At 39.3% G+C, this 251,963-nt stretch overlaps 6 protein-coding genes across 20 annotated transcripts; 3 read left to right on the top strand and 3 right to left on the bottom strand.

The window, feature by feature from the left end:
- The first annotated feature begins 16,239 nt into the window (after positions 1-16,239).
- Positions 16,240-31,081, top strand: UBXN6 (UBX domain protein 6). Of its 3 annotated transcripts, XM_074308275.1 has the most exons (13): positions 16,273-16,304; positions 16,580-16,660; positions 16,949-17,013; positions 20,800-20,963; positions 24,112-24,173; positions 26,033-26,161; positions 27,280-27,377; positions 28,346-28,421; positions 28,944-29,028; positions 29,150-29,369; positions 29,460-29,590; positions 29,806-29,951; positions 30,929-31,081. In XM_074308275.1, the coding sequence occupies exons 2-13, from the start codon at positions 16,655-16,657 to the stop codon at positions 31,055-31,057; spliced, it is 1,311 nt and encodes a 436-aa protein (XP_074164376.1). In that variant the 5' UTR covers positions 16,273-16,304; positions 16,580-16,654; the 3' UTR covers positions 31,058-31,081. The 3 variants fall into 3 exon arrangements, with proteins under 3 accessions (XP_074164377.1, XP_074164376.1, XP_074164375.1); XM_074308276.1 differs by lacking the exon at positions 16,949-17,013 and having other exon boundaries at positions 16,240-16,304; XM_074308274.1 differs by lacking the exons at positions 16,273-16,304; positions 16,580-16,660 and having other exon boundaries at positions 16,826-17,013.
- A 12,677-nt stretch (positions 31,082-43,758) lies between these two features.
- Positions 43,759-90,453, bottom strand: CHAF1A (chromatin assembly factor 1 subunit A). 3 transcript variants are annotated; one of them, XM_074308202.1, is made up of 15 exons: positions 90,067-90,453; positions 87,324-87,374; positions 83,392-84,239; positions 62,577-62,633; positions 59,102-59,331; positions 58,677-58,737; positions 57,559-57,627; positions 56,656-56,882; positions 55,196-55,379; positions 54,747-54,827; positions 54,452-54,544; positions 53,121-53,379; positions 51,150-51,640; positions 48,296-48,392; positions 43,759-44,127 (listed from the first exon to the last, which is right to left on the bottom strand). In XM_074308202.1, exons 1-15 carry the CDS (start codon positions 90,299-90,301, stop codon positions 44,024-44,026), a joined length of 3,087 nt encoding a protein of 1,028 aa, XP_074164303.1. In that variant the 5' UTR covers positions 90,302-90,453; the 3' UTR covers positions 43,759-44,023. The 3 variants fall into 3 exon arrangements, with proteins under 3 accessions (XP_074164303.1, XP_074164313.1, XP_074164322.1); XM_074308212.1 differs by having other exon boundaries at positions 55,196-55,367; XM_074308221.1 differs by having other exon boundaries at positions 55,196-55,364; positions 90,067-90,450.
- Positions 90,454-90,715: 262 nt separating this feature from the next.
- On the top strand, positions 90,716-192,539 carry SH3GL1 (SH3 domain containing GRB2 like 1, endophilin A2). Of its 7 annotated transcripts, XR_012488843.1 has the most exons (11): positions 109,536-109,745; positions 175,124-175,192; positions 175,294-175,366; positions 176,367-176,510; positions 180,211-180,344; positions 181,242-181,400; positions 182,147-182,250; positions 185,976-186,100; positions 186,463-186,519; positions 189,479-190,488; positions 192,424-192,539. XR_012488843.1 is itself a non-coding variant. In XM_074308258.1 (10 exons), exons 1-10 carry the CDS (start codon positions 90,931-90,933, stop codon positions 189,673-189,675), a joined length of 1,077 nt encoding a protein of 358 aa, XP_074164359.1. In that variant the 5' UTR covers positions 90,716-90,930; the 3' UTR covers positions 189,676-192,539. The 7 variants fall into 7 exon arrangements, 5 of the variants coding, with proteins under 5 accessions (XP_074164359.1, XP_074164374.1, XP_074164346.1 ...); XM_074308258.1 differs by lacking the exon at positions 109,536-109,745 and adding an exon at positions 90,716-90,942 and having other exon boundaries at positions 186,460-186,519; positions 189,479-192,539; XR_012488848.1 differs by lacking the exon at positions 186,463-186,519 and having other exon boundaries at positions 192,432-192,539.
- A 13,761-nt stretch (positions 192,540-206,300) lies between these two features.
- Positions 206,301-215,707, bottom strand: MPND (MPN domain containing). 2 transcript variants are annotated; one of them, XM_074308133.1, is made up of 13 exons: positions 215,366-215,707; positions 214,707-214,975; positions 214,165-214,398; positions 212,586-212,757; positions 212,017-212,101; positions 211,725-211,821; positions 211,046-211,118; positions 210,879-210,955; positions 210,258-210,426; positions 210,066-210,136; positions 208,531-208,620; positions 208,203-208,295; positions 206,301-206,824 (listed from the first exon to the last, which is right to left on the bottom strand). In XM_074308133.1, the coding sequence occupies exons 1-13, from the start codon at positions 215,370-215,372 to the stop codon at positions 206,738-206,740; spliced, it is 1,524 nt and encodes a 507-aa protein (XP_074164234.1). In that variant the 5' UTR covers positions 215,373-215,707; the 3' UTR covers positions 206,301-206,737. The 2 variants fall into 2 exon arrangements, with proteins under 2 accessions (XP_074164234.1, XP_074164225.1); XM_074308124.1 differs by lacking the exon at positions 215,366-215,707 and having other exon boundaries at positions 214,707-215,204.
- Positions 215,708-218,792: 3,085 nt separating this feature from the next.
- On the top strand, positions 218,793-226,309 carry STAP2 (signal transducing adaptor family member 2). 3 transcript variants are annotated; one of them, XM_074308169.1, is made up of 14 exons: positions 218,797-218,999; positions 220,405-220,476; positions 220,864-220,989; positions 221,067-221,123; positions 221,329-221,429; positions 222,297-222,431; positions 222,578-222,647; positions 222,894-222,996; positions 223,287-223,361; positions 224,876-225,052; positions 225,176-225,208; positions 225,697-225,789; positions 225,872-225,955; positions 226,049-226,309. In XM_074308169.1, exons 1-14 carry the CDS (start codon positions 218,898-218,900, stop codon positions 226,105-226,107), a joined length of 1,287 nt encoding a protein of 428 aa, XP_074164270.1. In that variant the 5' UTR covers positions 218,797-218,897; the 3' UTR covers positions 226,108-226,309. The 3 variants fall into 3 exon arrangements, with proteins under 3 accessions (XP_074164290.1, XP_074164270.1, XP_074164281.1); XM_074308189.1 differs by lacking the exon at positions 223,287-223,361 and having other exon boundaries at positions 218,793-218,999; XM_074308180.1 differs by lacking the exon at positions 221,067-221,123.
- A 534-nt stretch (positions 226,310-226,843) lies between these two features.
- FSD1 (fibronectin type III and SPRY domain containing 1) lies at positions 226,844-248,938 on the bottom strand. Of its 2 annotated transcripts, XM_074308146.1 has the most exons (13): positions 248,761-248,938; positions 247,967-248,062; positions 247,598-247,729; positions 245,368-245,469; positions 242,864-242,886; positions 242,337-242,458; positions 241,961-242,170; positions 234,073-234,171; positions 233,467-233,626; positions 228,448-228,527; positions 227,904-228,155; positions 227,645-227,733; positions 226,844-227,345 (listed from the first exon to the last, which is right to left on the bottom strand). In XM_074308146.1, the coding sequence occupies exons 1-13, from the start codon at positions 248,773-248,775 to the stop codon at positions 227,235-227,237; spliced, it is 1,491 nt and encodes a 496-aa protein (XP_074164247.1). In that variant the 5' UTR covers positions 248,776-248,938; the 3' UTR covers positions 226,844-227,234. The 2 variants fall into 2 exon arrangements, with proteins under 2 accessions (XP_074164247.1, XP_074164257.1); XM_074308156.1 differs by lacking the exon at positions 227,645-227,733 and having other exon boundaries at positions 227,023-227,345; positions 248,761-248,927.
- Positions 248,939-251,963: the final 3,025 nt, after the last annotated feature.

Here is a 251,963-nt window from a genome sequence, read left to right as displayed (position 1 = left end):
ATGGTGGAGGAAGAAAGAAGAAACATCTCATGGCACTGGGGAGAGATAAAGATAAACACACCAAGAAGTAGAGTGTCCTGGCAGATTGACCCAAGAGAGTTCAGCAAAGGAGGCATGGGCCATAAACAGATTTTTAGGGGAAATTTAACTTCAGGGATATGACTAAGATTTCTTGGCTAGACACAGCAAGGTGGGAACATCCATGTGGTGGGGAGGAGATGGAGGAAGGAGGAAACTTCACAGAAGGTGAACCTCAGGAATTTGACATGACATGGATTTCTTTATTGGACACAGCAATGTGGAAGTAAGATTAAATTGATCAGTTCCCTGTTTGCCTTAGGACAATAATTCAGTCTCTCTCTGCCAACTGCATCTCACCATCCAGAACCTCATCATAAACACTTATGGTTCCTATCTTAGTCTTATTTCCCTTTTGAAATCACTTTATAATTATTTATCTGAGTATATGTTTATTTTCTCTATTATAAAACATAAGGATTTTGAGGAGAGAGACTATTTTGGCAGCTAAGTGGCACAATAGAGAGACCTAAATTCAAATTTGGCCTCAGTCATTTATGATATGTGACTTTGGGCAAGTCCCTTAATCTCTGTTTGCCTCAATTTCCTCATCTGTGAAATGGAGATAATAATAGCATCTGACTCATAGAATTGATGGGAAGACCAAATAAAATAATTGCAAAGTGCTTAGCATAATGATTGACACATAGTAAATAATATATAAATGCATTCCCAGTGTTTATTAGAGTAATCCTATTCTAATTATTCATTAAAAAAGAAATTAGGTTAGTCTGGTATGCATATTTTTTATTAAAAGTTTTTATTTTCAAAACATATGCATGGATAATCTTTCAACACTGACTTTTGTAAAAGTTTTTGTTTCAAATTTTCCCCCTTTTCCCTTTATCCCTTCCTCTAGATAGCAAGTATTCAAATATATGTTAAACATGTGCAATTCTTCTATAAATATTTCTACAATTATTGTGATGCATAAGAAAAATCAGATCAAAAAGAAAAAAATGAGAAAGAAAACAAAATGCAAACAACAACAAAAAGACGGAAAATGTTATGTTGTGATCCACACTCAGTTCTCACAATGCTTTCTCTGGGTATAGATGGCTCTCTTCATCACAAGATCATTGGAACTGGTCTGAATCATCTTACTGTTCAGAAGAGCCACCAAGTAAATATAATAAAAACAACAATACTACTTAAATTAATCTACTTATTTAGTGCCATACCAATCAAACTTCAAGAAATTATTTTACAGATCTAGAAAAAATAATAACAAAGTTCATCTGGAAGAACAGAAGATCAAAAATTTCTTTCTTTTTTTTTATTTTATAATTTTTTGACAGTACATATGCATGAGTAATTTTTTTTATAATATTATCCCTTGTATTCATTTTTCCAAATTATCTCCCCCCTCCCTCCACTCCCTCCCCCCATGACAGGTAATCCCATACATTTTACATATGTTACAATATAACCCAGATACAATATATGTGTGTAAATACCATTTTCTTGTTGCACATTTAAGTATTAGATTCCGAAGGTATAAGTAACCTGGGTAGATAGACAGTAGTGCTAACAGTTTACATTCACTTCCCAGTGTTCCTTCTCTGGGTGTAGTCATTTCTGTCCATCATTGATCAGCTGGAAGTGAGTTGGATAGAAGATCAAAAATTTCAAGGGAATTAATGAAAAAAAATGCAAATGAAGGTGGCCTAGCTGTACTAGACTTAAAACTATATTATGAAGCAGCGGTCATCAAAACCATTTGGTACTGGCTAAGAAATAGAGTACCCGATCAGTAGAATAGATTAGGTTCATAGGATAAAATAGTCAATAACTATAGCAATCTAGTGTTTGACACACCTAAAGAACCCAGATTTTGGGATAAGAATTCACTATTTGACAAAAATTGAAGGGGAAGTTGGAAACTAATAGGGCAGAAACCAGGCATTGACCCACACCTAATACCGTATACCAAGTTAAGGTCGAAATGGGTTCATGATTTTGATATAGTGATATTATAAGCAAATTAGAAGAGCAAAAAATAGTTTACTTCTCAGATCTGTAAAGAAGGAAGGAATTTGTGATCAAAGAAGAACTGGGGTACATTATTGAATACAAAATAGATAATTTTGATTATATTAGGTTTCTAAGATTTTGTACAAACTTAAAAGGGAAGCAATAAACTGGGGAAAAAAAATTTACATTCAAGGGCTCTGATAAAGGCCTAATTTCTAAAATATGTAGAGAACTGACTCAAATTTACAAGAATTCAAGACATTCTCCAATTGATTAGTGGTCAAAGGATATGAACAAGAAAATTTTCAGATGAAGAAATTGAAATCATTTTAGTGATATGAAAAGATGCTCTAAATCATTAGTGATAAGAGAAATGCAAATTAAGACAACTCTGAGATACCACTACACACCTCTAAGATTGGCTAGAATGACAGGGAAAGATAATGTGCAATGTTGGAGGGGATGTGGGAAAATTGGGGCACTAATACATTGTTGGTGGAATTGTGAATCAATTCATTCTGGAAAGCAATTTGGAAGTTTGACCAAAGGGCTATCAAACTGTGCATACCCTTTGATCCAGCAGTGTGTCTTCTGCGTCTGTATCCCAAAAAGGGGGGAAAGGGACCCACATGCACAAAAATGTTTGTGGTAGCCCTTTTCGTAGTGGCTAGAAACTGGAAATTGAGTGGATGCCCATCTATGTTATAGAATATTATTGTTCTGTAAGAAACAATCTGCAGAATGATTTCAGAGAGGCCTGGAGAGACTGACATGAACTGATGCTAAGTGAAATGAATAGAACCAAGAGATCATTCATTATACATGGCAATATCAATATTACACAAAAATCAATTCTGATGGACATGGGTCTTTTCAACAATGAAATGATTATAATGAATATAATGAAATGATTCAAGCCAGTTCCAATGATCTTCTGATGAAGAAAGCTATCTATACACAGAGAGAGGACTGTGGGAACTGAGTGTGGAGCACAATATAGTATTTTCACTCTTTTTTGTTGTTTGCTTGTATTTTGTTTTCTTATTTTTTTCCTTTTTCATCTGATTTTTCTTTGGCAGCATGCTAATTGTGGAAATATGTATAGAAGAACTGCACATGTTTAACACATATTGGATTGCTTGCCATCTGGGGAAGGGGTGAGAGAAGAGGGAGAAAATTTGGAACAAAAGATTTTGTTCCCTTGGGTCAATGTTGAAAAATTGTCCACGCATGTGTTTGGGGGGAAAAAAACTTTAATAAAAAAAATTCCCCCATTACACTCATCTTCAGTGTCTGAATATTATCCCTGAAGCTGAGTCACAGAAAGGGTAAGAACAATATCTTGAGTCCTATTTTAAGTAAAATATTTCTTACTCTGAAGCTGAATAATCTACTCCTACCGATCTCACTATTCTGCCACACATTCATAAAATAAGTAAAATTATTCTGGCAATAATTAGGAGGGAGCCCAAAAAAATAGAGAGAATAATTTGGAGAGCAATATATTAGCAAGCCCTCATAGACACAGGGACCAGGCTGACTAGTAGTGGTAACAGGAAGAAGTTTCCCATGTATAAGATTTCAATTATAAGATCAAAAGGACTACACCGTTGATTGGATCTGAGAGGGAAAGGAAGGAATAAAAGATGATTTTTAGGACTCCAACCCTAATAATTGGGAAAGCAGTAGCATCATCACATTAAGAAAAGCACAAAAGTTGGGAAGAATTGGTTTTAGGGGAAAGATGGTGAGTTTATTTTAGGATATGTTGAGATAAAAATGTTAAGAAGATGTCCATGTGAAAGTGCCCATCAGGCAGATAGAAATATGGGAGCATAAAAAAAAGATCATAGCTTTCAGGTATAGATTATGATGTCCCATACAAAAATACCCCACACTGGCCATTCTGTTATTTATGTCATCTTCCAATACCAGAATGCCCATTTCTTGAAGGTTTTACTTTTGTAAATATCCCCAGAACTTTGTAACCTAGCAGAGTACTAGACTCAGAGTAAGTGCTAAATAAATTTCCATTCATTCAATGTAAAAAAAAAAAAAAAATTAAAAGAAAAAAACATCCATCAGAATTGATCTTTGTATAATCTATTTTTTAATTAATTTTATAATTATAATTTTTGACAGTACATATGCAAGAGTACTTTTTTTTTTACAGCATTATCCTTTGTATTCATTTTTCCAAATTTTCCCCTCCCTCCTTCTACTCCCTCCCCTTGATGACAGGCAATCCCATACCTATTAAATGTGTTACAGTATAACCTAGATACAATATATGTGTGTAAATCCCATTTTCTTGTTGCACGTTAAGTATTAGATTCTGAAGGTATAAGTAACCTGGGTAGATAGACAGTAGTGCAAACATTTTACACTCAATTCCCAGTGTTCCTTCTCTGGGTGTAGCTGTTTCTGTCCATCATTGATCAACTGGAAGTATATTGGATCTTCTTTATGTTGAAGATTTCCACTTCCATCAGAATACATCTTCATACAGCATTGTTGTTGAAGTGTACAGCGATCTTCTGGTTCTATTCATTTCACTCAGCATCAGTTCATGGAAGTCTCTCTAAGCCTCTCTGTATTCCTCCTGCTGGTCATTTCTTACAGAACAATAATATTCCATAACCTTTATATACCATAATTTATCCAACCATTCTCCAATTGATGGGCATCCATTCATCTTCCAGTTTCTAGCTACAACAAAAAGAGCTGCCACAAACATTTTGGCACATACAGGTCCCTTTCCCTTCTTTAAGATCTCTTTGGGATATAAGCCCAATAGTAGCACTGCTGGGTCAAAGGGTATGCACATTTTGATAACTTTTTGGGCATAATTCCAGATTGCTCTCCAGAATGGTTGGATTCTTTCACAACTCCACCAACAATGTATCAGTGTCCCAGTTTTCCCACATCCCTCCAACATTCATCATTATCTTTTCCTGTCATCTTAGCCAATCTGACAGGTGTGTAGTGGTATCTCAGAGTTGTCTTAATTTGCATTTCTCTGATCAGTAGTGATTTGGAACACTCTTTCATATGAGTGGATAATCTTTGTATAATCTAGTTGTTGCCATGTACAGACAGTGATCTCCTGATTCTCCTCATTCCACTTAGCATCAGTTCATGTAAGTCTTTCCAGGCCTTTCCAAAATCATTCTTGATGTGCTTATTCTTAAGGAAGACATGTTGGATATCTTTGCTTCCTTTTCTAGATGTTCATTAGCCATCCCTTTATAATATATCTGATCCTGAGCACTGCGCCCACAAAGGTCTATTTTCTTTTGTTCAGTCATTTTAATCATGTCCAACTCTTCATGACCCCATGGACTTTGTCCATGAGGTTTTCCTAGCAAACATACTGGAGTAGTTTTTGATTTTTATCTCCAATATCTCTATTTAACAGATGAGGAACTGAGGCAAATAGGAGTTAAGTGATTTGCCCCAAGTTATACAGCGAGTAAGTATCTGAGGCCTGATGCTAAGTGAAATGAGTAGAACCAAGAGAACATTGAACACAGCAACAAAATTGTGTGATGATCAACTCTGATGGACATGGTTCTTTTCAACAACAAAGTGGGTGATTCAGGCTAGTTCCAATAGATTTGTGTTGGCGAGCGCTACCTGCATCCAGAGAGAAGACTGTGGGGACTGAATGTGGATCACAACATAGTTTTTTCACCCTTTTTGTTGTTTGATTACTTATTTTTTTCTTTTTGATCTGATTTTTCTTGTGCAGCATGGTAATTGTGGAAATAAGTATAGAAGAATTGATTGTTTTTAACATATATTGGATTATTTGCTTAGACAGCAGGGGGGAAATGAAGAAGAAAAATTTGGAACACAAGGTGTTACGAGGGAAAATCTTTGCATATATTTTGAAAATAAAGAGCTATAATTTTAAAAATATTTATATATGACTTGCTCTTATTCTGTTGCTGGTCATGCTTTGCCAAATCTCATCCTGGTTTATTCCCCTTATCTTTTCCTTCACTAGTATTCTCATGCTGGGAGCTCAAGGAAATCACTAAACCATGGTGCCTGAACCATCCTCTATTTCTATCATTCCACTTCTTTCATGACCAACTCAACTCCTTTACATGCATCCTTGATATCAAGCTCTCCAGTGTTCATTACATTTCCCTGTCATCCCTACTTCCTCTTTTCAGTCTCACCCTATCTACCCTACTAGTTCACCTCAAGCTTGATCTATTGCAATATACTTTTAACTGGCTTCTCTGCCTCATCTCTCAGACTCCAATCCATCCTTCAGCTATCAAAATGATCTTTCTGAAGCATAGATCTGAAGCCCTCTCCCTTTTCAATAAATTCCAGTGGCTTCCTTTAAACACCAGAATAAAATACAGTCCTTAGTTTGTCATATAAAATTCTTTTATAATCTGTCCCCTTCCTCCCTTTCTTACTGTCCTACTTGCAAATTCCTCAAACACACCATTCCATCTCTGGTTCCCTTGCCTTTCCACAAGTCTTTTGCCTGGAACACTTTGCAGCTTCACTTCTACTTCTTGGATTCTCCAGCTTCCTTCAAGATTCAATTCAAGTTGTCCTTATGTAGAAGGTCTTTCCTGGTTTCTCCTAACTGTGACAGATTCAATCCAAAATAAACTGGGAATAAAAAGGTTTGTTTCCATGCATATCTATTAAGCAATGCATACCAGTTACCTAACAAATTAAGACTAGGACTCTTCAATTTAGCCCTGGATCCAGAATATAGAGGAAAACTGATTTTTATACAATAAAAGAAAACAATTAACAAGATATAGATCAGGATATAAGATTAGGTATTCTGAATTCTAATTAAAGGTATAATTTCCTGAAATTAGAAAAAGAGGTGTCCCACTCTCCACAAATGTCTGAATTCAATCAAAGGAACATGAAAACAATAACTGATTGTACAGTATGGTGCTAATTTTCAAATAATACATATAGGTTGCTTAAGATGGATAACTGTGGGAAAACTCCTTGCATCTGTCTTTGGATCTGATTGGGTTTCTGATCAGCATCACCTAGGTCTTTTAGTTAAGGCACTCCAAGCAACAAGTGGTCCAATTTCCCAGCTATGAGAAGCTATATCTCATGATTGCTATAATTGAAAAAAGATTTCTTATCTGAAATTGGACTAGACCAGTAATTAAACAGAAAAGGAACTGAGCTAAATCTAGAACTGTACTGCCGGAGAAACTAAGCAAGATAAAGATTAGAGAACAATTTAATAATTTATTAAGTGGGAGAGATTTACTGGGACCAAATGGATCCATGGTTGGTCCCAGGGCTGAACAAGACTATCTTCTCAAAGAATCCAGCCCAAATGTCAGATATACAGATTCTTTTACAGGGTAATAAGAACAACTACATAATGGGGGGGAGGTACCTAAATGAGGATGACCTAATGGAGGGAGGCACCTAGGATGACATAATGGGAGGTACTGGAGAGGCTCCTGATATTCTAATGATGTCTAAAATGGATATCAAATATTATCCCATCAAATATTAAGAGGGCATGGTTATAACCTGAGGCAGAGTAACTGAATAGGACAATTAGGGAAACTGGGTCAGGACATTAAAAGAGAATTGTGGCACATCTTTCCACACTCTCTCTTCTAACTATTCAAATCTTTGAATGACCTTCCTTCTAGAAGGTCTTAGCACCACAATTAATCAACCCTATGTGAAGTAAATAGACCAAATAACAACCAAAATAAAGCTAGAACAATGTAAGGATTTGTGGCAAAGACAAGTCTCTCCCTGATAACCCCAGAGTTAATCAGCAATACACAAAGCTCCTTATTGCAATCATGTCAGGTCTCTGCAGTTGGGGAGCATATGGACAATTCACTTTGAGTTAGGTCTCTGGTCATTTGTGCATTTGACTCAGCCTCTGCTTACAGAGCAGCAGGGCTCAAGACCGTCGTGCTACCCATTCAGAGGGGCAACCCTACTCCAAGGATGAGGCTTGGAGTAATTCCCGACCAGAGGAACAGACAGGGCTGTAGAAAGGATCAGATTTCTGAGCAGATTATGCAGTTAGACCAAGGCAGGCAAACCCCAAACTTTTAGAGGCCCGATACCAAACTGCAAGGTCCTTTTAAGTATGTTGAAATACTAATTAAGGATCTGGGGTAACAGGAGTGGAGAAACAGATCAGAGAGACTGCCAGTCCCAGAACAGGTATCTGATTTCTGGTTGTTTCTAAAAAATAATCCCCAAAACTGAGTCTGTCAGGGCAATTTCAACAGAATAAGGGATTTCAAAGTTAAAGCATAACCAGCAAATGACTCCAGTAAATTTAAGCAAGGAGTAAAGGACTGTTTAAAGGACTTCCAATTAAATCTGAACTAGTAAGATAGGGGGTGGGGCAGAAGTGCCTAAGAAAATACACCAGTTTCCCCAATTTCCTATTTCTTCCTCCTTTTTTTCTTATGGAAATGAATTATCAAATAACCATTCTACATATAAATCCCAAGAGTGAATCAAAATTCCTATACATATACATGTACATAACAGATTAAAAATCCCTCAAACATAACGGCAATAGTTTAACAATTTCCATCCCAAGTCTTAAACACAGTAATAGTTTTAACAATCCAACCATATCAGTCCAAATTACATCAAATCCAAATTACGATGGTTTTCTCAAAAACTGCTTCCTACTGAAGATGGGCAGAGATGCTCAGTCCAGGCAGGGGGATGGGTGTAATGTGGCGTGCCGACAATCCAAGCTCAATCTAGGTCCCAGAATTAAGTCAATATATCTGTAATTTGACCAAATCTAGAAACAAAAATAAATCTAACAAAGAAAAGTTAGAACAGTCTGAGATAGGAAGACTGGTCCACAAGGACTGCTACAAGATGTGGTCTCTCGTTAGTTATAAACATTAAAAAAAAACTTGAATATCCAGACACAATATCTAGTATCTGATAGATGAACAGACTAAATACTTATTTGCTCAAGGTTTTAGGGTATAATGATTACAGATAACCAGGTATAACATATGACCAGATTGGAAATAGCAAGGTATGACACAATTTAATTGCATTAACAGTTTCTTATTGATCATTGCTCTGATTGTAGAAATCAGTTAAAGGAGGAAAAAAATGTAGTGACATATTAACTACAAACCCAAGAAACTTAACCTCCAATAACAAATCCCATTAACCAAAGTTTCGGATAAATCCTAAACTGATATTTACCATAACTTTATATTTATATGAATCAGTTTGCTCCTTTTAGCCAAGAACCAGGTGGCTACAACTTTGATAGAAAACTGCTGGAAAACAATTTAGAGGGAGGTGGGGGGAGAGGGGGAAAGAGAGGATTCCATATGGCTGTCCTTCCCCCATTCCACCTCCAAAGAGGCAGGTAGGAGGGAAGCTAAACTAAACTTCACTCCAGGTAACTAGATTCTCCATAGCTAAAGTGGGGGTGGGGAGGGGGAGGACTGAGTTTAAATCTTCACCTTTGAAGAGAAAAGATCCCTACCCTCCCAACCTTTAAAGTAGCAGAAATCAGTGGGGGGGGAGGGGGACAAGATTCCATAAAACCCACATGTCCAGTAGAGTTAGATTTAAAGTATAACTTACAATGTTATTATAATATAGGTAATAGACTGAGCCAAAAAACAGCTTTAAATTCCCAATAATATAAAACTGCTTTTCCTATCATATTTCAAATAATGAATTTCACTAAACAGCATAGTTTTTCTTTCTTTCCCTCTGACCCCGCATGGTCATTATTCCCAATGGACTTCTCCTAAGCTCCAACTTGGCCAGAGTTGAAGCCTTCAGAAAGGTCATATCCTTTTTGCTACAATCTTTACCTAATCAGAGGCACGTGACCCCTTTCAGGCAAGTTAACTGAACTTCTTAACAGGCTATTAAGATCTTAATACTTAAAAGATAACTAAATCTAGCCTGCATAGGCAACAGTAACACTATTTCCCACAATTTTAAAACTGACCAAAAGGATACTCAGAACAAATCTGGCATGCAAAGGCAATAGTAAAATTATTTCCCAAATTTAGAATCATCCTAAAATTCCTAATCAAATGTTTTCTCCAGCTGGAGTTCAGAATTATACTAAGTACAGTTGCAACATTGATCATTGTTCTTAACAGAACTCTTAAATGAACAAAACAGATAAACAAATCACACAGAACACAGAACACACATAGACTGTGCAATCACAACATTTAACAGACCAGGGGCTATCTGGAAAGGATAGCCCTGGAGGAAGTTGTGCTCCAATCTTCCCTCCCATAATCCAAACAGAGCCTTTTTATTTTTAATACTCTGGAACGACCAGAGTTGTGCCAACTGGCACACAGACCCAGATGTGTCTTAGATACCCAGGTAGCGGCCCCTGCGTCCAGAAGACCCTACTCAAGCTCCTCAGCATTTCATAATTCTGGGGATACAGATGCTAGCATAGAGAACAGAACAGGTACCAGATGGTACCCCAAAAGTTACCAGGCAGACTTACTCTCCTGTGGCCAAAATGGGGGTGTCTACCATCAGACTGTTGTGGCTGGAAACTGCTCTTTCCTGGAGACTCTGGAAAAAACAATCTCTCAAGGCCAAGAATTCAGATCCGCAGCCACTCTTGACACCCAAGGCAGAGACCCCAAAGTCTCTTATCTCTGATCCTGCTCATTTTCTATCATCTCCCTGGGGAGCTCCAAAATGTAGAGATTAGAGAGTATTCAATATAGAATTTATTAAATGGAGAGATTTACTGGGACCAAATGGATCCATGGTTGGTCCCAGGGCTGAAGGAGACTAAAGTCTCAAAGAATCCAGCCCTAAATGTCCGATAACAAGATTCTTTTATAGGGTTACAAGAACAATGGCATAATGGGGGAGGTACCTGGATGGGGATGGCCTAATGGGAGGAGGAACCCAGTATGACTTAATGGGAGCTACTGGAGAGGCTCCTGATATTCTAATGATGTCTAAAATGGATAAAGGTCTTTATCCCGTCAAACTTTAAGAGGGAATAAGTATAGCCCAAGGTCTAAGATATAAGACCTTTATCCTACCAAACATAAAGAGGGAATGGTTATAACCTGAGGCAGAGTAACTGAATAGGACAAGTAGGGAAACTGGGTCAGGACATTAAAAGAGAACTGAGGCACATCTTTCCACACTCTCTCTTCTAACTATTCAAATCTTTGAATGACCTTCCTTCTAGAAGGTCTTAGCACCACAATTAAAGAGAACTGTGGCACAACAGAACAACTGAATCACAAAATAGAATCAGAGTGGTTCACTCAATTCCCACAATTTCCTCACCTCAGAAATTGGCTTTCTCCAAGCTTTATCTATCTTGTATATATCGTTTATTTACGAGGTTTTTTCCCCACTAGAAAGGGAGCTCCTTGAGAACAAGGATTCTTTTTGCCCCAAGGCTTAGCACAGTGCTTGTCACATAGTAAATGCTGAATAAATGCTTCCCACTTGACTACTAAGTCCTGATTTGTCAGTCACCTTGGAAGCAGCCTCAGTCAACTAAAAACTAATCAGCTGTCTGTGTCCCCTAAAATGTTAAATATGCTTAGATTGAGTAAGAGAACTGCCATAAAGTCTCTCCCACTCCCCCCACCCCCCCACATGAACTTACTTATATGTTCTAAAATTTTGACTGGACCAGAAGTCAACCTCACTGACCTATAGTTTGCAGATGATAATCTCTTTTCTTTAGAAAATTGGGACCTTTACCTTCATTTCTGTGATGTTTCCCATTCATTGCTATCTTTCATTTCCTTAACAGTAATTTCTAGTTTTGCCTTTTCAGTGGCTCTTGAATATTCTTTTGCCACAAAGAAAAATCATTAAGCCAACTGGTAAGATTTCAATTTATTTAATTGATTCCACTCCCATTCTCCCCTACTTCTCCACTGGGAGATTTCACAGTCTGTTCTAGGACTCTGAGGTTGACCTTTGTTCAGTATTTCCTTTTAAAGTTATTTAAACTTGCAATATCATACTCATGTATTTTGTTCTAATGGTACTTCTTACTTCACTCAGCATCAGTTCATGCAAGTCTTCCAAGTTTCTCTGAATTCTTCATAATTGTCATTCCTTGGGATTTTCCATGTCATTCATATGCCACAATTTGTTCAGCCATTCCCCAATTATAGTAGCTTTCCATAAAGCACATTACAGATAATATCTCATTTGATCCTTACAATATCCCTGTAAGGTAGCTATTATTGTTCCTATTTTAAAGATATGGGAACTGAGACATATAGCAATTAAGTGAAAACTGCCCCAATTGATATATTCACTCTATTTCCTATTTTTTGTTATCATGAAAAAGTACTATGAACAGTTTGGTATTTTAGTATTCTAAGTCCTTGGAACATAAGATCTAAATAAAGCATGACTTTTGCTTCAAAGGTTCATTGTTAAAATATTTGAGCTAAAACGAAGATGTGATTATGTCATCCCCTCTACTCAACAAACCCCAGTGGTTTTCCACTGTCTCCAGGAGCAAATCAAAAATGCTTTGGCATTCAAAGTTCTTTAGATCCTAAGCTAAGCCCCTCTTACTTTTCCAGTCTATTTACATGTTACTCTTCCAACCAGTGACACTGTCCTCCATCGCTCTGCTCTGAGATTTTTCCTAATTGTCCCCTATGCTTGAAACACACTTCTTCCCTCACTCCAAATACTGGTCTCCCTGGCTTCTTTTCATTCCCAATTAAAATCACACCTTCTACAGAAAGCTTTCCCAAACATGTTTTAATTCCAGTACTTTCCCTCTGTTAATTATTTTATATTTATCCTGCATATAGCTTGATTTCTACATATTTATGATAGGGTCCAAAATATATTAGGATTTCAGGACTTTTCCCATATGGTCCATCAAAGGTTGGGAAGCCGAGGTTTGGTCCTCAAAAGTATATTGGGATTTTGGACCAGTGTCATGAGTTGTCTCAAAAGAATTTGTAAGCTTAAACATTCTTCAAATTAAGAGGCAAAGATTTTATTATTATGCCGTTCCAAAGGGGACTTTGATTAACAAGGGAAAAGACTCAGGCTCTTAAATTCTCTAGTGGAACTCACAATTAACCAGGGGGAAGATGTCATTAAGGAAGAAGATGCCATGGTCATTGTGATGTTTGCTAAGTGGGCTAAAAGGAGTTAGCTATAATAAGGAGAAAGACACTAAATCCCATTAACTGGCAGGCTAACCCAAAAAGGAGTTAGTAAGAAAGTGAGGTACAGGTAGGTTCTTTTATAGGAGAAAACATTGAGAGGTTGATATCATAATTTGGCTTTCTGATTGGATGCAATGACTGTGAGGGTCAACCAGAGCCTACTATAATAAAGGCCTACTTAGGATAACAAAATATCCATTTTAGGAGGAGATATTCCTATCATTTCTCTCAACTTGCCTTAGGGAATAGCAGTTGGAATTCTACTAGGTAGGACCCACTTAAATTCAACAAAAGCCTTTTCCTGTCAACTCCTTATGGTCCATCTAGAGGATAGGTTGCTACCTTGGACTTTTGTTGGGGTCTTATTTATCCCATCTTTGTATATTGTCTCCCTAATTAGATTGTGAGCTCCTTGAAGATAATTATCTTTTGCATCTTTTTGTATCACCAGAATTTAGTACAATTCTTGGCACATATTAGGCACTTAATAAATGTTTAGTGAATGAACAAATTTTTCTTGAATAATTCCAATTTTTTTCCAGAATGGTTGGACAGCGTGCATCATTAATGTATCTGTCTTCCCAAAACACTGACAATTTCTACAAATTTTTCTTGAATAATTTCAATTTTTTTTTCCCAGAATGGTTGGAACTAATTCATAGCTCCAACAGTGTGCATGACTAGTATGTGTCTGTCTTCCCAAAACCTCTTTAACACTGACAATTTCTGTCTTTTATGATCAATCTTTCCTATGAGTAAGTTTGAGGTTGTAAATAGAGAGCCCTTTTTGGATCAGAAAATTCAGCACTCAGGGTTCAAATGCTGCACCTGATGCATAGGCAAGTCACTTAAACTCCCACTGGCCCCCACAAATTTTTTTTTTTTTTTTTTTTTAGTATTTTCACATTTTTTTCTTTTTTTAAAATAGTATTTTATTTTTCCAAAGACATGCAAAGATACTGTTCAACATTCACCTTTGTAAAACTTTGTATTCCAAATTTTTCTTTCTCTTTATCACTCCTGCCTCCCCAAGGTAGCAAGCTATCTGATATGGGTTAAACATGTACAATTTTTTAAACATATTTCCATATTCATCATGCTGTGCAAAAAAAAAAAAAAAAAAAAAATCAAAAGGAATTAAAAAAAACAAACAAGCAAACAACAACAGCAAACAGGTGAAAACAGCATATTTTGATCTCCAGTCTCATAGTTCTTTTTCCGGATGTGGATGGACTTTTCATCCCAAGTCTTTGGGAATTGGCTTGAATCAACTCATTGTTGAAAAGAGCCAAGTCCATCACAGTTAATCATTACATAATCTTGTAAGTGTTGTACAATGTTCACTGAGCATCAGTTCATGTTAGTCTTTCGAGGCTTTTCTGAAATCATTCTGCTGATTGTTTCTAACAGAACAGTAATATTCCATCACATTCATTTACCATAAGTTATTCAGCCCATCCCCAACTGATGGGCATCCACTCTGTTTCCAGTTCCTTGCCACTACCAAAAGGGTGCTATAAACGTATTTTCCCCTCTTTTATAAGATACAGACCCAATAGAAACACTGCTGGGTCAAAGGGCATGTACAGTTTGATAGCCCTCTGGACATAGTTCCAAATTGCTCTGCAGAATGGTTGGATCAGTTCACAACTCCACCAACAATGACTGTATCAGTGCCTCACTTTTCCCCCATCCCCTCCAACATTCACCATCTTTTCTGTCACCTTGGCCAATCTGAGAGTTGTGAAGTGGTCCTTCATCATTGTTTTAATTTGCAGTTCTCTAATCAATAGCGATTTAGAGCATTTTTTCACATGATTAGAAATGACTTGAATTTCTTCATCTGAACATTGTCTTTGACCATTTATCCATCGGGGAATGGCTTGCATCTTTATAAATTTTAGTCCGTTCTCTACATATTTCAGAAATGAGGCCTTTATCAGAAATAGTGGATGTAAAATTTTTCTCCTACCTTTCTGCTTCCCTTCTAATCTTGGTTGTGTTGGTTTTGTTTGCGGAAACCTTTTTTAATTTAAACAGAATTATTCATTTTGGATTTCATAATGTCCTCTAGTTCTTCTTTGACCATAAATTCCTTCTTTTCCCACAGATCTGACAGATTATCCCTTGTCCTCTTGATTTGCTTCATAGTATCACCCTTTAAAATCAAGGTCTTCTCTTGTTATAGGATGTTAGACGTTGCTCAGGGCCTGGTTTCTGCCATACCATTTTTCCAGTTTTCCCCGCAATTTTTGTCAAATAGTGGCTTCTTAAAAGCTGGAGTCAAAAACTACAATACTACAATCACTGACTATTGTGTCTTGTGAATCTGATACCTCTGATCCCCATCTTTCTTAGCAGCAGCAAATAGTTCTGATGACCGCTGAATTACAATATAATTTTAGATCTGCTTTCCTAGAAATGTTTAAGACTTTGGGTTTACAGAGAAGTTGTTCAGCTACTACCAGGAATTCTCCATAGCCAGAAACCAGGAAATTATTTTTGCTGCTAATCGGATGGGTATGAAGTGAAACACAAATTGCTTTAACTTGCATTTCTATTATTATAATCTTTTTTTAAATATAGAAACATAGGTTTAGAAATAGAAAGGAACTTGGAGGTCCTCTAGTCCAATTCCCTCATTGTAATGATAATTTTATAGACATCTATTTATGTGTAAATCCATAATATAAAAATAACATTCCACTTTATGGATGTATGTAGCACTTTCAAGTTTGCAAAGGCCTAAGTGATCTCATTTGGTCCTCACAACTACCCTGTGAGGTAGATGCTATTTTCTCTCCATTTTATAGATGAGGAAACTGAGGCACAGACATGGGGTGTGCAGGTCCCCTGACTCAAGGCATCCTTTCCATTGCACTGTGATGCATATAATTGGTAATAATGTGCATTTTCTCTTTTGAAAATTGTCCACCTCCCCTGACCACTTATTTTTTTCACAATAACCCTGTGAGGTAGGTACAACTGCTATCTTCATTTTACAAATGAGGAAACTGAGGCTCAGGGAGCCTAAATGACTCTTTCTACATCACACAGCTAGTAAGTGTCAGAAGGGGGATTGGAACCGGGTCTCCCTGACTCCCATTTAAGTCCAGCATCCCTCTAGAGTCATAGTCTTGTCACCGCTCTTAAAGTGATAAGTCACTTTAAGCACCGGTGATACGTCTGAGATAAAACCTGAGGACACCCGGGAGGGAGGGAAGAAGTGTAGTCAGTTGCCATCGAGCCCCACCCAAGAGCCGGGGCGCAGGCGCCGGCTATAGGAAGCCTGCGCGTTTGCCCCGCCCCTTGGCTTCTATCACCTATGGCAACAGGACCGGAAGATCAACGAGAGGAGGAAAGCGATTCCAGAGCGGCTCCTGCACCATAGAGAGGCACGACGAGCGGAGATGAAGGTGGGACTTATGGAGCCAGAGCGCCGACAGGCGCTTCCGGTTCCCCCGGGGTAGCCCGCCTCAACCATAGAGCCGCGAAAGGGAAGGAGAGGCCGGGACGGCCGATTGTCACGTGGTCGGGTGGGGTAGGAGAGGGGGATAGGTGGGTGAGAGGGAAGGCGGGACTTCCTGGGTGGTATATTTTCCTTCCGGTTGTTGACCGGAGCTGCTCCGGCCCGGGCCTGTCCCAGCCCCCGCCGCCGCTGCCCCTTCCCCTTCCCCGCGGCCGCCATGAAAAAGTTCTTTCAGGAGATCAAGGCGGACATCAAGTTCAAGAGCGCGGGGCCTGGGCAGAAACTCACGGACACGGCGGGGTGAGCGAGCCTGGAGGAGGTGGGGCGGGCGAGGGGAGGGGGCGGCCTCAATTATTCCCTAAGCACGGGCTTGACTGTGACACTCCTTTTGCTCAAGGACCTGCCTCCCCGCTTAAAACACGGACTTGTCGGACCTTCCACGCGTGCCAAGTGTGTGCGTGTTACACGCTCCAGCCCCCTCCCCTGCTCCTCACGCGCCCCCCGCGTCCCGCCCCCGACACTCCCGGCGGGTGCTCGCCCCCCTACCCACAGTCGCCGCTGCCCCGTGGCTCCGTGTCCATGCCATCTCGTGTGGAGTCTTCCTTCCCCGCTCGCCTCGGGGGCGGGAGGCCGTGGGCTCCGCCAGGCCCCCACGGCGGGCGCCCGCTACTGCTCCCTGATAGACTCCGCGCACTTCTCAGGGAGCCCTTTCCACATCCGCCAGCTTCTACGTGGAAATCCAGGCCCCTTGTCCCTGGCGCTCGGTGCACGCTGCAGAACTCGGCCCCCTTCTCCCCCTCTGCTGCGCTCTCTGACAGAGACGGCGCTTTTCCAGGCGCGCTTGTATTCTAGAACCTGTCCTATCTCCAGGAAGGAGCTTGCTCCCTGCATCTTTTTTTTTTTTTTTTTTTTAATATTTTTCCTTAATTATATTTAATTTTTTTTTGTTTTAAAAACTTTGAGTAATAGAATCCCTCCCTTATCTCCCCATCCCCCATTAAGAAAGCACATGTGAGGCTATGAGAAACATTTCCGTAAGTGTCACATTCATCTTTTTTTATACCTCTCATAGAGTCTCCTTTTTGTCAGACTATAAGCAGATGTGACTTTCCATTCTTAAAAATACTCACTTTCACCTAGTTACTTTACAATCTAATGCTTCCAATAGTCTTCTCCCTTCCTTGCCGGTGTTTCTTCCACCTTCCCACTCACCCACATCCAGGCTAGTTTTTAATATTCCACCTAAATCTCCCTCTCCTTGATTATGATCTCTGAACTTTGATGAATTTTTCTGTTTTAATCCTCTTCTAAGTGACGCTTACTCTCTTCAGTATCTTCGGATTATCCTTCCTCCTGCCCCCCTCAGCATTTTTCATTGTTCGGCCCTCACTTAATATCCTCTGCTTCTTGTGGTCTGATGATCCTCTTAGTGTAGGTGACTCCTCCATCTGTATAATCCGATGGAGGATCTTTCTTGACGTCCCTCAGAATCACCAGCCAACTCCTGGATTTTTCATTCTCCTTTTCTTTCCCTCCATACTTGTCCCACCTCCAAATCTCCCTGTTTCTCTCCTTAGTTACTTATTCTTCAGTTGTATTTGACTGTTCTTGGCAAAGGTCATTTTCTCCTCTGGCTCATTTAACAGATGAGGAAACTGAGAAACAGGGATTAAGTGACTTGCCCAGGGTCACCCAGTGTCTGAGATCAGTCTTCAAGTATGGCACTGTATTCACTGTGCCCCTTGCAGAGCTTTCTTTGCAATTTCAAAGTTGTGTCTTCTCTTCTCCAGCTTAGCCACATCTATGCGGTTGCCAAGTCTCATCAGTTTGACCTGATTCCTCACCACCTTCCCACTATTTGGGGTCTCCTCAGTCAGTCACTGTCAAAATAATGTCTTCTGAGAGAATTGACTATATTACTCTCCTCAGAAACCTTCAGTGGTTCCCCATTCTTATTTTTTTTTTTTTTGCTGAGGCAATGGGGATTAAGTGACTTGCCCAGGGTCACACAGCTAGGAAGTGTTGTGTCTGAGACCAGATTTGAACTCGGGTCCTCCTGACTTCAGGACTAGTGGGTTCCCTATTATTATGTCTAGAATAAAATACAAAATTCTCAGGCTGGCATTTGAAGCCTTGCCCAATTTAATTCCAGCTTAGATTTCTAGACTCATATCACGTTGTTCCCCTTCACATACTCTACCGCACCCATCCAAATTAGCCTCCTAGCTATTCCTTAAACTTGGCTTTCAAATATCTGTCTCAACACTTTCCTGAAAATGTATTTTTTTCTTACCTCTAATTTTATCCAGGTACCCCCTTTTATGGAGAATTTTTCTTAGTGTTTTCTCCTTGTTATATCTACTTATGTGTTGACATATTGTTTCAGCCAGTCAAATACAAGCTTCTTGAGATCAGGGAGATTTTTTTGTCTTGTTTCCAATACCTAGTGTTGTGCCTTACATAGAAGGTACTTAATAAAATTGTGATGGTGATAGTTGTAGTTGTGGTTTTGGAGGTCAGGAAGACAAGTCTTTGAGAGGATGCCTGGTAGAAAGGCATTTTTGAGAAAAAGGGGGTTGGATCTGTGAAGGGGACTGATAGAGTAGTGGGTCTCCCCTGGCAGAGAGACAACACAGCTGAGAAATGAAGGTGGTCTGTGGGAGAAAAGGGGGAGGTCTCTTTAGGATGGGGAAACTATAGCGGTGAGGAAGGACATGCTGGGAGATAAACTGGGTTCTGTTGAGAACATTTAAGGTTGGCAGGTTTGTGAGGGAAATTTGCAAAGAAAAATTCCTGATAAGCCCTTTAAAGACAGAGATCCTAATTTTTCCAAACACTCAGCATATCATGCTTGCTGTATGGTACCCATTTTTGGAATCACAGCATCAGTGTATGCAAAGAATGCTTGAGAGTCAGAAGGACCTGACTCTTGATATTGTATGTAACTATGGGGCAAATCACTTCTCCCAGACCTTTGGTTTCCTCATTTTTTGTCAAGTTGGGGAGATAACATCTGTACTGCTTTCCTCACAGGGTGGTTGTAAACCCAGACTATAACGTACTCTAGAATATGACTTGTGATTATTGAATCAGTGAGATGGGAGTCACAGCAACTAGGCCTATACCTACAGGGAAGTGTGGAGGAGTTGGTTCTTGTCCAGAATAGAAACAAGGCTCTGAAAGATTTGTGGTGTCTTCTAGCTACTCTGGTGTGAAATAAGTCAGCCTCACTGCTTAGGAGCATTTGCTAATTTGGCTTTTCTCAAACCATGAAGCTGCACTGGGAAGGGCCAGGAAGATTTCAAAAGAGGTAGAGCTTGAGCTAATTCTTGCAGGATAGGAAGAATTGAGAGAGCAGGAAACCAAGGTGAGACTACACTGATGAGGAAGTTCCACTCTGGCTGCCTCAGGCATTCATTTGTAATCATTTAGCCACTATTTTACTATGTGTTGAATATTGGGCACTGAAGTAAACACTAAGATAAACAGTTCCTAACCTGCTGGATTTATAGTATCTATAAAGTTGGATACAGTAAGCTGAAAATAAAAGATGTCTTGGAATTCCTCCCATCTAGTTTTGAGTTTAGCCATGGGAAAAGGAGGGTTAACAGGTAACCCTTAGCATCTTTCATTTCCTCTACTTTGTGTTAATCCTTGATGATTAGAATGGCCATCAGGGGGCTGGCTAGGTGACACTGGATAGAGCTTAAGTCAGGAATACCCAAGTTCAGTTTGGCCCCAAAGCTGGGTGACCCTGGGCAAGTCACTTAACCCTGTTTGTGTCAGTTTCTTCATCTATAAAATAAGCTGGAGAAGGAAATAGTAAACCACTCCAAAAGAGTTGGACACAACTGAAGTGACTAGACAACAAAGAGCATAGTCCTAAGAGCACCATATTTAAAATGCAAAGACTCATATTGCAGTCACAGCCCTGCTATTTCTTTATAGCCATAGTGATCTTGGGCAAGTCACTTTCCCCCTGGACAGAACTCTGAGGTGAAGAGCTTGAAGTCCCCATCTAGGCACAAACCTGCAGTTCTCCTGGAACTGGCCTCAGGCTCACTTGCCTCCTTACCTCTTGTTCAGGGAAAAAGTCCCCAGGGAACGGCAGAGCCAGCAAGTAACCAAGCAGTCCCGCCAAGGACCAACCAATGAGGCCCAAATGGCAGCCGCCGCGGCCCTGGCCAGGCTGGAGCAGAAGCAACCACGATCCCGGGGACCCACATCCCAAGATTCTATCCGGAACCAAGGTGAGGGCTGGGCATTGCCACCTAACTTACAGCTCCATCCTCCCTGAGGAGGCAGGGAGGGGCATGGGATTCTTTGATCATATCACCCCAAAAAGAAGGTTGGGGACCATCTGCCATGTGATAAGGGGCTCCTTAGTGTCGTGCCAGTGACTGGTGGCCTCCCTCCATGGAGAAGAACTGTCTCCTCCATACAGTGGGGATGACGTCCTCTCCTTATCCCCTCCCTACAGGGAGGGTCCTTAGAGAACATTTGTGAAGCACTCTGTGGGGAAAGTGAGAGATGAGGGTGTACAGGCCTGGCGGGCAGGCCCAGCCCTGTTATCATGGGTGAAGCACCTGGCAGGTCTGGCTGGCTGCCTCTTCTCTATTATTGCAGTATATATGAGGGATCAGGGAAAGCTTCCCAGGGAGAGTGCTGGTCCTGAGAGAGGATGTCCCAGGCTGGGGCACAGTGTAAAGGGAAAGCCCCTCAGAGAGAAAGGATGTTTGTCTGGTTTGACTGCAGTGCAGGCTGTTCCTAGGATGAGACCGATGGATGAGACCAGATAAGACATGGGGCAGGGTACCAGTTGTGACAGAATGTCAGCTGGGACACCCTGCAGGGAGAGGGGTGGGTCATGGGACCAGAACACTGGGCCTGTGATTCACATAGCAGGGGTGGGGGGGGGGAGGACTTGCCATGTCACTCATTTTACTCCTTTATAAAACAGGTATATTGCCCAGGAGTAGTAGTGTGTCAAAGGAAATATTAAAATACTATTTAAGTGGTAGCTAGGTTTATTAAAGGAATCTAACTTGGCAAGCAATAAAGTGACCAAGTTTTTGAATAGAGGAATAAGATGTCTAACAAGTACAATATGGATATGAGATTAGAGGGAAAAATGCATATGACGCAGAAAACCTGCCGGGAAATTAATCACCCTCTATGACTGTGGGGCTAAAAACAAATAAAAGGACAGATGCAAGATATGACATGAAGACAGAGACCATAGTTGGATATTAGTTTTTTAGAAAAAAATCATAAATGACCAAGAATGGGTGGGAGTATCTCTGATAGTAAATAATGAAGTGTTACAGGAAGGAAACAAGTTTGTTTTTGGACAAGTTGAATTTGAGGCTCCTTTGGGACACCTGGATGGAGATGTTCATACACTGGTCTGATGCCTCTTATATACTTGATCAGAACTGGTTATGTAGGTTTGGGAGTCATTTGTGTCAGCACAAGGAGATAAAACCTGAATTCACTGACTTAGAGTGAGGAAAGAGATGGCTAAGGACAGAACCTTGTAGAAGCCCTCAGATAAGAGAATGGGAAGGAGTCAGGGGACTGGAATGATGATCATCATCAAAGCTAAGTGCAGAGTGAGTGTCTGTAGAGGGGAGTGGTCAGTGGGTTAGAATGGAGGGGAAGGAGATTGGGAAAAAGCCATTGGTTTGGCAGGTAGGTAGTCATTGTTGACCTTTGAAAGATCAATTTCAGTGGAATACTGGGAGCAGAAGATAATCTTACTGGCAACACAACACACGGTTTTAAATTTTTTCCCCCAGAAGTTTAGTAATAAAGGGGAAGAGAAAGAATGATCAGGGCTTTAGAACTGGGGAGATCAGTGCATGGGAAGGGACCAATGGCAAGGGAGAGCTTGAAAAGGTACATGAGACAAGGACTGTGCTCTGAAGCAAGGTCTGAGAGGAGAGAAAGAAGGGGGTTAAGGAGGCAGATCTCAGATTGCCAGAGAGAAAGGGAACTTTTACAGAATGGAGGAAGAATGCTTATGTCAGAAACTCTGGTCTCCTTGGCAGTATGCCTACAGGGTATATACCTATATAAGAAGAGGCCTATACCTTCAGGAAAGTGGAGGAGAAGAGCAGAAAATGTAGAAAATAGAGTAGGGGATTGAAAAGAGTAGGTTTATGGTGCAGGAGCAAAGGCCCAGTGGCCAGAAAGAACTCTTTGCCAGGCAGAGAAAAGGGGGCAGAAGGGATAGACTGGAGTGGTAGAAGACAAACATCCCCAGACCTGAATAGTGGAATTTTTTCTGCCTTCATCTTAGCGCTTTCTGATCCCTACTGTGATCAAATTTGTGATCTGCTCAGGATCTCTTCTTGGTGGTGGCGGGTGGTAGACATTTATAAAGCATGTAATACCTTGTCAGGACCTAGGGATAGAGAGAGAAATGAAGCAGTCCTTACCCTTAAACAACTTACATTCTCCCAGGGAAACAATGTGCAGACTTGTACACCTGTGCGCACACAATTTAAAATAAAGTGTGTTATCAAAGGTAGCAAGAATAGAGGGCGAGGGAACCAGGACAGGCTTCACAGAGAAGGGGTCAGGGGTCGAGTCAAAGGAAATAAAATTTGAAGTGGAAAGGATTCTTGGCATAGGAAACAGCCTCTGTGGCAGCCCAGAGATGGGATATAAAATGTCTGGACCTTGGAGTTCAGAAGGATAGAGGTGGAGGCAGGTAGGATGAGGGCAGGTGCTATTGGAGTGGAGGGTGCCCTGGCCTTAGATCATGGGGACGCTGGAGGGCAGTGGGTAAGGAGAGGGTGCTTAGTGCAGGAAACCTCAACCAGGCTCAGACCTGTATGGAGGGGAAGAGACAGGGAGGCAGTGTCGGGGGAGTAAAAATAGTCGCTGATCAGATCTGCGGAGAGAGAGTTAGTTGAGAATCAAGAAGACTGACCAGGTTAGAAACCCAGAGTGCTCAACTAGGGGTGCCCTGGACCAAAAGGGAGGCGCTTTGGAGAGGAGGCGCTTGGGGGGGGAGGGGGAGTGAGCATGGGCTCTATAGGACAAGAGAGAAGCTGGGATAAAGATGCACATCTTTATTACTGTTGGGTCAGATCCTTCAGCTTTGGGCACCTGGGGTATGAGAGTCCTGAAGTTCCATGTTGGTGGCCACAAGCCCTACAGTCCCTCTGTGACATTGCCCCCTGCTGGTCTGATAGGGCTCTAACCGGTGCCAAGAGGCAGGACTTTGCATTCAACAGCTAGGACTGTGTGCTCTTCCTATGATAGCACAGCCTAGTCAGGTGCCAGGGAGGCGTGGCAGGGGTCTAGATGCTTATGAGGGACAAGGACAGACACACACAGGTGCATTTCTGGTCACACCTCTCCTTCCCTTTTTTGGTTTCTGTTTTTCAGTGAAGAAGGAATTACAAGCAGAAGCCACTGTTAGTGGGAATGCTGAGACTTCTGGAGCAAATGTAAGTTGGAGAAGGGGGTGGCGAGTTTGGGCAAGGGTCACATCAGCAGGGAGTCTACCTCCCTGGCTTCCTTTAGATCTTTTCATAGGTATTTATTTACTGTACTAGGCACTATAGAGGGAGGATTATGCATGGATTAAGAGATGTGGTTCCTACCCTCAGCTTTAGGCTAGTTGGGGAGATAAGATACACTATCTGTGAACTTAGTTAACCTTTGCTGGTCTCAGTTTCCCCCATCATAAATTGATTTCAGAGATCCCTCTCAGTTCTGAGATGAGCGCTATACACTCATGAAACAACAGGCTGTGTATGGGATGGGAATACAGAAGACCTAGGTTGGCATGGGGTGGGGAAAGTGCTTCTAGGAGGCAGATTATCTTTCCCTTCCCCCCACATATCTCATTAGACTGAACCCAGGCCTCTGACCCACTTCTCCAGACTCCCTCAAATGATAAACAAATCCATTGCCATGCCTGTCCTTTCACATCATAAGCAGCTATAGAAGAAGGGCTTTATACAATGACAATAATAGCATGACTTAGTGCTGACCTTGGCATTAAGAAACCACAATTTGGGGCTTGTTTTCCTCATCTGTAAAAGGAAGAGGATAAAAATATTTAGACTTGGATTGTACATATTTAACCTCTATCAAAATGATTGCTGTCTTGGAGAAGAGAGAAGGGAGGGAAAAAAATTTAGAATACAAAGTCTTAAAAAAAAAAATGAATGTTGGAAACTATTTGTGTATTTGAAAAAATAAAATACTGTTGAGAAAGGAAAAAAAAAATTTAGACTCCAGACTTCATAGGGTTTTTGTAAGAAAAGTACTTAGTAATCTTTGGTGGACTCTGTTCACACAATCAAAAGAGCAAGGATAAGTGCCCTTGAAGCCATCTGGATTGATTTGTACCTGAACCAAAATTCTTGGTTCACCTGTACTAACGGTTAACCATCTAGCTTCTTCCTGAAGATCCCCCTACCTTCTGGGGACAGGGGGTACCCTGTTTGCTGAGGCCGCCTGTTCCACTGTTAGATCTTTTTGCGACCAGATGAACCTTGGTCTACTCCCACATACCTGCCTTGCTGCAGCTTCTAGTCATTGCTCCTCAACTTGTGTTTTGGAGCTAAACAGTAATGAGCCTCTTACCACTTACACGTGATAGCTTTTGACATGAAGTCTCTTCTCCAAGCCAGAGATCAGCAGGCTAGATATGCCTTCATATAGTTCTCACGGGTTTCCCACGTGTGTTCTCTTTTGTGGATGTGCTTCTGACTTTCCCAGAATGGAATACCCAGTGCTGCACATGAACATGTCACGCCACTGACCAGGGCAAGCTTCAGGCCATGCCTTCATGCAACCCCAGATCCTTTTAGCTTATTTTTTAGCTGCCACATCCCACCTGCTTAAGTGAACTTTCTGGTCCACTGCCACCTTAAGGTCTTTCTCACATTGTTGTCTAGCTACTCTTCACTTGTCCTCACTTGGTAAAGTAAGCACAGAATGTTACATTTGCCCCTATTAAATTTTGTCCAGCCCATCGTTCTGGTTTGTGGAGAGCTTTCTGGATCCAGACAGCATAAAACATGTGAGTGGTTATCATAAAGGTACAAAACACTTTGTGAATGGATCATGCAGAGGACTAGCAGCTTGAGTGCCTTTCCTGGGCTATGCAGCCAGTTAACAGCTGGTGGGAGGAGAGGTCTTTCTGTCCGCCCAAGGGAGTCCTCCCAGAGGAAGGACAGACTTGGCAGTGTCTAGGAAGAGTGAGCAGACTGACCCCAGTGAATCCCAAGGAGTCTGATCTCAGCAGGAGGGGCAGGAGCGCTTGGCCCACAAACTCATTCTTATTTTCCCCCAGGCACTCGCAGCTAAGGAGGAGGGGTCTTCAAATCTATCTGTGACTGGGGTTTATTTTACTTGCCCATTCACTGGAGCCACCTTGAGAAAAGACCAACGGGATGCCCATATCAAAGAGGCCATTAATAAGGTGAGGAGAAGCTCAGTCTCAGCTGTACCTTGGGGCCCAATTTGCCTGTCCTTCCTGTTGTTGGGAGGAAAGTGCTCACTACTTTCCACTCTACTGTCTACAGTGATGATAAGTCGTCCTCTGTATGTGTTCGGAGTCATCAGAGTTCTGGGTTGTGGGTCCTCAGACCTGGATTCAGATCCTGTCTCTCCTGCTTTCTCCCTATGTGACGACCTCCCCATCTAGTGTGTCTGTCACTTTGTCCTAAGTTGATTTTTCTTTAACCCAAGCATAAAACTTTATCTTTGTGCCTATTAAATTTCATCGTATTAGATAGATTTGGGCCCATGTTCTAACTTGTCAAGATCTTTTTTCAGTTCTTGACTATAATTTTAGTTCTACCGCTTGGCTTTGTATCATTGTTGATGAACATGCCATCTTTCCCTGTATCCGAGTTACTGGTAAAAAAATTATTAAGTAACATAAAGCCAAAAGCAAGGCCTGGTAGGCATCCCACAAAAACTCACTGATCCCTGTGATCATTCCCATTTAGCTCTTAACTCTTTATCTTCTGCCCAAGACGACTGGTGAGGGCTTTAGGAAACACTGCTAAAATACACTGGTCAGAGCACTCCTGCTGCCTGGTCCACAAAGGAAATGAGCGTAGGGTGGCATGTGGGCTGCGGGACTTCATCAGGTGGTGTCTGTCCCTTCTCTGGGTCTCAGCCTTCATATGTAAAATGCTGGAGTTTCTGACCTAACTGTGGGATTCGGGGACCTTCTCAATAAAGCTGCATCAGCTCTTTGTGCCTGCTTATTTGTCATTTGTCCTTTTCCAAATCTATTGTGTCCCAAGTTCTTTCAAAGCTTGTAGCATAAATATTTCACCAGCCTAAGCAACAGTGTAGCCTAATGGATAGAGCTGACCTTAGTGCCGAGAGGACCTGGGCCCAAGTCTGGTCTCTCACATGCTGGGCAGGTCACGTCCTCATGAAGCCCTCGATTCTTCATTTGGAAAAAGGAGCATATCAGACTTATATCAGACTTATACCTCTTGTCCTCTTGGGCTGCTACAAGTAAAGCCATTGCTAAATCTTGGACCTGCCACAGATAGGAGTTGTTGTTTCTCTCTTATTTAGCACTCGAAAAAAGACCCAGTGGCTGCTTCCATCATGAAGATCCATACGTTCAACAGGGACCGAGAGAAAGTGAAATTGGGGGTGGACACCATTGCCAAGTAAGACATTCTTGTGAAAGGAAGCCTTGGGCCATTTTCAGAGATGTCATGTCCAGTGTCTCTCATAGCAACAACAACAATAATAAAAGTAATTTATAGCTTTTATATAGCACCTCCTATGTGCTAGGCACTGTGCAAGTGATTCACAGGTATTTTCTTATTTGATCCTTGCAGCAACCCTGGGAAGGAGATCCTATTATTATCCCCATTTTACAGTTCAGGAAACGAAGGCAGACAGAGACCAGGTGCCTTGCCCAGGGTCACACAGCTAGTAAGTGTCTGAGGCCACATTTGAGTCCTTCCTGACTCCAGATCCAGTGTGTGGTGTCCCGTGTCTGAGGTGGAGAGCAGAGCAGATCGGGAAGAGAAAATGATTTGCTGAAAGTCACCCCGAGTTAGAACTGGGATTTGGCTCTTAGGACTATATGCCCATTTCCCCTGTGCCATTTGTTGGGGGGTACCTGCAGCCCCAGGGAATCTGGGTTCTCTGGGTATGTTGGCAAAGAGACCCCACGGATTCAGATAGGCAGAGGCATTGTGTGCTGATGCTTGTGATGAGTACAGGAGACAGTTCTCTTGTGGCCTCAGCCCTGTCTCAGAGGAGGAGAAATGATGGATGGGGCTCCCAGCACAGGACCAGCCTCCTTGACTACCTAGGCTCACTCGAGAAGGGACTAAAACCTCAGAATCCACCCAGCTTCTCTCGCATGTTTTCATACTTGCTTCCATGTCGAGTTGGTGCACTTCCTACCTGGCTGTCAATAGACAGAGTTTGACTCTCTGGGTTAATTCTCTGCCCTCTGAAAGGAGGAGTGAGGACCCTACCTGCCCCGGCATCATAGAGTGCAGGTGGCTTGGGATTGGAACCTGGGCTATCATGTCTTGCCACACTCAGCCCACCAGTCCCTAGGGAAGTGAAAGCCCAGTTGTCATTTATCTGAGGAACCTCATCTTCTCTCTTGGCACAGGTATCTAGATAACATCCATCTTCACCCAGAAGAGGAGAAATATAGGAAAATCAAATTGCAAAACAAAGTGTTTCAGGTAATATCCATGTCATTCCCTCCCATCTTCCTTCTCCATCCTGTCCCACCCCCAATGTAGACACTCAGGGCTGAGCACTTAATGCTCAGAGAAGCCTCCCCACAGGTCATAGGGCCTTTCTCTTCACCCTCCTCCCATCTGCCCTTTCCATACTTGGAACCTTCCATTGATTGATTCCCTTCTGCCATTTTGGTGTGATGCGCAGGCTGCTGTGGCAGGCGTCAGAAGCCCACCCTGCTTGGGGCTGCCCCACTCCTCAGATCCCCATCATGTGCTCTGTCCCCCAGCCGAACTGAGCTGTTTCTCTCTCTGAGAAACTCTGAGCTCCTGCCAAGTGCTGTTCTTCAGAGCAGCCTCTCCTTTCGGTCTCATGTAGCAGTTTGTTGTATTGTATACCCTGGGGTGCTGCAGGGGGTGTCTAAGCTCAGTGCCGAACCCAGGACAGGGCTCTGAATATGTGCCTACCCTTAGTTCTTTGGGAGGGGGCCAGGCCACAGCCCCATGGTTCCACTTCTTTTGTAGGAACGGATCAACTGCTTAGAAGGGGCCAATGAGTTTTTCGAGGCCATTGGGTTTGAGAAGATGACTCTCCCTATTCCAGAACAAGGCAAGGGGCTGGGATGGGCTGTGGGCATTGAGGGAGAACATCCCAAGGATTGGTGTGGTGGGCCAGGCTCTGCTCCTTGTGGGGGTAGGAGGCCCCATAAGGACCAGATGTTCCTCTGCAGATACCTCAGAGGATTACTATGTGCTGAGTAAGGAGGCCCTGGCCCAAGTGGAGAAACTGGAGCAGCACAAAGTCACCCTGCAGACCTCAGAACCGGTGCGGGCTCAACTGAACCGGCAGCGACGAGTCTTCAAGCCCTCCCCTCTGGCTGCCCAGTTCGACCTACCTGGAGACTTCTTCAACCTCACAGCTGAGGAGCTCAAGCGGGAGCAGAAGCAAAGGTTGGGCCAGGCAGTAAAGAGGGGGTCCAGGGGTGAGACCCTGCTGGGTGGGGTTGGACTGGGTCAGGTCAAGCCTTCTTTGTCCTCCAGGGCCGATGCGGTGGAGCGGCTAAGTGTGCTTCGGACCAAAGCCATGCGCGAGAAGGAAGAGCAGCGGGAAATGCGAAAGTACACTTATACCCTCTTACGGGTTCGCTTTCCGGATGGGCACATCCTCCAGGGTAAACTGGCCTCGTCGAACCCAGTGTCCCTGGGACTGATGGGGGGAGGGGGAGGACAAGGACAAGCTGCTCCTACTGAGCCTGAGCATGGGAGAGACACCAGATCTAGGAGTGGAATAGGAGGGTGAACAGAGGGCAGCCAGCCTATTCATGTTGCTATGGAGATGCAGAATGTAACATTTGTGCTTTGTTGTCCCATCCCCCACCCTTCCCAGGTACCTTCTATGCTCGGGAGCGGCTGTCCACACTCTACACCTTTGTGAGGGAGGCACTGCAGGATGACTGGCTGCCCTTTGAACTGCTTCCCGCAGGCGGGCATAAACTGTTGGATGAAAACTTAGCCTTCAATGAATGTGGGCTGGTAAGTGTTGAGAGAACCCTGGCCATCTTCCTCAGTGGGGGACTATTCCCCCAAGACCTGGTAATGATCCATGGATGGCCTTGGACATGTTGCCTGTTTGCTCTGGATCATGTTAAAAAAAAAAAAAAAAATCCTCCCTTAACATATAGTTCTGCATATACTATAGCGTTCATTTTAACTGGCTAGCAACTTAGTGCATTCCAAATATAATTTTTTTCAAATTAATAAAACCATAGAAGTACAAATTTGGGGAATCTTAGTCTTGAGGCTGAACTCTCCACCTGCCCTATTCTCTGCTAACATGGAGTTGAGAACTTTAGGATGGGAAAAGGCTTTCCTTCCAGCAAGTTTATAAGGGAAATTGGGGGGAAGTATTGTCATTTCCATTTTATAAATAAAGAAATTGAAGTTTAGAGATTGTAATTTATCCATGTGAAGCAAAGACAGATCTGTGGCCAGGGATCTTTCCCATGGCACCATGCTGCTGCTTTTAATGTCCAACTTCCTTTCTGAGTCCCGGACTGCTCTAAAACATTCCTGCCAAATGGAGAGGATACTTATATTTTGAGACCAATAACCAAGACTCCTTAGGTAACCTAGAGGCTGAAGTGGGTAGAAATTGGGAGTGTTCCTGAAATAGTGATATTTGTTCCCAGCTGCCCAAAAACACCTGATTCTCCACTACCCAGTTTCTAAATTATAAGTATGCATTGTGAAAGAACTAGATTAGAAATCTAAAGAATGTGAATCTTAGCTCTTACGTACACGTCCCGTCCCGATCATAAACCTTTAGCTCAAGTAAAATGGGGCCAAAAATTGGGCAGAAAAGTGTTTTGTAAAATGCTACAGAAGCATGTAGGGTTAGTGCCATCAGATACTCTAGTGGAGAGGGAGAGCAGGACAAAGACTTCCCAACAATTCTTACAATTAATTCTTACTGGGGTACACTAAGTGTGAATGGATGAATTTGATTTCAGGTGCCTTCAGCTCTTCTGACTTTCACTTGGGACACAGGCGTCTTAGAAGACATCAAGGCATCAGGGGCCAAGCAGTCCCCGGGAATTTTGAAACCTGAACTTCTTGCAACTGTAGAAAATCTCGCATGAAATAAAACCAGGCTTGGCCTCGGCCCCATTGGTTCTGTCTCATGCTCCCTCCCCTCCTCTAACTCCTTCTTCCCTTGAGCCCTCTGTCTCCCAGATTCTAAGCAGAAATTACCTGATTCTCATGGCCTTTTGCTTGGAGAGACAGGCTACAATATGGAGGTGGAATTGGTTCAAGAATGAAGAGAGTTATCTTCTCAATATAGGCAGGCCAGGATATATGGGTAGCCCTTTCCTTGCACCCTGCCACTTTGATTTTGGGACGAGGGTCATAAGAGCTTCCCCTGATCTCAGAGAACATGGCTGGATATAACTTTATGGAGGCCCCCCGACTATCTTGGAAAAGCTAAATTTGTGCTGCTTTTTGTATACATGATTTTAAAAGTTTGCTCTTACGTAGCTATTAATGTACAGTTTATTTAAGTTAAGAGATAGTATGAATATAAAGAGATGCTGGTCATTTCATTGATGGGGGGAGCAAGTCTAGAGCGTGAGGGAAGGATTTCCTTAGCTGATGGGATCTACTTCAGAATTGGATTTGACTACTCTCTTATGTTCTTATTGTATAAAAAAATGGACAAAGAAGCAACTGGTATGTCACTACATGATACCTATAAACACTAAATTATGAACTTGATTAAATACAATATTTGAATACAACTTCCTGGAACTCATTTATTCAAAGGCAACAGAGCCTAAAAGAGACTTTTTTGACAAATTGTGTGGTGGGGATAGTGAGATAAAAGTTTTCACAGGAAAAACATTTCTCAAAAGAATATTTGTAAGTTTTTTGTCTCATAACTTTCCCTATTTAGTGAAATAGAGTAACATGGAATATTTATAAAGCTTTTGAGTTTGCACATCACTTTTTCTCAACAACCTGGTGAAGTAGAAGAACTTAGGCTGTAACCTCAATTTCATTGTAATGCTGTTTGTGATTTGACTCTGCTCATGTGGCAAGAGGGAGTGTCAAAATGATATCCTGTCTCAAGCATCCTTCTTTTGGGTAATGAGGGACTAGATTTCACATAAATGAAAAATGCAAACTTCATCCCTTTAAAGTGCTAGAACTTAAAAAAAAAAAAAAGTAATCATTTGGGATTAAAATTCATTCTATAATTGGGATTACACCCTTGTGCATATAGAATGCTGAACAGAATTGAAGCTTTTCCGGATGACTTCTGGGATATGCTTTTGATGAGCTGTTCTGAGTCAGAGAGGCTACATTTTTTTGTTCAATTAAGAACAATTGATGCCTATTAGGTAGATTTAAGGAAAAATTTCCTAAAAATTAGAATTGTTTCAGAGTACAATGGATTTCTTCAATAGCTACTGAGTGTTCATCAGCAGGAATTTAAGATTTTAGGATTGAGTACAAGTTCTGGAAGATAACTACCAAATTGAAAAAGTGTTGGTCTAGCAATAAAAGCAGCTACCAAAATGATTTTAAGAACTGATTTGGAAGGGACTTCAAAGGCTGTTTAGTCCAACTTGCCTTGAACAATCATTATCTCTACAGCATTATTCATTACCTGAACATAGTAGTCTTACAGGACTAGCACAGCACAGTGGAGCAATCATCACCTTCATTTTGCATACTGTGCTGCTTTTAATGCAGACTGGGATAACAGTGGGTTTGTTGGGTTTTTGGAGGGGTTTTTTGAGTTTTTTTGGACTCATAACTGTTATCATACATTGAACTTGCAACCCCCTGAAACACCAGTTTTTGCTTTTGTTTTTCACAACTATTGCCTCCCCTATTCTGTATTCCTGAAGTTTTAACTTCAGAGTAGAGTTTTATGAGATTTAGTCCGTTATTCTAGCCTGTCAGCAGCTTTGGATTTTGTCATTCATTGTGTTCAATAATTTTGCATCATCTGCAAATGTTAGCATATTATTCAGGTCAAATTAAAAATTCAAGACGTAACTCTCTTAAGATTTTCTTGTTGACGTTAACCCAATGACTAGTTTAGTCATTGTTGAAATCTTAAGCATACTATTTCTGTAGAATTCACCTGATCTACCAGTTTTTTGAAAAAATGGAAAATGAGGTTTGTCTGGCACAACTTTTTGATGAAGCCATTCTGGTTTTTCAAGATTATTCTCTAAATCTGCAAACCAACTCTTTCATCCTGTCCTCAGGTGTTTTAGAATGTCACCAATGACAAAGCTCACCTTTCCCAATTCTGCAACGCTTTGCCCTCTCTGACATTTCAAAGATGGTTCAGCCATCTGCCAGTCACTTCAACTCTTTCTTTTTGGGACAAGTTCAAGTCAAGACCTCATTTCACTTATACTTTAGGTTTTTATTAACTATTTTTACAGGATTGTACTGTTTGCGTGTATGTATCCTTAGATATCTACTGCTTGGAAAAAAAAAATTAATCTAAGTTAAAATTTCCTATGCAGCCACATTGGTCTCTTTTTTTAGACAGGTCTCGTTCCTCCTCATCCAAATTATGTCTTCACAATTTCCATATTTGAAAGCTTTCCACCCCTATAGTGCTGACTCTCCCTATAGAGCCTGTATAGGTATAGGCCACAAGAACCTATAAGCCATTTCTCTGAACCCTATCAAATGTTCCACTCCTATTTACATGCTTCTGTGTGGTTGGAATTTGAGGAAGTCATATAATTGAAGAAATTAGGTCCAGTATAGATATGCTACCTCCTCTCAAATGAGCTCTCAGTAAAGCAAAGATCTAATTGATAGTCTATCCTACCCCACATAGTTCTTCCAAATTATTTTTCTACTCAAGCTTTTTCCTGTCTCCTATTCCAAAACCTAGTCAACTAGCATTGATTAAGCATCTTACTATGCAACTAAGCATCATGCTAAGTGCTAGGAATATACATTTTAAATAAGATTACCTGTCCTCAAGTCATTTAATCCAGTTTACTTAAGTTTCTCATCTATAAAATGAAGGGAAGAGGGGAACTCATAATGAAGTGGTTTTCTCTCATTTTTGAGACTTAGCCCATTATTCTAGCCTATCAGTAGCTTTGGATTTTGTCATTCATTGTGTTCAATAATTTTGCATCATCTGCAAATGTTATCAGCATATTATCATTCAGGTCAAATTAAAAAGTATATACATATGAGGCAAGATCGAGCTATGTGAAGGTGGCCATTTCTCTGTTCCTTGGATCTTTTCACTAAATTAGATGCCTCTGACCTTGTCCTGGATTCCCCTCTTTCCTTTATCTCAAAACCTGAATCATCTCTCATTCTTTTGTATATCAATCTGATGGAGAGAGATGACCCTTCTCACCAAGACCAGTTCCTTTATGTACATCCTTGATTCCATCTCATTTTATAGATGAGGAACTGAAGTAAACTTGTTAGATGACTTGCCCAGGGTCACCCAGCTTCCAAGTATCAGAGGCAAGTGTTTCCTCATCTGTATTATGACCTGAAGACAATGACAAAGACAAACTACTTCAGTATCTTTGCCAAGAAAACCCCAAATGGAGTAACAAAGAGTAGGTCACCATTGACTACACGAGCAGCACTTAATAAACTGCTGTTTGATTGGCAGCTTAAAAAAAAATAAAACTGACCACTCCCACCTCCTTTCCTCTTGGCTTCTAACTTTATACCACAGTTGAAATTCTTTTCTCCAAAGTCACCAGCGAACTCAGCTGCCAGATATCATGATGGCTTTTTCTCAATCCTCATCCTTGATGAGCTCTTAGAAACATTTTTTTTTTTTGGGGGGGGGGGAAGGAGGAGGGAAGACGGCAAGACAATCGTCCAAATAACTTGCCTAGGATTTCTCAGTTAATGTCAAGTGTCTGAGGGCAAATTTAAACTCAGGTCCTCCTTTTCCTTAAAATAGTCAGGAGCGAGCATATATTTAAAACCGTCAGTAATATGTAATGGGGATAAACTGGAACCTTTCCCAGTAAGATCAGGAGTGAAACAAGGTTTGCCCACTATCACCATTATTATTTAATATTGTATTAGAAATTAGAAATGCTAGCCTCGGCAATAAGAGTTGAGAAAGAGATAAAAGGAATTTGAGTAGGTAATGAGGAAACCAAATTATCACTCTTTGCAGATGATATGATGATGGTATAGAGAACCCCAGAGATTCTACTAAAAAGCTTTTAGAAGTAATTCACAACTTTAGCAAAGTTGCATCATACAAAATAAATCACATAAATCCTGGGCCTTTCTATACATCACCAACAAAATCCAGCAAGAGATACAAAGAGAAATTCCATTCAAAATAACTGTTGATAGCATAAATATTTGGGAATCTATCAAAAGAAAGGAATAATATGAGCAAAACTACAAAACACTTTCCATACAAATAAAGTCAGATTTAAATAATTGGAAAAATATTAAGTACTCTTAGATAGGCCGAGCGAATATAATAAACTTAGGCCCTCCTGACTACAGGATTGGTGCCGCCACCTAACTTCCCCCCTTTCTGCAACACTTGACACTATTAACCACCCTCTCATGGATTTTCTCTCTTCTTTGCATCTTCATGATGCTGTAGGGTCTTGGTATCATTGCTCCCTTCTAAATCTGTACCACAAGGCTCTATTCTCAGTCATCTTCTCATCTTCTTTCATTATTTACTGGCCTAATCAACTTCCACAGATTTAATTATGATCTTTATGTTAATAACTCCTCAGTTTTTGTATCCGGCTCTAGTCTCTTGCCCTGTGTGCGTGCCACCCAATTCCAAATGCCTGAAATTTCAAACTAACTCAAACTCAACATGTGCAAAACAGGACTCTTACCTTCCACACAAAGTCCATCTGTCTCCAATACTTCTCTAATCAGTCACACATTATTTAGCACCTATGTGCCAGTCACTGTGCAAAATCATGGAAATGCAAAAAACAGTCCTTACCCTCAAGGGAGAGAAATATGCACAAATAAGTTATGTGCAGGATAAATAGGAAATAAGTAACAGAGGGAAGTAAGGATTAGGAAAGGCTTCCGGTAGTCTTTAACATCCAACATTACTCCTCTACCCGCTCACCTTTATGTTTCTCACATGACACTCCCAACTCTAGTCCTTTGGACTGCTTATCCCCAACTATGGAAGGCATGCCTTCCTTACCGCCCCCTTTCAAAAGCCTTCATTTCTTTCAAAACTCCAGGGGCATCTGCTACATGAAGCCTTTCTGGATCCTCTCTGACCAATATTAGTGCCCTCCTGTGAAATTACTATGCATTTATTTTGTACATGTCTCTGGTGGTATATGTAATTTGCTTGTGTGGGTAGTGGTAGAAGTGGAAGTAATTTTAACTTTTTATCTCCAGCACTAGTACAAAGCAGTTGGTAAATAAAGAGTGATTGATTGAAAGATATAGGCTCTCTATCACAGACCCTGTGATGGAGTGATCACTTGCCTCCAAGATGTCTTCTATTTCCACTTCAGCAACCATGTGCCTCCTTGTTGCTCGGAACCAGATCCAAGATAGTTTCCTCTGGCTTTTGAAAGCTAAAATTACCAAGACAGAGTAGAGTACACATTTATAAGTTGTGCTTTTGGCATAGCACATAACTGGAAAGTCAAGACTACCTATATACTATAACTGTGCTTCCCTGTTATATTATGATCAGTGGTTTCTCCTATGCCTCATCTGCTTATTCCTTAGGTCTAGATAACAGTCTGCTGAATACTATTGACAATACTACTCTCCTTACACTGATCCTCACCCAAAAGCTGCTAACACACTAAACTCTAGCTCTTGGACTTCTTCACAAGAGATACTCAACATTCAATACTACTTTAGACAGCTGAGTAGCACTAGGAGTCAGGAAGTAACCTGTTCGGATTTGGCCTTGGGCACTTGGGACGAGTCATTTAATACCTCTGTGCCTCAGTTTCCCCATCTACAAAATGAAACTAAAGTGCTTTTCAAACCTTAAAACAACATAAATACTAGCTATTACTATTTTATCTAATCTCATCCATTAATAAGGCCAACACATCAGAGCCATATTTCAAACAAGAGACTCATTCCATATCTTTTATTACTGACAAGTCAGGAATATGAGTCTTCCTGGCTCCAGGCCAGGCACTCTATTCACAGCACCACCTAGCTACCCTATAAAATCAATGATATAATTGGAAAAACTAATCACTAGAGGGCTACCAGGTAATGAACTAATCAGGTTACCAGCTAATGACTTTTTTTTTGGGAGGGTGCTCCTCTGCAACTCACAAAAAAACTCACATTAATAAAAATCATAAATCCAATATTTTACTATAGGAAAAGCCCTGAAATTTGTACAGCCAGTTTGGTGCTATCCTAAAAGAATTCCAAGATTGTTTTTTTTTTAAAAGTTCTTGATTGTGTTTGCCTCAATTTTTTTCTGTCACTTTTTAAATTGTTAATGTGATCTTTTGTATTACCTTATTTTCTACATAATTGTCTAGGGTGAGGGAGCATCTCTAGTTGCTTAGAGTTAGAGGTCCTTTCCACTTCTTTTTAAGATTTCAGCTATAGTAGAGACCAGTTATCTCCAAATTTTCATCATGTATCCTTATCAGTAATATTTTGTGCATGCACCATTTATATATAGCAATATTTGTTATACTTTGTTAATTTGCAAGATAAAAAAACAAAATTAAGAGGATGAGATGAAGATGAAATTTTATTTTGAAAATAAATTGTACCAAAAAATCCTTTTCTCTATTAATGATATTCTGGAGAGAGTAATATGATTGATTGAATATGCTTTATTTCTGAATTTTAAAAGTTTAACACTTTGATATAGCAATTCATAAGTGTGATTCCAAACTCAAAATAAAGCTTTGATAGCTTGCCATTGCTGAAAATGACATTTTTTCAAAGATAAATTAAATCCATTAAATCCAAATGGATTAAGTGCATTGTTGGCTGTATTTATGTTCATTTTAAAATCTATTCATCAACTATCAGATTTTTGTTGAAATCTAGCTAGCAAATTCTGTATTTCCTAGTGTCAGTAAGTCATTCCAGTATACTAATTAGATGTTCCACTTTTATTTTCCTAACAAATGGCTTAAAAACTCACTGAAACCATAATTTAAGAAACTTCAAAATAGCTTGACATTCTGTTTCCAAGATTTTTTAAGTGTACAGGTGTTGTGAAAGCTTTCGTACGTGACATGCACTAACATAATTTTCAGCAATTCAAAGAGAGGATGGTCAATAGTATCAGATGCTGCAGAGGTCAAGAAGGCAAAAGACTGAGAACAGGCTGTCAGACTTGACAATGAAGAGACTGGTAATTTAATTGAGATTTTAAGGATGGTGTTTCCCTCAGAGAGAGAATTTCAGAAAAGGGAGTAGGTTTGGGAGGAAGAAAAAGATAATGTAACAAGCTTTCTAAGAGAGAACCCATGGCTGCTCATCCTGGGCTACTTTTTACAATTAAAAAATGGTGTTTGGTGTAGAAACCTTGGCTTTCCAGCCACTTTCTGATTCCTAACAGCAGTCAAGGTGATCTGGTGAAAGACTAGGGGACAAGGGACACTTTGCCAATTCAGCTGTTCTGGGTATCTGAATCACAGTGCAAACCATTTAAGCTGTAGAGTTTTGAGAAAGGTACATTTTCAAAATAAAAAGGTATTCCCATTGTCCTACTAGTTAGGAGGACTCTTTACAACAACCTAAGGTAATACTGATTACCTTAAAAACATCTCCTTTGAATTTCAAAACTAATTGAAAACAATTTCAATTTGGACCCATGTGATACATGGATGATCAGATATATGCTTTCTTGATGATGCCATGGGTGAACGTGCCAAGTTCCAATGACTCTCTAGATGCTGGTCCTCCTTTTTTTAATGAAAGGCCAAAGATTCTGCCAGAACTTTAGGAAGAATAACCAGGTTAACAGTGATACTCTTAAAAAGAATGAAATTTTACCCAACATTCAGCTCCTAAAGGTGTTGCCAGTTCTGACATTCTATAGTAAGGTCACTTATATATAGTTATAACTTTGAATAAATCTATAATTTTATAAAGTTATGGGAATAGGTCAGTGCCACCTGGAAGCACAAAAGGAGAGATTTTTTTTAAAGCACCAATTTAGCATTCTATCAAAAATTTTTAAAAGGATTATTAGCTCTCCTTGTAAACAGTCTATGTCAACAGGCAACAAGTTTGACAGAATCCTGGACCAGTTGTCAGAAGGTTTGGACTTTAATATCTGGACTGTAAGAGCTCTAAAGTTCCTTCTAGCTCTGACATTAAAAAAAGGGGAAGATGCTGCAACTCAGTTTTCAGACTCTCTAAAACATTAAATATTGTATTTTATTGTAAATGTAAGATTCTTTCCCTTTAATCAAGTGTACATACTACTAGAGAAACAATTATTTATCTTGGCAATCTCATTGTAAACTAAAAGACAAAAGGAGAATTTCAGCTAAATGGAAAGATGACTTAAGAGGTTCTCTCTAAAAAGGCAAAAAAAAAAAGTTGGTTTTATCATGTATCATATCATGTATATATGAGAATATGGAACACTTGGTGTCTTCAATGCAAAAAAAAAAAAAAAAAAAAAGAGCATGGAGAATTCATAAAAAACGCAATTCAGGAATTAGAAACAAGAGACCAAAAGCATTATAGCTTTCTATAATGAATACTTTCTTTGAAGAGAGTCAGGCAAATAACAAATAACATCACAAAAAATGAAACCAATTATTTTAACATACAGGAAACAGCTGATTACTGATACAGAAAATCATTCTCAGATCAACTGTCTGGATATACTCAGATTACTGATTAGAGGAAAAAATAGACATCAAAACAAACTAGAATAAATAAAAGGATGCTGCACACAATTTCAATAAGCTATGGACTTTTGAAAAGACATGGATTTAAAAAATAGACATCAAAACATGTTTTCATCATTTCCTAAAGAAATTCAACCAACATAAATCAGTCTCCATAATAATGAAATTAAAAGAGCCAAAAAATAAGCTTTGCCAACAAACATTTGATCTTTTTGTCACACACGTATAAGATAGTCAAACACATATGGATTTAGAATATGATGTTATTTATAAAATGCTAATTAGGCATGATCTCATTTAATAATAAAAAAAAAAAAAAAAAAAAAAAAAAAAAAAGCAAGGAGCCATGAAGGGAAAAAATTTTAAGTTTGCAGAAGGCCTGGCAACAGAACCAAAGAAATGTTGTCTTAAGGGTATTCATGACTATAATGGAAAAGAGATTAATACACACACACACACACACACACACACACCCAAAAAAAACCCTAACTGGAAAGGTCTGTAATTTCTATAACATATTTTACATCATTGATAGTGGGGGTACCACATTTTGAAACGAATGTTACAGTCCCAGATACATGGCACAAGGAAGTGTAGAATCGGATATTGAAGAAAGCTAAAACAAGAACTGGACTAGAACATAGTACAAAGAAGATCCATGCTGGAGAGGAAAGGGTTTTGAGGTTATTAAATGTTTCTCAAGGTATCTAAAATAAATGGAGAATAAATTGACTTGTAAAAAATACACTGTCAAAAAAGGCAACCAGAAGAATATCAATAAACTATGTTTCATATTTATCAATGAATAATATCCATATGAAGGCTTGAGAAGCAAACATTAGTAAACTTTTGCAAATAGTTGACTACATTGACTTAAAATGTAGACAATGTAAGATCTGTGAAGGCTATCCAATTAACATTAAGCAAGGTAACCAAAGGTGTTTGCAACTGTTTTGGAGATATCTGGGAGAAAAAAACTATTAGAAAAGAGTTCCCTTTATACGGAGATGCTCCAAATGCTCTTGTTTGTGAACTACACTGAGAAGATTGCACCGACCCAAAACATTAAAGGGCTTCTCATCTGAAAGCTGTGATTACTAAGTGAAAACACCATGTGGATGAAGAATGCTATTGCCCAGACCAGGATATGCAGGTGCTTGAATAACCCCATAGAGCTGTACCAAGATTATCTTGCACAATGACCACTGTAATGGATTCCCAGTTGAACTGAAGGTCAAGTTGGAACACTTATGGGAAATCGGTGTTTTCAATAATTTCAAGATCCCAAGCTTTTCCCTGAAGAAAAAAAAAAAAAAAAAAAAAAAAAAAAAAAGTCTATCCTTAAGAATATCCCTCTGGTAATATTGGACAATTGCTGGTTGTGGAGTACCAGAGTCTCTAAAGAAGTAAACTTGAGGGTGAGTCAAAGGTACATAGCAAATTATATTACATCACCAAACAGAAGTAGCATAAAGGATGTCAGATATATGTGTGGAAAAAGAGATAAATCAATCACGAAGTGAAAATGAAGAGGGATGACAGATGGACAGCTTGCATACTCCATTAATATTCACATACTTCTATGCAGATATTCAGTGGAAAAAAATCCTCTCGTACATTAGTGACCTCTATAGTAGATCTATAGATAAACAGTGATAAAAAGTGGATGGAAAAGCACAAATAGATACAGGATTTAGATTTAGAGCTGGAAGGGCCCTTAGAAGGCAACTATCCAATCCCCTCATTTACAGATGAGTCAACTAAGAACTAGGGAGGGTCAGTGACTTCTCAAGCTCACCCAGACAGTAAGAGAACTGGGATAGTTTATGATATGTTGGAGGGAGGAACTACACTACTGGGATCATAAATCAAAGTATGGAAGTACATGTTTCTCAATGTCTCTTGTCTCATCTACAAAAAGCAGATACTCTTTATTGTTTGCCCTATTTACTTCATGGAGTAATTTATGAATGCTTGAAGTTTAACATTCCAGAAATACAGCAAAAACCTCATAAAAAGAATAGTTAACAAACACCAAGCTGATTTATTGTTGGTAAAATGCTTTGCATATTATTTTTTCATTCCCTCCCCCCTCACATATGACTACCTACATTTCACAGATGATGAAAGTAAGAGAATAAAGTGATTTACATAAGATTACACTCCCCCCCACTGACAACCCATGATCCCATCTACCACTGTAAGTCCCAGTGTAAGCTCCAGTCAAGTCACTCCCTCCTAATGTGACTACTGCAGGTAATTCATGATGAATTTTTCTACTCGCTACTCATTGTATCAATGCCACTGAAATATAGAGCCCCACTGAGAATCCTAACAGGAATGATTAAATTCTTGGGTGAACTGTCATGTTCTTTACAAGCTTCTCACTACTAAAAATAAGTCCCATAGCCAAACTGAGAATTTATCTGAATGTTAGATGAAGGAACCTTCCCAAAGATAATGAATGCTTCATTGAACAGTCTCCATATGTATTTTCTTTTGCTAGCATCAATAGGGGAAGTAGGAACATTCTTTCCCCTCAAAAAAGTCTAGTAACCAGCTTTTTTGGCTCAGTAGAAAGGAATCACAGTAATTCCCATTTTCATAGGACTTGGATGTTTCCTAAGCATTTTCCTTATAACCATTCTCAAGATAAGCAATAAAATTACTATTAGCCCCATTTTATAGATGAGAAAATTGAATTTCAGAGAGATGAAATGATTGTCTTTGATCACACAACTGATAAGGGTGAGTTCTATTTAGGAAACTGGAGGGTTGGGAAGAGGAAGGGTCCTCTTGGTAATCTTCACTCATCTTTTTTAAAAAAGGGCAGATTGCTTTCCCTACCACTATGACTGACATATTACAAATAAGAAACAGTGTGGTCTAATGCAGGAACTTTTTCCTTAAACTTTTTCCACTCAACTCCTTTTTGCCCAAGAAATTTTACATAACCCTGGGTATATAGATATATAAAATAGGAATACAAATCAACTATAATTCCACAACCCTCATATTCAGGAGATTACATATAGGATTCACAATCCAGTTTAAGAAGCTGAGTCTAGCAGATCCTGGAGCCAGAAAAGCCTGAGCTCAAGTATATGCCATATCACCAGCTGCGTCAACCTGGGCACACTGCTTAATCTTCCATCAAGGTACAGAAAGAGGTGCAATTACAGGGCCAGTCCATAATGTTCAGAGGGTCACAGAGGTGGTTACTTAGCCAAGGCCTACTCCCCAGGATCCTGGCTAAATCCAGTTATTTTTATTGCTTACCCCACAGCTGTTGCTTCAAGTTCTGTCTCACACATTTCACAAAGCTTAATCATGCCTTTATAACAATATTGCACATTTCTTGATTATATGTTAGCATCTTGTCTTCACCAGTGTTGGGTAGAACAAAGAACTAGGTGTTGAGTCCCAGTTTCCTACTAACCAGCTACTAACTCACCTGAGATCCCTTCCTGGCCAGACTCCCAGTCTGTTCCAAAGTATAATAAGGGATTCATGAGTGAATACCTGACACCTGTGCAACACATAAATTTTCCCCAAAGTTGTCAAATTATTCTTCAGAGGTCCCAGAACATCTTGAATAAAGCTGGGACGACAATAAATATTCAAGAAGTTTTAATTAATTGATTGGAAAGAATTAAGTTGACATGCTAAATCAAAGGCAAAATAAGGAGTAATGTATATTTTTTGTTAATGCCTATTTAGCTTCTAATTTTTTAAAAAATTAAATAAAAAAGAGGAAAAAGAGACCATAGAATAGAATAAACATTTATACATTTCCACCATTATATCCAGAAGCCCACATTATACACAATTATAAAAAAATCCTTGACAAAGGGCTTTAAGCTACTAGGGTTTTCAGAACATTTACAATCCAGTAACACAGGCTGCCTTCAGTGGCTGGAGAAGAAAACAAGTTATTTCTCATACAAATATCAAATTTCAATAATGCTTTATTAAAGACAGATTAATATGCAGTTTGGTTTGCGTGTGTTTTTTTGTTTTTGTTTTTACAATTATCAAAGAACTAATCAGTCATTCTATATAACCTTTCAAACCTCCAAAGGGTTGTGAAGCAGGACAAAGTGCTGTCTTCTCTTTACAAAAGATATGGGAAGATTTTCAAGTATCTGATACACATTTAAAAAGAGTCTAAAGAATTCTACATACATACATTATGGGATTAGTAAGTTTATGGTCTTAAGTTCTGTTAGATGGGCTGCCTGGTTGTGGGTCCTCATTGGGTTCTGTTTCCATTGCACCATCATCAAACTTAGAATCAAGTCCACATGGAGATTTATCCTCTGGAAAACAAAAATAAAATCTCTTTAAGCTGTGTTTCTATCACTTTGAGATGGCAAAAGCAGTTGCCAACATTCTCTTCCCTTCTGTTATCTATTCTTATAATACAGTGAATAATTCCTTTGAAAAATATTAGTATACTCTAGCTTTAATTATCTCCCTATTAAAATCTACATTTCTTGTAATATTGGTTCCTGCTTTAAGAATGGTAACTGTATCATTCTGTCTCCTATTTCTGCCTCATATTAGTTTCTACTTTGTCCTCCTAGTCATGAAGAAAATTAAAAAAGGATCAGCTGAGTTGCTGGGGTTTTTGGGTCATGTCTACACTCAAAATCATACCATAACATGCCAATGTTGAAATGTTTGAGCTCCTCACAACAATATCACAGATTTATTTAATAAGCTTAGTATGGTATCGTGAATTTATTCTTCACAAATTGTAGGGGAAAAAAAAGAGCATCTTGACACACTACAAAGATATAACTTTCTGGCTATTAAATGGTAAAATTAGATAAATGTGTCTCACACCAGATCAGAGCACTGACTATTGGCTTAATATTGATGAAGCTTTAATCTATATAGCACAATACCACAAACAATTCAGGACAGCCAGGTAAGCCTTTTGCACAGTGTCAAGGGGAGCTGCACATATGGGTCTCATGCAATTCAAATGAGATCAAACTTGTAAAGTACTTAACACAATGCTTGGCACCTAGCAGGTGCTATGTAAATATTGCTTTCCCTTTCCCCTCCTTTATGCAGGCATTATGTGAAGCCAATTATTTTTCAGAGACTACTGATTATGTTAGAGTTCAACATGAAAGAAAAAAAAAAAAAAAAAGAAATAATCAAGTCTAAATAAGTGAATATGGAAAGAAAGCCTTTAAATGTTCTTTTAAACATCTAATGCTACCAGCATTATTAATAAGTATGATTATTGTTAGATTCTACAACTAAATAATTACTCCTCTTGTCACTCCTTAGAAGGACAACATCTCAAATGACATGAAGATTTTCAAAGGCTCTGATATAGATCATGAACTCAAGTTGTTTCTATAAAACTAGAGAGGCTTTGAATAGGAGCCATTAGTGGAGCAGGTCTGCTGCTCTAGGTCCAACCTGGAGGTAGGCATTAGGTGATGAATTCCCTTGTCAAGCTCACCCATAAAACAAACAAATAAAAAAAAACCAGAGCAGTCTTCATTTCTATTCTGCCCCTTTCCATTTCTGTAGTGACAATGATAGATAGAAAAGGAGACACAGAATCAGTTTGTAGACACTTAAGACACTAAATTTTAACTCCTGGTCGTTTTTTGGTCAGTTACCCATAAGAAAATTCAATCAATGCAAATCAGCAACTGTTCTGCAACATGTAAGGTTAAAGTTGACTGGATGTTGATTCCACCTTGCCACATAGCCAAGATATCTCACAGGCAGGATTTAAACCCAGGTCTTCCTAACTACAAATACAGCTCTCTCCTTTGACTAGTCTCACAATACATCTTTGCAGTGTAAGATTTTTGTCTGATGACCAACGAATTTATATTACAACTACTGGAAGAAGTGAACCAGAGCCATTTTATAAGATTTTGAATCCTAAAATTTTTCTCACTCTCCCCCCTTTCCAAAACTGCAAGCAATTTGATATGGGTTACATGTGTACAATCATTTTAAACATATTTTCATGTTTCATATATTAGTTTTCATAAAACTATTATTTTCATATTAGGCATGTTGTGGGGAGGAAAATTCAGAACAAAATGGAAAAACTATGAGAAAAAACACAACAGCCAGACAAAAGTATAAATTGTTTACTTTTATCTGTATTCAGTCTCCATAGTTCTCTCTCTGGCATTTTATATCCCAAGTCTATCAGAATTTTCTTGGATTAATGTTTTGCTGAGAAGAGCCAGTAATCTATCATCACTAAGGGGACTTTTAAGCTTTCCTGATGAAAAGACCAGAGCTGAAAAGAAAATCTGATCTACAAATACAAGACTCAAGAAAAACATGAAAAGGTAAACAGGAAAGAAAAAACATGGTATTCAATAAAGTTAAATTATCTGTAGATAATCCCCCACATGGAAAGATGATACTCTTTAAGAAACTGTTTTTTTTTAGGGCAGTTAGAAGGGGAAGTATCCTTAGAGGGGTATGGGGGTATAAAATTGACCTTTGATGTGATGATGGGGAAAAAAAAAAAGGATTGTTTCTGGGAAAAGAGGAAAGGGAGAGGTCTTATCATATGAGAGGGCATGAAAGGCTTATTAAGGAGGAGGGAAAGAAGGGAGAGGATAAAGCATTGTTTTAAAACTTATTCCTTGGATTTTGGAGTAAAGTATTCTTCTCAAAAAGAGAAATAATATATACACTTGGATAAAGAAAATCATAAAGGAAGTTGGAAGGAAAAAGGTAAAAGAATAAAGGGGGAGGAAACACAGATGAAAGGGAGAGCAGATTGAAAAAGCAGTGTCAGAAGCAAAACAATGGTGAAAAGAAACAGGTTGAAAAGAGGAAAATAAGTTAATAATTATAATTGTAAAATGTAAAATGGAGTGAAACTCTCCCATAAAAACAAAAAGTGGATAGCAAAAGTAGATTTAAAAAAACCAGAATCCTACAATATATTGTTTACAAAAAACAAATTTGAAATAGACAGAGTAAAATATGAAATGCAAAATGGATAATTTTCATTACATTAAATCAAAAAGTTTTTGCCCAAATACAACCAAGATTAGAAGGAAAAAACAGAAAAGATACATCAAAATGTTTTCTGATAAAGGCATCATTTTCTAAAAATATATACAGAACTGAGTCAAATTGACATGAAAACAAGTCATTTCCCAATTGATAAATAATCAAAGAAGATGAACAGTTTTCAGTTGAAGAAATTTAAATCTATCTAGTCATATGAAAGTGGTTGAATAACCAGATCTAAAGGAGTAGCAATTAATGACTGATTAATGTACCTGTGTCATTCCTGATTAAGTCCCAAGAAGGAATGTCCCTTTTAATCACTTAATTAAAGAAATGCAAATTAAAGCAACTCTGACATATTTACTCACACCTATCAGATTGGCTAATATGATGGAAAAAAGGAAAAATGGTAAATGTTGGAGATGTGGGAAAATACTAGCATTGCTGGTGGAGTTGTGAACTGATATAACCATTCTGGAAAGCAATTAGGAACAGAGGGAAAGGGACCCACATGTGCAAAAATGTTTGTGGCAGCCCTTTTCATAGTGGCAAGAAACTGGAAACTGAGTGGATGCCCATCAATTGGAGAATGGCTGAATAAATTATGGTATATGAAAAGCAATTAGGAATTATGCCCCCAAGGATAATCAAAAACATGCATGGCCTTTGATCTAATAGCACTACCAGGTCTGTATTCCAAATAGATCATAAAAAAGATAAAGGACCTAGGTGTACAAAAATATAGTAGGTTTTTTTCTGTTGATAAAAGAACTGGAAATTGAGGGAATATCCATCAATTGGGGAATGGCTGAAACAATTTTGTGATATATGAAAATAATTGAATGCTATAAAAAAATGAGAAGGATAATTTTCAGAAAAAACCTGGAAAGACTTATGTGAACTGGTGCTGGATGAAATGAGCAGAATCAGAATGTTATAAAACAATAATAGCACAATGATCAACTATGACTGACAACTTTTCTCAGCAATATGATCTAAGACAATTACAAAAGACACATGACAGAAAATGCTATTCACATGCAGATCAAAATATACAATTTTCACTTTTTTGGGTGTGTGTGAGTGTGTCTTTGACTAATGTGGAAAAAATGTTTTAATGATTACACATGAATAACCTATATCAAAATGCTTGCCATCTTGAGGAGGAGAAATGGAAGGGAGAAAAAATTTGGAAATCAAAATTTTATTAAAAAAAGGAAAACTAGAGTAACTAGATGGTACAATGGTTACAGCACCAGCCCTGAAGTCAGGAGGACTTGAGTTCAAATGTGATCTGAGACATTTAACACTTCCTAGCTGTGTGTGACATAACATTGTGGGCAAGTCACTTAACCCCAACTGCGTCAGGGGAAAAAAAAAAAAGAAAAACTATCTTTACACATAATTGAAAAAAATAAAATACTATTTATAAAAAAAAAAAAAATTGTTTAAAATTTTAATTCTTCTCACCTCTGCTGACGGGGATATCTATAATCATGCAATCAGTGTCATCTTCCTCCTCTTCTTCAGTGTCTGCCTGGAATCCATCCATTTCCACAGTTTCAACCTAAAGCATTCAATGAGATTTACCTTATAACAAATAGCAAAATGATATGGTGATCATTTTATTTAAATGCTAAGTGGGCACATTTCCTTGTCAATGGAGACAGTAGCTAGAGAAAAGGAATTGCTAAAGATGACAGGAAAATGTTATTTATAAAAATTACAATTTTAGTAAAGTGTGGCAGAATAAGCACTAGGTTTCTCATCAAAAAACTAGGTTTTGAATCTTGTGACTATGGACAGATTTCTTTCCTCCAATATGTTTGTTTCTTCATCTATAAAGTAAGAAGGATGCACTAGATGATTTTTAAAGACCCAGCTCTCTCTACACTCCTCTGACCTCATTTACCCATTATTATATGGAGACATAAGGGTTCTCTCCATTCTACAATATCATTGAATTAGAATTATAACTGCCTTCTTCAAGGAAATAGTATTATAAATAGTGGTTACAAGATACTAATTTTAATTCCAAAGCACAATAATTCTGTTCTACTTTTTTATTTTTTTTCCTTAACCAAGTTTTGACAGTGGTTATGGCTTTTTCATCAGCTCTAGCCTTTATAACTACTAAGAATTTGGTGCTTAACTGGATAGACAGTCACAGGATCTTAGGTTTATTACAAAGTCATGTTGTTGATAATTCAGTTTTTAGACAAATTGATTATGTTCTTCTACTTCCCACCTTTACTACATGTTTTTTATTTACAGGATTACTGTCCTTTCCTGATTACCGTACTTTGATCAGTTTCTACAAAGGAATATTAAAACTGATAAAAATCAGAGAAAAAAGACAAAGAATAAAAACTAAAACTATCTATTTATGAATCTTTTCTCTGCTCCCTCCCTCCCACAGAAAAACATGTTTATGTTGTACACATGTACGACACACACATACATACAATCATTTTTAGACTGATTTAACAAAAATAAATTTTAAGTGCAAACTGAATTCACACTTTTTATGCTATCTAGTCTAACAATATTCCCATTGTCCAAAACATTTTAGAACTCCTCTTCTAGAATTGCCTTTGGAGCTGCAAGACATGATGTTAATTCTCCAGCTTTGAAGGCAGAGTTAATTTTTAAAAACAGCCTAAAATTACTTAGATCTAAGTTTTATGTTGAGAAAAATGTTTGATTTAGCTCTGAGAAGATTTGGGTAGGGAAGATGAAGGACTATATTTGTTTGCTTGGACAATTACAAGTAAGGAAGATCATATGAAAGAGTGTTCCAAATCACTACTGATCAGAGAAATGCAAATTAAGACAACTCTGAGATACCACTACACACCTGTCAGATTGGCTAAAATGACAGGAACAAATAATGAATGTTGGAGGGGATGTGGGAAAACTGGGACACTGATACATTGTTGGTGGAACTGTGAAAGAATCCAGCCATTCTGGAGAGCAATTTGGAAGTATGCCCAAAAAGTTGTCAAACTGTGCATACCCTTTGACCCAGCATTGCTGTTATTAGGATTATATCCCAAAGAAATACTAAAGAGTGGAAAGGGACCTGTATGTGCCAAAATGTTTGTGGCAGCTCTTTTTGTTGTAGCTAGAAACTGGAAGTTGAATGGATGTCCATCAATTGGAGAATGGTTGGGTAAATTGTGGTATATGAAGGTTATGGAATATTATTGCTCTGTAAGAAATGACCAGCAGGAGGAATACAGAGAGGCTTGGAGAGACTTAAATCAACTGTTGCTGAGTGAAATGAGCAGAACCAGAAGATCACTATACACTTCAACAACAATACTGTATGAGGATGTATTCTGATGGAAGTGGAAATCTTCAACATAAAGAAGATCCAACTCACTTCCAGTTGATCAATGATGGACAGAAATAACTACACCCAGAGAAGGAACACTGGGAAGCGAATGTAAATTGTTAGCACTACTGTCCATCTACCCAGGTTACTTATACCTTCGGAAGCTAATAATTAATGTGCAACAAGAAAATGGTATTTACACACATATATTGTATCTAGGTTATATTGTAACACATGTAAAATGTATGGGATTACCTGCCATCGGGGGGAGGGAGTAGAGGAAGGGAGGGGATAATTTGGAAAAATGAATAAAAAAATAAAATAAAATAAAATAAAATGTAATTCCTCCAGGAAAAAAAAAAAAAAAACAAGTAAGGAAGAATTCAAGTTAACTATGTGAAAAAACTCCTATAAACTAGATCTGCTCTTAAGTACAATGAACTATTCGATAAAGGAATAATGAGTTCTCCATCACTAATGTATTACCATTTGTGGGGAATGTTGAAGAATGGATACCCATTCAGATATGGGTTGAATTAGATGACCTCTTAAGGTCAATTCAGTATTGAAGCACTTCAATTCTGAACTTGATTCATGTTTATTAATTTATTAATATTCAGTTCAATTAATTTTTAGTGAAATGAGAACAATCTAAGAATGGACAGTCAGAAATTGAGTCCAAAAACACACACAAAAAAATGGAGCTTTCACAGATATCTAGAATCTTTAACCTTCCAATTAATAATGTGACAATTATTTCTGAAATTATTTTCTAATTTCTGAAAATTCAAGCTACGGATCTTTTCCCCTTTATATTTTCCCTTCATAAGACATCAAGAGGCTAGCCTTACTTGCCTTTTCAAATCCTGCCTCCAATGTCAATACCCAAAATTTATTAAGAACCCACATATGACGTATATATTTCTAGTTGTTGCTCTCTCCTTCTTTTGGGGGAAAAGATATCAGGATGTTCCCAAGGAAACTTACCTGTTCGTCAAGCCTAGGCTTCTTCATGAAATGAGTGATGGACATACTGCCTGTGTTTTTTCTCTTTTGTGAGACTGGGGTAGTCTGTGTGGACCCCAGACTTAGCCCACTGCCATTGTCCTCTTTAGTAGTAGATGGAACGTGAGTGATGTAGTTCCATTGGCAAGGCACAGGTAAATGCTCTTGGTCAAAGCTCTTGAGCACTTCCAAATGAACATACCAACACATCCTGAAATCTGGTCTCTTTTCATACACTGAGTTCTCAGAAATAATCCGCTTTAGTCTAGCTTTGGAAGGTATAGCAGCAACCTCATTAGCAATTGGAGTCTGTGGTCGTGAAGTACTTGGGCTTGTAGGGCTAGCTGTGTCACTATCAGGACTGCCAGTGCCCTTACTAAACAATCCTTGCCGGCAGTACTCCTGGAATTCTTGAATGATCACTTTACTTCCATTCACATTCCCATGCAATAATGGGAGTAACTGTTCCAAGACTGTAAGAGAAAAAAAAACCCATAATTTATAATGACTGTCAGTAAAACATATAATGTGCATTAACTGGGGCCCTGTTTATAAGACTGTAATGGGTAATTACATTTTAGCTTGAGATCTTGTGCATAGTAGAAAGAATACCATGCTTAAATCTGAAGACTTGGATCAGAGTCATGGATTAGTTGTGCATTCAAGAACAACTTAATCTCTCTAGGTCTCACTTTCTTCAAAAAATGAGGATATCATTTGCCTTATTTACCTTTACAGTGTTACTATGAGGCAAATACTTTGTAAATAGTTCAAGATTTTATAAATGTAAATTATAATTATTGTTATTATGTAGGTCAAAGAACTCTGTAGAAAAAAGCAAAGAAACTTCATTGCTAAAAAATTTAAGACTGAAATCACAAATTTATGAAATTCAAATTTATCTCCTACACAAATGTCCAAGATAAACCAGAGACCCTATATATATGAAAATGAGTGTGATTTGGTATAGTAGAAAGGGACATTGGGTCCTAGGTGTCTGGGGTTTAAATCCTTTTTCTGACACTTAGTAACATATATGATAACACACAAGTTTGACTTTTTGCAAAAAGACCCTTCTTGGTCCCCTCCACTGCCAGGGTATTCCCTTTGGAATTCTCTCTCATTTACAATGTATTATCTTCTCATTAAGACAGTGAGTTCCTTAAAGGTAGAGATTGTGGTTTTGCTTTTCTTGCTATTCCTAGGTCTCAGCACGGTAATGGCCATAGCAAGCCCTAAATAAATGCTTGTTGAATTGACATGTTTTTCCTATAGAATTTTAAGCCTCTTGAGAGCCCTGACAATTTCATTTTCATCCCCAGTGTCCATCACTTGACAAAGTTTGGTTCAATATATGATTGTTTGCTGAGTGACTATTACCTTTCACCAGCCCTTGGTTGCTTCTGCAGCTCTTTCCAATGAGTTCCAGATCAATGTAAAAAGAAAACTAAATCTGGTGTCAGAGCACTTAGGTTGAAGTCTACTCTCACTACCAATATGATTTTGGATAAGTCACTTTCTGTCTCTGAGCCTCAGTTTCCTTGTCAATACAATATAGCTCCATACATTTGTACAAAGTGTCTTCTGTGCCTGAACATATTCTCTTAACTCCACCTCAAGTTTTCCTTTCCTTAAGGCTCAAGTGCTATCTTCTCTGTGAAGCTTTCTATAATTTCATGATTTTAGTTAATATTCATTCTCCCCTTAAATTACTTTTTTTGACATAATATTTGTGTCAACACTGTATTTTCCCAATAGAATATAAGCTCCCTGAAGGCAGAGATTTGTATGCCAGCACGTGGCAGGATGGCTAACAAAAAGTAGGCACTGAATAAATGTTTTGGTCTGAATTGCACTTAACAATCCTAATATCCCTATCATAGGATTCTGGGCAAGGAGAAGATCTTGCCCTTTGGTTTTTCACACCATTCCCATCCTAAACTCAGAGCTTACTCTGTCGGTCCCTCTTCTCTCTTTTGTTGACTTTCGGTGTATGCTCCTCCTCTGGAACAACTGTGTCCAGAATACAAGCTGTAAATTGCTGTAACACCTTTAGCTCTGAACTGGCATTATTGTTCTTGTCGCTCTCCCAGATGCAACCAATCTTCACTGGCTGGAGCACACGGAACCTCTTCCCTTTGGCTAAGAATTCATCCCATTCCTTGGCTTTTAACTTTTGACGAACCTTGTGATTCTCTGGATCTGCGCCTTCCTGAAAAACAAAAGAAAGAGATATAATCAAAATATCCAGCCTTAACTACAGCTCTTTTATTTAAAAGGATTGCTTGTTATATTATTTGTGGCAACAACTATTTATTTTATATTTATTCTTAATTTCAGGCCCTTGTTGGCTCTTCTGGGAAATTTACTTCTTTCAAAACTAAAAAGAGGCAGAGTCAAGATACTAGAGTAGCAGGAAGAAATACATCCTAGTTCTCTTGCCACACCACAAAAATTTTTAAAATATACCAGACTGAATTTTGAATGTGAAATTCTTCCCCTCCCAACCAAAATCATGGTGAAAAGTTTTTCCAGCCCAGACTAGCTTAGAGAAAGAGACAGAGATCTATTGACTTGAAATGTGATGTGCATAGAGTACTTCTGTGCCCAAGAAGTGAAAGAAAGCTGAGCATGGGCACTACGTAAGAACCTCCTAAGCAGGAAGAGATGCCAAAGGATCACTAAACTAGCACAAAGTGCAGAAATGAATGACACCTGACAACTCTCATTAGCCAATTCCAATTCACAGATCTAGGACAGAGTGAGAAGTGGACCAATACCTACCCCTGAGTAGGAATGGGATAGAAGTGAGAAATAATCATGGTAGGGGGTCCTACCTGTGGACAGAGTAAGGAACAAGTTTGGCATCAGCCACTGTGAACCTGCAAAGCCTCCTTTCAAGTTAATAATGGCTGGGTCCAGCAGTAGTCTATTGAAACTTCTAATCAAGGACAAGCTGACAGATCCAAACCTGGGTCAGGAACTTGCAGAGCTCAGACCTGAAGGACTGCTCTAGATCACATTACTCTGGGAGCACTAAAGCTTACAGCTCCCCAACCTGAATTGTGAAAAGCAGCAGGTCACAAAGGACAGAAGCTCAGCCCACATAATCCCCCAGAAGTGCAGAGAGCCCAACCTTAAATATTAATATTTGCTAGAGATTTTATTTTTATTTGTCTTTCAATGGGGGAAGTGGAAGAGAGAAAATATTTTTTAACTAAAGAAAAAACAATTTTTAAAATTTCAAATCCCATAATTATCACTAATTATTATTACAAACTTACTTCAGTTACTCCTTCATCCTCAGATAGGTACCCATGAGGTACAAAAAAGCCATCATCATCATCTTCATCCTCACCCCCCTCATCTTCATCATCCTACAGAGGAAAAAATAATTAAGTTCTTTTTTTTTTTTCCCCATTTATTAGACCTTTGCCAAAACTACAGGAAGAAACACTATTTGCCATTCTATGCTCACAGGACAGACAGGCAGGAATCTATCTCATCACATCAATTTAGATTGATTTTGAATCTGTTTCTTGAAAGCCAATTCTTTTAACTTTTCAGAGCTGTTCTTACCCCTTCACTATGAGATAGGGACTCTCCTGGCTCCTCTTCTTCCCATTCCTCATCACTATCTATTTCATAGTCCAACAGCTTCTAAAAAAAAAAAAAAAAAAAAAAAAAAAAGAATCAATGTTAATTAAGATTCTCCCTAACAGTTATCTTAGATAACTAGCACTTTGTTTAGTAATTAATACACTTTTTATGTAATATTATGTATTATACTTATTTATATTGGTATCTTATCCTCATATTAGACTTTAAACAATCTAAAAATAGGAATCATAGGTAATAAATTTAAAGCTATAAGGAATCATATCTAAATTTTATAAATTATTCATCATGAGAATAGCACTCTGTGAATACTATGTGATAAACATTTGTTTTGTTGGAGAGACAGGGATAAAAAAACAAAACAAAACAAAACAAAACAAAGAAAAAAAAACCCACAACATCTTGCTTACACTATCTTTGGACCAGGGGTTACGTGGACGGATGGCTGAGGTTTTCTTGTTCCAGGTACCCCAGTATGCAGGCCGATGGTTCTCAGAGAACTGCAGGAGCTTCATCCTACCAAATTTCTTCCTTTCAGGAACATCGATGACTTTGCCACTTTCCACTATTACTACATCACTGCTGAGTGAAAGACTGAATTGAGAAATTCATCATATATAAAACTGGTGCTGTAGAAAGGCCTTGACCATCACTTAAGAGTCAAGAACCTGTTTTCAAATGAATAAACTATAATAATTCTAAAAAGATTTGCCCCAATTATGAAGTCAAACACCTACAATTACAGACAAACCTTCCATATGACACAACCCCCTAAATGATACAGAGATACATGTATGTAGTATAAGGAAAACAAAAAGGGGAAAGAGGGAATTACTGCAGAGGAATGACCTGGATTTTTCAATAAGTTGAGTTACATGCAAGCAAACTGATAAAAAAACACATGTCTTTTCTCTAGAGATTTGTGAAATAAGCTGTTTTGCTAGGACAGATTGAGAAACTTTAAAAAAAATTTTCAATAGCATTTTATTTTTCAAAATCCATATAAAGATAGTTTTCATCATTTACTTTTCTAAGACTTTAAATCTTCCAAACCCAAATCTAAATGTTCCAAATTTTTTCCCTACCTCTCTTATTTTCCCCCTCCCCAAAATAGCATACACTTTGATATAGGCTAAATATGTACAATTCTTTTAAACATATTTCCATATTTGTCATGTTGTGCAAGAAAAATCAAATCAAAAGGAAAAAACAATATATGAGAAACAAAAAAGTGAAAAATACTATTCTTCAATCTATATTCTGTCTCCATAGTTCTCTCTCTGGACATAGATGGCATTTTTCATTCCAAGTCTATGAGAATTGCCTTGAATCATCACTTTGTTGAGAAACATACAGAGTATTTTTATAAAATCACAAAAAATCAGAACTAGAAGGGCTGAATCATCAAGTTCAAACCCTGAGGTTCCAGATGAGGAAACTAAGGTTCAAAAAGATTAAATTTCTTGTCACAACACTGTGAAGCAGGTGCTATTATTGTCCTCATTTTATAGTTGAGGAATTGTGTCTGAGGTGGGATTTGAAGCCGAGGTTTCCTGATTTGAAATACAGAACTTACCCACTATGATGCCCTGCTTCTCTAGACCTCCTATATCAACACCCCCTTAATGAGGATCAAAGCAGTAAAACTAAGCCCACTGCAAAGTCTATTACATTATACTTTCTCTGGGTTGACTCACATATTTACAGAGACAGACACTGAACCCAGGAAAACAAGGCTCAGTCCAACACAGTACTTACCTATCAGCAGCAAAGCTATGATCAGAACCCTAAGTTCTTGACTTCCAGCTCAGCCTCATATTACACTGAATTCATAAATAATAAATAAATAAATAACTCTCCAGATACTAACCTGTTAATGGTGTTAGGACTTCGGACAAAAGGCAAAGTGGGTCCAGATCTGTGAGGTTTACGGCACTTGAGATCTTTCAGAAAGTTTAATTCAGAATTTTGGTCCTTAAGAAGTTGGTCAAACTGATCAGAGAGCTCTTGGTCAAAAACCACTCGAAAGAGAGGGGCAAGGACCATGTTCTCTTTAATTTCAAAGGGAGCAAACTTCCCACAAGAACCAGCAAGAGTCTGAAATAAAGAATGAATCTAAAATTGAAATAACTGACACAAGACATCACACCATATCAAATATCTTTTTTTTTTTTTTCAAACACCCTTTAAAAAAAAAGATTTTAGCTTAAGATATTTGGAATGCTAAAGCCTAACAAAGTGGCTCCTGAACAAACTCTTCACATAAATTATTAATGTGTACATTTCTTCAGAACTATTCTTTCAGCATCAATCTGATTGCAATTTTTAGTAGTCATTTAAAGAAAGGCATATATGATGCTCTTCTGATGGGAATTTCAGTAACATTTAAACATCTGAAAGTTTAAAGATATTGTCTCATATTGTTTATTTTTCTGTCACATTAGTTTTGTCTCCGCAGTGATAAGCTCCGAAATGCAGAAATTATCTTTTTTGTCTTTAAAGGCATCTATTATAGTTCTGTGAATTTAATAATCAACTAAGATTCTAAATATTTGTTAAGTGACAAGCATGTCATTTTTTGCCTGTTTGAGCAGACAAATGAATAAGATCTTCTAAATTTGGAGAAATAAAATTTCTAGTCAGAGATCACATAATGATGAAATAAAATCTGGCTGTTCAGAAAATATCATTCATATAAAAAAAAAAAAAAACCAAACACAATAAAAGCTAATGAAACAAGATAAAGTTGAAGCTGAAGGAACAAGTTTCTCACCTTAGGGGCTTGTGGGGTCTTTGGTTTCTGAAAGAACCTGGTGATTTCTGCCTTCTCTGCTTTAATGCGCTGTAGTTTTAATAACGGATGAAATAAGATAAGTTGGTATATCTCTCCACATCCATTCTATCATTCACACAGGGGCTAAAATAATTTTCCTAATGAAAAGATCTGACCATATTATATTACCCTGCTCAAAAAACTTCAGTGATTCTCTGTTGCTTACAGAAGTAGTTCTCAATCTTTGAATATAGGGACCACAGACCTAACAAGAAACAAGATAGTTATGCTGTTCGCATCTATTGACTATAAAAAAATGTCATTTAGTAAATATTTGTTAAGAACCTACCATGTGCCAAGCATTGAGTTAAGCACTGAACAAAAAGCAAAAACAATCCCTGCTTTCAAGGAGCTTGGTCTAATGGGAGACTGGGAAAGACTTGTTGGAGAAGTGGGATTTCAGCTGGAATTTAAAGGAAACCTGGGAATCCAAGAGTTTGAGCTGAGGAGAGACATAATGTCAGATATGGCAACAAGCAGGGAAAATGCCTGGAGTTAAGAGACAGAGTGCTTGTGTGTAAGAAAAAGCAAGGAGGCCATTGTCACTGGGAGTAAGGAAGACGTACTTACAGAGCCAAGAGGAGATGGTAGACAGAGATTATGAAGAGCTTTGAATGCCAGAGAATTTTATGTTTGGTAATGGAGGTGACCGAGAACCAATAAAGTTTGGGAGGGAGGAGGAAAGAAGGGTACATGATGTGCAAACAAGAAGTGGGACACAGTAAGATCTGTGCTTTAAAAAAATCCTGCTGGTAGCTTGGGAGGATGGACTGCAGAGGGGAAAAACTTGTGTCAGAGAGACTCCTTAGCAGTTGAGGTGTGAAGTATAAGATGATGAAAGGAACCAAAGATGATACCTAGATTATGAAAAGGAAAACTGTAATAGAGAAGTTTAAGAGGATTATTTCAGGGAAAAGATGAGTTGTTTTAGACATTTTGGGTGTATGATGCCTATATCCTGTTCAAGATGTCCAATAAGTAGCTGGAGTTATAAGACTAGAAATCAATAGAGAAGTTAGGTCTGTATAAGTAGATAAGTAATAACAATACTTACTTACCTTTTCCTCCTCTTTTAACCGTTTCTCCTCTTCCTTCTTTCTTTTTTCTTCAAGTTTAGCCCTGTGAGAAAAAGGTGATTTTTTTTTTTTTAAAGACACACAATTTGGTTAGGCAACACTGTAATCCTGGTACAGAGTACTTTACAAACAAGGTAGTCAAAGACATTTCCCAGGAAGCCAAAGACATGAACCTCAGCTTGATGGAGGGGAGCAGAGTCCAATGCCACTTTCTTTTCAGCCCTTTCACAAATGGAAACAATTTATAACTCAAAGGAAAAAACCGGTAAACAAAACTAATCTAGTTCTGTCTTCCTAATTCTAGAGTAATGGATATGCTCAAATAGTGGACATCACAGAATTTAAATACAAAGAATATGAAAATTAGCTCCTGTCAGTCTAGTATCAGAGGGAAGACCACCACATACTCCAGGGCTTCCTGTCTCTCCTTCCGTTTTTCTTCTTTGAGTCTCAGCTTTTCTGCCTTCTCTTTTTCATCTTTTTCCTTCTTCTCTCGCCTTTCCTTCTCCTTCAGTTCTTTCTCTTCCTCTTTCTTCTTCTTGGCTTCCTCCTTGGCGCGCTTAGCCTCCTCTTTCAGCTTCTCCTTTTCTTCCTTTTCTGCCTGTAACTTTAGCTGTTTGTCTAAACGTTCCTTATCCTGTAGACAAATGACAATTTGACAGATGAGCTTCAGACATCAGACAAAAAAGATCTGAAGTGAAAAGCCAAAGGAATAACAGGTTTTAAAAGAAATAAGTTAAAGTTAATTAGTGTGTGGAGAAAAAGATTCCTCTTCCATTGATATCCTGACAACAGGGAGCCTCACAGATTTCCATACTACCACCCCCAATTTTCTATTCTGAAAACAGATCTAAAATAATATTGATTATGGTTCTGCTTCTCACTCCAATTTTCAATAAGCACACAGCAGTAAAATGGAAGGTTCTTTAGAAAATTAGGTCATCAACCCTTTTTCTGGTCTCAGGGCATCCTACTAAGGAAGTACTGGGAAGTACTCCATGTCCTTAGGTTTGGGGTTAAAGAACAAAAGGTATCTTCATAGACAAATAACTTCCCTTTTATGTGCCTCAACTTCTTCATCTGTAAAATGAACATAACGTTCTGAATTATTGTGTCAACAGTATTAAAGGGCAGAGAGTTAAGAGTTATTAATACATTAGTAAGGTTTATGAAAATCTTGTTTCTGTTGCTGGGTACTTTTCCACAGTCTGGAGAGCAGTATTTACTGTACTTTCTTAAGAGAACAGTGAAGATAAGACCCTGCTGGGATTTTTTTTTAATGCTTTAAAATATCAGAACTAAGTTTTAAAATATATAAAAAGTAACTGATGACCAATACCATAATGTGAAAAACCTTTTCTTAGATTGTGAAAAATGTTAACTTAAGGAAAAAAGTTGAGAGAAAACTACCAAGTTTTTGAGAGTACACTACGTTCTATAATAAATAGGTAACATGTTTACTTTATTTCTATATTAATGGAAAGTGTACTACAGTAGAACTCAGAAAAGAAAGATTTGCTCTACCGCTTACAAGTCATGCCACTGTGAATAATTAGTTTTGCAATTTAGTTTTCTCATCTAAAAAGCTGGAGAAACAATTTTTTCTCCTAACTATTTAACTTTGGTTATCAGAAACACATTTAATTGGAAACTAAAGTTGAGTGGTCCATAAGCTAACAGGATCAAATTAAAAGAGATAGATATTGTCTTAGAAGAGATCATTTCATCCATTTTATAAACAGGAAAACTAAGATCCAGAGACGTTAAAGACAGATTTGCCCAAGATTATATAGTTACATGGTTAGAATTTAAGCCCTAGTCTTCTATCTCTAAATCTAATGTTTTCCCCTAAACCACATTGTTTTTAATTATGTTAACAATCAACAGCTAAAAACATCCCAGGGGAGTTCTTAATACTGTGTCATAAACTCCCCCCAATTTGGCATTCTATAAACTGGTGAAGCCTATAAGATGACCTTCTTATGTTTTAAATGCATAAAAGACTTATGATTACAAAGGAAAATAATTACAATGAATAGTTATCAAAAACAAAGTCATGGACCCTGATTAAGAAACCTTAAAGATGAAGAAATCACTTAGCTAGAACCAAGATGCCCTTTGTAAGAATACTCTGAATAGGGGCATCTAGGTGGCACAGTGGATAGAGCACTAGCCCTGAAGTCAGGATCTGGCCTGAATTCAAATCTGGCCTTAACACTTCCTAGCTGTGTGACCCTGGATAAGTCACTTAACCTCAATTAACCCCAAAGAATATTCTACCTCTGAAAAAAGTACCTACACTATCTTCTACACAGCACAGCTTCTATCCAAAGCCTCCTTTCCCTGCAGAAATTCCAAACAATGGAACTCAAGACTATTTTTCTTGATTACGATGTGTGTGGATATTCTAAAAAGTCATGCTGTATCTACCTTTTGCATCAAGCATCCAGCATGTAACAGTTACTACCTAGGTGTCTAAGAGTATTGAAATGTTTTTCTGTCTTATCATATAACTAAAATTAGAAACCCTTTTTAGCACATGAGGTCTCTTTTACATAACTAGCATAAGACATGATCTAGTGGGCTATCAGGCATTCTGATCGAGATAGCAAATTATTTTGGGGCACAACACTGTGCCTAATTCTCATTGAACTAGCCCATACCAAATAAAAGATTTCAAAACAGTTAAAATACTGCACTTTAGAGGCTTGACACATTAAAATTTAGTTGGGTATTTGGCTATATTATACTTTTAGTAATAAATATTTTATTTCTAACTGTATCTAATTACACCTCTTTCTACTCTGACATAGGTTCCACTACCATTTTTAAAATAGCCATCTCCCAGATGTTACAGATACATGTGCCAAATATCCAGGCTTTTTGTCTCCGACACAGACATAGGTACTTGGCAAATATTAAGAAAAAGCCTTTGTAGTTATATAAGGAAACAAAAAAGTGTGCTGGAGTTTAAAGAAAAAAAAAAAAAAAAAAAAAAAAGGACTAGAGTCAGAAAGTTCAATTGGCTCTGCTGTAACCTGTGACCATAAGGCAAGTCATAACTTCTGTAGGCCTCAGTTTTATTAGCAGCAAAACAAAGGATTGGACTAGATTATTTCTAAGATCTCTCCTAGCTTTAAAATATCTTCTATTCAGGAGACTGTAGATTATAGTATACAGAACAGCAGTCTTATGTTTAATTTTTTCATGTGTGCTAAATTTCAAAATCCAAAAGGATCTAACTGAAGCCTGATACATAAAAATCAAAACCAGTTCAGATAGGCATAGAAAACACATGAAACTGACAACACAAGGCCACTTTTCACCCACAGAAAATGCAACAGAATCCCAACATAACAATGGTATTAGGAATCATGGATAACATCTGCTTTAGCTACAATCCTCCATGCAAATGAGAATGTAGGACAATCTACCACCACGTAATCAGGCAAAAGAACCTGTAGGATAATTGAATTAGGGCTCTTTAAAATGAAGTTTTACTATAATAATCAGTAAAAAATATTTTTTTTATAAGTTATTTACCAAATTTATTTCTATTAATTAGTAGGCACAACAGTAAAATGACATGCTCTATGGGGGGTAAAAAGGACCTCTCACTATTAGGAGAAACATAAAGCTATGTGTATATGTTTGAGAAGAAAAACTTGGCAAAAATGCAGGATTTAGCAAAGCAAAAATGACAACTCACAAGTCACAAAAGCCCAGTTATTTATACAGATACAGGATTTGAGAAGCACAAACAGAAAACCAGAAAATAAGCAAGTAAAAACTGGGCCAATGGGAATGCAAGGAAGAGCTTTGCTTACTATTTAATGCAAAAGCACAGCAGGCTAATTTTCTATTTCAGTGAAAATGTCTTACTCTTTGTAATCTCATCTTTCCCTTCTCTGTTGAACTTTTGATCAGCTTCCGAGGTACCTAAAATAAAAGAGATGATATCTTTAAAATGAAAGAATTATACTCTAATATGCACAAAAATATTAATTTGAAGATTTTTTTAAAATTGGATTTATCTTTTGTTTTTATGTTTATCTTAATTTACAAATAATCCTCCCCGTAATAATCCTCCTATTTATTTATTTATTTATTTATTTTTGTTGTAGCATTTTATTTACAAGACATATGCATGGGTAATTTTTCAGCATTGACCTTTGCAAAATCTTCTGTTCCAACTTTTCCCCTCCTTCTCCCCACTCCCTCCCCTAGATGGCAGGAAGACCAATACATGTCAAATATGTTAAAGTATATGTTAAATACAACATGCACAAGAAAAATCAGATTTAGAAATAAGATAAAAATAACCTGAGAAGGAAAACAAAAATGCAAGTGGACAAAAACAGGAGTGGAAATGCTATGTTGTGGTCCACACTCATTTCCCATAATTCTTTTGCTGGGTGTAGCTGGTTTTCTTCATTATTAAACAATTAGAATTGATTTGGTTCATCTCATTGTTGAAGAGAGCCACGTCCATCAGAATTGATCATCTTATAGTATTGTTGTTGAAGTGTATAATGATCTCCTTGGTTCTGCTCATTTCACTCAGCATCAGTTCATGTAAGTCTCTCCAGGACTTTCTGAAATCATCGTGCTGATCACTTTTTACAGAACAATAATATTCCATAACATTCATATACCACAACTTATCCAGCCATTCTCCAATTGATGGGAATCCATTCAATTTCCAGTTTCTAGCCACTACAAAAAGGGCTGCCACAAACATTTTTGCACATATGGGTCCCTTTCCCTTCTTTTAAGATCTCTTTGGGATATAAGCCCAGTATAAAGACTGCAGGATCAAAAGGTATGCGCAGTTTGATAACTTTTTGAGCATAGTTCCAAATTTTTCTCCAGAATGGTTGGATGAATTCACAGTTCCAACAATGATACAGAGCATATATCCAAAGAAATCAAAATCAGATGAAAAAAAAATCCACATCTACAAAAATATTTACAGCAGCACTTTTTTATTGTAGCAAAAAACTGTATACAAAATTGGTGTCCAACTGGGAAAAGATTGAACAAATCGTGGTACATGAATTTAATGCAATACTGTTACCACATGATATAAAAATGACAAACAGGACAAATTCAGAAAAACTGGCAGAATTTTTTATCAACTGATGAAAATAAAGTGATTGTAAACAAGAGAAGAGTCTACAAAATGTTTATAACATTGTAAAGGAAAAGAGTGGTGAGAGATTTAGGTATAAGTTCCATTTATAGCAGGATGATAACACATCAGAATTAGATTTTTAGGGGGTTGGTCATGTATATTGAATAAAATATAGAAATCGAAGTACTTTACTATCCAAGAGCATATGAGATATAATATGAAGCTATAGGAGAATCTTCCCTTATAAAATATAGATATCAATACTTGTACCATCCTCCTCACAGGGTTACTATAAAGAAAGTATTTTGTTAAAGTTAGATCTAAACAAATGAAAGAGTATCAATTGCTCATTCATGGATAGGCTTTGCTAATACAATAAAAATGACAATTCTACCTAAAGTAATATACTTATTCAGTGCCATGCCAATCAAACTACCAAGAAATAACTTTATAAAGCTAGAAAAAATAACAACAAAATTCATCTGAAATATTCAAAAGGTCAAGATTTCAAGGGAATTAACTCCAGCTTTTGGGATAAGAACTCACTATTTGACAAAAATTGCTGGGGAAACTGGAAAATAATATGACAAAAATTAGGCACTGATCAACATCTAATACTTTATACCAAGATAAGGTCAAAATGAGTTCGTTTTGTTTTGCTTTTTAAATTTTATTTATTTTAATGCACATTGCTTTATTGATCATGTTAGGAGAAAAAAATCAGAACAAAAGGGAAAAACTATGGGAGAAAAAAAAAAAACATAAAAAAAAGAAATGAACATATCATGTCTTGAGTTAAGTTCAATCTCTATAGTTCTTTTTCTAGATGCACATGGCATTTTCTGTCCAAAGCCTACTGAGACTGCTTTGGATCTCTGAACCACTGAAAAGAACCAAATCTTTCATAGTTGATAATTGCACATTTTTACTATTATTGTATACTATTGGATTTATGATTTAGACACAAAGAGTAATACTATAAGCAAATTAGAAGAACAAAGAAATTAATCTACCTCTCAGATCTATGAAAAAGAGAGGGATTTATGGTCAAATACAAAATGCATAATTTTGATCATATTCAACTAAAAAAGTTTTGCACAAACAAATGCAGCCAAGATTAGAAGAGAAGCAGAAAGCTGAGGAAAAATTGTTATAGCTAATGTTTCTGATAAAGGCCTCATATTTCTAAAATATATAGAGAATTTACTCAAATTTATAAGAATATAAACCATTCCCCAATAGATAACTGGCCAAAGGATATGAACAATTTTCAGACTAAGAAACTAAAGCCATTTCTAGTCATATGAAGAAATGTTCTAAATCACTACTGATTAGAGAAATGAAAATTAAGACAACTCTAAGATAGCATGTTGTATCTCCAAGATTGACTAAGATGACAAGAAAAGTTAATGATATATATTGGAGGGGATTATTGGTGAGTTTGTGAATGATCCAACCATTCTGAAAAGCAATTTGGAATTATGTCCTAAGAGCTAACAAACTATGTGTGCTCTTTGATCCTGAAGTATCTCTACTGGGTCTGTATACCAAAGAGATCAAAAGAAGGAAAAAGGAGCCCACATGTTCAAAAATATTTGTAGCAACTATTTTTGTGGTAACAAAGAATTGGAAAATGAGTAGATGCCCATCAATTAGGGAATGGCTGAATAAGTTGTGGTATGTGAAGGTAATGGATTATTACTGTTCTATAAAAAATGATGAAGCTGATTTTAGAAAGGCCTGTAAAGATTTAAACAAACTGATGCTGAGTGAAACAAGCAGAACCAGAAATACATTGTACAAAATAACAGCAAGAATGTGCAACTGTCAATGAGGAAAGGCTTAGTTCTCAGGAGTTCAGTGATCCAAAACAATTCCAGTAGCCTTTGGACATAAAATGCATCTGCATACAGAAAAATAACTATGGAGACTGAGTATAAATCAACATATGCTATGTTTACTTTTTTTTTTTTTTTAAATCTCCCATGGTTTTTCCCTTTTATTCTGATTTTTCTCTCCCAGTATGATTCATAAATAAATAAATAAATTTAAAAGAAAATTAAAGAAAAAGAAATGATGAGCAGGCTGATTTCAGAAAAGCCCGGAAAGACTTACACAAACCGATATGAGCAAATCAAGAGAACACTGTACATAGAAACAACAAGATTATGTGTTGATCAACTATGATGGACTTGACTTTTTTCAACAATAAGGTGATCCAAGATAATTCCAATAATCTTGTAATGGAATCCAGAGAGACAATGATGGAGAGTGAATGTAGATAAAAGCATAGTATTTTCACCTTTTGGGGGAGTTAAGTGTTTGCTTTTTTTTTTTTTTTTCATTCTTTCTTCTGTTTTTTCCTTTTGATTCGCTTTTTTTTGTGTGTGCAGCATGACAAATACGGAAAATATGATTTAAAAAACTGTACGTAATTAATCTATTTTGGATTGCTTGCTGTCTTGTGGGGAGGGAAGAAGAAAAATTTGGAACAAAGTTATGCAAAGGTAAATGTTGAAAACTGCATGTATTTGGAAAAATAAAATGCTATTAAAAAAAAAAAGAAAGCATTTTGTAAATTTAAATGTTTTATAAATATAAGCTTTTGTCCATTTGGCCATACTAGAATGGGAAACTTAAAGGATTCAGTTCTTAAAGTTAGCTCAGATGATCTTAGGAGAAACTATATATATATGAGAAAATATAGTAAATTTTATTAAAATCTTGAGCCTAAAGTCCCCTCGATTTATTTAACATTATAAAATCAGCAGAAATTAGTAGGAATGATAGTGTGGTAAAATGGAAAGGGGTTAAATAGCCCCTGCCATGTAAAGAACTTGTGTGTGTCTGTCTGTGTGTGTGGGGGGGAGGGGAGGTATACACAAAATAGAAATAAGATATTTTTAGGGAAAGGGGCTAGCAACAAGAAGAATCAGGAAGAACTTCAAGAAGAAGCTAGCACCTAAGCTTAGCCTTGAAGGAAACTGTAAATTCTAAGAGAGAGGAAGAAATGTATATTCTAGATATAGGTAACAGTCAATGCAAAGGCACAATGGCAGACATTATCATACCATGAGGAAGATAGGCATTTGGGCCAAATCACAGAAAAGATAAGCAATAATGCATAAAATGACTAATAATGCAGAATGAGGCCAAACTATTGGGAGAGTTCTAAGTTTATATTTGATTCTAATAGTAAGGAAGGAATTGTCCAAATTTTACAGAGTTCTGATGTGGTCAGACCAGAGCTTTAAAAAAAAAAAAAAATCACTGTTAACTATGTGGAAGACAGAATGGTGTAAGTAAAGAACTAAGGCAGAAGGCTACTTGCAATACTCCAAGCAAAGAGTGATAAGACCCTGAAACAGGGTACTAAGTATGCAAGTGAAGATGAGGGCATGATGTGAAATATATTGCAGAGGTAAAAGTCACAAGACATTTCCAATTATTAGAATATGTGAGGTGAGAAAGAGGAATTAAAGACACCAAAGTTTTGAACATAGTAACTGAAGGGATAATGGTAGCCTCAATGAAGTAGATTAGTTTAGAAAGCTGGATTCATGGGGACTGATAATAAGGAAATCAAAATGTAAGAAATCTTGGAGAGAAAGGAAAAAAAGAACTAGGAAAACAACATACATAATGGCCACATCAGTATACATGCAGCTGATTTCAGATTAAAGGCAACAACCAAGCTTGATCCCAAGAGGCAGCTGATGAAACAAATACCTATTTTCAGTAGAGGTAAAAGAGTATAAGAACTTAATATTACATACATAAGTCATATATAATCCCTATGTATAGGTTTTGCTTTACTTTTTCTTTATCCTATATGAAGGGAATGTATTTGTGTATTTGGGGGGCGGGGTTTGTAGGAGGAAAGGGGAATGATTAGCAGGAAAAAAAGGCATCAAAATACTTAACACATTTTAATTATGTTTAGAATCTATTTTAACATGATTGAATACTCTGGAAACTGAAGTGAGACCAAGGATGATCCAAATATTACACAACTTTGAGAAAAGGCTGTAGAAATTACTCTACTTCTCTCAGAGAGAATTTAGGTTTGAATCCTAATTGTGACGCCTACTAGTCAATTGACCACAGATATGTCTATATATGTTTCTTTATTCCCTAAAATGGCAATGGTAATATTTGTATCACCTACGTCAGTCTTTTTGTGGAAAACATTAAGTTTAAAGCACTATGAAAATGTAAACTATTATCATCTCTGGGGCTAATAAAGTTATTTTGCTGGGAATATTATCATTTATATATATCACTTATCCAGCACCAAAGATCAATCAACAAGTATTGATTAAGCTCTTAGTATGTGCCAGACTTAATGCTAAATGCTAGAAAGAAAAAAAGAAGGCAAGGATAAGAGATGAACAATACAGATGCTACATTAATACTGACATTTTTTTTTAAATAAATTTTGCTGACAACTCATTATTTTGCTTTTTTATATTAGTTTTTCCTAGTACAGTTTCCTCACTAAAGAACACAACCTCCTAACAAAGAAAAACAGCAAAATTAATTTAGTAGATACAGTCTATCACCTTTTGAAAATCATTAGGGACCAAAACTAGTACATATTTTATGTTAAAAAGCCTTTAATACTTTGTTTTAATTCTCTATGAAGGAATTATGGTAAGACATAGATTTAAAAAAAAAAAAAAGTCACAAAGATGGAAAATGTCATCTATATCCAGAAAAAACTATGATGGCAGAAATTAGATATGGATCCACACTTAACAAAATGGGTCCATGATTTAGGCATAAAGAATGAGATCATAAATAGATTAGAGGAACAGAGAATAGTCTACCTCTCAGACCTGTGGAGGAGGAAGATGACTAGAGAAGAACTAGACATCTTATCCATCACAAAATAGAAAATTGTGATTACATCAAACTAAAAAGTTTCTGTACAAACAATACTAATGCAAACAAGATTAGAAGGAAAGTAACAAATTGGGAAAATATTTTTACAGTTAAAGGTTCTGATAAAGGTCTCATTTCCAAAATATATAGAGAACTGACCCTAATTTATAAGAAACCAAACCATTCTCCTATTGATAAATGGTCAAAGGATATGAACAGACAATTCTCAGACGATGAAATTGAAATTATATCCACTCATATGAAAGTGTTCTAAATCACTACTGATCAGAGAAATGCAAATTAAGACAACTCTGAGATACCACTACACTCATATGAAAGAGTGTTCTAAATCACTACTGATCAGAGAAATGCAAATTAAGACAACTCTGAGATACCACTACACACCTGTCAGAATGGTTAAGATGACAGGAACAAATAATGATGAATGTTGGAGGGGATGTGGGAAAACTGGGACACTAATACATTGTTGGTGGAGCTGTGAAAGAATCCGGCCATTCTGGAGAGCAATCTGGAATTATGCCCAAAAAGTTATGAAACTGTGCATACCCTTTGATCCAGCATTGCTGATATTGGGCTTATATCCCAAAGAAATACTAAAGAGGGGAAAGGGACCTGTATGTGCCAAAATGTTTGTGGCAGCCCTTTTCATAGTGGCTAGAAACTGGAAAATGAATGGATGTCCATCAATTGGAGAATGGTTGGGTAAATTATGGTATATGAAGGTATGGAATATTGTTGCTCTGTAAGAAATGACCAACAGGATGAATTCAAAAAGGTTTGGAGAGACTTACATGAACTGATGCTGAGTGAAATGAACAGAGAACCAGGAGATCGCTGTACACTTCAACAACAATGCTGTATGAAGATGTATTCTGATGGAAGTGGATATCTTCAACATAAAGAAGATCCAATTCACTTCCAGTTGATCAATGATGGACAGAAACAACTACACCCAGAGAAGGAATACTGGGAAGTGAATGTAAATTGTTAGCACTACTGTCTATCTACGGTTACTTATACCTTCAGAATCTAATACTTAATGTGCAACAAGAAAATTGGATTCACACACACATATTATATCTAGGTTATACTGTAACACATGTAAAATGTGTGGGTTTGCCTGTCATCTAGGGGAGGGAGGGGAAAATTTGGAAAAATGAATACAAGGGATAATGTTATAAAAAAAATTACTCATGCATATATACAGTCATAAAAAATTTTATAATTATAAAATAAAAAAAAAAAGAAAACTATGGATACTGAATACAAAGCAAAGCATACTATTTCCACGTTTTAAATAAAATTTGTGGGCTTTCTTTCTTATGACTTTTTGATTTTTCTGATTCTTCTTCCACAATATGATTAATATGGAAATATGTTTAACATGACTGTACATATATAACCTATTATTTACTTTCTGAAAGGAGAAAAATTTTATAAATCTTATAAAAATGAATGTTGAACACTATCTTTATATATAATTTGACAAAAATATCGAGTTTAAAAAAAAAAAAAAGCCACAGCATGAAAACACATGTTTGTGTTACAATCTATACATATACCCAGACTGATGAATGAATGAATTTCATTAAACATTTATTAAGTATTTACTATCTGCCAGGAACTGTGCTAAGCACACTAAGACTACAAACAAGACTTTCTAATCTCAAGTTTACATTCTAATAAGGAAAGACAATACATAAAGGGAATCAGAAGGAAGAAGGATGTCTAATGCAAGCAGAAATACTGTTTGGAAATGGAGGTCTGGTTCCTAGTAAGATAAATTGAAAGCTCACCTATCAGAGTCCAAGGTCCAACATGCAAAACCAGGATCTGGTGGGAGAGAGATGAGGAGGGACAGTCATAGTCCCCAGACCCAGTAAAGTTCATAATGTCAACAAATAAATAAACAAATAAATAAACAAACAAATAAATAAACAAACAAATAAATAAATCTATTCTTTAGCCAATTCTCTTACTTTACAGGGAAAGAAAGCTGGAGCCCAGAAAAGAGATTGTACTATGTGCAATACATTACTTGGCAGTAGAGATTTAAAATAATAATAATAATAAAAAAATTTTTTTAACATGGTCTTGGCCATCTTAGATTTTACAGTCTAGAAGACTTGAATGGATCCTCTATCCAGTGAATTTTCTATACTACAGTACAATGACTCAAATTAATGAGGTGATAAATATGATTATTAAGTCAGGAAGACTCATCTTTATGAGTTCAAATCTGACCTCAGACACTTTCTAGTTGTATTAATCCTGAATAAGTCATGTAATTCTGTATGCTTCTATTTCCTTGTCTATAAAATAAGCTGGAAAAGGAAATGGCAAACCATTCCAGTATTTTTGTCAAAAAATCTCCAAGTGGAAAGCCAGACGTAACTAAAATGACCTAGCAATAATGAATGTGGTTACTACTGGGTGAGATCTCAAATACAAGGGATTTACAGACCTGGAATTGGAAAGCACTGAATCTGGAATAAGAAGCTCCACACTGGAATCTGGACTTACTTAATACTGAAGTAACACAAACTAAACTTTTCTGGTCTTTAGTTTCCTTATATGTAAAGATGAGAAATTAGCCTAAATAGCTTCTAACCTCCTATACAACTCTAAATCTGTAATTCACCAATCCTACTAACTTAAGGTCACCCAATTGTAATCATTCATCTTCCATTCACTCTGTGAGCAGGCCAACAATTGGCCAGAGCTGTTCTTAACTTTTTGTGTCTTGGACTTCTATGAAAGTCAATCAGATAAAACCCATTATGTGTTTGAATTCACAAAATGTTTAAAATTATTGTACATGTATAATCTATCGGATTGTTTGCTGTCTTGGGAAGGAGGAAAGTAAGGAAGAGAAAAAGAAAAAAACATTTGGAACTCAAAATCCAATAGTATTAGGTAAAAAAAAAAAAATTTCACATAGGGCAGCGAGGTGGTGCAGTGGTTAGAACATCAGCCTTAAAGTCAGGAGGACCTGTGTTCAAATGTGATCTCTTAATACCTCCTAGCTGTGTGATCCTGGGCAAGTCACTTTACCCCAATTGCCTCAGCAAAAAAATTAAAAATTAAAAAAAAAAAAAAAAAAAAAAAAAAAAAAAAGACAACAGAAACCAATTATACTGAAATACAGTTAAAATATTTTTAAAAGTTCAAGGATCCCAGGTTAAGAACTCTTGGTCTGGATGAAAAAAAAAAAAAAAAATCCTCCAATTCTGAAGAAGCAAAATACAATTGATAAATTATTTATTAAGTGATTACTATATGTCAGTGCACATAGGCAAGCAAATATTTAGGAATAGTAGCTGTGTAGAGATAAAACTAATAAAACATGGAAAAACTGCAAAGACTATCTTGACTTTTTATTCATTTATAAAAGTAACACCAAGTTGCATGAATTTTTAGGCAACTCCATTTATAGTCACAACTTGTAGAAAGTCATGAATAAAAGACAGTTTCAGGTTTTGTGAAGGGAAAAAAAGGCAAAAATTTAACAAAACTGAACATGTCAAGTGAATGCAAGTGAGGAATCAAACACAACAAGATTATGAACTCAGGAGTTTGGTAGGATGGGTTTTGAGGGAAAAGATGAGTTCTGTTCTAGATTCTTCTTTCACAACATGACTAATGTGAAAATGTGTTTTACATGATCATACGAGTATAACCTACATAAGATAGATTACTTGCTGCCTTGGGGTAGGGGTGGGAAGGAGAAAAAATTGGAACTCAAAATCTTACAAAAATTAATGTTGAAAACTATCTCTAATTGAAATTTGAAAAAAAACACTATTAAGTTGGGAAAAAAAATTCTCATCACAACAGCAAATTTAAAACAGAATATTTTTGCCCTACTCCTACTGGCTCTGCTCATAAGATTGGGGGAGAGTAACCAAATGAACTATTAGGGCAAACAATCTACCCAGTCCAGGTATTGGTTAGGGAACTATGGAATCCTTATCTTTAGGATAGAAGGTTCATGCTCCCAGATCTTGCTTTCTGTTCCCAAATATGAATATTGCCAGGGAAAGGCTGTGGGAGGGGGAGGGGAGGAAGGTTAGGTATGGCATCCTGATGCACTACCAGAGATGGAACATGTCAAGGAGAGTTATAACATGAGATGCTTAAGAAATGGGTCGAAGTAAACATCATCGAAAACCATGAAGGTCAAAAGCCAAACAAAGATGGCCAGAGAACAGATAAGACATTACTTGATCTCTCCCTAGATTCTCTCAGAATCAATGCTAGGTTAAGCTTATGAATGGATTTTGGAGTGACAGAACCCACAAACACTCAAAGTGTAATAATTTTCTAGCTTAAGATTTTTTGGAAGGACTTCAGGAAAAGTCTGGGCAGTTAAGATAGGGAAAGAGAAAAGAGAGATGTGGTCCAGCACAGGCACAAAACGGAGAGGACCAGCACAGGGAGGCCCAGTTACTAGGAGTCTAGCACAGGGAATCTAGTGGAAGGCTCTTAGCTAAAATACAAAAATAGCAATCTCTGTCCTGGTTCAGAAAGTCAGTGGATCAGCAGACCAGCTATAAGTCCTCTAACACAACTATAAAAAGCAAATTGTGAGCCTCTGACCCCCAGCATAATAGGGAGGATTTAGCCAGGCCCACCCAGCAAAGCGGAAAAGTCTATAGCACTATTACCTCCAATCCCAACCCAGCACTGTCAGTGAGAGACACCTGTCCCACTACAAAAGAGCTTGAGACAATTTTCCCTGTGCTCTAAAAGCACTGCTCAACTTTTAAAAAGAGTAGCAAAAAAGCAAAAAGAGCTGATTATAAAAAGCTCCTGTAGAGACAGGGAAGATCAGAACACAAACCCAGAAGAGAACAGCAAAGGCAAAAATGCCTTCAAGTGAAGCCTCAAAGAGGAATATGAACTGTCTCCAGCTCAAAAGGCTCTCTTGGAAGAGTTCAAAAAAGAATCTTAAAAGAGATGGGAGAAAAATGAGAAAAAGAAATGAGAACTAAGCAGAAGTATGAAAAAGAAACATAGAAAGTGAAGAAAACAACTCCTTAAAAATAAATTTGGCAAAATGGAAAAAGAAAACAACTCCTTGAAAAATAGAATTGGTGAAGTGGAAAAATATCTACTAGAAAAGCAACTCCTTTAAAAGTACAATTGACCAAATGCAAAAGGAGGCAAAAAAAAACTAAAGAAAATAATTTGCTAAGAATTGGAAATGGGAAAATGGAAGTGAATGACTCAATGAGATATCAAGAATCGTCAAACAAAACAAAAAACTTAAAAATAGAAGAAAATTTAAAATACCTCATTGAAAAAAACAACAGACATAGAAAATAAATCTAGGATTTATTTAATCTAAGAATTACTGGACTATATGAAAGTCATGATAAAAAAAAAAAAAAAAAGAGCTTGGACAAGATCTTTCAAGAAATCTTCAAGAATACATTGATTACCTTTTGAAAAAAAAATTTTCCCCAAAAATGAAAACTTCAAAGAATATTGTAACTAAACTCCAGAATTATTAAATTACATTACATGAAGAGGCACAAAAGACCTATTACAGTTGAGGGAAAGAAGGGAGGGGAATGAGCATTTTTTGAACCTTAATCTCATTGGATTTGGCTCAAAAAGGAAATAACATACATACTTAGTTTAGTATAGAAATTCGTCTCATCCTATAGGGAAATAAGAGGGTAACAGTGAAAAGAAAGTTGGGAGGTTAATAGAAGGGAAGGCAGAAGTAGAAGAGGAGGCTGAAAAAAAGGGAGGGCAGATTGAGGAAAGTGGTGGTCAGAAGCAAAACACTGGTTGGAGGAAGGAAAAGGTGAAAGGAGAGAGAAAAGTATAACTTGGGAAAAACAGCATGACAGGAAATAGTCACTAATCTTAGTTTGAATGTGAATGGGATGAACTTTCCCATAAAACAGAAATGGATAGCATAGTGGATTAAAAGCTACAATCCTACAATATATTGTTTACAAAAAACATATTTGAGACAGAGCAGTACATACAGAGTAAAGGTAAAAGGTTGCAGCAGACTATGCTTCAGCTGAAGTAAAAATAAAAATGAAAAGCACAGGTAACAATACTGATCTCAGATCAAGCAAAAGCAAAAATAGATCTAATTAAGAGATAATGAAACTATATCTTGCTAAAGGGTACCATGGATAATGAAGTAACACAATAGTAAACATATATATACACCAAGTGGTATAGGAAAAATTCTTACAGCAGTTAAATAACATGCAAGAAGAAACAGATCGCAAAACTAGTGGGGGATCTCATCTTCCTTCTATTGGAACTAGATAAATCTAACCACAAAATAAACAAGAAAGAAATTAAAGAAGTAAATAGAATTTTAGAGAAGTAAGATATGAAAAGCCCTGTGGATAAAATTAGGGACAGAAAGGAATACACCTTTTTCTAAGTAGTACGTGGCATCTACACAAAAAATGACCATGCATTAGGGCATAAAAACCTCAATCAAATACAGAAAGGCAAAAATAATAAATGCATTCTTTTTGGATCATAATACAATAAAAATTACGTAAAAACAGTCAAGGAAAAAAAAAGACAAAAAAAAAATAATAAATTGAAAACTAAATAATCTAATCCTAAAGAATGAGCAGATGGAACAACAAATCATAGAAATCGATAATTTCATCCAAGAGAATGACAATAATTAAACAACATACCAAAACATATGAATGTAGCCAAAGCAGTTCTTAGGGAAAATTTTATATCTCTAATTGCTTACTTGAATAAAATAGAATAAGAAATCAATGAAAATAATTCAAAAAGCTAGAAAAAGAACAAACTAAAAACACCCAATTAAATACCAATTAGAAATTCTGAAAATCAAAGGAAAGATTAATAAAATTGAAAGTAAGAAAACTATTGAACAAAAATGAATTCTACCAAACATTTAAAAAACAATTATTTTCAATACTATATAAACTATTTGGAAAAATAGGTGAAGAAGGAGCCCTACCAAATTCTTTTTATGACACAAATATGGTGCTGATAACCTAAACCAAGAAGGGCCAAAACAGAGAAAAAATTAGACAAATTTCCCTAATGTATATTGATTCAAAAATCTTAAATATTAGCAAAGATATTATAGCAACATCTCACCAAGATGATAGATTATGACCAAGTAGAATTATTTTTACCAGGAATGTAGAACTGGTTCAATATCAGGAAAACCATCAGTACGATTGACCATATCAATAACCAAACTTTAAAAAAAAAAAAAATCTATGATTATATCAATAGATGCAGAAAAAGCATTTGACAACATACAATACCCATTCTCGTTTAAAAACATAAATACTAGAGAGCATAGGAATAAATGGATTTTTCCTTAAAAATAAGTAGCATCTATCTAAAATCATCAGCAAACATTATAATGAGAATAAACTGGAAGCATTCCCGATAAGATCAGTGAAACAGTTTCCCATTATCACCACTACTATTCAATATTGTACTAGAAATGTTAGCTTTAACAATAATAAAAAGAAAAAGAAATTAAAGGAATTAGAGGTAAAGAGGAAACAAAATTATCACTCTTTGCAGGTGATATGATTAGTAAACTCTAGGATTATCTGAGTAATCCTAGAGTTTACTAAAAAACTACTAGAAACATCTAGCAACTTTAGCAAAATTGCAGGATATAAAACAAACTCAAATAAATCCTCCACATTTCTATGTTACCAACAAAGTCCAACAGCAAGAGAAGAGAATAAAAATGACAATTCTACCTAAATCAATCTATTTATTTGGTGTCATATCAAACTACTAAGAAATTACTTTATAAGGCTACAAAATAATAATAAAACAATTTTAGATGAAAAAATTAAAACCATTTCTAATCATATGAAAAAAAGTTCTAAATCACTATTGATCAGAGAAATGCAAATTAAGACAACTGTGAGGTACCACTTCACACCTCTCAAATCGGCTAAGATGACAGGAAAAGGCAAAAGATAAATGTTAGAAAGGATGTGAGAAAACTGGGACACTAATGATTGTTGGAAGTGTGAACTGATTCAACATTCTGGAGAGCAATTTGGAACTATCCCAAAGTGTGTTGATCCAGCAGTCTCTGCTGAGTCTGTATTCTAGAGATAATTAAAAAAAAAAAAAAAAAAAGGGAAAAGGATCCATCCAGAAAAATTTTTGTGGGAGCCCCTTTGGTAGTAGCAAGGAACTAGAAATTGAGTGAATACTCATGAGCTAGGGAATGGCTAATGGAATGTTATTATTCTATAAAGAAATGAAGAGCAGGCTAATTTCAGAAAAGCCCTTAAGACTTACATGAACTGATGCTAAGTGAAGTGAGCAGAACCAAGAGAACATTGCACATAGCAACAAGATTATGTGATGGACTTAGCTCTTTTTAACAATGAGGTGATTCAGGGCAATTCCAATAGACTTGTGATGGAAAGAGCCATCTGCTTCCAGAGAGAGGACTATGGGGACTGAATGTGGATCACAACCTTTTTTTTTGTTGTTGGTATTTGCTTGCTTCTTTTTTTTCTCATTTTTTTTTCCTTGTTGATGTAATCTTTATTGTTCAGCATTATAAATGTGGAAATGTTTAGAAGAATGGCACATATTTAACCTATATGGGATTGCTTGCTGTCTTGGGGAGTGAAGAAGGGGGAGAGAGGAAGAAAAATTTGGAACACAAGGTTTTACAAAGGTGTCAAAAAAACTATCTTTGCATGTATTTGGAAAAATAAAAATCTATCATTAAAAAAAATAAATTGGAAGTCAAAAGCAGTTAAAATAAGTAGGTTTATTCAACAGATATTCAGAATTTAAAATTGCTTTGGAACAAGAAACAATGCTAGAAAACCAGGATTAGTCATCACTGGGTAGAGAATGGTGCCACATATTTGGGGATATGGGAGAACTTATAAAATTGGTTGATAAGGGGAACTAAACTCAGTGGGATCCTGATAATGAAGGGGCTGTGCCATTATATCTATTGTGCATGGTGTACCAGGATAGGTGTGTACCCTAATATAGGTGAGCAAAAGGTCACTATAGTTTTCAATAGGTTTCATCCTAAAATTAAGATATTGAATGTCTGCTCAGGGAGAAAAACAAAAAGGGAAATTGAAGGGAGGAACACAGCTAATTCTTAAATATTCTTAGTGTGACTTAGTGGGAAGTACAGTCTTACTTCTGGGAAGGTAAATGGCTCCCTCACCAATTGCTAAGTCAAAATACTCATTGCTTCTAAGAATGGAATTCTATTTAATTCAATAACCATTTGGATATTACTTTATTATTGCCATGTTCCACTTACCTAGGTACTAAGGACGAAAAGATCAAAACAAACTAACCAACTAGAAAAGGTCTCTGCCCTCAAGGAGCTTACATTCTGCTAGTGAGAAACAAGTTATACACAAGTAAGTATATATAAATCTATACTAAATAAGTACAATGTATTAGGAGATGGGAGTGGCTTCAGACATTAATAACTAAGGAAGAATAAGGAAAGTCTCCCTAGAAGAAATAGCACCTGAGCTGTACTTTGAAGAAAGATAGAAAGTCTAGGAAGTGGAGTTAAGGAGAATTTCAAGCATAATGGAGCAGCCAAAAAGAAGAAAGCAGATGGAATGTGATGGAGAGAGATAATAAGCAGGCTAGTTTACGGCTAGAACAAAGAGTGAATGAGGGAGAGTAAACATGTGGATCAGTCTTCAATGATAGACTGGAAGAGCTTTAAATGCCAAACAGAGGAGTTCATATTTGAGATAAGAAGCAGTCACTAAAACTTTTTCAGTATGGGAGTGGGTCAAATCAATGCATTTGGAATATTAATGTGGTGCTGTGTGGGGATTCAGGATGGGAGTGACTGGAAACAAGGCCATGTAGGATGCTATTGCAATAGTCTGAGAAGGAGTGATGACAGCATGAACTAGTTGTATGACTGGAGAAAAGAGGAAGGAGAGGAAAAATGTGGAGAAAGAAAAGCAAGATTTGGTAACTGACTGGATAAATGGGGTAAGAGTGAAGATTTAAAAACTGGGAACCCGCTTAACTGAAAGGATAATGGTTCCCTCAATAGAGAAGTTAAGAAAAAGGGTTTAATTCCAATTGATTAATGATGGACAGAATCAGCTGCATTCAGAAAAGGAACACTGGGAAATGAGTGTAAACTGTTATTTTTACCTTCTGAATCCAATTCTTCCTGTGCAACAAGGAATTCGGTTTTACACACATATATTGTATCTAGAATATACTGTAATATATTTAACATGTATAAGACTGCCTGCCATCTGGGGGAGGGAGTTGGGGGAGGAAGGAAAAAAATCTGAACAGAAGTAAGTGCAAGGGATAATGTTGTAAAAAATTACCCATGCATATGTACTATCAAAAAAAAAAAAAAAGTTATAATTATAAAATTAAATTAAATTAAAAAAAAAAAAAAAAGAAAAGAAAAAGGGTTGATTTTAGATGATCTGAAGAAAAGGGATAGGTAAATGTTAGAGGAAGAAATGCACTTTAGTTAATAAGTTCAGAACATCTGATACCAGAAGATAAAACTAGGGTGGGAATAGGGAAAAGAGGTGGTGAGGGCGTAAAGAAAAAACAAACTCAGGATTCTGGAGTCTAAATTGACATAAGTAGGACACAACTTGTAAAAATGATCCAGGATGACAGAATTTATTACTCCACAACACCAAGAATGGAGTCTTCCTGATAATCAACACAAAGCAAGAGGTTTTATCCATTAGGCCAAATCATATTATATTTAATAATTATATTTAGTAACCCCCCCACAGCAATAAAGTTAGGTTGCCCCCCCAAAAAAAATTTTTCCTTGATTTAAATTGCTTTAATGGATCTGTTTTTCTCACAATTGTCCCTAAAAATCCAAACCAGGGGAAAATGAAACCTAATTCTCTTTGTTTAGTTGTTTAAGGAAATGGGCAAATTGGAGAAGAATCTGTGGAATATGGGGGAATCAGCATATTTAAATATATTAGGTACCTAGGAAGATAGACATGATCAAGATATTCAGGCACAAGGGGAGATACATTAGTTAAGTGGATGACACAGCCAGGAACATATTAATCAATGAGGCCTTCTTACTCTTTATCTATCTACCCTTTTCAGACTCAACCTCAAGGTTAGAATTTAGATGTTTTTCCAAACTTCCTACTTCTAAACAAAATTCTTCTTTTTCAGTGTCTAGGGCTGTATTTTGTAGGAAGGGTCCAGATTAGTGAGAAAAGACTCATGACTTTAAGGACTGTTTTAATTAAATAGCAACAAAATAAGAGAAGCAAAGAAAGACCTCTAGACAGTGAGTAGATCAAAGAAAAATTTACAAAAAAAAAAAAAAAAAAAAAAGATATGGTCGAGAATAGTAGAGAATGAGAAGACGTGTATTAATTGCGATCTGCAATGGTGGTAAGAGAATTCACAATAATAAAATGGAAGTATCAAAACACTATTAGTACTATAATTTTTTAGTAGAGCATCACAAAAAAATTAACAATTCAAAGGCAAATGAAACTCTAAAACTGTGCTCCATGAAAAAGAAATTAATCTCCAGTACCTAAACCTTGTAAGAGATAGCATATTTATTCCTAAATCCATACTGATTCATTCAGAAAATTATGAATGTTTTAAAAGTATGTATGCTTTTGACAAGATTTATTGATTTTACTAATCTATAATTATTTACATTAAGCTACATTTTATTTTCATTAATCTACAAATGTCAAAAAGAATCTTAGTTATAGAGGAAATGGAAATCAAAAATTAATTATTCAGATGAAGGTATGACATTTCTTTTTCTCAATGGTGACAGGTTGCAATGCATCATGTAATAAATTAGTTCTGTACAGTAGCCTAGAAAAAAAATCCAAGCAACTATGTTTGTGGCAGTCCTTTTTGTAGTGGCTAGAAAATGGAAACTGAATGGATGCCCATCAATTGGAGAATGGCTGAATAAATTATGCTATATGAATGTTATGGAATATTATTATTCCATAAAACAATCAACAGGATGATTTCAGAGAGGTCTGGAGAGACTTACATAAACTGTTGCTAAGTGAAATGAGCAGAACCAGGAGATCATTATACATGGCAACAAGAAGACTATACAATGATCAATTCTGATGGACATGGCTCTGTTTAACAATGAGATGATTCAAACCAGTTCCAATTGTTCAGTAATGAAGAGAGTCATCTAAACCCAGAGAGAGGACTATGGGAAATGAGTGAGGGGTACATCATAGCATTTTCATTCTTTCTGTTGTTTGCTTGCATTTTTTGTTTTCCTTCTCAGTTTTTTTTTCTTTCTTTCTAGATCTGATTTTTCTTGTACAACAAGATAACTGTATAAATATATACATATATTGAATTTAACATATTTTAACATATTTAACATGTACTGGGTTAGCTGCCATCTAGAAGAAGGGTTTGAGGGAAGGAGGAGAAAATTTGGAATAGAAGGTTTTGCAAGGGTCAATGTTGAAAAATTACCAATCCGTATGTTTTATAAATAAAATGTTATTTAAAAAAAAACAAAAACAAAAAAAAAACCAAGCATTGGTAAATCTACAAATGAATGTACTGTCCTTTACAAAACAAAATCACTGAAGTCACACTTAATTTGAAACATCAGATATTTATGAATTACATCTGTGGCAGGAATTTAATATAAATTCCAGGGCTTTTTTTCTTTCTTTTAACATTTAAATGTCAAACAATGTTCCTTTATCCCTTCTTTTGAAATAAACTGATATCTGTTCATTGTCCCCTGAAAAAGAGAGGTTCTTTGGATAATGTTTATACTGAGTTATGACACTGATTTTCTAAAATTACATTAAAACCTCTAAGTTCATTTGGCCATGAGGAAATATTCTATCATTCCTGATTAATGTCTGGGGAATCTTTTTTATATATTTATTTTAAAAGAAAATCACTATTAGAAACACAAATTGAAATGTTCATTTGAAAAAATGAAATAAAAAAGAAAAACTCAACTTGATCAATAGGAAAAGAAATCCAAGTTAAATTAGATTAGATGATATTTAATATCTCATCTACATCTATGATTGAGAAAGAGCTTTGAGGTGCTATCTCATTCATCAAGTTAGCAAAAATAATGTAACAACACTAATAGAGAAACAGGTACAGTTGTTATTTGCAAACTGTATAATATTTTTGGATAGCAATTGGGGGGAATAAGTGGAACATATCAGAGAATTTTTAGTCAAAAGCAATTTTTGCAGTGCTTTGAAATCATTATCCAACAGAAAAAAAAGGTATCTATCTAAAGATACTTAATAAGCAATATTATTTGAAATTGGGAAAAAAAAAAAAAAGGGACAAATGTCCTACAATTGGAGAATCTCTGATAAATGGTACATTAACATAATTATTATGATTAAGTATGATGAATATAAGAACTATATGAAATTTATGAAATAATAATTGAAGAATTAGGATTATAGGATTAGAGAGTCAGAAAGAACCTCTAGGTCAACAAATAGAAACCCCTCATTTTACCATAAGTTGAGCCCCAGAGAAAGGAAGTGAAATGCCCAAGAACACATGAATATACCAGAGCTAAGATGTAAACATAGGGCTCCTTCCACTACTTAACACTGCCTCAAAAAAAATACATATAACATGAAACATGAAAGTAAAAAAATATGGTATAAACAACTAAAATAAAATTCCTCCAAATGAGGAAAATAACACTATTACAAATATTTTATGGGTTGAGATCCATATTATTACTTAAATATAAATATTTACAAAGTAAATTTAATTGATTTTGTTATATTTTAAGGTTAAATTTAAAAGGTTTTGGTGTTTTTTAAGCAAGAAAAAAATGTATTCCTCCCTTACTTTTATATCGTTTGGAAAGGTGCAAAAGGAAAAAAACCACAACTATTCAAGTTGCACAAAAGGCAACAGACTAATAATTTTAGGAAGAAATTAAGAAAATAAAACCATCAAACATAATTAGGTTTCAACAACATAAACTGTTTGTTTAAGCAAACATCATGATATGAATATCCAATTTGTGGTCTAAATCATTACATAAAAAAGTGGTTGTTAGTAATTTTTCAAATTTTTCTTTTCACTTTACCTAAAACACAATAAAAGAAAGCTATCAAAAAGACAACTAAATGCACTGACAAGCCCATCATCAATAAATACTAGACATATAAAATTATATTACAGAGGTAGTACTCGTGAGGCCTTCAAAAACCAATCTGAAGTGGTTGAGAAAAAATAAGAAATATGTCAGAACCTCCAAAATAACTGAAATTGATACTACAAAATTAATAAAGCTGACAAGGGAATTAAATTTTGTGTTGTTCTTTCTCCCTGCCTCTGCCAGTTTCAAGTCATTTTCAGTTGCTGCCAGCAAATCCCAAACAAGCAAAATCAGGTGAAGGAAAGGGATAAGAACTGAATTGTTTATAATTGCTACTCTGGTGAAGTAGATTGGAGCCAGTATCTGAAATGAGACTTCTGAAGAATCTGCTCACTGCAATTAACCACTGCTAATTGAGTTGGCAATAACTACATGCAAATTAGGCACTTATAACAGAAAGTCTGCTAACTGCCATGATTATTACCCCCCACACACACACACACACATATATATGTACCAAGACTTACCTTATGTACAGGTGTGACTGAAGATAAAGGACTAATATTGATCCTCTTTTTCTCAGATACAGATGGTCCTTCAGGTGAGCTAGTGGAAGAGGGGGAACTCAGTGAGGAGTGGCTAAGTACAGAATCATCTTCAGGGCATAATTTTAGGACCTCACTCTCAGAGGTAATGCTCTTATCCAAAGATGCCACTGGAAGTGGTTTGACAGTCAAGATATCCTGCAAGACCACCACAGGAACCTTCCCTTTACAAAGGATACCCTCAACTTCACTCCAATTGTCCTGCTTGTTTTCTGAACACATTTTTGGAAGATGTATTAACTCAGAGAAAGATTTTAAAGATTTCTTTGAGTCTTCATCCTTCAAGACACCCAAGTCATCATTCTTAAATGTTGCAGAGGAATCTTCTGAACTGAGCTCCTCTGATATTGCTACCTTGTGATTTTTAATGGCATCTGATGGCCCCATGAGACCTTTGTCTTTTTCTGTGATTCCATTTATAGTCTCTCTAGATGAAAAAGCTTCAGAATTTAATTTACTGTGGTCCATAGAACTGCCCAGTCTGTCATTAGAGTCTTCTGTCAAATCAATTATGACCAGAGGTTGGCCAGTTTGGCTCTTCACCTTCCTTGTTAAAAAGTTATCTAACGGACCCTTCCCATTCACAAGTTTTGAAGTGAGTTCCACTCCAGAGTTCAACTGACAGTCAGTTTCCAAGTTCTCCAAAGATGTTTCTAAATCAGAGACTTTACTTTCAACAGAAACATTTTGAGAACCTGATTTCTTGGTATCTGAGTGTCCATCAGTTTTCTCCTTTGGTACAGGAATCAATCTCTTGAAAGGCAACCGAGCTGAAATAGTAAAGAAAGAAAAAAATACCATTTTAGTGAATAATTGCTAATCCTTATATATTATTTTAAAATTTTCAAAGTACTTTATATTATTTCATTTGATCCACACAACTACCTGAAAGATTCTAACATTATTTTCTTTCTATAGATAAGGAAAACGAGGCTGAAAGAGGTTAAATGATACCTAGAATCACAGTCGATTTTTAGAGCAGGCTTTAAACCCAATCTCTCTGACTTCAAGTTCCACACCGCTGTCTATATGCCATCTTGCTGTGTGTAAGGACCTAGATCTTGAATCAGAAGATCAAATCCATGATTATAGTTCTACTTGATTCCTAGCAAATGAATTTTGGAAAATTGCTTCATCCCTCTGAGCCTTGATTTCAATAAAATAACAATAATCCCTATTCTACTTACCTCACAAAGTTGTGAGGAAAGCACTTTATAACCCTTAATATTCTATGGAATGTGAGTTCATGGTGAAGACATGAATAGAGTCCAAAAAGGCAAGATTCAACAAACACTTCTCAAGCACCTAACTGGGGCAGACACTGTGTAAAAACACTCAGAATACAAAGACAAAAACAAAACAGTTCTCGATTCCAGAGAGAGACAGAGAGAAATGAAGGAGGACAGAGAAGGAGAGGAGAAAGAGAGAGAGGGAGAGAATGAGAAAGAGTTTATGTTCTGTTGGAGACGGACAACTGAGAAACAAATGCAAGGCAATCTCTAAAGAGGAAAAATCATCTAGAGGATTAAACAAAATCTTCACTCTTAAAGAAGATGGTACTTAAACCAAGCCTTGAAACTAAAAAGGCAGAAGTGAGGGGAATGGGCCTTCTAGGCCACAAGCAATAAACCAATTTGGAGAAATCATAACATATAAGAAGGGGTATTGACCTTATCAAGTTAAAGTAAAGCAACATTTTTCTTACTAGTTCACCATTAAAGCTTATTGAAAAAGAATGCTGACAATCCTTTAATAAGGTTATTGCAGAGTTCAAAACAAGTTTGAGTCTCCAGATCAATTCAAGACATGTGTAAGTATATAATTTTCATTCCTTTATAAATGAGCCCTTGAAAATAATCTGGCTGCTAGAAAAGTAAATTTAGTCTTCAGGAGTGAGGCCCAAGGGAGACTGTATTGGGCTCAGAATGCCAGGATCTGAGGCTCAACCTTACACTTACTAGCTATGACTGTGGGCAAGACACTTAACCTACTCAACTCTCAGTTTCCCCATTGGTAAAATTAAGAATAACACTGGAAATTTCAAGTATTATAAGCAAATGAACTTTTTAAAAATCTATCATTCTGCTGAGTGAAATGAATAGAACCAGAAGATCGCCGTATACTTCAATGTTGTATGAAGATGTATTCAGATGGAAGTGGATATCTTCAACATAAAGAAGATCCAACTCACTTCCAGTTGATCAATGATGGACAGAAACAACTACACCCAAAGAAGGAACACTGGGAAGTGAATGTAAATTGTTAGCACAACTGTCTATCTACCCAGGTTAATTACACCTTCGGAATCTAATACTTAATGTGCAACAAGAAAATGGTATTTACACACATATATTGTATCTAAGTTATATTGTAACACATGTAAAATGTATGGGATTGCCTGTCATCAAGGGGAGGGAGTAGAGGGAGGGAGGGGATAATGTGGAAAAATGAATACAAGGGATAATGTTATAAAAAAAAAAAAAAAATTACTCATGCATATATACTGTCCAAAAAAAAAAAAAAAAAAAAGAAATCTCTAAAAGGACCTGCAATAGAATTTGACAGTGAGAAAAATAGCAAATATGAATTATGAAAGGACGTAGGAAAGATTCCACAAGTGACTTGTCCTCTCTAATAAAATGAGAGTTTTTGTAAGGCAATAAACAAACAAACAAATAAATAAATAAATGAAAATCTATCATTCACAAGAAGCGAACTTTTGTTTAGAAAACAACAGACATTTTTAAGGCTTTTTTTTTTTTTTTAATTTTAATCATCTTTGGGGAATCATCTCAAAAACACTACTAACTTAAGTGTCTCAATATGGTATATTCAAAACAATTTAACTTTGATAACTCTGAATCTTCATTAGATAATTATTGTACTTAAACCAACAAAAATTTATTAAGTACTTACTATGATCTTGGCACTCTACAAGAATCTGGGAATATAAAGAAAGACAAATATACTATCCCTACCCTCAAGTCTAATGAGGGAGACAGGAAAGTTACCTGATCAGGGAATGTTTTAGCAGTGGAGAGAACTAGGAAGGCTAAGAGACAGAGTTGAGGAGGCAAAGTATTCCAAGCATGAATAAGATGACATATTGTTGTTTGTCCTTATTCTCAAAGAGGAACATGTCATCAGGGAGCTGATGCCATGACATGCAAGTGAATTAGATTTAAGTGAGGGAGGGCTAGAAGTATCGTGAACAAGGAACAATTAATTAGCTGGCCAGATAGCTGGTTAATACAGTCCATGGAGGGGAATAAAGTATACTATTTTTCTTTACAGGACAGGATATCAGATAACTGGCTTTCTTTATTAGGAGCACTTCTGTCTCCCTCGACACAAAGATTTAACCTTATTGCTGTCAGTGTGTTTCCTTCTAATTAGTGTCTTTCAGTGTAGAATTATCTACTAATCTCTGAAGAACTAAAATTATTAGGAGGATAATACTAATAAAATAATAAAACATAAAACTTAGTAAATCAGAAACATTAATTTTACATACAACATTGAATCTGATGGGAAAGTGTCTCTGATCTTCTCTTAAAGAATAAAGTATATATTGTTCTATGAACTTTTTGGGGTCATTTTTCAGGTAATACAAGTTGCATGAAATATGACTATTGGAAGTAAAACATTCTGTATAAGACAGGAGATATTCTTAAACCGAATTTTGTGTTTGAAACATTCAGAATCTCATCAAGAAGCCCCATTCTACAAGAAACTTTTATATTTACACATATATAATTAAACAGTTAAACAATGTTACAGTGACTTACATTAAAAAGATACTGATCAGGAAAAAAGTTTCAAACTTGATTTCTCATCCTATCCCAATAATTTACCTTGTACTAATTTCTTGGCTGGGAAAGCTGGTCTATCTTTGCATTCCATGGCTGTAAACAAAGGCAACAAAAAATAAATTACTAAACATTTAAATCTATCCACAAATATTTATTAAGCATCTGATGTGTGCAAGGTATAGTTCAGGCACAACCACAAGTGATACAAAGTACAAAACTAAATTCACATCCTCAAGGCAAAAAACATAAGTAGCAAATTAGCAGTACAGAAAATATATGCTTCAAAAATTCAGAAGGGAATAAGATTACTATGGAATGAATTCAGGAAAGCTTTAAGGAGAAACTGCAATCTGAACTCCAGCTGGAAGAACTGATAAGAATTAGCCAAGGAGATATGAATATACAAATTCAAGATGACATTTATAATACTTTGATAATGAAATGTTAATGTGATATATCTGGACTGGAAAAAGAAAAAAAAATACATTTTATACAACCATTAATTTTTCTGAGAACAAGAAAATTCCCTAAACCTCATTCTCAAGCCTTCACATCTATCAATTAAAAAAAAAAAAAAAAAAGAGCAAGGCATCCAATTTCACAGAATGTTATGAGAATACCAAATATCTGTAACATACTAAGTTCCTTGCTAAGGAGGGAAACTGATTTTGATGAAAGAATACACTAAACTAAATATGAAAACTCTCTTGGAAAACATTCACTCTCAAACGCTAAATAACTCCAAACTGGATTGTCAGTCTTCTCCAACAAAATCTTCAAAGTCTATTCTTTATTGTTTAAAGGTATATAATTATGTGGTTTCCTAAGAATTTTAGAATAGAATGCCAATGGATAAATGACATCACATTTTCACCACAAAAAGCAGAGGAAAAAAATGCACTTTTGCCAAAACAAAAAACTAGATAAAGTCTTTTATGATATTCAGCAAGTATCACTTGCCTATCCATGGAATCAAAACAAAAATCTCTTTCCAGGGCTATGTTAAAAAAGGGGTGCATGATAAAAGGGAACCCAGAAGTGACACCTCTTTCTGGATATCCAAAGGGAATGAAGGAGGTTTCAATGCATAACAAATGAGGACCAATCTAACAAGATATTAATATCATCAAAAGAAGAAGTTTTTTCCACTTTTCTATTCTCTTCAGCTCCAGGACATGAAATGTACAGTCACCTCATTGTTCAACTTGTCTTCTGTCACAATACTCATGAACAAGATAATTGTGCCATATGACTTCCATAGGCTATTAATAGTTCCACCGAAGGCCAAAGATGTAATGGTGAAGAGTGCTGGGTTCAAATAAGGCTTCACTTAACCTCTCAGCTTATTTCCTCATCTGTAAAATGGGGATATCTATAATACCTCTCCCACTGGGTTGCGGTAGATAATTTACCCAAATTGCTATTTAAATGCTGACTCTCTTAAAGATCAAGTATGTAAGTGAACTAAGGAGTTCTGACTACTAGCTCTTCAGCATCACCTAGACCCACCAACAATCCTTATCAAAATGTATTCAATTGAAAATATTAGGCATTTACTTCTTAAAGAGGCAGTCATTACAGGGCTTGCCTTACAGACAGGAAGATGAATTCAAGATATGCCACTAAATACAAATCCGTAGCATGGTGCTGGGTAAGTCACTTAACCTTTGAGAGCCCTCCAGCCACTCTCTAAGGCTAAGTTACAAAGGACTTGCCTCATCCATTGCTGCTGGTGAAATCAGTGCCTCTCCATCCTTATCCCATAGGCCCTGGCTAAGAGGAAGTATAAGACCTTGTCTTCAAAGAGTCCATAGTCCAGTAGTGAGTTAGGACACATGCTCTGGAAACTATGATACACATTATCACTGGATCTGTCTCCTCAGTAAAACAAAGCTAGTGGACGAGATTGGTAGTTCTCAAATTTTGTGATCTCTTTGTAACCCACTTTACTCTCTTAAAAATCATTCATGACTATATGTGGCTTTTATTTACATTGGTTATATCGATTGATATTTACCAGAAATTAAAATCATTTTTATGACGAAAAGTTATTTACTTCCCAAACTCTCTGAAAGGGCACTGGGGATCCAGCTCCCTCCAGTGTCCCGAGGTCACATTCTGAGAACTGAACTAAATGATCTCTAAGGCCCCTCTCTCCTCTATGCTCTACCTTTATCCTTCTGGGTCCAATTTTTGCCTCGGTAAAATCTGGAGACTGAACAAGCTTGTTTCTAGCCTTCCTCTCTGAACTTCAGTTTATGCCTTTGTAAAATGAGGGGCTTGGATTAAATGGTCTCTGACTGACGTTCTAGGGTGGTGTGGCCTAAGGGAGAGATGCTGAACCGGGAGTCCATAAACCTGGGCTGGACCCTCATTAGTTGGGCGACCCTACAGGTCTCTCTGCCTCTCTTAAACCTCAGTAGTCTCATCTGTAAAATGGAGATTATAACTGCCAAGAGAGTGATTCCGAAGTTCAAGTGAGAATAAATAATGTATGTGAATCTCAGGGCTTCAGGTGTCAGCTCCCATTATTAACATCCTGTTTTTCCCGCTTCTACTTTCTGGGACTCGGTTTCCCCACTTGTAAAGCGAGAGGGAATTGGCCCAGGAGAGCGCTACCGTCCCCCAGCTCTGCCTCCTGGGTTGCTCGCGGGGGACTTCGGGCCCCAGCTGCCTCGGGTCCCAGTCCCCTCCCCCGATGGCCCGGCGCAATGCTCGGGGCCCGCGCCCCGCTCCCCCACCGCCCGCGCCCCGGGCCCGAGAGGCGCCGCCGCCGCTCCCGTACCTGTCACTACCCCCCTCAGGCCGAGCGCCGGGCTCTCGGGTTCCTCCAGCATCGCCGCGGTGCGCGGGCGCGGGTTCCCCTCAGGCGGCGGCGGCAGCGGCAGCAGCGACCACAGCGGCGGTGAAGCGGGACCCGCGCGGCGGCTGCTCCTCGCCCTCCCTCCCGCCCGCCCACCGGCGCCGCCGCTCCAGCCGCCGCGGCTCGTATTTGGCGGGAACCTCAGCGACCCCACCATGCGACCCGCTGATAGGGTGAAAGACCTCCACGTGACCCGCTCGGGGGCCCCCGGGGAGGGAACAGGGAGGCGGGACGTGGAAGAGGCAACCTCGCGAGATCGAGTTCTTCCTCCAGCCTATTGACATTCCTGAAGGGAGGGCGGAGGGCTCTTTCTTCTACCGCTAGATAAATCATCCGACAGCTGGATCGAGGCCCAGGAGGAGGTGCCCAGTGATTGGGTGACGGAAGCGTCAACGTGAGAGCTCGGCTTCGGGATTGGGCAGCCTAAAGAAGGGGCGGGCGTTCCCCAGTGAAACAGAACCTTCCCAAACGTCACGATACCCCAAACGCCGTGCGGCGACGGCTGCGGCACCACGTCGCTGGCGTCATAGAAGTCGGAGGAGGGTTCTGACGCTCGTTCGGGCATTCCCTTGCTCTATTGATCTTTTAACAACACACTTCTTCAAAGGAGTCCCGGTGGTTAGTACTAGTTAGCGTTTGTATATGGCTTTAAGCTTCGCGAAACGCTTTACATATATTGGCTCATTTTGTCTTTGCGTCAACCCTGGGAAATGGGTTTATGGATGGGGAAACTGAGGCAGGCAGCGGCTATGCGTCCTCGCCAAGCTTAAACAGCCGAGGTCCGAGATGGATTTGAAGGCAAGTCATCCAAACTCTTTGGACCATTAGGCGTCTGAATAGGTAGCGCACAGAGCATAAATGACTCATCTTCCTGAGTACAATGTGGCCTCTCTTAAAAGCTACGTGATACCCCCCTCCCCCCCAACCCCCCACTCGCCTCGCCCCACAAGTCATTTAATCCTGTTTGCCTCGGTTTCCTCGTCTGTAAAATGGCCTGGGGAAGTAAACGGCAAACCTCCGCAGCTGGGGAGCTACGTCTGTGCTCTGCTTCCTGCGCCTCCTAGGCAGCTCATGCCCCGAGATAAATAAAACCTCTGACGTCTGGCATTTAAATGCCGCACCATCTAGCTCCAAACTATCTTCTCAGATTAATTTCACATGAGTCCTTTCTAATATTCAGAATGACGTCATACCATTTCCCATCTCCACACTTCTGTATAGATACTCTCCAGTGTCTATCACTGCTCCCTGAGCCTTAAAATTATCCACGTATTCCTTACTTTGCTGTGTACTTGTATACACCCCTCTCATCTCACTCCAAACTCCCCCAGAGCCCATAAGCTCCACAAAGGCAGGGACTAGCTTGTTTTTGTGTTTGTATTTCTCCTAGCACTCAGTAGGTGATTAATAAATGCATAATGAACAGAATCCTTGGGATGGCGGTATTCCAGGCCAAGTTGTGTTCCACATTTTCCCCTCCTTCTCTCAGCCTCTCCCCCATCTTCATTTCTTATAATATCCCATGAAATTGTTATTAAAAATGGGGACCCTGTCGGAGCAATATGGCCCCTTTTTGGACTCTGGCCTCTTGCTGAAGGATATGTGTTTTGGAGTTATGTTGTCATCCTTTGTCCCTCTGGATATCAGAGAAGATAGGTCACTGAGCCAGGAAGAGGCCAGGATTTAAGAAGAGAGGTCAAAATCTCCATCTTTGTCTCCTTTCTGAACGTATCCTCTGGGACTGGCCTAGCTTTCCTTTGTTTCACTGGGGAACGCCCAGAGCATTGCCACTGGGCATGGATCCTGAGGGTTGGAAGTTTAAATCATCGGTCCTCAAACTTTTTAAATAGGGGCCCAGTTCACTGTCCCTCAGACTGTTGGAGGCCGGACTATAGTAAAAACAAAAGCTCACACTCTGTCTCTGCCCTCAGCCCATTTGCCATAACCCTGTGGGACACGTAAACGTCCTCAGTGGCCCATCTAGCCCTCAGGCCGCAGTTTGAGAACGCCTGTTTAAACTGTGGTGGTAGCAGCTTGAGAGTTTAAAAAGTCTGAAATCCTTGGCTGCTAGGCAGGAGGTGCCCTCTGCAAGTACACCCTTTTCTGATAGCCATCAATAAGTAGCATTTATCTGTACAGACCTTGAGTGGATTGCTCAAATGGTGGAAAATCCCAAGGTGAAAGTGAAATGCCTATTTAGTAGTCGCATAAAACACTTAATGATCAACCTCCCGGGAGAGAGCAATAGGAATTTATGGGTTACTGCTTCAAGTTTTAAGTATTTGTCAATAAGTGCTTATATGTTATCTGTTTTAAGCATTTCTGTTACAGTTGCAATGAAATGTCCTTATTTTGTACTTTGAGTATCTTTCTAGAGAAACTCCCAGTAAAATCTAAGGCTAAATCATAACTGTTATTTAAGAGATTATCCTCTGGGACTCTGGGGTGGGGCATAATGAGTCAGAGAAGCGCCTGAAATCCTCCAGCTCCTCTTGGGTCAAGTTGTTCTAGAAAGAATCCAGATCCTATTTGAACCCAAATTCAGGGTCCCTTTGTGTGTGTTAGGGCCCTCCTGCCCCAAGTCATGGATCACACTACAATTTGTTCAGCCTTTTTCTAGTTGATGAGTGTCCTCCTTTGCTGAAAAAAAAAAAAAAAAAAAATCTCTATATTTAGGCCATTTCCCTTTGTCTTTGGCCTCCTTGAAGATATGTGTCTTAACAACTGTTTGGACATGTATACATATATTGTATTTAATTTATACTTTAACATATTGAACATGTATTGGTCAACCTGCCATCTGGGGGAGGGGAAAAATTAGAACAAAAGGTTTGGCAATTGTCAATGTAAAATTACCCATGCATATATCTGGTAAATAAAAACTATTAATAAAAATAAAAAAAGAAGATATGTGTCTTGAAGCATCAGTATCACTGGATTAAGATGTACATAAGATGTAGTCATTTGGGGGAATATAATTCCAAATTAAATGGGAACCAATTCACAGCTCTACAAATAGTACAATTAGTATACTTTTTATTTCACAACCTATAGCTTCTGGCCCCAACACATGACTGAAATTACTCCCAGCGGTTACCATGATTTTATCATAGTTCAATCTAGTTGCCTTTTCTAAGTCTTCTTTCTATGTGATCTCTGTAACAATAAAACAATGTAAATTTTATCTTTATTTCCATTTGCAAATTTGTTATTTTGAATCATTTTAGTCATGCCTAACTCTTTTCTTGTCCCCATTTGAGGTTTTCTTGGCTAAGATACTAGAGTGGTTTGCCATTTCCTTCTCCAGAACATTTTTACAGATGAGGACATGATTTGACCAGGGTCACAAGGCAGGTCTGACTCTCCACCCATGCACCACTTGGCTGCTCTCCATTAACAAAATGCAGGTATTTAAATATAGAAGTTTCCATTATCCCACATTTTTGACTGTAATACCTGGGAAAACACATGCATCTACTACTCAAATAAATGGAAAAGCATAAGGAAATAAAATTAAAAATTCAATCATGTAAGCTCAAAGCCACATTGCATTTGACTCAACAATGACAAACTCCTTAATGGAAACAAAAATGCAATTCACTTTTTTTAATTAAAGCTTTTTATTTTTAAATCATATGCATAGATAATTTTCAACATTCACCTTTGCAAAACCTTATGTTCCAAATTTTTTCCTTCCCTCCTCCCTACTCCTTCCCCTAGATGGCAAATAATCCAATCTGTTAAACATGTGCAATTCTTTTATATATATTTCCATGGTGCACAAGAAAAATCAGATAAAAAAGGGAGAAAATGAGAAAGAAAACAAAATGCAAGTAAACAACAATAAAAAAAAGTGAAAATACTATGTTGTGATCCACATTCAGTCCTCACTATCCTCTCTCTGGATACAGATGGTTCTCTTCATCACAAGACCATTAGAACTGGCCTGAATCATCTCTTGTTGAAAAGAGCCACATCCATCAGAGATGGTCATCGTATAATCTTGCTGTTTGCTGTGTACAGTGTTCTCTTGGTTCTACTCACTTCACTTGGCATCAATTCATGTCTCTCCAGACCTCTCTGAAATCATCCCACTGATCATTTCTTATAGAACATTAATATTCCATAATATACCTATACCATAACTTATTTAGCCATTCTCCAACTGATGAGCATCTACTCAGTTTCCAATTTCTTGCCACTATAAAAAGGGCTTCTACAAACATTTTTGTACACGTGGGTCCTTTCCCTTTTTTTCCCCCATCTTTTTTATAATCTCTTTGGGATACAGGTCCAATAAAGATACTGCTGGATCAAAGGGTATACAGTTTGATAGCCCTTTGAGCATAGTTCCATATTGCTCTCAGAGTGCTTGGATCAGTTCACAACTCCACCAACAATGTATTGGTGTCCTAGTTTTCCTACATCCCCTTCAATATTCATCATTATCTTTTCCTTATCTTCTTAGCCAATCTGAGAGATCTATAGTGGTACCTCAGAATTGTCTTAATTTGCATTTCACTTTTCCCTTTTGAATTCTATCTATCTTGCTTTAGAGTAAATGACCCTGCCCTCACTGGGTATCTTCCTATCACTTTGATTGTAGATTGTCTGGTGGCTCTTCATACATCTCCTGCCTCCCGGGTGTGGGTGTCTTCCAAGGGACCCCAAGACCCCTTTCTCTCTCTTTACTCTCTCCTTTGGTGAGCCCATTAGTATTTACAGATTCTAGATTTCTCTGCAGTACTTCAATCTGGCATCATCAGCTGGATGTTTTTATTTAAATATCCTCTTAAGATCTCATACTTAGCATGTCCAAAACAAAAATTTCCATCTTTGTCCTTATACCTGTGTCTCCTCAAAAATGTTTTCAGGTCTCACAAGAACTTGTTTTTGTGGAATCTTTCATGACTCTTTCTTCACAAACTCCAGAATACATTATTTTCCTAGAAGATTGAAGCAAGCCTCATCAGTTCTTATGTGGCTTACTAAAGTCACTTTTTGTATGATCACCACTAACAGTCTTCCTTTCTCCAAGTCAGCCAAAGCAATCTACCTAAATCACAGATCTGACCATGTCACTCTCTTGCTCAGAAATCTTTTAGGATAAAATATAAACTCGTCAGCCTGGCACATAAAACTTTGCATAATCTGTCTCCAATCTATTTACCTGAATTTATTCCATATTATTTCTTTTCTCTATTCCAGTCAGAGAGAATGACTTGCTTTTCCTTTGATCTGAATCTGCCATCTCTCACTTCTAGGTTTTTGCATAGACTATCCCACATGTTTGGAACACCCTCCCTCCTAACCTCTTTCTCTTAGAATCCTTCCTATATTTCAAGGTTCAAGTCTGATACGATCTTCTATTTTAATTCTTTACTTCTTCTTCCCTCTACTCCCTCCCTTTCCTTCAAGCCATCTCTTTCTCTCTCTATTGCCTTATCTTTATACTTGTATGCCCCAAGTAGAAAATTAGCTCCTTGAGGTCTGGCTGGTTTTCCTTCCCCTAGTGTCTTGCAGGGAGTAGGTCTGAATAACTGTTAACTGTGTTAAGTTGAATTCCTGCTTTATCATAAAGGCCACATGTACAAGGACATCTTATCAGTGAAAAAGTGGTGGCATATGCCACAAACACCAGACTACATTATCTTCCCAAAAATGGCACACTCAGAAAATGTAGTGGAGTAGAAAAAGTTGTTCCACTTACTTGTGGTATGTGACCTAAGCAAATCTCTTCCTCTACCTTTGGTTCCTTGACTATAAAATACAGGTAAAGCAAGATTTGGCTCATAGAATTCCATCCTCAGAACATCTTTTGCCAGCACAAATGAATAGGCTGAGGAGTCTGCTTCCATAAAGGTATGAAAACATAAAAAGGAAGGGAGCTCTGTTCCCCAGTTTGGAGCATGAACAAATGTCCTGTAATTGCTTCTGGTCTGCTAGAAACTTTGTGAAAAACTAGATGACTGATGGGTATTTAGCCAGAATGAGAGTGCATTCAAAATTCGATTAACGTTCTAAAGGAAATCTTGATCTTTTCCACTTTCCTGCCTAGTTTGTTTGTTTGTTTGTTTGTTTTTCCCCAGTAAGAAGGTAAGGATTGTAAGCCTATGGTGATCTCATAGGGACCACTACAGGTGGCACAGGATGTGTTTGCTTTGGTCTCTATTTTATCTATTCTTCCTATTTTTAAGTGAAGGAATACTGGAGATGGTTACAACCTTGTGAGCTTTAAAAGATCAGAATAATGAATGCCATACTGGAATCTAGTCAAAGATTACCTGGAGGCTGAGGACAGGTTAAGTAGAAGATTAACCCACCTGAAGAATGACTTGATACAGCTCAATAATAGCAGAGATGCATACCTATTCAACATCAGATATGTTGCATGTGGAAGTAAATTTGATGGGAAAATGCTATGTACTTTAAGTTTGAGCCCACTCTCCCTAGGGAATAAGGTGGTATAGGGCAGAGGATGCTCTGAGGTGTTGAATAAAATGTTTGTACTTCTGGCCCTTGCTCTATCTTCTCTGTAAATATATCTTTATAGAATCTAATTAATGTTTAGTGGTTGAATTGAATGAAACTAAAGCACTAATCAGGGCTTCCTGACTATAGGCCCAGTATTCTATCCACTTTGCCATTTAGCTGCCTCAACTTATCTCCAATTTAATATCTGTGTGTACATTTATATACACAAACACATATATGTGTAAAGAGAGAAGATATATGTATGTACTTGGATATATATATGCATTGTGTACATATATTTATGTACATGTATATATATATATATATATGTATACACATGTATAAGTAACGGATTACACTATAGTCATAGTAATAACATACCATACACATATATATTGGGGCAACTAGGTGGCCCAGTGAGTAGAGTGCAGCCCTGAAATCAGGAAAAATCTTCCTAAATTCAAATCTAGTCTCTGAAACTTGCAAATTGTGTGACCCTAGGCAAGTCACTTAACCCTGTTTGCTTCAATTCCTCTTCTGCAAAATGAGTTGAAGAAGGAAATGGAAAACCACTCCAGTATCTTTGCCAGAATAACCTCAAATGGGATCACAAGTCAGACATGAAACAATTCAACAATAATACATATACTATGCAAGTGTTATATATGTACACATTTACACATCTATGCATACACATAGATGTATGTATATTTACATATGTAGATATACAAACACACTCATACATATTTAGAGATAACTTATCTGGATGCTTAAGAGAGTACAATAACTGTATTTTAGGAATAATAGTTGGAAACTGATGTGAAGCTCAGAATAGAAGGGAGAGAGACTAGAGAAAAACCAGCTAAGAGGCCATTTTGAAGTCTCAGGGTTTTTGTTGTTGTTTTCAGTAGGAAATAAGGATAATTTGAAGTCAGAAGCCTGAGTTGAAATCCTATGTCCACTATTTACATGAATTAGGACAAGTGTAGTCACCTTTCTGGGCCTTGGGTTCCCCATACCAAAAAGACCTCAAAGAGAATCTGCAAGGTCCTTACTTCATAATCTCATGTTGCTGTGTCTCTTCTACACCATAATATTAATTTAAATGAAATGATCAAACTTGCATGTGGGTTTTTAAACAAAGAGGAAGGGTGCAAATCTGACAGATGAAAAGAAGCAACAATAAGACCTGATGACAAACTGGTTATAGTGAGGTGAGCAAGAGGGCAGGGTCAAAAATGATAACGTTTTCATCCTGCAAAACAAAGCCAGAAAATAATCAGAAGCTAGTTTGGAGAAGGAAAAGAATAAATGGGCTCTGGACATATTAACTTTGAAGTGGATGCCAGAATAAAGAAGTTATGGCATTTAATCAGGTTTTAAAAAACGAAACAAAAAAAAAAAATCAGTATTCAGCACTATTTATCTACATTGCTGAGGCTTTGAGTGGCCTTGCTCAGCCCTAGAAATGGAGCTTTGCCTATCTGAAGGATACTATGCGTTTGGCTGAGGAGTATTTGTTTACTTCTTTCCTTTGGGGAGAATTGGCCACACCTGTCTCCATTTACTTTGTTGGGCTCTGGGTGTGAGCTCAGGAAGTCCCTATTCCTTTCCCCGCCCATTGATCTCCTCCCTCCCCTCTGCTATCCAGCTCTCTCCTTTTCCTCTGCCTCCCCTGTCTCTCTTCCCTCTCCCAAGGAAAACCCCAAGGAGCCCTGGAGTAAAATTACCTGTTTACTTGGAAACAACAAAGTTAATTCTTCAAATTAATATTTTTAAATGCGGATTTACAAGGAAACCAAATTTACTGGGGGTGGGGTGGAGATGTCATTTATTTTCCTATGCAAGTTCACATACCACTGAAATAATCCAAGATTAAGAACCTCTGGTATAGGGCAAAAATCCCAAATCCATAATTACCTTTCTCTGAAAAACTAAAGGGGTGAAAATACTGATTGTTAGTAAAATTCAGAAAAAGCTTCAAGACCCAGCCACCACCTCCCCCTCCCCCCAACAGCTTTTGATTTTCAAGCCAGGAGGGTGGTCCTCAGCCTGTTGAATTTGGCATAATCAATTATCCACAGGTCATTCTATAACAAAATTTAAATTTAGAATACATTTAAAATTATCTATCTTCTAAACCATTTATTATTTTAAAATGCAAATAACCAATATCCAAAATTTAAATTAGCAAAGAAAAAATAACAAACTGTGCTGGCCATTGGGCAAGAAAAAAACAAAAGAATCTGAATGTTGATCATTGTTCCAGCAGTTTCTCTGAGTAGCTATGATTCAACCACCCTTCTGCAGGATTCTCTTAAGCCAAGCAGTGAACCAGGGAAAGGGAAAGGCTCCAGCCCTTACAAGGCTTTAGAATCAGTCTACTGGAAAGCATCCTCCATCTGCTGCTGCTGGCAGTGGTGGTCCCATTTCTACTCTCTTAGCCCTCCTCCTTTATGTCTTTCTCCAGACAGTTTCAAAATTACCATTGTAGAGAAAAAGCTCTACTCTCCAATTCTGGTCCTATAACACCTTCCTCTCTTTTTCTGCCTAGAGAGGGGAAAAAATACATCTCTAGGAATCTTTACAACTTAAGGCCCTTCCCAAGGCAGCTGGTCCAAACCTTATACCATATTTCCTCTTCCAAACTGAAAAAACAAAGCCTTAGAGTCTGAATAAATGAAAAACCAACAATTCATGTATGATTCTGGAAAGCAGATAATGAAACACACATGTCATCCCATTGGAGAGACAAGGATTACCAGGGTATAATGCTATATACATTATTGGATTGTTCATTTAATTTTGTTTTTGTTTTTATTTAATTAATTTTCTTCATTATAAAGAAGATTTCAATCTGGGGAGCATGGAGGGGTAGGCATTTTTAGAAATGACTGTAATTTTAAAACAAAAGTCATCAACAAAACCTTTTTTTTTTTTTTTTTTTTTTTTTTTTTTTTTTTTTAAGTAAGGAGGGCTAGTTGTATGAAAACTATTTGAGAAGGCTTAGGGAGAGGTAAAGGTCCAGCATTTCTGCCTACTGATTTAAGCACTAAATAAATGGACAAGTAGGATTGGAGAAGACAAGAAGACCTTGCAGACATAATCAATGGCTAACTAAAGTTATAGAATATTAGATCAGGAAGGGCCCTTGGAGATTATGTTGCCCTGTCCTACTTTACAGATGAGATAGCTTTCAGAGCTTTAAAAAAATCATAATTCTATTATTTCTAGATAATAGGATGGAAATGGGAGATAGGTCAAAATTTGAGGCTGTATCAATTTGAAAAATTCAACAAGTCAATCAATAAATATTGAAGTTCCTACTTTGCTAAGCACTGGGGATACAAAGGCAGGCAAAATACAATCCCTTCTGCCAAGGACCTCACCGTCTAAGAGAGGAGACTACTCACAGACAACTATGTACAAATAAGATATATACAGGAGAAACTGAAATTATAAAAAAAAAAGAAAGAACCAAGCAGCACAAAATTAAGTGAAACTGGGAAAGGCTTTCTGAAGAAGGTGGAATTTTAGTTGGGACTCGAAGTAAGACAGAGACCAGGTGATAAATGAGAAAGAATTTGGGGGACAGCCAGAAAAAAGCTCAGAGTTGAGAGAATGACTAGTTTGAAGAATAAAAAAAGAGGCAAGTATCATTGGATCATAGAATACATAGATGGGGGAAGGAGAGGAAGGGGATGTGTAAGAAAACTAGAAAAGAGGGGGAAGACCTCTGGTATCCAGTGTTCACTTCCTCTTGTCAGCAAGTACTTATTAGACTCTTACAGGGTCCAAAGCAAAGACCTGAGCCCTCTGAGAGACACAAAGATATAGCATACATTATTCTTGTTCATGTTTCCAGTGTTCTACTAAAGTCCCAAGCAGGGAAAGGCTGGTGTAATAGAAAGGGCATTGAACTCAAGAGTCAAGGGACTTCAAGACACATGAATTGTCCTTCCACACTTAAATATCCCTACATGTGGGTCTTTTATGTAGAGTACCTATTCATTCTTACTCCAACAGCAGTGTGTTTCATTTATGGGAAGGTATGTCCTATGGTGGGGGGGGGGGGAAGGATAGGGAGAAAGATGCTCAATTGCAAAAAAATTTATCAAATATCTTTGTTTTTAATTGAATAAATGATCACTTATTAGGTGCTTACTATAAGTCAAGTGCCTATTGTCCTGACTGCTCTGGAGGTGCTGTAGAGGATGTTTTCAAAGAGCCTGCAGAAAATGACTTGAATCAAATAAAACCCCAAATTATTTAGCTATTTGTTCAATAATCCATAAAACATTAAATATGAAAAATGGCAGAATAGCAATTTATCCCAACAGCTTCTGTCTTAATCCTATAAGATGAAATTGAGATAACAGCAATAATCCCCTATCTACTTCATCATGCAGGCGTGAAGATAAGTAAAATATGCAAAGTAAAGGAATTTGATTTATACAGATATTTGCTTGAAATTACTGTGATTAGTGAGGAGGATGGATAGGAATCTCAAAACACTAGCTAATTAGGCTCTGTCAAAGTCACTTGATTAAGTTTGTACCCTAGTCATAATGTTGCCTCTGCTCACAAGAATCAAAGAAATAGATGAAGTACACAGGCTTCTTCTTGTTCTCATTTAGCGGTGTCTGACTCTTCATGACCCAGTGGACCATTTAATATTGTCCATGAGGTTTTCTTGGCAAAGATACTAGAGTGGTTTTCCATTTCCTTCTCCAGTGGATCATGTTTTTTCCAAAACTCTCTCTTGTGACCTGTTCATTTTAGGTAGTTTCATTGAGCTATTCAAGCCCCTCTTTCATGAAAAGGAAATGATGCAGGAGGCTAGCAATTATGATCATCAGCTTGGCATGGAGAATAGCAGAGAGCTGAGTTCTTTTCATTTTTTGGTTCCTCATGAAAGCAAGATATCTTTAAACAAATGACAAATACTAATTCCCTACCTACCAGAAATGTTTCCACTATTGGTCAACCTGCCATGGCAGGGGAGGGGAGGAGGGGAAAAATAAGAACAAAAGGTTTGACAATTGTCAATGTTGTAAAATTACCCATGCATATATCTGGTAAATAAAAACTATTAAAAAAAAAAAAAAAAAAAGAAATGTTTCCACACAGATGGCACTAACCTCTGATGGAGTAAACTATGAAGATACATAAAATGGGCTGAAGATATGAATATGTTCAGGATGCATCAGAACTATATCATAACAAAACCGAAACATGTTTGGACATTCTGTAACTGGTTCTGAGCCATTCCCCCACCATGTGGTGTAGAAGAGGCTCTCTCATAGGTTTTGATGTCATTCAAAAAGGCTACTTCAGCTTCAGCAACTCCCTTTCTGCCATTTTTTGCTTTATTTGTCCTTAGCAGCATTTTAGCTATATAATAGAATCTGATAAGGGATGACACTATAAAGGAAAGGGCCTTCAGGACTGAACAGTCTCTGAACAATGAATCATTGTCTTTTATGTTCTTTCTTTAGCCTTCTTAGTGTAGGGAGTTTCATAGGCCAGTAGCAGAGATCAGTTTTTCATGTTTGACCTTAAGACTGATATTAGGAACCCCAGCCCACTGGAAGAACTCCTGATTTTTAAGCATTTAACATTGTTTTTTGGAAAGGGGTAGTTACTGCAAAGACTTAGCTATAACAAACATACAAACATTCCCCCTCAGAGGGTGGATGGAGAATAGAGTCCTTTCAAGCACCATCTAGGTCTTTAAGGTTTGGGGAGTTTAGACTTAAAAAAATTTACATCAGTTCCTGTATAATACTGATCCCATAAAGTTCATGTACAAAGACACTACTGATTTCTGCTTCACTGGAGTCCTGAAAGTCACTTCTGACTAGTAGTTTTAATGTGTTATCTGGCTTATGAGGAATTTGTGAGAGTCAGAACTATTTTCATAATTTATTATTTTAATTTTTAATATGGTAAATAGTGCTAGACATGATCCACATAATTGAAAGGTCTTTGGGAGGGTGATCAATTTTGTTTTTTCTTGGTGAGGCAATTGAGGTTAAATGATTTGCTCAGGGTCACACAGATAAGAAGTATTAAGTGTCTGAATTCAGGTTTGAACTCAGATCCTCCTGACTCCAGGGCCAGTGCTTTTATCCACTGTATGGTCTAGCTGCCCCCCCCATCAATTATTTTTGACAATGTCAAGAGATCCTGAGGCCAAAAAGTTTGAGAATTGTTCCTAGTGTTCCTCAGGGCATTGATGTGACTGAAAACTTGTCCTGAATTCTTGGAATCCAAAATTCCTTTGGTATGAAATCATGGCCCAGGGTCTCTCTAGGGTCATATGGCCTTAGGGAAAGAATTGATCAGTCCATCAACTAGCATTTATTAAATGCTTAGTATGTAATAGGCACTGTACTAATATTCAAAGAAAAGCCAAAAAGACAGCCTTAGCTCTCAAGGAACACAATCTAATGGGAAAGACAGTATACAAAGAACTATATACAACAAAATATAAACAAGATAAATTCGAAGTAGTCTAGAGAGAAAATGAGACTTCAAACTACTGTAAAAACTTCTTGTAGAAGGTGGGTAGTCATCAAAACCATCTGGTACTGGCTAAGAACCAGAATAGTGGATCAGTGAAATAAGTTAGGTACACAACACACCAACAGTCAATGACTATAGTGATCTAGTGTTTGATAAACCCAGACTTCAGCTTCTGAGATAAAAACCCAGTATTTGACAAAAATTGCTAAGGAAATTAGAAAACAGTATGGCAGAAACTACACATTGACCCACATCTAATACACTATACCAAGATAATGATCAAAAATGGGTTCCTGATTTAGACATAAAAGTGATACTCTAAGCAAGTTAGGAGAACAAGGGACAGTTTACATCTCAGAAGTGTGGAAAAGGGAGAAATTTATGGTCAAAGCATAGTATTTCACCTTTTTGTTGTTGCTGCTTTTTTTCTTTCTTGTATTTTTTTTCCCTTTTGATGTGATTTTTCTTGTGCAGCATGACAAATTGCACGTTTAACCTATAATAGATTGCTTGCTGTCTTGGGGAGAGAAGGAAAAAAATTTGAAACACAAGGTTTTGCAAAGGTGAAATGTTGAAAACTACCTTTGCATGTTTTTAGAAAAATAAAATACTGTTTAGGAAAAAAATGGGACCTATAAAATGGATAAAAACAGATTTGGAAAATATTTGAACAAGAATATATACAATATTAAGAAATACAGGGCCCATATCCCTAAAGCAGCTATGAAAAGATTAACACTTCATCAAAAAAAAGAGAATTGATGGATGTTTTAGAGTATGATATAATTGTTTAAAAGCTTAGAGAAATATTTTTTGAATAAACATACATCCCTTCACTGAGGAATAACGAAGGCCAACAATAGGTAAAGATCACTGCATTTGTTGAATGTAACCAAAGTTGGTTTTCCTCCAGATGGACCCTGTGAAATGGCTAAGACCCAAGAATGGAATCAATAGGCCCTCCGGGGGTGACTTACATATGAAATCAGTCAACAACATGTAGACAAAGACTCATTGAACTACTGGTTGAATGATGTGAATTTGCTTTAGAAATGGAATAGTTTTTATAATAGTAACTCAGGAGCAAAATATTGCCAAAAGAAATTTCAGATAGATTTTACTTAGGGAACCTGAATTTATTGATCAATGCAGATTATGCAAAAAACAACAACAACAAAAAACAACAAAAAAAAAACCCCAGAAACTGTATAGCATATTACTATGAGTTGAACATTTTTTGCATCTATCAAACCTAACAAGACACAACTTGGTATTTAGAATTATATATCTTTGCTGCCTTTCAAAAATAAATTATTATTAATAATAATAGCAAACTATAAATATAGCACTTTAAGCAGAGGTGAGCTGGAACCAGTTTGCTCACGAAAGTCTATTGCTAAATTTTTGGTGAACATTTGTACCTTAGAAACCTGAAAACACTACAAATCAAGGTTTGGCTTGTTTTGTTGTTTGTCTAGCTTTAAGAAAGACATGGAGGAAATGTTAGTATTATTACATATTAATCTTAAAATTGTGTTGTCAAGGTTATTGTCTCCTTCCTCCCAGCCAGAAAGCTAGTTGTTTAATTTTTACCAATATAACACTGGCTTTAAAGTTTGCAAGGTGCTTTATTATATTTATTATATTATCTAATTTGATATTTACAACAACACTGCGAGGTAGGTATTATTATTGTACTTTTTTTTTTTTAACCATTGTGGAAACAGATATTCAGAAAAGTTAATTGATTTGTCCAAGATCACTCACCCTGAGTACTATTTCCAAAGATGGGACTCAGACCTAGGTTTTTCTGACTTCATTTTCCATACTGCCTCAAAATATGCTTTAGAACTCAATGAATAAGCTGTACTGGAATTATAGCATCATCCCTGACAAAAGTGTTGCCTCCAATTGTCTAAATATAACATTGATCCATAAAAATTAAGAATGTTATTAATGTATTTACCAAATTATTCATAATATTCAAAGTATGTAAAATGAAAAGTATATAAACTAGATGCAGTTGAAAATAAAACCATGTAGAAATAGGGTGAGATACACATTCTCTTTCATGTCCTGTATTCAAATCCTGAGTTCAAATCCATCCTCAGAAATTTGCTAGCAACTAATTCTTTCCATCTTTGCTTCACATAGTATTTCTCTTAAGTCATGTCAGTTAATTCATTATAGATGACTATTATATAATTTCCCCCCAAATTCTAGTCCCTCTTTAATTCTGAGCAGTTTCTTTAACTGCAAAATGGGAATAATAATAGCACTTACCTTCCAGAGTTATTGTAAGGATCACATAAAATAATATTTGTAAAATGCTTAGCAACATACCTGGAGTATAATTGGAACTATTTTAGTAAAATGTTTATTCATTTTTCTGGCTTTTTTTAAAGAATCCAGGATAATCCCTGTTTTCAATAAGCTTATATTTCTATAATGTTGTTAGAATAACATTCCTATATTATTATTTAATTAGAAAAATGTATTTGACCATTCATGCAATAGTCTGTTCAACATTAAATATAAAAGATAAAAGATTAATAAGATAGTAATCTGTCCTAGGACTGTTTTTATTTGAACTCTATCAAAAATATGAGAATGATTAGAACAAAAGGTTTGGCAATTGTCAATGTTATAAAATTACCCATGCATATATCTGGTAAATAAAAACTATTAAAATAAAAAAAAAATGAGAATGAGGCTAATAATTATGCCAACCAATCAGTAAGAATGTATTAAGCATCTACTATGTGCGATGCATTATAATAAGTACTATATACACAAATAAAAGGCAAAAAGAGGTAACAGTTTTGGTGAGACTTCACATGTAGCCTTGATGAGGTTGGGTGGGTTGTACACTAAGCTTGGCAATCACAACAACCCTCATTCTTCTCTGATTACAATGATCTCATCTCATTAATTTTCTACCAAAATTTTAAGTTGATCAACGGATATATTTCCTAATATAGTAATAGAATTACAGTCAATATCAATGAATAAATCAGCTCTGATCTATCATATCCAGTTTGTAAATAAACCAGAAAAAAACATTTCCCCTATAAACTTTCACTCATTTCTCTCTCTGAATAGTAAACCTAGATCTCATAGGCTTAGGCAAATATTGATGTTACTGAATTATACAATTTATTAACATTGTAACACCCAATTCAAAGATATTTAAAAATGTTTCAGCAATAAAGATGAAAGGAAAAGATAATGATAAATGTTAGAGGGTATATGGGAAAACTGGGACACTAATACATTGTTGGTGGGTTGTTAAATGATCCAACCATTCTAAATAGCAATTTGGAACGATGCCTTAAAGGGCTATGAAACTGTGCAAACCCTTTGATCTAGCAGTGTCTCTGTTGGGTCTGTGTAACATGCTGTTGTCTCCAGAAGCTGCCGATCGCTCTCTGGGAGGAGATCTGCTGTGTCAACTCAAATCTCTCAGACAGATTCTTCTTCCTGTAGAGAACAGTTGTCTCCAGACAGTTGCAGTTAACTTTTGTCCAGAGTAGTGACTTCCCTCTTTTATCCTCCCAGGGAATGGGCGTGGGTAATGCAAGGGCTTCTGGGAAAAATTACTTCAACCAATGATCTTGCTCCTCCTAAGCATTCAAGCTCTTCCCCAGGAATTCACAAGTAAAAACTCCCAGTAAAGGCCGGAACTAGAGAATTGTCAAGTAGACTTAGCACTTAGTAAGAACCTAACAGGTCTGTATCCCAAAGAAATCATAAAAAAGGAAAAGGGACCCACATGTGTAAAAATGTTTGTAATAGTTCCTTTTTGTAGTGGCAAGGAATTAGAAACTGAGTGGATGCTGAATAAGTTATGGTACAAGAATATAAACTATTTTTATTGTTTTTATTGTTCTATGAGAAATGATGAGCAGGCTATTTCAGAAAAGCCTGGATTTACATGAACAGATGTTGAGTGAAGTGAGCAGAACATTGTACATTTGTGTGTGATTTGTGATAATTTGTGATAATTAACTCTGATAGACTTGACTCTTTTCATCAATGAGGAATGATTCAAGCCAATTCCAATAGACTTGATAGAATCATCTGCATCCAGATGGGGACTGAATGTGGATCAAAGCACCTTTTTGTTGTTTTTTCTTTCTCATGTCTTTTTCTCTTTTGATATTATTTTTCTTGTGCAGCATGACAAATATGATAATATGCTTAGAAGAACTGCATATATTTAATGTTTATGGTATTGCTTGCTATCTTGGAGAAGAAGGTGAGGGAGAGAGGAGGAGAAAAATTTGGAACACAAAGTTTAGCAAGGGTGAATTTTGAAAACTCTTTGCATATATTTGGAAAAATAAAATGCTATAAAAATGAAAAAAATATTTCTGCAACATATGAACCATGAAAAAGATCATATTCCTAGTCACTTTTAGTCATTGATTTGCAGCTGCTGATTTCTCAATGGACACTGGAGCTATTGGCCCACAGTCCTATTCTCTTAGCATGGCAGATAAAATCTCTTTTCAGAAAGTAGAACAAAAGTTACGCAGTTCTTTTAATATCTCTTCAGATTCTTTCTCCATGATAGCTAATCTACTGAATCTCTCAGAAATATGTTTTCCTAGTTCTTTTACTCACATAGAGCTCTCTCTCCAAGCTGTGTCAGTTAATTCATTACAGATGACAGTTATTATTTTCCCCCAAGATTCCAGTCCCTGTTAAAAGACACAAGGAAAGTGTCCAGTCTCTGTGGGATGGTAACTGAAACTGGTGTTACAACAACAATAATTTTTAAGAGATAAGAACAAATAGTTTTCATTGGTGATTTTATTGGTGTGGGGAACCCCACTCCTTCCACTGTAGATCAGAAATTGTTGATGTGATTTGTCCAAGCTATTATGTGACAGAACCAGGGTTTGTATTCAGGTGTTTCTTTAGTAATAATGATGTATACCATGGCACCCACAAGAGTTTTTGTGGTATTAGAAATGGGTGTGAACATGGGAAGAATGACAGCCCAAATAAGAAAGGCAATAGTTTTACTTTGCTTCCCTCCCATCCTTGCATCTGTGGCATCCAGCTCAGCTTGGAACCCTACCTTTTAAGAATGACATTAACAAATTGAAAACAATTCATAGGAGGAAGCTTGGATTACCAGTAAAGGGAACCGATCACTGGGACACTCAACCACTGATTGAAAGAAGTGATAATTTTTAATCTGGAGAAGATTTTTCAGAGGTTACCAGAGGGGGAGAAGGGCCAGACTTTCTTTGACCCGAGAGCAGGGGTTCTCAAACTACCGGGCCAGATGCAGCTGCTTAGGACGTTTATGTGGCCCCTGGTTATGTATGGCAAATGGGCTGAGGGCGGGGACAGAGTGTGAGCTTTTGTTTTTACTATAGTCTGGCCCTCCTACAGTCTGAGGGACAGTGAACTGGCCCCCTGTTTAAAAAGTTTGAGGACCGCTGCTCTAGAAAGTAGAAATAAAATTAGAAGAATGCCTGGAAGATTGAGGCAAGACATTAGCCCCACGTGAGGGATGAAATCTTCACGAGCGCCAAAAACGGAATAAAATGCCTCTTTATATAGTACAACCACCAACTAGGGGTCTTCAAACAGCGGAGGTGGGACCCCTTATAGAGGGGACCTGGCTTACTCAAGTAGAGATTGAACATGGTGTGTTGGAATAAATGAAGTGCTGTCTGAGGATGGTGTAGTTGTTTAACCTCTCTAGAGCTCATTTTCTTTAGCTTGTTAAAAAATGGGGCGAACCTACCTCCCAGGGTTCAGAGGGAGGGTCTGTCAAGCACTTTGAAAACTTTACAATGTTTTTGTTGCAAGCTATTGGTTATTGGATGATTTCTTTAGTTCCAACCTTGAGATCGCGTGATGTGGTGATACTTAATTCCAGCTCTCTACAAAATTGAACTCTTTCGTCTTATAAAATTGCATTAAAAATATAATAGTGGACTTGGACGTGGTAGTGGAGTCGGGAGAAGGAAACGGGGTTTTGTGATGCTTCACCTGCAGGGGACACTGTCGCATCAAACCTCCCCTCTAGGCCGCCTTCGCCATTTTCTATGGTGATGTCCGTCGGGCTACTCGCTCTATCCCCTCCCCCTTTGCGCTCAATGCTGCCTACGCCCTCCCCCGCCAACAGGGGGAGCGCAAGGGCTTCGAGGTCCCGACCCACTTCTGCTCTCGGGATTTGAAAATTCCTACCCCTGCGTGAAGTGTGGAGAGCTAAGGAGAGGGAAGAGGAAGAGGAAGAAGTGAGGGGGAGGGAAGAAGGCGCGAGCTGGGGCCGGGACCGGAAGTGTGCGGTTGCCATGTAATATCCTGAGAGCTAGCGCGAGCCTGCGGGAGAGCGAGCGAGCGGCGGGCAGACCAGCGAGCGGGCGGGCGGGCGCTGAGGCGGGGCCGAGGACGGGCAGAGGCGGTTGAGGCGGGGGCAGCGGCGGGCGGGCCCAGCCGGTGTCAGCGTCTGGAGCTGTTCGTCTGCCAGTCTATTTGTCTGTCGTTAGCTGGGTCGGGGCCGGCGGAGAGGTCTGGCTGCGGGAGGCGGCATGTCGGTGGCCGGGCTCAAGAAGCAGTTCTACAAGGCGAGCCAGGTAAGCGGCGCGCGGGGCGGAGGGACTACGGACCGGCCGGACCGACGGAGCGGCAGACTTTCGCTGGCTCCGGCCGGCCTTACCGGCGGTGCCTCCGGCTCCGGAGCGGGGGTCGGGCCTGCCGGGGTGGGGAGAGGGGCCCGGATGGATGGAGCCCCGGGGGTGGGAGTGGGAATGACTTAGCTCCAGAGGTTGAGCTGAGAGGCCGGCCCTCTCCCTTCCCCCCAGGAGGAAGGTTGGAGCCCCGGGGGTGGGAGGGAGTGACATCGTTCCGGGCGTTGTGCGAGATCTGTCCCCCCCGCCCCGGAGGAAAGATGGAGCCCCTGGAGTGGGAGTGACATCGATCCCGGGGTTGTGCTGGGAAGCCAGCCCTAGCCCCCACACAAGGAGGATGGATGCAGAGTCCAGGGGGAGGGGGAGAAGAGGAGTGACATCACTCCAGATGTTGTGGAGGAGGCACTTCTCTTCTCTGCTCTGGGCAGGAGGACGGACTTCTCAGGGGGAAATGGTACCGAGATCGTCCAGAAAGGCCAGTCCCGTCCTGGGTCATAGAATTGCGATGGGCAGAGCTTTGGTCCAGAGGTTGCTCAGGGGAGCCAGCCCTTCGAGGATGGATGGAACCCCTGGGGAAAGTGACAGTAGTGGAGAAATTGTCTCTGGAGGCAAAACCTCTGAGATGAAATGAAATTGGGTCACAGATTGTCCAGGTAGGAAGCGCTCTCGGGAGGGCGGGCAGAACTGAAGGGAAGTGACACTGGTTTAGAGATTGTCCAGAGGCCAGCACCATTCTTTACTTAGGGAGGACGGATAGAGTCTGTGCAGTGGCGAAAAAGGGCCCGTGACTGCCCACTGGCACATAGACGTTGCCCGTTGCCCCAGCCAGACGAGTGAAGCCTGTGAAGGTGAGAGAAATAAGGCCTATTTGAGTTGTTCTGACGCGTTATACACAGTCATCTTCCCAGGAAGCTTGGGAAGAACTTCTGAGGGAAAGAGAAACCAGTTCGGAGGTTATTTGGAAGGGGTCTGTGGGGGCGCAGTGGCTAAGAGGCGTCTGTTGAAGAAATAGATTAATCCTTGCTTGGCAGCAATGTCCTGGGATGCCAACAAAAGTAATGGGGATACTCCATTTTTTTACAAGAGGAATAGCCAACACAGGTTTTGAGAGAAAGGTGTAAAATAACTCCCTGAGTTAGTTACTACACAAAGTGCCTCTTCCAGGGCCACCTTTGGGTTTCTCACGTTAGCAGACATTCACAACTCCAGCTTTGAGAGGAGGCCAGCTGAATTGTTTCAAGTCCAGTATCCATAAACTTTACAGAATGTGCTTTCAGACCTTTCCCTAAAAACTCACTTATATTTATGCCTAAATCCATCACTTCTGTTTTTGGAATCTACTACTATATTTCCTTGATAACTTGTGTTATTTATATCATTTCTCGTTCTAGTCATTAACACCTTTCTTATCCCCCTTCACACTATCAGAGGAGATAAACTATTTCCCAGGAGAGACTTCTTCCTGTGTACTTTTTGTGTACTTTTGAACTTGAAGACTTATTTCAGTATTTCAAAATTGAAAAAAAGAGATGCAGGGTGAATTTGGAAGAGTTTGCATTTTTTTAAAAAGTTACTAAAAACTTGGTTGGGGAACTAAGGCTTTCATTATAGTTAAAAGCTTACATTGGTTATGTTGCTAACCATCTCAAGCAAATTTCTCACTCATTTATTCAAACCTTTTAGCTTATGTTAAAAATCTATTATTTAAGCTTCTGTATATTTGTCCTTGTTGGAGAGTTTATAAGGAGTTTTAGCTTTCTGTAATGTGAACTGACTTTTTTCTGGAATGCTATTTACAAGCTAAAGGAATGAAATTTTTTGAAGCTTCGCTAAGATGAAAAAGAGTGTAGAGGAAAAGCAGTAAAATTCATTTTGCTCCCCTCTGTTCTAATAACTATTTGCTCTTTTTGTTCCTCTTACCATCTGTCTGACCCTTGTATTTGCAGCAGCTCTGGGATTGAAAGGGTCTTTATTTGTATATTTTGAGAGCAAGGGGAGGAACATAAAGTCCTCTACTAGTAAGATACTAAAATGAAATTTTTATACTCAATATAGGTATATGTTTTTTATGAAATTATTCCCAGACCTAAATATTAAGTCTTAAGTGGCTTACTGATAATTCTTGTGGTTTTTATACCATGAGAGATTTGAATTAGTACCCAAGGCCACAACTAGCTATCAGTTGGAATGCATTGTCAACTTTTATTGCTCTAAAGGGGGAAGAGAATGTTTAAAGTGGAAGATTTGTTCATTCTGAGCAAGAAGAAGGCACTCTTGCCATGATTTTTGGATTTGAAACTTTTGGGATGTTCTTTAGCCTCTATTTGGGGTCACAGGAAATTAGGAAGGAATTGTTAGGAGAATACTAAGGCGATGTACAAGAAGAAAGTACAAGAAGGTGCTAAGGGATATTTTATACCTAACCTATTAGATGTCAGAAATGGCATGGGATAGGTCTTCTAAAATACCAATCAAGGTTCCAAGAGTGGAGCACTATGCTAATGCTCATTATGGTGACGACCTTCAAGTTTTGTTTTTTAAACTCAGTTTTATGGATAAAATTTTTTATTTCCTATCGAAATATTGGGTTTTATAAATATGAAACGCTATGACCATTGTAAAACATACTTTAGGAATCAAAACAATTGTCCCTTTTGCCTCAGTACTGGTGGGATTTTAGGACCAATGCATTAGGAATATAAAAGACCAAGAGCACAGCCTAGCTCTAACTTTTGTTTGTCATATACTTATTTGTCTGACTGGTAAAATCTTTCTGAGAATAATGCTTTTAAATGCATAAAATAGCATATTTATAAAGGATGCTAATTCTGTTGAATTAAATTATCAACATATTTTAAAAACAAAGTCTTGGTTCCCTGACTTAAGTGTTATCAGAATAGGGTCTTGTCATTTAGTATGGACCTATAGCTGCAGGTTACCACCAGAGATCACTTCCTTTTAAGTAGCTAGCATTGGAAGTTGGAAAGGATTTTACCACTAAGATATTTATGTAGAATGGGATTATTTTGGGTTTAAGCTTGTAAGTGTGTGTCCTACTGGAAATTAGGATGCCTAGATTCTGATAAACTAGCAAGTTTACTGACTGTAAGTATTTGTCTCAGCAGTAACTAGCAGATTTTCATTTTGGGAACTGAATAATAACTGATCAGGAACAAATAGTTCCAGTAAGTATTTTGTCATTAATTGCAATATGATTTAATTAGCTAATAGATTTGTATTTTAGGTACCTACTATATTCTTATTGCATAGTTTCCAAAGACAAGGTTAAAGCAGTCCTTGCATAGAAGGACCTTTAGAGAGGCTAATTAAATCACTTAGCTGCTTTGCTTCTTTTGACCTGTTGGTAAAAATAAGGTTAATTTAACCTCCTTCACAAGATTTGTGGTAACAGAAATAAATGGATATGACACTTTGTAAATATGAAGTGCTTTGCAATTTATTGTTATAATTAAGGATTTTCGTATCATGATTAGATCTCAAATGACATCAACTTTAAATATTGCTGTGTAAATAAGTTAAAAGTTGAAAGTTCGTTTCTGACTCAGAACCTATGTATTTAATAAAGGTAATACTGTTTTTATCTAATCATTGCTCTTAGCTCTGGGTTTGTTTATTTGTTTTACCCTAAAGATACCAAGCACTTTTATTATAAAGCCTTAGCTTCCTTGAAGTTGAGTGCTATTCCATGATAGCCTTTTTTTCAATTTGAGAAATTGAACTGTAAAATGTTTTTGAGGGACCTGTGTATCTTTGTCATACTCCATGAATTAGCCACTTTGTCTTCCTAACAATAGTTTTCTCTTTATATTTTAACATTAACACATTATAATTTATATCTTCTCCCAATATAAAAATTATATGAATTTAATCTTATATTTGCCTCTCTCCAATTCAACTGTTTAGACTTTATATGGTTTATAACAGAGACATAAGCAAAATCTGCCCTAAATCTCATCTTGGCTCTTCTTTACTATGGCTTCTGCCAACATTTTGAGCCTGATCTAATCTGGAGAAACTTCATTTTAATTCAAGGCGTGTGGCCAACTTGCATGATATGATTTCAGAAATGAACTGCACATTTTGGCATTGCAGAGTAGTTGGGGGAGTGGGAAGGCGGTAGTAAAATTGTCTCCTGTATTTTAATTTTTTTCACTAGTAAATTTATTTTTAATACCCATTACTTTATGAATCATGTTGGGAGAGAAAAATCTGAGCAAAAGGAAAAACCATGGGAGAGTTTAAAAAAAAAAACCCAAAACAGAAAAAAGAAGTAACATAACACGTGTTGGTTTACATTATCTTCTTAGCTCTTTTTCTGGATGCAGATAACATTTTCTGTCCAAAGTCTATTGGGATTGTTTTGGATCACTGGATCACTGAGAAGAATCAAGTCTTTCATAGTTGATCATCACACATTCTTGCTGCTGTGTACAATGTATTCCTGATTTCTGCTTGTTTCACTCAGCATCAGTTCATAGAAATCTTTCCAGTCCTTTCTAAAATCAGCCTGTTCATCTTTTTTTTTAATAGAACAATAATATTCCATTATCTTCATATATCACAACTTACTCAGCCATTACCTAATTGATGGGCATCCACTCATTTTCCAGTTTTTTTGCTACCACAAAAAGAGCTGCTACAAACATTTTTACACATAATGAGACTTTTTCCCTCCTTTAAGATTTCCTTAGGATATAGATAATGGCATTGCTGAGTCAAAGGTTATGCACAGTTCTGTAGCCCTTTGGACATAGTTCCACATTGCTTTCCAAAATGGTTGGATCATTTCACAGTTCTACCACCAATGTATTAGTGTCGCAGTTTTCCCACATCCCCTCCAACATTTATCATTATTTTTTTCTGTCATCTTAATCTTAGCTTGTCTGAGAGGTGTAAAGGGGTATCTCAGAGTTGTTTTAATGTGTTTTTTTATTTTAAATATAAATGTAATTGCTTCTTAGCTTTATAATGTTTTATTGTTAATAAAATCAAGGACTTTCAAACAATAATCATCAAAACTATCAGATACTACCTAAGAAATAGAGTGGTAGATTATTGGAATGTATTGGTACAAATTACATTATAATAAACGACCATAGTAATCTAGTATATTATAAACCTAAAGATCCAAGCTTTTGGACTACAAACTTATTATTTTACAAAAACTGCTGGGAAAATTGGAAAACAGTATGACAGAAAGTAGGTTTAGACCAGCATCTCACACCTGTATACCAAGAGAAGATTAAAATGGGAGCATGATTGAGTAGAAAAAGTACATAAAAAGGGTGACACCATAAACATTAATCTATCAGATTTATGGATAAGTGAAGAATTTAGGATCAAAGAAACTTTAAAAAATATTATAAAATATAAAATAGATAATTATGATTATATAAAATTAAGGTTTTGCACAAAACCAATGCAAACAAAATTATAAGGAGAGCAAAAAAACAGGGAAAATTTTTTTTTTGCAACAAATATCTTTGATAAAGGCCTTATTTCTCAAATATAGAGAACTAAGTCAAATTTATAAAATCATAAATCATTGCCCAGTTGATAAATTGTCAAAGGATATGAAAAAGTAGTTTTCAGAATCAAAGCTATCCATAGTCATATGAAAAAATGCTCTAAATCACTATTGATTAGAGAAATACAATTTAAAACAATTCTGAGGTACCACTTCACACTTATCAAAATGGTTAATATAGTAAAAAAGGAAAATGTTTGATATTGGAAGGCATGTGGTAAAACTGGGACACTAATACATTCTTGGTGGAATTGTGAACCAATCCAACCATTGTGGAGAGCAATTTGCAAATGACCCAGAGGGCTTTTTGATCTAACATTACCAGTGGTATGTCTGTGCCCCAAAAACATCCCAAGAAAGGGAAAACGACCTATTTGTACAAAAAACAGCTCTTTTTGTGGTGGCTGAGAATTGGACATCTGTTGGGGAATGGCTAAATAATCTGTGGTTTATGATGGTAATGGGATATTATTGTGTTATAAGAAATGGTAAGCAGGATGATTTCAGAAAAACCTGGAAAGATATGAACTGATTAAAAGTGAAGTAAACAGAATTAGGAGAATATTTGTACATATTAACAGCAATATTTTTCGATGAAGAACTATGAAGGACTTAGCAATGCAATTGATCCAAGACAATCTCAAAAAATTAGTGATGAAACATACTATCCACTTGCTGAGAAAAAACAGATATTGATTGAATACATACTAAAGCATGCTATTTTTCCACACCTTTTAATTTTTTTGAGTCTTTTTGTACAAAATGGGTAATATAGAGATGTTTTACATAATTGTACATGTATGCCCTATATCTGATCTATCTGTGAGGGGGAAGAAAATGAAAGAGGAAAGACATAGGAACTCAGAAGCAAAAAAGTTTTTAAGAAATAGTAAAACCTAAAACAAAAACAAAAACAATCAAGAGTTTCAGTCCTTTCTATTTGAGGTCCAGAGTCCAACAAGGCCCATGGAGGCTGTCCCCCACCCTCCTCCACCCTAAATATCCTCATAGTCGAAAGATTATTTAATGTTCACTAGTAAAATACTTGGGCCTGTATTTTTTCATTTTGCAAAACTGTTCCTGAAATTGGGTGGGAGAATGTGTCAAAATCTGTCTGCAGCTGGTTCCTTTCTATCTCCTGGGTCTTTCATATTCATGAATTTGGCAAACACTTTTCCTGAGCTTTGCAATTTAGTTACATTTTTGCTCATTTCCTGTTCAACCACATCAGTGTTTGAAGAACTTTGGCATCCAGGAAGAGTTCTGTGATCTACTTTTTCTATTCTACTCCAGGGAAAACTAGCCTAGTGCCTGAATCTGAAGAGTGGGTCTATGACAAAACTTGTCTAATCCTAGCAGAAAAATATGGGTAAAAACCTGGCTGAAGTTTCCTAGAAATACTCTCACTCAACATGATCCCACTTCAAGCTTTGGAGGAAACAAAAATTCATTTCATGTATTTAACATTTACAGTTTGTATTACAGTGAATGTAGTAGGTGTTTGGAGTGATATAAAAGAAATCTTATACTCAATGTCTGCTTTCAAGGAACTCATGCACCCATGAAAGATGAAAAATGCCAATTGAGGATATAGAATATTAATACAAGTTTTAAAAAGGAAAAGAGTACTTTGGGCTAGAATTGTTAGAATCTCTCATTAGAGAGAAGTAGCTCTTAATGGATAGAGACCTGCCCTCAAAACTAGGAAGACCTTAGGGGCAGCTAGGTGAGTGGATAGAGCACCATCCCTGAATTCTGGAGGACCCAAGTTCAAATCTGATCTCAGACACTTAACACTTCCTAGCTGTGTGACCCTGGGCAAGTCACTTAACCCCAACCTCAGGAAAAAAACAAAAACAAAAAACCCAAAAAAACTAGGAAGACCTGGTTAGTCTCTCTAGAATTGTCTTCTCTCATATACTTCTATCAGTTTCCTCCCTTCCTCAAAAGAAATTGGGATACTTCTTCCTTATTACTGTCATTTTCAAATTGTCCCTTTATCTTATCCCCCTTTTTTCTTTTTTCTTTTCTTTCTTTTTTTTTTTTTGTTAAACACTTTCTCTTTTAAAGTCCACTAAATCAAAATTTTCTTTCTTTTTTTTTTTTTAATTAAAGCTTATTTTCAAAATATTCATGGATAATTTTTCAACATTAACCCTTGCAAAATCTTGTGTTCCAATCCCTGCCCCTTCTTTCCTCATCCCCTCCCCTAGATGGCAAGTAATCCAATATATATTAAACATGATAAAAATGTTAAATCCAATATATGCATACATTAAATCAAAATTTTCTACAAAATTATGAAGACTAATATTCAGACCCATAAGGTCAATGTCTCTTTTTCAAGGAGTACTTGCTTACCATTTCCTCCCCAAAATTTGCCTTTATACTTGGAGACTTTAATATCCAGAAATTTGCTCTCTTAAATCTCCTAATCTTCTTAAATATTATCTACTCCTTTGTGTCTGCTCAGCCTTACTTAGGTATGATCACACCCTACAATTGTCCTATTACTTACAATTGTCCAACCCCTCTAAAATTTTAACTCTAACATTGCCCTACCTTATAACTAATCTTGTATTATTCCTTTTCTTAAGTGGTACCCTTCCTAAACCTATTTTTTGCCCTCAAGACCTTTAATTCATCCATTTCACCATACTTGCTCAGGCCATCACTCCTGCTCTGACTTCTCTCTCCAATCTCAACTCTGTCTCCATTTTCAACTTATTGCCCTCTGTTCTTGACCCCCTTGCCTCCTTGTCCTAATGGCACTCATCTCTTGACTGGCTTACTCCCACTTTCTCTCTCTTCCAAGGATAGTCATTTATCATTGAGAAGATTCTTCTCACTGAGTTTATTACACATTCATGTTATCCAACCTCAACTGAGCACTCATTGCAGCGAGGCAATTCTTTTGGTTGTCCTTGTTTCATTCCATATAGAAACTGTTCCAGATCTTCTCCCTTCTCTCAAGCCTTCCACACTCCCTTTCCTTTCACGGAGGGCCTTGATCTTTACTGAGAATGAGCTCTTTCTTCAGTCTCTTACCGAAGTTACTTCCTGCCAATTCCAGTTCCTTTTCATGTGTCTTTGATATGTCTCCTTCTGTCTTCAATAGACTTTTTCCCTTAACTTTTGGTTGTTTGCCCACTACCTTCAAATATACCCAGGTTTCCTCCAACTTTGCTAGGCCCTCCCCCCTCCCCTTAACAATCATTCTGTGTCTCTCCTCCCTTCTTACCCCAATTTTATAAAGTTATTTGCCTGTGTTCCTTCCACTATTTACATTCACTTCTTAATCCTTTGCTTTTTGGCTTCCAATCTCATTACTTAACTGAAATATGGTCTCTTTAGAGTTACCAATGATCTTTAATAGTGAGATCAGTTCAATCCTCATTCCTCTTGACCTCTCAACATTTAGCACTACTGACTTCCTACTCTTTCTCTGACTTTTCATTTTTTTTTTTTCCTGAGGCTGGAGTTGAGACTTGCCCAGGGTCACACAGCTAAGATGTTGTAAGTGTCTGATTCCAGATTTGAACTTAGGTCCTCCTGAATTCAGGGCTGGTCCTCTAATCCACTGTACCACCTAGCTACCCCTCTCTGACTTTTCATGACATTTCTTTCTTGGTTCACCTCTATTAGTCTGACTATTCCTTTCTCTTTGCTACTTCATCATCCATTCCACTACCTCTTATTGTGGTGTTTTTTAAAGTTTGTTCCTGGAGTTGTACTTTCATATCACCAGTGGACATTTTAAACTGGATGTCTAAGATAATGTTGAAAGCTTAATCCATTATCTTTTCCCGTAATCATTTCTTCCTTCAAACTTCCCTATTTTTGGTGAAGGTACCATCAATTTGTCAGTCTGCTAAAGCTCAAAAGTCTCAGTATTCTAGATTTCTCATGAGCCTTGACCTCTTCCGTAACCAGCCCATTTGGCAAATCTTCATAATATTTCTTGAATCTCTTCAGTCATAAAGTTGCCACATTTGTTCAGGCCTTTATCACCCCTCCCCTAGATTAATACAATGACCTCTAAATTGGTTTCCTTGCTTCAAGTCTTTTTTGCTGCTAGTGTCTATCCTACATACTACTGCCAAGTAATTTTTCTTAATTGCAGTCTGGCCACGTGACTCCCCTATGCAACCAACTTGAGTGGTTTCCTATTGTGTTTAGGTTCAAATATAATCAGTCAATAAACATTAAGGATGTACTCTGTGCCAGTGCTTAACTTGTGCTAAACTCCAGTCCAGCTTGGAAGCTCTAAAAACCTAGTCCCAGACTTTTTCCAGACTCATTGGACCTTATTGCCTCATCCACATTTCTTGTGAACCATCAAACAGACCTACCCATTCGTCATACATGTAGAATCATCATCTTATTTCTGTATCTTTGCAGTCCCCCAAATCTGGCATGCACTCATTTCTGCCTCTCTTGCTTTAATGTAGGATGCAAGCACCATCTTCTACATTGTCGTTCCTGATACCTCAAATGCTAGTGCTCTTATTTCTAAACTAAATAACATTTAACTACTTTGAATATTTTTTGTATTTTTTCCACTTTATATTTTTCAGATGTATTTGTTTTCTCCATTAAAACAAACTTTCTGAATAAGGAACGTTTTATCATTTGAACTGGGGATATAACCAGTGCTTAATACAATGTCTGGGACTCAAAGCAGGATTAATAATGTACTTTTATCACATATTTGGCTTTGTGACTCTGGGCCAATCACTTAACGCTTCAGTGCTCAGGCAATGGTATATGGGTACCACCCTGTCTTGGTAGAGGAAGTCTGCTCCAAGAAATTCTCTCTGCCAGTGAAAGCACAGACCCATTCCCTCCCTCTATAGAATTAAGAGATGCTTAAACAAAGGGTGAATATCTCCTTGGCAGGCGTGTCATGCTAGGGATTCTTTTTGAGGGCTTAGGTTATATTGAATTCTCCTGAAGACCTCCTGTTCTTTCATGCGGTAGAGGCTTTATAGAAAAAACGTGACTCGCATCTTTTCACATCCTAAGAGTTGTTGAAATCTAGAGGGGTCTCATATCTGTAACACAGACACAGAGGAAGCTATTATGCTTGAGGGGGAAAAAGTATTTGACTTAGAATCAAAAAATCTGGAGTTAGGTTGTTGCTCTGCCACTTAACTATATGATTTTTGGTTACTTGACCCTGTTACCCTTAATTTCTCCATCTATAAAATGCTTTACAGACCTCTCAGGGTTATTTTGTAGAATAAATTATTTGAGAATATGGAATGCTTTGTAAACATTGAAGCAATTCACTTGTGATGTTCAAAAAGTTACATATAACTATCTAGGTAGTCATTTTAATAATGGCAATATTTTAATAAAAGAGGTCAGTGGTAATGTATTGGTCAACTTGCCATCTGGGGGAGGAAGGGAGGGGAAAAATTGAAACAAGGGGTTTGGCAATTGTCAATGTTGTAAAATTACCCATGCATACATCTGGTAAATAAAAATTACTAATTAAAAAAAAAAAAAAAAGAGGTCAGTGGTGCTCTCAAATGCCAGTCTCCTCATGATGGTGGGCTTACAGGTCATATGCCCTTGGAAATGTCTGTGTTCCTGAGTAGCAGCCAATTCTGATTGGTTAACAAATAATGAGAGAATATTACCTGGAGAGAAGAACTCATTCTAATGAAGGGCAGAGAGTGACTTTTTGTCAAAGAGATTATCTCTACACCTAGACCACCCCCCAGCTTTGGGTAATCTTATCTAAGAGTTTATCTCCACCCAAATCTGAATGGAATCCAAGGGACTTCCCCACTTTATATTAAATTTCTTAAGGTTGGGTTTGACCTGATCAAGATTGAGGAGTTAATTCAATCTCTTTATTAATAATAATGCCCTTCAAGAGACTTAATTTTGAAATGAGAACTTTAGAAAATGGGAGAAACTCTGATCTCTCCAAATCATAAATTAATAATAATTGCTTTACAGATAAATAACATTTGTTAAATGTATATTATGTGCATTAAAGCATTGACTATGTGCTAGGAATATCATGACAAAAGAAACCTTTGGCCTCTAGGAGTTTCCATTCTACTTGGAGAAAAGGGACACAACATGTATACAGATAAGGGAAATATGAAATATACATAAAGGAACACAAAGATCTTTCAAGAAGGAATCAGTACCAGCAAGATTAAAAGGAAAAGTTTCATGCAGGCAGTGATACTTGTTTTATTGTTTGAAGGAAACCAGAATTCCAAGAGGCAGAGGTGAGGAGAGCAACATTTAGACCTAGAGCAGAATCCATGCAAAGTCATAGAGGTGAGAAATGGCCTCCATGTATATGGAACAGTGCTGTAAGAGTAGATGGAGAAGCATATTGTGGAATGTTCCAAGTGTCAGGCTGAGTTTCTATTTCATCCTAAAGTAAATAGGACTGTCTTGCTTATAGGATCAAATATAAATTCTTTTTCTTGGCTTTCAAAACCTTTCAAAATCTGACCCCCAACTTCTATCCTTTGTTATATATTATTCCCCTTTCTGCCCTTCGTGGTCAGCCAGACTAGCCGCCTTATTCTTCCTCATGTGACTGCTTCCAATTCTTAGAAGGTTCTTTTTTACTTATGCATACTAGAATTGCTTGTTTCCATCAAGACTCAGCTCAAGTGCTACCTTCAAGATTAAGCTTGACCTGCTCTCCCCAGCTATTAGTACCCTCTTCCCTACCCCCATTACTATTTATTTTGTAGCTATACATATATGTAAACAGCTTTTCTCTCCCTATAAGTTCCTATATCCCAAGGGTAGGGACTCTTTCACTTTTGTCCTTGTCACTTTTGTGCTTTGTACAGTTTTTGTAGGAACTTAATATTTAAATCCATGGGGACTTAATAAATGCTCATTGATATGATCAGATCTGTGCTTTAGGAATTTCCTTTTGGCAGCTGTGTTGAGGAAGGAAATTCTGGAAGCAGTGAGATCAGGGGATTATTGCTACAGTCCAGAAAATATGGTGATGAGAGCCTTTGAACTAGAATAAAGATTGTTATGGTGGGTAGAAGGAGATAGAAATAAATAAAACTTGGAAAATGAATACAGGGAGGGAATGACATAGAGAGAATGACTTGTGAACCTGGATAACTAGAAGGATAGGGTTCCTTTTTATATTAGATAGTAGTAGTATGGAAGTGGGAAGGAAAAGATGAATGACAGAATGCAAGAGGAAGTGGTGGGATTTTTCCACTGAAGAAGTGGTGGAAAAGATAGAAATTGGAACCCTAGTAGCAAAGAGACACTGGACTTCCTCTACTGTACATGAGTTTTTCATCCTGAAACCTTACTCTCCTCTTGAAATTCACATAATAGAAGTATTCAGCCCTTTTAGCTTTACTCCTCTAGAACCAGTCTCGGAATCCTTTTTCCTGTCACATAGACCTACAGAGGAGAGAGTCTTCCTTTGGATAAAGGTAGCTTCAGTAAAAAGTGTTACTGACTTCTGGGATTATCTTGTACAATTCATATCTGGATAAGCTTCATTTTGACCAGTAATTTCCATTTATCCCACCAGTAAACATTACTAATGTTTTGAAACGTGATGAATTTGACAAGTGGTTTGGTTTTTTTTTTTTTAATCTTTATTTTCCCTTTAAGCATTTAGTGGAAGTAGTAACAAGCAACAAGAGTTTACTCCCAGGATAAAATTGTGAGGATAAAATTAGAAACTACTTGCAAGCCTTAAAATACTATAAGAAATGCTGGCTAATAATAAAAAGGAAAAGATACTAAGACCTTGAATAATCATATTATTGTAGTTAAAGTAGGATACAATGCCCATGGTTATTTACTCAGACAGTAAATAGGAGAGTAGGGATTTGAACAGAGTGCCTCTACTTCAAACCCAGGATTTTTTTTTTCCACACTATTACCACAGTTGGATTTATACTTTACCCTTTCCCTTTTAGCAGAATTTAGGAGCAGGAGCAGATTATAGGCCTGGGCTGGCTCTACCTTACACATAGTTGTGGGTGCTCACCATCACCAGGCTAAGTGAATACAATGTTTTTCCTTTGTTAGTCCAAAAACTGGTTATTAGACAACGGCTTTTAATAACAAGCTCCAATAAATAAATAAATAAATAAATAAAAAAAATAAAAATAAAAATAAATAAATAAATAAATAAATAAATAAATGAATGAATAAATAAATAAATAACAAGTTCCATGAGATTGGGTTCCTTAAGAGCCAGAGGAGCCCTGCATCTTCTTTTCCCTGATACCCTTCTTCCCTCAAGGGCTCAGGTCACTAGGGACCAAGTATATGCATCTATTAACTTGACAGCAGCAGCTCATCAAAGTGCTGCTTGTTTCAGAGACAGATAAAAGCCCTGGTCCTTCCAGGCCAGTCATTGTGACTCAGAAAAGATAGAATTTCTCTCCCTCTGCAATTCTAACCTGGCCCTCTTACTGTAACCTTTCCTCCTTAGTTCTGAGATTTTTGTCCATGACCTCTCCAGCCTTAGCTTTTTTTTTGTTTTTTTGAGCTTGCATTTCTCTTGACATTCAAATGCCATTTTCCTTTGCTTTGGTAAATGAGTTAGTGCCTTGCCTTGTTGCTCTTTCTCTGGTCAAGTTCAACTCGGTGTCAGTGCATCCTTTGATTTGCTGAAGAAAACCAAGTTTCCTTTATGTTAATAGCATGGGTTCATGATGTTTAATGGCATGAAACTTGATGGCCTAGTTCCTGGGCCTCATGAAAAGGGTTAAAGAAAAGGCAAATGTAGTAGTAGCTTGTGGCAATGATGATAATAGTAATGATAGCGATAGCTGATAGCTTCTATTTCTGTAGTGGAGAGAGAATTTTGAAGTGGGAAAGACTTCTCTCTGGTATCTAATGACTGAGTGACTGTGGACCAACCATGGAACCTCTCTAGGCCCTAGGCAATATGTGTGCATGGTAGAGGGGGTTTCCTCACCTAAGACTTAAACATTGAGGTCAGAGGTGCCATTTCTGTCTATTAACCCTTGAAAATTTACAAAGTGCTTTCTTCATACCGACCCTTGGAGATAGTACTATCCCTATTTTACAAATGAGGAAACAGAAGGTTCAGTTGAAATGACCAGGCCAGAGTCAAACTACTATTTATCAGAACTAGGAATCCTCAGGCCTTTTTGACTTTAAAGGTAATTGTTATCTTTAAACAGTAGGTCTTTGCTAGAAAAGTGGACCTGGAAATTTAAATTAATACTATTTATATATTCTTTTAAAAAGTAAAATACAATCTAATTTATTTGTTTTGCAAACTCATATTCTTAGTTATACAATAAATATTTGTTGGTTGAGTGTTCTATAATGGGTTTGCCTAAAGCAGACTTATCAGTACATGATAAAATTTAAAGAACAGTTGCATAATCTCTTTAAATTATATTCTCTCTCATTTTTATTTCACCTTTCAAAAGACATGTTTTTCCCCAGAAATTTCCTAAATTTCTAACTATTATTCCCACTTTTCTAAGCAAGATTCATTATTAGTAAAGCTTTTTCTCTATCAATCAGATCAAATTTCATTTGATGAGAATTAATACTTAACTCTGGGGGAAAAAAAGACATTTAGTATAAGCATTTGCTGCTGTTGTTTTATTTGTCCTTCATTCTTGAAGAGGACCATGACATCAGGGACATGAGCGAACCCCTTTTTGTTCACCTAAACTACTTCTAATATAGGAAAAGCTTAACAGTAGGGATCTGGGATTTCTGGTCTTCACTGCTAGTTTTTCAGCTTCCAACCCAGACTTCTGTAGCCCCTAGTTTTCTGGTGCTCCTACTTTCCCTTGCCCCCAAAACCATTTCTAGCCATTTATTTGCTTGTGGAATTTCTAGAGATTGAAGGAAATTTGTAAATCATCCTGTTTAATCCTTTCCCTCATTTGACAGAGAAACTAACACACTGCTTTTTCTTGAAGAAGCAATGACCTTCCTAAAGATAGTAGCTTTAGTTGGAGACAGAAATCTACCAGGTGTTCAAGAAAGATTAGTTCTTAACACTAGGAAAAAAATCCTTCATTAGTAAAAAGAAAATAGAGCATAAAAAAGTGAAAGGCTTTGAGTAGCTATCTTGTAAGAAAATAAGAATCTTTAAGGGATTGCAGGTCATTTAGTCCAAACTCTACCCAACTAGCAGTTTTCTCTAAAGGAAAATAGTCTTGTTTGTTTTTTGTTTATCATGAGTGGAGAAAATTCTTTTCTTGTAAGATCACAGGGATCTCTGATTTAAAGCTAAAAGAAACTTTAGAGGCCATCTTGTCCAACCCTTTCATTTTACAAATGGGGAAATTGAGGCCTAGAGGCTCCATCTACTAGCATTTGTTAAGACCTGTCTATACTGAGAGGTAAAGTAATTGGTCTAAGAACACATAGATCGTAATCTTTGACCTTTTGATCATTTTCTCACAGCCCCATGATACTTCTCTATGTAATAACAATAAAAATGATCCTAATACCTTTTCTCTCAAATGTAAATTGTTTTTTATATATTGTCTCCTTTCTCAAAATCACTGTTAAAAAAGGGGATAAGTTTTTTTTTATATATTATCTCCTTTCTCAAAATCCCTGTTAAAAAAGGGGGAAAAGGAGCAGCTAAGTGGCACAGTAAGTAGATATGAGCATCAGTCCTGAAGTCAGGAGGACCCGAGTTCAAATTAGACATTTAAACACTACCTAGCTGTGTGACCCTGGGCAAGTCGATTAACCCCAGTTGCCTCAACAACAACAAAAAAAGAAAGAAAAGGGGAAAAACCATTCTGGCAACCCATTTATTGGTAGGAAAGCATAAAACCTAGGGGAGGCTTAGTGACTTCTCACACCTTACAGAACAATTCAGTAGTTAACCTGGAAGCTAGAATCTGATTTTCGATAGTGATCCAGCATTCAGAAAAAAATGTATTCTAAGTAATTTCTATGTGGAAAACAGAATTTTTTTTACTCATTTGCTTCTTGTCTTATTTATTTGAAATTGTTCCTGAAAAATTCCTACTTTTGCTCTGTAAAGACTGTCAATCAGATTTATTTTTTAGCATTTGGTAGTATGTTGAATTGAAAGCCATTATTAAATACCTTTTGGTTATTTTTAGTTGTCCATAAGGAGTATACTCTTCCAACTTAAAAAAGGGAGACTAAATTTAGTGAGTAGACATTTTGGGGGAGTATTTATTCATTCCACCAATATTTATTGAGCATTTGCTGTGAACACAGCAATGTTCTTGGAACTGTGGAGATTACAGTCTAACTTGTCTCATAACTCTTGTGGGCCCCAAATTAAATTGTGGGAATATCTTATCCTTTCACTGGTCCAAATCTCCACTTATGAATGGAACCTATACCTATATGAATTTATTCTGCTGATCAGCACAATGCCTCCTCATTTGCAAAGTAAAAGTCAAGGACTCCTTGTTTCCATATAGCTTAGTATTGCTTTTAGCTTCTGTGTGCTAGTTATTCTGTACAGCTTTAGTGGCTCAAGTGTTTGCTTCTCCAGTTACCATTTCTTTTATCACCTCATTAGAAATGAACTGTATCTCACACTGTACAGAGGCCCACTGGGAGCTGACTCTTCAAAGGGTGACACACCCCTTTGCTCTAGATCTCCCTTTAGTTTGTAGGATAACTTGAGCCCTGTTGTTCTAATACAAAGGACCATTCTTGGAACTCCTACTGTGTGCAAAACTTTATGCTAGATTTTGTGAGTCAGGACAGTGTAGAGGGAGAGCCCTGAACTTGGAATCAGGAAAGAGAGTACAAATTCAGCCTCTGCTCTTTACTGACCTTGTGACTTTCAGCTTGTCATTTAGCTGCTCTCAAGCCTCCATTTACTCATCTGTAAAATGGGAATGACAATTGCACTTCCTCACAGTGTTGTTAGGAGGCTCAAATGAAGTAAATGCATGTGAAGTATTTGTTTCTTTGAAGGACATAAGAGAAATATTCCCTGATAAGCATTGTAATGAGAGTGGGAAGTTACTAATTCATTCCAAGTATACTACATGTAAGCTTAATGCAGAGTAAACCCATATGACGAAACAAATATCTTCCAGGATATGTGGGAAAGTATATTTGACATGCACTTAGGAAAAGGTAACCCATAGCAGAAAAAAATGAAAAATTCAGATTAATGCATAAAGCTCAACATAAATATCTGCCACTACCACAGTGTTGTTATTCTAATTGGGTTCAAATTTCACCTTTGATACCTACTGACTTTGTGAACTTGTAGAAATCATTTAGCTTGTTAAGATACCAGACAACTTTCAAAGACAGATTGGCGAGAAGGTGCCAATCTACACTAGTAAAAGAAGTGGCTCACCAGAAACTCCCTATGCAAGTGGGGGAAATCCTAACACAGGTCTAATGATGATGCTACTGTGCTTAATTGCCACTTTAGTGCTGCAGATTCTAGTCTGGTAAGTTCCTAGGAAGAAAATCACCCAGGATTTGAGTGATCCGAGAAAAACCTTTGAAGGAGATGATACTTAAAGAAATGAGAGGTAGAACTTGGGAGAAGAGATTATAAATCTCTTAAACTGAGTTTCTTGAACTTGGAGGCAGAAAAAATTGGGTTCAAATCTTGCCTCAAACAGTAACTTTGTAACCATAGGCAAGTGGGCCTCATTTTTTTTTTCCATCTATAAAATGGATTTAATAATACTTTTGATGTCCACTTTAAGAGCTGTTATTCAGTCACTTGAGTTAACATAGATGAGATGCTTTGTCAATTATAAAGCCCCGTATAAAGTTATTACCAAGGAAAAGAATTTCCTATTATTTTGTCCCCAAAATAAGAGACTTAGGCTCCTAGAATTGTTTGAATCCAGTGCTCTCATTTCAAAGATGAGGAAGCAGAAGCCCAAAGCAATGGCTTGATTGTCCAAAGTCACAGAGCAAGTTAGTGATCGAACTAAAACTTGAAGCCTTTCTCCTGAACTCCTCCCTGATGATAGTTTTGTCCTATGACACATAGCATAGCACCTGGCCAGGTAAATTAGGGAATATTTGTGGAATGAGTAGACAAATTAATGAGTTCCACCTAAGCAGATCAGTGTGAGCAAAAGTGTAGGAAGAAGCAGGTGTGAGTGTGGTATGTTGGGCTTTAGTAAAAAGATGACTGGGCTGGAGTGAAGAGCATTGATGGTAGATTTCAAGTACAGGTCTCTGTTTATGAAGTGTAGATATTTTCCAGCATCATCTATAGAAACACATTTTCATGGCTATCTTGGTTGCCAGTTGCATTTCTGACCTCCTGTGGTCATATTCATATCAAAATATATGTTTGACAGTATTAAAATGCATGATAGAACTGGAAAAGCAGGAAAGCTACACTGAATATCAATAAGGTATTGAGAATTTAAAATGGTTTTTGCCTAAAGAAGATGGAGGTTCCTTTTCTTCCAGTTTTTGGCTGTCACATTGGAGTCCAGAAGTTTTGAGAGTGTTGGAAAAGCCTAGAGGAAAGTTGATATTCTTCCCAGAATGAATCCCTACTAAATTAGGTTAGAATATGTTTCCAGACATACAAGCTGTTTAATAACAGTTATAAGTATACAGTGTTATATTTTTATTTTTTTCTTTAAACACACATGATGAAACTAAGATCTTTCAAGAGCCACAATAGGATATCGTGTTTTTGGTTTTTTTTTCTTTTTTGGTAGGACCACCTTATTTATACAAAATGCATAATTATGAATTTGGAAAAAAAGGATTTACTACATTTCAATTCAATAAACCTAAAAGAATCTTTTACATAACACTGCTATACTCTGGAGATTATAAAGAATATAAACTTTCATCAAGGAGTTTCTTATGTGGAAGGACACTTATTATTAAATACCTGCTTGTGCTAAATACTGTTTTTACATACATAACAGTAGTAATGTCATGCTCTCAAGGAACTTAAAATCTCATTGGAGAGAGACATTCACAAGTAGCTTTATATGAGGGACAGTAGGGACCAAAGATTGGTCTATGCAGACAGAGGTCTGTGAGGATAAATTAGAGAAGAGAGATTATTTTATAGAGGTAAACTGCAAAACTTTAAAAAATAATGACAAAGATTAAACAGAGTGAGGAATTTTAAAGAGGGATCCCTAGAGTGTCATACAATGTGTAGCACTGGGTGCCAAGTATTAGAAGGAGGAATAAGATTCTTAATAGGCAACTATTAAGGCACAATAAAGATAGACTGAGCCTGGAGTCAGAAAATGGGTTCAAATTCATCCTTACTTCATCAGCACTTACTTGCTCTGTTACCCTGAGCAAGTCAACATTTCTTCAACTAGAAAATAGGGATGATATTAGCATCTACTTCCCAGAGTTGTTGTGAGGAATAAGTGAAATAATGTTTATAGTACCACTTAGCTTAATGCTTAGTTCATAATAGATGCTATATAAACGTTTATTCCTTCCCTTCCATAATAGATGGAAGTAATTGAGAAGGGAGGTATAGGGGAACAATGTACAGAAAGGAAAGATAAAGTCAGGAAATCAGTGAGTTATCCAGCTTACTTGAATATTTGAAAAGGAATACCATTAATGTTAGAAGAATAGTTTGGAATCAATCAACAAGCAGCTATTAAACATCTATTAAATATTAAGCATTGTGTAAGGCCTTAGGAATATGAAGACAAGTTGAACAGAGTTCCTGCCCTGAAGGAGCTTTCATTTTTTCTGTGATAACTTACAGTCGTATAAAAGTAAATAAAAGTTATTTTCTGTGTGGATGAGAAGCACTGACACCTGAGTAGGAACAAGAAATGCCTCTTACAGAAGGTAGTACTTGTTGAGCTTTGAAGAAATTTAGGCATTCTGAGAAGAAGAAAGGAGGAGGAAATACATTCTGGTCATGCAAATACTTGGAGATGTGAGATGGAATGTTTTGTGTGAGGCCTGTAATACAGTTGGCTTAATAAATATTTGTTGATTGAGGAAGTACAAGAGGGCCAGTTTGACTAGATTGAAGATTACATGAAGGGATGGCTCATATAATAAGACTAGAGAATGGTGAGTTAGATCTAAGTTATGAAGGACTTTAAATGCCAAAAAGAATAGTTTGTTTTTGATTCTAGAAGTAATTAACATTGAGTTTATTGAAAAGATAAATGACATGACTTAATATACTTCCAGAATATCACTTTGGCAGGAATGGAAGAGATTCTTGAGATAGGGAAGATCTATTAGGACTATTGAAATAATCTAGGCAAGCGTTAATGAAGACTTGAAGTGGAGTGGTGTCTATGTGATTTGAGAGATGGAGATGAATTCAAGAGAAGTGAGATAGAATTAAGAAGACTTGACAACCTGTTGGATTTATGCATTGGGGAGAGGGGGGGGAGGTTAAGGAATTGAAAATGACCCTGAGATTATAAACATCAGTACTTGGAAGGATGATAGTGCCCTTAATAGAAATAGGGAAGTCCAGAAAAGGGGTATTTTTGGAGGAAGAGATACCAAATTTTGTTTTGATTGTATTCAGTTCTAAATGTCTATGGGATATAAGTATCTAGTGACAATTGGTGATGCAGAAGAGAGAATAGGACTGGGATATATGGATCTGAGAGAGATCTGCTTAGCAGTATTATCTGATTTGAGCCTCATCACCCTGTGAATAGATATTATATATCTCAGATCTTATTATCCTTATTTTACAGTTTAGGAAATTGAAACTCAGATTATTCACAGCTAATCAGATTGTTGAGGATCTTAAGTGACAGACTAAAGTGTTTGTATTTTATTTGATGATGGAAACCATGGGAATGGTTTAGGGCAAGGGAATGATCCAGTCAGATCTGTGCACCAGGAAGATTATTTTGGCAGAGTTGGAAAGGATAGATGGAGAAGGGGAAAAAGTAGATGGAGGCAGAGACATCAGTTGGTTAAAATTCTGGAAGGAATAGTGATTTTTAACTGATTTTTAACTGCAGTGGAAAAAGGGGATAATAATTGTGGAGGTTGAATTGATAGGACTCAGAAATTAGATATGGAGAGGCAGCTTGGCATAATGGGTAAAGATCTAACCAGGAAGTCAGGAAGACAGCTCTGGGCTGTCTTGTACAGTGCCACTCCCAGTAGATTCCAAGGATTCTGATTGGGTTGGTTTTTTTTTTTTTTTGTTTTTTTTTTTACACCTCTGGGGGTTTCTTAAGGGAGCCTTTTATTCTTCCTGCCCAGTATGCATAGCCTTACACTGACCACTCTGCTTTGATTGTACTGGGAGGCTGCTGGCTGCTTTTCCTACTCTTATGCTGTCCTTTTACCAATGGACTTTTGGCTGACTTGATGCAATTTGTTGAAATCACTTGGATTTTTTAATCCGCATTCTATCTGCTGCTACTTTTTTTTTTTTTTTCCTTTCCTTTCCTTTTTTTTTTTTTTTTTTCTGGAGGAGGTTATAGGAGCAGCCTAAAGTCCAATTATGGTGAGCCTTTTCACATATATTATTTCATTGAAGTCTTTACAAATCATAGTGCAACAGAAAAAGCACAAATATTATTATCCCCTCTTATAGTTGGAGAAACTGAGACTCATAAGAAGTAATATAAAGTGCTCATGGTCAGCCCTGCTGACAATCGCAATTGTTCTTTACTGAAAATAAAAGGATTTTGCAAAATAATTTAACTGGATAGTCAATGCTGTAAGCAATAGGCCCTTTTATTTGATGTGTTAAAGGGAAGGTTGTATGGCCTTAGAGACTGTCAAGAGAATGAACAACAGGGTATGAAGGCAGCCCAATGAACCTCTTATCACTGTGGTCAGAATTGACTTAAAAACTAGGGTAGCCCATAAGCTGCTTCACTCTGGAACAGATTGATGCCTTCAAATTAGAATAGTTCAATGACTTTCCAGGATCTTCCTCATTCCCTCTACCTCTTCTGCCCTTCACACCAAGGCTAATAGTTCAAAGAGAGGCTGAGAAGGGAAAGAAAAGATGTGCAACCCAAGAGGTTTAAAGGACAGCCTGAAAAGTAGAAATCTGTAATGGTCTAGGATTCCTGAGTCCACGCCTCAGAGCAAATCAGGCAGTTAATTCCAGAGTCAGAGCAACTAGCCCTGTATCTTGACCACTTACAGATCAGATTTATTCAGATAATTATTAAAGAGGGAGTTAACCCATTCACTCAGGTCTGACTGGTATCTAAACCTTGAGATGATAAGCAGAGAGACACCAATCAGCTAGGAAATTAGAAGTTTCTATCCTGGAAATTTCCAATATTGAATTTCCAGATTATGGGGAGGGAAAGGGGGAAGAGATAAGTGGGGGGGGCAGTTTTAGAAAGAGGGCAGGGCAGGAATAAGGAAGCCAGGAAGGAGGGAAGGGGACATGTTGTGGGAATAGATAGTTTGTTGGACAGAGAGAGACAAGGCTAGAAAAAACCCCCAAAACAATAGGTTTTTCTAGACTCCAACAGGATCAGCCAGGACTTAAAGCCATGGCTTTCATCTCCATGTCCAGTACTTTTTCTACTACAGACCCAAAATGTTCCTTCAAAATCATAAGCAGTTTTGTTTATAAATGAGTTCTAGAAAGGGAAATATGTTCATCTGATTGATGTTGATGTTTTGGTTTTTTGTTTTGTTTTAAAATCTTTTATCAGTTTTGGATCTGAGAAAGCTTAGACGGATTCCATCAAATGCAAAATAGGCAAGAGGAATGAGCAGAAGTGAACTGTGGTTAAGGGATAGAAATAGGAAAGCAAGAGAGGAAATGAACAGTTTTTTAGTATAATAAGAGGATATCCTGCCCCCATTGCCTTCCTCTATTCAGACTTCCAACCAGACAGGTGCCAGTAGACTCACAAGTTGGCAAGGTAGTTATTGGATCCTTGCCAGCCCCCTGTCATTTCCTCATCCAAAAGATCAAGAGCCAAGATGCTTTCTCACTGTATGGTTAGTGCCAGCATATTTGAGAAGTGTCCATATATGATGCCAAGGGGAAATCTCATCATAATGGTGAGGTGGGTAAAGGTTTAAATATTTCCATCAGTTTTTACCGTGGGGAAATGGAAATACCAAATCACTCAATTCTACCTTGTATGTTCTAGTGCATCCTGTTATCTACTTGTTTTTTCCAGTCTTACTCTGAATTACTTCATACCGCCTTTGGTTCATTCACATAGCCTTTTTAGTATTCCTCATATATGACATTCCATTTTCTTTTTTCTTTCTTTTTTTTGTCTTTGCATAGGCGCTATTCCCTTTCTTTACCTCCACCTAGTTTCCTTTAAGGTTCAACTCAATTTTAAACTTTCATAAAGGCTTTCCTCATTTCCTTCCCATTACTAGTTTTCTCCTCTCAATTACTGTATCTATTTTGTCTATACTTCTACTATTCGGTTACAGTGGCTTCCTTGCTATTCCCTCTCAGGTCTAGAATTCTTTCTTCTAATTTCTACTTAAGTCTCAGCTAAAGTTTCACCTTTTGCAAGAAGTCTTCTTTACCTTAGCGTCTTTCCTCTGAGATTTCCAGTTTATCCTCTAGATATCATGTTTGTACACAATCGTTTGCATATTGTCTCCCCATTAGTCTGAGCTTCTTGAGAACAGGGATTGGTTTTTGTTCTTTTGGGCTTTGTATCTGCTGTTCTTATAAGTGATTAATAAATGCTTATTTATTTGATGTTCATGGGTTGTTTTTTTTTTTGTTTTTTGTTTTTTCATAACATATAAGGTCCTAGAAAGCTCAAGACTGTATCATTTCCCCTAAATAATGAAACATGATCACATTATCCTTATTTTTAAAATAGTATTATAACATGTTTTAGTGAAAACTAAATATTATCTTATAGCTTAATGTCTACTTTGGTTTGCTATATGATCAATTAGTACAATTGTACATGTAGAAATTCATAAGTATATACACATATGTGAAGGTGCTTAAAAGCTGTTACTGATGATAAGTATGTGTAATCAAAAATTATCTTATATAGTAACAATTATACCATAATCTTCATTATGGAAGGAACTGGTCAAGACACTCCTACAAAAAACATCTTCAGTGACCTCTTTTAATGCTTAGCGAGTGAGTTAAATTGTAATTCACAGCCTTCTACAATCTAATGCCAATCTACCTTGCCAGATTTGTCTCATGCTACTTCTCTCTTCCTAGATAGCAATGTGGATAGAATGTAGGACAAGGAGTCAGGAAAACTAATTTTCCTAAAATCCAGTCTCAGATACTTGCTAGCTGTGTGATCCTGGCCATATCACTTAACCCTGTTGCCTCATTTCTCTCATTTGTAAAATGAGCTGCAGAAGGAAATAGCAGAACCACTCTAGCTAGGATCTTTGCCACGGAAACCCCAAATGGGATCATGAAAAATTGAATACACCTGAAATGACTTAAAAAATACATAATTTTATGTTGCTATAGAACTAAATAATTTTCAATATACTTTTGCATAATTTCATTTGATATGTGTAATAATCCTGCAAGGTCTATTAGGTAGGTATTATATGGGATGGGTCCTAGATCCCCTTCCCCAAATTAACTGATCAGAAATATCTTCCAGTACAAAGAGAAAGCATTTATTTAGTCCCTGCAGGGAGGAGGACTAGGCACACCTGGGAGACATCTCAGCTCCCAACACGTGCTCATAGACCTGAGAAGCTTGTCAGGGATTAAATAGCAAAAGATCCAAGCCTTTTTATTGGATGGACTAAAAGGAAAGAATTATCTTTGACCAATGGTCACCTGTGTTGTCTGCTTCCTGTGGCTCACATCATTTCCTGTCACTGACCTGGTCTTGGCCTTTAAGGACGTCTAGACCCAGTGATCATGTGACTTTCTGCAACTTGGGGTCCAAGGCCTGATCTTCCAGTTCTAAAGACCTCTGGGAATAGGGAATCACGTGATTTAGGCCTAGTCTCATAAACTTGAGAAAACTTCACCTGTCTTTCTCATTCAGATATCACCCATTTTATAGGTAGGTAAATTACTTGCCCAAAATCATATAACTCTTAAAAGGCAAAGCTAGAACTAGAAACTGCATCTTTGTTTTCTATCTCAGTGTTCTTTCAAATATATCTACTTAATGACATTTCTTATGGTTAGTAATTTTCAATTTTTATTTATCTTTCTTACTAACCAATAAACCCCTGGAAGGCAAGGAATTTGTAGGGTGATTCTTTGGAGCCTGTCTGTACCTAATAGAGCTTACTCTTAATAAATACTTAATGAATGAATGAATGTAATTATCTGCATCTTAAAGGTTGAGCAGAAATATCCATTCTGGGGGTTAGAAATAGCTAAAATTAAAGCTTAGAGATGGAAGAACCCAATATTAGAACCACCTGATAGAATGCCTTAGAAGCACATTGCTTCTGAAATCTGTGATCTTATTATCTTGGATAAGTATTCCAGAACAACATTTAGCAGAATGAGAAAGATCAAGCATTTGGAAAGTTGAGAAGGCTGGGCCATGTGTTAACACTACTGTATAGCTGGGATCACTAGTATCGTGTTCCCAGCCCATGTATTCCCCAGAAATGATTAATACCACCACTTAAGGCAGAGTTGTCAGGAGTATAGAAGGTAATGACACGTGTTACCTTTGTTCCCATTCCAGTTTGTGCTTCCTCCTCAGTCATTACCTGCCCAGTTGCATTTTTATTAACCACAACAGAGGAACCTGGTCCTGATTATCATGTACCATGTTTTTCAGCTGTTGGTGGTGAGTCAGCTTAACAAAGTATATTTTTATAGGCATCATGTGATAGATAAGCAATGGTAGGATTTGGGGAAAAGGCACATTTATTTCCAAACTGGTGTTCCCAGTTTTCCCCTTCAGAGTTGAAAGCTCTTCTTTTTTTCTGCCCCATTCTCTTTACTGACTTCCAGCTTCTCATTTCTAGTTATCTGTCAAACATCTCAAACTGGATGTCAACAGACACTTTAAAATTCAGTACTTCTAAAAGAGAAGTCATCATCTTTCTGCCTAAGCTTACTTTTCCCCTTCCCAATTACTGTCGAAGGTAGCATCATTTTCCTTGTCTTCCAGGTCCACAATTTAGGTGTCTTCAACTCCTCACATGCTCTCACCCTCCATATCCAGTCTTTTGCCAAGGCTGTTGATTTCACAACGTGTCTTGCGTAGGCCCCCTGCTCTCTTGTGACACTGCTGCTACTCTGCTGCAGATTCTCATCTTACATTTCAGCTTCTACTCGTGAATAAAGGGTCCCTATTCTAGTCTATTCTTTATTCTGCTATCAAAGTGATTTTTCTAAAGGTAAGTCTGACCATATCATTCATGCTCCTACTCAGTAAACTCCAATAGTTAATTCCCTGTCACTTTTAAGATCAAAACTTAACCCTCTCCCATCTTTCTAGTTTCTTTGATCCAGTGAAACTGGCCTTCTTGCTATTCCCTGAACAAGACATCTCCTGGCCCTGGACATTTTTCTAGCTGTCCCCCATTCTCTAGTATCGCTCCAATACTCTTCCTCCTGTTATCTACTTACTGGCTTCCCTGAAATCCCATCTAAAATCCTCTCTTCTATAGGAAGCCTTTCCCAGTCTTTCTTAATTTTTGGTTTCTTTCCTTTCAATTATTTCCTACTTATCTCTTATATAATTTGCACATATTATATATACATATATTGGATTTAACATGTATTTCAATATATTTAACATGTATTGGACTACCTGCCATCTGGGGGAGAGGTGGGAGGAAGAAGGGGAAAATTTTGGAACAAAAGGTTTTTCAAGTATCAATATTGGAAAAATTACACATGCATATGCTGTGTAATAAAAAGTTTTAATAAAAAATTGTACATATCCAGGGATCCACAATTTTTATATAAATTAATAATAATGATCCTCACTGATATTTAGATAACCAACCCATTGCTCAGAATTTCACTTTTGACATTACATAAAGTTGAATTGAGATTTCAAGACCTGTTACTGCTGCTCCATTGTATCTACTTTGTCTCGTGGGTTGGTCCAGGAACTTCTCATCACTGGCTCTTTAGAGCCATGTGTTTTCTTCTGGTGCCTTGTGGATCCTTGGAATGAACATACAAATTTCTGAACAGGAAACTGGAGTCTGTAAGTGTGCTACTACTTTTTCTCTGTTTATCTCAGCTCTGCTGTTCTCTTTGACTAATTGCCTTCTTCCAAAAGTATAGTCAAAAGGGCAGCTGGGTGGTACAGTGGATAGAGCACCAGCCCTGAAGTCAGGAGGACCTGAGTTCAAATATCCCCTCAGATGTTAACACTTCCTACCTGTGTGTGACTCTAGGGCAAGTCACTTAACCCCAACTGCCATAGGGGGAAAAAAAAGTATAGTCAAAGAATTAACTCAGGTTCTCTAAACCGGAATCAGTCTTCCTTAATGTGGTATCCTTGAACAAAGGGATTTCAGAACCTGGGGATATCATCAATACTAGAACAAGTTTTCAAATGAGGTATGGATAGAGATTTTCACATCAAATATTTCTTAAGTTCCTACTATATTCAAAGTGCTGTGGGGATGCATATAGATCTTCCCCTCAAAAATCTTTCTATCAAGGGAGATAATGTGTACAATAGATCACCAATAGATAGTGTAGAAAGCAATAAATTTCTCAAGAGAGGAATGAAATTAAAGAAAAATTGTCTTGTTGCTAAAGGGAATTGGGATAGGAAAAAGACTCTTCTGGAAGAAGAAGAATTTGAGTAAATATCAGTAGACATTTAAATGCTTTTTATGCCAGATACTAAGCTAAGCTTTGGGGATACAAAGATTGGCGAAAATGAAAAATAAAATCAGTCTCTACTCGCAAGGAAATCAGTCTAATGGGGGAGAGAAGATATAAACAATTATGTACAAACAAAAATATACATAAGGATAAATTGGAGCAAATCTTAGAAGGAAAACATTAGCATTGAGGGGAATTTGTGAAAGGTTTTTTGCATTTTAGGTATGAGACCTGAATGAAGCCAGGAAAGCCAGGAGACAAAAATAAGAAGGAAGAAAAATACTAGGTATTGGGAACAGGCTGTGAAAACGTCCAGACTTGGATAAAGTGTTGTATAAGAGGAACAACAAAGAAAGATGAATGTTAACATGGAAAGGAATAAGGTATAAGATTAGAAAGATGAGGGAAAGCCCAGGTTGTAAAGAGGTCTAAAAGTTAAACAGAAGATTTTATATTGATCCTGTACATAATAGTATGCCAATAGAGTTTACTTGAGTGACTTGGTCAGACCTGAGTTTTAGGAAAGTCTATTTGATAGCTGGGTAGAGAATGGACTGGATTGAGGAGAGACTTGAGGCAGCAAGACCAGTCATCAGGCAGTTAGCAGTAGTCCAGGCATGAAGAGATGAAGACTTGCACCAGTGAGGTGACAGTGTTAGCAGAGAGAAGGGGCCCTGGTATACAAGAGGTGATATAAAGGTAGAATAGACAGCAGACAGGATATAGTGAGTGAGAAAGAATGAAGGGTTGTAGGCTTTTAAAAGTAGACTTTTAAAATGCTTTACATAGAGCTTTGTTTTGATTCTCACAACTTCCTCTAAATTGGGTATTATAGATGTTATCAGTCTAAACATGAAGAAGAGAAGTTGACTTTTTTGAGGGTCATAAAATTAGTAAGGGTCAAAGATGGTCCGGTGGTCTTCCTAGATGAGGTAAAGGCATGCAGACTACAATGCTCAGTATGTTCAAGGAACAGAGAGTGTCAAGAAAGATATATTGGCATATCTACATGGTTGACTGATCAGTGCCAGATGAGAGGGCAAGGCCTTGTTCTAGATTGTGTATTCTTCACATATCTAAGAATCAGAAACTCTTTGAGTTCGTAGTGTGTTGTGTTCCCTTCACATATAAAATGATACAAAAAGAAAGAGTAAAAATCACACAATTCTTAGACCAACTACAATTTAATTTTCTACTAAGTGTATGATCTTTGTCTAGTGAACAACAGTAAATTAATAAAATACTGGAGGAACTGAATTCAGTGACTTTATGCAGATGAAATCAGAAGATGGAAGTTGCATTAAATGAAAGGATAGTTCGAAGACTTTTCTCACACAGATGAAAAAAGAATTGACAGCCTTGGCTTAGTATGATGCTCCTGGTAGTTTTTGTTAAAATAAATTCTTTACTCAAGAATTGGTGCCCTTGGGTTTCCTAAGCTATAGGTCTTGCTTACCTTGTCTATTAAATTTTATAGCATAGTTTGATGTTTGACAGTGCTAGGCTCCTTTTTTTTTTTCCTTTATTATTTCACCTAAGTGGCACAGTGAAAAGAGTGCTAGCCCTAGATTCAAATCAAGCCTCAGACATTACTAGCATTGTGACTCTGGGCAAGTTGTTTAACCCTGTTTCAGTTTCCTTGTCCATATAATGTAGACATAGTGGGAAGATGTTCCTAGGCCTGGATTTGGCATCACCATCTGCATCTTGACACATGATGGGTATATAACCATGGGCAAGTTACTTAACTTCTCTAGATTTCTTCAAGTTTAAAAATGAGTGGGTTGGTTTTGATGATCCCTTCTAGTTCAAAGCTATCATCTTGTTATGGCTGTCCTGCTTAAAAGTTGCCTCTAGTATACAATACAACAGATAGCAAAAGCCCCTTCATTGTTTGTGTCCAGTCTATGCAGATTGGTTTCACTTCACTCTTCCTTATATGCTCTTCAGTTCAATGAAAAAGGCCTCCTTGTTTTCTGTTCCTTCTTTTCATAGGCTGTCCTCTAGCCCTAACATGCTCTCCCTTCTCACTGCCACCAACTCCTAGCTTTAGTTCCAGCGCTATTTTCTTTTTTTTCTCTTTTTTTTTTTCCCCCTGAGACTGGGGTTAAGTGACTTGCCCAGGGTCACACAAGTAGGAAGTGTTAAGTGTCTGAGAGCAGCAGATTTGAACTCGGGTCTTCCTGAATTCAGGGCTGGTGCTCTATATCCACTGCGCCACCTAGTTGCCTCTCTAGTGCTGTTTTCTACCTGAGACTTTTCCTGATCTTTACCCATCTCCCAGCCAAAATTAATTCAGATTTTCTTGTCTCTGTAATTTATCTGCATACATGTTGACATTTTCTGATCACACAACTAGATGAAGGATATATAAAGTAAAAATTCCTATTGTTTGTTTATTGATTTTGATAAACATTTGGTGGTGATAATCAAAATAATTATTTGTCAACAGGTTTTCTCCCCAGAATTTATCAAAATCATGAAAAATATAATAGCCACAGTTATATAAGAGATAGATAGAACATTTATCAAGCATTTATTTTTTATTTTATTTTATTTATTTATTTATTTTTTTTTTACTGAGACAATTGGGTTAAGTGACTTGCCCAGGGTCACACATCCAGGAAGTATTGTTATGTGTTTGAGGCTAGATTTGACTTCAGGCTCTCCTGACTTCAGGGCTGGTGCTCTATTTACTATACCAGCTAGATTCCCCAAGCTTTTATTTTTGTGTCAGGCACAATGCTTAACTATGAAATGAATTTGTTCAGTGATCTGCTTAGTATAAAACATGAAATTAGTTATTAAATTGAGAAATAATATATTCATAAGAGGTATTTGATAGAGTCATAGAAGATGGCCTCTGTGACCTTTGGGAAAGAAGCTATGTTGATGGTGAGGTTTGATGATGATATATAATTGCATCTTCTCCTAAACACACTACAATGTGGGGGGGAAATCCTACTATCCTTATTGGGAAAACAGGGTGAAAATGACTATGTAGCTAGAAGAATGTATTCTGTGTATCTTGGGTAGATAATACAGAAGCGATGAGCTAGAACCACAACTGAGTAGGGAGAGAAGATTGGGTTGACTTGAATTGTAATGAATCCAGAATGTGCACTGCTTTGAATCTACTGCTTAATATTTATGGTTGCAAATCATGTTCTTCAAAGAATTAAGAATACAAGTTATCAACTGCAAAGGAAACAAAAAGACATAAAAGTGAACAGAAACAGCACGTAACCATGATGACTTGTGGCAAAATAGTTGTAAAACATTATTGAAGACACATGACTAGAGAAGAAAAGTAGGCCACTGATATAGCAAGAGAAACAATAAATGGGACAGCCCATGTAGTATAGCAACTCTTTTACAGTAGTAAAACCAGAGACTGCCAATGTCTTGATTGAATTTTTTTGTGGTGGAATCTATAAAGAGAGCAAAGTCCTCAAAAGATGAGATGGTCTACAGGGGCTTCACATCATCAGTAGAGCAAGTACCTTGCTAAAGAAATCACAATTATACCAAATACTGATGCAATTACAGCTGATCTTGCAGTTGTTATATCTGTGCTAATGAGATGGTATTTCCTTTTCAAGTAGACTCTGGGGATTTATTAACTCATTTGTGGGCTGGGATTTTTCTTCTGAAATTTATCTTACCAGTCATCATATACCACAGACCACCTCTTTTTCCTTGTAAAGAAAACATTTTAAATATGATTTGTGATTTGTAGCTTCAACCATCACTAGCATGGTAGTTGGTGTTTTTTAATAGTTTTATTTTTCCCAATTATTTGTAAAGACAATTTTAACATTCACTTTTTATAAGATTTTCCTTTCTCTCCCTCCCTAAGATGACATGCAGTTTCATGTTGTATATGTGCAATCATGTAAAACATTTCCATACACTGATGCATTGTTGGTGGAGTTGTAAAAGAATCCGGCTCTTCTGGAGAGCAATTTGGAACTATGCCCAAAAAGTTATCAAAATGTGCCTATCCTTTGATCCAGCAGTGCTACTACTGGGCTTATATCCCAAGGAAATATAAAGAAGGGAAAGGGACCTGTATGTGCCAAAATGTTTGTGGCACCCCTTTGTGTAGTGGCTAGAAACTGGAAAATGAATGGATGCTCAGCAATTGGAGAATGGTTGGGTAAATTATGGTATATGAATGTTATGGAATATTATTGTTCTGTAAGAAATGACCAGCAGGATGAATACAGAGAGGCTTGGAGAGACTTACATCAACTGATGCTGAGTGAAATGAGCTGAACCAGGAGATCATTATACACTTCAACAATGATACGGTATGAATGTTTTCTGATTGAAGTGGATATCTTCAACATAGAGAAGCTCTAATTCAGTTCCAGTTGATCAATGATGGACAGAAACAGCTACACCCAGAGAAGGAACACTGGGAATTGAATGTAAACTGTTTGCACTATTGTCTTTCTACCCAACTTACTTTTACCTTCGGAATCCAATTCTTAGCGTAAAACAAGAAATTTGGTTTTACACACATATATTGTATCTAGGATATACTGTAACACATTTAACATGTATGGGATTGCCTGTCATCTAGGGGAGGGAGTAGAGGAAGGGAGGGGAAAATTTGGAAAAGAAGTAAATACAAGAGATAATGTTATAAAAAAAATTACCCATGCATATGTACTGTCAAAAAATTATAATTATAAAATTAATTTAAAAAAACAATTTCCATATTTGTCATGTCAAAGAATAGAACAAAAAAATTACCAAAAAAATACAAAAAGTAAAAATAATATGACTTAGTCTTCTGTCAAACTCCATCCATTCTTTCTGTGGATAGATTTTCTATAGTGAGTCTTTGGAATTATTTTAGATAATTAAATTGCTAAGAAGAACTAAGTCAGTCATAGTTATCATCTCACAATGTTGCTGTTACTGTATCATGTTGTTATGCTTTTCCAGGGCCATTGAGAAGGAACTTGTCATACTTTTTTTAAAAAGATCTTTAGATTACTCCTGTGGGAAAGCAAGAAAATTATTGTGTAACTGTTCTCAGCAGAATTGCTTCCATTGGTAGAAGGTAGTGCTTGTTTCCAATCAGAATATCCAGGCTTCAATTTTTTGCTTTTTTACAAGTTTTGATTTAAGTTAATTCAGTCTGTATTATGTTTTTATCAATGTGAACTCTAGTAGGAAGCCCTAATTATTTGAAGTGTCTAAAAAGAAGTGCCATTTCTTAAAGATCTGGATCATGTCATGAATCCTGGAATCATGAAGCAGAAATAATAGAAATAAAATCATTTCAAAGAAAAGAAAATAGGCCCAGAGAGATGAAATGTCTTTTGCGAGGTCACAATACTAATTGTAATCCATAGCAGCAGCAGCAGCAGCAGTAGTAGCAACAATAACTTTTTATATTGTTTTAAGTGCTTTTTATATGTTGCATATATATATATATATATATATATATATGTTAAATGTATCACATTTTATATATTATATCTATTGCATATTTACATGTTGCGTTTTTTTTTTTTTTTATTTTTATTTGATCCTCACAGCAATCTTGAAGTAGGTCAGTGGTAGTAATGGGGCTAGTGAGCTTTTCATTGCATTATATCAGATATGTGATTTATCTGGTTGTTTATATAAAACATCATATTATACAAATGTCTTGTTATCTGTTGTGAGTCAAAGTATTTGAAGTGGGAGAATTTAATGTAATATTAATATTCTGGGGATTAAGAAGTAATATACACATATGCTCTAGACTAAAGACATTTAGAATTTAGCTTGAGGAGATGACAAAGACATAAAAGCTAAATAATGGGAGACACTTCTATAGATATTTCATGATAGTAGATGGTTAGTGTTAAATGAATAATTTTCTTCATCTATATAGTGAAGGGACTTGGCTGATGTTATCATGAGAATGTTTCTAGTTCTAAATACTGTTACAGTCCTTTGAGAGAGTGGTAGCATAATATGTTGTAATAAAAATAATACTGGATTTGCAGTTGCAAGATCGAGGTTCAAATTCTAGCAATTCTATTTTCTGTAATAATATTCATTGCTGCTTATTTGTTAACTCTAGAGTGAAATTTTTCAGCAAATAGGCTTTCCTTCATTATAGGTGTCTCATTCATATGTCAGAATCATATAAAATATATATATATATATATATATTTAGTCTCAATTCATCATTTTAAAAATTAATTTTATAATTATAAATTTTTTTGACAGTACATATGCATGAGTAATTTTTTTTTTTTATGACATTATCCCTTGTATTCATTTTTCCAAAATTTCCCCTCCCTCTCTCTACTCCCTTCCATAGATGACAGGCAATCCTATACATATTAAATGTGTTACAGTATAACCTAGATATAATATATGTGTGTAAATCCAATTTTCTTGTTGCCCATTAAGAATTAGATTCCGAAGGTATAAGTAACCTGGGTAGAAAGACAGTAGTGCTAACAGTTTACATTCAATTCCCAGTGTTCCTTCTTTGGGTGTAGCTGTTTCTGTCCATCATTGATCAATTGGAAGTAAATTGGATCTTTCTTTATGTTGAAGATATCCACTTCCATCAGAATACATCTTCATACAGTATTGTTTTTGAAGTGTATAGTGATCTTCTGGTTCTGCTCGTTTCACTCAGCATCAATTCATGTAAGTTTCTCCAAACCTCTCTGTATTCCTCCTGCTGGTCATTTCTTACAGAGCAATAATATTCCATAACCTTCATATACCATAATTTACCCAACCATTCTCCAATTGATGGACATCCATTCATTGCTGGATCAAAGGGTATGCACATTTTGATAACATTTTGGGCATAGTTCCAAATTGCTCTCCAGAATGGCTGGATTCTTTCATAACTCCACCAACAATCATTTCTTTTTTTATATATAATTTTATAATTATAACTTTTTTTTTTTTGACAGTACATATGCATGGGTAATTTTTTACATTTATCCCTTGCACTCACTTCTATTCCAAATTTTCCTCTCCTTCCCTCCATCCCCTCCCCTAGATGGCAGGCAGCCCCATACATGTTAAATATGTTATAGTATATCCTAAATACAATGTATGTGTGCAGAACCAAATTTCTTGTTGCACAGGAAAAATTGGATTCAGAAGGTAAAAATAACCTGGGAAGAAAAACAAAAATGCAAACAGTTTTCACTCATTTCCCCATGTTCCTTCTCTGGGTGTAGCTGATTCTGTCCATTATTGATCAATTGGAACTGAATTAGATCTTCTCTTTGTTGAAGATATCCTCTTCCATCAGAATGCATCCTCATACAGTATTGCTGGACATAACAAAATATTTTGATAGGTGTTACAAAATAGATAAGTCAACTTTCTGAATATATATCAAGACATAAATATTTATGCTCAATACAAAATCTGAATGGAAGAGGGATTCTTTGTAGATGCTCAGATCTTCCATATACTTCTATTTGTATATGATAGTCCTGATTGTATCAAGCAGTGGAACATTTTATAAGATTTATAATTATGTGCACAGGAACAACTCAATCAGTGAAGAATACTTATTTCTTCAGTGATGTGTGATTAGCTGAGAGTAATAGACAGAGCTGATCTATCAGTACACATATCTTGGATATACACTGTGGATGGATATTGAATTGGGCCCACAGTTGAACAAGAAGTGAATAAGCTAGATTATGTTGGGGGAAATTATTTGTTAGGGATAGGGACTAAACTTGTGATTTCATTCATAATCTTTATTTATAATAAATTTCATTTATAAATTTTCTTTCAATTTCAAAATTTAATGCGTGTTATTTCAGTCAATAGGGATTTATTAAGTGTTCCATTTTGTGCCAGTCATTGAGGATCTAAAGAAAGACAAAAAACAGTCCCTGACTTCAAAGAGTGTAATGTGAAAGGTTAGCATGTCAATAATTAGGTATATATAAGGCAGCTAGGTGGTGCAGTGGATAGAGCACCAGCCCTGAATTCAGGAGGACCCGATTTCAAATGTGGTCTCAGACACTTAACACTTCCTAGCTGTGTGACCCTGGGCAAGTCACTTAACTCCCAGCCTCAGGAGGGGGGGAAATAAAAAATTAAAGAAAAAAAAATATATATATATATAAACAAAACAAAAAAAATAATTTGGTATATACAATACATATACAGAATAGCCAAAAGATAATCTCTTCAATTTAGTTTTAGTTGCATAAAACACTGAGAACTTAAGTAACTTGATTAGGGTCACACAGTGACATGTACTAGATGGAATTATATAGTACTTTTTCCAATGCTCCTCATCTCCCCATCAAAAACTTTTATTACATTTTGTTTTTAAATTACTCAAATTTTCAAATATTTCCTTCATCTTTCCATAACTAGAGAACCATCTCTTGTACCAAAGAATAAAAAATAAAGGGGGAAAAACTGTTCAGCAAAACTGACTCATGTCAATTGAATCTGACAGTGTATTCAAATTTTGTCTCCCACTTTTACAAGGAAGAAAGTAAAATACCTTTTTTTGGAAAGTAAGATACTTTTAAAAAATGTCTTCTTAATAACCAATTTAAGCATTATAATGACATGGTGTTTAGGGGTTCTGTTCATTTACAATGCTATAGGCATCATTTATATTGATTTCCTGATTCTGCTTACCTCATTTTGTATAAATTCATTTAAACTTTCCTATCTCTAGATTTTTAATATTAATCTCTCTTTTTTTTAGTTATTCAATATTTTTCTATTCACGTACCATTTTTTGTTTAGCCATTCCCCAATTGATGGACTTCTATTTTATTTCCAGTTATTACCTGTTACAAAAAATGTTGCAAGAAATAGCTATATAAGAGACTTTTCTTAACTGCCTCTTTTGAGTAAATCATTAGCACTTAGACCTGTAGATTTAAGAGTATGGACATTTTAGGTTTTATTTAGCATAATTCCCAGTTGCTTTCCAAAATAGGCCAAGTCAGGACTCTTAACAGTGTATCAGTGTGCCTGTCTTTCTACAGCTCTCCCAATACTGACTATTTCTATAAAATATAAAATCTTCTGTTTCATAAACCAGCTCCTTCCTACCTTTATAGTCTGCTTATATCTTGTTTTGCCCCTTCTCCTTCAAGAATAATAAATTATACTTGTTCTCTTTGGTTCCAGAGGGCAGAACTTGGATCAGTGGGCGGAATTCGCAAAGAAGCCAACTTCCTATTAGTACTTTACACAAATGAAATAGACTGCCTTGAGAGCTAGTGGTTTTCATATATTTTTGGATACCTTCAAGAAAATGCTTGAAGCCATGATTACCTGTCATAGAGATTTTATAGTTATAATTATTTTTGAGTTATGAATTAGTCTAGAGGGCCAAGAATGTCTCTTCCAACTCTGAAGTTCTCTGATCCTATAAATAATAGCTCACATATAGTGCTTTAAAGTTTGCAAATATTATGCAGTTTGAGCCAAATATCAATCCTGTGAAGTATATCCTTCAGCTCATTTCCATTTTACAGAAAACTGAGTTTTAGAAAGGTTAAGTGACTGAACCTTAGTTATATAGTCAGTTAAAGAGTGTTTAGTTTAAATCCAAGTCTTTGGCAATTCACTTTGCCTTTGGTTTTAGTTTTTCAATCTGTAAAATGAAGGAATTATTCTAACATGATAAAATATTCTAGGGTCTCTTTCTAAATTTTATGAGCTCCATGACGAGAACAGATGATGCAGTTGAGAAGTGGAGTGGGTTGGAATCTTGGCTTTGTCACTTACTTACTGTGTCATCTTAGGTAAGCCACTTTCTCTCTTCAGGCGTCAGCTACTCTGTCTTTAAAATGAAGAGATTGGGGGCACTTAGATGGTGCAATGGATTAAAGCACTAAGTCTGAGAGAACCCAAGTTCAAATGTGGCCTCAGACACTAGCTGTGTGACCCTGGGCAAGTCATTTTAGCCCAATTGCCTCTCCAAAAAAAAAAAAAAAAAAAAATAGGGAAGAAAAAGAAATAAAAAATAAAATGAAGAGGTTGGATGAGATAATTCTTGAGATGCCTTCAACCTCTGAAAACATGATGTTATAAAGCTTTGTGAAGGAGGTGAGAATGCCAATCTAGTCCTAGAAGTTCCATAAGTTTTATTCAATGCTGTGCTGTGGTCATTAATTACATGCCTTCCTTCTCCCCTCCCTCCTTTCCCCCCCTTGTTTAGTTTGTTCCTAAAACTGTTTGGTACACTAGAGGAGGTTTGAATTCAGTAAGTTTCATTTCCTTTGAATAATTCCTTTAATTTTCTCTTTTTCTTGCTGTTCATTTCACAGTCCTATTGTAGCACCTGCACAGGTGATTTGCTGTCAGGCATGTCTCTTGAGTTTTTAGAAAAATGGAAAGTAAAAAGTAAATGTGGAAAGGATTTTAATCTATTAGTAATTATTTCTTTGATTCCCTGACTTATTTAAAAAACTCTCTTATATAAGTGCAGATTAAAACATAGTTTTCAAAACTTTATTTTCTTGTGTTTTGTGTGTGTTCTCTTTTGCAACATGTCTAATATGGATATACATTTTGCATGATTTCACATATATAATTGATATCCTATTGCTTGCCCTCTCAAAAGGGGTAGAGAAGGTACAGGAGAGAAGACAAGACATTTGGAACTCAAAATTTTTAAAAATGAAAAAAAACATTTTTACATGTAATTGGGGAATAAGGAAATAAAAAAATTATATAATTTTTCAAAAAATACTTAAGTGAAATCACAGATGTCATTTACTTTGTGGTATTTTAAGTCCTGATGGTTTTGCAATATCCTAGATTATTTCTGTTGTCATCTACTATGGGGCACACATTTTTCCAGGCCAATTTCCTATTAGAATATGATGGAAGAGGTAAGTTAGGTTGATTTACATTTACTTTTAACTTTGTTTCCAAAGTGCTTTATAACCATTAATCATTTAATCCATTGAGCATGTTGATAAGGCAGAATTATATTCACCTTGGACATACTGCCAAATAGCATATTACTGCCCCCTTTTCTCATATCTGAGGTAGCATTCTTTGGACCAATCTTTTAGGACCATCCTGTCATACCTCCATTCAACCTTGAAAGTATTTATCCGCTCAGCTTTGGAACCTGTTCTGGGGCTGAGCTGTTCTGATTGATGAATAAGTGAATACAAACTCACACGTTGCATTTTATTTAAAACAATGCTTCTATTCCATTTGCTCCCGGAGATTTTGCCTCTGTTATACCTGCTCAGACCACCTCAGTAATCAAATCAGTTGCTCTTGGAAAATCTGATGGTCAACAGCTTTTTGGATATATTTCTTTATATTCTTTTGACTCTTCAATCCAAAATTCCCTTCCCTGGCCATCAATCCTTTTCCTCAATGTGTGGTCTCCCCTTCTTAGAATGTAAGGTCCTTGAGGACAAAGACTACCTCATTTTTGTATTTGTATCCCAGCACCTACAGTGTTTGGCATATAGCAAGCACTTAATAAGTGCTTTTTCATTCATTTAATCATTCATGACCCCAAAAGAGCACTGGTCTGGAGCTACAGTCAGACTTTTAATACATCTCCTTTGGCAAGTCTCTTTAAGCTTCAATTTTCTCATCGATAAAATGGAGGTAATATTTATACCATCACAGAGTTGTTTTGGGAAAAAACATTTTATAAACCCTGACATGTAGTGCCTACTCAAGGCTTTATAAATAGGAATGATTTTAGGGTTCTAAGAAGGGCCTTCCTATCAAGAGGTACCTTTTTAACTATATGTCAAAATTCCTAAATTTCTATTAGGCTGTTGTATATAATTGAAAAAAGTTACACTAGGAAGTAGGAGGCCTGAGTATTAGCCTCACTGTCTTTGCCAGCTTGTTAATAATATGGACATTATTGCTATTGTTTATTCTCATTTTTTTTTTAATTTTTTATTTTATTTTATAATTATAACATTTTTTGACAGTACATATGCATGGGTAATTTTTTACAACATTATCCCTTGCACTTACTTCTATTCAGATTTTTTCCCTTCCTCCCCCAACCCCCTCCCCCAGATGGCAAGCAGTCTTATATATGTTAAATATATTACAGTATAATTTAGATACAATATATGTGTGTAGAACCGAATTTTTTGTTGCACAGGAAGAATTGGATTCAGAAGGTAAAAATAACAGTTTACATTCATTTCCCAGTGTTTATTCTCATTTTTTATATGGTAGGTTTCAAATAGGTAAGATACTGGGAAAAGTCATCATCTTGTGTTGGTATTTTTTAAAAAAAAATGTTTAATATGTGGAAGACTACTGCATATGTGGGTAACTGCTTTTTGCTGGACTAAGCCATGAGTATTGAACTTTGTCAAAAGCTTTGCAATAATAATAAAATTGGTATAAACTTTAAAGCCTATTTGTAACTTGGAGTTAAATTTATCATTGGCCAAAAAAAAAAAAAAAAAAGCCAACAAAACCCAGCCTGAAGCTTTGGCCTGTGCCTGGTAAGATTGGCTTCCAATTTAGTTATGATGTAGTACTGGAAGATAATATCTCTTACTCTTAGTTTGCTCACTTCAGTGGGCAGCCATTCTTTTCTTTTTTTTTTTTTATGTTTTAATATTTTTTCCTGGTTACTTGTAAAACAATTTTTTACATTTGTTTTAAAAATTTTGAATTTTAGATTCCTTCCCTCCTCCATTGAGAAGGTTCACATGAGGTTGTGTATAATATTTCCATAAAAGTCAAAAGAAAGCATAGATCTCCCCTCCTCCCCCCAAAAAATAAAACCTCAAGAAAAAGAAGGTATGCTTTAGTCTGTATTTAGACAATCACAGATTGTCTGGTTATGGATAGCTTTTTTTCATCATAAATTTTTCTGAGTAGTCTTGGATGTATTGCTGAGAATAACAAAGTCATTTACAGCTAATCATCCCACAACTTTGTTATTATTATATGCCCCATACATTTCATTTTGCTTCAGCTCATGGAAGATTTTCCAGGTTTTTCTTATAGCATCCTGCTTATCATTTCTTATAGAACAATAATATTCTTTCATAATCACAAAGCACCATTTATTCAGCCATTTCCCACTTGATAGCTTCAGGGGGTTTGTGTAGCTGTTTTCTGAAATCCTTCTAGGGATTTGTACTGTAAGCCAGCATTTTTACCTAGATCTGAATATGGGCAAAACAAGAGTCCTGTTATGTGCCCCAAAGAGGCAGTCTCCCTCTGTAGTCTCCCTTTGATCAGTTGATCTGGCCTTTCTACCTGTGTGTTGAGATTTTTGGAAGCCCAGGCTGCTGTTGTCCAGGTCACTACTGCCACCACAATCCTGCCATCTTGCTTTTGATTCAGTGGCTCCCAGAATCCTCTGCTGGGATACCCTTCACATCCTAGTGAGCCAAACCTTTTCTGCTGAGTTATTCTTGGCTTCTGGGGGCTAACAAGTCTGGTAATTGTTGCCATTGCCACCAATTTAAAGCTCACACAGCCTGTTCCTGGTTTCCAGGACTGTGTTGGTGCTATTGCACTCAAGCCATCCTGATGCAAGAGATTCCTCCTGCCAACTTTACAAGCAGCCTTCATCTGGAACATTGTTCCATTCTTGTCTTTTAGTGGGTTCTGATGACTGTAAATTTGTTTAGAGTCATTTTAAAAAAATATTTGGAAAGGCTTGAGGGAAAACCTGGGCAAGTCTCTACCTTTAATCTGCTGTCTTTACTCTACCCAAGTCATTTTCTTTTTGACAGCAGTATTTTTAAAGAGCATAAGTCAGCTAAGTGTGTTTTTTCTGATTGGTTCCAGTGTATCTTGTCTTATGGCAAGATAACTAAAACACAAAAAATGCTATTTGCTTCCCTGTCTTCCATATCAAGTTATTTAAAAAAAAAAATTCCTAGTAAAGTACAACTCTAGTCCTTTCTGGCTATTTCTTAAGTTTGTACAAATAGTTACATCATATTGGCCATTCTTCAGTCCATCTACAACAGTTGTTATTAACCTTTATTGTGGCTTAGATCCATTTGGTAGTCTGATGAAGCCAGTGGATATCTTTCCAGAAGAATGTTTTAAAGGATTACAAGAGAAAACTAGTTATTAAAATAATTATCAGAATATTTTTTAAAAACAAGTTTCCACAGTAAAAGATAATGATGAATGTTGGAGGAGACGTGGGAAAACTAGGACACTACTAATACGTTGTTGGTGTTATGAATTGATCCAACCAATCTGGAGAGCAGTTTGGAATTATGCCCAAGGAGCTATGAAACTGCATATCCTTTGATCTAGCTAGAGAAAAGGAACCACATATGCAAAAATTATAGCAGCCCTTTTTGTAGTGGCAAGGAATTAGAAACTTGAGTGGATGCCCATCAGTTAGGAATGGCTGAATAAGTTATGGTATATGAATGTGATGGAATATTATTATTCTATAAGAAAGTTAGCAGGATGATTTCAGAGAGGTTTGGAGAGACTTATATGAACTGATGCTAAGTGAAGTGAAGTGAGCAGAATCAGGAGAGCATTGTATATGGCAACAACAAGAATATGTGATGATCAACTGTGATAGACTTGGATTGTTTCAACAGTAAAGTAATTCGGGCCAATTTCAATAGATTTGTGGTGAAGAGAGCCATCTGCATCCCAGAGAGGACTATGGGGACTAAATGTACATTAATCACAACATAATATTTTCACCTTTTTAAAAATATCGTTTGCTTGTTTTTTTCTTTCTAGTTTTTTCCCTTTTGATCTAGTTTTTCTTATGCAGCATGATACATGTAGAAATGTTTAGAAAATTGCACATATTTAACCTTTTTGGATTATTTGCTGACTAGAGAAGGTGGGGAAGAAGGGAGAAAAAATTGAAACACAAGGTTTTGCAAGGGTGAACTTGAAAACTATCCTTGCATGTATTAGTGTAAAAAAAAAAAGTTCACAGACTTCACTTTTAAAAGAGTAATTTCCCCATGTTCCCCATCAAAGTTTTGCCTACCCACTTCCACTTCCTTAAAGACTTTGGTCAGATGCCATTTCTTGCATGAAGCATTTCCTTTTCTTCTTAGCCAGAAATAATCTCTCTGCTTAGAACCTTCTAGCACTTTTCTTGTACTTTTCTTCAAACATTTTCACTTCTACTTTGTAATTTGCATACATAGGTTATCTTTCCTTTGCTACAGTAACCCTGTGAGGACAGGGATCTTAAATATTTGTTGAAAAATTGAATGGACAAGTGAGTCTCATAGATTAAAAACAGATTCCCATTGTCAGCTCACATAGCTGTAGCATACATTAAAAATAGTATTGTTAAAATACACACTAGGGAAGCTTCAGCATTTGATCTCTCTCTCTCCTTTCACTGCCATCATACAAGCTATGTGTGTTACTTGAATTGTTTGTCATCATTCATCTTGAAAAATGCTGACCCACGAGTTGAGAAAAGCACTGTGTCTCAGGCAGTGTCCCTTCTATAGGCAGCCCCAAATCAGGTTTATGATTGGTGACAAGGAGGAAAAGATACAAGTCACCCATAACCTTCAGGAATTGTCCTTTGATGATTTATTCAAGTCACATGATTTCCTTTTCCTTAAGAGATTTCCTCCCCCTTTTTGATGAAGAGGTTCCTTTTTTTTTTTCCCCTTTTCCTGCATATGGTATCCTCTTGCTGAACCACAGGCATTTTAGTGCTTTGAGACAATGGGAATGATAATCCAGGCAAAGATAGCATTTGGTTTGGATGAAGTTTTATTTGTTAGAAAATCTCAAAATTTCCAAGGTATTAAGTGGTTGTAGAGGATCATCAGGACTTAAGAGCAAGAGAATCAGAATATTGAAGTTTTATACCTAGATGAAGAAATTGTCACTCAAAGGAGAAATCACTTACCCATGGTCACACAATAGAGCAAGGGATAAGCTGGAAGTTTAACCAAGCCTTTTGATTTTAACTCCATTGCATACTTTGCTTTGCTATGTTTCTTCCTCCAAACAAATACAGTAGTTAATACATGTCTGAAAGGAGGAGGCTGGAGATAAACACAACTCTTTACAATGTTAGATGATGAGATGGTAAAAAGAAATAAATCTACTCTGAGTTTAACATTTTCTTTTTAGCTACCTGGTAACATATTGAATGAAGAATTTTTTTAAAAATGTCCATAAAGATGGGTTTTCAGGCCCCCATGATTTAATATTATATGAATTGTGTACTCAAAGGAAATAGTTCATTAAGACAAAAGCTTGTGCTTTGCTTCTCTTTCTTAATTTGAATGCAATAAATCTTTCCAGTTCTTAAATCTGCTTACTAGGTAATCTTTCCCATTTATCATTTCTGATTTTTCTCTTAAAGTAATTTCTTTCTGATGGTCTATTTCCACCTTGATTCTGTTTTTCCTACTGTGTCAATCTGGAAGCATTTGGATTCACTTGGACAAGTGATTATTTGGAAGGAATTGGGTGAGGAGTTTTTTGTTGCACATTTGAAAAGTAGCCAAGGATAAAAGAGTGACAGCTGTGATTTCAAATGACATTTCTTCAGCTCAGTGCCTTCCATATGACATCTTCTTATGCCATATCAGGAATTCTCTCTTTAAGCCCAAAGTGTTAGGAGCCCAAAAGTCCTGAAATACATTTGTATGTGGAAACAGAAGTCTCACAATGCAAATTGTTGGCACTGGAGGTGTTTGAAGACTTGCATAATCTCAGTTTGGGTTGCTCTTCAGTTGGAATCATAGGTCAGATTTGTTTCAGGTAATCAGAGTCTAGCTCTCTTTATCTTTAATAAATGTCTTTCCAACATATTTCTGGTTTAAAGATTTTCTTTGATCCCTGCAAATCCTTATACCTTGAAGGAACTGGAATATTCTAAAAGGCTGAATTAACCTTACTGGTATCAGAATCAGTAATTCTGTTGATCACTCTTCTCTCTCAAATATAATATTTCACTAGATTTATGCACATGACAGTGAAAAATGAGATTGTCCTGAGGAGAAGCCATATAGCATTCTTAATCCAGTTATTCTGTTAGCAAATGAATCAGATTTCTGAACAAATTGCAATGAATACTTCTAACCCCTCATATTTCTCTTGGAAATGATTTAAAATTCGTGTTTTTGCTTTCAATTTGTGAAAGCTTTTCTTAATTTTCCTTTGCATTAAGATTTCTCTATTTTGGAGTAGGCATAGTTTTATTTTTTTCTTTTTCAAATTATTTTATAATAGTATTTTATTTTTTCAAATGCATGCAAAGATAGTTTTCAGCATTCACCTTTGCAAAACCTTGTGTTCCAAATTTTTCTCCTCTCTCCTCTTTCCCCTCCCCAAGATAGCAAGCAATGTGATACAGGTTAAACATGGGCAATTCTCTAACCATATTTCCAGATTTGTCATGCTGCACAAGAAAAGTAAGATCAAAAATGGAAAAACAAGAAAAAACCCAAGCAAACAAATAACAATGAAATAAAAAAGTGAAAATACTGTATATGCTTTGATCCACACTCAGTTTCCATAGTTCTCTCTTGAGATATGTATGGCACTTTCCATTACAAGTCTATTGGAATTGCCTTGAATCACTTCATTCTTGAAAAGAGTCAAATCCATAAGAGGTGGTCGTCACATAATCTTAATGTTAATGTGTGCAATATTCTCTTGGTTCTGTTCACTTAGCATCAGTTCATATAGGTCTTTTCAGACTTTACCTGGTCATCATTTCTTATAGAACAATAATATTCCATTATATTCATATATCATAATTTATTCAGCCATTCCCCAATAGGCATCCACTCAATTTCCAGTTCCTTGTCACTATAGAAAGGACTGCTCCAAACATTTTTTCACATGTGGGTCCTTTTCCTGCTTTTATGATCTCTTTTGGGATAAGACACAGTAGTGACAATGCTGAATCATTAAATATTTTGTTACACTAAATATTTCTGATAAAAGGCTGAGTCAAAATCTATTATGTATTAAAATCCAATCCCAATAAATGAGGAAATTATATATTAATATGAAAATGAATGAATATAAAAGATTGTTTAAAAAAATCGGTGCACTTATTTTACCAAGCACAGGTGATAACAAAGACAAAAGTAGAATAATCCCTGCCTTGAAGGAGTTAGGTGATTCAGTGGCTAAAATGCCGGATTTGGAGTAAGCCAAGACCTGACTTCAAATCCTGCTTGAAATGTTTATTAACTATTTGATCTTGACTAAATCGCTTAATCTCAGCCTCAGTTTCCTAATCTGTAAAATGAGGATAATAATTCACAAGGTTGTTGTGAGGATCAAATGAGTTAACATATGTAAAGTACTTTGCAGACTTTAAAATCCTAAATAGATGCTGGTTGTTATTATTTTCATTATTATTGTGGTGGTGATTGGGGGAAATAGCACAGATATGTACACAGAAAGCAAAATGTAAATATATACAGAATGATCCAAGAAAGGACAATTGGAGGAATCAGGATAGACTTCCTATAGGAAGTAGCTGATCTTTGAGGGAAAGTAAAGGGAAATGAACTGAATGCTTCTCACATTTCCAAATTCATAGGATTTTTAAAAAAAGGGATAAAGATAACTTTAATAAGGGAGCATATCCTTGTTTGTTATTCCAGGTGATGAGTACTTGCAGGCAAAAAGATCCAGCATTTCCCAGAATTGTGGAGATTATGGACAAAATTTATTTTGCAGCAATTCACAATCAAAAGAGCATTTGCTTTGGTGTAAGAGAGAATGTTTCTGTCCCATGGGTTTATCTCTGTGACCTCAATCAAGTCACTTAACCTTATGCCTCAGTTTTTTTAGCTGTAAAATGGATTTGGACTATATGGTTTTAAAGATCCTGTTTAATGCCAAATCTGTAATTTTAAGGATGTGTGGTGACATTTCATTCAGCCAATACTGCTAATATGTATTGAAGCATATTATATGAAAAGTCTTTATCCTGTTGATTGACATCTTCTAAGATTAAGGAAGTTGATTTCATTTCTCCTGATTTATCAAAATTTGAAAGTTCAGTCATTTGATTTTACAGGTTTTTTTTTGTTTAGTAGAAATATATTTTCCATGCTGGTGGTGGTGTTGATCATGAAATAAGTAGTGTGATTCTCTCTCCACCATAATTCCCTACTGGCTCTCATTTTCCTCTCCTTAAAAATCTTTTAATCCATCAAAGCAAATTGTCAACTCAGGTCATTTTGCCTGAAGATAATCAATACAACACAGAAAATAGATGGTAAAGTTTCTTGTTGAGATGATTAAATTACATACCCTTGTGTTGAAGGCATCTTATTCTGTAAGGTAAGGGATTGTTTTGTAAAATGGCTTTCACTAACAGCTGTGCCCATTATCTCTAATGAGCTATCCCTGGCCTCTCATACTAACAATCCAAACTCTATGGGAAAATATTTTAGCTCTTTTTATTTTTTATTTTTTATCCTCTAAAGAATTTGTCGAATAAGATAGATAGGAGTTCACAAGATGAGAAGACATGAATAAATTGTGATCTGTTGATGAAATCATAAATCCATTGTCATATTGAAATATGATAAAAGTCCTGAGAGCTTGGGGCACTTAACATGGGATGGAATAAAAAACCATTTATCGAGGCAGACTATGTGTCAAGCACTATTCTAGGTGCTTGAGCCCACTCCTGATGAGAGTGCTCCTCCCAGAACCTCCAGTTAAGAAGAATACCCAAGCCAGTCATCATTTCTTTTCCTGTCAGAGTGTACTTCTCCATCATTTCTCCTCACCTGCCCCCCAAATTTCCCATATGAAATATAAAAATTTCTTTTTGTATGTTGTCTTCCTCATTAGACTGAGGCTCTTTGAGGACAAATGTTGGATTTCTTTTTGCTTGTATTTGTATTCCCAAAATTTAACACAGTGCCTAACACATTTGTAATCACTTCATAAACAATTGTTGTCTGACTATAGAAGCACAAGATAGTCTTCATCAGTGTTATAGCTAATCATGACAGTAGAAGATTAATTATGGAGTTTTCGTAATATATCTTGGGAGAGAGATGATGGACTTGAGGGAAAGAAAACATATTTTGAGATATAGGCAATGAATCAATTTGTTCAACTTTTCTTATTACAGAGGAGATTTTGGGGGGGTTGGAGTACAGAAGACAGATTTAAAATTGTGGGCAAGTGAGGTGATTAAAAAAAAAAAAAGCCTTTCAGTGAAACATTAAAATTACATTTAAAAGAATAGAAAAGTTTAGAAGGGGACAAAAACCAAAACAAAGTAGGATAGTTTTAGTTCTGTCTTATTAAATATAATATTAAAGTCTTTAGGAATATGTAGTGTTAAGACACTGTGGTTTATTGGATAGAGAGTTCGTTTGAAAGCCAAGAAAATCTGATTAAAGCCACCTTGGTGTTAAACTCAACTAGAAATACAAATGAACATACATATGTTGTACTGTGTTTTTGTTAAACATCACCCAGTTGCATTTTAATATACTAATTCTGTACTTCTCCAGAGTTTTACATCTCTTCTCCTCCCTTCTTTCTCCCCCCTCCCCGTTAATAATAGTTTTCAGCATTTGCCTCTTCAAAACCCTGTTCCAAATTTTTCTCCCTACCTTCCCCCAACTTCTCTACACAGCAAGCAATCCAATATGTTAAACATGTAGAACTCTTCTTTATATATTTCTACAATTATCATGCTGCACAAGAAAATCTGATCAGAAACATATTATGCTCCACGCTCAGTACCCACAGTCCTCTTTCTGGATGCAGATGGCTCTCTCCATCACAGGTCTATTAGAATTGATCTGAATCACCTCATTGTTGAAAAGAGCATGCCCATCAGAGTCGATCATCACATAATCTTGTTGTTGCTGTGTACAATGTTCTCTTGGTTCTGCTCACTTCATTTAGCATCACATTAGTTTGTAAGTCTCTCTTTCTGAAATCATCCTGTTGATCATGAAATAATGCTAAGTGAAGTGCAGCATGATAATTGTGGAAATATATTAAGGCAACCTTCTTGAAATTATAAATTGCAGAAAAGATGACACCTTGCCGTAATAAAGGGAATTTTCTCATTTGAGAGTTCCCTACGTCAATAATTGCAAGTCCAGTCATTATTTCTCTTTTTTATTTTTCTATTATGTAAATAAAAACAAAATCTTTAAGGGAAAATGGAAAAAATACAAGATACAAAAGTGTTGTCATATCGGGAGCCACCTGACAGTGGCTGCTAGAGATCCAACCCAGACCTGCAGAATGGATCTTCTTGTGTGAGAGGATGATACAAGAAGACTGAAGAGGCAGTTGCTGTTCTCTGACCTCTCCACTGAGAAGCCATTGCATTATCTGATCTCTTCTCTTCCCTCTGCCTCCAATTTATCTCATTCCCAGTTTGCAACACCTGTGTCAGCAAAGGCTGCTTTGCAACTCCTTCATATGTTATGATTCACAACTGTGGAGGCTCTCGGAGACTTGACCTGTCCCTTAACACAAAAGGAAGCAGAAAAATAGGGGAAATGAAGTAAGATGAGAGAAGAGAAAGAAAAAGAGATAGAAAACCAAATCTTTCCTGACTCTGTATAATACCCAAATGTTCATTTTCAAATTTTTTCTTCTAATTTAAATCCTATAAGAAAAATAAATTCTTTTATCATGAGATGAATATATTAACAAATACATTAGGCACCTTATAGAAAATATTGCCAAATTAAATTCTGCTGAAAAAAGAAAATCTCAAAACTTATCCACTCGTAGCTATATGGCAGTTATTTTTTATATTTTAACTAGTTCATATTTTAGTTTTAAGATTATATAAAACTTTCCTTTTTACCATTTCTCAGGAACTCTTACAGAACTTGGGTTTAAATTGGCAAACAGGATGACATGAAAGGGGAAAAAAAAGTTGGTAGTAGCATGTTGGGAGAAAAAAGGCATCCATAGTTAGCATAACTAACATAGCATAGCATAGGAAATTTTTTTAAAATTTCCTAATTTTTTTCTTATTTTTTAAAATTAAAGCTTTTTATTTTCAAAATATATACAAGGATAATTTTTTACCATTGACCCTTACAAAACCTTGTGTTCCAATTTCCCTCACCCTTTCCCCCACGACCTCCACTAGATGGCAAGTAATCCAATATATGTTAAACATGGTAAAAATATATGTAAATACAATATAGGCATATGTATTTATACAATTATCTTGCTGCACAAAAAAAATCAGATCAAAAAGGGGGAAAAAAGTCATTATCTCTTAAGTAAATCCAATGCATGTAATAATAGAAAATCACAGTTTCATATGTACTCATTTGTGGAAATGTTCATGATTGTTAATTTTGTGATAGGAATAAGGATTCAGTTCATAATATAATTTGTTTTTCAAAGAGAGAATGACAAAGATGCACTAATGATTCTGGTGGTTATTAGCTGTGTGACCTTGTGTAAGGTACTTCACTTGTCTGGGAATCAGTTTTCCTCATCTATAAAGTGCCTTAGAAAATTTTATAATAGCTTTCATCTCTGAATCTGTGGTGCTGTGGTCATCCCAAGGGTCTTCATGAATCTTAGGAATTTTACATTTGGAAAAATAATTTTCTTGTTGCATGCAGAATGGAAATGTAATTTTTGCTCAAATCTATCTCATCATGTAATTGTAAGGAAAATCCCTTGCAGACCTTCAAGAACAATATAATATAATAATATAATAATATAAAAAGTGATATATGTAGATGTAATTACCAAATACAGAATGATAGAGAAATCTAAAATGACTGTTACTGACAATCAGGATTTTGGTCAAGTAATGTTAAATGAAATGCCCCTCGGCCCAAGTGGAAATCAAGGTCAGTAGAGTCTTGGATCAGAAGATCATAGAATCAATCTTTAAACATTAATAAAATCTACCCATTTAAAACATTTTTACAGTCAAAGGTTCTGATAAAGGCCTCATTTCCAAAATATATAGAGAATTGACTCTAATTTATAAGAAATCAAGCCATTCTCCAATTCATAAGTGGTCATATCAAAGGTTATGAATGGACAATTCTCAAAAAAATTGGAACTATTTCTAGCCATCTGAAAGGATGCTCCAAGTCATTATTAATCAGAGAAATGCAAATTAAGACAACTCTGTGATATCACTATATACCTGTCAGATTGGCTAGAATAACAGGGAAAGATAATGGGCAATGTTGGAGGGTATATGGGAAAACCGGAACACTGATACATTGTTGGTGGAATTGTGAATACATCCAGCCATTCTGGAGAGCAATTTGGAACTATGCTCAAAAAGTTATCAAACTGTGCATACCCTTTGATCCAGGGGTCCATTCTGTGGAAGAGATGCTTAGCCATCTTCAAATGACAAGAAGTTAGCCCAGCCTGAGCTCATAATGAGCCCATGTGTGTTGGGCAACAAGGCCATGTGCTGGGCATAGTTGGAGACACTAACTACACTTTCCAGCCCTACCATTCTGAATTATATTTTAAGTTCTTGGAATCATGGATTTGCTAGGAGTCCTTAAATATGATTTAGGGTCTCTCATTTTATAGAAGGAGAAAGTGAGGTTGAATGAGATTAAACAACTTTTCCAAGGTTTTTTGGGCAGAAAGTGGCAGAGTCCTAATTTGAATGAAGGTCCTCTGACTCCATTTATGATCAGTTCCCATCTAGCTCTGGTAATCCATGTTCTATGCTGTCAAGGTTCTTATAGTCTATTTTTTTTTAATTTTTTAAAATTTTATAATTATAAATTTTTTTTGACAGTATATATGCATGAGTAATTTTTTTTTTTTTTTAATAACATTATCCCTTGTATAAGGGTTCTTCTAGTCTAGACATGCTAGGTTAGATTCAGGGCAGAGACTGACAAGCACATCTTCCTCCTGAACCCTCCCTCCTTCCCTCTTATTTTTCCTATTACGTCCTCCCAAGACTTTAGAATTCCCAATTTAAGTGTCATCCTTATCACCTCCAACTCCAAGTCTTTGCTAAGTCCTATTAGGGACATCTTTGCAGCATCTTTTGAATATGCTATTTCCTCTCCTCTGACACACCCACTCTGGCCCAGCATCTTATGACTAGATCACTGCCATGACCAGTTTCAGATATTCAGGCAGATATATGCCTGCTTTGAGCTTTTCCCACTCCAATTTGTCCTCCATTCAGACGCCAAAGTGATTTTCCTAAAGCACAGACCAGCCATGTCCCCTCCTTCTAAATTCTATTCTTACGCCTCTAAGATCATATATAAAATCTTCTCTTTGACATTCAGAGTCCTTTATCATTTAGCACCCCACTCTTCATCCTCTTTTTTACACCTTTTTCCCTGCCACATTTGATCTAATAACACTTTCCATCTCTTGGCTCTGGCCATTTTCTCTGGTTGTACTTCATCTTTTCATTTTTTAAAAATTAATTTTATAATAATAACTTTTTTTTGACAGTACATATGCATAGGTAATTTTTTACAACATTATCCCTTGTACTCCCTTCTGTTCCGAATTTTTCCCTCCTTCCCTCTATCCCCTCCCCTAGATGGCAGGCATTCCCATATATATTAAATGTTATACTATATCCTAGGTACAATATATATATGCAGAACCGAATTTTGTTGTTGTTGTTGTTGCAAAGGAAGAATTGGATTCAGACGGTAAAAATAGCCTGGAGAGAAAAACAAAAAATGCTAACAGTTTACACTCATTTCCCAGTGTTCCTTCTCTGGGTGTAGCTGATTCTGTCCATCATTGATCAATTGGAATTGGATTAGCTCTTCTCTATGTTGAAGATATCCACGTCCAGCAGAATACATCCTCATATAGTATTGTTGTTGAAGTGTATAATGATCTCCTGGTTCTGCTCATTTCACTCAGCATCAGTTGATGTAAGTCTCTCCAAGCCTCTCTGTATTCCTCCTGTTGGTCATTTCTTACAGAACAATAATATTCCATAACATTCATATACCATAATTTACCCAACCATTCTCCAATTGATGGGCATCCATTCACTCCAAAAAGGGCTGCCACAAACATTTTGGCACATACAGGTCCCTTTCCCTTCTTTGTATTTCTTTGGGATATAAGCCCAGTAGTAGTACTGCTGGATCAAAGGGTATGCACAATTTGATAACTTTTTGGGCATAATTCCAGATTGCTCTCTAGAATGTACCTCATCTTTTCAACTGTACCTCCTGCTTTCCTGACTTCTTTCAAATCTCAATTCAATTGCCCTCTTCTATAGGAAGCCTTTTCCAACTCTTAATTCTGGTGTCTTCTCTTTCTTATGTCCTGTTTATCCTGTATATAGCTTGTTTTGTCCATATTTTGTTTTGCTTGTTTTTCTCTCCTCCATATAGATTTTTGAGCTCCTTGAGGAGCAGAGACCCAGGATTGTCTTTTTGCAAACTCTCACATTGTTGTTCTTTTCCAAGAGGATATCAGAATTGTCCATCTATCCTGCATAATTGCATCCTTGGTACAATTGGAAAGCTCCCAGTGAGCTATAGTGCTACCACCTAAAGCTCCCTTTTCTATTCTTCTCTTTCTCCTCCTTCTTCTTCTTCTCCTTCTCCTCCTCCCCCTCCTCCCCCTCCTCCTTGTTCTCCTACCCCTCTTCCTCATCCTCCTCTCTCCTCCCTCCTCCTTCCTCCTTTCTTCTTCCTTCTTTCTTCTTCTTCTTCTAACGTTTTTTACTTACAAAGCATATGCATGGGTAATTTTTCAACATTGATCCTTGCAAAACCTTCTGTTCCAAATTTTCCCCTCCTTCCCTCCACCCTCTTCCCTAACTGACAGGTAGTTCAGTACATGTTATACTAAAATATATGTATACATATTTATACAGTTATCTTGCTGTACAAGAAAAATCAGATCAAGAAGGAAAAAAAACCTGAGAAAGAAAACAAAATGCAAGCAAACAACAGAGAGAGTGAGAATGCTATGTTGTAGTCCACAGTCATTTCCCACAGTCCTCTCTCTGGGTGTAGATGGTTCTTTGTAAAGTTCTGCTCGTCTCTCAATTGGAATCCTTCTCTGGAGAGGAGAATTTCTTTTCTCTGTGAATCCTTTTCTCTGTATGTAGGTTTCTTAGGAGCTCTGAATCTCCTCCAGCTCTTGTCCTTCCAGACTACTCTCCTTCCCAGCCTGCCATCCCAACTCTGTCCCCAGACTAGACTACTCTCCAGACCCAATGCTGCCCTCTTTTATCCTCTTGGAGATTGTAGTGAGAATTCCCATGGGGCTTGGGGGAAAATACTTCAACCAATGAACTTGCTCCTCTTAAAGGTTGTGTAAACTCCTTTTCAGAACTCCTTTTAAAGGTGTGAACGCCTTTAAATATGTAAACTCCTCTTCAGAAGTTCAAAGGTGTTAAACTTCCCCCTAAAGGCGGGAACTAAAGGTGTGAATTCTGAGCTAGAGAATTGCCCAGACAACCTGAGTTCCCACCTTGTAATCCTAACATTTCCCCCTTTCTTTTGATTTAGAACATAGGGTGGTCATGACCTTGAAACATAAATCCATCAATATGGGAGGCATTACACATAATTACATAAATTACATAAATACATAGTAACATAACACATGCTAGAAGTATGTAACAAATAACATGATCAAATAATCATAAATTGTCCATAAGTCCATTGTCCATTAGTCTCATCTTGTGTTAGGAAACCCAATGATTCCTGCTGGTTTTAAAGTTCTTTAACAGTCTTATCTTGTGTTAGGGAAACTTTAACAGTCTCCTTATCAGCCATGCTCTTTCAGTGTAAGATGTTTCTTACAGCTTCTCCTTTGTTATGAGGTCTTTCTCTTTTTCTGTCTCTCTCTGATGGACAAGGCGAATACGACTCGTTGGCACCCATCTTATTCCTTCTTCATCTGAAGAAATACAAGCAAACCCTCTCCCCCAAGCAATTAACCTATCTGGTCCCTTCCATTCACCACTTTCTGGGTCTCTCCACATCATCTGGTGATTATCTAAGGACAGTGGAGCTGCTCATACTGGACACTGCCCTTCTAGTGGGTTATAAAACCTGTCTGCTGGAGCCAGTGCATCTTTGTCAAAAATTAGAAAATTAATGGTTTATAGAGAACTAAATTTAGAAGTTCTCTAGGATTACCTGTGGCTCCCCCTTTCTTTTGTTTTTGGAGGAGTGTCTTAATGTCTCTGTTTCTTCTCTCTACTATTGCCTAACCTTGGGATTAAAAGGTATGCCAGTGGAGTGTAAAATCTTATACTGCGCACAAAAGTGTGCAAAATGTTTAGAAGAATATGCAGGTCTATTATCTGTTTTTATTTCTTGTGGTACACCCATAATTGCAAATGCTTGGATAAGGAATTCAGTGACAACTCGGGCTGTCTCTTGCAAAAGTGAATCCTGAAAAGGTATCTACTACCACATGGATAAAAGATAGACAACCAAAATATTTATAATGGGTCACATCCATTTGCCAGATTTCATTGGGTTTCAAACCAGGAGGATTCTTCCCTGGAGGGAGTGTAGGAGCGTGGAAAAGAAGGCAAGCTTATGACCCCCACTTACTGGGAATTCCTCATTCATGGGGAATAATTGCAATCCCTGATCCCCATCAGGAATGGGATTCAATGGGTTACCTGCGCCTTCTGGCATAGAGTAGGCACACACTGAGAGCCAGTCAGTGTAGCTCGCATGCAGCCTCGGACATACATCTAAGGGCATCACAGAGCTTTATTGCTCAATCTCGAGTGGCTGAATGCCACTTGTCCCTCTAAGAAGTTGGGAAGCTGACCACTCGGGGGTTGCGTAACTAGTTAGCATGCCAGAGTCTTGTTCGTTATCATAATTAACCAGACAAATCGCTCCACCAACTAAGAACGGCCATGCACCACCACCCACAGAATTGAGAAAGAGCTATCAGTCTGTCAATCCTTTCTGTGTCCGAGCTGGGTGAGGTCACTCGTGTTCTAGCTCAGAAGTTCAAAGGTGTAAACTTCCCCTAAAGGCTGGAACTAAAGGTGTGAATTCTGAACTAGAGAATTGCCCAGACAACCTGAGTTCTCACCTTGTAATCCTAATAGTTCTCTTCATCACCTCACAAGTGGAACTGATTTGAATCATGCCATTATTGATTGTCATAATAATCTCCTGGTTTTGCTCATTTCACTCAGCATCAGTTCATGTAAGTCTCTCCAAACCTCTCTGTATTCATCCTGCTGGTCATTTCTTACAGAGCAATAATATTCCATAACATTCATATACCATAATTTATTCAGCTATTCTCCAACTGATGGGCATCCACTCAATTTCCAGTTTCTTGCCACTACAAAGAGGGCTGCCACAAACATTTTTGCACGTATGAGTCCCTTTTCCTCCTTTAAGATCTCTTTGGGATAAGCCCAGTAGTAACACTGCTGGATCAAAGCACAGTTTGATAACTTTTTGAACATAGTTCCAAATCGCTCTCCAGAATGGCTGGATGTATTCACAACTCCATCAGCAGTTTTCCCACATCCCCTCCAACATTCATCATTATCTTTTCCTGTCATCTTAGCCAATCTTAGAGGTGTGTATTGGTATCTCAGATTGGTCTTAATTGCATTTCTGTGATCAATAGTGATTTGGAAAGCTCCTTTTTCTTGACAAGTCTGAGTAACTTTAGTATCAGTGCTCATTTTTACTTGCCCTGCCTTTATACATAGAAGGGGAATACATGCCTTCTAGCCTCTCCTTAAAAGAACTGAAATGAAAACTTGTTTGAGCTAGAAAGGTCTTATGCATTCTCGATTCTATTAACTAACAAATATTTACTGAGCAGCAACATGGTAGGCAGTTTTGGATTGTACTTCTTACAGAAGGTTATTATATAAATTCCTTACCTAGAATCCGGTAAAGGAAATAGGCTATATTATGAAAAATTAATAATACAAAGGAATGTAGATTAATTTTTAATTATGTTCACCTACAGACAGAACATATTATAGGAATTTAGTTCAATATTTATTAAGCATGTACTATTCAGAGTGGGACATTGGAGAAAACAAATATCCTTACTCACATTAAGCTCACAGTCTAGTATCCACATACAATGGGTGTACACACCTTACTATAATTATTGCCATTTTTAGAGTACATTAAAATTTTCAAAATGCTTTATTTATGCCTTATCTCATTGTGTGCTGTGACTGCTACACAGATTATTACCCCAATTAATGTATGTGAAAACTGGGAAGCTCAGGAAGGTTAAAGGACTTTCTCAGTCATGAGTAAATGTGAGAGAAAGTATTAAACCCAAGTCTTTTGACTCTAATGGTCATCTATCGATTGTTATGTATTGTTACATAAATAATGTGTGCAGTATATTAATGCAAATGATTAAATTAAACTTACTAAGCACTTACATTTTCTCAAGTTTTCTTATTTTCTTCAACTATGAAGTGAGTATCATAACACCAACCTCAAAGAATTTTGTGAGGATCCAGTGAGAAAATATACGTAAAGTACTTAGCACAGTGCCTAAAACAAATAAGCACTTAGTAAATTGCTTGTTTTCTTGGTTTAGAGTCTTGAGTAAGAAGGATGTACATTTAGGAATATAACTTTGGCAACTGTGTGGAGGATGGATTGTATGGGGAAAGATTTATGAGGCAGGGAGACAAATTAGAAAGTTTTTTTCCTATAGTCCATCAAGATGAGGTGGTGATTGGGGATGAATGTGGAGGAAGAAATGATAAGATTTAAGCAACTAATTAGATGTGTCAAGTGAAGGGAAATAAAGGGGTGGAGCTAACAGTGTGGTTGTGAATGTGGAAGGATAGCTTCCTTGATAGTTTTCTTGACTGAAAGGAAAGGTCAGAAGAGGGATTATTATCATCAATCCCCTATAATTCTATAATATTTCATAGATATGTGCTCCCTTCATCTGTATTCCCACTGATAAGGATGTTTCATTTATTTTTCTTTAAGTAGACTTTCATCTGCCTTGTCATTTTGGTTGACTTCTTGTTATGATAATGATCTTGGGAATTGTCAGGCTAATCTGTTTTCTATTTTCCCCCAATTTTCTGATTTCCTCTGTCCTTCCTATCAATTCCGTCTTGGTGCCTTACCTCAGCTACATTTTTCTACTTCATCTAGAGCAGCTTGTAGTTTAAAAATGGGTGGAATTACCATTTCTCTGAGAGTAAGCTGATTCACATGTATTTTTTTCCTTCTCTCCCATTTCTTTCTCTTACATCACTCCAGACTTCTGGTAAAAGTTACTCTTTATTTTGAACCCTTCTTTAAGATACAGAAATAACATTTTTGAAAGATCCAGACTTTGTATACTTGAAATTCTCTCTCTGAAGACAGTCTGAATAGTACTTTTAAAAAATCATAAATCCATTATGTGAGACTCCATAATTAAGGAAGATAATTTTCCTATAGGCCAAGAGCCCTTTTTGGATTCATTAAGAGTTTCCTGGTAAGAAAATCTATTGATTTCCTTCACAGGCTAATTGTACACTATTTCAAAGTCCAATTCTTTTTATACAGCAAAACAATTGTTTGGACATGTTATACATATATTATATTTAATTTATACTTTTAACATGTATTGGTCAGCCTGCCATCTGGGCGGGGGGAGAGGAAAAATTAGAACAAAAGGTTTGGCAATTGTTAATGTTGTAAAATTACCCATGCATATATCTGGTAAATAAAAACTATTAACAAAAAAAAAAAAAGTTGAAAGAAAATAAAAAGTTTAAATGCTTTAAAAAAAAAAGAATCTAATTAAAATTTTCAATTTAAATGTTATTCAAATGCTAGCCTGACATATTAGATCTAGGCCAATGGTTTATTGATTGACAAATTTACATAGGGGAGATTCCTATTCCCTTCTCAGTTATGCTTTGGGCCCTACCAATGCCTGAGGTCCCTCTCAAAAGTGATTCTTTTAATATCAGTGCTCATTTACTTCTAAGTCTCTGGTCACTGAGTTACCATGGCTATCTTTCCTTCCTAAATTGGAATTCTCTATTAGAGAATATCTAAATCAGTACCTTGTACATAGATTTTTATACAAGTATTTATTGAATTAGATTGGAGAAAATGTTATGTTCCTTCCTTTAGTAATTAGTGGTACCTTTCATTCAGGAACAATAATGATCAAAATTCACTTCAACAAACATGCAAGCACTTAACTATATACAAGATACTAACTGTTGATTTTTTTTTTTCAGTCATGTCTGACTTTTCATGACTCTATTTGAGGTTTTCTGTACTAAGATATTGGAATGAGTTGCTATTTCCTTGTTCAGCTCATTTTACAAATGATAAAACTGAAGGAACCAGGGTTAAGTGACTTGCCCCCACACCTAGTCGTATTTAAAGGCAGATTTGAAATTATAGATGTTCCTGACTTCAGGCCAGGTGCTTTATGCTAGACACTAATAGGCACTGGGGAATAGAAGGATGGAAAAATAGCAATCCCTGTAATCAAGGGGCTATTAGGGAAACTATGACATGTGCATAAACAAATTAATATAAAATTATATCTGGAAAGGGAGAGTTTAACAGACATTTATTCAGTACTATGCACCAGGCACTGAGCTAGGCACTGGTGATAAAAATACAAAGAATCAATCCCTACTGTAAGGCAGCTTAGGTTAAAATGAAGCTAGAGTCAGAAGGGAGTACATTCCAACCATAGGAGATAGCGTGGAGGGAGATGAGAGATGGAGCATGGACTTGGCTCTTCTCAACAATGTGGTGATTCAAGTAAATTCCAATATTCTTGGTATGGAAAATGCCATCTCATTCAGTCATGAAGACTGAATGTGGATTGAAGCATAGTATTTTCACTTTTGTTTGTTTTTTCTTGTATTTTTTTTCCCTTTTGGTCTAATTTTTTTCTTGCATAACAATACAAATATGTTTTAATATGTTTTTTAAAGGGGACGGGGGAATATGAAGTTGGATAGCCCTTTCAGGCAACCAAGAAGGAAGTAGAAAATTACTTTAAAAATTAGGCAGGTGGGATAATGAGAGGTACAGTTTATTGGAGAAAGCCAGAAAGGTGTGGGATCAAAGGCACTTGTAGAGGGTTTGACATAGGCAAATAGAAGTATACCATGAGAAACTGGAACAAAGGAAAAGTTGGTGGAAAATGATGTCACTGGTTTTTAAGATGAGAAGAAAGAATGACCTCAATTTTCTCATAAAGTATAGTCAAGGTCCCCAGCTGAGAAGGGTAGGTATTGTGGGAAACTTGAAAAAAGAAGAGAATGTTTAGGATACCCTTGGTAAAGTGAATAGATTAGTTAAGAGGTAGCCTTGTTGAGATAACCCAGTGAAGATTAATAATATAAATTTGTAGTGACTCAACCATCAATCTATTATAGGGATGAAGAAAAGTGAGGAAACTAAGGTTATATAGCCTTGAGGTTGCAAAGTGGGAAGTATTATGGTCTCCCTTAGCAGAAGTAGTTTAGCTAAAATGAGTAGCTTCTTTAAGAAAATTTGTTAGTTTCTAGAAGGAAGTGAATTAGAAATTGTCTGCAGTAACATTTTAATGTCCCCAGATACTGTCCTCAGACTTAAATTTGGGATCAAGGAAGAATACACATATGCAGTAGCATCTGAACTTGAAGAAAAAAGTCTATTTAAAATATATAAGAAGGTACCTTTTAAGAATCAGTGGAGGCAAGAGATTGCATATCATATTTGGGCAATAGCAAATAGTTTTATTTGACAATAATGGAGAGTGTAGAAAGAGGAATATTACGGAATAATAATAAAGCCAAATTGTGGCAGGCTTCAAATTGTGGCAGAGCTCTAGTGCTAAGTTAGACTTATAGGCTACAAAGTACCACAAGTGCTGCTATTACCAAAGAATAAGTTATAGGGCAGATTGGGAAATCTTGGGCCTTATTTTCTTCATCTATAAGATTAAATTATTGAATAATGTGATTTCTAGGAACCTTTCAGTAGGGCTGCATATTTTAGGATTCTCAAATAAATGACTATCCTTCATGGATTTTCCACTTAGAATCTGCTTCAGCCTTTATTCCTGGGTTGTGGGGAGAGGTGGGTGGCTGATATTTTATCAGATAACATTTCAGTTCATTTCACAATGGCTGCCATTATTCTGCCTACTGATGACTCATGTGGAGCTAGGCTCCACACTAGGCCTACAGCTGTATTCCTCTGTTTAGATTATTTGGGAGCATAAGAGAATGTTTTCTAGTGTGTCACTTAATCACGGGTCTGTAGGATAATAATTTTGTACTTAGTCATTCGATTTACCTTTGTGATGCTATACCTTTTATCCTGGATGAATCTTGACGGCGATTATTATTACTTCCTTATGTGATTTGATGTATGGGTCAAATCAGGTGGTGATGAGAGTTATATAAGATTTGGCAAAGAAAAATCCATCTTATTCTGTTAATAATTAGAGCCCTACTCTGGGTCTGTGATTTGGAGAAATCTGATGACCCTTAGAAAATATGTAAACAGAGGTGCAGAATGCATGTCATAAGATTCTGGAGTTTAGAGCTATTATTTAGGTAAACATTATTTAGGGAAGCTTTCATTTCATAAAGAAAGCAAACTGAGCTGCTAACGTAGCCTGGTTACATGGTTTGTGAAAGGCAAAGTTGACATCCAGATTTTGGACTTCAGACTCCAAATTCAGTACTTTTTCCTTTATACCTACATTGGGGGGGGGGGGAGGAGGTTACCAGCATACTTACCATTCAGTGAAATCTTCAGAAAAGGAAATGAAATGACCCCATCCTGTCAGCCCTTGTTTCACCCCACTAACACTGAGACAAGGTCTCTATCTTTGGAAGACAAGGACTTTTGAGCAGTGTCTGTTTCAGGCATTCTCCCAATGTCAAAAGATTCCTACTGCCTTTCAGGTGCTAAATGACTTTCCGGCTAGTCTGCTTAGGAATTCCTGTATTATCCTTGCCAAAAGAAATGAAACTACAGAGTTAAATCAAAGGGAAATTCCAGTCTGCCTAGGTTCTCTACAAAAAGAATCCTCATAAATTCAATTTTTTTTTTTTGACAGAAAGCAGTAATTTTAAAAAGGATCACTTCCCTTTTCTCTTTGCCTTTGACCCTATTTCTTTGAGGTTTCCATGAACCTGGGGAGAACATCAAGCTAGCATAACTGCATTTCCTCACTGTGGTTAATGTTTTTCTGGAGGGTGCTTAGAGTCAGACAGCTAGCAGACGTTCATTACGGAGTAATACATCTCAGGGGTAAAAAAGCATCTTGGTGTCCATTATCTTTGTTATATCTGTTGATCATTTTACTTCTGATCTTTGGTATTTCCTCTTAAAGTGAAGATGATAATTCAGAGGCCCATCTTGTATTAGGCACAGTGGAAATAGAAAGACAAAAGCAAAGCAAAATTGTTGCTGATTTCAAGGCATAATCTCTCTCTCTTTTTTTTAATAGTTTTTATTTTTATTTTTTTATTTATTAAAATTAATTCTATAATTATAACATTTTTTGACAGTACACATGCATAGGTAATTTTTTTACAACATTATCCCTTGTACGCCCTTCTGTTCTGAATTTTCTCCTCTTTCCTCCACCCCCTCCCCTAGATGGTAGGCATTCTATATCCTAGGTACAATATATGTGTGCAGAACTGATTTTTTTTTTTTGTTGTTGTTGTTGTTGTTGCAAAGGAAGATTAATAGTTTTTATTTACCACATATATGCATGGATAATTTTACAACATTAACAATTGCCATACCTTTTGTTCTAATTTTTCCCCTCCTTCCCCCCACCCCCAGATGGCAGGTTGACCAATACGTTAAATATGTTCGAGTATAAATTAAATACAATTTATGTATACATGACCAAATAGTTGTTTTGCTGTACAAAAAGAACCAGACTTTGAAATAGTGTACAATTAGCCTGTGAAGGAAATCCAAAATGCAGGAGGACAAAAATAGAGGGATTGGGAATTCTATGTAGTGGTTCATAGTCATCTCCCAGAGTTCTTTTGCTGGGTGTAGCTGGTTCAGTTCATTACTGCTTTATTGGAGTTGATTTGGTTCATCTCATTGTTGAAAATGGCCACATCCATCAGAAGTGATCATTATATAGTATTGTTGTTGAAGTTTATAATGATCTCCTGGTTCTGCTCATTTCACTCAGCATCAGTTCATGTAAGTCTCTCCAGGCCTTTCTGAAATCATCCTGCTGGTCATTTCTTACAGAACAATAATATTCCGTAATATTCATATTCCACAATTTATTCAGTCAATCTCCAATTGATGGGCATCCACATATTTTCCAGTTTCTGGCCACCACAAAGAGAGCTGTCACAAACATTCTTAAGGCATAATCTCTTGATTCACAGAAGCCTGATAGGAAATTCAGGATAACTGGTAGCCCTAACTGAGGTTTCCTATTCATCTTTCCTGCTTCTGCTTCTCTTATGTTTTTGCTCACCACCTCTCCTCCTTTCTGCCTAATTCTTGCCCATCCTTTTAAGAGATTACTCATCTGACCTTCAGAGAAGCATTGTCTGATCACCTGAGTACAGTATGGTTTCACTAACCTATAGATTGAGTCGGAAACACCTTAGTTTAAATCCTTCCTGGTAGAATCTCATTAGCCTAAATTAAGTTACCTCCTTTTAGCATTCCTTACTCTCTGTAAAAGAAAGTATAATGATAGCACCTACCTCAGAGTGCTATTATTAGGAATGTACTTAATGAGGGAATGTACTTAAAGGGATTTGCAAAAAGACATTATTTAAATGCTAAATTAAATATTTAAAACATTTAAATATTTGTTATTAATATATCATGCTGTGTCTTTAGCCAGCTTATAAACAGTGAGAACCAAGCCTGTCTTTTGTATTTCTGAACCTTCCATGTTTTCCTTGCATAGAACCAGAATACATGGCAACTCATTTTCTATAGGGCAATGAGATTTATAAAAGTTTCTTTACAACTCTGGTGAAATAGCCAGTCATTAAAGATATAACATAGGCAAAAGGTTTGTTGTTTGTTGATTCCACTGCTAACACACTCAGAGACATAGTTAATTGGTAGGTAAAGAGGGATACCCTTTCTTTTTCTAGGACATCTCACCTTTAACACCCTCAAATTAAATAGTCTGCAAATGATTGCCTCACACTTTTCAAGCAGTTGTTCCCAAATGACTTTAGATTGTCTTAAGCATGTTCTCTAGAACAGGCAGAGAAGTTGTTATAAAGGGGGACTCTTTTAAGATGTCTTCAGTTCGTAAATCCTTTAATATTTAAAAATTGACAATTGCAGAAATAACACCTAAAACTTAACTTACTCCACCTAAAAATATCCACAAAGCAATTTAAAGTGCTCTTAAAATCATCTAGTCCACTTTTCTCATTTTATAATTTTTATTTTAAGTTTTATGTGAAAACTCTTTTTTTTCCTGAATTCTTTTTTCTTTGGTTTCCAAATTATATCCACCATCACCACCATCTTCTATATACATTCCTCAATCGTTTTTATTAAATATGTGTGTGTGGTGACTATAGATATTTTGAGAAATATTCCTTGATTCAAAAAGGCTGAAAACTTCTAGTATTTTTAATGACTGGAAATTTTCTTTAGTTCTGTAGTATTTAATCCTGCCTTCATCTCATAAGCTCTTTAATATTGTCACCAGTGGAGTTAAGGCCCATATGGAAGCCTGACCTCTCAGGACAATATTTGTTTCACCTTTGTTTTAAGTGATATTTATTCTTTTCCTGATTTGTGTGGCAGTGCCCTACTTTAACTGATGCAACAGGATCTCATTATCCTTGATCCCCTTCACGTGGGCAACTACACCAAGCTAAATTGCATTATGTACGGTTTCAGTGTCAGGAAAAAGTAATCGGCCCTCCAAGATCTCGTAGTCTTTGGCTTTACCTTTGATCTCTTCTGTCTCTACAAGGTGCTGTTGGATTTACTTCATATGCTAACTTATCCAAAGTTGTTGAGCTCCTTTTCTTTCACTTCAAGTTGAGCTGACCTGAAGATTGTAGTAGGGAATATATGAGGCCACACTAGTTTTTCCATTTGATTTTTTACCAACATTTTCTTCAAGATATTCATGGTTCTAATTGCTAACTATTCTTTTTCATTCTTTCCCTCCCTCCAGCTGGTCAGTGAAAAGGTTGGAGGAGCTGAAGGGACCAAGCTTGATGATGACTTCAAAGAAATGGAGAAGGTAAAGGAAACAGAGGGAAGAACTATGCTGGGAGATTGTTGTCCCCTAATAATTTGTCATGGAGGTGGATTTAAGCATTCATATATTTATTTTCTTTATAGAAAGTGGATGTTACCAGCAAGGCTGTGGCAGAGGTGTTGGCCAGAACCATTGAGTACCTTCAGCCCAACCCAGGTATAAGACCATAGTTATTCATAAAAGAATCTGGCATAGATTCCCTTAGTTCTCAGATCCAATATTTGCTTTTGGTGCTAAGATGTGGGCTTTTCCAACTTCTCCTTGAAACAGATGAAAGTTTACAAGTGGGAAGTTGTTTAAAACCCTCATTTTAAATTCCAAGATCATATTTTGGCCTGTTCCCCAGTAAGGTTTTCCCCAATTTAACAATGGTTCCCAAATACTCTTTTAGCCCTGAAAAGAAAGACACATATGACTTCTGTTGAATTCTCATTCTGAGAATTCCCAGAAGGCACTGGAATAGTCTGAGAAGTTGTATGACAACAGATGCCAGAATAGATTGGTAACCCATTCTTGAAGCCTAAATACTTTTCCTATCTACTACTAGTTCTCCATAGAGTTGCTTGTTTTATGAGCAACAGAAAGGCGATGTCTGGAATAGGGAAGAGAAAATTCCATTTGAGCCTTGCTAATCAGGTCAAATTGCATGCCATTCAGTTTTTTGGGGGGTGGGGTGGGGGTGGAGAAGGTTTATGAGCAGGGTAATTTGCAAGCAAATCAAATAATAGATTTTCTTGACTGTGAAAGACTATTAAAATAAATGGTAGGTAAGAAAGTGAGAGTGGCAGAGGTGGTGGCCAGAACCGTTGAGTATCTTAGCCTAAGCCTAGTTATTCATGAATGGTAGCACAATGGATAGTGTCAGTTCTGCAGTCAGGAAGAGTCATCTTCCTGAGTTCAAATCTAGCCTCAGACATTTGCTAACTATGTTGCCTTAGACTAGTGTCAAACCCTGTTTGCCTCTATTCTCTCATCTGTATAATTTGGAGAAGGAAATGGCACACCCCTCTTTGCCAAGAAAACCTCAAATGGGGTCATGAAGAATTGGGGATAACTGGAAAAAGGGTAGGGCAGTGGGGAGGTGCTGGCAGCTTTCTGGTCCCACTTCCAAAGAGTCCAACTCAAATCTCCATGTGGCTGGACTTCCCCTTTGCAGCCTCCCGAGCCAAACTGACAATGCTCAACACTGTGTCAAAGATAAGAGGGCAGGTGAAGAATCCTGGCTATCCACAGTCTGAAGGGCTCTTAGGCGAGTGCATGATTCGCTATGGAAAGGAGCTAGGAGATGAGTCCAACTTTGGTAAGTACCAAAAGTGGGTATCATCTATTGTCTTAAAGGTTAGCATGACATGAAGTATGGATGTGAAATATTGCATAAATGGAGAGGCAAGTGATGTTTTTTCATTAGTTTTATTAAATTGCTTTTTGCTTTTTCCTCCTCTTTGTTTTTTCATCTTTATATACAGTATGTTTACTGAATAAAGGATGGGAAAGAATTATATTCAGAAGCTGTGATATAAAAATAAATTACATAAGATAAAATTTTCCAAAAAAGCATTCAGGACTTTCAGTTAAGAATTTGTTGAGTGCTACTATAATTTTAGAATCTTAGATCTTGAAGGATAGGACAAATATCTTTTTTTTTTTTTTTTCCCCAGGTAAGAGAACTGAGGTTTAGAGAAGAGAAGTAGTCATAGCAAGTTAATGGCAGAGCCAGAAAGCAAGGAAGCTAGATCCCCTGATTCCCATCCTTAAATTGTATGCTCAAAATTGTGCTGGATGTTAAGAGGGTCTCCCTGCCTTCAAGGTTTCAGTCTGTTTGGGAAAATAATATTGACATAGACAATATAACTACAGAACAAGTTATATGTGAAGTTGGATGATAATGCTGACAGACATTACTGGAGTTCAGAAAAGGGGAAAAATGAGCAGAATGCTTTTTAGAAGGTGGTAGAATTTGATTGGGTCCTGAAGGATAGATGGGCTTTAAATAGGTGAAGTTGGAGAAGGAGAGTAATCTAGACCCTGGAAACAATATGAACAAGGAGTACAGAAGTGAAAATGAGCTGGTAAGTGGAGAAGACAGAGAGAAAAGGTATGTGTTTGGGAGATAATTGTTATGCTTCAGAAGAGTATAATGTATTCTAACAGTTCAAATGTCATCTCAAAGAAATGTAGACTTGCAAGGTGTGTAAGGAATTGTCTAGTTTTACATCATTATATTATAAAATTAGAAAGAAACTTAGAGCGCATCTCATTCAACCCTCTCATTTAGCAGATGAGAAGATGGAGGCCCAGAAAGACCTCAGTCACTTAACCAAAGTCACACAGGTAGTTGATGGCAGAGCCAGTACTTGAACCCTGATTTTCTTTTTCTTTTTATTCTTTTCCTTATTTATTTAGTTATTTATTTCCATAGTAGTATTTTATTTTAACAAATACACATAAAAGATAGTTTTCAACATTCATTTTTGTAAGATTTTATGTTTCTGTATGAGACTCGACTGCCATCTAGGGGAGGGGGTAGAGGGAGGGAAGGGAAAAGTTGGAACAGAAGTGAGTGCAAGGGACAATGTTGTAAAAAATTACCCATGCATATATTCTGTCAATAAAAAGCTATAATTAATAAAAAAAAAAAAAGATTTTATGTTTCAAATTTTTCTCCCTCCTTCTCATACTTCTTTCCCCAAGACAGCAATCAATCTGATATAGATTATACAAGTATAATCCTTTTAGACATATTTCCATATTAGTCATGTTGTATAAGAAAAATTGGACCAAAAAGAAAAAAAAAAAACATGAAAAAGAAAAGACAAAAAAATGGCAAAAATAGTAGTTTCAATTCACAGTTAGTCCTCTATAGTTCTCTCTCTGGATTTTCCATCCCAAGTCTATTGAAATTGTCTAGGATCGTTGCATTGCTAAGAAGAGATAAGTCCATCCCATTTGTTCAACACATGATCTTGCTGTTACTATGAAAATGTTGAATCCTATTTTTTTGATTCTCTTATACCATAAAACCCACCAACTGTCACATTTTGCAGATTGAGGAAACCAAAGTCTAGAAAAGGAAAGTGACATACTTGAGGTGACATAGTAAGTAGCCAAGCTCTGTGTTTAGATTATAAAGCCAAAGCCAATGTTCTCACACTGTCTTAGGGCCACATTTTTTTTTTTTTTTTTTTCCCTGAGGCTGGGGTTAAGTGACTTGCCCAGGGTCACACAGCTAGGAAGTGTTAAGTGTCTGAGACCACATTTGAAATCGGGTCCTCCTAAATTCTGGGCTGGTGCTCTATCCACTGCGCCACCTAGCTGCCCCACACATTTATTTTTTGGAGAAGCCTAATAACTTGGCTGGCTAAGTAGAGCCAGAGTTCAGTAATCTAGATTGTAGGCCACCATTCTTTGTATTATTCAGTACTATTGGCTTCTCTTCTCATATAAAAACATCACTCCTCTCTTTGCTGATTTTGGACCCTGAAGAGTTTTTCATCAGGAGCTACAGTCAAAGGTACTTTCTTTAGTTGGATCTGACCGCCAATTGGCTGCATGTGGAGATATAGATGGAGGCAGCAGAAAGAGCTCATAAGGCTTTCTTCTACACTCAGCACCGTCTATGCTTGAGCCAAGTACACCTTGTCTAGAGAGCTTTATGGAAGACATGGTTTCACCTTCTCAAGGATAATTTCTAAAGGATTGGAGCTGAATATAGTTAAGAAATATTTTTTGCCTGGTAATTTCCAAGAAATACCTGTTTTTGTTTTGGAAGAAAATGTTTTCCTAGGACCTGAGGGCACAGGGATTAAAATGTTGAACTTTCTTAAATGGTATCTATCTTCTTTTAGCCAAAATTATGCATATTTTAGCTGTTAAATCATTTTACAATGTGGGTCAGAGGAATTTGCAGCAGCTTTTTTACATTATCTTCCTTCATCTAGGGAAATCAAGTTTTATAAGAACACATCTCCCCATTTCTAGTCCACATACAATCTACCATGAGCTCAATCTTGTCTAGGTGGTGACATTCAGAGGTTCTGAATTCTGAAACTAGCTTACTTGTTTTGAAAACTGATATTCATTTGTGACTTGCCTTTAGAAAATCCATTGTTTAGAGTCTGTCCATTAAAGAAAAGTTCTACAGTATAGAATGCTACTTTATTTGCTGTGAGTATAGTCCCTGGCTATACAAAGATATCCCCTCACCTCAGGCCTACAATACCTTTTCCAGCTATCCCATACGTTGGAGAATGGAATGGGGCCAACATCACCTTCCAGGCTTCCTCATTCTCAGCAAGAAGCCTTTACAGTTCGGATCCAATTCAACTGGCATTTTTAAAATTACTTGGTACTTGCTGGAGTCATTATGTTAGGCCTTAGGCATGTAAAGGGAAAACAAAAACAATTAAGTGCTTATATTCTACTGGGAGGAGAATCATATAAAATGATAAAAAATATATGTTATCATTATAGGGAGATTAGCAAAGGCTTGTCATAAAAGGGTACTCATAAGCTAAACCTTAAAGGAAAGCAGAAGCAAGGAGAGAATGCACTACAGACATTCAATAGGTGAAAGATAGCTCAAAGGAGGGAGAGAAATATAACCTGGAGCACTGGATTTGGGGTGAGAGAATGTTAAAAGCATAGTGCTATTGCAGACCACCCAAAGTGGGACTGGGCTGAGGTGTATCCTCTCCCTCAGCCTCAGTTCCTCCCCTGTACAGTGAGGAAATTTGGTATCTAAGGTCCTGTCCAGCTTTAGATCAATAATCATGTGTTCCCTGGAGTTAGAAGTGGGGCAAGTTCATTACTTACTGAAGAAGTTGGGGAAGACTGAAACAGAATGCATGAAAGAGCTTAGAAAAATGTTTAGATGCTGGGCTGAGGTAAAGAGAGTTTACTGCATTCTTGAGCAGGGAAATGGCATGGCCAAGTGATTTTGGCCCTGAGAAAGGCCCCCCTCCCCCAACCCTGACTGCCCTAACACCCCTTCTTCTCTGAAGGTGATGCCCTTTTGGATGCTGGTGAATCAATGAAGCGATTGGCAGAAGTGAAGGATTCTCTGGACATAGAAGTCAAACAGAATTTTATTGACCCCCTCCAGAACCTCTGTGATAAAGACCTGAAGGAGATCCAGGTACCTGCCTTAATTACTATTCCTCTGACCTAGCAGTTGGGGCTGTAAGAATGGGGACAAGTGTTAGCTTTGTCACGGTTTGAAGAGGCAGGAGTAGAAGAGGGGAACAGGAGCAAACTCAGACCATTTTTATTTTTTTTTTTTTTTTTTTTTTTTTTTTTTTTTAATTTTTTTATTATATATATATATATTTTATAATATTATCCCTTGTATTCATTTTTCCAAATTACCCCCCCCTCCCTTATTCCCTCCCCCCGACGACAGGCAATACCATACATTTTACATGTGTTACAATATATTCTAAGTACAATACATGTGTGTGAATATCATTTTCTTGTTGCACAATAAACATTAGAATCCGAAGGTACATGCAACCTGGGCAGACAGATATTAGTGCTAACAATTTACATCCCCTCCCAGTGTTTCTTCTCTGGGTGTAGCTACCTCTGTCCATCATTGATCAACTGGAAGTGAGTTGGATCTTCTTTATGTTGAAGATTTCCACTTCCATCAGAATACATCCTCATACAGTATTGTTGTTGAAGTGTACAGTGATCTTCTGGTTCTGCTCATTTCACTCAGCATCAGTTGATTTAAGTCTCTCCAGGCCTCTCTATATTCCTCCTGCTGGTCATTTCTTACTGAAACTCAGACCATTTAAAGAGATACCTTCAAATTCCCCAATCCAGTCTCTTACTGCTTCTCTTTGTTTTAGCTCATGGATAAGACAGAAGCCCCCCAGTGACTGTACACGTGTGCACAGCTGAACAGCATTGTAGCAGTAATTCACTCTGTTGTAGTACTTCAGGGTTACACAGGGGTTCTTCCTGCAGATAGAGCTGCAAGGCTCCCCATGAGCCTTGTCACACTTGGGACCTGTTCGTTTCTCTTCCCCAGCACCATCTGAAAAAGCTGGAGGGGAGACGCCTGGACTTTGACTATAAGAAGAAGCGCCAGGGGAAGATAGCTGATGAAGAGCTTCGTCAGGCCATGGAGAAGTTTGAGGAGTCCAAGGAAGTGGCTGAGACCAGCATGCACAACCTCTTAGAGACTGATGTAAGGGCTCCTCCTCACTGTTCCAGGCTGCTACCCCAGGTCCTGCAAGTCAAACAGGGGAAAGGGAGGGGCTAGCCTTGGGCCAGGGTTCCTTGGGCCTTTGTGACCTTGGGAAGTCACTGAGCCGAGCCTCAGTTTCCCCTTGTGGGTGGAGGGAATTGAGCCAGATGATCTCCATCTTCCCTCCTCTGCTTAGTCTCAGTGGTTTCAATGTGATAGCTTTCACTGGGATGCTGCTTTTTGAATTGGTTCCAGGAGCAGTCTTTGGCAAGAATTCTAAGCCTCAGTCCAGAACGGGCTGCAATCAGATTTCTAATTTTTATACTGTGTGATTCTGGGCAAGTCACCTAACCCCGTTTGCCTCAGTTTCTTCATCTGTAAAGTGAACTAGAGAAGGATATGGCAAACTGCTCCAGTATCTCTGCCAATAGGATCCCAATTGGGATCACAAAGAATCAGATAGGACTGAGGACGAGCCACAACAGTTTAGTAAATGTTGGAACTAAAGTTCAAACTTATTTCTTCTGATTGAACCAGGGTCCTCTCTGTTTCAGACTGTCTAAATGGGATCTGATGAGGCAGAGAAGTGGGGAGGCACTTCAGTATGCAACCACAGAGTTTCATGAGAGGACATGCTTGGTTGTTGAGGGAAAAGTTAAGCAGTCAGTTGCATGCCTCCAGGCCTTCAGCTCCACCTGAGCAGCCTCACTGGAGAGGCCAGCCTCGAGCTACTGTGTTTCTTGCAGATTGAACAGGTGAGCCAGCTCTCAGCCCTGGTGGATGCCCAGCTGGATTACCACAGGCAGGCAGTACAGATCCTGGATGAGCTGGCCGACAAGCTGAAGCGCAGGTAAGCTTTTCCAGGGAGGATGACAGAAAGACAGAGAATATAGACCTCTCACTTCCTCTTCCACTTCCTTGACTTTCTCTATGCTCTCTTTAAGTATGCAGGAGGAGAAGGGCAGCCCAGAGACTCTGCCCATTTGTAATGAGCAACTGGGATCTGGGCCTTGTCCCTGCTTTGGTACATGTCTTGGATTTGGTTTGGTTCTCTGGATCCTCTCAGAGATAATTTTTTTTCTCCTAGGAACAAGCCCTGATCTTTTCCTCAGTCTCAGAAGAGCTTAGTTTTCAGAATTGCTTAGGAAGCCTAGCACCTATGTCGAAAGAGCTTTCTTTACTAATTTAAAAGGTTCTATTTTGTGCATATGATCAGCCTATCTCTGAAGGGAGATGGGAAAATTTTTGCAGTCTGAAACACAGCAATAGTGACCTCTGCTGTTATGAAAATAGAAATGCACTTTTGTTATTTCAGCAGATGCAGAAGCTTGACAAGAGATCATCTTTAATTATAAAAACAACATTGCATTAAGGTTTATAAAAATCATTCTTCCACATTTATTATAATTCAGAAAATTAGCAGGATCAGAAAAAGTTTCCCATAGGAAGTAGCAATTGAGTTGTCATTAAGAAAGCAAAGGATCCTAATAAATGCATGCTAGGATCTTGATTAGAGCTGAAAGGGATTAGAGCTGCCAGGTCTTACCCTCTCATTTACAGGTGAGGGTACTGAAGGCCTTAAGTCATTGGGGCAATGCATGGCAAGAGCAGTTTGCTTATTTGCAGCATCACTATTCCATAAAATAAATGTAGTAAAAGTGGCAGAGAAAGACATAATTCTGGTTTTCTGGAATGGCACAGAGTGTAGGATTTTATGAAGTATTTAGGTCTGAGGGGCCTTAGAGATGATCTCCAATCCCTTTTATTTTGCAGATGGAGAAACTAAGACCAAGACAGGGCCAGTGGCTTAGCTAAGGTCTTAGATGGGAAGGGTTAGTCAGTTCAGAAGCCCAGCTCTTGCCTCAGGGCTGCTGCTCCTCAAGAAGATGATCTCTATTCTTACCCCTTTCATGGAGCTCCTGGTCTAGTGGACACACACTGCAAGTGTGCTAGATGGGGCAAGAATATCCTCCCTGGTGATGTGGGAGAAGAAGAGAAGGCATGTGGAATGGTAGAAGTAGAAGTATAGAGCTCCCAGAGTTTGGGCTGTGCATGGGAGGCAGAGCAAGGAAGCTAACTGGGAATAGTAGTGCAGGAGATTTTTTAAAAAAATAATACTCAGGAGTTTGACTATTACTTTGCAGTGACTGGTTGTCATTGAAAGGTTATGAGCAGAGAAGTGACTTGATGCGATCTATGGATAAGGTCTGCCTGTTGTGTGAAAGATGGATTGGTAGGGCTAGTGAGGATAGATGGAAGGCTAGTGGAACAGGTAGACAAATGAGGCCCTTCCTATGTTGGCACCAATAGAAGTAGAGACAAAGGAATGGCTGGGAGGAATGTCTAAGAGCTGGAATTCACAGAACTTGATTAATTGGAGATAGCTGAAACTGACAGGATAATGGAGCAGTTGTTGGCACAGTGATTGAGTCAGGAAGATCTGAGTTCAAGTTGTCTCAGACACTTAGTAGCTATGTGACTCTGGACAAGTCATTTAACCCATTTGTCTCCGTTTCCTTAACTATAATATGGTGAAAAATCACTTACTTTCCACAGATGTTGTGAGGATTGAAAAAATGAGTATTTGTAATTCACTTTGCAAAACTTAAAATATTATATAAATGCTTGCTGTTGTTTTATGTGAAAGATGAGAAAGGATTGCATTAATAGTATCAACATCAGGTGGACAGCAAACACCATTGGCAAAAATAGCAAGGTTAGAAAAAAGAAGCAGAAATAGAGGGAAATACCTTCTCGTAGTTTTGGTTATGTTGAGTTTGAGGGGCCTGATAGGATATTAGGTTCTAGGAGATATGGTTCTGGAATTGGAGAGAGGTCAGGGCTAGAATAAAGCTTCACAGGTCATTTTGGGGACAGTTGGCTTAACTTTCCTAACTTTCCTGAGAAAATGAAATGGTTGGATTGGATGGTCTCTGAAGGCTTTTCTAGGCTAAGCTCTAGAATCTCTGGAAGTTTTTGAGATTTTCAAGGAAAAGAATATTAAAAATAAGAGAAGAGGTGCAGGGATTGAACTTCAGGGAATATCTCTTTTAAGAGATGCAAAATGTGGACAAGATGCTAGCAAAGAATATAGAAAACTTATTTTTCAAAACTCAGCATTTTATTTTTGCCTAAAGGCCTTTAAATAGGCTGTCCAACCCTCCCTGAACTCCTCCCAGAACATAGTCCTTCCTCACCTTTGCCTTTCAGAAACCCTAATTTTCTTCAAAGTTCAACTCAAATTCCAGCTCCTATAGGAAGATGCTCCTGATCTCTCTAGTAGTTAGTACTCCTCAGATTATAGTGGTATTAGTTTCTCTGTTTAAATGTTGTCTTATTAGTAGATTGTTTTGAGTTTGGACTGGGTTTTGTTATATTGAGCTATCCAGCTTCTTTATGTGTAACAGATTTTTGTTTTGGTTTCTACAGTGGGAAATAAACGAGACCCCATCTAGGGCTTGTGATAATCCTTTCTCAAGATTTGATTTGGATAATTTTTCCTGGCTGTGTTCAGTGTACCCAGTGAGAAGGAGCTTTTATGTTGAGTGCATTCTTAGTCAGTTCTTCTCAATTAACCAGACAAAACTACCTCACTGTCCCAAGCAGAGACTTCTCCCAAACACTGGCCCAAGAAGTGTAGTCAGGAACCAGCTATATGATCCTGAAGGAAAGCTATCCACTGTCCCTGGGCCTTGGTTTCCTCAAGTGTAAATGAGCCTTTTACACAAGAACATCTCTGAGGTCCCTCCTGTTCTCAGTCCTGTGAATAGAATGAGATCTGGCTCTAAAACCTGCTTATCTGCTCTGGTGGAAATCGATGGAAACTCTTGTCCTTTCAGAACTTCCATAACTATGCTATAAGGAAATCAGTTTATCAAAGAACACTAAGATAGCTTTGGTCTGGGATAGTCACTTAGTAGGATTAATCAGAAGAACCCAGGGACTTTGAATAGGGAGACCTGCCTCTGTCATGGTTTTCCTGTACTAAAACCCCTTCTTCTGTTGTTTTATTCTGATATGTACTTTCCAGGTTATCAGAATGCAAGCTGGAAAGAATTTGAATACAGAGCTGGCAGTATATATATTGGACAAGGATAGTCTTTGGATGATACTCATCACCAAAGTGACCAAGACATGCCAATTTCCTTTTTTAAGAAACCACAAAAACTGTAAACTTTAAATCTACTAAAATGTTGAACTGAGTCGGAGATGTACACAGTAATCTGGAAAGTACAGGTGTATGGGATTTTCAGGATAACCTAGGAAAAGTCACTCTTTGAATTTTAGCTTTCCCAATTTCAAAAATTAAATTATTTACTTGGTTTTGAAATAGCCATGTAAAGGGGTGTTCTGATTTGGAAAAGTTAAGAATCTCAAAATCATCATGTCCAGGACTTACCAACCTTGGAAAAAGTCATAACCTTGGAGAGGGAGAGGGAGATGGAGGAGAGAGAAAGAGGATATTGTGCTGTTAAGATTGTTGGTAATAGAAGGATGCAACCCTGAAATGTTTAGCATCTGGGCTTGCGGGCACTGCCTGTTCTGGTACTCACCAATTATTTTCCATACTCATAGGATGCGGGAAGCCTCTTCCCGCCCAAAGCGGGAATACAAGCCAAAGCCTAGAGATTCCTATGACTTTGGAGAGCCTGACCAGTCCAATGGAGGTTTCCCTTGTGCCCCAGCCCCAAAGATCACAGGTAATTATGAAGCCAGGCAATACAAAAGGTAGGGGGAGTTCTATAAGATGGGGCAGCTTGGGGTGAGGAAGAGAGAGCTGGCCAGTGTGCTTTCCTGAGGGTGGAGTTACCTTTCAGACTCGAAGAAGGGGTCATCGTAGGTCCTTTGAAGGCTGCCACCTCAACCCCCTTACCACTCCCCCCATTCTCATCTCCCCTGACCTACATCCCTGTCCTAAAAGAAGAAAAGGGTTATGCTCCTTGGTCCTTATCTCCAAAAGCCTCTGGAAGCCTGTGATCACAAGAGACTTTGAGCATCTGGAGGCTATATGAGCACATATAGCCTGGTTGTAAGATTATCTTTCTGTTTGATTTGGAAGCAGCTTCTTCCTCTTTCCGATCCTCTGACAAGCCCATCCGGACCCCCATCAGGAGTATGCGTGAGTGTGCTCTCAGCTGCATGCATCCTGTCACTTCTGGTTAATGGATTATTTCTTTTCCATTTTCCTCCCTTCTTCCTGTCCTCCTTCTCTTGCTTATGCTTGCTTTCTGTTCACTAATATGCTTGCTTTCCTTCCTTTCTCTCCTGGATGGAACACTAACACATTGTCCCTAAGAGGACTTTCTTTACATAGCAGTTAATGATTTGGGGGTTCTTTAATATCACAGTTCAGATGCTTATGAGTTGCAGTTGATCTAAAAATACAATGTTTCTTTAGTAGTTAGGATCAGACTGTGAATAGAAATGGATGAAGGAAGATAATGCCTTAAATTTTTTTAAACCATAAAAAACTATTTATTTGCTCACTCATTAGATGTTGTATTTAATATGTATAAGAGTACCATGCTAGCTTCTGGGGATAATATAGAGTGCAATTAAAACTTCATCCCTTCCCTCAGTGAGCTCACCACCGTCTAGTTGGGGGGATAAGCTGCAAACCAGAGACCTCTGACATAAGATCTTGTATATGATCAAGGCATTAAATGATATTCTGCTACCTTAGGGGAGATAAGGGTAGGGCAACATCTGAGTAGGATTTTAGCAAAAAGGGTGAGAATACATTCTAGGCAAAGATACAGAGAGGTGAGAGATTCACTATGATTCATTTCAGCATGCATTTATTAAATGCTTACTGTATTCTATACTCTGTGCTAGGATAGTACAGTACAAGCTCTGGGGTCCAAGTTACCCATTTTGGGTAGATGTACAGAGTGGTGTGTGTAACATAAAGCTGCCAAAGGTCCTGGCTCTTTTACTGAGAGGCAGAAGTCTTCAGGGCCTCTGTAACTGAAACACCAAGAGTAAAGCCTGGAAATTCCTAGAGTCCCTAAGTCAAAATACTCCATGGAGGAATGACTCATTCCCAATTTTTGAAATCCCAGCCATGACCAGTCTGGGAAGGTTACATCATTTCCTGGGGGTCTTCTGGGGAGTTTTTTGAGATTTAGCATATGGAATCCATACCCATCTCCACCAAGTTGGGGTGGCTTAAGAAAGGAACAAGGGTTTCATTTGGGCTTGACTTCTGGGTCTGGCTCCTATAACATTACTGCTAATGCCACACTGTCTCCTTTCATATGCAAGAGTAAAAATGGTCAAAAAGATATTCATTGAAGTGAAGACAAGCAATGAGGTGTGAGGTATAGACATGGAACTGGGAGGAACTGAGAAATGAAAGCCCCACTGGAGGCAGTATGTGTCTTTAACTGCCTTGAGCCTGTTTTCCTTCTTAGTTTCTTGGCTAGCATTGATCAATCAGGTTAATAATACCTGCAGTAATGCAACTTATAAGACTGTGGTGAGTCAAATGTGATCACAGTGTAGGGAGAGTACTTTGTCAATTTTAAAATGTCATTAGGAATGTTTGTTGTTATCACCATTGCAAGTCAACATTTAGCTCAATTATGTTACAGTAGGGTTTTGTGATCTTACAATGGGATTTGATTCAGTCCAACAAGCTTTGATTAAGCATCTACCATATGTCTGGCCCTACTTAGTACTTGGAATACAAAGACAAAAAAATAGTTCCTTCTCTAGAGATTCTTATACTCTTTTGGAAGAAAGTGACAGTATCCTTAGGAATAAATATGATATGTGAACGAATATGAAGGAGCTGGTTTGGATGGGTCGTACCACTTTTCTAAACATAAAACTGGGGAGTAGATCCATTGCCAAAAACTTGAGTCAGAGAAGTTAATCGACTTGACTGAACCCAGCTAATTAACACAGCTAATAATTAATTCAAAGCAGTCCTGTGAGTCTTAGGGATGCTGAAGCTAGCCATGCCCACTTTTCCTCCTCAGTTTCCAAATGTGTCTAATGAGTATCCTTCTAGTGGTTTTTATCTCCTCCAAGTAAAGAAGTAAGCAGCACCCTCTAAAATGAGAGCACTGGGTATAGGCCTAATTAGGCTGGTGTGTAAAAGGAACTGGGAATTGACTGATTGGTACACCAAAGCTGGGAATGGTAAAAGAGAGAACAAGATGAATATCCATAAACCAGATCAAAATGGATTATGCTCTCTGCTATCTTTCTGCCTGTCTTTCTAGCAGACCTATAGCACAGGAAAAAGCCCATGGAGCTTCTCATATCCTGCTCTCAGGCTTGCTGAAACTGATCCTCAAAAAAGCAGGCTTTTCCTGGCCATGGAAAAGGGAAATCCAGTAGCCATTCCCCCTAAGGAAGGACCTGGGGCCAATTTTGTATTGTCATCCAGTATAGATAGGGAAGCCCTGCTGTGGGAATGATAGATGAATCATGAAGAGCTGTGAATCTGCCTTTATAGCAGGAGATCAAACGGGGCAAATTGAGAGTCTAGTGGTAAGGATGATCTGTTGTTACCTAATACAGCAGCCATTTCAAAATTTGTTTCTCTGAATGCTGCAACAAGCTTGTGCTGAAATCACTCTGCCAGTATTATTTAAGGGCTGAGTTTATGTTCCCAGTAAACACCAAATGAGGTCATTAAGAGTTGGATGTAAGTGAAAACACAAAAAACGGTGATTTAATGAACTTCATTGTACTATGGTGGCTATTCTAAAGCAGAACTACCAAGCTGGGAGCATTTAAATTGTTTGCTTTGTGAAGACTAGAGAGACTCATCCCCAGAAACTTCATCTGTATTAATACAGGGAGCATGCCCACAGAAGTCATTGGGGAGTGGAGGAATAGTGAGAGGTTGGAGGGTCTTGAAAGCCGAGAAGTTTCATAGGGCAGAAGGGATGATAGGTTCTCAGGAAAGACAAGAATAAAGTTTTAGGCTATATAAAGCTTAGGTTTTATATAGAGTTGGAAGGGATCTTCTGGATCGAAGACTTAGGATGTCATTAGGAACTACCCTTCATCAGGCCTCAGGGACCTCTCATCACTCACCTCTCCCCCCTGTCTCTCTTCCCTAGCACCTCTGGACCAGCCCAGCTGCAAGGCCCTGTATGATTTTGAGCCTGAGAATGATGGGGAACTGGGCTTCCGAGAGGGCGACATCATCACACTGACCAATCAGATTGATGAAAACTGGTACGAAGGCATGATCAACGGCCAGTCAGGCTTCTTCCCCCTCAACTATGTGGAGGTGCTGGTCCCACTACCTCAGTGAAATGGTTGCTCTCCACACCTCCTTCCATGTCCTCCCTTCCTCCTCCCTTTTCCTGTTCCTCTCCCTAATGAGGAAGGCCAGGCCTGATCTCCTGCATTCCATTTTGTTCCTGGTGACATCTGTCTCTCACTGGAAGATAAGTGGGATAGTATTAACCTTGCCCATGCCAGAAGGGTGTCAGATTATCTGGACTGGGTATCCCCCTCAACTCCATCCTTCCCATGGATTTGATACTTCCTGAGAGACCTCAAGGAGCTTGCTGCCTCCTCCCCTCCCCTCGCCCCAGTCCCTTTGGCAAAGGTTCAGGCAGCAAAGCCCCTTAGTCCTGATCCCTGTGTCAGGCTCAGATTGCCCTGAGAAGACTAAGTGGTGGATGCTACCTAGTTGAGTTACAAGTTGAGTATAGGCAAAGAAGGATGAGCCAGTAAGTTTTAATCAGTGTAGGGGGTCTTGTGGTGTTTATGGTGATGGAAGTGGAGAAACACAGTTTGTTTAAATCACCTAAGTTTACATAAGACACTAGTGACCACCCAAGTTATTTTTGGTGGAGAAGGGAGTATCCTCTCTTCTTCCACCTTTTACCCCCATCATCCATCTCCAGACTGTCCCTTCTTCATTCACTTGCTGCTTCTGAAGGGCCTGGGTGGACTGAACTCATTTACTCAACTGACTCCACTAGCCACGCTCCACCTCTCAGCCAGTCCCTCAACTTGGTTGGGACTGGACTTGGCTGTGGGGCTCCCATGCAAAGGGGTAACACTAAGGTGCTCTTTGAAACACTAAGCTTCCTCTAAATGCTTCCTTGCCTGAGCAGCCATCGCTCCCCTGCTCTGGCCCCCTACCAAGGAACTTTCAAAGGCTGCATCTCTGTCTTTTGAGGGTGACCTGGTTCTTTGGTCCATAGCCATAGATATTCTCAACCTCTCACCCAAGGCCCTAGCTATCACTTGTTCCCATTCCTTGAGATCCTCAAGTTGACTTGGAATATTCTGCCCCTTCTCTGAACCAAGACTGGGAAAGTCCTGCAGGGCTAACTAAAGCAGTAGCAAGTGTAGGATCTGTGGCCCCAACCAGGAACCTCCTCAGAAGTGTTTGGAGTGCTCTTTAAGGAATGGAGAAATGCCACGGAGACCATTCCCTCTATTCTCTTCTTCCCCTGCTGGTCTGAGTAGCTCTTTTCTGCTGGCTGTGGCCAAAGGTTGGCAAACGAGTCTTGGGCCACAGGACCTCGGAGGACTGAGTACTGAAGCCCAGGAAAGCCAACCCCCTCACCCTGTGGGTGCCCCTAGCGTGCCTTGCTTGCTTGCAGCCTCCTCCTGGGAGGTGTTGTCTATTATGACTTGGGCTGGGGTTGGGGACTATTCCTGTAGGTATCAGCCAGGTCCCTTGAGGTCATGGCCCTCTTGCCTCAGGTTCTACTGCCTTAACTGGCTGAAATAAGAAATTTGGTATTCCCATTCTCTCTCTCTTCCCTTCCCTCCCTCTCTCCCCCTGCCTCTTTCCACATTCTCTCTCCTTCCTCCATTCTTCTTTTTCTCTCTTCTAAGCAGGAGCTAATGTATAACAGTGTGGGCCAGGCTTTGGAGACTTAAAAACCACCATACTATAGTTAAGTGGAAGTAAGAGGCAATTTGTTCCATGGCCTGGCTTCAAATTCTCCTCAGATTTGTGCCCTGATTCCAGGATCCCCAGACTCAGCCACAGCCCATTGCAGGCAATGGGTCCCAGATCCCTTTAGCCCAATCCCCTTGTGGCTTCTCTGACCACAAAGCAGCAGCTTTGCCTAGACACCAGCTCCTTGAGAGCCTGAAGATCAGCCAGGGCCAACTGTAGTGGGGAGGTGGGGAATGGCCACTGGGGTTAAACCCTGAAAGCGAGCCACAAGCACAGAAAGAAGAGCGTTGCCCAGTGCCCTCCTGCCCCTACACCTCCTCCGGCAGCACTTCTGCCCCGTGATGTCCCCTCAGCCTCATACTCTTACAAAAACACAAGAGTTATTGCCTCCTTTGCAGACACTGCCTCCTTCTCTTTGCTCCTCTTATTGGCAGTGTGACAGATACAGAAAGCAATGTATCCTTTTAACTTTTCTTTTTAATTGAGCATGTTGATGTATGTTTGTTACTCACATGGCAGCTGCTGTTACGTTGGCACTGCCAGGGTCCTCCTTCCCCAGAAAACAAAACATGGGACCACCAGGAGCCAGCAGAGGTTCCTGCCTCTCTGGCTTGCCAAGCCCCTGACAAGCCAGCCTCCTCCTCTGAAAAGTTAAGCACAAAGTCTGATGAACTGAATCCTCCCTGAGAAACCTGCTGGACTCAGCTGTGGCATCTCTTCCCTGTTCTCTCCTTCATGATTTGTGTTGGACCTCCCTCTCCCTTTGTCCTGTCTCCTGCCCCTACCCCCTTTACCTGGTGCAGAGTTGTCAGAGCTGGGACCTGGCTTCCCACCCATTGGGCTTTTGCCCTCCTTGCCCTGTACCAACTGGGGGCCGGTCCCCAGGGTGCTGAAGGCTCCTGGGCCCTCTCCAGGAACAGCAATATGAAACGGCTTCACAGGATGCAGTAATGCTAAAATCTCCGCAGCCCGCGCCTGGAGCCCAGTGGTGCTGCCCAGGCTTCCACAAGCCTTTTGGCTAATGTCCATTCAGTTCTAGACCCGAGTATGAAAAGGAGAGGATGGAGGTATAGATTAGCCATGTCGTCGTCATTCCCATAGGAGCCACCATTGTGTTCATTTGGGGGGAGGTAGGGGAGCAGGGTGTCTTCAGATGATCAATATAACTTTTGTTACAGTTTTTCCTTTGTCTAGGGCAAATTGAATTGTAATCTTGATTTAAAAAGTATTAAATGTTTTCTCTTTCTAAATGTCTCTACTTTTTCATTGTGTCTTTGGGAGGAAAAAAATTCCAAAATATTTCCTAAGCAAAGCTGTTCTGGGAACCCTTTGCCAGAGATGGAGCAAAAGGAGTTAGCTGGCAGCTTGTGAGATCCTCATAGGATTTAGAAGTAGAACAACTTAATTCTGCAGATGCCTGGGCCCAAGGTCCCACAGTTAGGATTTGGAGCCAATGCTCTAGCTCTTGTTAAACACAGTAATAAGCATTAAGTGCCTAGGACGTGCTAGACATAATCTGGGCACATCTTAAGCAGAGTTCACAGTCTAACGGGACACAGCATGCAAACTCTGCACCAATAAGAGAAAGGAAATACTCAAGAGAAAAAGCCCTTGGGAAAGGCTTCCTGTAGCAGATGGGATTTTAGCTGAAATTTAAAGGAAGCCGGGAAGTAGATATACAAGAGCTAAAGTGGCTTGCTGATGGCACATCCAGGAGGCCAGCATCAGTGGAATGAGTCCATGGCTGATTATGAGGTATTGGGAGGCCAGGGTTATGAAGGGCTTTGAACTCCAGTCTACTGTATGTTTGATCTTGGAAGTGAAGAGAGAGGGAGCAGGGGGGCTGGAGGAGGTGGTGGAGAAAATGTCTACAAGATGAAGTTAGGCTCAGAGAAGTTGTCAGAGTTGTCGGTATTGAGATGATCATAGAATTTTTTCAAAAGAAAAGGTAAGGGGATGGAGCCAAGATGACAGAGACCCTTGCTCGACTTTCTAAGCTCCTCTCATACCCTTACTACTAATTACTAAATTCAGCCTCAAAAATAGCACTTGCCTGGTAAAATTCACAAAGATTAGAAAGTATAACTAGCTGAAAGTATTACTAGCTGAAGATCTGGAAGATAGCCAGAAAAGGTTTGTCCTGAGCGGCAGAAGCAGGGAGATAGGAGAGGCTAGCACACAGAGTGGATGGAATAGGTGGGGAGAAAGGTGGTCTCCATGGCTGGAAAATTTACAGGGAAGACTCTTACCACATGTTGGCTTCTCTGCTTTGGTTGCAAAAGCAGTAGACCAGCAGAGAAATGAAAGCCAAAGGTGAGGATACTCTTAAAAAATGCTAGAACCTAACAGGATCTGGCTATACCCAAAACCAGAAATTAGTGAACCTCACAGGTAACCACAGGCCACAGCACAGCTGTGCAGCCGCATTCTGTGGCACTGGGGTAGTCACAAATCTGCATGTCAGGAGGGCGCAGCCTGGGGCAGCATCTAATCTGCACAGTGCAGGGCTTGGCCTGGGGCAATAGAACTTCTACCATGGGACTGGGCTCCTCTAGACACATCCAGGGCTATAGGCAGGACAACTGCTAAGACCCACAGCAGGCTTTTGCCTGGGGTAGTGACACTTTCTTTGCTCAGCCTCTAGCCCCAGGGCAATCGCTAATCCACACAGCAGGGCTCTTCAAGGGGCACTTCCATTTGGAGGTTTTTCCAGAGCACTTCTCAGTTCAGCGGCTCTTTGTAGCCCGTTGGCAGGATAGCTACTGTCCATATACTTATCCCTGCTCTGCAGAGGAAGCTGGTAACCTCCTTACCCTGAAGGCAGACTCTAAGAGCTTTTAAAAAAATGAATAAAAAACCCAAAAGGACCATTGATAGCTTCTATACAGAAAGAAAGCAAGTTTTTCAACTCTGAGGAGAGTAATAGCAAACAGTCTCCAGACAAAACCCCAAAGGGGGATGTAACCTGATCCCCATCACACAAAGCTCTCCTAAAAGAAACTATAAAATATCTTAAAAGAGAGCTAGAAGAAAAATGGGGAAAGGAAAGAGAAGCAATGCAAGAAAGTAACAACTTCCTGAAATGTGAATTAGAAAAGGTAAAGAACTCCCAGGAAAGTAGGATTTGTGAACTGGAAAAAGAAAACTTAGTAAAAAAAAAAATAGTAAGATGGGAAAAAATTCCATAGAACAAAACAACTCATTTAAAAACTCAATTGAACATATACAGAAAGAAGTAAAAATCAGAACTGAACAAATAGAAACGATTCATTGAGACATAAAAAATCAGTCAAACAAAACCAAAAAATAGAAAAAATGTCAAATATCTACTTCGAAAAACAACAGACCTAGAAAATAGATCTAGGAGAGATAATATGAGGATTATTGGACTTCCTGAAAATTATGATAAAAAAAGAGCCTATGTACTATTTTACAGGAAATCGTCAAAGAGAACTCCCCAGATGTAATAGAATCAGAAGGAAGAATAGGCATTGAAAGAATAAATCGAACACCTTCTGAAAAAGACCCTAAAATAAAAACTCCAAGGAATACTGTGGCTAAATTTCAGAACTATCAGACTAAGGGGGAAAAAATTACAAGCAACCAGAAAAAAAAAAAATTCAAATACCGAGGAGCCACAATAAGGATCACTCAAGATCTAGCTGCTTCCACATTAAAAGACTGAAGGGCCTGGAATCTGATATTCCAAAAGGCAAAAGAACTTGGAATACAGCCAAGAAGAAACTACCCAGCTAAGCTGAGCATTTTCTTCCAGGGAAGAAGATGGACATTTAATGAAACAGATGAATTCCATTTGTTTCTAAGGAAAAAACCAGAACTAAATAAAAAATCTGATCTCCAACCATAGGACTCAAGCAGAAAAAGGTTAAAAACTCTTGAAAACTGTATTTCTGTTATGGATATACATAGAGAATACATGTATAAGTTTATTTTACAGATATAAAAAAGGAAGTAGAAATGGAAAGGGAAAAGGGGAGATAAAAAGAGGGAAACTACAACCCATGAAGAAGCAAAGGAAACCTATCATATCTGAGGGAATTTAGAGAGGGGGAGGAACATTGTATGAATCTTACTCTCATCAGAGTTGGCTCAAAGAGAAAATAAATGACATATTTGGTTTACAGAGAAACTTCTCTTACCTCATTAAAAAGTGGGAGAGGAAAAGAGAAAAGGAAAAGTAATAAGGAAGGATACAAGAAAGGGGAAAGGATTCAAAGGGAGTGGGAAGGATTTTAAAGAAGAGCTGTGTGAGGCAAGTAGTGCCCATAAGTTTAATACTGGAGAAGGGGGGGAAAGGAGGTAAGAAAAAGAAAAGCATAATCTGGGGATAATAAGATGGCAGGAAATACAGAATTAATAATTTTAACCGTAAATGTGAATGGGATGAACTCTCCCATAAAGTGGAGGCGGAAAGCAGACTGGATCAAAAGCCAGAACTCTACAATATGTTGTTTATAGCAGGGAGATACATATAGAGTAAACGTAAAAGGCTGGAACAGAACCTATTATGCTTCAGGTGAAGTCAAAAAAGCAGGGGTAGCCATCCTTATCTCAGATGAAGCAAAAACAAAAATTGATCTAATAAGAGACAAGGAAGGAAACTATCTTGCTAAAGGGTAGCATAGACAATGAAGCAACATAAATACTAAACATTTAGAGGCTTACTTGAATAAAATAGAGAAAAAGATCAATGAATTGGGCTTGCAACTTAAAAAGATAGGAAAAGACCAAATTAACCCCCCCCAATCAAATACTAAACTTGAAATTCTAAAATTAAAAGGAGAAATTAATAATATTGAAAGTAAAAAAAAAAAAAAACACAAAAAACTATTGAATTAATAAAACTAAGAGTTGGTTTTATGAAAAAACCAATAAAATAGATAAACCTTTGGTAAATCTGATTAGAAAAAGGAAAGAAGAAAATCAATTGTTAGTCTTAAAAATGAAAGGGGAGAACTTTCCACCAATGAAAAGGAAATTAGAGTAATAATAAGGAGTTACTGGGCAGCTAGATGGTGTAGTGGATAGAGCACCAGCCCTGAAGTCAGGAGGACCTGAGTTCAAATCTGGCCTCAAACACTTCACACTTCCTAGCTGTGTGACCCTGGGCAAGTCGCTTAACGCCAATTGCCTCAGCAAAAAAAAAAAATAATAATAATAATAATAATAATAAAGTTACTTTGCCCAACTTTATGTCAAAAAATCTGACCTAAGTGAAATGGATGACTACCTCCAAAAATATAGGCTTCTCAGATTAACAAAGGAGGAAGTAAATTGCTTAAATAGTCCCATTTCAGAAAAAGAAATAGAACAAGCTATTAATAAATTCCCTAAGAAAAAATCCCCAGGACCAGATGGATTTACATGTGAATTCTACAAACATTTAAAGAACAATTAACCCCAATGCTATATAAACTATTTGAAAAAATAGGGAATGAAGGAGTCCTACCAATTCCTTTTATGACACAGACGTGGTAGTGATACCTAAACCAGGCAGGTTGAAAACAGAAGGAAAATTACAGACCAATTTCCCTAATGAATATTGATGCTAAAATCTTAAATAAAATATTAGCAAAAAGTCTACAGAAAATCATCCCCAGGGTAATACACCATGACCAAGTAGATTTTATATTAGGAATACAGGACTGCTTCAATATTAGGAAAACTATTTGTATAATTGACCATATCAATAACCAAATTGACAAAAACCATATAGATGCATCTCAATAGATGCAGAAAAAACATTTGATAAAATCCAACATCCATTCCTATTAAAAACACTTGAGAGTATAGGAATAAATGGACTATTCTTAAAATAATAAAAAGTAGCATCTATTTAAAACCATCAGTAAATATCATATGTAATGAGAATAAACTGGAACCATTACCAATAAAATCAGGAATGAAACAAGGTTGCCCACTATCACCATTACTATTCAATATTGTATTAGAATGCTAGCTTCGGCAATAAGAGTTGAGAAAGAGATTAAAGGAATTGAAGTAATGAGGTGTTGGGATTACTAGGTGAGAACTGAGGTTGTCTGGATGGTGACAAGGTGAGAATTTAGGTTTTCTGGACAATTACAAGGTGAGAACTCAGGTTGACTTGATAGAGGGGGCAAGCTCATTGGCTGGGGTGGTTCTTCCCAGAAGCCCTTGCATTATCCCACGCCCATTCTCTGGGAGGATAAAAAGAGACAGCACTGGGCGCAGAGATCAGATCGGCCTGAAGAAGGATAAGAGTTGGAGGAGATTCAGAGCCAGGATTCAAGAGAAAGACTCTGCATTGCTTCAGGCTTGACGGGGCTCTCTGCAGGAAGGGAAGTCACTTCTAAGGACAAGAGTTAACAGCAACTGCCTGGAGACAACGGTTCACTACAGGAAGAAGAATCTGTCGGAGAGATTTGAGTAGACACAGCAGATCTCTTCCCAGAGAGTGATCCGGCAGCTTCTGGAGACGACAGCTCGCTACATTTGGCGTCCACACGTGGGGCAAGGACTTTTGCTTATCCTGACAAGAGGAGCTAGACCAGACCTTCGCAATTTGGCGCCCGAACAGGGACAGACACGGTCCTGATTCCAGTGGAAAAGCCTCCCATCCAGATCTCAGTCTCTCTGACCCAGAACCGTGAGTAACGAGGAAACTTTGTTAAAGATTAAGTGAGCGTGCTAATAGATAAATAAGGAACTTAACTTGTTAAGGGATAAACCAGGAATCTCTTATAGCTGAAATGGGGCAGATGTTAGCTATATTCAATCCCTGGACCTTAGCCGACTCAACCCCAGCCCCAGAAGCAACCTCAGCTCCACCCCCATTCAGGAGTGGTACTATAGAGAGTATAATCAAGATAATTGAGGAGCAGAGTTTACTTGTAACCTGGGTACAGATTGCTAAACTCTTGGCTGCATTAAGACACACATCCCCTTGGTTCTTAGAGGAAGAAAAGATAGATGTAGATAAATGGAAGCTAGTGGGATATGAAATGAAAGAATTTCAAGCAAAAAATGGGCCTCGTTCAATTTCTGCAGAAGTATTTTATATCTACAACATAGTTCAATTAGCCTTAAACTATCAAGCAAGTTGTAGGAGAAGGAAAAGTTCTAAAAATGAACAGAGGAGGAAGTGTGAGGAAAAAAGGAAAGATCAAGATCTTTCCCTAGAGCAAGAGGATTTAAATGAGGAATTATGGTATGATTCTCTTGAAGAAGCTTCAACCCTGCCTAGAGAACAGATTATTGACAGGCCCACATCAACCCCACCTTCAGAGATGGAGGAAGAAAGAGGGGAAGAGGCAGAAACACAAACAGAATTGCCTGTGAAGAAGCCTAAGCCTATGACAAGATTAGAAAAAGCATTGGTTAAAGCTAAGAGAGAAGGACAGGATATAAGTGATTTTATACATGCATATCCTGTGATTGAAAATACTGACTCTGTAGGTAAAAAAAGGAGAAGATATGCACCTTTAGATTTGAATAAAATTAAGGATTTGAAAAAAGGTTGTACCCTTTATGGGGCTACATCAGCTTATGTTAAAATGTTACTAGATGGTTTGTCTTATGAAGTCCTAACCCCAAATGATTGGAAATCCATAGCAAGGATATGCCTGGAACCTGGAGAAAATTTATTATGGCTTTCGGAATTTCATGAATTATGTAAAATTCAAGTCAGATGCAATTTGGAAATAGGAGTTAACACACAATTCACTTTTGAGCACTTGGCTGGTGAAGGTCGGTATGGAGAGAATTCGGAACAGATTAATTATACCATGACAATATATGAACAAATTGCTAAGGCTGCAATAAAAGCTTGGGGTGTCCTTCCTGGACAGAAAGATCGTGGAGAGGCTTTCACTAAAATACAGCAAGGTCCCAATGAACCTTTTGCAGATTTTGTGGGACGTTTGCAAACTGCTGTCAAAAGAACTATTGGAGAAAATTCAGCTACAGAAATAATGACCAGACATCTGGCTAAGGAAAATGCCAATGAGATTTGCAAAAGAATTATATGGGGATTAGACAAAGATGCTCCTTTAGAGGAGATCATAAGACGCTGTGCTACAGTGGGAACAAATGCTTTTTACACCCGGACAATGATGAATGTGGAAAGACAGGGTCCCTCCTGGCAAGGGCCTTCTAGAGAAACTCGGCGATGTTTTCAATGTGGAAAAATTGGACATCTAAGAGCTCAGTGTAGGTATGGAGATACAGTGAGAAGACAGGGTGAGAGAAGACCTAAAACCCCATGTCCAAAATGCAACAGAGGACTCCATTAGGCATCAGAGTGTAGAATAATTCAGGGAAATGGGATGAGGGGCCCAGGTCCAGGGCCCCAGGCAAAAAAGACTCGGGGCATGATGGCAGCTGATGTTACACCCAAAGAACCTTTAGAAGGCCAGGACTCTGATTTAATCAATCAGCAGAGAAGCAATCACATGGCAGAAAGGGATTACCTGATAAGTCAGTCAAAAGGCAATCAGATTGAAAAAATGGATTACACTTGGGGAGAATACAGGCCTTTTAAACCAACAGGGCTGTGCCCAGTGCAAACAACTCCAATGTAATTGTCAGATGATGAGAAGAGATTTAGAAAGTGGTAAATAGAAGGTAATTAGATAGGTTGGCTGCCTGGGAGAGAGGGTTTGCTTGTATTTCTTCAGCAGGAGAAGGAATCAGATGGGTGCCAACAAGTCATATTCGCCTTGTCCATCAGAGAGAGACAGAAAAAGAGAAAGACCTCAAAATAAAGGAGAAGATCTAAGAAACATCTGACACTGAAAGAGCATGGATAATAAGAAGACTGTTAAAGAACTTAAAAACCAGCAGGAATCATTGAACTTCCTCACACAAGATGAGAATAATGGACAATGGACTTATGGACATTTATAAATTTTCAATTTATGATTATTTGATTATGTTATATACTTCTAGCATGTGTTATGTTACTATGTTACTATATGCTTATGTAATTTATGTAATTATCTGTAATACTTCCCATATTGATGGATTTATGTTTCAAGGTCATGACTGTCCTATGTTCTAAATCAAAAGAAAGGGGGAGATGTTGGGATTACTAGGTGAGAACTGAGGTTGTCTGGATGGTGACAAGGTGAGAATTTAGGTTTTCTGGACAATTACAAGGTGAGAACTCAGGTTGACTTGATAGAGGGGGCAAGCTCATTGGCTGGGGTGGTTCTTCCCAGAAGCCCTTGCATTATCCCACGCCCATTCTCTGGGAGGATAAAAAGAGACAGCACTGGGCGCAGAGATCAGATCGGCCTGAAGAAGGATAAGAGTTGGAGGAGATTCAGAGCCAGGATTCAAGAGAAAGACTCTGCATTGCATCAGGCTTGACGGGGCTCTCTGCAGGAAGGGAAGTCACTTCTAAGGACAAGAGTTAACAGCAACTGCCTGGAGACAACGGTTCACTACAGGAAGAAGAATCTGTCGGAGAGATTTGAGTAGACACAGCAGATCTCTTCCCAGAGAGTGATCCGGCAGCTTCTGGAGACGACAGCTCGCTACAATGAGGAAACCAAATTATCACTCTTTGCTAATGATAGGATGGTATACTTAGAGAACCCCAGAGATTCTACTAAAAAGCTATTAGAAATAATCCACACCTTTAGCAAAGTTGTAGGATACAAAATAAACCCACATAAATCATCAGCAAGCATTCTTATATATCACTAACAAAATCCAACAGTTAGAGTTATAAAGAGAAATTCCATTTAAAGTAACTACCAATAGTATAAAATATTTAGGAATCTATCTGCCAAAGTTACAGATTTTTGCCATGAGCAAAACTACAAAACACTTTCCACACAAATAAAGTCAGATCTAACCAATTGGAAAAATATTAAATGCTCTTGGATAGGGCAAGCAAATATAATAAAGATGATTATACTACCTAAACTATTCTATTTATTTAGCACTATACCAATCAGACTCCCAAAAAACTATTTTAATGAACTAGAAAAAAATAACAGCAAGGTTCATATGGAAAAACAAAAGGTCAACAATTTCAAGGGAACTAATGAAAAAAAAAAAAAAAATCAAATGAAGGTGGCCTAGCTGTACCAGATCTAAAATTATATTATAAAGCAGTGGTTACCAAAAACATTTGGTATTGGCTAAGACATAAGACTAGATGATCAGTGGAATAGGTTAGGTTCAAAGGACAAAACAGTCAATAAATGTGACAAATCTAAAAACCCCAGCTTTTGGGATAAGAACCCACTGTTGACAAAAACTGCTGGGAAAATTAGAAATTAGTATGGCAGAAACTAGGCACAGACCTACACTTAACACCATACACCAAGATAAGGTCAAAATGCCTATGATCTAGGCATAAAGAATGAGATTATAAATAAATTAGAAGATCATAAGATATTAACTTCTCAGACCTGTGGAAGAGGAAGGAATTTATAACCAAAGAAGAACTAGAGATTATTATTGATCACAAAATAGAAAATTTTGATTATATCAAATTGAAAAGTTTTTGTACAAACAAAACTAATGCAGGACAAGATTAGAAAGGAAGCAACAAACTGGGAAAACATTTTTATAGTCAAAGGTTCTGATAAAGGCCTCATTTCCAAAATATATAGAGAATTGACTCTAATTATAAGAAATCAAGCCATGCTCCAATTGATAAATGGTCAAAGGATATGAACAGACAATTCTCAGATGAAGAAATTGAAACTATTTCTAGCCATATGAAAAGAGGCTCCCAGTCATTATTAATCAGAGAAATGCAAATTAAGACATCTCTGAGATACCACTACACACCTGTCAGATTGGCTATAATGACAGGGAAAGATAATGTGCAATGTTGGAGGGGATGTGAGAAAACTAGGACACTGATACATTATTGGTGGAATTGTGAATACATCCAGCCATTCTGGAGAGAATTTGGAACTATGCTCAAAAAGTTATCAAACTGTGCATATCCTTTGATCCAGCAGTGTTACTACCAGGCTTATATCCCAAAGATCTCTTAAAGAAGGGAAAGGGACCTGTATGTGCAAGAATGTTTGTGGCAGCCCTCTTTGTGGTGACTAGAAACTGGAAACTAAGTGGATGCCCATCAATTGGAGAATGGCTGAATAACATAAAGAAGATCCAACTCACTTCCAGTTGATCAATGATGGACAGAAACAACTACACCCAGAGAAGGAACACTGGGAACTGAATGTAAAATATTAGCACTACTGTCTTTCTACCCAGGTTACTTATACCTTCGGAAGCTAATAATTAATGTGCAACAAGAAAATGGTATTTACACACATATATTGTATCTAGGTTATATTGTAACACATGTAAAATGTATGGGATTACCTGCCATCGGGGGGAGGATGTGGAGGGAGGGGGGGGAAATTTGGGAAAATGAATACAAGGGATAATGTTATAAAAAAATTACTCATGCATATATACTGTCAAAAAATTTGTAATTATAAAATTAAAAAAAAAGAGAGAGAATGGCTGAAAAAATGTGACAGATGAATATTATGGAATATTATTGTTCTATAAGAAATAAGGATGATTTCGGAAAGGCCTGGAGAGACTTACATGAACGGATGCTGAGTGAAATGAGCGGGAACAGGGGCAGCTAGGTGGCGCAGTGGATAGAGCATCAGCCCTGAATTCAGGAGGACCTGAGTTCAAATCTGGTCTCAGACACTTAATACTTCCTAGCTGTGTGACCCTGGGCAAGTCACTTAACCCCCGCCTCAGAAAAAAAAAAAAAAAAGAAAAAAGAAATGAGCAGGAGCAGGAGATCATTATATACTTCAACAACAATACTATATGATGATCACTTCTGAAGGACATGGCCCTCCTCAACAATGAGATGAACAAATCAGTTCCAATAGAGCAGTGATGAACTGAACCAGCTACATCCAGCAAAAGAACTCTGGGAGATGACTATGAACCACTACATAGAATTCCCAATCCCTCTAGTTTTGTCCACCTGCATTTTTGGTTTCCTTCACAGGTTAATTGTACACTATTTCAAAGTCCGATTCTTTTTGTGCAGCAAAACAACTGTTTGGACATGTATGCATATATTGTATTTAATTTATACTTTAACATATTTAACAGATATTGGTCAACCTGCCATCTGGGGGAGGAGGTGGGGAGAAGGAGGGGAAAAATTGGAACAAAAGGTTTTGCAATTGTCAATGCCGAAAAATTACCCATGCATATATCTTGTAAATAAAAAGCTTTGATAATTTAAAAAAAAAAAAAAAAAGAAAGAAAGAAAGAAAAGGTAAGACCCCTGCGGGACACTCACAAGTAGTGGGTATGACAGGAGAACCAGGAAAGTGACTCCAAAAATTTAGAAAATATTGAGGAGAGGGTGATCAATGCTGCTGACTGCAGAGAGGTAAAGGAAGGATGAGCATTGGGGAAAGGCCATCAGACTCGTTATAATTGGTAACTTTGGAGAGAGCAGCTTTGTCAGAAGCTAGATTATGGGGAGCTGAGAGTGGGAGGAAGAAGTATCCATCCCCTCAGTGGAGAGAGCTCTCTCAAGTTTAGTCACAAAAGATAAGGGACAGTAGTTGGGATGGATGGATGCTGTGAGAATTTGGAAAATGGAGAAATGGGAATATTTGTAGGCAGAAAAGTGGCTGTGGGGGAAGGGGTGAGAGAAGCAAACTCCTAATAGATGAAATAGGATGTGGTAGTTAGTGCAGGTAAGGCTTGACCTAGGCAAGAAGGGTTACCATGGGTCTAAGGTGGAGGTGAAGCAGGAGACAGTGGCAGAAGGCATCTGGATGAGTGGATGATGGGCGATGAGGAGGGAACTGGAAATACTCAGTAAAAGGCCTCCATTTCTTTTTTTTTTTTTTTTTAATTAGGTACAATACATGTGTGCGAATATCATTTTCTTGTTGCACAATAAACATTAGAATCCGAAGGTACATGCAACCTGGGCAGACAGATATTAGTGCTAACAATTTTCATTCCCCTCCCAGTGTTTCTTCTCTGGGTGTAGCTACCTCTGTCCATCATTGATCAACTGGAAGTGAGTTGGATCTTCTTTATGTTGAAGATTTCCACTTCCATCAGAATACATCCTCATACAGTATTGTTGTTGAAGTGTACAGCGATCTTCTGGTTCTATTCATTTCACTCAGCATCAGTTGATTTAAGTCTCTCCAGGCCTCTCTGTATTCCTCCTGCTGGTCATTTCTTACCGAGCAATAATATTCCATAACCTTCATATACCACAATTTACCCAACCATTCTCCAACTGATGGACATCCATTCATCTTCCAGTTTCTAGCTACAACAAAAAGAGCTGCCACAAACATTTTGGCACATATATGTCTCTTTCCGCTCTTTAGTATTTCTTTGGGATATAATCCCAGTAGTAGCGCTGCTGGGTCAAAGGGTATGCACAGTTTGATAACTTTTTGGGCATAATTCCAGATTGCTCTCCAGAATGGCTGGATTCTTTCACACTCTACCAACAATGTATCAGTGTCCCAATTTCCCCACATCCCCTCCAACATTTGTCATTATTTGTTCCTATCATCTTAGCCAATCTGACAGGTGTGTAGTGGTATCTCAGAGTGGTCTTAATTTGCATTTCTCTGATCAGTAGTGATTTGGAACACTCTTTCATGTGAGTGGATATAGTTTCAATTTCTTCCTCTGAGAATTGTCTGTTCATATCCTTTGACCATTTATCAATTGGAGAATGGTTCGGTTTCTTATAAATTATGGTCAGTTCTCTATATATTTTGGAAATGAGACCTTTGTCAGAACCTTTGTTTTTAAAAATATTTTCCCAATTTGTTACTTCCCTTCTAATCTTGTTTGCATTAGTATTATTTGTACAGAAACTTTTTAGTTTGATGTAATCAAAATCTTCTATTTTGTGATCAATAATGATCTCTAGTTCTCCTCTGGTCATAAATCCTTCCTCCTCCACAGGTCTGAGAGGTAGACTATCCTCTGTTCCTCTAATCTATTTATGATCTCATTCTTTATGCCTAAATCATGGACCCATTTTGATCTTATCTTGGTATATGGTGTTAAGTGTGGATCCATATCTAATTTCTGCCATACTAATTTCCAGTTTTCCCAACAGTTTTTTCCGAATAATGAATTTTTATCCCTAATGTTGGAATCTTTGGGTTTGTCAAAGATTAGATTGCTATAGATGTACCCTTTTTTGTCCTTTGTATCTAAGGGCCTCCATTTCTAATGGCCAACACTGACATTCAGGGTCACAGAACAGAACAACTTGGCCCACTGGATTTGTGGTAGGGTGTCTTGTTCTCCATGAAATCCATTAATGTCAGTTTAGCCTTACATCACTGCCCGAGAAGCAGCCAGGTGTGCCCTGATAGTATCATAGATACTGAGTCTCCGAAAGGAGAAAGTCATACTAATAATAACCATTTTTATGGCTATTTAGAGTTCACAAAGCACTTTCACTTTTCTGAAAATGTGCCTCATGTACCATACACAGATGTTAAATATCAGGCATGAGTAGACTTGGAGCCAGGACTTCCAATCTCAGTTGCTAGCTATGGAACCCTCTGCCAAGTCACTTAACCACCCAGCCTCAGTTTCCCCATATGTAAAATAGGGATAAGAGTACCTGTTTCTCGAGTTCTGGGAGACAAAATGAAATAATGTTTGTAAAGCATAATCCAGCCCTCCTCCTTCCACTGTGGCCATCTGTGGCTAAGCTGGAGACCACAGCTGCCTCACTGATCAGACACATACTCTGTACCACCTGTGCGTACAACCAGACATTCAGCTCAGGGAGGCTCGACAACTTTGCTCAAGTGCCCTTTGAAGGGAAAAGAATGTGAAATAGTTGAATCCCTCTAAATACTAAATTCATCCATACTCTATAGTATTGCATAGATTCTGTACAGCAGTCAAACCCCAGGAACCTCCTTGGGAGGAGACCCCAGCCCTGGACTTGGTTCTTCTCAGGGAGTCATCAGAAATATTAGCCAAGGTGATGTGGTTTTTTTTTCCACTTTATTTTCTGAACGATACCATTGCACAAATAAATTACACCTGAATGAACTGGCACAGCAACAACTGTGGCTTCCCCCTCCAGAAAAAAAAAACAAACAAAAAAATAGCTACATCCTACAGCCCAGACCCAACAGGGCAGGGGGAACAGAGACACTTGACATGCAACACAGCAAAGTAGAACTGGAGAAGACTTGGCATCCCCCCACCCCCCATCAGTAGCCACCTTCCCACCTTGAGAGCAATGATCAGTAGTACAAAGCAGCTGGTCATCTCCACTAACAGCCAGCTCCTGCCTCAGAAGTTTACATGGCACAGGGATGATCCCTGACCTGCCAGGGGCTGGCTGCCATTGCGCTGGGGGGCATCAGCTTTCCCCCTGCCACCCTGTAATACATCAGAATCCAGAAGCTGTCTAGCCTCAGCTGCTATTCTTAAGGAGACAGTAGACTTGTTCCAAGACATGGCATAGGCCCTGGTCCTTTGGTGTCCTGCTGGCCAAGGAAACCTGAAAAAAAAAAAAAGCCCAGTAGTTATGGTATCAAGGACCAAAAATTTCTTGAAAAGGCCCATTCCCACCTCAAAACTTTCTAGAGATATACCCCTAAGCCTAAAGAAGAAGAGACCTTCCTTCTTCCCTCTCTCCTCTTCCTTCCTTCCCTCTTTTCCTCTTCCCTCATACTTCCTTCTTTCCTTCCCTCTTTTCCTCTTCCCTCATACTTCCTTCTTTCCTTCTCTCTTTTCCTTTCTTCCCTCTGTCCACATAGGGTATCATACCCCTAACTACAGATGCTTTTAAAAGCATTATTTTTTCCTTTTGTACCTCCCTACCCTCCCAAAATATGTGGGGTTTACTGGCTAGATGGCTCTTTAAGGACAAGGCCCTAAATCAAAACCATTCTATTCTAATTGGCTACAAATAGGTCCTAGGCCAAGCCCCATTTGGTCATTATTTGGGTCTTGATTGGCTCAGATTGAATGTAAATAGCATTGGACAGAAATGGACAGAAATGGAGGGTCTCTCCCCTCCACCCAGATTCATTCATTGATTTATTTAGATTTTTTTGGACTAGAGATGGAGATACCAAACCTTCCTCCCTAAATGGCTGCAGCCTCAATCAAACTGAGGCCTGTTGGAGACCGTAGGTCTCCCATTGTAAACAGGTCATCTCCAGTCCTCTGGTCTACATCTGGCCAGTGGACCCAGCTGGCTCTGGAGGGGACAGTGAGACAGGGGACCTTGCCCAGCCCTCCCTCATTGAAATCCAATTCACTTGCATGTCACGACATCACCTCCCTGATGTTATAGTCACCTTCAAGAAAGGACAAACAACAAAAGCAGCAGTTTTAACTGCTCCTCCCCAATAATGAGTGTTTATATGGCACTTGAAATTTTTCAAAAGGCTTTCTGCATTTTATATCTTTTGAGCCTCACAACAACCTTGAAGACAGGCACTTCCCTGGTTTTTTGAAGTTTTTAAAAAGACAGATATTTCAGTTTTATAAAGGAGGAAATTGAGGGACTTGTCTAGTATCCCCCAACTAATTAGTAACTGAGACTGGATTTTCGACTCCAGAGTCAGCAGTTCCAAAGTAATGGAAAAACAACTTGCAAAGGCATGCCCTGGGTTTTGGTATAAACTACAAGTTCTATTTTTGGAGTTTAGCTTCCCAATGTGAGAAGCACTTAAGTACTTCAAACATACTTGGGTCACAATCAAGTCCCTTATAAATGAACCATTAAGCCATGTATCAGCTGATTGATTGCTACGGCCTCCAAGAAAGCCAGTCAGCAAACACTGTGGACAAGGCCCGATTCCAGAGGCTGGCGTGATGCAGGGGTAGGGTTCTGTGCTGTGCGTGCTGGACTCCAGATTCTTTCTCACCTTCAGCTTGTCCAGGTAGGTCTGCTCTTGATTCCACAGGTCTTGAAACTTGACCACATCTGGAGCTCCTTTGTAGAAGTCCACCAGCAGCATCTACATGGGACAGTAGGAATTGGGGGGGGGGGGGGAGTAAGGTGAGTCAGCTCCTGGCCTAGGAGGGGTCCAGCCTTCCCAGGAACTTGAGCTCTATTGCCAGCTTGGGACTCTGGGACCCCGTGAACATTTCTCTTTCACAAGCTCCTCCATTCCTCCCCTTTCCTCCCATCCATCAGCCCCTGGGTTCCAGTCTCCACCTTTTATCTGATGTCCCCAGAGCCCACAGCCTCACCATTTCATGGAGGATGTCATTAGTCAGGAACCCATCCTGGACGTAAGTCATCTCTACCTCCATGGGGATTCCATAGTCATTGGGCCTTTGCTGTAGGAAAGAGGAGACTGGGTCAGAAAGCTGCTAACCCCTCCATCCTCCTGCACCCACACTTCTTTCTGAAGAAGCTCAGTAGCAGACTGGACAGTAAAACACAAAGACCAGGGGAGTTCAATGAGTGGATCTGAGTTTGTATCTCAGCCCTACTAGCTGTCAGTGCTTGTGGGGCCCATTAGACCATGTGCTCCCTGAGGGCAGGAACCAGGTGCTTTTTGCTTCTGTACTCTCAATGCTTAGCATTGTGCTTGGCTAAACTATAGGGTCCCTGCCTTTAAGATCATCTCTTAAATACTTAAGTCTTTTTCATTTTCTGAATGAAGTCTATAGGAGCGGAGCCAGGATTCAAGTCCAAGTCCTCTGACTGTGAACCTCATGCCCTCACAGGCTGTGTGAGCTTGGCCAAGTCTCCTGTTTGTTGGGCTTCAGAGAAGCCGGGGCCAGGTGACCTCTTCAGCCCTCTCAGGTCTTAACTCCTGTGAGCATGGAGCTCTTGGATCAGATGTTCCGTGCACCTGGAACTCTCGGTTCTAATGTCCTGTGTGCTTGGAGCTCTCGGTTCTAATGTTCCGTGTGTGTGTAGCTCTCAGGTCGGATGTTCCGTGCGCTTGGAGCTCTCGGTTCTAATGTTCCATGCTTTTGGAGTTCTCGGTTCTAATGTCCTGTGCACGTGGAGCACTTGGGTCGGACGTTCTGTGCATGTGGAGCTGTGGTGACTGTTTCCCACCAGGGAGTCCAAGGGATTGGTGAAGCAAGGATCATCCAGCAAAAGATGTCCATCCCTTTCCAGGGTCTCAGCATTCTCAAGGTACTCCACGGGGACTCCCTATGGGCAGAGCTGTACATGGCCCTCCTCTGTTGTGGACAAGGTGCTCTGGGAGATGCTGCAGGCTTGGGAGAAGAGCAGGTTCTACATTGCAGATGGGTTTGCCCCCTGGCCCTTGAATTACAGCCTGTGTGGCTTTGGAGAGAAGTTAGTGGCTCGGTGCCCAAGGGCCAGGTTCCTGTGCGAGCTCCAAGACCCCTTGCACCGGGCGCTCTTTGACTTATCAGCGGTTCCTGTTCCTCTTGCAATGGGGAGTTTCCCAAATGCCTTCCTCACCACAACCCTCTGCATGGAGACAGGCCAGCGGCACTTACTGTCCCCATTAGATAAAGACAAGGGTCGCCTGTGGTCAGGACTCAGTGATCCTGGGATCAAGTGTGTCTTGAAGTCAAGAGGCCTGGGTTCCAATCCTGGTCCCAACCCATGTATCTGGGCCCATTCTCTGACCACATTCTCCCTGTAGGGTGGCCCTGGGGAGCCCCCCAGAACTGCCAGGAGTTGCTTAGCTGAGGCACAGCACATACTCTATCCCTGGGGATGCAGCCCCGTGCCCAGGAATGGGCACTGCCCAGCACTTACCCCAGCCCTCCCCTCACAGAGACCCCCCACCTACCTCTGGGGGCGGCATTACCCAGAACGGAGAGATCTTGGACTCCGGCCCCTGGTTTCCAGAGTAATACGGGGCTGAAAAAAGGAGGAGTTGGGCTGGCACTCCCCCCCAGGGCTGCTGCATGGGCCCGGGCAGCCTGGGCGCCCTCAGCCTCCCCGCCCCTGCCGACCTGTGCCCCCTTGGGGCTGAGCTCACCGCACACCAGGGCGAGGCAGGGCTGGAAGCTGTTGCCACTGCCCTGCAGCTTGAGCTGATAGTCCATCTGGGCATCGATGTCCTGCAAGGAGGGCAGGGCTGGGCTGTAGGGGTGACTGTGGTACCAACCCACCAGGGAGAGGCCCCGAAGGAACAGGCTCTGGCAGATCTGAAGGGAGGAAGGCAGAAGTCACACATGAGATTCACACCAACCGTCATCATGCCCGTTCCTGCCCGGCAGTCACCAAACACCACCCAAAGGTGCCATTGCAGGCCACCTCTGCTGGAACTCTGTCTTCCCAGAAATCAGCTGGAGTCAGGATCACTAAATGTCTTTATTCTTGATCTTTTACAGTCAAGGTCAGGGGGTTAGGCCTAGCAACCTCACACACACCTTCCTCCCTCAAATGCCCGGAGAGACTGAGTCAGCTTCTGCGTCTCACTTCCTCTTCCTCCTCCTACACAAGTCACTTCCCCCTCTTTGTCCCACCAATCAAGTCAGCACAGAACAGCTGGGGAGGGTCAACCTTCAAACAAGTTAATAGGGAACCGTCCAATTGGCAATTAGTCTCACGTGCTTCATTATCCAAGTGCATTGCTCAGTTCTAGCCCTTAACACACCTCCTCCTCAATGGCAGCGGCTGTGTCGGCGTCGCCCAGACGGCTCCTGCAGGGGAAGGCTCTCAGTACCGTCAGCACTGCCCAGAGGGGAGAAGAAGGGGTGTCAGGAGGGTGCCGAGAGCTCCGACCTTCCCCGCCTCCCCAGCCCTCCTGGCTCCGATACCCACACTGGCTGTTGGTGTCCCAGCGACCTCCTAGGTAGCCCACGACCTCACTCCTCGTCAAGTGGCTGTGGAAGTCCTGGGCCAGAGGAAGGGGACGGGAGGATCAGAGCAGCAGCCACGAGGAGCCCCCCCCCCAACTCATCAGAGAAGGCCCTAGTCAAATCCCCCAGCCATCTTTTTGTCCCATCTCCCCTGCAGAATGTGAGCAAAGGGAAGGGCGCCAGGGCCCTCCCCCAGCTGATTCTGTCTCTGGAGATTTCTCTGACACTCCCCCCACCCCCCAGGGCTTTGCCAGAAGCCAGAACTGTCTTGGGGAGAGGGAACACTCTGCACAACTGTCCCCACATAGGTCCCCTGGCCTAGCAGAGCCTGAGCTCTAGCTTCCGGAGTCTGTGGGACACATCCTGGCTACCCCTTCCCCTCCCCCCCAGGGCTTTGCACCCAAGTCAGCTTACATATGTCTATTCACTGGGAACAGAGGAAGGAAGAAGGTCCAGAGAGATAGGAGAGGGAAGGGAGGAAGTCCAAGGGGCAGAGGAAGTCAAAAAGCTAAGGGACTAAGAAAGAGGCAGCTCCAATGGGACAGGGAAGAGAGGCCTGGGGAACAGAAAGGGAGGAGAGGCTCAGAAATACAGAGGAAGGCCCAAGAGAGCAGATTTGGGGAGGGGTGGGGGACACACACCAGTAAAAGCAGCACGTTGCTAGACACGGACACGTTGAAAGGCTGGAACTTGTTGATGGCTGTGAAGGATGTCACTTCTACCAGGGTGTGAGGATTCCTGCAGGCCCAGGAGCCCCCACAACCTCAGGCACAGAGTCTTCCCTCCTTGGGGTACAGCAGAGGGGCCAGCCCCATGGAAAAAAGCCCCCAACCCACCCCCAGCTCAAAGCCCTCCAGCCTCTGCCCAGGAGGTGCCCGTGCTGAGAGCTTTGGGCCAATGGTTTCCTTGACAGAATGGGGTAGCAGAACTAACCTGGCCAAATCCCGGCTGCCCAGGGTGCAGTATCGGACTGGCACCCGGCCCTTGTTCTCCAGCCGCTTCCCAGAGAGTCCAGCCTCTGTGAAGGAAAATGTGGAGGTGGGGAAAAGAAAGAACCAACCTTTGTCATGCCCCTATTCCTAAAACCCCCATTCACTGGGAAATGAACTGAGCTGAGATCAGAAAATAAAACTAAGGCAAATCAAGCAGAGGGTGGGGGAGGAAAAGAAGTCGGAGCATGAGATTTGGGGAAAATGCAGATTTTGTAGACTGCATGACAGCAATTTTTAAAAATTACTTCAGTGGGTAAATGGGGATGAAGGCCTCATTTATATAAAGCACCACCTATATCCCCCCAAAGGCTTTTCCCAGCCAGTCTTTCCTTTGCCCCTTATCCCACAATAGGAGGGAGAAAGAGTGGGAATAATTACATATGAGGAAATTGAGGCTCAGGGATGGGATGAGATCTGCTTCCGGCCACATTGAGTCAGAGGCAGAGCCAAGACTCCAACACTGACCTCCCTCACTCCCAGATCAGGTTTCTTGCCAGTGCTTAGAGGTACCTGGGTTGGGAGACTCTGTCAGGGCTTTTCCCAACTGCTTCCTGCTCTTCTCTTCCAAGAGGATGGGGGTTGAGGTGGAGGCTGGGGTCAGCATCTTCCCTTCCCGAGTCACTGCTGCTTCTTCCTCTTCTTCCTCTAACAGTTCTTCTTCCTCACCCTCACTGACCAGACTCTAAGTAGGTAGAAACAAACAGAGTCTGGTCACTTAGGCAGTCCAGAGCCAGTCCTGGAGGCCTAAGAGAAAGAACAATGGGTTAGAACTCTAAATCCCCGCTCTGTTTCTTACTACCTATGTGGTTTGGAGAAAGATCCTTTCTTTCTGGGCCTCAGTTCACCATCTGCAAAAATGACAGTTGACCTAGATCAAGGTCTCAATCTGGGGTCTAAGAACTTGTTTTAAGAAATATTTTGGTATCTTTTTCAGTGTGATTTATTTCCTTTTTAATCCTGTATGTTTTATTCTATTTTATTTATCTATATTTTATTTATATTTAAAAATATTATTTCAAGAAAGAGTCCATCAGTAAGTTACACCACTCTGCAGGACAAAAAATATTAAGAGCCTTGGACTACAACCAGAAATTCTATTATCCTACTGTCCCCTGCTGGCTACAATAAGCAGTGACTGCAAGGGGCCTAAAACAATTGAACCAGTGCCATTTCTCCTGCTCTGGTGCTCTCTTCCCCTGGGGCCCTGCCTCCTGCCTAAGTATCCAGAAGTATTTTCCCAAATAGTCCTAACCCATCACATTTCTGTGGCCCTCCAAGTTTTCCAGAGCTTTATGGGGTCAGTAATTCAAGAATTAGTTTATAGATGAGAGTATCATTTTCCAGATAAGGAAACCAAAGCTCACAAAGGTTTACCCAGTAAGTGTCACAGCTGAGATCTGAACCCAGTTTCAGTGCCTCCTTCCTCTTCCCTACTACGGTCACATTTCTAACCCACTCACTCGTTTATGGCTTTCACTGCTCCCTTGCTGCCATTCTTCAACTGTTCAAAGTCCAAAGACTTCCATTATCTGGACCCAGCCTCCTTCTGTAATCTTTCCTTCCCCATCCTGAAGTTCCCTTAGTCCCAGATGTCCAGGACTTCAGCTAACTCTTTATATTAACTTTGTTCTCGTCTCCATACCTTTACCCAGGCCATTCTTTCACTTCCCATCTCCATTCCCGAGGTCCACCATTAAGAGGTCTGACTTGACCAAGCTCAGATACATGGACTCTCTCCCACTTCTGATATAGTCAACGCCCTACTGTGTTCCCAAAGGCTGATCCATCTTGGGGGGTTATGGGGAAATGGGGTTGGAGAAAGCCCAGCTAAGACCTGACTGGCATGGTAAGAGTACCTAGATCTGGATCCCAACTTCATCTTTTACCGCCTTCTCCGAGTCTCAGTTTACTACTTTATAAACTGGGGGTGATAATCCTTGCACTCTGACCTCAGAGAGCTGTGGTAAGAAAAGTGCTTTGTAGTTTATAAAATTGCCATAAGAATGTGAGCTATTACTCAGTTGGAACTGCAGTTGGAAGTGAATCTGGGAGACCTTCACCTCCCCCCTCATCCCCATTTCAATCTCACCTCCTCTGCAGCAGAGGGAGCATTGGGCTGGTGCCGTTTCAGCCAAGTGGCCTTGTACTGGTCCAGCTTCTGGCCCTTGTACTTGACCGAGGCCCAACCACAGCCCGACTTCTTGGCGGGGTTCACCAGCTTCTTGCAATAAGTGGCCCAAGCGCTGGGTGAGTTGAACACCTGGCCAGTCTCTTGCCAGGTGATCTTCCCATCTGGCAACAGATCCCCAATGAATTTCTTCCCCTAGAATGGGAAAGGAGGGGATGCGGGCGGAAGGAAGGAGCAGGCCGAGAATAAGAGCAAACACAGTGGTGGATACGGGCCTAGCCCCCAAAGCCAACCCCGCTGTCTCACATTTCCAAGCAGTGGTGGCCAAACCTCCAGGGAGGGAGGGGTTCCTTAGAACCCAGAGCATGGGCCCTTGGAACCCGAACATCTAACTGCCCCGCCCGCCCCACCCTCATTTTATGGACTGGGAGGGAGGGCGGGCGGAGAGGGAGGGGAGGGCTGGACGGCGCTCGCTCGCCCCTGCCCCTGCCCCGGGCTCTCACCAGGTAGTAGATGGAGAGGACCCCGGCCCCCGGCTCAATGAGGGCATCTTTGAGCAGCACCCGCAGCGTGATTCCGCGCCGGGTCAGCACGCAGCCGCGCCCGCCTCCTCCCGTCCCAGCGGCCCCACCGCCCGGGCCGCAGCCGGGGGCTGCCTTCTCCGAGTCCTCGGGAGTCTCGGGGCCTGGCTCCGGCTCGGGCTCCTCCTCTTCCTCCTCCAGCGCCTCCTCCCCGGCGAGGCCGGCCCCGGCGGGGGACTGTGGATCTAGGGCTGGGGACACGGAAAGGCAGGAGGGAGCAAAGTGGGCACGGGAGACGGGGCACGGTGGCGAGGGCCTGGGGCGCTTGGGGAGGGCCGGGAAGCGGGAGCGAGGCATGGGACCGAGCTAGGCCGGGGGTGGGCGTGGGGAGGGGAGTCGGATGCTCGGGAGAAGATCTAGGCCAGGCCGGGCCTTCGGGAAGGGCCTGGGAACCCGTCAGTAGGAGAGGGATGGACCCGGGCTCGCGGGGACCAGGACGAGCAGGCGAGAACCGGGAAGGGGAGGCCGGGCCAGGATCCTCGGAACCGGCAGGGGCTGGGCTTGGGCAGGTGGGGCGCGCGGGGCGGGCCTAGCTCCGCACGCCCCTTTCCGGCCCCCGCTCCAGCCCCCGGCCTGGGTACCTGCCATGGCCCGGCCCGGCCCGGCCCGGCCCCTCCGCTCCGCCTCCGCTCGCCCGGCTCCGGCTCCGCGCCGGCTCCGGCTGCTTCCTTCCCGGTACGTGACGCTGTTCCGTGTGTCCCCGCCCCGGACCCCGCGCCCGGCCGGAGCGAGGAGGTGGGGAGGAGGGCTCAGGGTGACGGGTGCCGCTGCCCCCCTCTCCCCACCACCCCGGCGCCGGTGCGAGAGGATTCCGCCGGAGAAGCGGGGAAACTGAGGCACAGCCTGGGCCTGGCGAGGGTAGGGACCGCAGAGAGAGAGCTGGGGCGGGCCCCTCCGCCCCACACACACTCTGTCCCCACGCCGCTAACCCGGCACGACCTCAGCGCTCGAGGTAGCGACAGTAGCTGCGCCCAAGAGAGTTGCTAGGGGTCCTCCCCGCCTCCCAGTACCAGAGTCCTCCCACCCAGAGACCCGAAATTCCCTCGCGCTGATTGGTCCCGAGACCACGACCACCTGCCAATCGTGGCAGAAAGCCCTCAGGTATGGCCCCATCACTAATAGAAAGCGTCTCCCTTCCCGACCAATCATTAACATCCATAGGCCTCGAGTAGCCAAACAACAAGAGCTTCTGGACTGTCACAGCCAATCAGCATCCAGTCCACTTCCCGATCTCGCCAATCGGGGCTCGAGGCAGGACCTAGTTGTGAGCGTTTGACACCTCTCCGGCTCACGTGGCACCCGGGGCCCTGCTCTTGGTCACTCCCAGGTGGATGGAAGCCCGGACTTTTATCTAGGACCGGTTCGGTCTCCCGCCGCATTCAAGTTCTGCATTTCCCACACTTAACCCTAACTTAGCCTCGGCCTGGAGCCTGCTGCTAATTCCTCCGTGACCTCAGGGCAGAGAAGAGCAGCTCCCTCGCGGGAGAGTGTACGGGGGAGGCTCTCCCCGGGGAGGCTTCTTACATGGAGTCCGGAGCCGCGATTGAGGGGAAAGTGACCCGGAAGCGCCACAATCCTGACCCGGGAACTCCGGGAACCGCTCCGCGTTCCCCGTTCCCTCAGACTCGCGGTCCCGTGTCTTGTTCCAGGGCCCATCCCCCTCCCGCAGAATCGGGTTCCAACTCTGACAGGACCAAATGTCGGAGCATTTCTCTTTCTCTCTTGTACCACCGTCACGTTCACGGGCCTTGCGTCTCATTAGAATGGGGATGCAAGTGCAAGCAAACAAGATGGTCCCGGTGCTGAAGGAATTTACAAAAAATAATTTTCTGTACGCCAAATGCAAGGCTTTGGAGGCTGGCGCCCGAGTCCGTAAGGCAGCAGCCCATAAAATAAGGGACTATCGGGTTCCAGCCTGATCGGTCTCCACCGGAGAACTTTATGTGACCCGGAAGACCCAAAGGAGGACAGCTAATGTAACCGACAGTCTTGGGATGCAACAAATCAGAACAAAGCAAAACTCAACAAGCTAAAATGTGCTAAATCTGTGAGAAATTCAGTAGAAACAAAGGTAAAGACCTATATTTGGGTTCAAAAAAAATCAAGTGCACAAATAACACTATAAAGGAGACAACATAGCAATTTATGTGAAGAGGATCTGAGGGTTTTAGTGGACTGAAAGCACCTTATTCGTCAACAATTTCGCATAATATCATTCATAGAAGCATAAAATCCTCATCAGAGGAGGCTGTAGTTGTGCCTTGGTCAGACCACATGTAGGCTATTGTGTTCATCTTTTTTTTTAATTTTTTTTTTAATTGCATTCATTTTAGAGTGCTACATTTGAAGAGACAGGATATTGAGGAAACTATGGTTTATTCAGTGGAGGATGGAGATTCTAGACTATAACATGTGAGGACCGATGGAAGAAATTGCAGATTTTTAAACTAAAAAAAAAAAAAAGTGGATGTGATAGATGTATTCAAGAATGTGAAGACCTATCATGAAGAAGAAAAATTGGAAGCGACAGAACTGAAAGCAATAAGGATATAAAAACTCACATTTGTAAACCTAAACATTAGGTTTATAAAGTGCCATCTTATTGAAAGAAAGATTTTGGTTCAATGTTTGTAACAATTATGGCAATTCTCTACTTATTACGTGGCATGACACCATGCTAAGTATATGTATATAGGTATTAGTATATGAAGGGTATATGAAGAAAGGCCAAAAAAAAAAAAAAAAAGTCCCTGCCCTCAAGGAACTTACAGTTTAACAGCAGAGACAACACCCCAAAAAATACATTCAAACAAACTCTCCCTCCTTTCTTCCCTTCATCCCAGGATGAATCTGAGATGATCAAAAGAGGGAAGACACTAGGATTAAGGGGGACCAGAAAGGACTCCTGTAAAAGGTAGGATTTTAGTTGGGGCGTGTTTAGCCAAAGGATCAAGGAGATAGGGATGAGGAGGGAGAAAATTCAAGGAAACAGCCAGAGAAAATGCTCCAAGTTGGTAATTCAAGCCTTTTATTCAAAGAATGGTAAAGAGACCAGTGTCATTAGATCAAAGAATACATGGGAAAGAGGAGGATGTAAGAAGACAGGAAAGGTAGGAAGGCACCAGATTATGAAGGGCTTTTAAGGCCAAATGGGGGATTATATATCTCCTGAAATAACAGGGAGTCTTTGAAGTTTGTCAAATGGTGATGGTGGTAGGAAATATAGTCTTACGCTTTAGGAGGATCATTCAACAAATGACTTGAGGGTGGAGTGGAGTGGAGAGAGACTTGAAGAACAATCGTAAGGCCCTTGCAATCACCCAGGCAGGAGCTGGTGTGGGCCTGCCCTTCCTTGGCAGGAGGATCAGAGGAGAGAAGGTATATACAAGAGATGGGCTATGGGGAGGAGGGTGAAAGAGCCAGAGGTTGGATGTCTGGGAGGATGTCAGTATTCTGGATGGTAATTAAGAAATCAGGAAGAGATGGAGAGAAAAGATAAGTGACTTTGGTTTTGCACATAATTGAGTTAAAGATTTCTATGTGACATTAAAACTCCCAATAGGCAGTTGACAATGGTAATGAAGAGCAGGAGAGTGGTTAGGGTTAAATAAAAGTCCTGAGAATCATTTGTATAAGGATGTCACTGGAGCTGATGAGAGCACCAAATGAAATAGTGCAGAGGGAGAAGAGGACCCAGGACAGAGCCTTGAGTGATACTCAGTCAGTGGGTGTGACCTGAATGAAGAACCAGCTCTTTAAAGAAGTCTAAAAAAGAGGTCTGACAGGTAAGAGGAGAATCAAGAAAGAGCAGCACTGGGAAAACCCCTAGAGAAGAGAATGACAAGGACAGGGCAGCTCGGGCATTTTCTGTTCTAAGCCCTTTTTAATGCACAGAGCAGGAGAAACAGAAAAGTTGCCACTGATCCCTGGTACCTTCGATTCCACACCCAATCACTTCTGGGAAGGGAGGGAGGAAGGGAGGGCCCTGGGTCACCAGGGGCAGAGGGAGAGGAAATTCCCTTTCGAACCTGTTCCTCTGCTTCCTGCTCCTGTTGTCTGTGAGCTGCCCGGCTCCTGGGCTCCGGGATCCCTGGCCCCTTCCTTCTCACAGCCATGGCCACCGCCCCAGGACTGCCCAGGGTCCCGAAATCCAAGCCTTCCCTCCCCTCCCACTACTATGAGGGTTTCCTGGAGAAGAAGGGACCAAAAGACAGGGTAAGGTTAACGGGATGGGAGTCAAGAGGGCCCGGATTGGGAACTCTGTGTCGGAGTGAGGACCTTGGGATCCGGTTCCCAGGTCTGTCACATTCTCTGGGTGAGCCTTCTACCTCAGCCTTAGTTTCTTTGTCAACCAAGGAGATTGAACTAGATGGATGGCTAGCATTCCTCCTAGAACATTCTCTTCTAAAAACCCTTTTAGATGTGACAGACCCATTCAGGGCAATGGGGTTAAGGAGCTCTATGTAGCCAGGCTCCAGAACAATGGACTGTGGTGCCAGGAAAATCTTGTCCAAGAGAGTCTGTCTCTGACTTTTTCCTTCTCCTTGTCTGTTTCTCTATCTCTGTGTCTGTCCCTCCTCTGTCTCTTTTTCTACCTTTCACTGTTTCTCCTTTTTATCTTTTTTTTCTTCCTGTCTTTCTATCTCTGTCTCTTCCTTCCCTCTGTTTCTCCCTCTTATTTCAGTATCTTTCCCTCCTATCTCTGTCTCTCATTCTCTTTTTCTCTCTCTCCTCTCTCCCTCCGTCTGTCTTTTTCCATCTTTTGTTTCTCCCTTCTATTTATCTTTCCTTTCTGTTTTTCTCTTTCCCTTCTTTCTTTTCCTCTTCTCTCTTTTCCTTCTCTTTGCTCCCTTTCCCTTCTCTTTTTCTCCCTTTCCCTCCTCTGTCTCTTTTCTTTCTTTTTCCCTCCTCTCTGTCTCTGTTTCTCAAGCTTTTCTGCAGATAGAAAAGGGAAGTTGCTCCCCCTGCTCTCCTGATCACGAGCTATTTGCTACACTAAAAAAGGGTGGAAGGCTTTGGGAGGTGTGTATGTGTGTGTAGACTCAGCATAGCCATATAGCAAATAAGAATATATAAGTTTAAGGAGAGGAGATCGGAAACTGTGAGTTGGGAGCCTTTGAATCCACTTCCCAGTTCTTCCCTGTTGTACTGTGGGACCCTTCTCCCGTCAGAGCCTTATTTTCCTCCTCTAGCAAACATAGGAAATAAACTAGGTAATCCCTAGAACTCTTGTTCTGTGGACTTTTTTAGGGTCACGGTCCAGTCTAACTCTGGAGCCGCAGAGATTAGGTAAATCTGTGATCTTAACATGGTTCTTCACATATTAACTGGTGAAGCCATAATAACCACTTTGTGGACTGAGTGAAACAGTGCCTTTAGCATGGTCTCCATATAATCTGTTGGAGCCATGACTTCCAAATCTGGTTCCCTGGGGAAATCAAAGAACCCATGGCATTAGCATTTGCCAGCCTACATATGACTTCAACATAAAGTTTGGAGGGTTCCTCATCTGTGAGTGGACAGAAGATGCTAAGAGCAAGAGGAGGCCAATGGGGCAACCTGAAGCAAGAGGGGGCTTATCTCCTTTTATCATGTTTGTCTCTGCCTCTTTTCTCCCCAGGACTATAAAAAGTTCTGGGCTGGCCTCCAGGGTCTCACTATCTTTCTCTACAATAGCAACCGGGAACCCCAGGTAAGAAGGGATGAGACATCCCAAACTTTTTTCGAACACACACACAATGGTTCCTTCTACATACCCATCCTCCATTTATCCACAGCTGGTTTGGGCAAGACTTTCTCCTAACTCTTGGTGGAAAAAATTCAAGGTTTGGACCAAAAGTCCTGGAGTCTAGTCCTCGCTCTTCCACTTAGTAGCAGTGTGTCTTTTGATATATCTCTTGCCTGGGTCTCAGTTCTCCTTTTTGTAAGATGATTATAAACCTCCCTCTCTGAGTCTGTGATTCAACCCAGGCATATAGAGCGGTTCAGAAAGTGTGGCTCCGGGAGCAGGGTGTGCCCCCAGAAGTACAGCCCCTTCTCCCACAGAAAGGGAGGATTAAGATCCTGGCATTCCCTGCAGTATGTGGAAAAGGTGGACCTGAGCAACTTTTTGGCACTGACGGATGAGCCCCCAAAGGGCAGCTGCCCTAAGGACCCAGGCACTCACTTCTGCCTGGCATTGGAAGGTCAGGAGATCCGATTCAAGGTAAAGCTTCCCTGGGGCTGGAATTGAGAGGGGGACACAGCCCCTGGCCACCAGCCCCCTCCTAGTTCCTATTTTAGGTGGACAGCCTGGAGTCTCGGGAGATGTGGAAGGGTTTCATCATGACAGTGGTGGAGGTACGACCCCCCTTCTCTTCCAGGATCCCCTTTCCCCCCTTCCAGGATCGGAAGGGCCCAGCCCCAGCCTCTTCCTCTGCCTCCCACCAGAAGAGGACTCCTGTCCGGGGCTGCCCCAGGACAAGCTCTGTCGAGGCAGTGTGGCCCAGCGGGAGGGAGGGGGTTAGGAGACAGCCCGGTAAGCCGACACTGAATTAAATTGCAGTTGAAGGTTCCGTCCAATCTGACCCTGCTGCCGGGACACAAATACATGATGGCTGAGGCCCTGACCAAGGAAAAGGATCGCCGGACCCAGGAGAAGCCCTCGTGAGTCTGGGCCTGCAGGGCTCAGCCTCCCCGCCGGGAGGCCGCCAGGGGCAAGGTTGGAAGGTGCTGGCGGACCAAAGAGAAGGTCCGAGGCAAGCCAGAGTTAAGGGCGCGGCTCCCATGGATGGAGGGACTCAGTCCCGATGGGCCCGGGCCTCCTGTCCCGAAACTAAGTCCGCCAGCAGGGGACGCGGCTAACAGCAGGAGGGGGCCACGCCAAAGCGGGTCGCTGAGCCCTGGGCTCTTGTCCCAGCTGTAGCACCGGCTCTGCGGGTCTGGACGGATCCCTCACTTTGGGGGTACAGTTTCCCCTTCCGCAGCACGGGGGGGGGTAGTATTTTTGGAATCAATGAGACTGAGGAGTGAGGGGGATCCTTTCTCTGTGTAAGACTCCCGGGTGGATCTGGCGTGGGGGAGGGGGGCGAGGAGCAGAGCTGGGGAGGAGCCGGCCCGAGGATTTGGGGGGGGGGAAGTGTCGACAAGCCGGGGCTGGGGTGAGGCGGACGGGGGCTGGGGGCGGGGCTCGGAGCTGAGCTGTGCTGAGACGGGCTGGTTGCGTGGCTTGGCAGCTCAGAGGCCGCCTCGTTTCACAGTCAGGCTCCTCTCCAGCCTCGGACTGTGTGAGCCTGGCGAAGCACTAAGTGCCTCAATGCCCTCGTGGGTAAAATGCGGATAACAGCAGCCCCCTCCCCGGAACTGTGCCTTTCAAATGAGATAGCGCGTGCTCCGCAAACCTTACCGCGCCGGGTCTTAACGCTTAGCTTTGTTACTATTAGATGGTTGGCCTGGGGTCCCTCAGGTGGGACGGAGATCAGAGGGCGGGGCGGGGACGTGACTGATTTTTCCCCCATCCCCCACCCCAAAAAGCTGCTTTCTCAACGTGAGCCGGGTGGAGGCGCAGCTGCTCCTGGAGAAGTACCCGGACTGCGGGAACATGATTCTGCGGCCCGGGAGCGACCGCTCAGGAGGCTTCTCCATCACCACCCTCCAGACGCTCAATGGGTAAGTTGGGGAAGGGGGCGTGGCCAAACCTGACCATCCCACCAGCCCTCAAGTCGCCAATGGGGACAGGGGGCGGAGCCGGAAGGCGGGGCGCCTCCGGGAGGGACAGGCTCAGTGAGGCGGGGCGCGGGCTGCTGCTCTTGCAGGGCCGAGGTGGTGAGACACTACAAGGTGAAGCGCGAGAGCCTCGGCTACGTCATCGACGTGGAGGAGCCGGTGAGCCGGGAGCCACGCCTGGGGAGACGGGGCCCTGGCGGGCGGAGCCTGGGGAGCCGATAAACGCAACCGGGCGGATAGGGCCTTGTGGGCGGGGCTTAGCTGTGGATGGGGCGGGGGCAGGAGCTTCTTACACGCTCAGGGGCGGGGCCTTAGATTCTTTCCCAGCGAAATTCTCGGGGGTCCCATCTTCTCCAAGGTCTTGGAAGGATGGGCTGCCGCCCCTGACTCCCTGTCTTCTCCCAGATCTCCTGCTCTTCTCTCCATGACGTAGTGAACTACTTTGTCTCCAACACGAAGGGGTCTTTGGTCCCCTTCTACCCAGATGAAGACTATGAGAAGGTGTTGGGTAGGTCTGGGGTTCCCGGACCGGTGAGGGTCCCCGCTGCGGGTCTGGGTCGCCTTGGGAATCCCAAAGCTCTCCATTGTTAGGAGGAGAGCTACATGTCTGCCCCCCTCCCCCGGGGCTGCCCTTTCCCTCCCCCAGGGCTGCCCCGCCCCCGCCCCCAAGGCTGCCCCCTTCCCCTAGAGCTCCCCCCTCCCCCGCCCCCGGACTGCCCCCCTTCCTGTGCGGCGAGCTGGCTCTGACTTGGCTTCCTGCGCTTCCATTCGGCTCTCCCGGCCCTTTCTCTATTCCAGGGTTTGTGGAGGCCAACCAGGAGAATGGGGAGAGCACATGGACAGTCCCCAAGCCTCCAGCCCCCCGCGCGCCAGGTGAAGCTCTCTCCCCTCTTCCCCTGCACAAGGCGGGTGTGGGCACCTTGGGCAGCGCGGCCTTCCCGGACCTGCCCCGGGCCTGGCCCTTTGTCCAGCACCCTGCACTTTCCCAACCTTTGTCTCCTTTGGCTCCCGCAATGACCCGGTCCACAGCTCGGGTTATCTCCACTTTCCAAGCAGGCAGAAGAAGGCCCACAAAAAGGAGGGGGACCAGAGTCCAGGTCTTCACAGAACCAAAGAACCTGTTCCTAAATGGAACCTTCCCCCGGAGAGCCCTGTGTGCACAGCGCCCCCCTTCTCTTACACCACCCCATGGGAGGGGCTGGCAGCTGTGGGAGAAGCCACAGGCAGTGAGAGTGGGCCGCCTTGTGCGCTTCCTTCCTGTGTGACCTTGGCCCTCTGGGCCACTGTAAGAAGAGGTTGCACACGAAGATCTCTGTGTCTGCCCCCAGATTTTGGTTCCACGTACAACACACACGACATTAACACATGCATGGATCCGAGCATTCATACTTTCATTTGAGTACATTTGTTCACACTGAGTACAGGTCCTTGGGATGGGCCACCGCAAGCCCTCCCTGCAGGAGCTGAGCCTGGGAATCGGAGCAGGGGAGGGCACTGGGCAATAAGAGACACTTACAGCAGAAATCACAACATGACAAGACATCATGGGAATCACATTTGTGGGGTGGGGGCTCAGAAGAGGAGATAGTACCTTTCTGGCGGCTGGAGGAAGATTCGAAGAGGCATTTAGGGGCCCCCTGTGCCTGAATGCTGCTCTTGGAGTCCGGAGAACCGGCTTCCAATCCCACCTTATTGGTTGGGTGACCAGGGCAAATTATCTCCTCCTCCATAAACACAGCTAATGAGCTCTACCTGTCTGCTCGGATTTTGACAAGTGTTCTGTAAATCTTGAAGCACTATAGGATAGACATGGGAGCGGCTGTTTACACATCCTGTAACACACTTACATACACATGTGAGCATACAGCCATGCGTGCACACAGACACAAGTGTGGGTCAGCAGGCACTCGGCACAGCGGGAAGGACCCTGGGATAGGAATTGGGAGCCTTCAATTTAAATGCTGTGACTCCGGGGAACTTAACTTTCCTTCCCTGAGCCTCTATTTCCTCAACCATAGAATGGGATAATAGCTTGTCTTACCTCTTTTACAGAGGGAAGAAGGAACTTTGGAAGTCGTGCAGCGGATATCGTAGTAAACTAGGGTTAGGTATGCAAGGATACACAGGTGCTGACACACGAACACACACATGAACATAGGCGCACACAGAAAGTCTCATGGAAGTGTGGGGTAGTAGGAAAAACCTGTTGGAACCAGGTTCTAGTCCTGCAGTCAATTCTTCGCCCTGACACTAGCCATTTTCCCCAGGGGGTCTGTTTCCTTCTCTGTAAAAGGAGAGTAGGTAATTTCTATGGGCCCTTCTAGCCTGGACCATTCTGAGATTTTTCTACATGTGTCTAAAGGCAGCTGCCCCTTCCCTCACCTTAGGTACATCTCCTCTGGGTCCTTCTCTCTCTGGAGGAGAAGCTCAACAGATCCAGCAGCTGCCTGGCCTGGGCAAGCCCCCCTGGTTGCCCACACCTCTGCCACCCGTGCCTGCTCAGGATGAGAACTACATTATCCCTATCAGTGATGAGCCCACCACCCAATATGTGAATGAAGATGGTGAGGGCCCCTAAGCAGTGGGTGGGGGAGGGGCAGGGAAAGGGGCCAACTATGGGGAGACCTCAGCTAACTCAGACCTCTCCCTCCATTTCACGGTCCTGGCCATCCTGCATCCTCCCACAGAAATGGCCCAGCTCTGCCGCCTGAAGGCTCCTGGTGAGAAGGGACCGCTGTCCTGGGCAGGGTTAGGGGAGGGGGACAAGGAAAAGGGTGGCGAACCAGGGCTATCTCCCCTCCTCCCTCTCTGTCCTCCTCTGCTGCCTCTGACCTTCCAAAGTTGCTGGACGTCCACGAGCCCTGGCTGGAGCTCACCACTGAGGAGCCAGCTCTGCTCTCGGCCTAGAAACTGGGGACAATCGGGCTTCCCGCCTCTCTGTCATGATGGAAGCCTCAGGCTTGTGAGGTTTAATCACCGATGTCACCAGTTATTATAGAGCTGGTCAGATGGTACAACTGAAAAGGCCCTGAATGCCGAGTCAAGGCACACAGCCTAGAATCCCAGCTTAGCAGCTCACTGCCATGGAGACCCTGGGCAGGACCCCTTCCCCTCTCCGGCCTCAGTTTCCCCATCTGTCCCCCTCAGGAGTCTGCAAGTTGTTCTTGGTCTAAATAACATAATGGCCTCTGTTCTCCCTCCCTCCCAGCACTGCCCCAACGCCTGCTGGCTGGCCCTAAGCCCAAGAAACCAGGGAAGCCACTGCCTAAAGTGCCCCCTGTGCCCAACAAGACCAAGACAGGTAGGGCTCCGTTTCCCTCACACATGACCCCCAGCATGCTGGGCCCACAGAACCCTCAACTGCCTCCCCCTGTCCTTCCCAGAACCCAGAGGCCTCTGTGGGCCCAGGAAAGCTGCCCCCGGCTCTTCCCAGCCCAAGGTTCCTTTTGGCCTGTCTATCTCTACAGGTGAGGGCCAGGGCATGGGGGTGGGAGGAACCAAACTGGGGGAGGGGGAAGGGGAACAAAGCCAACTGTACCGTCCTTTTCCCGGATGGGCAGATATTACTGAGGAACTGGAAAGAAAGCTGCAGCAGAGAAGAGCCAACCTGGAGCAGTGACAGCTGCCAGACACCTGGACGGCCTTCGGACCAGTGGGGGCAGGCCCTCCTCTGTGCCCTGCCCCTAGGGATGCTGCCCAGGATGCCTCTTCCCCCTTTTACTCCTTCCAGTTTTAGCCCTTTAGTAGGGGGGCACATCTGGAGCCCCACCTCCTCTAGGGACACCATCCCCCAATATGGATATTAAAGCTAACGAAACGGACAATGGTCGTGCAAAGGGGGTGTCTGCATGTACCCCTGGGTGTTGGGGTGGGGAACAGGGCCACAGCCCAGGAGCAGAGCCCAGGCCTTAGAAAGCTGCTTGGGCAGAGCAGAACTGCAAGGGCCCTTAGAACACCCAATACAGACTATGTTGGGTCAGCAGGGGCCTGAGAATCCAGGCTATCACCACTGTGGGGGCCCCAAAACACAGACCGTGGAATGGCAGAGCGAGGAGGGAGCTTTGGGGTCCTCTGGACCCCAACTGACCAATCAGGAAACTGAGGCTCAGAGGGAGAGGGACTTGCCCGGGATCACACAATGGGTCAGGAGCAGTTTTCAGTTTCTGCTTTGGAGCAGTGGCTGAAACACCCAGAGGCCTGGGCTCTGCTCCCGGCAGTGTCTCCAGCAGTCTGGGGCTTGTAGCCAGGGCTCCCCCTGCTTCTTCCCACTCACCCAGCTTTAGGCAGGCAGGAGTTTGGACTCTTAAGGTCCCCTGAGTCCTCACCCCAGGCCGGAAATGACCACTACGTGGGCCTGGCCAGGTGTGTTTCATTTTAATTGGGGGATGGGGGTGGGAGGAAGAGGAGAATGAATCCAGCCCTAGCCCACCCTTCCATGCCCTAGTTCTGGACTCCCAGTCTAGTGTTAAGGCCCAAAGCAGCATTTGTTATGAGAAGAGGTAACTGAAGGGAGGGGGCTGCCAGAGCCACCCCGGGGACTTCCCCTTTCAGGGCTGCAGTGGGCTTCACATCACCTTCAGCTGGGGATCTGAGGAAGGGGTCAGGGAGAGCAGAGCAGCCAGCAAGTCCACTCTGTGAGGTCATGGCCCAAGGGACACCCTGAGGCTCAGGGTAGAAGTTGACCCTTTCCAAGCCCAAGTGGGCACTGATGGGCAGGAGCAGCAGCCTGGGGCAGGAAAAGACAGGCTAGGTAAGGCTGGCATTGGAGCTGCTGGTGGCGCTGTTCCGCTTCTGCAGACACCGCACTGAGCTGGGCACCTGAAGGCCGGAGGACACCTGGAAGCTTCCGCACCACACCTGGGGGTCATGGGGAAAGAATGAGAGAGGCTACAGGAGGGACCAGGAAGTGGGGGTGGGGTGAAGCTGGGGAAGGGCTCACATAACCCAAAGAGACCTAGCTGATTTCTGAGTATGTGGGGGCAAGATCCCAGGGCAAGAAAGCAGCAAGGGAGCTGGGGCTCAGGCACCAGAGGAGACTGGGGAGACAGGGAAGAAGTCCAGAGGGGATGGGGCAGCCGGGATGGGAGTCGGGGAAGAGGTCCAGAGGGGACAGGGCACAGACAGACTGCAGAGCTTGGCAATCCCATTTCCCTCACCATGAAGGCCGGCAACAGTGGCTGGTTGAATTTAGCCTTGAAAGTGTGAAGCAGCTGCTTGGTTCGGGCATTGTAGAAGGACAGGACCCCTGCAGGCAGACAGACAGATGGGTCAGACAGAGGGGGAGGGGAGCTGAGCAAGAAGGGACAAGGGCCATCCTGGGGGGAGGGGAGGGAGGTATCCAGCAGACAAAGAAGGCCCAGACCCGGCAGAAGGGGAACGGGTTAGCAAAGCTGTCCTTTTCTGGGCGCCCCCCACCTTTGTGGAAGTCGCAGTGCACCCCAATGCAGTCCGGCAGAGGCACATCCAGCGTCCGGGCCTTGTTGTTATGCTTGGCCGTGAAGCTGACCTGCAGCCAGTTGTTCAAGTGCAGGCACCAGGACGCCGGGGTCTTGCCCAGCTGGTCAAATCGGCCCAGGCTGCGGTAGGCAACGCCCACTGCGAAGGCTTTGCTATCTCGGTCGTAGCGTACTTCCCAGTAGTGTTCACCACCATCAATGAGGGTGTCTCCTGAGGAGCAATGTAGAGAGGATAAGCTAGTCCAGAGCCTCTAGGCCCTGGCCCTCCCCCTCTCAAGCCCCTGGCATGCTGCCTGGGACCAGCCTCCCACCCAGAACATCCCACGCCTCCATCCTGCTCCCTCTATGACCTTTAGAACTTTACAGGGGAGGCAGAAAGAGGTCCAACTTCTGATCCCGAGCACTGTTCCCAGAACCTGCCCAGTAAGTAGTCCTTTAGGTTCCCTGACCACGTTCCTGTCCCTCTGTCCCCGTCCCTCTAGTCCCAGTCACCCCCATCTTACCCAACACAGTGTAGGACTCGGCCGTGAAGCGGTCCCGGCCTCCCCTCCCGGAGGGCATCCTCTTGGGGGACTGGGCACATCTGTGAGCATTAGGCAGGCTCAGGTGAAAGAGCAGCTCTTCCCCCCCTTCCCTCCAGAAACACCCTGCCTTCCAGAAAGCCTTTTTTAAAAAACAGGTTTTTTTTCAAATATATGTAAAGATAGTTTTTTTCCCCTCCCTCCCCCTACCACCCCTCATATAGATAGCAAGCAATCCAATACAAGTTAAACATGTCATGCTGCATAAGAAAAATCAGATCAAAAGGTGAAAGAGAGGGAAAAAAAACCAAGCAAATATCAAAAATAAATGAATTTACTATGTAGTGATCCGCACTCAGTCCCCATAGTCCTTTCTCTGGGAGCAGATCACTCTCCCCATCACAAGTCTATTGGAATTATCTCTAATCACCTCATTGTTGAAAAGAGCCACGTCCACAGGAAAACCTTCCTGACCAATTTTTCCATCTCTAGTCCAGGCAAGCGTTTACCCTATAGGGGCTCACAGGCACCTTTGTTAACAATGCTAACAATAAAAATGTATCTGCTTTATAAAGATCAAGGATGACTCAAATTAAGAGATCTGGGAGAATATCCTCAATCCACTCCTTCATGGAAGTGTCAGAAAAGTCCACAGATGTTGCCTAATGCACACCATTTTGGACATTTCCAAATGCAATAATCAGTTGTGTTGATTTTTTCCTCTGCTTTTTTTTTTTTCTCCTTTAAAATTTTTCTTTTTGGTCCACAAGATATTATTATATGGAATGGCTCTCTGAAAAAGGAGGGAGGGTATGCTGGGGAAAACTATGATGATGCAAAACACAAAAGATAGCAATAGAGGGACGAGTGACTACCTGAGGTCACAGGTCCACTGAAATGCTGTGAATTAGCAGTATTCAGCAGCATTGTTAGGAATGTGAAGGTTGCCCAGTGTTCCAGAGAAGCATTTTAAAAATTAGTTTTTATTGATGTCACAACCCATCCATGCCTTCTTAAGTCCTAGTCCATTATCTTCCATAAATCCTCCACAAGGAAGGGGTCTGCCCAACATTCTGGGGCCCCATTCAGATTTCATGAGAAAAGTCTCTCTGCATTGTTATGCTTCATTCTTACTCCATGACTCTTTATCTGACCATAAAGGTTTCTGATATTTTTTAATGCCATGAGGCTTATCAGTAATATGCCCCCACCTATGAATGCCTACTGTTATGGCTCTCCATGGACCTCTGTGGGAATGACAACTTGAATTCTTCAGACTGTGCTAGTCTATGAACTTGAAGCCAAGAAGCATTAATGGAAAAGCACCAGTGTTAACAAACGGATAGGCCTTTGTTTCAGGAAGAAGTTTGAGTTATAAACCCTGTGTAATTTATGGATGCAATATATTTTATACTCCAATTCCGGGCCCAGTTATTTGTCCTTCTGCAAGGTCTAAGACAAAAAGAACAACTCTATGGATAATTCTTTCAGAAATGCAGCATAGATTGGACAAGAGGTTTTATTCTTCACTTGATTTTTCCTATTTGAATAAACAAGATTCTAATTCCAATAGGGGAAGGAAACAAGTGTTAAGTGTCAATTATGTGCGAGGCACTGTGTTAAACATTTTGCAAATACTTCATTTGATGCACAATCACTCTTGAGTGACTGTATATCTTCTATAGGAGCATTAGTGTGATCTAGGATTTGATGCAATCAGCACAATGTCATTCACACACAAAAAGTATCCAAAGGATTTTACCACCTTCAGGGAACCCCTTTTCCATTTGGACTCTGTTGGACATCCTCCCAAGGTTGTAAACATCTTTGTTAAGCAGATAGATGTCTGGACTTTGCGTGATAATTATAATCAGAAGATTAGTTATCTCTATTGTGATTTTTAAGGAATATGATATGATTTTGACAAGGAGACACTTTGTTGGAGGCAGCCTTGAAGATATAACTTTCCTGCAGCCAGAGACCATTTCATGTGTTTTTCTTTTTATCCTCAGTATGGTGCCTGGCGCATAGGAAGCACTTAAAATTCTTGGTGAACTGAGTTGAAGGTGATAGTTTGTGCTTTTAAATCAAATGCTTTTTAAATAGTCAATACACAATAAATATAGCAGAATCTTGTAGTATCTTTCAGTTAATTTCAAGACTATAAAGATGGAGTGTACTATGCAACATCATTTATGAAAGCTTGCCTGTTCCCTTCATCAAAGATGCCTTGATGATGCATGTGTAGTTTATTTTCATTAGGATCGCAAAGATGGTCAAATAAGCTCATGAATTAGCAGTTAGAACATTTTTTGATTGTCCCTTTTTAGCAATAATGGTATTTATTTATCCCTTCTGTGAATCAAATGCCTTTTAAAATTGAGCTATCGCTAGAACAGAACCTCTTTTACATCTAATGTAGATGCTGTCTTTGAATTTTACTTCCATTTCTACTGGTTCTACAGCACAGGGTCTCTGAAAATTCAGGCCAATTGTGGTGGTTCCACTGTCACTAATGAAGAATATAGTTTCTTTATTGGAAGCTACAGATTTTTTCCATTTTTTCCGTGTTTGTTATGCTCTTTCTAATTTTGGGGGGAAAAACTTTTATGTATCCGATTTCCTTGTACTATTTTCTTTGATGAGTTTGCTTGCTATTTAATCACTATTTGTGATAGTCTTTTTGAGCAATTAGTAGTTTCTGGGAGAAGTTGAGCTTTTGGGCTTAAGCCTGGGGTTTTGTGGTTATTATTGTTGTTCCGTTATTTTACAGGCACGTGCAACTCTTTATGATCCTATTTGGAGTTTTCTTGGCAGAGATGTTAGAATGGTTTGTCATTACCTTCTCCAGCTCATTTTACACTTGAGGAAATTGAGGCAAACAGGATTAAGTGGTTAGCCCAGGATCACACACTCGGGTGTCTAAGACTAGATTTGAAGTCACGAAGATGAATCTTCCTGATTCCAGATTCAGCACTGAATGCACTTCACCTCTCTTATAAGAAACAGTGATTTGAACCTAAAAATTATTATTAGCAAGATAGATATAATTCTAGACGAGTACCCCTCTTAAAAGGGAACAGAGAGACAGTCTCATAGGAATCATGGTCTTTCTGAGAGAAGAGTGGAAAATATTTCAATGATACTTGTACATAATTCCCCACAAAGTAAATTAGACAACTCATGCAAAGAGACACAATCTATATTGGCAACACAATATTCTAGCATGGATATCCCAGTTTGGGGTAAAAATAATTTATAAGTCAGGTTTAGACCATTTTAATCACACACCACTTCCCATGCTTAGACTTAAAAAAATTTTAGTATATATTTTTACCTTTGCAGTCAAGAGCCAAGGGAACAGGTTACTGGACCTGGAGTTAGGAAAATCTGAGTGCAAGGATCATATATCTGGGCAAGTTACTTAATAGTCTCTGCCTCAGTTTTCTCATCTGTAAAATGGGAATGATAACAGTACCTACCTCCCAGCATTGCCATGAAGATTAAATGAGGTAATAATTGTAAAGCAGTTAGCACAATGCCTGGCACATATATAAATATTAGCGATTATTAACAAGTTCATGGTTTGATTATCCATAGATATCTGATTTGGAAATGACTCCTACATGATAACTGTCCAAATTGAGTTGATTTCATTTTGGGTGATATTTTTCAGTGCTCCCATGGTTAACGGATCCAGAATATCTTCTTGAAGAAATTATTCATAATACAGAGGTATAGGGGCACTTGGTGCACAGTGGATAGAGCACCAGCTCTGACGTCAGGAAGACCTGAGTTTAACTCTGCCTTCAGACACTTAGCACTTCCTAGCTTTGTGACCTTGGGCAAATCACTTAACCCCAGTTGCCTCAGCTTTAAAAAAAAAAAAAAAAAGAGAGAGAGAGGTATGAGGTTTCTCTATGTAGTCTATATAACTTTGGCCTGTTTTGTGAATTTAATCTTGAGTTATATTTCCCAGCATATTTTTCACCATTCTCCCTGATGCCTACTTCTGCATCGGAATCACTGAGAATTAATTGTTTTAATTTGGAGGACCTTATCAAGGTTTTTTGGGTAGAATTTTTCTGCCTTTCTGTTCTTTTTGGATGGTGGTACATCAGCTGAAATCACTTTGGGGTAGTCTTTTTGCAAATGTTCATTGTAATGCTGTAATACAAGATGATCAAGTGTCTCATGAAGTGATGTTTCTTGATATCTTGGTAGCACAATAAAGCTAATGCTTGCTTCTTCAGGTGGTGAGGAAATAGTGTGCTGGGCTTTTGATTCTAATTTTAACTCAGTCACTTAGGAACTTTGTGATCTTGAACAAATCATCTAACTTCTCTCAACTTCAGTTTCCCCATCTGTAAAATGGGAATAACAACTTACCTCACAGAATTGTTGTCGTATGGATAAATTGCAGAGCGCTTTGGAAATTTTAAAGTGCAATAATTGTCGCTTCAAGAACAATTTTGGGAGCCATCCTTCAGATTGGCTTCAAATCCCTTTTTCTTTATGGTTTGGTTTGCAGGTAGCAAGTCAATTTTACATAAATAATTTCTTCCAGTGGTGTCAGCTTATGGAACATAGGACAAGGATCTCAAATTCAGAGTATCAGTAATGAAGGTTTGTAGAAGGTCTAAAAACAGAGTCTTCGAACCCCCTCCCAAACTATTTCTGCCACTCTCTCTACAATGGCACAGGGAGGGTCATTGTGTTGGTCACTCTTTGTTGGGTTGGGTAGGTCAGGCTTTGGTTAGCCTCCTGGTGATGGTGAGCATCTCAGTTGCAGAGAGAGGCTGGCCCTTAGAAAGCAGACTTGGTCTACCACTAGGACCCTACCTGAAGCCGCTGGTAGACCTGTTGGAGGGTCACCATGTGGTTTGTGGCAAGTTTTCCAGGCTTTTGCTTTACATTCTGCCCCTTCAGAACTGGAAGTTTCCCAAAGGCAGGCTGTCACACCCTCAGACCTTGGGACTCTGGGGAGAAGGGAGGGATTACCTGGCTGGGGAGTTGACAGGAGAGGCAGTCCGACCTTTGCTGTCTTTCTCTCGAGCTTTGATGTCCTGGACTTTCCCTCCCATGGCGTCCCATTCCACTGATAATTCTTCCACTCGCAAGTTCTGGTGGCATGTCGTGGAATCCAGTCGGAACATGAAAGCTGTCAGAGGCAGAACTGTGTCATCCGGGATCTGCCCAGTGCAGGACAAACTATCTACCCCCCAGGCAATGGGGCCCAGAACTCATAAACTTCAAGTCACTGAAGAGGAGAGGAGGGTGAGAGTGGGGAAGGACAGATGTGCTGAGCTCACCTGTTAAGTGGATCAGTAATATTTGCTACAAGCATCACAGAACTATAAGTGATTATACTTTATGCCATGGGAATCTGGGTTGAGGCGACACTGGGAGGCAGTGAAGTTAGACCCCCGCCTCCCTAACTGTGAACCCTGCTTATTTAGGCAGGCATGCAGTGACCTTCCCTGGTGTAAGTCTTGTAAGTCTTTCCAGGAAGATGGAACAGAATGACTCCAAGGCTGCCCTTAGAACTAGGACTCTAAAGCTCTTAAGGAAGGTCCAGAAAGAGAAGAACAGGAAGGGATCACTCACCTGTGGTTTCCAGTGTGACAGGTTCTGAGAACTCTCCAGCCACTGCCTTGTTGCATGCCCTTACTCGAAAGTTCATGTATTTCATATCAAACTTCAGACCTAAAAGGAAGCCACAGACACCTCGAAATAATGATCATTCTTTTCCTGTGAATAACAAAACTGCAGTACCCTGAAGAAGGAACTCATTCTCTAAATAACAATGCTAATACAGGGTAAAGCTGCAACTATTAACAGTACTATTGCTCTTCACATGAACACCCAAAGAGCTAATAATACTGATTTGTCTTCCTTCTTTCCTTCCTTTTTCTTTTTCCCCTTCCTTTCTCTTTCTTCTTCCCTTTTTTCCTCTTTTTTCTTCCTTCTTCTTCTTCTTTTTTTTTTTTTTTTCAATTTTTCTTTTCCTGCTATTGCTGTTCCTACTAACCTTAACACTGAGTAACATTGAAGCTAGCAGGCAATGACACATAATGGAAAAGCTTCTGGATATGGAGTCAGATAACCTGAGTTTAGATCTAGACTCTCTACCAATTATTAGACTTTGGGCAAACCATCCAATTTTCTATATCTCAGGTTTTTTTCATCTACAAAATGGGGGTGCTGGAATACATCAGTGGTTTCCAAAGTTTGGTGGGGTTTTTTTTTGCCACTAACTGTTTTAAACAACAACAAAATGTTGTGAATTCCCATGGTAGTTTCTTATATTGTTCAAAAGATTCTTTTATTCATTAAGTGCTTATAATAACTAGAAAGATAACTTCTCCAAAAAAGTTGCAAACCAAAATTTACATTATATAATTATAAAATGTAAAAATTTTGTTCTGTCTATAATTGTAAAAACTATAAAAGATATAAAATTATAAAATTCTACAACATGATTATTCATATTTTATGTGGGACAGTCTATCCTAATTAAAAGAAGTAATTTGGCAAAACCTCATAAATTTACTATTATCTTAAAATAACATAATTGGGTAGTTATTTTCTGCTAAATTGTCTTGAATTTTTGAGCTCTTGGATCATCATGGTCCAAGGGAACAACAGAACTAGACAGTGTCTGAGTTCCTTTCCAACTCTAAAATGTTATGATCTTACTAACAATGGGAACCCTTAATACCAAACCAAATAAGCCTGAACCTATTAGCATTACTTCCAAGTACTACTGATGCTGGGTAACCACAAAATAGCAATCCTAATCCTAGCAGAATGGCATTACTACTTCCTTTAGCATGAAGACACACTAAAATAACTAATGCTACAAAGTGGTGCCTTATGGAGTAGCAGTGACATTAAAGACTAAGGAATAGGGCCCAGATCAGTGAGATAGGAAACCTCCCAGTGAGGAAGCTCTCTCTACTGATGCAGGTCGGCACCTTCTCTGCAGTTTATAAACTCAGAGGGATGTGTAGACCCCAGAAAAGTAAAACCACTTGGCCAGCCTCATAGCATCAGCCTGTGTCAGGCAGAGGTGGGATGACCTCAGCCCTTCCTTTAAGACCAGCTTGGTGTCTAATCTTTATCATGACCAACTCTTCTATTTGTTCAAGCGATCCCATTCCATCCCATCTCCTCCAAAAGATTGGTCCTGTGTCATACTCAAACTACCATTTTTTAAAAATTCAATCAAAAGTAATTTTATTTTTCCAATTATATGTAAAAATAGCTTTCAACTTTCATTTTTGTAAGATTTTTGAGTCCCAATTTTTTTCTCCCTTCCTCCCTTACCTTCCCAAGACATCAAGCAATCTGATAAATATATATACACATACATATATACATATAATTTATTTTTAATCTTTCTTTCTTTACTAACACATTCTTAACTGCCTGCAAACATGCCCAAGTCTCTCCTGTCCTAAAAAAAATTCCAACACAAAAAAAAGATCACTTGATCTTTCCATTCTCGCTAACTATTGTTTTAAATCTCTTTGGTTCTTTGTGGCTAAACTCCTTGGAAAGGTTATCTACAATAAGAGCCTCTGCTTTCTCTCTTCTCCTTCTTTTCTTTTTTTATTAAACCTTTTTAATTTTCAAAATATATGCATGGATGAATTTTTCAACATTAACCCTTGCAAAACCTTGTGTTCCAATTTTTCCCTCTCTTCCCCACATCCCCTCTCCTAGATGTCAAGTAATCCAATGTATATTAAATATGGTAAAATATATTGCCTCTGCTTTCTCTCCTCTCCTTTTTTATTTTTTTATTAAAGCTTTTAAATTTTCAAAGCTTTCTTCCAAATCACTATTGATCAGAGAAATGCAAATTAAGACAACTCTGAGATACCACTACACACCTGTCAGATTGGCTAAGATGACAGGAACAAATAATATGAATGTTGGAGGGGATATGGGAAAACTGGGACACTGATACATTGTTGGTGGAGTTGTGAAAGAATCCAGCCATTCTGGAGAGCAATCTGGAATTATGCCCCAAAAGTTATCAAACTGTGCATACCCTTTGACCCAGCAGCGCTACTACTGGGCTTATATCCCAAGGAAATACTAAAGAAGGGAAAGGGACCTGTGTGTGCCAAAATGTTTGTGGCAGCCCTTTTTATAGTGGCTAGAAACGGGAAGATGAATGGATGTCCATCAGTTGCAGAATGGTTGGGTAAATTATGGTATATGGATGTTATGGAATATTATTGTTCTGTAAGAAATGACCAACAGGAGAAATACAGAGAGGCTTGGAGAGACTTACATCAACTGATGCTGAGTGAAACGAGCAGAACTAGGGGATCATTATACACTTCAACAATGATACTGTATGAGGATGTATTCTGATGGAAGTGGATATCTTCAACATAGAGAAGAGCTAATCCAATTCCAATTGATCAATGATGGACAGAATCAGCTACACCCAGAAAAGGAACACTGGGAAATGAGTGTAAACAGTGAACATTGTTTTGTTTTGTTTCTTTTCCCAGATTATTTTTACCTTGCAAATACAATCCTTTCTTTGCAACAACAACAACAACAAAATTCGGTTCTGCACATATATATTGTACCTAGGATATACTATAAGATATTTAATATGTATGGGAATGCCTGCCATCTAGGGGAGGGGGTGGAGGGAAGGAGGGGAAAAATTTGCAACAGAAGGGAGTACAAGGGATAATGTTGTTTAAAAAAATTACCTATGCATATGTACTATCAAAAAAAAGTTATAATTATAAAATTAATTAAAAATAAATAAAAAAATAAGAATTTTTTTCAAAGCTTTCAAAGTATAAATATATATATATACATATATATATTTATACAATTATCTTGCTGCATAAGAAAAAATGAATAAGAAAACAAAATGCAAGTAAACAACAGCAAAAAGAGTGAGAATGTTATGTTTTGATCCACCCTCAGTCCCCACAGTCCTCTCTCTGGGTATAGATGAATCTCATCATCATAAGATCATTGGAACTTTTTTAAAGCTCTTACAATTGGCTTTATCCTTCCATCAAAGCTGCTCTCTCCAAAGTTACTCATGATCTCTTAGTTGCCAGATGAATACATTTTTTCTCAATCCTCATTCTCCTGGACCTTTCTGCAGCCCTTGACATTGTTGTCACTTTTTGCTCCTTAATCCTCATTTCTCTTTAGGTTTTGGGGGCACCAGTCCTCCTGGTTTTCCTCCTATTTACCTGATCTCTCCTTTTCTTTCTCCTCAGCTAGATTCTCTTCCAGATCACACTCTCTACGTGTAGTGTTCCTAACAGTTCTGTCCTGGATCTCTCCTGTCCCTACATTCTACTTCATTTGGTGGTCTCCTCAGCTTCCTATATTGATAATTCTCTGAGTTATCATCCTACCCCAATCTCTCCACTGACATCCAATGCTTTTCAGACATCTCGAATTGGATGTATAATAGACATTTTAAACTATGGTTCCTTTCCACCTAAACCCCTTCCTATTATTGTAGAAGGCATCAGCTTCCTCCCAGGCCCTCAGGATCACAACTTAGGAATCATCCTGGATTTTTCATCGGCTCTCACCGCCCCCCCCATATTTAAGGCCTGTTGATCTCACCTTTGCAACACCACAGCCATTGTTCTGGTGCAGCCCCTCATCACCTTCCACTTGGATTATTGCAGTAACTTGATGGGAGTCTGCCTGCCTCAAGTCTCCCCTCAAAGCTAATTTCCATTCAGTCAATAAAGTGACTTTCCTAAAGGGCTGATTCAATCAAATCAAGCTCTCCTCCTCATATATAAAATGGGAATAATAAGGGGAGTTGCCAAGTGTTTTGCAAATCTTAAAGTACCATTATTTTTATTACTTCTGTTAATATTTGTACTATTTATTATTATTATTTCTACTACTGCAAAAGGACTTCCGGCCAAGATGGCGGCGTGGAGGCAGACAGCTGCTTGAGCTCCTCGTTTTCTCTCAGAACTTCCTCATGACAAGCCTCAGACTTAATGCTTGACCCAGAAAGAAATCCACAAATAATCACCAAGAGAAGACATCCTTGAAAGTCGCCAGAAAAGGTCTGTGTTTGCTCGGGGGAGGGTCAATCAGACTGGGCGCAGACTGAGGGCAGGCAGCCAGAGTGAGACAGGCCGCTCACACAGCTCAGACCGGAGGGGGAGGGGTGTGATCTCTGCCATTTCTGTGAAAAGACTTTTTCCCCAGAGTGGATACTCTGTCTTGGCAGCAAGCCAGGAGCAGTGGAGAGGGTGTAAACACCGGAGGTGAAGATTGAAACCCCAGAAAGCCAGCGTCTCTCAGAGCCCGGCCACCCCCAACCCCCACCTGGACTGACTCGGTGCGTTCTCGGAGCCTCAGAGCGCAGACTCAGTACAGTCATTGCTGTTCTGTTAGTGGGTCTCTGCTGCCCTACCCCCAGTCTGTAGAGGAAGCCCATTAACACCATCCAGCCCCATCCCCTGCAAAACAGACCAATTGTTTCTCTTGTCAGTTTGTTTTCTTCGATTCCTGCTCTGACAAAATGAACAAAAAGTTCAAAAGGGCTCTAACCATTGACAGCTTCTGTGTGGAGAAGATGCAGACTTCAAACACTGAGGAGACTAAAAACAGACTGTCCCCAGATGAATCCCCTAAGAGGGATATGAGCTGCTCCTCAATACAAAAGAATCTCATAGAGGAAATCAAAAAGGCTCTCACAAGAGAGCTGGAAGAGAAATGGGAAAAGGAAAGGGAACCTTGGCAAGAGAGCCTGGAGAAGTCATCCCATGCATTCAAAGACAGAGTGGATAAAGAAATCAAATCATTGAGAAACAAGATTAGTGAGCTGGAAAAAGTAAACAACTCCAAGGAAAACAGGATTAGTGAGCTGGAAAAAGAAAACAGCTCTCTGAAAAATAAAATGGATAAAATGGAAAAAAATTCCATAGAAGATAAAAACTCAATTGGACAATTACAAAAAAATATAAAAAAAGTGAGTGAAGAAAATACATCATTGAAAATTAGACTGGAACAAGTAGAAATGAATGACTCAAGGAGAAACCAAGAGGTAGTCAAGCAAAACCAGAGGAAATGAAACAATTGAAAAGACTGTCAAGTACCTTACCAGAAAGACAACAGACCTGGAAAACAGATCCAGGAGAGACAATTTGAGAATAATCGGACTCCCTGAAAAATGTGAGGAAAAAAAGAGCTTGGACACCATTTTCGAGGAAATTATCAAAGAGAACTGCCCAGACATTCTGGAAACAGAGGGTAAAATAGACATTGAAAAAATTCATCGATCACCTACTGAAAGGGACCCTAAAATCAAAACGGCAAGAAATATAGTGGCCAAGTTCAAGAACCATCAGACAAAGGAAAAGATATTGGAAGCTGCTAGAAAAAAGCAATTCAGATATGGAGGATCCACAATAAGGATAACCCAGGATCTAGCAGCGTCCACATTAAAAGAACGCAGGGCCTGGAACATGATATTCTGAAAGGCTAAGGAACTTGGTATGCAGCCAAGAATAACTTACCCAGCAAGAATGAGCATCGTTTTCCAGGGAAAAAGATGGACATTTAACGAAATAAATGAATTCCATCTATTTTTGATGAAAAAAACAGACCTACATAAAAGGTTTGATCTTCAAATACAGAACTCAAGAGATTTCTAAAAAGGTAAAAAGAAATCTTGAGAACTATACTTCTGCCAAAAAAATATGTAAAGACCATATGTACTATTTGTCTTAGAAACTAGAGGTGGAAAGGAAATTATATCATAAAGTGTAAAGTGGTGGTACTACATCTCATGAAGAGGCAAAGGTAACCTATTATATCTGAGAGAAAGAAAGGAGGGAGATGAACATAGTGTGTATCAATAGACATATTCGATTTATGGTGAAACTTCTTCCACTTCATTGAAAAGTAAAAGGGAAGGAGTAAGCTAAGGGGAAGGGAATACAGAAATTTCGAGGAAAAGGGGTAAAATAAGGGGAGGATCTTTAAGGTGGGGGAGGGATCCTAAAAAGGGAGGGCTGTGAAAAGCAAGCGGTGTTCACCAGTTTAATACTGGGTAGGGGGGTAAGAGGGAAGGAAAGGGGAAAAGCATAAGCAGGGGTTAATAGGATGGCAAGCAATATAGAATTAGTCCTTCTAACCATAAATGTGAATGGGGCAAACTGCCTCATAAAGAGGAAGCAGTTAGCAGACTGGATTAAAAGTCAGAATCCTACTATATGTTGTTTACAGGAAACACACCTGAAACAGGGTGAGACATTCAAACTAAAAGTAAAAGGGTGGAACAGAATCTATTATGCTTCAGGCAAAACCAAAAAAGCAGGAGTAGCCATCCTCATCTCAGATCAAGCAAAAACAAAAATTGATCTAATTAAAAGAGATAAGGAAGGGCATTATATCCTGCTAAAGGGCAGCATCAATAATGAAGCAGTATCAATATTAAACATATATGCACCAAGTGGTGCAGCATCTAAATTCTTAAAAGAGAAATTAAGAGAGCTGCAAGAGGAAATAGATAGCAAAACTATAATAGTGGGAGATCTCAACCTTGCACTCTCAGAATTAGATAAATCAAACCACAAAATAAATAAGAAAGAAGTCAAAGAGGTAAATAGAATACTAGAAAAGTTTGATATGATAGATCTTTGGCGAAAGCTAAATGGAGACAGAAAGGAATATACTTTCTTCTCAGCAGTTCATGGAACCTATACAAAAATTGATCATATACTAGGGCATAAAAACCTCAAAATCAAATGCAACAAGGCAGAAATAGTAAATGCATCCTTTTCAGACCACAATGCAATCAAAATTACATTTAATAAAAAGCCAGGGGAAAATAGACCAAAAAATAATTGGAAACTAAATAATCTTATACTAAAGAATGATTGGGTAAAACAGCAAATCATAGACATAATTAATAACTTCACCCAAGAACATGACAATAATGAGACATCATACCAAAATGTGTGGGATACAGCCAAAGCAGTAATAAGGGGAAGTTTTATATCTCTACAGGCCTACTTGCATAAAATAGAGAAAGAGAGGGCCAACGAATTGGGCTTACAACTAAAATTGCTAGAAAAGGAACAAACTAAAAACCCCCAGACAAACACAAAACTTGAAATTCAAAAAATAAAAGGTGAGATTAATAAAATTGAAAACTACTGCAAATACTAAGTATTATTACTACTTAAAATGCTACTACTATTATTAGTGTTTCCAGTAAGCAACAATACTCAGAATGAATGGTTTTGGAATTTATAGGATACCAGAACTCAAAGAGTCTTTGGGGACTTTAATGCTCTTACTTTGTAGATGGGAAAACTAGGACAAAAAGAGAAGAAAAGATTTGTAGCAAAAAAATGGTAGTGCCCCCTCACCCAGGGGCATAGGTCCATTAGGCCCCAGCACACAGAGGGAATAGAAAACCAGATTTTGTTCCTCCCTAAGGAAGGAGATCAGCGCTCACCAGACAGGGTGTACTCAGTCTGCCTGATGCCCTCAATCACCATCCAGGGCTGGTCTTCCTTGAGCCGAGGCGGGCCCTCAAAGTTGGTACGTCGATATTCTAGCACATAGTGGTCAATCTTGCTGTCCTCATCTGGCATCCGCCACACCAGCGTCACACAGTTATCTGCCACCAGGGACTCCCCGAGGTCGATCTCTGGGGCACTAGGCACTGGAGAGAATGGAAGTGTTAGGGATCAACCTTGCCATGGAGCTCGGGGCCTGGCTCCTGCCAGCCGAGAAGTTGGGCTTTTTCAGATTTCCACCATTTACTCCAGTACCCCTGCCTTGCCTCCCAGGGACCCCAGGTTACATGCCAGTCCCCAATACCACCTCACCTGGTAGGAACTTCAGGGCCTGCAAAAGGCGCCGCTCCTGCGCAAAGTCTACCATGAGATGGCTCATGTTGTCGCTGACTTTCGCTTTCAGGGAAAGCCGGAATGCTGGGGCCATGGTCACACTGTGGAGGTAGTGAGGGGAGGAAGAGGGATGGTCTGGGATCACCTGGAGGACCCGCCAGGAACCACAGGTAAAGGAATTGGAGCGTTCTCTTTTGCTTCCAGGGAATCCTGCCCACCCCGGAGTTGGAAACCCTGAATTTTAGTCAGAGGACCTAACTAGACTCTAAAGCTATCTGCTGATTTTTATTGTGATTTTTAAGCAAGTCAATTAACCTCACAGATATTCTGTTTTCTTCATTGTAAAAAAAGTGATTGACAAGAGTCCCTTACACATTCTAAATCCTTTGGGTCCCATTGAACTCCTAGCTCATACTGGCCTGGAGGGGAATTTTTTGAGATCCAATTGCAGGGGACAGGTTGGGCATCTTCCAATGATCAATACCATCAAGAATAGGGAATCTTACCTGTCCTTTATCTGTTTGGCAGCCTAGAAAAAGGAAGGAGAGAGGGAGAGTCATATTTTCTTAAGCAGGATGGGCCTTATCCATCTAACCCCTCATTTTATAGAGGGGAAACTGAGGCCCAGAGAGAAGGTAGAATTTACTCTCTGTCCCATAGTAAGTTAGCAGAAGAGCTGATAAAGCTTCAGACTCAGGCTTTCTCATTCCCTGCCCATGCTTTTCACTAGAAAGTTGGGAAGAGAAAAGAGGAAAGACAGAAGAAATTCTTAGTTTTTAAAGCTGAAAGCAAAGTCAGAAATCATTCAGTCAAACCCTCTTATTTTACAAATAAGGAAACTGAGGTACAGAGAAGTTACATCTGCTAAACTCACTCAGCTAATGAGCAACAGAGACAAGATTCAAACTTCAAATTCAGCACTCTTTGCCCTACTCTAAAAGTACAAGGTATTTCATACCCTTTACCTAATAACACAGAAATGAGCCCCTTTAACTTTAATTCTTTGTGGCTGTCTTATTCTCCTACCAGACAGGTGAGACCTTGAGGTCATAAGCTGCTCCTTCAAGGCCCAGCTCAGGTGTTACCTTCTTGGAGAAGCCTTCTCTGACTTCCCCGCCACCTCCCCAAGGTCCCCAGGCCCCCCTTGACCTCTCTTGGGACAGCACCTGGCTGTGGGTGATGCTATACTCCGGTCTTCAAAGAGGTAAAAGAAATAATGTACAAAGGCAAAGGAGAGGTGCATGGGGAGGGAGAGCAGGTGGCAACAATTAAAGAAATTAGAAGAAAAATCAGAACAAATTATGCCCTCAGAGAAATGGACGAGCAGGGAATAGAGACCCCCTCCCAGTTATAGCTCCATGTACATCCTTACAAATATCAGGGGAAGCAGAGAAGGCTCCCAGCACCATAGGGGGGGACCCCTTCTCCTGCACCATGGACAATAAATAGCACAGAACAGATAGGCACATAAGTTATGGTCTGCATTGTTGGAGGCCATTGAGATCCCAGATCCGTGAGTAGGATCTCAATCATATTATAATTTATATTGCAGTTATTATGTGTGTATATACGTATTTGACTAGAAATTCCTTAAAGGTAGAGGCCTTATTTTTCATCTATGTATCCATAGCACTGGGTACAGGGCCCTGCATACAGCAGACACTTAAAAAATGTTTGAATCAATTCAACAAGCATTTATTAAGTGCCTACTGTATATAGCACATGTTGTTAGGTGCTAAGAAATACACAAATGCGTAAAACTTTCTCATGATATCATAAGAGGAAGAAAGAATTTTCTTTGGAAAATTTTTTGTTCACTTATTTATGTTGGTATTGTATCTTATTGATATTGTATCTTCCAGGAGAATTTTTGTTTTTGAGGATGGGAGCTGATTTTGCCTTTGCTTGCTGATGTTTGATGAATAGTACGAACTGTACAAATGCTTGTTGGAGGAATCAAAAGAAATAACAGTTCCCATGTTTAAATCAATATTTTAAAGTTTACAAGGAGCTTTCCTCAGAATAGTGCTGTGGGGATGGCAGATACTATTATTCCCATTACAGGTGAGGAAATAGAGGGGAAGTGATTTATTTAAAATTATCCAGGCCTCAACTCCAGCCCTTCCAACTCCAGCATTCTTTACCCTGCCTCATACTGACAAAGGGAACAGCATCTGGTAAGAGGATGGGTACAACTTGAATCCACAGATTGAATCCCTAGATCTGGGGCTGAAAGATGCCTTAGAGGCCATCCTATCCAACTGCATCACTTTACAATGCTCTCCCATTTTCTATTCTCCCAGGGTCTCCAAACATGCCTTCTGGAACTTCCAATCCATGGATTACTTCCATTCAATAAACTTGTATATTTTATGGTGGAAAAAAGCTCTGGGAGCAGAGCTGGAAGGCCAGGGTGTGAATCCTAACTCAAATATGTCTGGCTGTGTGAAGCTGCCTTAGTCACTCTCCCTCTGTAGCTTCAGTTTCTCTAGCTCTCAATTAAGAATAGTAACTTATGCAACTTAAATTGAAGATTGAGAGGAAAGCACTTAAAATATTAAGGAAAGGCTTTATTGCTATGATAAGATACTTGCCCAGGTATGCAGAGCATCTGAGTGGGTGCAGTGGATAGAGTGCTAGGTCTGGAGTCAGGAAGACTCATCTTTATGAATTCAAATCCAGTCTCAGATACTCATCGCTAGGTGATCCTGGGCAAGTCACTCAACACTGTTTGCTCAGTTTCCTCATCTGTAAAACAGGCTGGAGAAGGAAATGACAGACCACCATAGGATTTTTGCCAAGAAAAACCCTAAATGGGGTCACAAAAACCCAAAGGAAATGACTCAACAACAATAACCGTGTATATTAACCCTTTGCAAATCTGAAAGTACTTTCTTAATGTCAGCTGCTTTTTGTATCAGTTTCTATTATTGCTATCGTCCATATGCCTTCTTGGGCAGACCTACCCACCAAGACTCTCCCCACCTAACTGCAAGCATAGGTCCCAAACCTGGGGAAAATCCTGGTTGTCTGCTCCCTGTAGTGTCTGGTTGGCTGTTTCCAGAAGTTCCTCAGAGCTCTCCAGAGCCTTGGTGCAGGCTGCCAGCTGGTTCTGTGGGAAGAGAGAGGGCAGAATGGGTAAGGCCAGTCAGACAAATCCTGAAGTATCACCATGCTCAGGGCCGGGCTCTGTGCTGGTTACCAAGGAACTGCAGATTTGGAAAAGGGGTCAAGCAAAAGGGACTGCAAACCTTTGGGGCTCACTGAGCAGGACAACCAGGAAGAAAGGGAGCAAAGGAAGCTTTTCTTTAAGGTTTTGCTCAAGGACTCAAAGACAGACTTTTAGCTACGTTTTATTTCCCAAATTATCTCATATCCATTTTTAATATATCTTTATATGTAAATAATATCTTGTTCTCCCTGCTTGACTATAAACTCCACAAAGGCAAGGATTATTCCACTTTTATCTTTATATGCCCAGCAGCTAGCACAATACCTAGCACAAGTAGATATTTAATAAAAGTTCTTTGACTGAAGATCTTTAAAAATAAAGTGAGCCAACTTCTACATTTTACAGATAAGTAAACTGAGGCTTGTAATGAGTGGTATAAGGGATTTTTGAAGGCTAACGTAACACATTATAAGCCCAAAGACATATCATGGATGGTCACTGCCAAAAAAATTTCAGTTAATATAAAAAATTTCTTAACAATTGGAGCATCCCACAAAGAAGAACAGGCTCTTTCAAGGGGGGCAGGAGGGAGCAATTTTAAGAGGTCTATTACAATGGGTCTGAAGTCTATTGAGGTTTCTCCTGTTGAAGTATTCAAATTGGATAATGCCTCAGATCCCTTCCAGTTAACAGAGCCTTGTGATTGAACTGGGCCTTAACGGGATGACAAAGGCAGCAAAATCAAACTTTATTTATTGGATCATAAATCTAGACATGGAGGAGACCTTACAGGTCTTTTGTTTCATTCATACCCATTTTACAGATGAGGAAAGTGAGGATCAGAGAGAAAGAATTTTCCTCAAGATCATTCAGCGAGTAAGTAGTAAAGCTGAGATTTGATTCCAAGCCTCTCCAACTCTAAAACCAGTATTTTTTCCACAATCACTATATTGACTGTTCAGGGGAAAGCAAAAAGCCAGATCTGGCTTGAGGGAAAAGGGTATGTAGGAGAGCAAAGGAAAGAGAAAGCTAAAAAAGGAAAATGGGGGAAGGGCATAAAGGGCAGCAAATGCCAGGCTGCTGACTTTGGACTCCCATTGTCAGCAGGAAGAGCTTCCTGAGCAGGGGCAGAATGTCACCAGAGCTGGTCATTAGGCAGACTAATCTAGTAACTTGACATGGGGTGTTGGGAGAGTTAGAAAAGCTCCATGGAAGAGGTACAACATGAGCTGGAGTTTAAAGGAAAGTTAGGATTCAGATTCAAAAAGACTAGAAAATAAATAGATTAGAACAAGGGGGAGACATGAAGTCAAGAGAGATCTGTACTGCCGTTCCACCTCTGCCTTTTGCTGATCTGTGAATATGGAAAAATTATTTCATTTCTCTGAGCCTCAGTTTCTACTTTTATGAAATAAGACAATAATACTTGTAATCACTTATCTCATTAGGTTGCTGTGAGAATCAAATGAGAAGGTATGTATAGCTAGATCCAGGTTAATGTGATTAATGAATCCCTTAAAGTGGGTGCATGACTCAAATCTGTATTGCAATTTCCACTGGGCTTGATATGGCAACTCAAGAATACAAGTTAAACTGATTTCAGGACCACAGGCTTTAATCAATGACCATATTTTACATAATTTTAACTTGAAAAGGTATGGATTGGAATACAGGGGAATTCCTCATTTGCATTATTCTGGACTTAGTTATAAAGTGCTAATATTCAAATGGTATAAATATAAATATAAAGTTATCATCACTATAATGCTGGTATAATGACTTAAGCTAGGAGTTTAGAATTGGAAAAGACCCCTAGAGCAGCTAGTCCAACAGCCTTATTTTAGAGATGAAGAAATAGGCTCAGAAAGGAAAAGTTACTTATTTAAGGTTATACACTGCCCCAGAAAAGGAAGAGGGGTTTCCAAAGGAAGAGACATTTGCAAAGGTCTATCAGAAGGAAGGAAGTAGGACTGGATTAGGGAGCCCATTAAAGCCTCTCACAGTTACCTAACCTTGCACCTCCTTAACTTGGATCTAGGACGTTTACTTTCAGAAGAAGCAGACTTACCTGGAGCTCATAGATTCGGCTAGCTCGGTCTTGTTTGATCTTCATCAGCATGCCCTCCTTCAGCTCATCCAGCAGTGAGAACAGTGACTGGAACTCTGCCTCCAGGTCCTCTTGGACCTTGTTGGAGTTAGCCTAACAGGGGAGTGTTTTGGAATCTTAGAACAGTAAATGTCAGAGCTGAAGGGCTCTTAGAATACAGACTATAGAATGAATATTAGAGTTGGGAGGGCTCAGAACACAGGATGCCAAAGCTGAGAGGAATCTTCAAGCATAGAAAGTGGGATCTGGGAAAGACTTTAGAATATCGAATCTCAGCTGTTCCCAGAAGGCTAATTTATAGTCCTTCCCCTTTTCCCCATTTCCTCTTACCTCCACATTCAGCAGCATCTGTTTCAGGGCATAGATGAAGTTTTGTATCTCTTCATTCTTCACAGCCAGAGTTGTGATGATCTTCTTCAGTGCCTCCTGTGCCAACACCCAAGACACAAAGTCCCATTCTCACCTGCAGTCTATCTCATCCTTCCCAGCCCAAATGATCTACAATATCCTCTAGGAATCCCATGTTCCAAGAGCCAGGGATTTAAGAAAAACACATGAATTTGTGAGACCTGGATCTAGCTGGGAAGTAGGGAGGAGTACAGAGCTTGGAAAGGGGCGATGGTGAGAGTGAAAAGCAGTGCTAGAGAAATGAACAGGTTTAAAAAGTCAATAAATTGGGAGATGGGGGTGAGTGTGAAAGGAATGGGGGTAAGGGATAGCTGGGGCTAAGTAAGGGGAAGGAATAGTCTGGGGGGGGGGCAACAACCTGTACAAGGGATTAAAGCTCGGGGTAAGGGAGCTCCCTCCCCTCCCAAACCCAGCTTCCAGGCTGCAGCAGCAATGCGGGTCTTCAGCATGGTGGGCAGGACTGGGGCTGCCCCAACTCTGCTCCAGGCCAACTGACTGGGGGGGACACTTGGATCCATTCCTGGAAGGGGCTCCTCCCCGCCAGCCCCCAAGAAACCTCTATTGTCGGCCCCGCAGTCCCACATCCCATGCCGAACTCTAGGCCTGCCTGAGTCAGGGAGGGGAAAGAGAGTAGGCTGCTGCAGCACCTGGTGCAGCGCGCGCCCCGCCCCGTCTCCCATCTACACCCCCACCCTCACCCCGGCCCTGGCCCCTACCTTTTGATCCCCCATGGCGCCCGGCCCAGGATGCTCGCAAGAGCCCCGGTGCGCCCCGCGCAGCCGCAGCCGCAGCCGCCACCGCGCGCCCCTAGGCACAAAGGTGCCCAGAACCCATCGCCCAGCCTGGGACTTAGGTCCTCTCCCACCCCCAGCCTCGCCGCTCCATCACCGCCCCTACAGCGCAGGCGTGTAGGCCGAAGCATCTTGGGAAATGTAGTCCAAGACTAGGGAGGGGGGACCCTGGCTCATGAAAGGGTAAGGGTATTCAGAACTTAGATGGTAAAAAATCAGAGCAAGGGCGGGTCCTACAATCTAATATCAGAGCGAATATTGGACACAATCTGACTCTAACCTACTTTTTCCGAATTTCTTTCATTTTATCCCTCTGCTTTCATTCTGCATTCCATCATTCTGGCCTGACTTACTAGGACTTCCCTGAACAGGACATCGCTTCCTTCTGTCTCTGCAAGAGCTCTCATCTAGGTCTGGTATGCTCCACTGGGCTCCACGCTTAGGATCTTTTCTTCAAAACTCACCTCAAGAGCCATTTCCTCTTAAACCTTATTGGCTTCCTCCCACTACCACCACCACATTCCCCCGTCATTACTGCCCTCTCTCCCTTCTCAAATTACCTCCTGTCTACTTTCCCGGCATGAAGCATTCTCCCTGTAGAATGCAAGTAAGGTTCTTGAGGTCAGGTTCTATTTTGATTCTGTCTTTATATCACCAGCACCTAGAACAATGCCTTATAGACAGAATGAACTCAATGGCTTTTTGTTTGCTTTGGTTTTTGTTTTTTAAGTTGAATTCAACAGGATATGGAATTTCAGATCTTGAAGGACCTTAAAACTCCAGACATAAATGATCAAAGCTATAAGGGTCCTTAGAACTCATCAGAGCTAGAAGGGTTCTTAGAATGTTGGTTCTGGAAAGAACTTCAAGACATTGAACGGCAGAGCTGAATGGGTCCTTGGAAACCAAAGGATGGTAGATCATAGGTTTAGAGTTGCAAGGGACTTTAAAGATAATTTAGTGTAGGAGAGGAGAAGCTTTTCAAAATGTATTGATGACTTCCTTCCAGGGCATCTGAGGGGTCAAAATTATTTTCTAATAACACTAAGAAGTTTTTATTTCTAAAATGGTAACTATCAATAGATGTAGTCCATAACAACAAATGGGGGAGGGGAATCCTCAAAAAATTTTAAGACATTTAAAATTTTGAGTAACTGCTGATCTAGTTCAGTATTCTTGTTCTACAGATGAGAGAAATGAAGAGGAAGGGAGGAGACACTCCAGCAGCTGTTAGGGCTCCAGAATCCTAACAAAGGTCTTTTTCAATTATCTTCTTGCTGCTCCTCATACATGATGTTATATTCCCCAATTCTTTTTTTGCATTTACTTAGGCAGCATCTCCTTACCACTGCCTGTTAGAATTCCTAGTTTTCTTCAAAATTTAGCTCGAGTTCCACTTTCTACATTAGACCTTTATTCCTAGACTCGGTGTCTAATGTCTTTCCAACAACACTCACCATTGCTTTGTGTTTAGTTTATTTTTTGTTTTGTTTTGCAGTCATGTTTGGCTCTTTGTAACACCATTTGGAGTTTTCTTGGCAAAGATAGCAGAACAGTTTGCCATTTTCTTCTCCAGTTCATTTTACAAATGAGGAAGCTGAGGTAAACAGGGTTAAATGACTTAACCAGGTCACACACCTAGGAAGTATTTAAGGCTGGAATTCAGGTCTTCCTGACTCTAGGTCCTGAGCTTTATTCACTGTGCTACCTAGCTACCCTGTTTTGTATTTAATTTATATTGTTCAGTAGTTCCATCATACTGTCCGTAGAGTTTTCTTGGCAAAGATACTCAAGGGATTCAGTGGATTAAGGCAAACAGAGGTTAAATGATTTGCTATATTGTCATACAGCTAGTAAATATCTGAGATCAAGCTGAGTGAAATGAGCAGAACCAGGAGATCACTGTACACTTCAACAATGATACTGTATGAGGATGTATTCTGATGGAAGTGGAAATCTTCAACAAAGAAAAGAGCTAATCCAATTCCAATTGATCAATGATGGACAGAATCAATTACACCCAGAGAAGGAACACTGGGAAATGAGTGTAAACTGTTTGCATTTTTGTTTTTCTTCCCAGGTTATTTTTACCTTATGAATCCAATTCTTCCTGTACAACAAAAAATCCGGTTCTGCACACATATATTGGATCTAGGATATACTATACATATTTAACATGTATGGGACTGCCTACCATCTAGGGGAGGGGGTGGAGGAAAGGAGGGGAAAATTCGGAACAGAAGTGAGTGCAAGGGATAATGTTGTAAAAAATTACCCATGCATGTGTGCTGTCAAAAAAAAAGTTATAATTATAAAATTAATTAAAAAATAAAAAGGGAAAAATATCTGAGATCAAATTGAACTAAGGTCTTCCTAACTCAGATCGCTATCCACTGAATTACCCAGCTGCCCCATGTCTCCTGTTTAACTTGTATAAATTTTTTATATACTGTATTTATATTTGTATTCATGTTGTTTCCTCTGATACAATGTATAGACAGAAACTGTTTCTTTTTTGTCTTTACATTCCTAACACTGAATCTGGTACATAATAAGTTCTTAATAAATACTTGTTGACTTACTTGATTAATTGATTAAATAAAGGATTGAAGGGCAATTTTCAACTTCCCAAATTTACAGTCATTGGCTCTTCTGGATTTTGGCTCAAAGCAAGTTTCTCACTCTTGTCTCAGTTTCCCAATTTATGAAATTAGAGAATTGGATTGGTTTGATATTAAAGACAGTTTTTATTTCTGACCTTAATCTTTAAGAAATCATCTAATTTTAAAATTAGATCTTAAGAGATTTTTATTTTGTTTTTATATTGCCTAGATTTTCCCTGTATCTCCTACCCCTGCCACCTAGAACTATCCCTTATAAGAAAAATATTTTAAAGAGAGCGAAGTGGAAAAAAAGTACAAAACTAATAACATACAAAAAAAAAAATTTGGATGTTAAATACAGTGTTCCATCTCCATATACATAATGTTCCATTCTCTTCAAATGAGGAGGAAGGCATCTTCTCAGTTCTTTTTTGGGGTCAACCTTGTTCCTTATCCCTTTCAAACATTAATCTTCTATTGCTTGTGGTTGTTCAATCCATTTTCAGTATATGATTACAATTGTTG

This window comes from Sminthopsis crassicaudata, chromosome 1 (genome assembly GCF_048593235.1).
Source record: "Sminthopsis crassicaudata isolate SCR6 chromosome 1, ASM4859323v1, whole genome shotgun sequence".
In the NCBI taxonomy this organism is placed as follows: Eukaryota; Metazoa; Chordata; class Mammalia; order Dasyuromorphia; family Dasyuridae; genus Sminthopsis; species Sminthopsis crassicaudata.
The sequence above is the reverse complement of the archived record's forward strand: the minus strand, read 5'-3'. Positions and strand labels throughout refer to the sequence as shown.

What these genes read in the sequence shown, in the direction of transcription:
- FSD1 (XM_074308146.1), bottom strand. An exon ending in AGATGCTGCTGAATGTGGAG is followed by an intron (nt 247,730 to 247,966) that starts GTAAGAGGAAAT and finishes CTCCCCTGTTAG; the next exon opens with GCTAACTCCAACAAGGTCCA. An exon ending in CACTGTTGCCGGCCTTCATG is followed by an intron (nt 227,346 to 227,644) that starts GTGAGGGAAATG and finishes CATGACCCCCAG; the next exon opens with GTGTGGTGCGGAAGCTTCCA.
- UBXN6 (XM_074308274.1), top strand. Translation starts at nt 16,931, where the DNA reads ATGAAAAAGTTCTTTCAGGAGATCAAGGCGGACATCAAGTTCAAGAGC. An exon ending in TCAAAGAGGCCATTAATAAG is followed by an intron (nt 26,162 to 27,279) that starts GTGAGGAGAAGC and finishes TCTCTTATTTAG; the next exon opens with CACTCGAAAAAAGACCCAGT. An exon ending in CCTTCAATGAATGTGGGCTG is followed by an intron (nt 29,952 to 30,928) that starts GTAAGTGTTGAG and finishes ATTTGATTTCAG; the next exon opens with GTGCCTTCAGCTCTTCTGAC.
- SH3GL1 (XM_074308236.1), top strand. Translation starts at nt 109,701, where the DNA reads ATGTCGGTGGCCGGGCTCAAGAAGCAGTTCTACAAGGCGAGCCAG. An exon ending in GTACCTTCAGCCCAACCCAG is followed by an intron (nt 175,367 to 176,366) that starts GTATAAGACCAT and finishes TCCCCTTTGCAG; the next exon opens with CCTCCCGAGCCAAACTGACA. An exon ending in AAGACCTGAAGGAGATCCAG is followed by an intron (nt 180,345 to 181,241) that starts GTACCTGCCTTA and finishes TCTCTTCCCCAG; the next exon opens with CACCATCTGAAAAAGCTGGA.
- CHAF1A (XM_074308202.1), bottom strand. Translation starts at nt 90,301, where the DNA reads ATGGTGGGGTCGCTGAGGTTCCCGCCAAATACGAGCCGCGGCGGCTGG. An exon ending in AGCCAAGAAATTAGTACAAG is followed by an intron (nt 84,240 to 87,323) that starts GTAAATTATTGG and finishes TTACTATTTCAG; the next exon opens with CTCGGTTGCCTTTCAAGAGA. An exon ending in GAGAGACAGGAAGCCCTGGA is followed by an intron (nt 58,738 to 59,101) that starts GTATGTGGTGGT and finishes TTTTTCTCACAG; the next exon opens with GGCTAAACTTGAAGAAAAAA.
- MPND (XM_074308124.1), bottom strand. Translation starts at nt 215,081, where the DNA reads ATGCCTCGCTCCCGCTTCCCGGCCCTCCCCAAGCGCCCCAGGCCCTCG. An exon ending in CTGGGACACCAACAGCCAGT is followed by an intron (nt 210,956 to 211,045) that starts GTGGGTATCGGA and finishes CCCTCTGGGCAG; the next exon opens with TGCTGACGGTACTGAGAGCC. An exon ending in GGGTAATGCCGCCCCCAGAG is followed by an intron (nt 208,621 to 210,065) that starts GTAGGTGGGGGG and finishes TCTTTCCTACAG; the next exon opens with CAAAGGCCCAATGACTATGG.
- STAP2 (XM_074308169.1), top strand. Translation starts at nt 218,898, where the DNA reads ATGGCCACCGCCCCAGGACTGCCCAGGGTCCCGAAATCCAAGCCTTCC. An exon ending in ACCCTCCAGACGCTCAATGG is followed by an intron (nt 222,432 to 222,577) that starts GTAAGTTGGGGA and finishes CTGCTCTTGCAG; the next exon opens with GGCCGAGGTGGTGAGACACT. An exon ending in AGACTATGAGAAGGTGTTGG is followed by an intron (nt 222,997 to 223,286) that starts GTAGGTCTGGGG and finishes TCTCTATTCCAG; the next exon opens with GGTTTGTGGAGGCCAACCAG.